The 259,057-nt window shown below is 40.9% G+C and overlaps 4 protein-coding genes across 12 annotated transcripts; 2 read left to right on the forward strand and 2 right to left on the reverse strand.

Annotated features, from left to right (window-relative positions):
- Positions 1-25,239: 25,239 nt before the first annotated feature.
- HINT1 (histidine triad nucleotide binding protein 1) lies at positions 25,240-65,472 on the reverse strand. Of its 2 annotated transcripts, XM_048931265.1 has the most exons (4): positions 65,296-65,472; positions 62,526-62,630; positions 30,074-30,220; positions 25,240-27,299 (listed from the first exon to the last, which is right to left on the reverse strand). In XM_048931265.1, exons 1-3 carry the CDS (start codon positions 65,404-65,406, stop codon positions 30,107-30,109), a joined length of 330 nt encoding a protein of 109 aa, XP_048787222.1. In that variant the 5' UTR covers positions 65,407-65,472; the 3' UTR covers positions 25,240-27,299; positions 30,074-30,106. The 2 variants fall into 2 exon arrangements, with proteins under 2 accessions (XP_048787222.1, XP_048787221.1); XM_048931264.1 differs by lacking the exons at positions 25,240-27,299; positions 30,074-30,220 and adding an exon at positions 61,461-61,791.
- A 1,893-nt stretch (positions 65,473-67,365) lies between these two features.
- On the forward strand, positions 67,366-86,095 carry LYRM7 (LYR motif containing 7). 4 transcript variants are annotated; one of them, XR_007373905.1, is made up of 6 exons: positions 67,366-67,463; positions 69,898-69,970; positions 70,976-71,046; positions 74,844-74,925; positions 76,258-76,343; positions 77,868-79,284. XR_007373905.1 is itself a non-coding variant. In XM_048931261.1 (5 exons), the coding sequence occupies exons 1-5, from the start codon at positions 67,377-67,379 to the stop codon at positions 77,942-77,944; spliced, it is 390 nt and encodes a 129-aa protein (XP_048787218.1). In that variant the 5' UTR covers positions 67,366-67,376; the 3' UTR covers positions 77,945-86,095. The 4 variants fall into 4 exon arrangements, 3 of the variants coding, with proteins under 3 accessions (XP_048787218.1, XP_048787219.1, XP_048787220.1); XM_048931261.1 differs by lacking the exon at positions 76,258-76,343 and having other exon boundaries at positions 77,868-86,095; XM_048931262.1 differs by lacking the exons at positions 67,366-67,463; positions 76,258-76,343 and adding an exon at positions 67,488-67,591.
- Positions 86,096-86,234: 139 nt separating this feature from the next.
- Positions 86,235-92,078, reverse strand: LOC125687396 (actin, acrosomal process isoform-like). The gene has a single exon (XM_048932526.1). The coding sequence runs from the start codon at positions 87,195-87,197 to the stop codon at positions 86,235-86,237; it is 963 nt and encodes a 320-aa protein (XP_048788483.1). The 5' UTR covers positions 87,198-92,078.
- Positions 92,079-106,164: 14,086 nt separating this feature from the next.
- On the forward strand, positions 106,165-214,832 carry CDC42SE2 (CDC42 small effector 2). Of its 5 annotated transcripts, none has more exons than XM_048931266.1 (7): positions 106,165-106,615; positions 107,130-107,186; positions 127,348-127,420; positions 159,464-159,782; positions 193,749-193,850; positions 212,405-212,522; positions 212,933-214,832. In XM_048931266.1, the coding sequence occupies exons 4-6, from the start codon at positions 159,729-159,731 to the stop codon at positions 212,501-212,503; spliced, it is 255 nt and encodes an 84-aa protein (XP_048787223.1). In that variant the 5' UTR covers positions 106,165-106,615; positions 107,130-107,186; positions 127,348-127,420; positions 159,464-159,728; the 3' UTR covers positions 212,504-212,522; positions 212,933-214,832. The 5 variants fall into 5 exon arrangements, with proteins under 5 accessions (XP_048787223.1, XP_048787225.1, XP_048787224.1 ...); XM_048931268.1 differs by lacking the exon at positions 106,165-106,615 and adding an exon at positions 106,822-106,843; XM_048931267.1 differs by lacking the exon at positions 106,165-106,615 and adding an exon at positions 106,939-107,032.
- The last annotated feature ends 44,225 nt before the right edge of the window (positions 214,833-259,057 follow it).

Here is a 259,057-nt window from a genome sequence, read left to right on the forward strand (position 1 = left end):
TCATTGAGAAAGATGGCACTGTATTCCAATCCAGAATCTTTTCCAATATCTGTATGTCTTAGCAGAAAAAATTTTATGTTGCAATTGTGCTTGGAAGTGCTATAGCCATGCAGTCCACTGCAGGGTATTTAGCAAAAAGAGACAGTCTGTCCATGACTTTTTCTATTGCCACCTAATATTTACTTTCTCTCTCTACAAATACTTCATGCAAGTATTTCTTCTAATATAAAAACTGGATGAAATGATGCTTGCTAGGGTGGAGAAAGCAGTTCAGAGATTTCAACTAGATTTGATGGAGGAAGACAGTGGAGGTAAATGGAACCTTGGGGATGTTGTCATTGTAGGAGATTGCTGGGAAAAAGCCTTGTAGGATTTTGTGAAGACTTCTCAGAAGAGATACCATTGTGAATTCCCCAGCTGAAATCTTCTTGCATCCCTTTAGGGTATTTGCACCTGCTGCTGCCCTAATATGTCTGTACACTAATGTGCACAGCATGGGAAATAAACAGGAAAGTTAAAGATCTGTGTGCAATTGCAAGGCCATGATCCTGTGATCACAGAGACCTACTGGGACAGCTCACATGACTAGAATGCTGTTATGGAGGGCTATGTGCTTGTTAGGAAAGACAGGCAGGCAGGGTGGTGGAGTTGCTTTTTATGTAAAAGGGCATCTAGAATGTATTGAGCTCCACTTGGGGGAGGGTTATATACCAGTGGAGAGCTCATGGCTGAAAATTAAGGGGCAGGCTACTATGGGTAACATTGTTGTGGTTGTGTATTACAGGACCCCTGATCAGGAGAAGGAAATTGATGAGGCCTTCTACAAGCAGCTGGAAGTAGCCTCACGATCCCTAGCGCTGGTTCTTTTGGAGGACTTATCCAGATATATGGGTCCGCCCATCTGGAAAGCAGATCTTCAGAAGAAAACCTAGATAGTCACCAAGTTAAACTTAAGTCAGTAGTGTGACCTTGCTGCTAAGAAGGTTAAAGGTATTCTTGGCTATGTTAGGCAAAGTATCACCAGCAGATGAAGAAAGGTGATGTTTTTCTCTGCACACCCTGACTACTTTGTCTAGTTCTGGGCCACTGAGTAGAAGAGAGACCCAGACATACTGGAAGGAGTCCAATGGAGTCTCCTAAATGCTTACTTATTTGTCACAGACCAAATGCTTACTATGCTACTGTACCAACTGCATAGTAAACAGACCTGAACACAACATTAAAGTGGAGGTAATAAATACAAAAAGCATTATTGCTAGTAGCAGAGGGCTGTTTTTTAGCTCTAAGTTTAGATGGTATGAATAAGAAATATTTGATGACTGTCATAGTACCAGATAAGAAATTACTGTATGACGCACAGTGATAATGAGGAAAGATTGAAGTTTCCTAAAAAGATTATTGTCCGGAAGCACCAGCTGTCAGAGCAAAACTTTGGCAAAGAGAATATGCAGAACAATGCTAATATTGACAAGAAGAATAATTACATGCATCAATAGGTTTCTCTTTGTAGTATCATAATTCTGTCATCCATGAAGTGAAGGCCATAGGAGTTTAACAGAAAACTCACTAAAATCAATAAGAAAAATGAAGGGGGAGGGGGGTGGGGAGATGGGAGAAGTGAATTCAAACTAGCTTTGAATTGCTACTTACCTATACTGATTTAGTTTGGATCTGTAAAATATGGTCATATGTTTTGTATGGACAGAGCCAGAAGGAAACAAAGAAAGACAACATTAAGGCTCAGCCTATGCTTCAAGACAGGCCTCTGTGATGGAAGCCATCATTCAGCTATCTCAAAGCTTAGTACAGTCAAATTCAGATTGTTGCATCTTCTTGTTTTTGCACAAACTAGAAGTGAAAGGAGATTGTAGATACTATTAAGAAAAGAACAAGGCTTGTTTAGACAGCACTAGAAGGAGTCAAGGCAGTTTTGCAAGTAGAAGGATGCTGTAATCTGAGTTTTAGATACTCTCTCATTTATCTACAGGCTGCTGTGGTGCAGTAATTGTGCCACTTATGATGCTCTTTTGTCTTGGATGGAAACTATTCATTAATATAAAATACTGCCGTAACAAATCTTAATTACCTGCTGTAGGGAACCTGCTTTGGCAGGGGGGTTGGACTCGATGATCTCTGGAGGTCCCTTCCAACCCCTACAATTCTGTGATTCTGTGATTCTGTGATTCTGTAATTGCGAATAAGAAAGCACCATAACATGATACAATAAAGCAAGGTACCCTTTATTATTTACTACCTAAAGGATAAGGTTAAACATATACTCAATCAAGAAACCTCCTGTTAAGTCATAATGTTCAGAATGGATCTCCATGTTTTCTAAACTCCTTAAATTGAAAGTGTCATCTGAATTCCAAGTAGGAAACTGTCTAGCTCCAGTGTAGTATTAGAAAGCTGCATTTCTTCATTCCTCATGATGTGTAAGGGGTGACTTGCTAAATCATGTGTGCTCTCAGAATTCAAGTTCTAAATTTAAACATTTAAGATATACATATGAAACACATTGCCATATATATTCATTCTTTTCCCATAAGTCGTTAAGATATTTTCAGTTTTTTTCCTTCTGGGATGCTTGGTAGGGGCCTATGGTGTTCTTAGACCACTTCCTTCCCTCTTAATTTTCCATCATCATCTTCATCAAAGTGACATTTGGCCAATCTTTAGCAGTTCTTCCCCAGTTTGTCAAATTTCCCTTTCTTGTTATGTCACAATGAGCAACTTTCTATCTTATTGCAGTATAACCCAGAATGTTATATGTGAAATCACAGTAAAAAGTCCTTGCACCTGGGGGATCAAAGATAAAAGTAGTCAATTGTGACTCCAGTGCTCCTGAGAAGCAAGATCATTTAAAAATAAAAGGCTGTTCAGACACCAAGCAAAGCTATACTGGAAAGTTTTAGAACCAGTACTCATTGATTCCTTTTGCTAAACAATATAGTCCTTAAACTAATATACTGAACCCTATTGCTAAAACAGCCTATATCAATGTTAAATCAGCCTATATCAAAAGGAGATCAGGTGCAGCTGAATCCAATCCAAGTCCCACACTTGATCAACAATTTATGTCTAAGGGATTATATGTGCACAATCAGCCTAAGATGTAGTCTAAGCACAGCTAATAAAGTTCAAAGCAAAGGTTTTGGGGATTTGTATTAGCAAGGATTATGACAACAACGCACGGGGAATCTCTGCAGCCATCAGATTTCTCCTACTCATGGAGAAATCATACTGCAGAGGCCACTGTTGTAGTCAAGGTGCTCTTTGGCTGTTTACTATTCATGAGTATAAGATGACTGGCTCATAGTTATATCAGATATTGATTGCATTTCCTGAAAAATCTAGCTTAAATCTGACAGTGTTCAGATTGGTCTAAGTTAAAAATACACTCAGTAGCAAATGCCTATAAGCAGAAAGTAGTGTTTAACTCATAAAAGAAAAATAGGAAGGATAAATTAGACTGAGCTAGGTCAGACCAATGCGTATTTATTACAGATATACTTTCTGGAATTACAAGGAAATTTACTCCTCCAAAGTTTTGGTGATAGCAGAAACCGTCAAGTCTCAAGATGGACTCAGAATGTGTTAATTTCCTCACTCTAATCCCTCTTGCTCCCTCCTACTTCCAGGAAACCTGGAGGTAGATTTGACTTACAAGCACTTACTGGTAATGAACTTACAGTGCTTAGCTGCCAAATCACACACCCTTAATGTACATCTCAGCTGAAATATCTCTCTACCACAATATACACACATATAAATAAAATACCTTTTCAAACAACATAAAACTGTTTTTTCCTGTCAGTTACTAAAATAAATAAATTTAAAAAAAGAAATTGTAGTAAGGCAAACAAAGAATCTATCCATTTCAGTTTCCATTTCCATTTCACTTTATCATTCATCTGGAAGCTGTTAAATCTTACTATAATCTTTTTTTTCTTTTTCTTTTTTTTCCCCATATTCCATTGTTTTGCTGCAAAAACTTAATTTCTATTTTAAAAAACTGGCAAAAACGGTTTGGTAAAACTTCTCAGAATCTTTTGATATTGTCATATGGTCTCTTCTCAGCATGGTTTCAAATGAAACAGTGCATTTACATATGTAATACCACAAACAGCTGTGGAAGCTCCCCACCAGTAAATTTATGGTAAAAATACCTTACTGATAGACAAGACTTTTAAGAAAAAAATGTAGTACATTATTATTTTCCAAATCCCCCCCAAATTTGGAGAGAGGACTGTGATTTTGAGAAGTATGTGTGCCTTGTGGTGCCTCTATAGCTCAGCTAGGAAAATAATTGTTTGTGAGATGTGTGAATATACATTTTTCTTTGTTGGGCACCTAGAATAATGCATTTCATCAGAAGTGGTTTAATATGTTGTTGAAATCTCCTGCATAAGAGCCAGAAACTGTCTTTCAGGCAGTTTATTTTGTGGAAGACATCCTGCTTATCTCTTTTTGTATAAGTACAAAGTGGGAGTTTTCATTGAACCACAATAAATTATCATTTATGTCAGGAGCAGGGTATGACAATTCAGTTGGAAGAGATGTTGGTTTGATGAAGCATAAGCTCTGCCAACAAAATAGTTGTTACACAAAAGAACAGCAGTGCAGTCACAGCAGTATTGTCATCTGGCCAAGAGGGAAAAAATAAATTAACAGGGTTAATTAATGGGCATTAAAAAGCTTTTACAGAAATATAGGATTGATTGATCGATTATTTATTTATTTATTTATTTAGAGCAGATGAAATAAATGAAGGATATGGTGCAGATTTTTTTTCAAAAAAATTTTTTTTCTCCTCTCTAGTTATTTAGCTTCTCTGTTATATCTGGTGATTGCTTTTAGAGTATAAGTAAGAAATAATATGTAGGCTTGTGTATAAACTCAAGAAATAGATGTTGCTATCTGAACTACTTTTGCATCAAGTGTACAATTTCCATTTCAATTTTCAATATACTACACATTGTCCCACCAGCATTTCCACTACCCAGAAGTGACAGTCTCAAAATCATACAATCATAGAATCGCTCAGGTTGGAAAAGATCATAAAGATCACCAAGTCCAACCACTACCTAACCATACTACCCCAACTCTAACAACTCTCTGCTAAATCATGTCCCTGAGCACCACATCCAAACAATTTTTAAACACATCCACGGAGCCTATTCCTGTACTCAACTACCCTTTCTGTAAAGTTTTTCCTGATATCCAACCTAAACTTACCCTTGTGCAAATTGAGGCCATTTCCCCTCATCCTCTCACCTGTTTCAACCCCGCTCTCGCCATAAGCACCCTTTCAGGTGTTTGAAGAGAGCAATAAGGTCTCCCCTCAGCCTCCCCTTCCCCAGACTGAACAGCCCCAGTTCCTTTGTTTGCTCCTCATAGGGCATATTGTCCACGCCATTCTCAAGCCTTGTTGCCCTTCTTTGGACATGTTTCAGCACCTCAATGTCCTTTCTGTATTGAGAAGTGCGAAGGTATAGCTCACAGAATGAACTATTTCCATCTCTGCACAACACAGAATTTTTTTTTAATTATTTTTAAGAAGAAGAGAAACAGAAATAACTAGCTTTTTTTATTTACTTTCATCCAAACTTAAAGAGACACAGCAAAGCACCTGGTAACACAAATGGAATTCAATAAATAATTGCACCAAGTTGTCAGATTATTCTCTTTGAGAATATGACAGGTATGAGGTACATGGCAGACAAAGTCACACATATTTTTGGAGACCGCTGAGCCAGGGATGAAGAAGAAAGACTTTCTGCATTCTATCTGAAATTCCAGATTATGCAATTTATTTTGAGACATAAAAAATAAAAATAATGCTTTTTTAGGGGCTGAAGATAGAAGACTTATTTCACATGGAATATCTGAAGAAACAGAGTAATAGGTTTCATCAGCCTTCGGGACACAAGTTAAAAACAAAAATACATTCACACTGGCAGTTTATTATTGACTTTCTAAATTGAATTTCATCTACCTTGACCTGGAAACAAATAGGCCCAGAGTTTTCCATCCACATACAGATTTACACTGAAATAGATACATTTGCCATAATTCACAGTTTTTCTCATTTCAGGTTCCCATTTTTGGTCCCAGAACATCCTTTGTTGTTGTTGTTGCGATGGATGGCTGTAAGCTCTTCAGAAGGGAGAGATGATGAAGAAGAAGTGGTGGCTTGGCTCTCTATGTTACAGAGTTTCAACGCTGTTGAGCTCAGGGCTGGGAATGACAAGGATGAGCCTCTATGGGTAAGGATCAGCAGGTGGGCCAACAGGGCACACATCCTCATGAGGGACTTCCCTGATATATACTGGAAATAGAATACAGTACAGAACCAGCAGTTCTAGGAGGTTTCTGGAGCATGTGGAAGACAATTTCCTGACACAGCTGGTGAGAGAGTCCACAGGGGAGGTGCCTTACCAAGCACTAGACCTGCTGTTCAGAAACAGAGAAGCCTCTAAGCAGAAAACAAAAAAAAGAACAGTGAAGTCTCCTGGGATGCATTGTTGTTCTTCTCTTTTGAGAAACAGGTCTCCAGAAATACCAACAATCCACAAAACTGGAGCATTAACTCCTTAACTCCAGTGCTCTACATGATGTTATAATGTGGAATATTGATAACAAAAATCATAAAACCATGACACCAAGAAAAGCCCTGTTTATTAGAAAGCCTTATAAGTTGGTAGGTAAGATCATTACAAATTAGTCAAACATGAAGAGCTGAGAATTAAATAGAGCTTTGCATTTCTCACTCGATTTGGATTCTTTTATCAAATCCTCCATGCTGAATATAATTTCATATTTGCATAAAATCAGTAGAAAACTGACCTCTGTTGGTACTTTGATTTTTCTCACATTTCTGTGAAATACAAAGTATTTTTAACATTGATTTTTAAGCTATTACTCTTTTTATCTTACTGGCATTTGGCAAGCTGGCAGTGGAAGGTGTTTTTAACAAATGAAAGGGAAGTCTGTAATAAACTTTTACTCCAAAAATGAGGAAAAAAGACCCAACATTGTTCTCTCAGATTAGAGTAAATTAGTGCATTTCTTCTCTTACTTTTACGTGTTTGAATACTCTGTCATCCCCACAAAATCCATCCACCTCTTGCATCACTAATAATGTCAGTGGATCTGCTACAGAGAACATTCACTAATTTCTCACATAACATGAATGGTCACATCAGTTTCATAAAGGTGAGCTTGTGGGCAATTCAAAACTATTTCTCTCAAAAATATTTTAACAACTTGAAAAACAAAAGGGGCGTTGACTATGAGAGTTTTAGGAACTTCAGGCAGAAATTATGTGCTGACAAGTTTGTAATTTTCCTCAAGAGAATTCTTAAGTTGTCCGGCAATGTCCTTTGTCGTGTCCTTTGGCTTTACATCTTTTTGAATGTTACAGTTTTCACACTGAAGGGATTTTACATGGTGAGGACTAAAAAAACTCAACATACTTACACTTCATATTCACTGTTCATTCAATAGCTGGACCTGTCAAGATGAGTTGTTCCGTCACTAAATCACCTTTGTCTGTCACCTTCACTTCTGCATTGTACTTTCATAAGCGTCTTTGTGATAGTAACCTTTGAGGACTGGGCATATCTGCCTCTTAAACTGTTCTTACATGGTGCCATTGCATAGTTTGCACTGCCTTATATATCATTAAATGTGACAAAATATACAAAGATGGCCTAAGTTTCTGTATGGCTGTTTTAAAATTGGAGTTGATTGAGTTCAGGACATTCAGTAGTTTGCACGCTCTACAAGCCACAGTTTTAATCTTCACTGAAGATGGAAATGCACATTCGATACATAACTGTATCTACATTTGTATCAAATAAGTTGTAGCAGGGACTTGAATTTTGAGCAGAAATCCATTTTAACTATTATTTTATCACAATAAAGGCATAGAATCATAGAATCATAGAATCATAGAATCATAGAATCACAGAATCATAGAATGGCTTGGGTTGGAAGGGACCCCAAGGATCATCAAGCTCCAACCCCCCTGCCACAGGTAGGGCCTCCAACCTCCACATTTAATACTAGACCAGGCTGCCCAGGATCTGGCCTTGAACACCTCCAGGGACGGGGCATCTACAGCCTCTCTGGGCAGCCTGCTCCAGCACCTTACTACTCTCTACTTCCCCCTCACATCCAACTTAAATCTTCCCTCCTTCAACTTAAAACCATTTCCCTTTGTCCTGCTGTTATCTACCTTTCAAAGAGTTGATTCCCCTCCTGTTTGTAAGCTCTCTTTTGGTACTGAAAGGCTGCAATGAGGTCACTCCGCAGCCTTCTCCAGGCTGAACAAGCCCAGCTCCCTCAGCCTGTCTTTGTATGGGAGGTGCTCCAGTCCCCTGATCATCTTTGTTGCTCTCCTCTGAACCCTCTCCAACAGCTCCTTGTCTTTCTTGTATGGGGGGCCCCATATCTGGACACAGGACTCCAGATGGAGTGTCACGAGTACAATCACCTCCCTGACCCTGCTGGCCACCCCTCTTGTGATGGAGCCCAGGATACCATTTGCTTTCTGAGCTGCAAGAGCACACTGCTGGCTCATGTTAAGTTTTTCAGCTATTCTTACCTTGCTGTATTTGGCCACCATATGCTCCTCCAAACTACAGCAGTCCTCAGGCAAGTTCTTGTTTGTACAACACTGAGACTGGTAATTTAAGTAGTGCTGGATAATGTGACATGAATCCCAAACAGAAGCCTCAATTTTATTGCGGCTTGCTGGTAGGTGTTCACTGTAAGAATATTTCCCAGCTGAGCACTTTTCAGAGAGTTGTATTGTAAATGTATTACATAGTAAAAGCCAAATAATTTGAAATAAGTTTGTCTTTTGAAAGTATCACTATAATTAGAATCTAGTGTTAGATTAAGCACTATAGGTATGTATAATGTCATACTAAAATAAAGGAGATTTCTGTGGAGTCTGATTTATCATCCAGGATTTCTGTCTAGATTTTTAACAGCAGAAATTTAAAACGCTTATGACTTCAACTTGCAAAATATATATATCTTTTTATTATATTAATGATTTGTACTCAAATTAAATACTAAAAGCAAAATCTGAGAAGGGCAGATTAAAACATCTGAAGCTAATAGTCAAAAAGGGATGTCTTAGTTGTGATCTGTGTGTGTTCACGTGGATGCCTGCTAGCATAAATAAGTCCAGCTCGTTTAAGAATGGTAACAAAATATTGTAAGAGATTATTTTTTTGCACCTTTATCTCAAAGCACAGAAGGAGATAGCCATTTCAGGAGGCACTGACCTAAGTGCCCCAGAATGCCATGTTGGCAGATGAAGGAGGATAAAAAAGGGACCAACAGCCATGAGGCTGACATCAGATGCATCTGGACCTGAAGCCTGCCTGCTGACAGACTCTCCTGGGCCTGCTACCTGAGACCTACCTGGACTGCTCTGTCTGTACCTCCTTGCAGCCTGAGGCCAGCCACTCTCCTGCTTCTCTCCCCCTGTGCTTTTGTGGAACAGTGTGCAATGGGACACTGCTGGATCCTGGTGGTGACTATCCCCACTTTACATACAATTCTTGCTTTTTTCCTATCTTTCCTATTGCCTGGTTTCCCTTCCCCACCACCCTAATTTGTAATAGCTGCCAGCCTCCCCTTCCTCACCTCCCTGATTGATTAAGACTTGTAATAAACTAGTTAGACCAACATTTGAATCGTTGTTTCTTAATCTCACATCAGGTATACATATACCAAAGAACCTCTTCTCCCTCCTATAAACTGAAGTGAGACAAATATATGCTAATGGCTGAGGAACAGAATGTCATTGAGGATAAAATCAGAGGAATGTGTCTTCCCCTATCTTTCATGAAGGGAAATAATTAAAAATGGCAAGAACTAACCTCCAGCATTTGGTCCAAACCTAGAAGATCAGTCTCAAAATGTCAGCAGAAGGAAATGTAATTATAAAGAGCATCAGCAGATGTTACAGAGCTTCTTGCAGAGCTCTTCACACTCCCTAGGCAAAGTAAAAATTCACATCGGAGGAAAATGAGTTGAGAGATGGAAAGAAAGTAAGTGTGCGTCTCACAAAATAAGTCTCTGAAGGTTTCTGTCCATGTGGAGGGTAGTAAATGAAAACCACAGTAATTTTGATCTCTTTCTCAGAATCATTTTTTTGTTTACTGAATTTAAATTTTGGCATCTAGTTCATGTGAAATTTCAGTAGCAAGACTGGTCTTAATTGTCTTTTAGAAGGAACTTTGAAAGGCCTTATGATAAAACTTCTTGCCTCAAGGAGATGTCACCAATGTTCAAATGAGGTGTGTTGCCAACAGGCTAATCACATGGCAAAATAGTAACAGAACCAGCATTCACTGGTAGACTGTTGCACATCTGCAAGTAACGCAAGTTTAAACTTTATTCCTATTTTAAATGCCAAAGTCTTCAAATTAGGCAAAATTTAAAATAGCTTCCTTTAGATGTCTTTTCTATACATCTTTTGGTTTTTAGGACAATTATGTTGAAGGAACATGGGCTCAACCTAAGGGTTAAGAGACCTGCGGTGCTTTGTGTTTATTTATTGTATGCCCCAGAGTCATCTAGGACAGAGTTCTAAGAAGAAGCTGACCAAGGCAAAGAACAGAGCTTAGTAGTGGAGTAAAGGGGTAATACAAAAACAGAATATTGGCTCTTATGCAGACAGGTCTTAGAATAGAACCATCAAATTATGGTTTGGAGCATAGATTAACAAAGTCAAATAAGTAAAACAGCATTTTAAGCAGATTACACTTTAAAATTAGAAATATTCAAGTACAGATGAAAGGGAGAAAGCAACACTTCATCTATTTCTACATACTACTATCTTGCTTTCTGAGAATTGTTATTTAAAAACTACTCTAGGTAAGGTGCTGTTAAAAAATCCAAACATTTAGCTAATAAAGTAATGCTGATTTTTCACTGTAAAGAGAAGAATATATGTAGGTTTTCAAATTGGTTGGAGTATGCTAGTCCGATTTGTTTAACAGTTTAAACAGGGAGAACACACAAAGAAAGAATGCAGTAACACCACATTAGTAAATAAAGATGGTAATTGGTGGTACGTGCTGCCCTGTTCCTCAGATAATCCTAGCTTCATCATTTGCAGTGCTAGTTATCATAACATTGGTGTTTTATCACAACTTCCCTATATTTATATATAGGCCTGGGAATCCTTTGGCTTGCTTGAGAAGTCTAAGGTGGCACAGGAAGTGTTGTCATGCTGCTTAGGGGTGCTCTGCTATTGTTATCAGACTTTCTGGTGTGATAAGACTCCTGCTCAGAAGCTTTGAAGACTTTGCTCAGAAGAAACAGGAGGAAAAAAAGAGCATTTCAGGCTACAATTTGCTAGTTGCTATGTAAGGACTCAAAATTAAGTGCATTAGCAAGCACTTGGTAGTAATCGTACACTCAGAGCCTGCTAACCTAAGTTAGGGAAGTATTGACACTAATAATAGAAGAAGGTAGCTGTAAACAATATCCAGTATATACAAATAAAGCACCATCTACCTCATCCCTGCTGAAGCTGATACTCTTGAGTGCCTTTCCTGGCAAGTTTAATCCTCAGCAGTGAGCACCCTGATTCCCCAAGGCTTGCAGCAGACAAGCCTGGTGCTAAGGACTTTCTTTCCTCCTGTAGGAAGCGTGGCATCCACACACCTGCCCTGACAAAGTCACAGAATCATTGGAAAAGACCTCTAAGATCATCCTGTCCGACCGTCCACATATCAATATTTCCCACTAAAGCAAAGTCACTCGCCCTAGTTTGGGTGATAAAGCAGGTGCTGTCTACTAAGATGTCTCAAAAAGGAAAGCACTTTTATGCTGTTAGTCTTCAGTCTTGATCCAATTTTTGAGAGACAATGTGATTTTCAGTGGCTGCGCTGGAAGCAAGATGAGGCCTTTGATGTTTCTAAACTATTCACTTTTCCTTCCAGCTCTTTTGTCCAAATTTTGCTTTATTCTTAACTGCATTCATAAAAGCGAAGTTTAAGGCACTTCAGTAAGGAAATCTTATAGCACCGCAAAGCTTAGCTGATTCTAGTGTTCATTTATCCCCATACATAAAGCTCCAACTGTAGTCAGCAGGCAGCCTGCATATGTGAGGTGTTTTGAGTTATGCAGTTCCTGTGTGGGAGTTCCTTTCAAATTTGCTGCTTTGTATTTCTAATCAATGGTTTAGCTTTTAATTGATGGGCTTTTGATTTAATTGACATTTATTACAATTCTCTTGCTCTTTGCTCTGTTGCAGCTGTACTTAGCACACATCTGATTGTACTTGCAATGGGCCCACTAGTTTTTTTCCCATGGAAGAAAAGGCTGACTCCAAAGTCTCAAGTTTTCTTTTTCTCATTTTGTGTTTTTCTGGATTTAGAAATACGAGGCTATTTGTTTCATGCCTTGAAGTTTATTTGTTTCATTAAAAAATAATAAATATATGCCATTAGTATTGTTACAGCTGCTAGCTATAGCTATAAGAGTATTTCATATTTAAATGAAATGTCAAAATAAGACTAGTTTTAAAATATTAATTTATGATTAATATGTTAAAAGTGTCAGTAAAGAGTGCCATTCCTTTGTAATGTGGCTTATGAAAGCACTGTAAGGCTCAGCATTGCATGTTGCTTTGTGATTCCAAAATATAACCAATTTTATTTTAAGTCAGCAAGAACTTGAAGCAGCACATGGCTATACTGAAGTAATATGCAGCGCACCTCTAAAAATGTATTGATATTAATGTCCTGACAAATATATAAAGTCTTTGCATAGAATATTCAGGTTTTGATGTCTAAGACTTACATTTTGAGCTTTCTTTCCAGCATCTTCAGCTTTTAAAGCTGCCACAGCTACAAGCTGATAATAGCATTGAACTCTTGTATTGTACATCATCTTAAAAAAACAAGTCCTTGATTCATACATAGGTTTCTCTGAAAGCAATGCTTCCTATTTATTTTCATGGAAACTACAATAGACAAGAAGAACACTGTAACAATATTTGACAGAGCAAATTCTCAGCTACAGAACGCTGTTTTTCAACATAGTCACATGCATTAGCTATGCATTTTTACCTGCAGTTAACAAGAGCTGCATGCCATACTTGTAACAATCTACACTAGCAGAGGAGACCAACTATTTCACAGCTCCTATAATAGCAGTGTTTCTGAAATGCATCATGCACCACCTCACTCAGTCATGTGGATGAGCTGATGGAGATGCTCATCATTCTGAGGTGTGACAGCTGTGCATGGCCAGCCAGAAATGTGTCCTGTCTTTCACACTGCTGTGGCCATTGCTGAAACACATCACTCACCCTTCACTACACTGACATCCACTGGTTTTCATAAATAATCAGCAAGTGTTGATGAACGTCAGTGGATGCCACGTCTTCTGCATGGAGGAATTCACTTGCTTCCTACTCACTTCTACATAAGACACCATTCTGTCAGACCACCCCTCTGCTGCCATCTGTTAGACAGCTACAAAATGTGGTGGAATATTGGTGAGAAGGTACAACCTCTACTGCCGTCTCACCATCATGTGCCTCTGATGTTGTGGGCCAACATAACAAAAAAGGAAGCACTACTTTTTAAGCAGCTCTCACAGATAATGAATGTGAGCCCCTGAGAGGCTACACGGCTTACCTGCTCGGTATCACATGAGAAGTCACAGACCGAGCCAGAGTGAAATGACTCGGTCACTCCTTCCACACCCATACCTCACCTCTGCATCACTGGTTATCATTTGTAGCAGTATGCTAACGAATCTTTGAATAGATAAATGAATGCTCAAAACCAATGATGGGAATCGGTTATGTGACTCTGTAATACACTTTTTCCTACGTGTTTTCATTTTGTTATGGTGAGCAACGATTACTTACATTAAACAAATGTGTTTCCCAGTTGCAGTTTTCTCTTCTGCAATATCTTCTTTTTTTGCTTTTCGACTTCTAATTTTTTATGTAATCCAATTAAAGATCCCATTTTATTTTATACTTGCCTTGAGAGGATTCAATAACAGCAGATGTCTCTCTGTAGGTTACCAAGTACAAGGTAACATGCTGTGGATATTTCATGTCTATCAAATTTAAATGAGAATCAAGTTTGTCTTGGTCTGGAGTTTTACAACTGTAAGTACTGGAAAATATTGATACATTTTATTGATACACTCTTTTCTTTCCCTCTGCTTTCTGTTACATCTCTTTTCTTGTCATTTTTCCCTCCTGGAGCCTTGATCTCAGTATTTATCATCTCTGCGTGGGAGTCTGTCCATGAAGACATTTTAACACAAATCTTGTATTTAGCCAACAAGTGTTACTGCTCCAAGTGCTTCTGTGCAATACACCACTAACTCATCACGGTAATTTTCTATCACCCTTTAATGAGGATGATAGACTGTTACACAAGAGTCTTCAAAAAAAACAAGTGAGCGTCTTCTATCAAGGGAACAGTGGCCGGGCCTAAATACCAAGACAGGCATTTCCTAGTATGTCACAAGACTTGTAGGAGTCAAAGAATGCTTTAAGTTTCCACAAAACTCATTGACATGTTTTTGTACAAGACATTTCTTAGCACACATAAGACTTATGTATGAAGTGAACCTGATATTTCACTGGTGTGTGCTCTGATTGTGTGAACATTTTGGGTCATGCAACAAGGAGATTTCACAGCGCTACCCAGCTGCCAGTTGAACCACGTCAGATAGCCGGCTGAACTCAAGCAGAAGAGTTTTTTCATGTAGTTATAGAAACAACAAACGTATTTTAATTTCCAAATGAAAGAGTATTTTAAAAACACGAATCTGATTTTTTTGTTGTTGTTCAAATATTTAAAAAAAAACAACAGTTTTTCTTTCATTAAAAGATTTTGCCAAGTTAAGTCAAGAGTTCCAGCTTTTTTTTCTGAAATCCTCTTTTTCTGTTGTTTATAAATGTACATATTTCTTGTTCACTATACAGTAAAATTTTCAGCACAGCAGGAAGAAACCAGGGCACAAGAGGAATCAAAGTTCTTTGTGTTTCTTTTTTCTTCTTCTTCTTCTTTTTTTTTTTTTTAACATTATCTCCTGAAATATATTACTTACTCCATCTTTTGCCATGTTCAAGCAAGATTTTCGTTAGATTTTGTTGTGCTTTGGCAAAATCTCACTTTTACAACCACACTGCTCTCTTAGGAAAAGTTCAGTTTTTAAAACATTTACCTCTTTTAATAACACAGGAAAAAAAAAAAAACTTTAATAGCTACAGTTTTGTACCTGTCTATCTCTTCATTCTAGAGCACAATCTGTGACTTTGAAGATTTTCCTCTGGAAATTACATAGGTAAGATACAGCCAAAAGATACAGCCTCAGATTTCTGAGAATATTCGTTAGCTGGATTTAAGTGTGTGTTTCTTTTTCAGATCCCTCCTTTCTTTGATTTAATGAATAGGGAAAAACAAAGATTACAAATAAAACAAAACATAGGGAACATTTTTACTAGAGAGAAAATCATTGCTGAGAGGGTGTAGCTAAGAGAGAAGCAAAATTAGTTGGTAAAATAGGCTGCAACAAAAATAATGGTTTGAAAAAATTTGTTTCTTATGACTCTTGTCCTTCCCATTCTCCTATTCCACAGGCTATTGACATAAACCTGAGGAGCTGATGAACCATTAAAAACGCTTGACTTTACATGAAATGTGTTTCAGTAAAGACAGAGAGAACAGTAATACTAAAACGTAACAGGTTAGCAGAATTATTTCTGAACAGAGTAAGTTTGAGATCTTTGTCCAAAACACTGAAAAATGAGTTATCTAATATTCAATACTGTGAGGGTTGCGCAGTGTGAGAGGTAGATTGTGTTTTTGCAGTAGCAGCTTCCAGTATTTTCTGTATGTAGTGCAGGCCTTTACTGAACTTATAACCCTCCTGTGAAATAGCTGTTTTTCTTCCACTAAGAAAGTTGCTGAACAGAATAAAAAGTTAAGATTTGGGGTGCTCTGACTGGGGGTAGAATTGAGCCAGGCAGAAAATAAGGCAAATACACAGGGTGGAGAGAGAGCCTCGCACGGGACAGAACAAATGTGCTCACTCTTGGAATTATTGCCCTTCTATCTTCATGGGAGAGTACAAAATATAACGAAGAAACAACAGGTTGGTAACGGACCTTATCTGGAAATGTATCGTAGCAACAGCGTCGGGGAGATTGTGAGCCTGAGACGCTCAACCAAGGAGCGAGCGCCAGGAGAGCATCACCTGCGTCGGGCTTAAGGTACGCGTACGTAACGGCATGAATTTCGCTGACGGGTGCGGAATTTCTTCCTTGCCAATAGGGGGCGTGCGCCCGTCACTGCAATAACGAACAAGCTCGGCTGCTATCACTAAGATCGTTGGCTAACCCGAAATTTTTGACTTTGAGTGTTCCTCACCGGCAGTATATTCTTCATTTCACTGACAGAGAATGAGATTTACTTCATTTGCTATTTCACCCTAAGAGTCTCCAGGAAAACTGAATATGGCATGCAATCCTTCACAGCAAAATATTCAAACAACTTTCCCTGCCCGCAGTCAAAGAATCAGCTGAGAGAGTGCCTCTCACTGCTTTTTGTTTATTCTTGAGTTAAGAGGTCCGCTAATATGGAAACTGCACATCGTTCTCATTATTTTGAATGAACATTCTTTTTAAATGGCTCTTGGCTTTTGTTCTGGAGCAGCCCTCCTAGACTGCATCTAGCTAATAAACACATCTGCTATCTCAATTTGGGCAAGCACACCAGAACAGAATTACTTATGTGGGTAAAGTTAGAAATGTGGTTCACTACTTTTCTGAGTGGGAAATATGCCATCAGTGAAGATAAGTGTGATTGCAGGGGAGACCAAGCCCTTAATGCCTGTTATCTGTACAGACTATTTCCTGCAGCGTGAGGACCAAGCTAAGCTCTACAAAGGTGAGAATAAGTAAAAAGGGAAAATAAATCTCAAGAACAAATTGAAATGTATGATTTTATTTTCTTTCTTTTATTTCCAGAGCTTTTTTCTTTTACTGTAGAGGAACAAGAAAAAAAGGAACACTCAAATATTTGAACTCTCTCTGGTAATGACAATGATAATGACAAGCAAATTTTATGTCTACCCATTGAAGAGGGAAACTGTGTTCTGACATTTCATACCCTACTTCACTGCTACAGTTATTTTGTATTCCGGTCGCTCTGCTATCCAACAGCCTATTATAATTTGTTTTCTTATTCTATGTTTTTTTTTTGTTATCTTGAAATCATATATACTATTGAATGAAGAAATGTTTAAACATACAGTGCTCAATTAGCATACCCTTTTTTCTTCTACTTCACTGTGATATATGTCTGACTTTTCCCTCTACAGAATTCTACAGAAATGAAACATTGATGGAAAAGAGCTATTAAATGCCAGCAGTAGTTAGTGCAATTTGTTATGTCCAATCCAAATTCTAGTGTTACCTTTACATTCTAGAAGAAAATGTTGAATCCTATACAAACTCCTTGAGTCTGGCCCTGGGGCAAGCACCACTGTCTTTCTAACTTTCAGAGTTCCTTCTTCTTCTAGTCAGATTTTTCCAGTTTCCTCACTCTAGTATGATTATTTCCCAAAAGTTTTCCTTTAAGTTAAATGAAAGTTTTGCAAGAAAATAACAACTGAAGAGTTTATTTTAGAGTTTTTTATTTTTGTTTTCTTTATTAAACTTGTGTCCAAGCACAGAGCGCTTCACCTTGGTCAGGGCAATCCCCGATATGTTCACAGACTAGAAGAACTTTTTGAGATCGGTTCTGAGTAGAACAATCCTGAGGTTCTGCTGGACAAAATGCTCAGCATGAGCCAGCAGCATGCTCTTGCAGCCCAGAAGGCCAACAGTAGGCTACATCAAAAGAGGTGCAGCCAACAGGGAGAGAAGGGATTCTCTCTCTCTGCTCTGCCCTTGCGAGGATTCATCTGAAGTACTGTGTCCTGATCTGGGGACCCCAGCCTGTGGAGCCGTTGGAGTAGATCCAAAGGAGGGACATGAAGATGATGAGAGGGCTGGAGCACCTCTCCTGTGAAGAAAGGGTGAGGGATCTGAGCTTATTCATTCCAGTATTTAAAGGAAACTTTTAACAGGAGAGAGTCTGACTTTTTACACAGTCTAATAGCGATAGGACAAAGAGGAGATGTATAAATTAAAGAGGGGAGATTTAGATTTGATCTTAACAGAAAATTTTTTTGCTCAGAGAATGCTGAGGCACTGGCACTGGCTGCCCAGAGAAGCTGTAGTTGCTCCACCCCAGAGGCACTCAAGGCCAGGTTGGTTGGAGTCTGGGCAACATAATCTGGTGGTGGCAGTGCTACTAATGGCAGAGTTAGAGCTGGATGGTCGTTATGATCCCTTCCAGCCCTTCTATGACTCTCTTATTCAATGGGCTATGTCTGCTGCTGCGCTCTGCTTGCTTACTGCTCCTTTGAGTATTTCTCAGAGCAGAAGATCAGTACTGCACAGGATCCCCAGTGATCACTGGGACAGAGAAGACACCTGCATTAATTACTTTCTCAATTGGCCAGACAGAAGCAACAGGAGTGTGGCAGAGCAACTTCACTCCAACCTCCTGCTGTAATGGTCTTTGAGTTTTCTAAATTTGGCCTTGGCCCTAGTCAGCATTGTTGAGTTCCTCACTGCTTCCCCAGTATGCTGATGAAGTATCTTTGCTGCCTTAAGTTACTGAAGGGAGGATAAAGAATTCCATGAGTGATCTATTCATTTCCTTTTTTACCATCAAGTACAATAATTGAGTCTCTCTTCATACTTACAAGAATCCAGTGAACTTAAACAATGACAACAGTTTGTCAACTGAAACGTCCAGCAGCTGGAATGGCTCACCTGATAGTGCTGGTAATAATCCTGGTCTGCTCATTGTAAAGAATATGGAAATTTTGGACTTTATCCATGGTCTTAATTCTTGGAAAAAAATCTATCCTGCATTCAAGTCAAGCATAATATTTTTAGGATTTTAAATATATTCCATTTTCCAGTTGAAATGAGTTCTCTTAATTTTAGACACAAATATTCAAACCAAGCAGGAGAGAGTGCTCTCCCTCACTAAAACAAAAGCAAAAGAGCAAAAAAGGTCAGTGTAGGGTGCAAACAAGCTGATTTCATTAGATGTGTTATATTTAAGTAAAGTAGAAAAAGTACAGTCTACACAGACATACATTTTCAGATCTACTGATTGCTTTCATTTTAGCTGAATTGTCTGCCTAAAACTAAAAGATCAGAGAATCCTAGAATCACCAAGGTTAGAAAAGACCTCCAAAATTATCTAGTCCAACTGCTTTCCTACCACCAATGCTTCTTCATTAAATGTTCCTTAGTACAACATCTAAACATTTCTTGTATACCTCCAAGGAGAATGACTCAACCACCTCCCCGAGCAGCCTGTTCCAATATATCACTGCAAACTTACTAAGGATGCATTCAGTGCCTTCATCCAGGTCATCAGTAAAGATACTGAACAAGACAGGCCCCAGTACCAACCCCTGGGAACACCACTCCTGACTGATCACCAGCTGGATTTAACTCCATTCACCACCACCCATTAGCCTTGGCCCTCCAGCCAGTTCTTTACCCAGCAAAGACTGTATATGTCCAAGCCATGGACTGTCAGCTTTCTAGAAGAATGCTGTGAGAGACAGTGTCAAAGATTTTGCTGGTCTAGGGAGACCACATCAACAGCTTTTTCCTCTTCCACCAGGTGAGCCAGACAAACATAGAAAGAGATCAGGTTGATCAAGAAGGACCTACCCACGTTGGCTAGGTCTGATCCCCTTGTTGTCCCACACATGCCGTGTGATCTCCCTCAAGATAATCTGCTCCATAACCTTTCCTGGCACTGAGGTCAAGCTGACAGGCTTGTAGTTCCCCAGATCCTCCTTACTACCCTTCTTGTAAATGGGGTCACATTGGCAAGCCTTCAGCCCTCTTGTTCTTCAATCCTCTTCAATCCATTTGCTGTGGAGACTAGCTTTAGAACAGATAAGACTGCACTGGGCAAGGGATCTGGAGTGAAAAAGGCCAACAAAAAAGCTCTTAGGGCTTTTTCTAAGCCAAGAACAGCACTGTGCTTGTGCTGGGCGCCTGGCAGCTTGTGAGTAGGCTGCTGAGCGAGCAGGGGTAGAGCACAATTTAAACACCCTATAAACGTGCCATCACCCACCACTGACCTTGGCAACTGGTGATAAGCTTTAAATATCCTTGGGGAGCGCTGCAGGTGAGTAATCGTTGTTACTGCTCACTGCGAACAGGTAGGTTCAGTGTGTGAGCACAGCCCACGCTGCCCATGCAGTACTGCAGCTGTGGGTGTGAGAGGTGGGTGAATTGTTGAGGAGTGTGTTGTCCCTGTTTGCTGTGGAGACCACCTTTCCTCTCGGCAGTGTCTGAGCCTAAACATGGTCTCCACCAGACAGCAGGCTTATCCCAAGGAGACAGTGACCACCCAGACAGAAGGCCTGCCCGGAAATGCAGCTGTTCAGGTCTCTGGCTGCAGCGAGTGCCTAAGCCTGCTGCTGCCTGGGGAGGGTGGCAAGGACTCCACCTGTGTGAAGTGTGAGCAGGTGGATGAGCTGCTCAGCTTGGTGGTGGAGCTCAAGGAGATGGTGGAGAGACTAAGGACCATCAAGGAATGTAAGCGGAAGATTGACTGGTGGAGTGACTCACTGGTGTACGAGAAGGAAGGCGGCCAGAGAGAGACCCTCAGGAAGGTGTTTGACCCCCTGCCCTGTCACAGTTGGACAGACCTGAGAGAATAAGGAGGGTTGGAAGAGAGTCCTGTCTCTGTCATGGGCACACCCCTGCCTGCCTAGCCCGCTTCCCCAGGTCCACTAAGCAACAGGTTTGAGATGCTGGAAATTCAAGGGGAGGTGAGTGGGGAGGTGAGGGAGGATCTGCCGAGGAGGGAACCTAAGGTGAGGCGGTCACCCTCCTGCCTCTGTCAGGAAAGAAAGAAAGGTGGTTGTGGTGGGTGACTCCTTTCTCAGAGGAACGGAGGGCCCCATTTGCAGACCCTATCTTAGCCTTCCTGGGGCCCAGGTCAGGGACATAACTAGAAAACCCCCAAAGCAGATTCGGTCCACTGATTACTTCCCATTACTTACAGTTCAAGTGGGCAATGATGAAATTGCTCAGAGAAGCCTGTGAACTATGAAAAGAGATTTCAGAGGTTTAAGGCATTTAGTTCTAGGAGAGGGAGTGCAAGTGATCTTTTGTTCTATACCTTCAAGGGCAGTGAGGGACACGGAGTGGGCTTGGAAAGCACGAATAATGAAAAACTGCCTCAGAGGCTGGTCATGGCAGAAGCTTTGGGTTCATTGATCATGGGGCAATTTACTTGGCCTCTGGCCTGTTGTCCATGCATGGAACCCACCTATCTCAAAGGGGGCAATGAATCCTAGCACAGGAGCTAGCAGGGCTTATTAAAAGAGCTATGATGGGGGAAGGGGACAAAACAGGGCTCACCAGAAATGAGCCTAGGGGAATGATGCTTGAGCTGGGATGAGGCAGATGACTCAGCTGAAGTGCATCTACACCAATGCACACAGCATGGGCAACAAGCAGGAAGAGCTGGAAGCGATTGTGCATCAGGGTAACTATCACCTAGTTGCTATTACTGAAACATGGTGGGACCACTGTCATGAGTGGAGTGCTGTGATGGATGGCTACTGATGATGATGAAGCCCTTCAGAAGGGATAGACAAGGAAGGAAGGGTGGTGGTGTGGCTCTTTTATATTAAAGAGTTTTTTGATGTTGAAGAGCTTGGAGTTGGGAATGATAAAGTTGATTGTCTGTGGATAAGGATCAGGGGGAAGGCCTGTAGGGGTGACATCTTGGTGGGGGTCTGTTACAGACCATTTAATTAGGATAAAGTGAAGGATGAGGCATTCTGTGAGCAGCTTGTGGAAGTTGTGCAATCACCAGCACTCGTCCTCGTGGGAGGCTTCAACTTCCCTGATTTATATTGAAAATATAATACACCACAGAGAAAGCAGTCCAAGAGGTTTATAGAGTGCAGAAGATAGCTTCCTTTCATAGTCTGGTACAAGAACCTATCAGAGGTGGTGCCCTGCTGGAACTGCTGTTCACTATCAGAGAAGGACTGACTGATGGGAGATGCGAAGGCTGGGGACTGTCTTGGGTGGTGCGACCATGAAACTGTAGAATACTCTGTTCTTGGAGATGTCAGAAAGGTGACCAGCAAAACTGCAGTCTTGAAATTCCAGAGGGTGGACTTTGACCTGGACAAGACACTTGTTGCAGGAGTCCCTTGGGAGTCGCTCCTGAAGGGTAAAGGGGTCCAGGACGCTTCTCAAGACGGAAATTTTAAAGGCACAAGACCAGGCTGCAGGGGAAGAAGAATGGTGTGGATATACCAGGAACTATTGTTGAGACTCCAGAACAAAAAGAGAGTCTATATCCTCTGGAAGAAGGGGCAGGTACTTGGGGAGATTACAAGGAAGATGCTAAGGTATGCAGGGGGGAAGTTAGAAAGGCAAAAGCCCAACTTGAACTCAGATTGGCCTCTGCAGTAAAAGAGAATAAGAAATCCTTCTACAAATATATCAGTGGTAAGAGAAGAATCAAGGAGAATTTCCATCCTTTACTTGATGCAGCAGGGAATGTGACCACTGAGGATAAGGAGAAGGTTGAGGTCCTCGACGCCTTCTTTACATCTGCCCTTAATAGGCAGATCAGTTATCCTCAGGGTACTTTACATCCTGATCTGGAAATCTGGGATGCTATGCAGAATACACCCCCAGTGATTCAGGTGGAGACAGTTAGAGAGCTCCTCCTCCATCCTGACTGTCACAAGTCCAGGGGACTGGATGGGTCCCATCCTCGGATTCTGAGGGAGCTGGCGGAGGTGATTGCTGAGCTACTTTCCGCCATCTACCCAGACCCCTGATTATCTGGATAAGTCCCAGAGGACTGAAGGCTTGCTGATGTGACTCCCATCTACAATAAGGGCCACAAGAAGGATCCGGGGAACGACAGGCCTGTCAGCCTGATGTCGGTACTGGGGAAAGTTATTGAGCAAATCATCTTGGGTGAGAACACACAGCACATGTGTGGCATCCAGAGGATCAGGCTCAGCCAGCAGAGGTTCATGAAAGGCAGGTCATGCTTGACCAACCTCATCTCCTTCTACGACTGGGTGACCAGACTGGTAGATGAAGGAAGGGCTGTTGATGTAGTCTACCTAGACTTCAGCAAAGCCTTTGACATGGTCTCTCACAGTATTCTTCTGGGAAAACCCATGGCATGGACAGGTCTACCCTTCTTTGGGTAAGGAAAAAGGCAAAAGCTGTGTACAAAGCAGGGATGCAAAAGGCTGTCTTCCCTCCAAAACTATATTCACAATCATTTTTAAAAGTACCAAGTTATAACATAACATGGCATGGTTTTTATTTCCTATTGCATTTTTTGTTTGTACCATTACTTACTTTATGCCCACACTGAATACTCACATTTCTTTTAGTACTGAATTCCAAAAACGTAGCCCGGTTCTTCATGCCCATGCCCTTGTTCTTGCATTTTTTTTCCCTGCCCCAGTCTATGCAATGCTTTTTAAATTTGCAGTTTTCTTCTTTTGAATCAACAGCATTTGCACAGATGTGTTCACTGCTTCACTTGTACAGTATGCTGGTTTGTGCTGAGGGAGGTAATGCCACACTAGCCCCCCTGCTGTAATCTTCATAACCGCTGTGTTACTTCTTAACTACTTACTAATATCATCTATGGCCAATACAATGGCCATAAATATCAAACAATAAATATCAGCCCAAGTACACAGCCAGGTGGTGTTCTGTTGTTAACCTCTTGCAAAGACAGAGCTGACCTTTTATTCCCACTGTATGTGGAAACTTTTAGTCAGTTTTTCATTTATTTTAATTACTTCTCTTCACATTCTCCTGGAAAGCTCTGGCAAAGGTTACAATAATTCTGGCAATTTTTTGAAGGCCATTACAATTGCAATTGCACATGGATCATATGCTTTGTAGCGTGACACCATTTCTACTTACAGGGCAGAAGAGTGAAATGAAGCTGTTAGAATTATTTTATTTATGTACATGATGTTTTAAGGTGAGATCTAATGACGTAACAAAAAACTGATAAAATGTTTTGTAATTGCTTAGCTGTGAAAGAGACTATAATTAAATTTCACAGGACATTAAACGTTGATCTGTTTATCACCATTTACACAGGACTTGCAGAAAGATCTTAGACTGCTGTTGCTGGTGGCTCCTTTCCCTTGAGATTTCACCCCATACTGATCTTTGTTTGTCATCCTCCCCAGTTTCTCTCCTCTCCCATAGAATAATGTTCCTAGATCCTTCTCCTTGCCAATTAGTTGAGAGGCTTGTGGCTTCTTTCCATCAGCGTCACCCTTGATGAAACTCCTGGTCCTGCTCTTTCAAAGAGCAGGAGAACAGATTAAGCACTGACCTGAACTCAAGTTGCACAACGATTCGGAGCTACAGGATATAGTTACAGGAAAAACAATGCAGTTTTTTCAGATTTTTCACACTTCAAATATTTTTGTGTGAATTTATTTGTTTGTTTGTTTGTTTTTCTGTCATGAGGATATGAGGATAAGTGAGAAAAAAGTTGCAGAATATTATCACTGAGATAGCATCTGCTCCCACGTATTATGGTGCATAGAATGAAACACAGAACGGCCATATTTGTATGGAACAATATAAGTAAAGCTTGTAAAAAAACCTGATCTTTCTGGACGTCAACAAGGCCTTTTATATGCTCTTAAGAGTAAACTCAGGTTGCTTCCATAATAGAAGCAGCCTCTGCCACTCTTGAGCAGGAAAGAATTAGGACAATGTTTCCGCCTCAAGAAGACAGTACAGGGTCCTTAGCCTACCTTTAGTACAACGGGTATGGTTTCTGAACACGTGAGGCTTCTGTAAAGCTCACATGAGAAGATCCTTCTGCACACAGAATTTACACTGGAATTTGACTGTCCATTCCACCGTAATATCAGCCATGAACTGTATGAAACAGAAGTTTAAAATGACATTAAAACTGGAAAGAAACAAAAGGTAGTGGAAAATTCTTCTCTTTGAAATAATTCACCTTTCTTTTTATTACATAATTTTCTTTTGGGTTTTCTCTCTTGCTTATGTTTGCATAGTAAGAAGGGTTTTTTTTGAAAAAAAGCTCATGTTAAAATATATTTATTTCAAATCATGCTGCTCTTACTGCATTTGTCATTGTTAAATATATAACAAGATTTCAAAAGGTTAAGTTCTATGAGGCCTTGTTTTAGGTAACATTATATTAATGAGTACTAAAATAAATGAAAGCTCTGTGGAAACAAGAGTCGTATAACACACAGTAACTTCATCTGCATTTCCTTTAAGGCTTTTAGTAACTAAAAGAAAGCTCTCAATGTTCATGGAGGCAGTTTCTCATAAGAAAATGATAGACTGTTTACAGCATTAGAGCACTGTCCAAACATTTTCTCTGTTTATTCAATTACCATTAACAAGGCCTTGTTAGATGTGCAAACAAAAACCCAATTAAAAGAAAAAGTAATAAATCACCTTACCAGAGTTTAGTCATATATCACTAAAGCATATCAGAACTATGGTATTGAAATAATACACAATGCTACAGGCAATTAAATACAAAACAAAGCAAAACAAATCTTATCCAAGGAAAAGCTGGGGAAGTACAATAAAAAAGAAGACCTAAATGAAACTTCCAAGCAGGACTGTTCTACATTTATGTCCTCAAAGGAGGCACAAAGATTGCATCTGCTCATTTGGAGAAATCTATAATGAAATATCACTTCTTGCGTGCCCTTCCTTCATGAATTTTTCCTTAATTTAGCAAATATACCCTTTTTACTGAAAACAGGTTCCTTATTGTTTCTACTGAACTTCTCACTAGTTACAACCCAGAAAACACTGTTAGCAATACTAGCACTATTACCAGACAGCATGTTTGATGTGGACTTGTACAACTGACTGTTTAGAAGTCAGTAGAAACTGTGCTAACGGCAGAGCATTCAGCCCACTTTACAATAGAGCACAGGTAGGATTTAAAGCATGATCTGTAAGATTAAAAGTGGGAAAAACATTTTGGTAATAATCTGTCCCCACTGGCTCAAAGGCAGCAGGCTAGCTTGCTTTCCAGTCTGAACATGGCTCTTTACCATGAAAGGACAGAACCCAGTGATTTCCTACACAAAATTTAATTCCCACTTCCTAGACCTTAAGCTGGTGTTAGGGGGGGATATTTTCTGATAATAAAGGAAACAGATTTATTAAAGAATCATATAAGTTATATATCTATTTCATGTTTTACTATGGCTGGCAGCCAAAATAAAATGTATACATCTGCTTCAAAGTAGAATTCAAAGGATGTAGAGAACTAAGGAAATCTAAATCTCTCCACAGAGAAGCAAGAAATCTGTTGACTTCTGAAGTCTTCAGTCTACAAAGTAAATATTAAACTAACTAAATTCAGCATTATCTTACCTCACAATTTACTTTCAGCCTTATTTTTTTTCTTTTCAAGTAAAATAAGAGCACTCTTTCATCATACATGAATGAACTATTTGTTTTAATAGAAGAAAATACTTTCATTCTATTTTAAATAATTCCTTTTGGAATACTTCTGTATGACCCTCATTTTATTCTTTTCTTTCTAAATAAGAATGGTGTTCATTCACTGCTGTTGTTGCAAAGTCTACAGATTCAGTTCTTCTTAGAAAACTTATGTCAGACCTCCTTATTGACACTGATTTTTCTTTGGAATCCAAATTCAAAAATGTTTTTAAAAAGTGAAATAAAATGTAATCACTGCATTCTGAAGTAGGTCTGAAATATGTCTGAATTTTACTGTTTGTTTGTTGTTTTTTTGTTTACCTCAATAATATTCTCAGTTAGAATGGATGAGGGGAAACAAATAGTTCTTCACAAACTATGACATGTGCACATACAATCCAGGGTATTAAGTAAACATGGATTCAAGATTTAATAATGATGATAGTTCTGTATAAAATCATCCCTCTGGTGGTGAACACAGAATTATCACTCTTGCCCATAGAAGCAGGATGTACAATGTGGAAGGATATAAGGAAAATTCTAATTGTTCTTTTAAGTTTCAAATTTTTGTCATATTTCAGTCATTTTAGAAATGTATTGTCAGTTGTCCAGTCCTTTGTTTTGTTAGCTGATTAGCTCATTCCTCATTCTGCTCACATCTTCTCTCCTAAAAGAAAAAACAAAACTCACTTTAAATAAAAACAAAGAATTTTCAATACAACAGTTTTCTAAGCCTGGGATTCACTTCTTGATGTTGCTGCTGACAGGCAGCTGTGTCTGGGACGTACCAGCTAGCTCTAAATTTCATTTCTGAGACTCTTTATGTGATCTTTTAGTCATAAAACTCCTTATCTGATAATATAGCCAAACCTGTATCTGAGAACACAGTCCAAAAACTATCAAGTTGAACAGCTTGAGTATCTTGATCATACAAAGATAATTGCAGAGTGGTATTTAAAGCAAATACAGTAACAGAAATACATTGTCTTACAGCTTGTTTTCCAGGCAAAATGTTTCTTTTTTGGGGGGGATAGGAAGGAGTGTTGATGTTGTGGGTTTTTTTAATTGTTGTTTTCTGTATGTTCTCTATTCTTACAGTAACACATATCTGGACAAATTTCTTTGCTCCCCCGTGACTGGACTGTTTCCAGTGGGATCTTAATTTCCATCTTCACACAAGCATCTCCCCAAATACCAGTTCAGGGAATAGCTCTGTGGGTTCTGAAATGGACTGAGATGGAGTTCTAAGTATCCCTGGGACCTAGCTTGTTGAAAGTACCCATGTCTCACAAGAACTGAGGAAAGATGTGGGTAAAGTTTGCTGTTACAGAAACAGCATCAAATAAAAGACATAGGCATCATTTTATCTTTTCTCCTTTCACTTACTGAACAGTCTTAATCTTTACCTATGAAGTTTTTTTCTCTTTTGCCCTTCTGATTCTCCTTCCCATTCCACTGTAGAGAAGTGACTAAGTAATTTTGGAATGGTTTACCTTACAGCCAGAGTTAAACTAGCATAAATTCATTTTCAGACCATTATGATATCTAGGGTTGAAAGTGCCATGCCTATTGTTGGTCCTTGCTTCCAGTGAAAATGGCTTTGAATAGGTGCTTTGTGATACCCTTCAGAATATCCTTAAGATTATCAACAGTTGCACACAGGAAAAAGTTGATTCACCTGCATGATGCAAAAGGCTCTAGAGCACTCCTCAAGAATTGGCCTTTGACCAGAAGAAACTCTTCCTTCAGAGGCTAGCCCTTAAATGAGTCCAGGGAAGTGTCATGTGGGAAGCACAAGTGAACTGCTTGCACCTGTGCTTCCTGGGCCATCCAAATGCTGGTGCCCACGTGACTTGTACAGAAGCAGAACATTCAAATACAAACAAATACAAAATACAAATGAGAGGACCATGATTTACAGAGGTTTTGTGCCTATATGCAGCAATTTCTACTAAAAAAAAATGTAGCTTACTTTGGAGCAATTTTTTAAAATATTGTCTTAATTCAGATAACAGATACGAAGAGAAAAAAATACAATAAACATGGAAATAACAAGTGAGACTATTTCCATTATCTAACTGTTTTTCAGAAGTGTTGAAGAACAGCAAAGAAATATAACACTTGACATTGCTAAGAATGACACCTAAGGCAGCAGTAATTTCATGTAAGGCAAATCCTCCAAACCTGTTGATACCAGTGCACCCAAGAAGTGCAATTTTTCTTTTTTTTTTTTTTTTTTTTGTGGGTTGTTCTTTTTTTTTTTCCAGCAATTTAGGAGAGTATTCAAAAAATTGAATTCTGAACCCATTTCAGAAATTTGGTGTTTTTCCTTTTTTTCTTCATTAAATATCACATCAGTATTTTCATCAAAACACCAAAACCTAGCGCAGAAATACCTAGTGCCCCCAGAATACTGACTCCTCTTGAATGTGCTGCGAATGGAAATCTGTGTGAGTGATCTGATAGCACAGCTTCCAAGCCCACTTCCTCTCTTCCCCATCTCTTCACAATGACAACAGCTTTGTTCAAAGCTTTGTTACAATTTCAGCATCCTAAAGGAGCCAAATCACCCTTTGTGTTGATGATGGCCTACTACCTTATTGAGGTGACTTTTGCTTTGCCTCTTAGAAAATTTACCTAAAGTTCAGTTCAGGACTAGGTAGACATAATGAGAATCATTACCTGTTTAAAAGAAAAATGTTTATTTTCTCTTCAGGAGGTACCTTACTGAAGAATGTGAATTGGGGTGCCTGTAGGTTAGATCATTGTTATCATAGAGGTAACTCTACTAAGAACTGTAAAAAACAAACAAACAAACAAACAAACAAAAACAAACAGAAACCACCTAACGAGGTCTAACAATGTTAGAACCTGCAAAGGAGCTCCTTTACATTTTTCTTCCTGAAAAAAATAATCTCTTCCAATGTGTTTGACATACTGTACTTCCTTATATTTCTCAGTACTGCAAAGCCAAGACTGGAAAAGTAATGTTTCTGAGGGAAAAAAAAGAAGAAAAAAAAAAGCCAGTCTAAACATTACAAGCCCTGCAGAAATTCATGACCCCTTCAAGGAGAACAGAGAGGCTACTCCCTAAATATGCTTCCCATGCAGTTTCTGAGCACACGTAAGTAAAGCAGTCAAGTTACCATTGTGTACAATTGTGTACAAGGCCCCAGAGAGTCCAGGAAGGACACTGAGATCCAACAGCAGTAATTCAGTATTATCCCTACACCATGACTTTCCATTATGGTTTATTCTTCATCTCCTTTGGCAGGACAGCCGTGCTGCTGAGTGAATTGGTAATGCTGCCCTCTAGTTCACTCCCAGATATGCAGCTCTCTGATAGCAATGCATCCCGGGCTCTCAGTGTCAGAAAACTAGCTCCTTTGAAGGCTTCCTCTGCCCCATAAAGTCTCACCCATGCATCGCCCAGGTACCCACCTCCTCCTATGGTTTTTATCCCTCTGCAACTCCTTACACTCTCTCTGCTAGTTCTCCTGGCATAATACACATGTCTGGGGGAGGCAGGGCAGAGATCTTCATGTCTGTAGAAATGGCCATTACTTGATTTTGCATCCTCAGGCTGCTCTGAAATATAAAGCAAGAAGACACAGTAACCAGATAAATTCCCCAGCCTCTTCTCAGAAAGTTACTTGAAAAGCACATTAAATTTTCTTGATCTTGACTTTTCCTTTTTTAGAAAAGAAGAAGACCAAAAATAGACTTTCTGATTACAGTGCGAAACCTATAAAGGGAATGCTTATTAGTTTGTGTAGCTCTGCCAGCCCAGAGATGAAATGAGTCATTGAAGTGTCAGAAGGTTGCATCTACTGCTTTTTCACTGCTCTGACAGAGAATTATTATCATCTGCATGATGTTCTAGTTGGAGGACACCTAATACCAGAGGCCATTGCTACCAAAAACTTACTGGCTTTTGGCCAAAGGCTTCAAGGACAACTGAAACAGAGCATGCAAGACTCTTTCTTGTTATTTGGGGTAGACAAATATAAATAATCTTCTTAATTAAACACAGTGAGGAAGTGAAGATGCTAGGACCTCAGTGCTGATCCCTGAAATAAGCGCTTCACCAGTTATTTCAGCAATGCCAGGATTTCAAAATGGAACAGGGAATTGATGTACCATACAGTAGAGGATTATGGGTGTAAAATGTACTTAAACAGCCTGTACAGTAAAATATCACACTTCGGTACACTCAGTTTGGCTGTTTGTTGTTTATAAAAACTAAAAATAAATACATAAGACACTTGCAATAGGTAGCATGCCATTTCTATTTCTCCCATGGGAAATAAACTTTATTTGACAGAGAGCAGTGGCTTTTTGGGGAAGAAAAAAAAAAAAAGTGCAGACATAAACTGTATGTACTGAGGCATGAAGTCACATATTTAGAAGACTAGAGCTACCAGCACAGGAAACTGTTTTCCAGAGCTTGTTTAAGAGCAGAGCCATAGGAGTACAGGTCTGGAAGGAGGAAGTGTTGCCTACAGAAAATATCTGTGCAATTTATGGGTACACTGCTACATCTAAGAATATGTGCCTGTGGAGGAAAAAAAAGACGAAAAAAAAAGTAATTTTCCAGTGAATGGTAAAAATGGGGGAGGGATCCACCATTATCTTCAGTGAAACTCAAAGAATGGACCCTGGGACCACGTCTCCCTTTTTTGAGTTGGGAATTTCAGTAGACAGCTTGACTAGGTGGGTAAAGATTGAAATGTGTGCTCCCTGCACATCTCTGCCATTGACCAGCTCACTGTTTGTAAATCCACTGGCACTGCAGTTGTCACAATGTGCTTTTTTTGTTGTTTTTTTTGTGTGTTTGTTTTTTATTTTGTCCTGCCAGGCAGGATGTGATCTCAGCTGGGAATCCTGGAACTACAGTAAAATAAATGACTTAATGATTCAGAACAGAAAAATAAATCAACCTCTCCCTTCTTTCCCAGAGACTCAAGCAAAGGATGCCATATATCACTCCCAAACCGTGTATATTCTAAGAAAACTGCTAAACTAAATGGGCCATTTCCCACCTTCATTCCCTCTAAGAGACTACCAAACAGCAAAACCTTGCTCCAACAAATCACTAAAAGAAAATAACACCGAGTTTCTGTCCTTGTACTGAATGCCTACCTTTACATTGCGTTGAGATCTTAGGAACAGATCTCTCCTTACCTGGCTATGCTCATACAACAGCTCCAACAGCTATGCTCATCTAGCATAAAGACAGCTACATCCTACTTTATTTACCAACTGAACTTTTAATATATTAGGAGAAAAAAATGTTATGGACAGTTCAAAAGAATGTCATCCAGACTAAACTTGATTTCAATTCATTTTGGTGAAGGAGACTGAAGATGCAATGGGGTACTTGGGATTGGTCCCAAGATTTTTGGTTATACCATATATCCCCAATGAAGTGATGACACTGTTAATAGCTGATCTAAATGTACAGTTACAAAGTGCTGTAGAAATTACAATAGATAGAATGTTACTGTAAATAAACAAAGAAGTGAATTGCATGACTAGGTAATAATAAGATGAATTCTGTTTACACAAAATTTGCAGAGAAATAATTTAATAGGTAAGTGTTAACATTTTGGGTGGGTACTGAAATCATAGGATTTCAAAGTAAAAAGCTGTAGCAAATACATAATTTAGGGTAGTAAGTACATAAACCTCAAGTAAAAAGTGGCAGGAAAGAGAAAGAATGACAGCTCAGGTTCTCTGCTCCATCTCTAATACTACAGAAAATTCAGTATGAACACTATTCTTTTTTAGATAATAATCAAATATAGGCACACACTGTCCCAGCTCTGACTATCTCTTAAATAAAAAACAAACAACAGCAAGAACAGAAAAGTATCAACACAGCAAAATGCAGAAATAAAGAGAAATATAGAGTTGGTGCTTACTGTTACTAAGATCCTAAAGGGCTATATCTACTGGATTTAATATTTACAACTCTATATGGGCAAAAACAGTTATTACTATTTTTCTGCAGATGATCGTGGGTCAATGCTTATTTTGCAGATATTCGTTATGTTAATCTGTACTTGCTGTCATAATCATTGAGGAGCAGTAATAGATCAGCCATAACTGAATGCACTTCCTAGTAGCAGTGAGTGTCTCATGCTTAATGTATTTATTTATAACTTGCTACTTTTGGAAAATTTCTCCCCCAAAAAAGTCTAAGTGAGAGTAACTTTCAGCTTTGATTCATCTCTGGTTAGAGAGGAAAAATGTAAGCAGTCATTTGGAAAGACAGAACAGCTGTTTATCAGTTTTACATACTCTGATTAAACCTGCCATTGAAACTAGGGGTTTGTAAAAAGTCTAGTAGAAGAATACCCTGTTGTAGCTTAAACCCCAGAGCCACAAGCAATCACATGGAATTGTCTAACAAAATGTAGCTTGTAACACAGAACTGTTGTTGACAATCTTATTTCTATTTTCACACCCTTATATTTTCTTAATTCCAAAATGGATGACAATCTAGCCATTCTGCGTATTCAAGTACCCACTGAATAACTTCCCATTGGGGATTCCCACTTGAATTTGGCCTGACAGCTTCAAGGCATGGTGAACCATGTTTGCCATTCTTTAAATAATGACTTTGACTGTCATAAGTAGTCTCATTAGAAATTAAATCATCATTCTCCAGCTACAGCTTTAGGGCAGGTACTGCATCTTGGCCACTCTAAGCTCTCTCACCCTACAGCGGCTATATAATGTCAGAACTGATAAAACAAGAAGCTAGCTTTCTGCTACAGTCACTGACTCAGGAAGACTTTGCCAACCCAAGGTTTGCAACGCTTGGAATAATCAGTTTAGAGATGAGTATGGAGAAAGAAAAAAATTTACTGAAGAAAGAAGGAAGACCAGAAATACATATACTGTATACCTGTAAAAAAGTACTTTCATGCCCTTTTTGCAAATATATTTATTTATTAATATCTACTTTTATTATCTTTACATGCAAACTGAGGAAAAAGTACACATAGATCATTGAAGAAGGGCCAATGAAACTGAAAAATCCTGAATGTTTCATAACACTGCAAGGCTAGAGGGAATAAGGATTTTCTTCTGATCATCTCATCCAATTCAAAGCATGTTTTTCTTTCTAACAGGTGTAAAGACTAACCTAGCAAGGCACTTCATGAATAAAACTCAAATTTCCTTCTCTGCCTTTTTTTTTTTCTTCCCATTTCTGTATCTAATTAGCAATTTTATGAATATGTATTAGTAAGGACAGGAGCTAACTTCAGTTTTTCAAAGTTATTATTAACACACTTAATATGATCAGATGCCATTTGTTAATAGGTCAAAAGGTTTCCAGATGAATAAATGATCCTTGTTGGTAAAAGATCCAAGAGACATCAGTCCTTCTCCATTCTTATTATATGTGTTGATGTCACAAAAGGTCTTTTGATCATTTAGAAATTGCACAGGTTTTATGCATCTGCAATAGAAGCGATTGGTGTTTTTTATCTGGATAGCAGTGTTAATTGTGTGATTATTAAAGCTAATAAGATTATTACATTTGTTGCTATAAATGTTACTTCTAATAGTGCTGTTATTTTACTGCAGTTGTCAAAAAGTCCAAAAAGTGTGCATGAAGAAAGGAAAACAGGGAACAGAATTTTGCTCTGGACCATTCAGAACTCAGACCTCTGAAAAAGCTTTTGTTTGAGCACCTATACAACAGAACCTCCTCACAGTATATCTCTGCAGGTGAGTCTGAAACAAAATATCCAACTTCAGTTTCCACCAAGTATCCTTCACCTTTATGTCCCACTCTGAAAGCAATGAAGAAAGAAAGAGATTTCTCCACACATCTAAATAGCTGAAAGTTCAGTTACACGAAAAAATGAGGCAACCTTTCTGCTTGGAAGTCTGCTGCCGTCCTGAGTACCTAAACTCCCAATTCATGGCCAGAATGGATGCAACAAAAGACAGAATACTGCGCAGAGAAATGTTTTGAGCTGCACAGAACATGTTCCTTTGGATTTCATTTGAACCCCACTGTGCTGGAAATGTTTTGAGATATGCATCGTTGGCCTAACAGATATGCTTAGTCCTAAGGTGGACAGAACATTTGAGAACAGAGGAGTTGAAAATGAAATGATTATACAGTTCATGAGCTATTCTGTGCTCTCTGCATGCCAAGATTCTGTTCAACTACAAATCTACAAAAGGCTCCGCTCCCCTGCAAAACATCACAAACATTCTTTGCCACTTTTCCAAATTTTCATTTGTTCCAGAAAAGCATACTTCATACTTGCGTAGCGCATGCAGAAGGTAAGATAAACATACATAATGGATACACATTTCATATATATATATATATGTATGTATATGTATATAGCAGCTCAATAAAGGTTTAGTTGTGCTTGCCCACCTTAAGTGCCAAAAGGTATTTGACAGATATCTTTGATTTTAAACTGTGAGTCAATGATTGAATATTAAGTAGAAGCTTTCTCTCTATAATTGTTATCTATTTAGAATGCATTTTTCTCCTTGAAGAAGACGGCAACCCTTATATTATAATACTAAGAAATCAGGCTTTGGTTTTAGCCTGCTACAGCTGCACTCACACCAAAGAAGTATATGGCTGCTCATTCCTGTGGACAGCTTAATCTAAAAACCTAGCCGCCCACACTTAGCTCACTTTCATGTTGTTCATGGAGTTATCTGCATTTCTATCTTTGGTCTGGCTTTACAGTAGCAAAATTAAATCTAAATATTCTGTTCTAATTATGGTAGACATAGTAGTTAGAACCTTTCACAAGATTTCTGTGCTATAACCAGGAGAATGTACAAAGGATTAGTGACTGGACAAGAAAACATTAAAAAGTCTTGAGAATCTGTGTTCTCCTTTTTGTTCCACTAACTAGACAAACCAAGCCACAATAGAGACATTTTACAGGTGATAAAAGGTGGAAGCAGGCCTCAACTACACCTCTGGGTGATATCTTGGCCAATATGAAGGCCAAGGTTTAAGGCCTAACCAACATTAGAATTTGAGTTTGGATTTACCAGAATTGAAATTTTACAGTGGTATCTTGAAGCTTCATAACACTGGGAGAAAGGTGTTGAAGCTGAACTTCTAATTTAGCATTGTGAACACTGGAGTTTTGCTCTGCCCAGCACTATTCAATTCTCGTGCAATTTGAAGAGAGAAGATGAGCTACTCTCCACTTTGGTGTGCTGCCTCAATCTCTAACTTTTACTAGCTAGATATGCTGAATGAGCAAAAGCACAGAATGCAATTCTCAGGAATAGTGTTTATATATGTGGCACATCTGTAGGGTGAAATAGCACCACTAAAATTTGAATAGTATCTCAAAGGAAGATAAACTAATCCAGGTTTCAACACTATGTAAAAGCACACAGCACGGAATGAGTTAATTCTAAAAATCAAACCCAGAATATATTGCATCCTGAATGCAAGTCTAAAAGAGGCACGTCATCAAGCATCATTTGCCAGTGTTCTCGCCTATGACACCTGACTAAAACTTCTGGACAACACTTTCCTCAGTGAGGAGGTATGAGCTCCATGAGAAAAACTCTATGAAAAGATGCAGCCTCTGAAAAATGTAACAGAAGCTTGAATTAGCTGAAGCCTGGAGCATGCTGCAAGTCCTTGATTTATAGGGAGAGGGGAATCACAGTAAAAGGTCTGTTCCTGATTTCAAGGACTCACATGCTGACAACGGAATAAAATGGAGATTGGAGCAATTCAACTTATATTCAACAGCATAGGCTATAGTGCTAGAATTGCAAGACTGGACTCTTAGGGGCACTGTCATCATTTAGGTCAGGCAAACTCTGATGATTATGAGAAAAGCCAGCTGAGTAATGAAACATCCAACACAAGCACTGAAAACCAGTGACAGTAACTGCTATTGCATTATTACAGGTGATGTTAAATCATGGCATCAGTGATTTATGATTTAGTTCCTAACTTGCAGTTGTATCTCAAGTCTTAGTCTGGGAGCTACACTCATGGTTAATTTGTGGTCACCCCATAAATCATAGAATCATAGAATCATAGAATCACCAAGGTTGGAAAAGACCTAAAAGATCATCCAGTCCAACCGTTCACCTGTTCCCAATAGCTTTCACTAAACCATGTCCCTCAACACGACATCCAGCCTTTCCTTGAACACCCCCAGGCTCAGTGACTCCACCACCTCCCTGGGCAGTCCATTCCAGTGCCTGACCACCCTTTCTGAAAAGTAATACTTCCTCATGTCCAGCCTGAATCTCCCCTGCTGTAGCTTGAAAATAAATAAAATGTAAATAAATGTAAAAAATGTAAAAAAATGTAAATAAAATACACTGAAGTTGTTTAAGGTTAAGAAAGTAGATATTTTGTGCTGTTGATACAATAATAGATGTTTCTGGACATATTCATTACTATATGGCTGAATTGACACATTTGGACCTTGTTCACCTATCTTTTTTGCATGGGTCTTAGAAGACCTAACTCAGTAGCTCTCCCTAACACAATAAAACAGAAGTTGTATTTATATTCAATTCAATTATTCAGAAAAGTAGTGAAATTCCGAATGGTGAAGAACTGAAAAGAAAGAAGAATATTTATAAATGGAATTCTTAAACTCAATTAAATGAATCAGTATAACTAACAAACCTCTATAACAAACGCCTAAATATAAATATGCTTGTGTAAATATACAAAGTAAAGCCACAGTATAGCACATTAAACACCTTCTGTCCAAACGAAAATGAAGGTGGAAGTAAAAACAGCCATACAGGTCTTAATATTAATAAACATTAGTTTATAGAATCATAGAATTTCCTTAAAGCATTCCCAGCCCTTCCGGACTCTCATGCCCTCCAGAACTGCCTCCGAAAGAGGCCAAAGTCTGCCCTCCGGATGTCCAGGGTGGCAGCTCTGCTGACTCCCCTCCGTGGTTCAACAATAATAAAAAATCCAGCATCTTGTGATCATTCTGTCCCAGACAGCCTCCAATCTTAACATCTCCCACAAGACCTTCTCTGTTAACAAACAGTAGGTCTAGGATTTTGCTTCCCCTCTTTGGCTCCTTCGCCAGCTCTGTGTCAGGAAATTATCTCCCACACACTCTAGGAACCTCTGGGACTTTCTGCTGTTCATAATTCCAGCAAATGTCTGGGAAGTTGAAGTCCCCACGAGAACAAGGGGTAGAGAACTCGAGACCTCTCCCAACTGTCTACAAAGTGTTTTATTCACCTCTTTATTAACCATCCTGGTTGGGTGGTCTGCAGCAGACTCCCACGATAATGTCAGTCAGAGTTTATCTCAACTCACAAGTTACACCTTTTTCCGATACTCTCTCCCATCTCACTGAGGAGGGAGTGAGGAAACAGCTGGTCTGGTGCTATGCTTAGTGTGTACCCTAAGTGCTTCTCCCAGATCCAGCACCATTCCTTTCATCAGTTTCTTATAATAGTATGGGGAGATTCAAGCTAGAAAATGTTATTAGTGCAGTGATAATAACTTTTCACTGGATAGCAGAATTTGAGCTAGAAAAAGTCTTTGTTCCACCTTTTACAGTAGAAGTAAGCAAGCAAGGAACTCATTTCTTTCACATCACTTCAGAAAGATGCTAGGACTTAAAACAATCACCTTGCAAATATAATCAGTGCTATGACATCTTAAAATAGGTAAGAAACACTAGAAAAAGCCAAGGGCAAGGTATGACAAACATCCTTGTGATCTTGAAGAATATGGACCTGGCAAAGAGTAGGGTCAGGACCCTAACCTTTGGGAGAGCAAACTTTAGGCTGTTTAAGGAATTATTGGGTGAGATCTCCTGGAAAGCTGTCCTTAGAGACAAAGGAGTGGGAGAAAGCTGACGACTCTTTAAAGATGCACAAAAGAGCACAAGAACTCACCTTCTGTCTGAATAAGAAAACAGAGAGGGGATGTAGGAAACTCGCATGGCTAAGGACCTGCAGGTCAGACTGAAGGAAAAGAAGGGATTGTGCTGGCTGTGGAAACAAGGGTGTGTCACCTGGGGATAATACAGGGATGCTATCCAGACTTGGAGAGAGAGGATTTAGGGAAGCCAAGGCATAGATGGAATCGAACTTGGCAAGAGATGTTAAAAACAACAAGAAGAAGAGATTCTATAGTTTCATTGGCCAGAAGAGTCAGGCCAGAGAAAAAGCATGCCTTCTTTGGTAAATGAGAAAGGAGAACTGACTACAATAGATATGGAAAAGGCTGAGGTATTAAATGAGTTTTTTGCTTTGATCTTCACTGGCAGCCAGGATTCCTGTATTTCTCACACTGAAGCCTGCATTCCTGAACCTCTAGGTTGGAACTGGGAAAGTAAATCAACCTCAACCCCCTTGCTGTAAGGGCAGAGCAAGTCCAAGACCACCTCAACAGACTGAATGTGTGTAAGTCTATGGGCCAGATGACATGTATCCCAGGGTCCTGTAGGAAGTGGCTGATGTGGTTGCTGAGCCACTCTGTCATCTTTGAAAAGTCATGGCTGTCAGGCAAGTCCCTGGGAATGGAAAAAAGGAAATGTCACTCCCGTTTACAAGAAAGGGAGCAAGGTAGACTGAGGGAAATACAGGCTGGTGAGCCTCACCTCTGTGCTTGGGAAGATCATGGAACAGGTCCTTCTAATAGACATGGTAAGGCACATGAGGGATGAGTGGGTGATCCAAGATAGCCAGCATAGCTTTACCAAGGGTAGGTTGTGCCTGACCAATCCGGTGGCCTTCTATGATGGAGTGACAGCATTGGTGGACAAAGAAAAGGCAACCACTGTCATCTACCTGGACTTGCACAAGACCTTTGACATGGTCCCCCACCACATCATTATCTCTAAATTGGAAGGGACTATTCAGTGGATAACGAATTGGTTGGAAGGCCATAAACAAGTAGTTCTAGTGAATGGTACTGCATTCAGGTGGAGGCAGCTTATGAGCAGTGTCCCTCAGAGGTTTATCTCAGGACCAGTGCTCTTCAAAATCTTCATCATGACATCAATAATGGACACAAGTGCACCCTCAGTAAGTTTGCCGATGACACCAAGTTCACTGGTGCGGTTGGCACATTAGAAGGAAGGGATGCCATCTAGAGGGACCTTGACAAACTTAAAAAGTGGGCCCATGTGAACCTAATGAGATACAGCACAGTAAAGTGGAAGGTTTTGCACTTCAGTCAGAGTATATGTATACAGAATAGGATAAAAACTCCTTGAGAGTAGCCCTGCAGAGAAGGACTTGGTGGTCCTGGTAGATGAAAAACTGAAAGTCAGAAGTGTTTTCTTGAAACTCGGAAGACCATTGGTATCCTGGGCATCATCAGAAGAGGGGTGGCCAGCAGGGACAGGATTGTCCCTCCCTACTCTGCCCTCGTAACGTCCCATCTGGAGTACTGTATCCAGGTCTGGGGACCTCAATACAGGAAAGATGTGGAGCTGTTGAAGAGGGTCCAGACAGGACCTCTCCTATGCAGGCAGGCTGAGACTTCATTGCAGCCTTCCAGTATTTAAAAGGGAATTATAAATAGGAGGAGAATCAACTTTTTACAAGGGTAGACAGTGATAGGACAAGAAGGAATGGTTTTAAGCTCAAGGAGGAAAGGTTTAGATTGGATATCAGGAGGAAGTTCTTTGCAGATGGAGTGGTGAGGTGTTGGAACAGGCTGCCCAGAGAGGCTGTGGATGCTCCATCCCTGGAGATGTTGGATGGGGCCAGGTTGGATGGGGCCCTATAAGTAAACTGGTCTAGTACCAGATCTGGAGATTGGTGGCCCTGCCTGTGGCAGAGGGGCTGAAACTTGCGATCCTTGGGGTCCCTTCTAACCCAAGCCATTCTATGTTACTGTGATTCTACGATCCTTAGAAAACAATGATGTCTGCATCCCGTATTTCCAAAGGTCTTGATAGTACATGCTACAAAGAGTGAGAAAAGAAAACAAGATTGCAGTGTTCCCTAACAATTCACCTTTTAAACAAGGTGAAGGTGAAGGACGCATTTTTGAGTGCTGGATATATGTTTGGTGGGTAAGCAGGGTTGGTGCAGCAGTTAGTATTGCTACCTGCCAGCATGTGTCACTTTCACAGGCTGCTGACAAAGAGCAACAGTGGCAGAGAAGCTTATGCCCCAGCTTCTGAGCCTTGCAGTCTGAAGCTCAGCAGGTGAACAGCTGAGATTGAAGGTAGTATCCCTTAACACACTGTGTTATGTGAGTGGCAGTTCCTAAGCTGACTCGAATGTCATTTTTCCATTTTGCTTCTGGAGATTGTCAGAGGAGCGAAGGGACATGTGGTGCTCATAGCTAACAAGATCTTGGCTATCTAATTCCTTACTTCAGCTAGCTAGATTGTTCAGCACCATTTGCTTGTAAAGCTAAATACAAAGGGTTGGTTATAGCAGCTGCTGCTGGTTCTACATTCACAAGGACAATCAAGGTAGCAGGAGCTACCTTTTACATTCCCCTCTTTAGCAACAGAAGAAAGAAGCCCAACTTCTAAGCTCTCAGCTGGCCATTTGTCCCAGATACTTGTTGTAAGATAGCTTTTGATTTTATCTGATATCCTGCCATTTAGTGTCTGTGTTTTTTCTAAGCATGTGCCATGTTGTTCAGATATTAGTTTTATCTCCATTCAGCAGGAAGTGTCTAGCACAGAAAACTTAATGAGGACAAAGTTAATCCATGTGAACAAAGTCCCTATGGAATCAAAGAAGGCATTCAGGTGTGTAATCATATGACTGTTTGTCCATTGAAAACTAAAGTAAGATTGGTTTGAAATTTCTTGCAGTGATGCTCCAGCATGAATCTGCAGGACTTAGAGAAAAATAAAATCCATAGGAGACAGTTAAATAGTGACAACACTTTCACATTTTCACATAATGGTCTTAATGTATTTTAAGTGCTTCTTTACTGAAATTGTGTGTACCTAAAATGTGTATAGATTTACTGTATTTTTTGTAAAGCCTCAAAAGCTATTTTCCCTTTGCCAAACAAAACTCACATCTTCTAACATCGGTTTGTCTTGATAGCACAATCTACTCCCAGTGCAAAAAGAATTAGTTTTTGCTAGCATATTCATGACCACTGCATTCATAAAGCTGAAATGAAAATTCTGCCTCAAACAGATCCAAACATCTGTAAAAACAAGACTCAAAACAAGGCTATTTTAACTGTGTAGATGATTACAGGCTGTGCAAAACTTTTACATGGTGACTGTCAGTAGAGTTACACCAGCAGGAGCGCACAGGGGCAGTTAGGGCTTTCATTACCTGAGTGTTCTTTATAAAGAGTGTCCTCAGATACTGCAACATCTTTAGCATAACAGAGGAAAAGCTGCTCGTTTAGCTGCTCGTAAAAATAGGTTTAAATCCTATTAAATTCTTCTCCAACTTGCTATTATCATTACATTACTATCTTAGGCTTTTGTAATACACTCGTCAATTCCAAAACACTTTAACAGATGAATCCAGACTATACCCAAGGAGAAAAGAATGTATCTCAGAAATACTTCTAGGCAAAGGTAGAAATGAAAATAACTGAAAACTGGCAAAAATTAAGAAGGAAGGATGTAATTCTCAAAAAAAAAAAAAAAAAAAAAAAAAAAAAAAAAAAAAAAAGTGCTTTGTGTTTAATCTCTGTAGAGATTGATACAAGTTCTGCAAATAAATAAATAAATAAATAAATGGAAATTCTGGACATAGTGAAGTCTGTGAACTCCATTGGTCTAACATCTGGTGGTGCTAAAGTGATTCCTCTCTTCATAAGATCAGACTAATGGTATCACCTTGCCTGTAGCTCTTGATTAGTACATATCCAAACTTAATGCCTTCATCTCCTTTTGCAGTACTGAGCTGCACAATTTTGCAGGCTCTGTCACAACAGCATTACAATATCTCAACACAACTTAACTTAGTATCAGTTGATCTCATCAGGCAGCAGCTGACATCTTCAAATTGCTCCAGCCTGCTCCAAGAGCCATCTGCAGGATTGTGAATTGCAAGCCTACTCAAGTGGCAACACTTCAAGGAGTAAGAAAGTGTTCAGTCTTTGTTGCATTTCTTTTAAATCGCTTGAATCACATCTAGCAGTTAGACAAATAGCTCCAGAACAGCCAAGCTCCTTAATAATAGTCTGAGAACAATTTTAGCAATTGATCTTTCTAAGTGCATTCATGAAATTTTTTACCAATACCTAAGAGATTCTGATCTCTGTGTTAAGATGCAGGATTCCCATAATTTCATCTGAATTTTTAAATAATTTCTTCCTCAAGGGTTCAGTAAAATTCTGTTTTTCAATTGTACGTTTTTAACAGTTATCAATAGTGTTCATACAGATTAATCATATACATTATAGCTTCAGTTCACTAATACTGGCTGTTGCACATAAGATGAATGAGTGGGTGCTCTCTAGTATTAGAGATCTAAGAGAAGGAAAAAAAAATGCAACAGTAATTTGAAAACCTCCCAAGCATTATATGTTAGGCTGAATGAAGGTCTACAATATCATCTAGAAAGAGTATTCCATTCTGTTTTAACCTGTGTAAAAACAGCAAAGTTTGATCAACTGATGGATATTTTCCATTAAAAAACAGCAACAAAAGAACCAACACTCATCTATGCGTACACATTTTACATTTGCTACATCTGTTTGAAGTAGTTCAGTTCATGGTCTTCTATTTATTTAAGCTTTTATTTACTTTTTAGTTTTTAGGTATTTGGGTGAGGGGAGTGAAATCCATTTGCTTAAGACTCCTTAATAGAATAGATAGAATCGCACAATGACATCTAAATGTTTCTTGAGAACCTCCAGGGATGGTGACCCTACCACCTCCCTGGGTAGTCCATTCCACTGTCTGACCACTCCTTTGAAGAAGAAATTCTTCCTCATATTCAACCTGAAGTTTGCTTGGTGCAATTAAAGGCCATTCCCTCTTGTCCTGTCACTAGTAATATGGGAGAAGGGGGTAACCCCCACCATGCCACAACTTTCAGGCAGTTAAAGAGCACTATAAGGTCCCACCTGAGCATCTTCTTCAGGCTGAACAATCTCATTTCCCTCAGCTGCTCCTTGTAAGACTTGTTCTCCAGACCGTTCACAGCTTCACTGCCCTCCTCTGTACAGATTCCAGGGCTTCGATGTCTTTCTTGTAGTGAGAGGCCCAAACTGAATACAATACTCAAGGTGCAGCCTCACCAGTGCTGATTACAAGGAGACAGACATTTCCCTGCTCCTGCTGATTAGGCAAAAGAAACAATTCCTAATTGAGAGGTTCCCTGGTGACTGTTCTCCTTTTCACAGAACCGGACTACTCCTGCACACAAATGCCATCTGAGACATTGCAGGCCTTATTCTGAAGAAAAGTGGCATTAGGAGAGTACCATTACGCCTTTTATTAGCACTTGGCTGCCAGAAACAAAAAAATCACAGACCGTGACCAAGTCATAAAATTAGCTCATTTCAGACCATCTGAAAATGCTCCATTGGAGTTAGCAATGCTGGTGTCTCTCTTCTTATTATCAGGGAAGCATGGCTAACATGAGCAGCTCACATCAAGAGGAAACAGTCTGCAGAACAAAAGTTTTATACTAGCAGTAGTATGGGGAAGCAGGTATTTCAGCTTCATAGAGACACTGTAGATATATCATCCTTTAGTAACAATTCAAAAAGTAGAGCTCACTTTCTGAAGGTTTAGGTTCATCCCTCACAGCATCTTCTTGAAAACCTATCTTGTTTCACCCAGCATCCAAAAAGCCATCAGCTTTGCAAGAGCACTGTCACAACTGCTGTATACAGTAACACATCATTTCTCTCTGCTGTTTGGGACCTCTACTATGTCAGCCAGTGACTTCTCCTGTTCTCTTGTAGAGTTCTTTCTCCACTCTCTGCAGACTTTCATCCTGTGGTTGTCTGAAATTTTTTGATGCTGACTTCAAAATCTCACACATTCTGGTATTTCTTAAGTCCCTTTGTAAAAAATATTAGTTTAGAGTATACAAGAAGCATATGCTGATTTACAGCTATTTGGAACAATAAAGTACATTTCCTTTTATTCTGTAAGGGATATACATTGAAGAGATATCTCTGAGGCAGCTCTGCTTTTTAAGTCAATCACAACCAACACATGCTGCCTAATCAGCTACTTGCCAGCAATACTGCAAAGGTGATCTATTCTCACATATACTGATCACATCTCACACCTGTATAAGAGAGTTGACCACTCTCTCTGTATAAGAATTCTTCCACATGTCCAATCTGAATCTTCCCTGGCACAACATGAAACCATTTCCTTATGTCCCGTCACTTGTTATCTGAGAAAAGAGATTAAAGAGCTCTCCTTGCTAAAACCTATTTTTAGGTAGTTGTAGACAACAAATTCAACATATTTCCCCTCAGCATCCCTTTCTCTAGACCAAACACCCCCTGTTTCCTCAGCTGTTTCTTATAACTTTACTTCACCAGCTTCATTGCTCTTTTCAGCATACGCAGGAGTGACTCAATATCTTTCTTGTAGTGACGGTCTCCAAAATGAACATAATATTCAAATCTCAGCAGCTTAGTAAAAAATCATTTCCTTAATCCTATTGACTACATTATTCCTGAAAAAAAGCCAGGGCACCGTTGGCTTGCTTGACCACTGGGGGACACAGCTGACTCACATTTAGCTGGCTGTCAACCAACACTCACAAGCCCTTTTCTGCCAGGCAACCCTTCAGCCACTCTTCCCCAGGCCTATACCACTGCATGGAGTTGTTGTGGCCCAACCGTGTAACACAACACTTACCCTTGCTAAATGCCATGCAACTGAAAGTGAGCCTTTGATCCAACCTATCCATATCCCTCTGCAAACCCTTCAAAATCTTGAGTGGATATGTACTCCTACCTGACATGGTATTTTCCATTCACTAATGAAAATGTTGAATAAAACTGGCCCTAGTAGAGGGCTGGAATATAAGAATTATATTAATGTAAGACTGGAATATAAGACAAAGAGCAAAAAGAGTCTAAAGATAAACAGGAGGTTCTTTAGTATGCGCTGTTAATCTCGTCACAATTGAGAAACCTTCCATCCTTTATCACTGTTGTCTGGGAGAAGTTAGGGCCAAACTTGCTGAGGGTGCACTAAATCCCACTGTCCATGCTGCCTATAAAGATGTTAAATAGCACTGGTCCCAAAATCGATCTCTGAGGAATGCCACACGTCACCAGTGTCCAGTTGGACACTGAGTCATTGACCACAACTCTGAGTGTGACCATCCAGCCAATTCCTTATCCAGTGAATGATCCATCCATCAAATCAATTTCTTCTCCAATTTGGTAAGCAGGATGTCATGTGATACAATGCCAAACACTTTGCACAAGTAAATACAAATAAAGAACATTCTTTTATAAGCTAGCCATAAGAGTTCCTTCTGGTGAAATTCCCTAAGGTTGGTCATACTGGTTCATTCAAAAGCAACAAGACCTATAGTCGTCCCAAAGTGGGTATTAACCTTTTAATGCAAAAACATGAAAGTTAATTGAAGTTTTTCCAACGCAGCTGTTGAATGCATATATAGTTATAGGTCAGTAACACTGTATTCACACTGGTTAGTCCTTCAGCAGCAAGAGTTTCTGCTTTGCAACCTGGAGCGTACAACTTCAGTGTATGCAGATCGAAGGAGAGATGGTGTTTAAACATTAAATTCCACTTGAAGAAATAATAGATATTTCATCTTTGTCTAAGAAAAGAATGTATTCAGGTCACCGAAAGCCTAAATAAAAGTCTTTTGTCATATGATATTATAACAACATAGTGTCAAAACTAAGGTCCTTCCAATAAAGTATTTCTGTACCCAAGATACATGCTCCTTATGGCACACCTGCATACCTTCAAAGATAACCATTTCATTTGCTAGACAACTCTCACTATACTTTAAAGAATATTGTTGTTTACTACCTAAATAAAAATTTTGCAATGGTTACAGTTACTAAAGGTTTACAGTTTACAGTTAGTCCTAGCATCAGCCACATGTGGCTGATACAGCAGCATGCTGGCAACTTATTCTTTCCACATGCCCAAAAAAAAGAACAAAAATTTTTCTGGAAGAAAATAAGCCTTCTTTAGGAGAAAAGATGCAACAATTGGCTGTTTTTAAATCTCTACAAAGAAGATCTGATATACACAAAGATACAGTGAAAACAAAAGAAAAACAGATTACACATGGGCCTCATCATTTGTACCTAGTTCTAGCAGCAGATGTTTTTGGTCATTTTTGGAAGACAAGGAGAGGGGAAGAGTAGATTTCCTTGGATTAGACAAACATGCACCTGATAAGTGCAGTAAATCTTTAGTTAATTACAGTTTGGGAACATAGAGCAGCTTGTTTTCAATTAAAATTTTTTAGAGATTGTTAAAAATGAAATCTCTTTGTAGCAGGCCAACACCTTTGCAGCTGCACAAAACCAAAACAAAACAACAAAACAACAACAACAAAAAAAAACTAATAAATCAGAGAAAAATAAACAAATTTCCATTTCAGTGTACCATACCCATCTATAGATAGATGTATTTCTGCCTGTGAATTGTTACTGAGATCTTTTTGATACATATTTAAGCCCTCCAAGACTGGTGTGGGAATCTGAACACTGGAAAACATCAGGAAAATCCACATATAGTGAGAACATTAAATCTAGACTACATAAATGTTAATGCACCTGGGATCTTTTAGAGATGCGTGCTCTAGTTTTCATTGTTCCAGGTAAACAGATCATGGAGAACACCACACAGGCTCATTTTTACTGTTTAAGAGTAAGAATTTCAACACCATTATGAATGTTCTTGAAGATAAAACAGAGGAGAAAAAAGGTTCCTTTCCAAAGTTCTAACAGTTAGCAAAACAAAATTCAACACTGGATTATAGCATCTACTTTCTGAGTACAGGTGTAGAATCCTACAAAATAAATGCTTTCATACAGACTTACAATTTTGAAATAAACAAAAAGCAATATGATAAGTCTCTACTTTTGGGGATTTTTTTTTTACATATCACCCACTCAAGAACAGAAAAAATCTGAAACAGTGTTGACCTAAAGCCAGTCTCTGCAGCAGATACAGAACTGTTCCTCCATGCTTGCAGTAGGAAGCTTGAGTTTAGCAGCTTGCACAGACATGATCTTGTTCCTCAGTCATAACAGTTTCTAGGCACAAGGATTTGTAGCATGAAGGTCCTACACCTCAGCTAATTTCTGGCTTCTGCTGCAGTATTTTCAACACCAGAATATGTTAAAACCTGCACTGACTTCTTGTAAGTAGACCTAGCTTTTTCCAAAAAATGATGCATTTCAGTGTCCCCAGAATTTTGAGAATGCACACACATGCCTCCAAGGTACATTCTGCATTTTTTAACTCGTCATGGCTATTTTTCAGCTGCAGATTGTGACCATTTATAAATTCATAGTTTGAAGGTCTAAAAGCAAATGCATCAACAGAGAAAAATGATTCAATGCAAACAGTGAAATGAATGGACAAGGCACAAAGCCTAGAATCAGAAGAACAACTTTTGGGACACAGCTTATATGTTGGTGGTCATGTCTCCATAGTCAAGATGATTTAGGAATTTTACAAAAGCCATTCAATTTAATATTTAGCATATTTTACTTAGGGGAGTAAAATATCTTATACAAATATATGAAGCTTCAGTATGTTTTCTAAAGCTGCTGCAGAGTTTGAATGCTGCATTTAAATGCTTGCAAAGCCTTCAAAGCCTTACTTAAATTCTTGCTTCATTCTTTTGCAATTCTTGAATATAAAAGTCTGTGTGAGTGGAATAAAGCTGTGACTGAACTGGCATTCATGAAGACCACATGCAGCTGTCTTATAACCCCATATTTCACCAAACTCCACAACTCACATTTTTATCTCACTCTGATATATGTAATTAAATATTTGAAATCAAACAACATTTCCTTTACAGTCTTAGATAATGACTGGATACACAAGATTAATGGTACAGTCCATCTCTTCTTCTACAAGAAAGGAAGGAGAGAAGGGAAAGAAAGGATGAAAACACATAGCTTTTCATGGGCACATGCATTTACAGCTACAAATCCCAAACACAAAATACAACCTGACTCTATGGTTAGACATTCAACATTTTTTTTCAGAATAGGATAAGAACCTCATTCATCTTCTGAGCACTTACTCTTTACAAGTTTAAGCAGCAAATTGAATTAATATATTGACTTCCATAAAGGTTATTTTTAGAATATAAGTTTTACCTTTACATTACTAGAATCATAGAACATAGAATTGAGCTTGTAGTTGGGGATGATAAGGTTGAATCTCTATGATCACAGGAAGGGTTGACAGGGTAGACATCCTAGTGAGTGTCTACTATAGACTGCCGAACCAGGATGAAGAGACAGATGAGTGTTGTATGAGCAGCTGGCACAAGCTGCACGATCACCAGCCCTTGTCCTCATGGGGGACTTCAACTTCCCCGACGTATGCTGGGAATACAACACAGTGCAGAAAAAGCAGTCTAGGAGGTTTCTGTAGTGTATGGAGGATAACTTTCTGATGCACTGGTGAGAGAGCCTATGAGATGAGCTGCCCCACTAGACTGACTTTTCACAAACAGATAATGTCTGGTGGGAGATGTGGAAGTCCGGGGCTGTCTTGTACAGGGTGACCATGAAATCGTAGAGTTCTCAATTCTTGGTGGAGCAAGGAGGGGGAGCAGCAAAACTGCTGCTACCTTGGACTTCCGGAGGGCGGATTTGAATTGTTCAGAAGACTAGTAGGGGAAGTCCTCTGGGATTCAGTCTTAGAGAGTAAAGGGTTCCAAGATGGCTGGTTGCTCTTCAAGAAGGAAGTCTTAAAGGCGCAGGAACTGCCTATCCCCCTGAGCTGCAAAACGAACCGGCAGGGAAGAAGACCAGCATGGATGAATAGGGAGTTATTCTTGAGGCTCCGGGAGAAAAAAAGAAGCTACCTACTGTGGAAGAAGGGACAGACGACTCAGAAATAATACAGAGAAGTTGATGAGTGGAGAGAAAATAAGAAAGGCAAAAGCCCAGCTTGAACTCAACCTGGCTGCTGGGGTAAAAAGGAGCAAGAAACTCTTTTACAAATACATCAACAGTAAGATGAGGACTAAGGAAAATCTCCTTTCTTTACTGGATGAGGCTGGGAATGTGACCACTGAGGATAAGGAAAAGGCAGAGGTTCTGAATGTGTTCTTTATGTCTGTCTTTAAAGGTCAGACCAGTTGTCCTCAGGGTACTCCACTCTCTGACCTGGTAGTCTTGGCTGGGGAACAGACTAAACCTCCCACGATTCAGGAGGTAGCAGTCAGAGACCTACTACTCTAAATGGACTGTCATAAGTCCATGGAGCCGGATGAGATTCACCCGAGAGTGCTGAAGGAACTGGCGGAGGTGATAGCCGAGCCACTTTCCATTATCTATCAGCACTCCTTGTTGACTGGTGAGGTCCCAGAAGACTGGACACTTGCCAACGTGACTCCCATCTACAAGAAGGGTTGTAAGGAGGACCCGAGGAGCTACAGGCTTGTTAGCCTGACCTCGGTGCCAGGGAAGGTTATGGAGCAGATTGTCTTGAGGGAGATAACGCAGCATGTGCAGGACAACCATAGGATCAGGCCTAGCCAGCATGGGTTCAAAAAGAGCAGGTCCTGCTTGACCAACTTGATCTCCTTCTATGATCTACTGACTGGTGGACGAGGGAAAGACTGTTGATGTAGTCTACCTAGACTTCAGCAAAGCCTTTGACACTGTCTCCCACAGTATTCTCCTGCAGAAGCTGGCAGCCCATGGCTTGGACAGGTACACTCTTGGCTGGGTAAGGAACTGGCCCAGAGAGTGGTAGTGAATGGAACTAAATCCAGCTGGTGACTGGTCACAAGTAGTGTTCCTGAGGGGTCGGTGCTGGGGTCTGTCCTCTTCAATATCTTTACTGATGACCTGGATGAAGGCATTGAGTGCACCCTCAGTAAGTTTGCAGATGACACCAAGTTGGCTGGAAATGTCAATCTGCCTGGAGACAGTGAGGCCCTACAGAGGGGGTCTGGACAGGCTGGAGAGCTGGGCTAAAGCCAATGGGATGAGTTCCAACAAGACCAAATGCTGGGTCCTGCACTTTGGCCACAACAACCCCAGGCAATGCTACAGGCTTGGGGCGGAGTGACTGGAAGACGGCACAGATGAAATGGACCTGGGGTTATTGATTGATGAGGGAGCTGGGATTTTTATTTTGGAAAAGAGGAGGTCCAGGAGAGACCTTATCACTCTCTACAGTTACCTAAAGGAAGATTATGGTGAGGTGAGAGAAGAGGTCATCCTTTTCCTCCATGTAACTAAAGATAAGACAAGAGAGAATGGCCTCATGTTGCACCAGGAGTGATTCAGGTTGGACGTTAGGAAATACTTCTCCAAAAGTGTGGTCAGGTGCTGGAATGGGCTACCCAATGAGGGGGTAGAGTAACCAACTATAAAGGTGTTCAATAAACATTTAGATGTTGTACTGAGGGACGTGGTTTAGTGGGAAACACTAGTGATAGGTGGACAGTTGAACTGGATGATCTTGGAGGTCTTTTCCAGCCTTGGTGACTCTATGATTCTAGGAATACAGTATGTTTCTGAAAGGAAGAATATGCTGACATATAGTTATAGTTAAGAAGAAAACTGCATTTAAGTAATTGTTAGTCTGCTTCTGGTTACTATTTAGAGACTTTTATGAGTGCTATGTATGACAGCAGTGCTTTGTTTCTCTGCAGTGACAATTTATTAGATTTGAAGATATATTTTAGGGTGGCTTGTGTAAATACTTCAAACTAAGAATAATTTTTTTAGCACTTGCATAGGTAATTCTTGGAGGAGAAGATCCAGAAGATAACTTTCATATAAGCACAAGAATAACTAACAAACGACAAGCAAGGAATCTAACAACAATAATACTAAGCTACTAAATAGCATCTCTGAAGGATGTATCAGGCAAATTAAAAGCTAAAGCATTGAAAAGAGCTATCAAACAACAGCAACCACGCTGAACAGATGAATGCTATACTTTTAACAAGAAATTTTGTGTTTCAGAGTCTGATCCATTTTAAAAGCTGAATCAGTCATTTTTGTTACTTTTTATATTAGCATTCACATTCTATCACAATAAAGTAAAAAGCCAGGACAATCAAGGTCTCTGTCACTGTAAGAAGCTGAATTCTACAAACTCCATGCTACCCTCATGTGTTCTATTCTAGGAAGTACATTCAGAATAATGCCCCATTTTAAGGAATGATTTTGTCACAGAAAAGACATCATGCTGATTTATAACAGAGACTAGAATATGTCACTATGCATGCTTGGGTGTGGTAGCTTTTACTATACCCAATTCCAATTGTAAAGTACACTTCACAATTATAGCAAATATTAGAATCAAAATGGTCCCTAAGTACCAAAATGTCTTTCACTTCCATGCCGTTTTTACATTTTAATATGACCTGGTGTTGTCAAACAGGATATAAGGAATTATTAGAAGTACTCACAGAAGAGTTGAGTGTGGTTCCCACAGGAAACAGTGCAATTTTCACAGGCAAAAGTGTGTTCAGAGCATTTTAAAAACTACTAAAATGTAGATTAAAAATATACTAAACTTCAAACCCTAACAGTTGAGCAGGAAACCAAGTCAGTAAGCCATACTAATTTATTCTCCCATATCAGGAAGGTCTTGAAATACACCTTGCTCCTCTTCATTACACTACATGATTATTAAATTTGAGACTGTTCAGCCACTCTCTAATCCTAATCTCTAATCTCTAATTATAATCTAATCTCTAACTACAATCCGTTAATCTATTTTACCTGCTCACTTAACCAATATTTCATTTGAAACACAACAGCTGTACTTCGTTAAGCAAGTCTTAGCAGCTCAAGAAATAAAGCATTTCCTTATGGAAGATTCATTACCTTATTCTGGTTTTAAAGCAAACCCAGGGTTTGTCAAAATGGGAACTTCAAAAATTGCTCAAAGGCAGAATGCAAGGAATTAGAAAAAAATTAGTGTTAATCAACCTGTATGGGAACTGCTGAACTTCTGATTGATCACCTGATGCGAGCAATGTGTCAGCCACAGGAGCACAGGTGAAGGCAATTCACCTGTGCTGCCAGAAGGGGTGGAGCCTGGCTCCACTTCTCCTAGATCCATTTAAAAGCTGGCTACCAGAGTGGAAGGATTGCTTCTAGAGATCTATTCTGCTGGAGTTTTGTAAGTGAGCCAGAATAGGGGTAAGCTTTCTATCTATTCTCTTATTCTCTTTTTGTTATTATAATCTGCTTTGCCTAACTCTCTTGTTTATTTTGTAATTATAATATCTTAATATTCATTGATTATACATAAGCAGTAACTTACCGTGTTTGAGTCACAAAAAGATGAAGAATTTTAACAGCTGACAACTAGCATCTATATTAGCTAGGAAGCTGCTAAAAGTCTGGACAGTAAAAAAAGTTTTTAACACCTGTGCCCATTGTATTGTCATATTTCAATTCCTTAATGCAGATAAACTGTATCACCTTCTAAATGGGAATTTCAGAAGACAAAAGAAGTAATTAATCCTGTTTGATTACTTTCTAATAGCAATGAACCAAATGAATGTTCTGTACTTTGCAGCACAACTCAGAATTTCAGTAAGTTAATTTACATCATGCATGCACCTTTTTTTCCATTTTTCCAAAACATACACAAAATAAGAGCTAGGTTTTCCAAACATTTTGGGTACAAGAATAAAGTCCAATCTGATGTTTGGGATTTGGATTTTCAGATACCAAGCTTTTTGTTTGGCTCTAGGCACTTCCAGATATCTTTATTGTTAGCAGAACATCCATCTAATCTGCTTCATATTTTTTAAGTCATAATTAAGCATAGATGGTGACGTTTCCATTATGCATTTTAGAGATGTAAGCAATGGAAAGACCTATTATTTTAATCACATGGAGCCGTTCAGCCAGCATTCTTAGAATTAAAATTCACAATTTTGAGAAGTCATGGTACTGAAAGCTATGCAGCTATATCAAAGATCAGAGGCTAACAAAGGAGAAAACAACAGGCAGCACTGTGAAACACAAACATATTTACTTACAAGATCTGCTTCTCTTTTCAGACAGAAGTGTTGACCTGACTTGGCTATAGAAGTGTTGCTGAGGGTCCCTCTAACACAAACAATCTGGCAGGCAGTGCAGAACTGGCCTTTTACTATACAAACAGCAGTCAGCTGGGATTACTAGTCAGAAGTCCAGGCATTTCTGTATAAAAGGCAAACAAGAAATCATACACATTTAGTTCTGCTTTGTTTTTTTTTTTTAAGCCAAGTAACATTTGTACATGTGCACATGCATTTCAGTCCAATCAAGCATGTGAGATAGGCACCAGCTCAAAATCTGTCTTCTTGAATATCCTTATTGTCCTCTTCAATATCTTTACTGATGACCAGTTCAGGGATCTCTTGGAAAGAGTCCAGTGGAGGGCCACAAAGATGGTGAAGGGCCTGGAGCATCTCTCCTATGAGGAAAGGCTGAATGAACTGGGTCTGTTCAGCCTTGAGAAAAGGAGACTGAGAGGGGACCTGATCCAGGTCTATAAATATCTAAGGTGTGGGGGGCAGAGTGGTGAGGCCGGACTGTTTTCAGCAGCGTGTGGAGACAGGACAAGGGGAAAATGGCCAGAAACTGCAGCATAGGAAGTTCCACACCAATGTGCGCAAGAACTTCTTTACAGTGAAGTGACGGAGCACTGGAACAGGCTGCCCAGTGTTTTCTACATTTATCTCATCTAAGATTCACTGGATATAAATAACTGCTGGATTACAGTCATGATGCATCTTATTTGGCAACAAAGCCGAAACTCTATTGTTTGTGCAGAATTAACAGTAGAGAGCCTTAATTATAACAAAGGTAAAAATGACTTAATGATAACAGCAGACTCCAGGGAGACTGGGATGCAAGAAAGGTGTCTTGGAATGAAAAGTGAACTATAGCAAGTCCTCCACATATTTCAGATCTTTTTTTTCAAAATCTAAATATTCCTATGTCACAGTTGGAAAAGAAAATGCGAGTTGTTTTCTCTACTGTGAATAAAGGTGGAAGCAATTTTGTGGGTACTGATGAATTGTTAATGATACAAAAGCCACAATATTATGAAGAAAATGAAGTTTCTCTAACTACAAGAAAAGGCTACAGCTGATTAATTCTCTGAAGCAGAAAACTAAGTGTTCTCACTGAATTGAGATCCAGAAGCAATTCATGAGGTAATGATTTTTGGCTAAAAATTACATCAAGTTAAATCTATGTGCAGGAGTTGTAGTAAATTAAAAAAAAAAAAAAAAAAACACCAAAAAAAACCAAAAACTAGCAATAGGAAGTGCTGCCATTTACAATCTAATCAATGCATTCCAAAAGCACCATAATGTTAGATCTGTCAACACAGCTTACTAGAACCTCCCAACTGTGCAATAGGACAAAAAAAGTTATAGATGTATGGATGAGTACTGATGCAACACAAGCTGTTAAGCTTCTCCTGACTTGCACTGGGCTATTTGATAGACAGATCTCAAGTCATGGAGCTGAATCAGAGAGAAGTAACTACTGTCTGAAACTACCTAACTTTATCTCTGGATTTCTTCACTTGCATATACACAAAAGGACCAGAAATGAACAATGCTTGGAACATGCAAGTGAACATTGCCATGGAAGAAAGCAGGAGTCTTTCATGAGAATATTCCTCCCTCTCTCTGCCCTAACAGAACATGAATAGACAATGCATTTTCACTGCAGTATCAACACATTAACCTTACTTTTACTTTTTCTTTTCACTTCATCCTTTCCGTCCTTTTTCCCACAGACGCCTTCATACTGAATTATTATTCCACTCACATCACACATGATAAAGTCTAGATAAACAGTATATCTCAGCCCTACAAGGATAAATGGCCTTGTAAGGGACTAAAAACACTGTGGCTCCATCCAGCTGCCTGCTTCAGGAATTGCTTGCTGCTGTGATCTCAAACACTAATCAAACCTCTTTGAATACGCAAAAGAGTATTTAGAGATTGGTTACTCTTTCAAGTCTCAGAACAGCTTTTCATAAAATATAAGCCATCCTCTAACAAAGTGTGGCTTTTCCACATCTAGTTCCCTTCTTTCAACCAACATGCAGTTTTTAATTGACACACTTTGACAGTACTGTCAAAACAAAATAAAAATAGCTCATTGTTTTGGAGTATAATTATTTTCAGCTGTGATTCTTTCTCTACGACTGAAGTTTCCTTTGTAGAAGACTTACAACACAGTCCTAAATGTTCCTGAAAAAGGGATCAGAAAATACAGTTCAGCCTCATTTCTTGTACTATTACCTTCACGTTCTCAAGTCATTCTACCTTGCAGGTTGTGTTTAAAACAAGGAAGACCAAGTTAGTCAAGCTCACATCTGATTAATTTACAGGTGTTGCTGTGTTTCCAAAACACAAAAGCATCCAGCAAGCTAATACTTACATTTTGGTTGTTTTTTTTTTTTTTCCTTTGCATGCATGTTCTTGACACTTTTGCCAAGAGCTAAGAAGAGGTAATCTCTTTCCTGTGGAACATCTAAATGTTTTTTCTTTCAGGAACTTTCAGTTACTGTCCTGGTTTTATGATTTCTGTTATTGGTGTTGAACATCATAACATCATGTAGTGCACTGAGAGTTAAAGATTTAGTGCTCTAGTTCCATGGATTCTCAGTATTTGCAGATATCTAGTTCACAGAAGAAAAGAACTACATCTCCCAGAAGTCCTCACTGTCCTATTTCCATTTTCCATTCAGAGGGAAAGATAAAATTGCTCAGGAGTCATGAGACTAGCCCTTCCTTCACTGTTGGTCTCTGTGGTGTGCGCTCCCCAGCCATCTTACCTTCAGCACTAGAGTAAGACCTTTGCTTTTGAAAACTCTCTCACTCATTTTATTTGATTTATTAGCTTCAATTCCAATTATAAGTATTATATTGTGTTATCTCACATTCCAATACCATAATTAGTACATTAGTTTTCTCCCTTAGCTTGTTGACACCATTTCATTTTTAGGCCCATCTCTCTACCTTTTCCCTACCCCTTTTCCCCTTCCCTAGATGTAAGTCTGTGGATCCCTCCATCCTATTAGTCACAGAACCAAGACATATCAGGCCCAAAACCATTGACAGTTATTTAGAAAAACTGTTCATTTCCTTGAAGCTGAATCCCCAAGTATATCCTGAGTTTCCTGTCCTCAAATGTTAGTACCCTGATTACTAAAGCAGGGACCTCTTTTAAACCACTCAGCCTCCCTTAACTTCTACGTGGAATAATCTGATTTAGGCTTAGATGGAAGTTCTTTCCTCCTAGCAGTCCTGTAGAAGAATAGGTGTCAGGCTGTAAAACATTACAGCACAATAAACACTATCTCCTGTTCAACTTCTTCATGACTGTTACAGGGCACTTACCTGGTCACCAGTGGTGGCAAACAGCTCTGCCCAATAATACTAACCCAAGTTTTGAACTTCTTTCCAGTTTCTTCAAGTTTAGCTATGAATTGGCTGGAGCACAATACTTGAGTATTAGAGATTTTTTTTTTATTTTTTTTTTTTAAGGACAGAAAATTGTAACTGGAAATAACAATAAAACTAGATTACGTTCTGCCATGTTTATTACAGGTACTCTCTTGTCTGTTAAAAATAAAGGAAATCACCATGGCTGTTTTTACCTGGTAACTGGAGAAGACCTAAAAAGGATGAAGAGTGCTCAAGTATTCTGGGTTGCTCTGTAGGTTGAAGATGCTTCATTTGAATAGGTCCAAGTTTATTCTCTATATTCTTCAGCTTTTCCGATGAAATATTTTCAGACCAAACTTAATCCCTATGTGATACGCACATAAAAACTGAATTCTACTCAGTCCAAGATCTTCTGTTTCATACCAGGCTTTTTCATAGAATCATAGAATGGCTTGGATTAGAAGAGACTGTAATGATAGTTTTTGTGTAAGTTCTGCCTTCTTCACATCTTTATAACCATTCCCATGGATGCCACTTTGTGACTAAGGCAATTTGTAAAGCCAATATAAGAATATAACATCCACACAGTACAAATTTCTGCACAATGTTTTTTGTTCTTTTGACAAGTTCTATTTTGGCTACAAGAGCCTAATACCTGTTTTTGGCTGGAATATATTTAATCTGTCCCACTTCATCCAAAATCAATCAAATCCACAGAGTCCAAGGCTGATCCAAAAATAAAAACCAAAACAGAGCTAGATTCACTTGTAAGAACAGTATTGATCCAAACTAAAGTATATCCTGTACTCTATGTTTAAGCCCTTGAAATTTGAAGGAAAAAAAACCTGATCCATCAGTTTTTTGTACCAGTAAGCTTCCATGTTGAGTTTTTTTCTGTGGATCCCTGCTTAACACCTTGTTAATATCTCTCATTTGCAGCAATATAACGATGGTATTATTTGCAAAATGTGACCTAAATTCCAGACTTATAAAATGTACGATAATAACCTAATTGCTCTGAATTTCTAAGCCCTGTCCAGTCTCTTCAGTAACCCCACTGCTTATAAAAAAAAAAAACCAAAAATTCCCAACCCATCCCCACCTCTAACTGCCAGATGTCTCGAGAGCTTTTGCAGATGTACCAGTACATGACACCTAGCTCAATCATTTAGTTAAGTGATTGCAAACACTGCAACAGCACAACTTTAAATCATATTTCAGCTTCTGTCTACTTCAGGTAGATCATTTCCATCTTCAGCCCAAGAAGATTAAAGTCTGAGACCCGCAGTTGCTTACATGCTGTTGATAAAACACATTTTATAATTTGGGGAAACAGAAGAGAACAGAAGATCTTTCAACGAGTGGCTCAGAACCCTCAGCAGTATAAACATATTACTTTCCCATCTCCTTTTTTTTTTTTTTTTGCTTGTTTTAAATACTTACTGGGATGAAATTTGCCATATCCCTGTGCTCTAGGTTATATCAAATTTTCCATTCAAAAATTTTTTTCAGCATTGGTTGGTTCATTGTTGTCTGACATGTTTTAAGCTCAGTTCTAATCTTCTAATCATTTGAACATTATTTCTCATTTTTTAAGGTACTGATGAACGCACACATCTAAAACTTATGCACAGTTCACTTGTTAGCAACCTGACCTGGTTTTGGCTGGGACTGTTACTTTCTTCATAATGGTATGATGCAATGTTGGTAACACACGAATGTTGTAGCTGTTGATTAACAGCACTGCAGAGAGTTAGGACATTCCAGTTTTTCAGCTTCTCATACTGTCCTGCCAGCAAGGAAAGCTAAGGCGGTACAATGAGCTGGGAGGAGACAAAAGTAGAACTGCTGACCTAAACTGGACAAGATTGTAGGGGTCAGCTGTTACTCAGGGACTGGCTGGGCACTGGTTGGTGGGATGAACAATTTTATTATGCACCACTTGTTTTGTAAATACATATAATGGCTGCTCTGAAAGTAATGCCTCCTACTTTATTATGCATGTCCAAAACGTCAGAGGCAGATGATAGTGGTATGGCAGTAGGGGATGAACTTTCCCACCAGAACTCAATTATATTTTATTGCCATGAGACAAATTGTAGGAGACAAACAGTCTGACAAAACTGACAGAAGGTACATATGAGGCAAAGGTGTGTAATTGCAGAATAAAGGTCATATCCAATTTCAGATAACTGCTGAACATTTACTGAAACCAAACAGTGGATGTGAGCACAATGAGGTGGCAGGTTGAGCAGCTCAGCAGTAGTGATTATGGGTCACCTCTGCTAGGTGGTCTAAGGTGTTTTTTTGTTTGTTTTGTTTCTTTTACAAGCACAGCCTGGTAGCTTTTGCAGGCAAAAAAAAGTCAATGATTTTGATTGTGTTGAAAAAAAAAAAAAAAAAAAAAAAATAGTATTCTGTAACTGAGAATTGGCTCCATGGAATGTTGTGCTCTTTATATGTTTACAGTTTCCACAGAAATAAGAGGCAGTACTTTCAGAGTGACCTATTATTATCATTACTATTATTTTTCTCATCCATTCCAGAACAAAGTCTTTTTCTTAATCCACGAGTTTTACTCCCCCCCCGTCCCACAATTCTCTTCTCTTTTCCCAGTGAGAAGGAGGAAAGTAGGTGAACAGCTCTGTGGTATATTGCTTTTCTGCCTGCAAAGTTAAATCACAACATCAGCTCATCTTGTACCTACTTTTGCAAAACCTTCCTAAAACATGTTTATCTGCAGGTCAGACACCAAATACAGCAACAAAAGCTTTGATAATGTTCCTCTGATACTGGATTCAGCTGTGATGCAATCAATTTGATCAACCACGTATTAACTCACAAATGGTAACGTTGGTAAAAAAAAAAAAAAAAAAAACACATAAAATGAAAATCAGAAGAGTGAAAGCTGTGCACATTTCACATATGTATCCCTACATACGGCTGCTTACAGTTAATCTCCTGATGCCCCAAGCACCATCTAAGTCCTCATATCAGCACATACTTCACTGAGCACTTTTCAAGAGCAAACAAGAAACATTTTCAGCTATTTTTAAGATTTACTTTGGCCTCACAGTGTCTACTGGTCATACCTCAGTTTTGAGATTCAGGTGTGACACTGTACCTTTAGGGGTTGGGCTTTCCCAACACTTCTACACAGGACATGCAGGAGAACAGATGTAACGTTACCACACTGTAGACACTTCTTATTCTAAAATATAGTTGCCATCAGAAGCACTAGATAGTCTTCCAGTTGAAGTAACTTCTTAGGTGAAGAGTTCTGCTGCTCAGAACTGTCAGAGAATGCTTCCAAGTTGAGTGATTTCATATGCTTTTACCAAAAAAAAAAAAAAAAAACCAAAAAAAAAACTTTTCAGCTGAATTAACCTATCTGACAGTTTTTGCCTGTCCACCATTCTCTATGCACCCACTTTCTTTCTCTAATGCCCTTGATGTTAAAACTGTACTCTGAAGAAGTGGTGATCACAAATATAATTTTCTTATGGCATCTGCTTAAATTCCAACAGTAAGCAGCAATAAAACTGGTTAGCTAGGCCTTCTCAATTTTAACACAAAGAACAGCTGCTTTATATTTACACTGGCCGACACTTCAGTGAGCCTAATTCAGGAATAACTATCTTGCAGAGATTTGGTAACAGTATTAAGAACTGTACAATACTGACAAAGTGCCATACTGAAGGACAAATTGTGCCCAATTAAATCTCTAAAATGCACACTTACATTATGAAACAACTTGAGCACCTTAAGAGGTCCTACATAAACAGTTTAACATTTTCAAGTCCTCAATTCTATCAAAACCATGATGTAGCTATAAATACAATATCATCTATGGTATAGTTTCATAGTACTTTTAGACTATTGCTTAATCCTTTTTCATAGGAAAAGGATGACAAAAAGGCCTTATTAAGCAGATACTGATGGAATGCTTGAGCTGGAGTTGTACGTTTCTAAAACAACAGTTTGCTTGAAACAGTTCCTGCATGGCATCTTTGTAATTTCACACTAAAAATAAATAAATAAATAAATAAAAAAGCTCTGTAAGTTGTAGCCGCAGCTTTCGAAAAGCTTGTTTTTTTCCAAAAGGGCATGAAAGACTCATATACAGTTGCATCCTCAGGTTTCAAATGACAAGACAAATCACCATCTGTACAACACTGCTAATAGTAGAACCACACACATCCCAGACACAATATTTTAACTTAGGTAGAACCAATTCCATCAGAAAGACACACGAGACAGATCATTCTCACATGCTGTATCTTTATTGTGCAAGTGTTGTTCAGAGCATTTATTACCCTTCAAAGACACATATCCAAGAACAATTTACATTAACAGTGGCTAAGTTGACGGGAAACAAATCTATCTGCTATGATTTGTACGCATGCAGCATCTCTTGTGGTGTAAAAATCTTAGCCAGGAGGCCAGCCCAACTGACGACCTCCCAGAATATGGAGATGTACATGATAGACAGACTGCCCACCCTCAGGCCCTTCATTCAAAACCATCCGGAATCCATTGGTCAGGCCCAGGTTAGCAGCACACTTCTTGCCAACAATCATTAAATGCCCAAGAAGCTGGAGGACAAAAAGAAGGGAGAGGGCAAGAAGGGAAGAATGAGAGCAGAGAACTACTCAGAGGTCAGTTAATCCTAAGAAATCCAGCCACAGCTCTTCAAATTGCCATCTGTTTGCAATTGACATTCTCCAAGCAAAGCTATAAAGACTGACTGTGCATAATACAGGAAGAAAGAGCAAGCTACAGAATTTTTTCAAGCTAGACAGTAACAAACTACAAAGTATCAGAGAAGTTATACTTGTATCACAGTTAAAGGCCTGGCAACTTCTGCAGGCAGCATAAATAATTAAAGAGGAAAAGAAATTTCATCTTGCAAACCTGTAACTGCTTTAGCTAAAAAACGCACTGTTCAGGAGTTTACAGCTGAATCTTCCTTTCTTCAGCTCTCATCTACCAGACCCAATCTCTGTTCTCCACATTAGAAGTACTACTCTATATATTCTCTGTAAGTACTACTACTTACCATAAACTAGAGTTCAGACATACATTAAACTGTACGCCAAAACAATGCATTCTGCACTGCAAGTACATACCCAGAGATTTGTTTAGCATTATATCACTACCTTTACCGGAAAAGCTGAGTTCCATTCCCATTCTAAACTAGAACCAGCAACTACAGTATCAGAAAACTACTTTATTTCTTCATAATGTCAAGATGAAAAGGGGGAGAGAAAAATATATTATGAAGTATTTAAAAGTAGTTTAGTGTACAGAAAGCTTCTACAGTACTTACAGATTCATCAGAATCTTCTGCTTCAGACAACCTGACAATAGGCTTCTTGGGAATCACTAGAAAATGCGTTGGAGCTTGGGGTGAGATATCATGGAACGCAAGGCACTGGAAGAAAAACAGATAAAAAGTATACTTGCTTCAGAGAAAGGTAAGAATTTAAAGAAATCAGTATGCTCTGTGACGTGCACTTAGGCAGATTATCAGATATTCTAAACATAACCAGAGATGTTTTTTTCTTGAATGATATATATTAGCCACATTTATGATTTCTACACACTGAGCACCTACTTAACAAAACTTAATGGTGTGAACAGAGAATGATCATTTTTTAAAAGCATTGTTCAGGAGCTGTAGTCAGCAAGTGACAACAATTTTTTCTTCTCAAATATGTATAACAACTAAGAGAGCTGATGACACACATATCTATAGAAAGTACATTTATTCTCATTTTTCCTCTTATTGCTCAGTTCACTAAGAAAAGAGCAAACAGTTGCCAAAAACTACTTTTGCTACTGCAAAAACATCTAAGTATTGCTTTGGTCAGAAATAGGGAATCTGCTTTAGTGAGGGAATTGAACTAGACAGTCTTCAGAGGTCCCCTGCAAATCCTACAATACCATGACAGCAAGGCAGCTATGCAGTTGAAGCCATATTACATTTCCTGTTTTCAGTAACATCAAGTATTTCAGAGAAAGACAATTTCAAAATAGTGTATTAAGGCTGCTATTTCACATATTTCCAGACTGAGAAAAAGAATCACCTTAGAAATACAAACAGCAATGCATGATAAGTAATTTACTCCTACCTTCTTTTACACAAGTACCAAAATTTGTTCTGAAACTTCAAGCAGTACCTCCTTAGAAATATCAAATAAGCCTGAGCATAGACATTTACCTCCAGAAGTAGGATGCAAGAGAACAAGGGTAAGGAGACAGATGTTTCCTTTAAATCAGGAAAGTCCAGTAGGTGGAGAAAGAGAAGGGAAAGGACTTCTATGCCTGTTTGTGCAAATAACTGATGATAAAATCAGATTTTGGTACTGCAGCCATCACAGTCTTCAGAAGCCCAGACCATGTTCACACTTAGCTACTAGTAGTTAGAGGTCATCTCTGACTTACTCATCCACTTCACAGCAAAACTTACAGCAGTAACATTCCTCAAAACACATCTTTCCTAGAGGTTTCATTTATTTGTTAGCCAATAAGGAAATTCCTATGCAACTCCAGATCTACAGCGTTTCTAGTTCTCCTGCAGCAACTGAAGTCATTGTTAAGCTTTATCACATATTACTTTATTCTCCAATCCATCTTATCTTAAACTACCTTTGCAAAGAAGACCAGTTTTGGATTTCTGTTGAACTGTTTGTTTCTCTCTACTAGAGAAGCAAACAAAGATTAATCAGTGATTAGAACTAATTTGCACATGATTACATAAATTTTACATTGTACTCATTTTTTCAAAGCAATTTTTCTGTGCTTCGTGGGGGAGTGCATATGCATAAACTAATTCAAGTAAGTTAATGAGCCAAAACCCAGCAACAACTAATTTTCTGTAGAATAGGTAGCACAAGTAGTAGTCAACAATCAGAAAAGAAAAACTGAGGGCACACAGGAAATCAACTGTCACCTTCACAAGTGCCATTTTTATTTCTGACACAACTAAAAGAACAGTGACAAGGTTTAACTCTACAGAGACTTTGTACTTTTTATTATTTTTCTCTGCGTGTCTATTTACAATGCAAAGCCTTCCCTGTATCAGTATTACCTCACTTTAATCTCTAAACATATCCTCAGTGCAGTCAATAAAGTAAATTAAAGATTATTCTCTGTGAAAAGCAACTAAACTCTGAATGCACAGTTTCAGGTAAAAATCAAACAAGACTGCAGTTAATCACTCTTCAGTATTGGTACTGAAGAGTATTCAGTATTGAGTACTCAGTATTGGTGGCTGTCAGAGCCGCTTATCTACTGACAAGATTGATCAGGCTGCCAGCAGCACCCTTCTCAATCAAGCAATCGTAAGGCTCCTGGCAGGACAGCTGAGGGAGAATCTCACGCAGCTTTTCCTTGGTATAGAAAGGACGCAAACACATCCCAACACAAAGACACAGTATCCTGATACTCTGAAGCCAGGACAATTTCTCTTGAAAGTATACAGCAGCTGCAACATTACTACGATTTGTTAAAACATTGTTTCAGGCTGCCCAAGATTGTTAAGCTCACAAATAAGGCATGGAGATGTAGCCGCAGGTACATCGTTATTTCAAGAGACACCCACCAGCGTATCGTACTAAAGACAAAAAAACTGACGTTAGGGTAAATGCTAACTTAAAGCCAACACCTCGCAGTTAACACCTGCTTTCACATCCGAACCAGCTTACTGAGTTCCCGTACACCGCGATGAACCAGCAGTCAAGTCTCTGACCGCACTTCCCAAGTCACAGAAAGGCTATTTCCAGACTTCTACCAACAGAACCAGAAGGTAGAACGCTCCCTCATTTCCTACTTTAATGGCGCAGCCCAGAGATCCGACGCAGGGCCCGGGGGGCAGAGCCCCACACGCGAGACGGCGCAGCGAGACGGCGCAGCTGGACCCGCGCACACCGATCACGGGAACCCCGCCCGCGGGCAGCAAGGCCGCAGCGCCGGGAAGCTCCAATGCGGCACACGGGCCACCGACACCGCGAGGCCGGGCGCACAGCGGAGCCAGCCGACGTCTCGCCCGCCCCAAGGCCGGGAGCGGCTGTAAGCAAGGGGCGCCTTGCCCGCACCTGCTCGTCCTCGTAGATTATGTTGGCGGGAATCTCCTTGCGGATAATCTTCCCGAAGATGGTGTCCCCACCGGGGCGCGCGGCCTGCGCCTTACGGATCTCGTCAGCCATGCTGACGCACCGCAACACACCGCGCACGCCGCCGCCACCGCGCTTTCTCGCCGCCGCAGCCCCGCCCCTCACGGAGCTCATTGGCCCAGCAGAGCACCGCCCCCCGTTTCCCTCTTCGCCATTGGATGAGTTGCCTGCCTTTTTTTGCTAGGGCCCGCCTCACCGGCCCCGCGTTCTGGAACTCGGAACGTGTAAGCGCCATGCGGCGCGGAGGGATCCAGAGAGGACGGGGTGAAGTGAATGAGGGGCGTGTTGCGGCCGTTTGTGTTGGTTGCAGTCGCTCGTTGCGGTTTCAGGCATCCGGCGCCTGTTAATCCCGCGGTCCTCACGTCGTTTTCGGTTCACGGCTAAGTCCAGAGGTTTGTTGATGGAAAGTTGAAAGAGAAACAGGGCCTGCTGTTAAGTTTGCGGGCAGCCATGTGTTCGTGGAGGTTACTAAGTGAGGATGTGCAGCTGGTGGCACAGAGCATGAAGTGCCAGATTTGTTATACACCTCTGGTAATAACACAGAAATTCTGCATCTTTAGATGCTACACAAAGCTCTGAATGCTGGGATGATATTCTGTGCCTCGTTGTGGTCCTGCATTAATTTATTTTGGTGTGTATGTGCTCAAAGGATTCTACTGTAGTACAAGGCTAAAATGAGGAAGGAATCGGTGCTTCATGGGCAAATGTATTTGGTTCTCTGTTTGTCTGTTTGTAAAGGAAAAAGATAGATGAAGTCATTCCGTTGGCCGTGGAGTTCTTAACTGGAATATATATGTTTAAAAAAAGCCTTAGTGATAAATACAGAAATACAGTAATTTGGTACAGGTTGGCTTGTTTAGCAATGGGGACTAGTACATTAGTTTAAGAAACAATACATTACTTTAACAAAAGGAATCTCTAAGTCGTAATTCTGAAACTCTCCATTTTGGCTTTAGTGGGTGAAGAGTTTTGTTTTCTCTCTGTAATATTGCACTGGTGACACAATAGAATACTTGTATCTTCTGCCTCAATGGTTTTGCCTCACGAGAAGTACTGGAGCCACAATAGAATACTTTTTATCTTTTCCTCAAAACATGTAAGGACATTCTCCTCAGGTTCCTGTCTTTAGAAGTGGCTGAGTGTGGCCTAATAAGCAGTGAAAATCTTCCAGACTGGGGAAAAGTGCATAAAAGTGGGTCAAAGGCTTCAGTGATAAAGCTGATGGTGAAAAAAGGGCAAGGATCAGGTGGGCACTCAACCACCCTGAATGCACGCCCAAAGGGACATTAGCACATATCTACTAGTACTTGAAAAAGAATGAATATGTCTGCTGGTGTACTGAGTATGTACGTATTGACTGTTCAAATGAGAGGATGCCCTTGCTTGTCAAGTCAGCTGTTGCACATTGTGAGGAGTAAAGCCAAACTGTTTCTGTAACACCAATTGGAGTTAGAGAGTTTTCTTCTTTTTTGCCTCTCAGATGACAAATTGGCAAGGAGAGAGCTAAATGTGATTGGGCAGAAACTTATTTTCAAGTAGCTGACTTCAGTAGCATTTTTTGTCTCGCTGGGTATATTATATATTGTTTTGAAAATAGTAAAATGTTTTCAGAGCTTCGTGTTCATTTCATTTACAGCTATCATAAGCAATCCTGCAAACGATAAAGACAGTTTCTTCTGCTAAGGGGTCAATTTTTGTTATAAGATACATAATCCCGCATAATATAATGCTTATAGTCCATTTTGGAAATCTGACATTAAAAGTACTTAGTAATATTTTTATTTTCACACACACCAACTATCTTTGAATATAACTACAATTAAATGTATTGAAGCAAGAGTAAAGAAAAAAAAAAAAAAAAAGCAATAAAGCTGATTGCATTTGAAATCCTTATGCCCCCTTTTTTTCTTAGAAAGGCTTTGCAGCGTAAGACAGCCCAGTGATGGCCGTGGTGGGGCCGCGCGGGGTCGCACTGTGAAGCCGGGCCGCACAGCGCGTCGCGAATGGCTACAATGGGCCCTGGGGGCGCGGCCTCTGTTGGGTCGCGGTGCTCAGCCGCAGTGGAGCTAACGCTGCTCGGCACCAGAGAGGTGGGTCGTTGGGCTCGGCCGGGCAGCGTTGTAGGCTGCACCCGGCTGCGCCGTGCCTGGGCGGGGCCGGAAGCTCCGAGCGTGCATTCCGCTTCCGCACATCGGTCGCCATGGCGAGCCGCGGGAGGGTGAGCGCAGTGCGCATGCGTGGCGGGGAGGGGGCTTCCGTTGTTGGGGTTAGCTGGTCCCGCTGGGTGAGGGGCTGGCTGGATTCAGCCCCACGGATCGGGTTCCTCTGGTCCTCGGGGGCTGCATTGAGTCAACTGGAGCCTGGGCCAAACGGGGAAAGGACGGAGGCGGCCCGCGCGGGGTCGTCCGGTCGGGGTCGTCGCCGTCCCTTCCCCGTTCGGCCCGTACCCGCCTGAGCTTCCGGGGAACGGACGTCGAGGAGAGCGGACTGTTGCCGCTGTCCGCTGGCGGGGCGGGGTCTGTCTGTCGTGCTGTGTTCAGTGCCAGCTTCCGCGGCTCTGTTCATCGGTTATGGAAGTGTAAATAGAAGCGGCACGCATAACGAACTTACAAGATTTTTGCTTATGTTTCACTGGAAGTTACATAAAAAATGTCGATCAGAGAGTTCAAAATAATCATATCCTTCCTCTGATTTTGTAAGGCCTATGTCTTTGACTCAAAGCTGTTAGTAATGTTGATTTGCAAGGATGGTGAAAACATAGAATAGATATATTTTAAAATATGCTATTCAGATGGCGTGGTCAGATCTACTAAAATAGATTTACAGGACAAGAAACACAGTTGCTGGCTGCTAGTGTCCTTTATCAGTCTGTTCTCCACAGTTTTATCCACCTGGGGAATCGTTCATGAACAGGACAGATATTTGCTGGCTATGAATTATTGAGGACATGGAAAGCAAGTGGGAGTCAGCAGAGTCCACCTCTTCCATATGTCTGCACATGTGGTTTAACTCACTGTCAACTCCTATCCCAAGTCTTGTAGAAGAAAAGGTTTTCGCATAAGAATGCCACTGACTTTTAACTGGTAGAGAGTGTACTGGTCTGCCTTATGGCACAAAGATCTATTTTGCAGTATATCCGCAACAGCAGGATGCTTGATACTGAATTATAATATCTACTCGCTGAGATGAAGTGAGATTGGAATTTGTTGGTGTTTGTAAGTTGTCCCTTAATAGACTGAAGTTGTTGTAATGTTATGTTACCACAGAAGTAGTGGTAAACTGGTATAAGGCTCTTACTGCTTACAGCTTTTCTCTCTTGTCATCTGTCTTTCGTGTATTTATATCTCAGGATGGATTATGTTGAGCCAAGTGAGCAGCACAGGAGGGGAATCAGGAAAATGGGTTGATGCCTGGTGGAAGTAGTAGCATCCATAGAAGCCTGCTGCTGCTTTATCTGCAATTGAGGGACTGAAAGCAATATTTTTTCCAGGGCCCTGACAGGATGTCAGGCCACTCTGCCATGATTGGTCTTTCACATCTAAGGCATAGGACTGCTTACTGATAAAAAGAGTGCTAGTGAAAAACATAGGTATTTCTCATTTACAAGCGTGTGTTTCCTCTGTTTCCTTCTGAGAAATTTGTTGCATAGTAATTGTGAGAACACAATTCAAGTTTATCATGAAGTACTGAGAACTGTGCCTTCCTGAAATGCCTAAACATACTAGAAAATACTAGAAATAACTTCAGAAGATGTCCCCTTAACAGTCTTTCTGGACATGGAGTCAGGATTTCCTGAAGATTGCATTAATTCATTATATTCTATGTGGATAAGCAGTCAAAATTTTACGACTGTAAGCTGTGATTCTCAGTATTTTTGCTGTATATCCGCAGGCAAATCTGTCACTGTTACATTGAAAAGACTTTGTTTTGTTCTGGATTTTCCGTGTCACCTGAGGAAGATGTTAACTAGGTGTTACAGAAGGAGATTAAAAATGTGTTCTAACTAGTGACTGTATGATTTTGAAATTCATTTGAAATTCACTTTTCACGTTTCTTACAATGGCAAAGTAAGAATACTTTGGCCAGTTAGATTTCTTTGCCTTTTTTTTTTTTTTTTTTTTTTTTTGTTAATTGCAGAATATCCGGTAAAACAATCGTGCTAGTCCCTTCAGTGACATATTTGCACACTTATTCTGGTTCTGTTGTTTCTGATTTATATTGGCAAAATGGATGTGCTTGCATGAAAGTATTTTCAGGACTATATCCCCATTATGTTGAGTGATTATTTAGAAGTATACTGCTGGTTCTGCAGTATTTCAGGTTGATCTGAAATACCTAGAACTGTCCAGGATTTTTTTCTTAAGTCTGTTTTGGCTGCAAGCTATCTGATCAGGAATTGATTTCATACGAAGTGTACTAAGTGGAAGTGCTGTGAAAGATTTACCAAAACACCTCTAATCACAGCATAGTTGTTTTAACTAAGGATCTTCCTTGCAACTAATTCTATTCATCTTGTATTTACAGGCTTTGAGGCTTTTTAAATTGTTACACAGAACTCGACAAGAAGTTTTTAAGAATGATACAAGAGCTCTTGAAGGTAAGATGGGCTTTTGTGTGATGAATACATGTTACATGCCAAAATAAGATTGATTCTCATTGGTGTCATTGCTGTGTCCATTAGAGTTACTTTTTAATGTTATGGTGAGGAAGCTATACGAGTGTTGTTTTTTTTTTAAGGATATGAAAGTGGTGAAGAGAGCTAAAAATACTACCTTTTCCAGAGAAGGTGGTGTCAATTCTGCAGCTCCAGTTTGTACTTAACAATGCTAATGCTCTCATAAAAGTGAGAGAGTATGTGATGCAAGAGCATAAATGCAAGGTAAGGAGATGGGATCAACGTAATTTCAGTAGAAATCATGCTGTCTCATCCATTTTTTTCACAAGAAATAGCTAGCTGGATTCACAGAATCAGTCACAGAATGGCTTGGTTTAGAAGGGACCTTGAAGATCATCTAGTTCCCCACTGCTGTCGGTAGGGTTGCCAGCTGCTAGATTGGGCTCCATGGGACCTATCAAGCCTGACTTTGAACACCTCCAGGGAGGAGGCATCCACTGCTTCTCTGGACAGAGAGTTCCAGTGCCTCCTTACTCTCAGAAGTATTTCTTGCTAAGATCTAACCTAAATCTCCCCTTTTTCAATTTAAATCCATTCCTCCCAAGATCATCGCTATCTACATGTGTAAAATGTTGGTCCCCCTCCTGCTTCCAAGTATTGGAAGATCACAGCGAAGTCTGCTTGGAGAAGGCTAGATGAGCAGATCTGGCATTGTATCTTCCTTCTGTATCAGTAAACTCAAAATATAACTTCAGCTGAATTCTACGTAAGTCTTGTGTTTTTCAGAATGAGTGTGCCAAGAAGGTGTTGATATATTTATTTTCATTAGGGGAAAAGGGTTGATAGGTAGATAGCATCGTTAAGCCAAGTTAAGAAGCAGACCTGAGGTAGATATCACAGCCTTATTTGTCACGAGCTTTGTTCAGTCACAAAGACAAGATATTATTGTTTTGTTCACATTTTATTTACTTTGCTTACTTTATTTAGCTGCAAGACAAAAGATAAACGAAGAATTCAGAAATAACCAAAGTGAAACATCTGAAGAGAAAATAAATGAGGTATTTCTTGTTTTCATTATACTTAGGGTTGGGTTTTGTTTGTTTTCTCTTGGAGTAAAAAGAGCATCTTTTACTTAAAAAATCCCTAAACTACCACAGATAGTTATTGAATCATTACAAGAGGTGGTTCTAGAAAGGCTTTCCCATGGATCTGTGTTTATAAATATATTGATCTTAGTAGTCTGTCATAGAATTTTGCACATAAGAAAAATATTTAAAAAGTAGGCTTTTTCTAGTAGTTCATTGTGATAATTTTGAAGTGTATATTCTTCAGGGGAAAAAACTGCTCTATTTTTCATGGAATTTTTTTTTCCTGTTCTGCTCATAATTTATGTTTGAGTTTTGTTCACTTGAATTTACCTGTTTAGTTCGTTGTATAACAAAGGTGTGAAAGTTTTAAATAATCTGCTCAGTAATTGGCAGAAATGAGAATTTTTTTTTTTTATCCTTGAGCACTAATGAGATGGCTTATTTTGTAAGACATGGGAAAGAAACTAATAGTCATGACTATTGTAACTATTGTATTATTTATACCTATTGGAGTTTTTTGCTTCTTTCCTCATGGTACATTAAAAATAATAAAGTATTCTGTTAGTTCACTTTGTAAGGTACCTTTACTTGTTGCTTTAACACATTTTACTGAAAGACATACTGACGGCCAGAAATAAGGCTTCTGTATGGACTATTTCTACTACTAGCATCCATATTGTGGAAGTAATTTAGTCAGTGACTTTTAGCCTCATAAGGGACTGTTTGTGATTTCTAGTAACACTGATGTTTTGAAAGAGGTTGCCTCCACCTGTCATTGAGAGAAATAAATCTAAATGTCTGCGTCACGTCAATCACTCAGTTATATCATAAATAGTTCATAGCACTTAGTCTTCATTTCGTAGCTTTTCCACTTGTTGTCAGGCCGTGGTAGTGATACATCTGTGTTTACATTCCACAGATGTGATCAATTAAATATTATGTTCTTTTCTTCTGTGATAGGTGTATGGAAGACATACTTGCAGTAGTTTTATATTTATATGTGTGTGTATATATATATAATTTATATGTATTATGAATGGCAACCTACAAAATACATGTCACATTTGGAATACATGTTAAGATACTGATTAGAGGTCTGTGGAAGAAGTGGTAGAATTTCATCGAAACTGCATGGAAACACCATGGAAGCTTGGCATTATTTATGTAGTGGGGTGACTCAAAGGCAGAGGAATTGAATCAAATGATTTCTAAAAATCTAGATACGTACTTTCATAAACACCTGGGGAATTAGTGTTCTGCTTTTGTACAGCAGCTAACAAAAGCAAATACTGACCAACCAGATGCTCATTAGTTTGCCAGAGTTGAAAGCTGCAAAGTCTTCTAACATGGCATGGCGTCATTTTGGTATATAGTGCCTACAGAATAGGCATTTGGTATATATATTCCTACAGAATTTGGTATATATATGCCTACAGAAGTAACTGCAGTATTAGGAAGTGAGAGATATATAACACCTGAATCTACTAAAATGGTTCAGGTCAGGAGTGCATCTCATCTTGGTTGTTGCAGCTTAGTTTGGTTTTGCTTGTTTTGTGAAGCAGCCTCAAAGCAGATGACAGTCCCTTTAATGTGAAGCTGAATTGGAAGGGGTGTATGCAGTCTAGCTTCTGGTATATATTAACACACTGAACAGGGTGTTCTGGATGTTTCCCCTTTGAAAGGAGAAGAGTGCAGAGAAATTCTGTGTAGATGCCTAAATCCTCTGCTCCAACTCTTACACTGCAGAAAGCCTCTCCTGTTGATATACACTGCTTCCTAGTGTAGGCATGTTCCCAGGGTGTCTCATTTGTGCAAATTAACTTACTTTTGACAATGCTATCATGCAAACAAGTATGAGGCTTCTGATTATTGCTTAGCAAAATATGCAAGGGTTACTCATCTTCTTAGTGAGGAAGGGAATTGTAGGTCTTTTACCAATTATGCTGTGCTAATCTTTAGCTAGTATCTGTTCCTCTACCACTTTTAATAAACCTCAGTATTCTTGTCACATCGTGCCCCTTTTTTGCCACTTCATTTCAAAATCAGGAATGTCAAAGGAGATAGCTTGCCCTTTTAATAGGTGTAAGTCAGACTACGTTATTGATACATTCACTGATGTAGGTTATTACTGAAATGGTCTGTGAGGCCATCATGTGAAGTCTCTGGTGAATGGAAAAAGGGAACTGTTACTCCCATTTTCAAGGAAGGGAGAAAGGAAGACCCAGGGAGCTGCAGGCCAGTAACTTCATGTCAGTGCCTGGGAAGATCATGGAGCAGATCCTCTGAGATCTGCCAGCTAGTGTGGCTTCACTAAGGGCGTATCATGCCTGACCAATCTGGTGGCCTTCTATGAAATGACAGCATTGGTAGACAAAAGAAGGGCAACTGATGCTGTCTACCTGGACTTGTGCAAGGCCTTTAATGTGGTCCCATACCACATCCTTATCTCTGAATTGGAGAGGTGTGGATTTGAAGGCTGTCCTTTAGGTGGATAAATAACTGGTTGGATGGTTGTAGTCAGAGGGTTGTTGTCGTTGTCAGTGGCTGTGTGACAAGGTGAAAGCCAGTCACAAGTGGTGTCCTCCGAGGATCTGTCTTTGGACCAGTGCTCTTCAGCATCTTTATCAATGACATAGACAGTGGGATTGACTGCACTCTCAGTAAGTTTGCTGATGACACTAAGCTGAGTGGTGCAGTTGACACAGTAGAAGGGAGGGGCACCATCCATAGGGTCCTGCACATGCTCCAAAAGTGGGTACTCAATAATCTAATGAGGTTCAACAAGGCCATGTGCAAGGTATTGGCATTCACTAAGAGCAGCCCTGCAGAGAAGGACTTGGGAGTCCTGATGAACAAAAAGCCGAACATGAGCCAGCAGTGTGTACCTGGAAGGCCAACTTCTGGGCTGCATCAGAAAAGAAGTAGCCAGCAGGGTGAGGGAGGTTATTATCCTCTTCTGTTCTGCCCTCTTGAGGCCCAATCTGGAGTACTGCGGCTCCCACTACAAGAAGGATGTTTGAATGGGTCTAGAGAAGGGCTGCAGAGATGATCAGAGGGCTCAACCACCTCTCCTATGAAGAAAAGTAGAAGGAGTTAGGCTTGTTTAGCTTGGAGAAGAGAGTGCTCTGGGGAGACATCAGTACCTTCAGTACTTGAAGTGAACTAACAAGCAGGAACTGATTTTTTACATGGTCTGGATGGATAGGACAAGGTGAAATGTATTTAAACTAAAAGAGGGCAGTTTCAGGTTAGATTTCAGGAAGAATTTTTTTTAGAATCTTTTTACTCAGAGTGTGGTGAGAGACTGCAGCAGTTTGCCCAGAGAAATTGTGAATGCCCCATTTCTGGAGGCACTCAAGGCTATGTAGGATAGGATCCTAGGCAGCCTGATCTAGTGGTTAGCAACCCTTCCCCTCATAGAGGGGTTTGAACTAGGTGATCTTTAAGGACTCCTCCAAACTAAGCCACTCTGAGATAAATGTACTTACTTGTTTTGGTAATTGCATTCTACCGTATTCCTTTGCTGTTTTAATTAGATGTATAGATTTTATACTGCTGTATTCTATTCAGCAAAAGGTTTAATCATGCTGTAGCTATTTTATCAGCTGTGACCTCCAAAGTGAAAGCTATGCAGAGACAGTAAATAGCTTACTGAATAATAGACCTGACTGACTTTGGTAATTGAATAGCTCTCTCATGTGGAAAATACCTTCAGAAAAAAAACTACATGCTACTTAAACTACTGTTTGTTTATTTCTCTTTATTAGCTCCTGAAAATAGCTTCAGATGTTGAAGTGATTCTCAGAACTTCTGTTATTCAGGCAGTTCACACAGATTCCAACAAAATATGTGAGTAGAGCTGCATGCTTAAGGATGTTTTTAATTTTTTTTTAATTTTTTTTTTTTTTGATGGGAGCTATCAGAAGAGAAGCTCAAACTACCTTTAATGACCTCAATGTAAAAAGGAAGTTATACTTGGTATCCTAACCATTAGCTTGCATGTACTGGTTAACCGGTCTGTGTATGTATGAATGAATTAGCTACAATATCTGCAGGCTCTTGCTATAACATACAGGTAGAAGTTGCCTGAGAAGAATTAACAAATGCAATCTCTATGATGCCTTCCAACAGCATTTTCTTTGAAATGCTGTTTTCTATCCTTGTTCTGACTGTTAAAGTTTCAGGTGGTGCCTTGGAATATTTGCCACATGATGACAGCCTTGATGCAGAGCCTATCAGATTCTGAAATCTTGGTTCCTCGCTTGGAAATTTCCTTGTAGGAAGAGAAATAATTAGTTCATCTTGCAGCCTCATGGTAGGATGTAGAAGAAATCTTCAGCTGCATCCATCATTTCCTTTCACTTCTGCTTAGAGTCTTAGTGTAAATCTTCGTATAAACTTCCAAGTTTTGGGTTTGGTAAAGCATTTAACATTGGGACAGCCATAATGATTGAGGCCAGAGGTTTGTCTAGACTGTACTGGCTGTAAATCTCTGTTGTATAGAAATCTAGGCAGATGACAATAGAAGAGTAGGAACAGAGGAAATGTGCTTTGCTGTCTTCCATCTGTTTAACTTGGCAGCACTTCCTGAGCCAGGAGCTGTTTCTGTTTTAGTTATCCTCAATGAATATCTCTCGTGTTTCCTCCTGTCATCCACTCAGGTGGATTCAGGTGCTTTTGACAGAGAATTTAATATGTTTTATAAAAGAATAATTTGCTGTGGTCTTGCTTATCAATTGCTATCCATTTTTGCCAAGCTGCTCTTGAGTTTTTAAGACCTTAGTTGCCTCTGTCTTGCTTTCTTCATCTATGGTAAAGCTTATCTCTGAAACAGCAGCTGAATGTCTGTGATCATTCTGTTGCTTTATTCTGTGCTGTTCTCAGTTCTACTATGTTTTTTTCAGATGAAGGCATCAGGGCTAAGTGGAGTCATCAGACTATGGGCAAACCAGGAGTTTTTGGCTGCTGTGTGCATACATGTATTTATTTTTACAAACTTACCTTGGATTCATTTAAATCATTTAGATAATCATAGTAATTAAAGCAATTAAAAAAATAAAAAATTAAAAGAGGAGAGGAAAAGAAGAAGCTAAGCAAACTATGTTACAGAAGCTTATTGCTGCAGAATTGTCCTTAAGTGAGTTACTGTCAGAATCTTTAGTACATTTTTTTCTATTTTAGCTGACAATGTATGATTTAGTTTCATCTGCTGTTGTTACTTCTCTGCAGTCCTGCCTCTCAGCCTTAAACAATGAGAAGAAATACTGGTATGGAGACCTTTTTTCCTAATCAAATGAAATTATTCTGTGTTGTCTTAATTCCAGAACCAGTGCACAGGGCCATATTATTCTTTATAAAGAGAATTTGGGAATGCTGTGTATAGTTATGTTTAGATTTACCAGTAAATTAGTTTAGAAAAGAAAGACTGAGCTTTTCTTACTAATGAGAAAACATTTTCATTTTGGAGTTTGTTAGCCACAGTAAACATTTTTCTTATATTTTTTTCTTTTTTCTTTTTCTTTTTTTTTTTTGCAGATTCAGTATGAGTTAGGTTACTGAGCAGCAGACAAATATCTCTTCTTTTATTTATTTCCCTGTCTTTCAAATTAAACTAGTGCAAGTAAAACTTAAACTTTAGTAGTGCTTCATACACACAGTATGTTTTGATTGTTTTGATTTGCTGTGTGTATAGATATGTTCAAAACTTAGCTTCTTGAACAGAAGTTTAAAAGTTCTTTCATCTTTATCTGTTTGCACTTGGTATTTTTCAATATTTTGAAATTTTTGTTAATTCTGTCTTTTGCATTTCTATTTCATGTATCTGTTCCAAGTGTGTATATGAATGTGACTTGTCATAAGTTTAATTATCAATTTTTTCTCTATAAGAGAAAGGGAATTGAAATTTTGTTTCAAGATCTTAGAAACTTATTAAATGCATTGCTGCCAGTCCACAGAGGCAGAAGTAAGATAACCTCAAGGAAATCATTTTTCCCTCTCATGGTTTGTGGGATATCAGTGTACTCTGGACCAAATATTTGTTTTTGCACTTACAGATACACACCCATATTTGTAGGTTTGATATTATTTTAGAAGGTGTCTGACTTGGTCCAAGTGTTTGTGCTTTATTTTGTACTGCTTGAGCAAATCTGACATGACACAGCTCTTCCCCTTCATGGTAAGGGACAGGTTGATTTCTGAGGAGCTAGATGCAAGAGTTTAGTAAGGAATGAGTTAAAGTGATACATAATTAGGCAAACCCCAGTTTTATGGAGTTCTATGAGGATATAGCAGTCAGAATTTCCAATTGATGTTTTCTTTTTTGTTGGCATTTAAAGCATGTAAGAAGATGAATATTTTACAGATTTCAGGAGGCTGGAATAGAAGGCTGTACCAAATTTAACATTAATTTTTGGGAACTGTTGAAGTAAACAATCTGGCTTTGGACTTACTGACTGACTCAACTTACTGTTCTCTCTTGTGCTAAATGTTATTGCAATTCTTTGCCATTTTTTTAATGAATCACTAATACTATTAAAATATTTTCAAATATTTTTTCTTAAAAGCAAAAAGATCAAAAATGTTCTTCCAACAGAAGGTAAAGTCATAAAATCAATATAATGTTGTACTGAGTTGGTAACATGATGCTGCTTGTTTGCTTACCATAAGCTTAGATTCTTGTTTGACTGACCTGAATTTTTGTTTTTAAATGTAAAAACAATTTTATCATTTTAAGTAGTATTTGCCATAAGATGACATTCTTAATAGTTTGTTATTTTTTTTTTCTTTTGCAGTGCTCTTACCCAGGAAGGATCTGCTACAAGACAATATTCCTTACTTTGATAAACCAACGAAAAAGCATGAATCCTGAGAAGAGTGTGCCCTTCTTCACAGTATGTTAAAAGCTGGTAATGGAAACTCTGAAAAACAGTAGTGTGTGCCTGTCTTGTTTTCCAAATTTTAATTTAATGCCAAGAAAATGTGGACTGAAACCAGTTTTGTTTGTTATGATATCACCATGGACTTCTTTTGAGGAAGATGGTACTGTATCCACAGAAACTTGAGATACATGATTTCCTTGAAAAGTGTGTAAATATATGTACTGCTGCACTTCAGAGAGCAGCATCAGATACAGATTGTTTCCTAGCAGTCTAGAATTTTGACAAACTAAATGCAAGTGAATTGCAGCTCTTAATTCTGATAATGTGACATTACATACTGCTTTGAAATAACTGAAAACCATGTTGTAAAACTTATCATTAAATTTATGCTTCACATCAAAAAGCTTGAATTCTTAAGTTATTAACTTTACGCTAAAATACTGTAGTGTTTGAGAAAGTTCTTAAGGCTTGTCTGAATAAATTATTCAGGTGTTACAGAAAGGCAAGAGTGTGCGGTGTTTGTCTTCTCTCTCACACCTTTGAATGGAGCAGGATTGGCAGGGTTTGAGTTCATGAATGACAGTGAAACAAGACAACTGAAGGATATTGTTTAAGATCACAGGGCTTATGATTTTGTTTTTTAATCTTGTAACTATGTTGAGGTGTTCTCCAAAGAAAAGAGACTTATTTCTTTGTTGCAGTGGTTCTGATTTCCTGAGGCTGAGTTTATGGTGAGTTTTACTAAGTCATTATCACTTCCTCCTTCATTTTTTTTAGGGAAACTCATTGGCTTCTCACTGAATTTGTCGTACCATTTTGTTCACTTCCATTTTAATTGGAGCCTAACTACAGTGATAAGTACACAGAATCTTCTGATAAATCAGTACCAGCCATCATGCTAGGATCAAAGCACGTAATACCATGGAAGAAGGATTCACTTTCAGGTCCAAATTACTTTATTTTTATTAAGCACTAAAAATATTTGTGACTCGTGTGTTATCTGACATTAGCTGTGACTGTATAAAGCAAAAAAACAGTGCTTGAATCCAGTCTTCTTCTCACTGGTTGAGACAACAGGCAGATTTTAAAACCGTTGCCTCCAGCTGCCATGAGCAGGGTAGCCAGCAATAAATAGTTTGTCCGTGTAGCAGAAACGTTAAGTCATGGCTTGAAACAGTGACTGAGCACCTGGGAGGAAGCCAGGACCAGCCCAGGCGAGCTCATATCTATGCAATGCAGGATTCACTCTTTCATAGACCTCATTTAAGGGTTGGCAGTGGAGGCAAGGGTATTTCTCTGGAGATCCCTTCATACCTGAAGCTTTCTGAAGGTAAGCAGCTTCTTTCCCTCTTTTCTGTGCCCATTAGTGTTACATTTGAGTGAATCCTTGATGACCATAGCCTGGTACCTTTCTGCTCTGCTGTCATTGTTGCGCTTTCCATCATGTTACATTCAGTAACTCTATTTCTGTTTCACTGATATTTCCTGCCAACACAGCTAGAAGTTAGGAAGCAAGTGATCTGAGGCAGAAGGAAATGCTTGCAATTCTTGCTGTTTTGTTGTGGTCTGTATGCTCTAGTACAAAACAAATATCTTGGTCTGGAGCAGATGTGGTTCTAAGCCTTTTGTGTCATTCACTTCCCAGAGAAGTGTGTTATGCTTCTGGTTTTTCGTTCATTCGCACCTTGCCTTTTTTTGTTAAAGAGCTTAAGAGAGGGGTAGGCCAGGGTGAGAACAGGAGGTAGTTGTATCTATAAAAAGAAAACAATAAAACATAATATGGCCTTATGCAAAGTGACAAATTTTTAGCAGAAATTGCTTAATAGTGGACTAGCAAGAAAGACAAATTGCACAACCTTTTAAGTTGTAGGTCATCTGGAATTAGGAGTCAATTCATTTCCTGTATAGTCATGGCTTCTGGCTGTAGGAATAGTGTATTAATGATATTTAAATCCATTTCATAAAATTGTAGGTTTGGGAGGTCTTTACTCTTTCAGTGATTATGTAAAATTATGTTACCCATTACTGTGCATAATATATACTGAAAAAATGATACTTAACAGAAGGTGGCACTGTTTTGGCACAATCTTTGAAGAAACTGCAAGTGGATAAACTATTTGCATGTGACCATATTTAGTGTTGTTGTGCTGCTTTGTGTTTATTAGCGTTTTGTCTTATGTATGAATAGAAGTGCAAACTTACAGATTCAAACTTGGAATTTGACAGCCAGCTGTGTTTCATTTTGCATACATCTTGAATACTCAATAAAAATATAGTTAGTTACTGGAATAACACATAGAATGCTGAAAATAAAGGATAGGTTCAGAAGAGATGATAAAATTCAATGGCTCCTGCATACTCCTGTACAGTATGCCTATGGTTCTGCACACTAATATTCCGTGTTTCTGCTGCCTTTGTGCATTCCTGGGCAGCAGAGATGAAGAGTTTCAAGTGCTAAGATGAGAAAAATCAAATTGTTAGACAAAACGCTATTAAAGTAAAAGAGGACTATTGTTCTTGTTTCACTGCTTTCAAATAGGAATCTGGTGAATATCCAGATATGGGATAAAGAATTGAGCCTGAAAGTACTCCAAAGTTACATTCACTATTTGGCACAGCAGTTATTTTCTTTCAGCTAACTTATCCATCAGCCTGAAATGACTCTCATAAACCTGCTTAGTGAGCAGCTGTTTCCTCTTCCTGATTCCTTGCTTACCTGTTGATTCATGTTCCAGTACCCAGTCCTCTCCTCCAGCTTCCATTACCATTTGCTTTCACTGTAAGTATGATTCTGCTTTTGATACTTTTTACTGGCTTTGTGCTTTTGTGTATTTTTGTTTTTCTTAAGAATTAAATGTGAACCAAAATTTGGCTTAAAACATTACAGGGGCATTCAGTTGTTGGTTTGGAGGATTAATTGTACTCAGGAAAAACTGTAATTTGATAGGCTCCTGATAACGTGATTCGATCATGCTGTGTCAGATATATCTTCATTAGCAGCATAGACAATGGCATCAAGTGCACCCTCTGCAAGTCTGTGAATGACACCAAGCTGAGCAGTGCAGTTGTTATGTGGGAGGGAAGGGAAGCCATCCAGAGGGACCTGGACAGGCTGGAGAAGTGGGCTGTGAAAACCTAATGAGGTTCAATAAGGCCAAGTGCAAGGTGCTGCACTTGGTCAGGGCAATCCCAGGTATTTATACAGACTGAGGGAAGATCTTCTTGAGAACAGCTCTGCAGAGAAGAACTTGGGGGTCCTGGTGGACAAGAAGCTGGACATGAGCCAGCAGTGTGTGCTTGCAGCCAGGGGCCAACTGTGTTCTGGGCTGCATTAAAAAAGGGGTGGCCAGCAGTTGACTCTTTCAGTACTTGAAGAGAGCATATAAACAGGAGGGGGAATGGCTGTTTACAAAGATGGATGGTGATTGGACAGGGGGGAATGGTTTTATACTAAGATGGGAGGTTTAGGTTAGATATTAAGAGGAAGTTTTTCACTCAGAAGGTGGTGTGATAGTGAAACAGGTTGCCCAAGGAGGTTGTGGCTGCCCCATTCCTGGAGGCATTCAAGGCCAGGCTGGATGTGGCTCTGGGCAGCCTGGTCTGGTGGTTGGCGACCCTGCACGTAGCAAGGGGGTTGAAACTAGATGATCGTTGTGGTCCTTTTCAACCCAGGCCATTCTATGATATTGGAAATGCAAAACTTCAGAGCACGTGTATGTGCCTTTTATGCTGGGATATGCACTTATCACCCTCAAAATATAAAGCTTAATGGTAGTATTTTTTAAGCCAAATAGAAAGAGATCTTTTTTAAAAAAATCCATGGGCACTTATTGCAGTCTGGGAATTCTGTTGAAGAGGGCTAATAGCTTGTTCTGATGTCTTACAGTTCAGCTGGGATAGCAACCAGGTTGGCATGGTTTAACCAATTGGGTTTGGTTAAACCATGTTTACGTTTGTTATCTGTCCCTGCTGACAGCTGGTAGGAGAATATCAGTGGTGCTACATAGTAGTACGTGGCTTGCATAGTTTGAAGGCTAGTTTCAGATCTACATAAAGTATCCACATGCTTAGTTAGAATTTAGTAGAAGAACTGTCACTTCAGTGGTTGCATTTAAGAAAATTCTTAGCGTATCAGCTTTTGACATCATCTACCGGAGAGACATCTGTTAGAGACTTAAGCCCTGGCATTCTTCTTGAAGTCTTTATGTGCACTACAGCTTTAAGGAAATCATTAAAATACAGTAAAGTTGTATTTCCTATTTAAATATTAAGATATTTTATTGTTCCAGCCACCTTTCCCTTCTTTTTTAATAGTTTTAAAAGACGAGGTTTCTTAACTTCTTTCTGCAAGCAGTAGCTCAGGATAGGTACCAAACATAGTCTTTTTGCTGAAAACTTGAGTTAATAAAACACAGTGACATTTCGTCTGTGAATTGCATGGTAGGATTTGGGCTCAAGTCTTTACAGCCTTCAAGTGAAGGTGGCTGTGCAAATTTAGCAGCACCAAATTAAGCCCATTTTCTGTTCCTATGCACCTTGGAAAAGGAAGTGTTTAGCTGCTATTTTTACAAGGTCTGCTGTTGTATGATACAGGTTGATTCCACAAAGAGTTGATCTAGAAGTATTGTGAAGAATATAATCCTGAAAAATGGCTTGTACTTTCCCTGATGTGATGAGTTCTTGAGCATTTTTTCCAGGTTATATAGGATCAATAAACCTGTGACATCTTCAGTGACTAAATCTAGCATTGGTATTTTTTAGATGTCAGTGATAGTTGAAGGTGCTGGGCTAGACAGAATGCTGCATGGCATCACCTATGCTATTGGTATTGTACTGAACCTGTAAATAAAGTAATTGAGCTTCTGGCAGTTCTGAGTACTGGCAGTTCTTTACACTCCCTTTACAAAAGAGGAAAAAAAAACATTGCCAATAAAAAACAAGAAGTTAAGGCTGACCAACTTACCAGAAGAATTGAGTCCCTGTACTTCCCTACCCCAGATAACTTTTTCCAACCTGCTTGCAGCAATGTATCCTGAAACCCTGCAGTTCAGTGGGCAATCAAACTTAGGCTGTCAACTTTGCTGGAAATTGCACAAAGCACAAGTTACAAAGTGAATTTGGTACTAAGGCTGGTGTTTTACAGCAGCAGTGTTCTGATATTTTGATAACTGTAGTAAAAAATCAGTGATATTTGAAGGTACCTATACGTTACTACTATAGGGTAATATAAATCTGTGAAGTGGGCATCCAGATCTTTTGAATTCTGTTGGAAGACTGCTATAGAAGCTTTTATGGAAGTTTTTTCATGGTGGTTTTTTTATTCTTTTGACTGTTTTCTTCAGGATAAGTAAATAGGGGGGAGGAAAAGGAAGGAAGGACAGATCTTCATACTTTTATAAATCAGTTTAATTTTTTTTAACCAAATATTTCCGTTTAGTAGGCATTTGGGTAATCTGGTTTGTGTCATACAACAGCATGTATTTTCCACTTTCCACTTTCATTTTTCTCACAGTACAAATAACAGCTTTCCATTTAACCTACCCAGAAGACTATAGTTTGAGCCGGGATTAGTCAAGATTAAATAAACAGCCTGTGAAACTAATGTTTGTAGGATCTGGAAGGGAAGATGGCGTTCTCTACATTGAGCCATTAAAATGGGAACAGTTCTACTGTTGCATCTGCTACTATAGTAGTTGCAGCCCATTTCTTGAAGTCTGCCCTTTTATGCAAAGGTTGATTCAGATGAACTAAGGCTGTGGAAAAAGCAAGTGATTTTAAGAAGGTATGTGTTTCCTTTTTGCAGTTAACTGTCTCTATGTCACAACACAAAGAGCACATCTTTCAGGAATTAACATCCATTCCTTTGGATGTACTTTCAAATTTCATAAGCTTTCTGCCACGGTCTGTACATTATATTATAGAGGAACATCAGGCGAAGGAATTTCCTACATTAAAGCATGGTACTGAGAAGGGGCAAAGAAGAAATTTTTTGGGAAAGGAAATTGCCTGCAATGTGAAAAAACCTGTCTGATTTTTTTTTTCCTGGTCAGTGTCATTTAATTAGGTGTGTAGCTTTCTCAGTAAATAATCTCTGAACATGGATCTTAGTGGTGGAAATAAAAGCAGACAAATGGTCTCTGCAAACCCTGCTGAGCTGCACATTACAGGGTGGGGGAAGGGCTGGCTCCTGTCAAAGCAGTAAACGAAATACAAATTGAATGAGCATGTGAACGAGAATGAGAAAATTAAAATTCATTGAAGGATGAGCAAATTGAGTGAAAGAATACTAAGAACAGTTTTTGCACTACTGAAACAAAGATGTTGATATACTAAGTGGTTCTTAAAGCAATTTTGCACAATAAATTGTACTATTTTTATTTTTTAATTCTAGTCTGCAATGCAGGCTGAAGGTGAATGGAAGATGTTAAACCTGGGCTGCAGAGATTGAGCAAGTGGAAAGAGAAATAGTAAAGGCAAATAATTTGTTTAATTTGCACTTAACTATGTTTTGATGCAGTCATAGTTGAGGTTTTGATTGACCAGAAGGTAACTTCTTTGAATGGAAAGACTGAGTGTCAATCATCTGTTTTGCATCAATTTTTCTGTATAGTTTTGTCAGGGTCTTGGCTTTATCCTGTGTTCAGTGGAACTTGGAGAAATAGCTGCTGTGATGTTAGAAATTTCTGTCTGTATTTGTATTCCTTATAGAGAATAAAGAAAAGAAATGTTTCCTACAAGGGAATTGTAAAAATACTAAATAGAATGAGGAGGATCATACAAGAATTTTCCGCTTACAATGTAAATCTGAAAACATTGTGTGATAAACTTACTACTTCTCACAATTCCATCAAAAGATGGAATTAAATAGATCTGAAATGTGCAAGGTAGGAGAAATTGAAACATGACATCTTAATCTGACAATACCTTCTTAAAAAGGGAATAAAGACTGTAGGAGTTGAGGTTCATTTTGGATTGTCTCATATATGCTTATAGAAATCATGCAGAAAGGCTTCAGGCAGGCAGAGTTGTATCAGGTGTGCTCCTCGCTGCTGTTTTGCTTTAGCTACTGCATAAAAAGACACATTGTGACTCTAAGGACAAAAGACCTGGAATAGAGTTGTAAGGGGTGCATGATCTGGCTTTCTCAGAGTGGAAGCCTACATTATGATGCACCAGTTACATCAAATGATGAATCAGAAGTGACAGCATGCAGTTCAGCATCATTCCCAACCCTCTGAAATTGGAGTTTGCAGTTCTGCTTTAAAGTGAATTAGCATTCTTTTTTTTTTTTCCCCCACCATTTTTAACCATATTTCAGTGAATGGTGAAATAAGTATCAAAGGTGGAGAAATAGAAAAATAAAATATTCCAAGTGGGAAGGGACCCATGAGAATCATTAAGTCCAACTCCTGGCTTTATGCAGGACCACCCAAAATTTAACCCAGTGTCCGAGAGCATTGTCTAAATACTCACTCCTTGAACTCTGGTAGGTTCAGAGTGTGGGCACTCTGTGCTCACTGCCCTCTAGTGCAGAACCTGTCCTTAACCCCCAGCTACCCCTCCCCTGACAGCCATTCATGCCATTCCCCTGAGCTCTGTCACTGTCACAGAGAGCAGAGCTCAGCGCTGCCCCTCTTCTCCTTGTGAGGAGCTGCAGCTGCCAAGAGGCTTCCCCTCAGCTCCTCTGCTCTGGGCTGAACACATCCAGAGATCTCAGTTACTCCTCAAACATCTTGCCCTTCATACCCTTCATTGTGCATCATACAGCCCGCCTCTTGATGCTGCTTTAATAGTTTTGCATCCTTACATTGTGGCACTCAAACCTGTACCCAGAGCTCAACGTGAGGCTACACAGAGCAGAGTGGGACAACTTGCTCAGCTGATAGTTCAGAGCCTGATGACCCCAGAATACAGCTGGCCCTTTTGGCTGCATGGGAGCACTGCTGGTTCATACTTAGCACAGCACCAACAAAAACCCTCAGATGCCTCTCTGCAAGGCTGCCTTCCGGCCATTTGTCCCCCATCCTATACATCCATCCAGGATTACACCTTCTGGATACAGAATCTGGCTGGTATGTGTATTCCATCTTTATTTTGGGGCAGTAGATCCCAAATTTGAATGGAATAAGGGCTGTGAAAAAGGGGGGAGAAAGTCCCTTGGGGAAAAAAAAAAGAAAAGAAAAAAAAAAAAAGTACAGCTTGAATTTTTATATATTTTTTTTAAATAAAAATTTTCAAGCAGATGTAGTTGCATGCTACCCCCGCAGCTCTCTAGCAGAGTCAGAAGCAATACCGGTGCACAGCACTGGAGCCGCTCTCGATGTATATATCCCGAGGAAGCCATGAGCCCTGGAAGGCATCAAGTGAAGCAGCAATGGAGCCTCCTAGCCAGGCAGCAATATGGCGGCTGGGGGCAGCAGCAGGGTGCTCGCTGCCCAGACCCTGAGCCACACGTTGAGCAAAGCCACACAGCAGTGTGGTGCCTCCAGCCAGCAGCAGTGGGGGGTTACCAGGTTGGGCTCCACTGAGGTGCAGGGAGCGGGCCGCCATCTCTAGTAGCCCCGGGCCTGGGACTCCAAGGACCTTAGGGGTGAAGAGGGCCTCAGCACAGCGGGAGTACTCATCTTGAAGGAGGGGCCCCATGGGCTCAGAGTGGGCACCGGGTGGGTGGCAACAGCAGCGTGTCTCCTTCAGGTGCTGGAGTGTCTCTGCTGGCAGTTGCAGTCCGCGGGCTGCCAGCATCTGGCCCAGGTAGAATGTGAGATCATTCCCGGCCAAGTCCAGTCGGAAGGAGGCATGGGGCAGCACGTAGCCGTCCTGTACTGCCACTGCATAAGATGTGCCGGCACCAGAGCCCAGCACCACACCAGTGGTACAGCCATAGGAATAGGCAACAAGCACAGAGCGGGGCATCACAAGCATGGCTGGCACACCAAAGCCCTCGAAGAGGAGCTCGGCCACCTTCTCACGGTTGACAATAGGGGACAGCGGGGCATCGGTGGCCAGCACAGCCAGCTCCTCAGGGCACACAGCCAAATCGTGGTAGAATATGCGATGCCACAGCTCTTCCAACCCGTCCCAGTCAGTGACCACACCGTGAGTGAGAATGGAGCCATCCTTGACCTGGCTGGGCACCACTGATCGTGGCCTCTCATCCCCGGCCAGCCCGCTCTTGGTGTGGCCCATCCCTGTGTCAATGACAACAGCACAAAGATCCTTGTACCTTGCTGCTAAACCAGACATTATCACACGTCTGGGGCTGGCTCACTGCAGGGTGGACTGTGAGTTGCCAGAGTGCCTGCCTGCATCACAGCTGGAGGGAGGTGACATCACTAATGGCAGAGAATAGAGAAGGGCAAGAAGGAAGACACTGATAATTACAGGCCTTTCAATCAGTGCCTGGTAAAATTATGGAGAAAATTATGATGGGAGCTACTGAAAAACACCTGAAGGAAAATGTGGTCATTGGTCGTAGTCAGCATGGGTTCGTGAGGGGGAAAGTCCTGTTTAAGTAACTTAATTTCCTTTTATGACAAGGTCACCCAACTAATTGACCAAGGGAATTCAGTTGATGTTATCTTTTAGAATTCAGTAAAGCTTTCAATACTGTTTCTCAATATCCTTCTAGACAAAATGTCCAGTATATGGCCAGACAAAAACATAATGCAGTGAGTGAACAATTGTTTGATGGGTCAAGCCAAGCATTATAGTAAATAGGATAACGTCAGGTTGGCAGCTAGTCACTAACAGGGAACCCCAGGGTTCCATTCTCTTTGGTGCTTTCTTGAACTGGATGTAGGACTAGAAGGTGTTTTGAGCAAGTATGCTGATGATACTAATCTGGGAGGAATTGCTGACTCTGTCAAGGGTGGAGAGGCCTTGCAGAGAGATCCAGACACATAAGAAAGCTAGACAGTCTCCAACCGCGTGAAGTTTAACAACAAAAAATGCTGGATTTTGCACCTTGGGAGGGGCAACCCTGGCTGTACATACAGACTGGGAAATGAGATGACTGCTGTGGAGCAGCCCTACTGAAGGAGATTTAGGGGTCTTCATCAATAGCAAACTGAACGTGAGTCAACAGTGTGCCTAGGCAGCAAGCAAGGCAAACTGTACCCTAGAGTGCATCAGGTCTAGCACTGTGAGCCAGACAAGGAAGGAACTGTCCTGCTCTATGCTGCACTGATGCAGCCTCATCTTGAGTACTGTCTGCAGTTTTTGGCAGCACAATACAAAAATGACATAAAACTATCAAGAGAGTGCAGAAAGGAAGACTGCAAAGAGGATTAAGGATCTGGAAGGGAACACACATGAGGAGCAGCTGAGATCCCTTTGTTCAGCCTTGGGAGTAGAAGACTGAAGGGATTCTTCATTATGGCCTGTGGCTTCCTTATAAGAGGAAGTGGGAAGACAGGTGCTAATTTCCTCTTTCTGATGACCAGTGGTGGAGCCTAAGGGGATGGAACGGAGCTGCAACAGTGTAAGATCACATTCTGTGCTGGGTAGCTGTGTATGCAAAATATAAATCATAGCTCGAGTCCAATAAAACTAGAAAGGCCAGAGCATCTTGTTGTCCTGTCTTTAACCGTCAATCTCAAACTCTCAATCTCAAATCTCAATCATCAAACGATGAAGAATTATACAGTAAAGGTACAGCATGGAAATACAGGCTTAAAGTCCCTGGGTGTGTAGCCCTCACTACCAGCAGCAGCAGCAGTGAGAGAGGATTTTATATGAGAATTCCAGCTATGATACATGCTAAAGTATGTACTAAACTCTACCTGATCATTGTTTAAGCATATATATCAAAGGATGGGAGTTGAGGTGAAGGTACAGACTCTTTGGTGGTGAGCAGCAACAGAATGGGAGGCAATGGGCACTAACTGGAACAGAGGAAGTTGCATACTAACACAAGGAGTAACTTCTTTACTGTTTGGAACAGGCTGCCTAGAGATGTTGTGGAGCCTCCTCAGGAGATATTCAAGACCCACCTGAATGCCTGCTTGTCTGACTGCCACAGGGAACCTGCTTTAGCAGAGGTGTTGGACTCAATGATTTCTTTTTTTTTTTCTCCATTTCTCTCAGGTACAACTGTGAACATTTTCAGACTGATTTCAAGTCCTCCTACAGTACTATTAGACTTTATGAAAGTTTTAGCTGAATCGGTACAGCTGTATTCAGAGTTAAATCTTCACTGTTATGGGAAAACAAGTAGCAGAAAATAAAGAACGTGAGACTGAACCTCTCCTACCACTCCTCACAGTCTACACCTGTTAAAATTATGATAGCACCTACTTTTGTGGAGCTGATAGCCATCAAGACCTCTGCCTGCTTAGCCTCGCGAAGAGCTACAATAGACATGTGTGACATAAAGATTTTGCTTGACTACTGGTGAAGTGAATACTGTTGAACAAAAATAACTGTTTTCTTTAGATTCCAGCATTAAGCAGTTTATCTCCGTTCACTATTGCTGAGCTTGTATAAAATGTAATTTTTTCATGCTTAGTCTCCCTTCATGCCTGAAACACCTTTGGAAAGAAAGGAATTCATGGTCTCATAAAAGCTGTAGTTGGAATAACTGTCAGAAGTCAAATCATAAATCACTGTTAGCAGGAAGGCATACTTGATGCAAATGAATTACATGGGCAGAGGGCTGAAATAAGCCAATTGAAGGTATTAACAGAAGCCTCCATAAATAGAAGTTGTTGGAAATAAACACTGACAAAATAAAACTTAAATAGATTATTAAGAAATGAAATACATAATTCTGATGAATTATACATGATTTTTTTTCTCTTCCTTACTTACCTCCTTTCCCCACCATCAAGCACCTCAGTAAGCCCTACATTGTGTGGTGGACATGCCTTAAATTCCCAGCAGGCCTCTTTACAGAAGGACAAAGGAGTTGCACCACTGAATGTTGTGTCCCTGTGTTTTTGGTGTCTATTTTAGTAGTGGAACTAGGTTTGTACCCTTGACCTTCCCTTCAGTGTCTCAGATGAGCTGTGTGTCCATAAAGGACATCATTAGTTGGTATGGAGCTGTGTTAGCAAGAAACAGGAAAAAACAAGTTTCAGGATTTGTCTGCTCCTTTTAAGTGGTGGTTTTCAGTTTTTTATTGGGCTTCTAAAAAACTATCTGGCTTTCTGTCATGGTTTTATGATGTTTGGTTATCAGTATTCCACATCATAACATCATGTAGTGCACTGGGAATTGAAGAGTTAATGCTCCAAGTCTGGATACCTGTCCCAGAAGAGAAGAACTACTGCATGCCCCAGAGGACTGCTTGCTGTTCTGTTATCATTTCTGCTCAGGGGGAAAAGATGAAACACCTTCGTAGGTCACCTGATGGCTCTTTTGGCCATCTGGCTTGTCTCTGTTGCGGGCGCCATCTCGTCCGTCACAGCATTAGAGTAAGGTCTTTGGTTTTCAGACACTCTCTCATGATGTTTGATTTATTAGCTTCAATTCTGATTATACTGTATTATATTGTATTATAGTGTGTTATCTTAAATTTGAATATGTTGTTTAGTAAATTTGTTTGTTTCTCCTCAGATCATTGCCGCTGGTCTGTCTTTAGGCCCATCTCTCTACACTTTTCCCATTTTTTTTTCCCCTTTCTTCTCTTTCCTGGGTGTGGATCTATGGGTCCCTCCACTCTGCTAGTCATGGAACCAGGCCAAACCAGCCTGTAAACAGTTGACATTCTTGTTGGAGAATGCCTTGACACTTTCCTAGCCCCTTTTTATAAAACTCCTAATGCAGATCAACATTCTTTTTTATTTTAAAAATTAGCCACATTAAAAAGTACCTATTTATTTAACCAAATGTTATCAACTAATGTTACAGCATCGTGGTATAAAACAGCACTGAAACTCATTCTTTATTTGTGTAGAAATCTTTGTGTAGAAAGCTTTGTGTAGAAAAGGCTGCTAGTGCTTTAGCAGAAAAACAGGAGCAGGAAGATCAGTAGAGGATGACTCTTGTGAAGGAAGTTCAGGAAGGAAAGCAAAAGAAAAGTAACAAGTGAGTCAAGTGAGACTGAGAGGGACAAGAATCTCTTCTTAGCATCAGTGCCCTCTTCTAATCATCAGCACTCCTCAAAACCTTCGTACGTTTCATGTCTCAAAACAATCTTCAAATAGGTAGCCAAAATACATATACCCTAAATAAAAACATTCATTTTCAAGATGTATCAAAAATGAGCCTCCTCTCACACCATTAGGCTGAGCAGCACGGGCACCAATCTGTGCTGACCCCCTTCAGAGCAGGGTTGTATCTACCCCTCTGCCACACTGAGGTCACAGAACCCTGGTGAGTAATACCTGGCACTTGCAAGAACAATTTTCCCTCCCTTGCTGCAAAGACACTTTGCAAAATGTCCGTCAGTGAGCTTGGGAAGCATCGCCATTTTCATTTTGCAGCTGGAGGAACAGATGCAGAAATGACGTCTGAGAAGTTGGTGGCAGGGCTCAGAAGCTAGTTCAGTGAAGCCTAGGTCTCAGGACTTTGAGCTAAGCAATACTTTGTTCTGAAGATGTCTCAGTATTCACATTTGCTTTTTTGTATAACAGGTATTTAATTTCAACTACATGAGAAGAGAAACAGTATAGAACGTGAGCAAGTCACTTATATAAATAAGGCTGATTTCTTCAAGAAAATAGAAGGCATTTATTGCTGAGAGAAATAGAATACTGAGTAAGCTGGGAGCGTGAATACTATTAATTCTGACTTCTGCAAACAGATCTTGTTAGATTGGCAACTGACACAAGCAACCTTCTGCTGCATTTCCAGATATGGGTTTTGTCTGTTCAGGACTGTCTTCCATGCGTTCATGTTTTAAATCATATAATTTCCTGAAAATAAAAATAGCTTTGTTAAACTTAGACATTCAACAAACTATGTCAGATTGCTCAAGGCAGGAGAAGTATTTCTTTGCATAATAAAAGTTCCTGAATACTGAACAGTTTAAGAGTTAAAACTTATATGCTGTCCTGAGATTCCTCTTGTGTTCACCAGTTTTGCTCTGGATAAAATGGATGCTGCTGCTTACTCCATTTACTTTTTTTCTCACACTGAAATTTGTAACCATAGTAAAAACCTAAGTCCTACATCCGAATTCTTCTATCAGACTGAGATGTTGAACAACTTGGAGAAGTATCAGTATTTAATGTTTTCTTTATGTGTGCACAGCTGGCCAGCAGTCCATGTCATGAACTTTGTGAACAGCCTCACTGAAGGTAATCAAGATGCTTCCATACAGTGGGATATAAAGAAACAGTCTGCTTCACTAGTGAGTAGACTGCCATTTCTAGAGAATTCCACAGACTGGGCGAAGCTGCAGGCCTGAACTGTCAAGTCCTGTGGGCAGGGGCTAGCCCAGGGACCACCTGCATGCACTTTGCAGGCAGTAGGAGGTGGAGGTGGGCAGCATGTGGGAAAGCACCCGGCAGAGGCTGGCAGCTGGGAGTAGCTCTGCACTTCCAAATGTGCCAAATTAAGGAAATGAGACAACAACCATGTGGAGGAGTTTGATATGGATGTGTCTAAGACATTATCACAATAAAATATCACATTAAGGCCCTACTTAATGTCACATTTTCAGGGGGGAAAAAAAAGAAAGATAAATCCTACAGAACTGCCCAAGGTGTAGGCATTAGCAACTTCCTATACCATCTTCCTTAGGATATTTTAGTCCTGAATCACTGACAAAGGAGTGCAAGTTATCCGACAGGCACTATATGCCTCTCAGCTAATGAGTGCATCTGGCTTTTAATGCCTTAATGGTACTAAGACATTCTTCACATCATCAAAGAATGTTGTTCTGTTTAGTCCAGACAGAAGCATGTGACAAGGAGATTCTCACTTGCTGGAATAGCGCACTGAAGAAGGGTCCCCTTCCTTTGTGCTGTCACTCAGCCGTGTCAGTAGCTTTCCTCTGCTCACTGCTGCAGTGTTGCAGTAGGTTTGTAACCGTTGGTGGTTGCTGACCTGACAGCAAAATAAGAGACAACCGGAAAAGACGTGGAGGAAGGAACAGCAGCAAAGTTTTCTGCTGCACTTTGCTACTCGCCTGAGGAGAAATTCTGAAGCTACACACACATTTTCTTCAGTATTTATTTTCTCTTGAGAAGTAGAAGCATGAAATGAGAGAAAGTCATCTTGCAGTATCAACAGCCTTGCAGTACTATCGTCTTGGGGCCATATCAAGACAGTCATCTCTAAAGAGGCTTCAGGTGTCTCTTTCCTGATAGCGCCATTGACAATGACTAAAGAAAAGAAAACAAATTACAGCAGAACCACTAGTGCAAAAGGGAATAAAGAAGAATACTCCTATTACGCTACAGCAACTAAGTGATGCCGTAATAGGAGATTGTGATTCTCCAAGCCTCATGAAACTGGTTCTCTGTTACGCATGCATGCATGCACAAAGATTTGATGTAAATCTTTGTCAACTCAGTAGATAATACAATAATCAACCAGAACTTGAATGATCAGGGTCCAGCAATCTAATTTTTGAACAGATACAGAAGGCTGTTCAAATTACATCTGCTGTTGTATATCAATGAATTCAGATGTCCTAATAACTTTTAGGGCACTTCTACATTTTGATGTCTTTATGTCACAATGAGTTTATCTGACATTCAAAAAAGAATATACAAATGGTTTTTTTCTTATTGGCTGCTGAGAATTGAGTATTTTTCTTTTCAAAACAAGTCTGAGACATTAAATAAATATCCTACATGCAGGGTGGGATAGTAAGCATTCTCAGTATGGGTTGGCAAGAAAGCAGTCCTGAATTCTGGGCCAAAGCTAGAAGTTACTTGCAAAATTTGATGATAAAGCTACATGTATAAATCTGTATTAGGGAATCCAGGGCTGCTTGAAAGAGACAGAAAGCCTTATACCCTCCAGCCGAGTTTTGTAGGTGAGTTGCTGAAGTCTGGTGCAGGATGTGTTAACTGCGTATCAGAGATCTGAAATAGTTTAGAAGAACAGTTTCTACTTGAACAAGCAGCATAGTGCAGCTGCAGCAGAGCAGTAGAACAAAATGCTTAGTGTTGGAGGACTAATGACCGCAGTACATTGGAGGTTTTGAAAGAGTAATGTAAACATGAACTAAGTGATACAGAGGCAGAATGAGTGAAAGCAAAACAAGATGAAGAAAAAAAAATCTATCAGCAAACATGCTGCAAACAGACTTTTTTTTTTTATTTTTTATTGTAGTTATGCATAGACTGAGCAGTAGCAAAGGCATTTTCCAGTGTCAGATTGGGTTGAAACAGACCATTTTGATCAACTACAACAACAAAGCAGCAGCAGATTTGCCTTTCAGTGGGAGGCAGGGGTTTGTCAGAGCGGTACCGCAGCCACCTAACCAGTCATGGAACCACCCACACTTCTCTTTGATTATTTTTAAGTTCAGCTTGCTCCTTCTTGCTCTTCGTTTTGACTGTGAGCTCTTCAAGCAGGTTCTCTTTCTCCATATATAAGAACTTCATTGTTTTATTTAAATATGCCATAATGGGAATTTTGGATGCTGACCAAGGCAAACAGTAAACAGAAAAAATCAACAGTAGCCATGTGTAATATCACAAGATTTCATTACATTTTCTGCTTGCTCCTGGTTTTTCATTGCTGTTGACCACCCTGGAAGAAGAATGAATACAAACTCATTTTTTGTTTCAGTAGTCTCAGTTTTTTGTGCTTCAGAAAATTGCATAGGTAGTGGTCATATATGAGTGAATTCCAAATGTCCAAACAGGCCAAAGGATCTAGTGTCTTGTTCTGAACATACACATGAGTAGATTCAAAATTTGAAAAGAAATTTGGCAGTTGTGAGATTTTCCAACATTAGTAGAAGCAAAGATGCTGTGTCTCCACTGTGATCTGAATGCATTTTGTGGCATATTGTAGAATCTTAGAATGACAGAATCATAGAACCAAACATAGATATAGATTGGAGGGGATCTTGAACATCACCTAGTTCCAACCCCATGCTGTGGGCAGGGCTACCACCCACCTGTTCTGGCTGCTCAGGTCCCATCCAACTTGGCCTTGAGCACCTCTGGAGATGGAGCCTCCAACGATTCTCTGGCAGCCTGTGCCAGTTGCCTCACCACCATCTGAGGAATGATTTTCCCCTGAAGTTCCCCCCTAACATCTGTTCTAAATTGTCCCCCAGCAGAAGACATGGTGTACCACACTGTTCACGCCCAGCAAACTGCTAATCCTGGTTAGTGCTGTCTCACAGGCAAGGCACAGCACAAATGACAGGCACTGTGTGTTCCCTAGGCTCATCCAGACATGGAACTGCCTGTGTGTATTCTTAGACTGAGATACTGTAGGAGTAAAAATGAATTCATTAATAATGCAAGGTGAACAGTTTGGGGAGGGAGGAATGTTATAACTGCTGGTAGAGAGGTGTTTTTTTGTGCGTGTTTGTGTTCAAGTCTTATCTGTAGAAGGCAGTATGAGGAAATTTTTAAGGAAACCCAGAAACTGTTTAATTGTTCTGTTGCCACACTATATTGTCTAGGCATAATAAAAGGAACATGAACCCCATGTCTCTAATTTGATGCCCTCAGAAAGTTCCTCATTCTCTTCTTGCCGAAGGAAGACATCTATTCTCCTTTTATATTTGCTCCAAAACTAATGCAATTTTTGGGATTTAATCCAGCTTCCATAGAGGTTAGTGGGAAATTCTTAATGGATTTCACTGGGATACAGTGATTATTTATTCACTTATTTCTTGTCAGATTAGGTCATTATAAATATATCCTTCATTCTTAAGGAAGTGGCATGGGAGAAAGTAAAAGGATTTCACTTCCATGAAATCCCTCAGTATATTTCAAATCTAAAATGAGGTAAGGAAAAAAAAAAAGGAAAAATGGCCCAAAAGAGTTAGCACATTTTTTTTAAACTCCTGCAAGTATATCCCACATACAAAGTCCAGATTGTCACCATAAATATCTCACAAATGAAGTATCTTACAGTGCCAATCCATAAACTTCCAGTAGCAACTACCCAAGATTTTTGTCAGAGAGTCCCAACCATTCCTGAACGTGGTGGAAATCTTCTGGTACAACACCGCTATGTGGAACACTGGTTGCCAGCAGCATGTCTTTGTTCTCACTCCTACTTGTCCTAAATATTAGTGAAGCTGTCCTAGCACTAGCAAAGCATTGGTAAGAAATACCTTCAAAGAAAAGCTTAACGCATTAAGCTTTTGGATGTCAGTGTTTTTTAATTGTGTTCCCACATTATATGAGTAAATTGTGCTAAAAGTTTTCCAGGAAGATTTTGGCTTAAGCTCCCATTGCTTCAGATGCCTTAGGGACAAGCCTCAGAATAGAACTGGCTATGTATAACTTGATGGTGACAAAATACTAAGCATTCGGGGAGCAGCATGTTGTTTTTAGTCCTCTGCACACTGAGGCAATCTGTTTGCTTTAAATGTTCTGCAGACCTTCTTCTTTCCAATAAAGCAATCAAAATAAAGCCAGTAGCAGCAGGCAGTGTGATATGCTGACGTTGCTCTCTGCTTTGAATTCCTAGCTCAGTGGGTAGAACAAGGCTGTGCACCAACAGCTGAGCCACCTCAAGTCGATATGGCTTTATCCCACCAGTAGGCTGCTTGTGGTTCCAACAAGATGAAGTTGTGCTCCATCTGTTCCCAAACACACATTTGGACCAATAGGACTAAAAATACAGAAACCAAAAAGGAAGCAATCACACGGTGGACATAAAACGCTAAAGTACGTACTGAGTTTCCGAAATTACATGTCCTTATATTCTCGAGGGCACAGCTCTATTTATCTCTATTTATGTATCATTGCCATTTACTGCTCAGCTGTGGATTGTTTGAGGAAAAGAGAATTTCTATGAGATAATTCAGCACACAAATCCTTGGAATGTCTTCCTAGATGTATAAATAGGCAGTACATTATATTTGGTAGCTCCCTGCTGCTGTTCTACACATTTTCACTGTAATTTTTTTTTTTTTTTTTTTTTTTTTACTGATTTATGCACACTATAATGAGTCTCTCTGTCAGGGATCTTTAAAGTGGAAAGCAATTCATCAACATTTTGCTTGACTTTTTGGAATGCTGAAAAAGTAAGTTATATGAACTACCAGGGGATAGCCTGACAAACTGTTGAACTTGTTCAGGTAGTGTATGTGATTTGCTCACGAGCAGAATCTATGCTGGTGTATTTTTTTTTATAGAAATAACTGTTCTAGAACAAATAGTTTAAATCTACTCAGGTGAATAAAAAACCTACTGCTTTTTGAGAGATTGCTGGAGTTGCTGTAAATTTCAGTGTGAGTTTAATATCTGAAGAAGCTCCAAGATCTCCCAGTTTGGAACCTGAATTACATTTAATATGCATTTAAAGCCTCAATTTTTTTTAAGTTTGCCCACCAGTGTTATCACATGGTGCCTAATTTTTTCTTTGCAATTGCTCAGAGGACACCAAACTCTATTCCAGGACATGATTATGCCCATTAGCATACTTCCAATACATTTCAGCACCAGTGTTGGCTGCTCTAGTAAAGAGGCAGACACTCTGTGGCCCGACCTCACTAGAAGGAGGCCGTTATGGGGGAAATGAAACATAGGCATTCTTAGGCTTCCTACACAGCCCCAGCTTCCTGCACTGCTCCTGCTGCCAAGCAGGTGCTGAAGGCACAGGTGCAAAATACACCCAGTGGGCGCCCACCCATACCTATGAATCTGCTCAGAAGGACATATTTGGATAACCTTTCAGGTGACATGATTTAGAGTGAATTAGAGCATGATTTAGAGCCCCTTATTCCAGAATGCTTACTTTTCTCTTTGGATATTACAGGATCATACTTTAGGTCAGATATCCCAGTGCTCTGATAAGTTAGAAAGCAATGCTGGTACAAATGACATCCAAGGGAAATTACCCATGTTTCCCCTGGTTTTGTGAGGAAAGAAAATAAATTAAGGTCAAATGTAGACTTAGGAAGGGAAAGAGAATGGTTGATTAAATATTCCTTTGTCAATTTTGTGCCATAGGGGAGAAAAGGCAGTCACTCAAGACCCAGAGGAAATATACTTTCAGAGAATATTTGAACAATCATCTTGCAGAACTTTTTGCTACCATATATTTCTTAAGGCATTAAACTGGAAAAATTGTATTCTGACTGCCTGCAGTAGCTGTGATTTCTATTATGTGAATTGGGTGATTGGATAGCCCCATTTTCACAGCTAATTCTCTCAACCACATAAATGTGAAAATCTGATATTCCTTTAAGGCAGTTTTCATTATTCTATTAGCTTTCTTTTCAGATCAAGTTTTTTTTCTCTCTCTTTTTTAATTTCCTATTCAAATAAATAAGCTTTTCTTACCTTGCTTCAAGCTGTGAATGCTGTGTAAATCTTAGTTTTTGTCATAAAAAGATAAAGTCTCAGATTTGTAAGTTCCTGTAAGTTTTTGTTGTCCTTTATTAGATTGCAGAGAAACCACACAGCAGAGAGTTGAACATCTCACCTGCCAGAAAAACTTTGTTCATTTGACTTTTTTATCAGACCATATAGAGAAAAAAACATAAGAAACTAGAATTTATTAGCTCTGGCAAACCTGGAATTTCATACTAATATTTTACTGTTAGTATATCTTAGTCACATTTCAACTTACAAGTATGCTTTTGTCCGTTTGTAGTTCTGTCACTACAAAAGACCGAGATTTCACTTCCCATTGCACACCGGGGACCAGAATTCAGAATGGATATTGTCATCCATTTGCATCTCAGGAAGACATTTTCCTGCCAAATATTATGGGCAACATCCATGTAATCTGATATCTTGGTTTAATTACACATACAGCATTGATGATTGCGTGTAGCTATAACTTTCAGTTATTAACTATGTCCATAAACATTTTGTTTTCATTCCCTCAGCACCTGTGAAGAACTTTTCACTTCTACAGAGATGTTCACTCACCATTCACTTGTACTCTGTCTCCAGAATCATTTGCTGCATCAGTGGTCTTGCTCAGTTCAGGAAAAAAAGACATGTTCAGGTCTGCCCCACACAAAAAGCCATGCCCTGCCATGGCAAACTGTGGCAGTGCAGCTGGACAGGCAAGCCGCAACTGTGCTTCACCCAAGCAGGAACCAGTGAGGCTGATGGCACAAAAATAAAAAGCTGCATAACCTCACACATACATTTTTCTACTGTGGGGATGGTGTTTGAGTTAAGTTTTTTGATGGATTGTCACATATATCCTGCCTCTGGCTTTGAGCTTTCTAAAATTCTCTGAGCTCTATAAGCAGTCCTAAGGATTCTTATTTTCAGGAAAGCTCAGCATGTTTTTCCCCTACATCATCTAGTTCTATTGTGAAACCCCAACTCTTTTGAGCAGTGCTATGGACACAGAATAAATGCCTGTACTTAATGATAGTACTGTTACAGATTTCAGTAGCAAGCAGAAAGATGGTGCTTCAGGACACAACATTACTGTGCATATAGGAAAAAATATAGGAAAAGCAGTTGCTTTTCCTTTTTCGTCAACATGAATGTCCTGCTCAAAATAAATGTCAGTCTCTGGTGGCTTGAGACTGAAAGTTATTCCAAAGCAATGTAGCAGGTTGGAAAAAGGTCAAAACTACCAGCAATCTGTGAGTTGATGTAACTTGCTGCCTATTGTGTAAAGGAGGAAAGGAGGTATGTCTTAATGGAATGGCTAACTGCTCAGCCAAGCTGAGCAAGCAGGCTTTTAGTACCACCCATCCACCTGCCAAGTAGGATTCTGTTTTTAAATGTCTAGCTGCAGCAAATAACAAAACCAGCAGCAAGGGAAAAGGTATATTGCAATTTATTAGTGTAACTGAGCGTGAACCTTCCTGATACTAAGTGGGGGGAAAATAGATAAACAAATAAAGACCCAGACACTCAAAATACTGTGTTACAAAGCTATAAACACACAAACACATGGTAAAAACCTGGTCTTACTGAAGACAGGGGCATATTTCCCACAGTAGATGGGAAGGATCCCTTCCTTTGACCTGTAACCCAGAATCCCATTGGCCTTCTTGGCCACCAAGGCTCACTGCTGGCTCATGGCCAACCTGTGGTTCACCAGGAATCCCAGGTCCTTTCCCACAGAGTTTCTCATGTCCAGCAGGTCATGTCCCAACCTGTACTGATACTTGTGGTTATTCCTTCACAGGTGGAAGACTCTACAGTTGCTCTTCTTAAACCTCATCTGGTTTCTTACTGCCCAGCTCTCCAGTCTGTCCAGGTCTTGCTGAATAGCAGCACAACCTCTGGCATATCAACCACTTCTCCCAGCTTTGTATCAGCGTAATTGCTCACAGTGGATGCTACTCCCTCATCAAGGTCATCAATGAAGATACTGAACAAGACTGGACCCAGCACCGACACCTGAGGAACACCGCTAGTTACAGGTCTCCAACCGGACTCTGCACTGCTGATTGCCACCCTCTGAGCTCATCAGCCAGTTCTCAACCCACCTTGCTATCCATTCATCTTTCCCACACTTTCTTAGCTTTGTTATGAGGATGTCACGGGGGAAATTATCAAAAGCCTTGCTGAAGTCAAGGTAGACCACATCTATTGCTCTCCCCCTATCTACCCAGCTGGTGATGACATCACAGAAGACTACAAGGTTGATCAAGCACGATTTTCCCTTCGTGAGTCCATGCTGACCATTCCTGATGACCTTCTCTTCCGATTGCTTGGAGAAGCCATCCAGAACAAGCTGTTACATCACCTTTCCAGGGAAAGAGGTGAGAATGACTGGCCTGTAATTCCCTGGATTCTCCTTCTGGCCCTTTCTGAAGACTGTAGTGACACTGGCTATCCTCCAGTCTTCAGGCACCTCTCCTGTACTCCAACACCTGTCAAAGATGATAGAGAGTGGTTCGGCAATCACCTCTGCCAGCTCCCTCAGCACATATGGGTGTATGAAATCAGGTCCCGTGGCTTTGTGCACACTGATGCTCCACATTTCACAGAGAGAACAGAAGTCTCTTTAGAGGTACAAAATGTACCTGACACCAGATACAGCATCAAAATATATATTTTAAAGCTAGAAACAGAATTATTGTGAAAGTACTAGTAATTTCTTTGCATGCTCCTTTGGCCAGAAAAAAAAAAAAGAAAAGGTATGAGAAGGAAGAAAGGAAGGAAGGAAGGAAGGGAGGAAGGGAGGAAGGGAGGAAGGGAGGAAGGGAGGAAGGGAATTTTTTTCAGAATGAGAAGGAAAACACTTGAGCCTAGTCAGCACTACCAATGGTGTAAATCTGTAAAAGTCTCCATTCCATCAGTAAGACACTTGGGAATATTAATACTAATGGTGAGAAAAAGTAGATGTTGAAGAGGATTCCAGGGGGTTCGCTCTCATCCCCTGACCTTTCTGCCAAATTTCACAGCAGCATCTCTCAGCAAAGCCTGCTTTCCACAGTGCCTAAAGGAATGACCTTTAACGTCCCTGGTAAAACCAGTAAAACTCATATTTTTATATATAGGAAAACAAAGTTAAACTCGAGAGCTCCTGAAATAACAATACAAAAAATTAAATTGCAGCATTATTTATTATTTATATCACAATAGCAAGTAGAGAAGCCAATCTAATAGGAAATCGCTTAAAGCCAGGCAATGTACAAAGACAGCAAGAACATAACATGCACCTTAAACAGACCGGGAGCAGAGGGTGAGAGAGGAAACAAAGAAGGAAGTTAAATAATTACAGCTTTCCAGGACCATATAAATGCCTACAAAGAAAATTCAAGGAAGTTATAGAAAGTGTGTTAGAAACCCAATTATCAGCCCTGGTTCTTGCACAGACAATAACTGAAAAAAAATTTTTATGGTATTGCATTTCTGTCAGGAAAAAAAAAAAAAAAAGAGCAGTGAATGAAGACATTGCACAGAGATTTGACTGCAGGCTTAGAAAGAAGCAACAAAATCACTGCCACTATTTACTGAAGCTCCTTTCTGACAGAGGAAGTGCTGAAATGGAATAGATCTGCAAAAATTCCCTTTGAATTTACAATTGGTGAGCTGCTTTTGTTTAAAAATCTTATTTTTACATCACAGAAAAGCTCTGGGGTACTCTGCCAGGTTCAGGTCTTTACATGTTAAGTGAGAAGTGATTGAGCTGATAAAACACATGCTCATTTCCACTCTCACCTTCCCGGTGAGTGTAAATGTGCCTCACTCTGCTAACAGAGTACCTGAGCTTGTGCATCAAGTGTATCTTCTGTGAGTCTAAGTGAGAAAGAAAGCACTGCTGCCTATAAAGCTACGAAGCATGTGGCATGAGCCTTCGTGTCGACAGGACATATGGACGTGCTTGCATGCCAAATCCGTGTGAATTTGGAGGATTTGCAGGGACTTCCAGGGGGAAAAATAAAAAAATAAAACAAAAATCTGGAGGAATAAAGGTCTTCCCTTATTCTGGCTTGTTCGTGGTGAAGGACTGGGGATATCCACTATGGGTAAGTGGAGATCCCCATGGAGATCACAGTAGCTTTCTTTTTCAGTAGCAGACCAAAGGCTAAACTTGCTCCTTGCCCCTGCACCACCTGTCAGAGCTGTTCTTGAGTCTGGCTCTTAATGTTTGGACTGATCTTCAGTGCTGGCTGTGAACAGACCCTTGCAGGCTCTGGCTGAATGAACAGAGCTTAACGTGTTGCCTCTCAGAAGTTGAGCTGCATTAGGGGCCCCTAACTCCTTGCTTGCAGAAAACAGCAATAGAAAAGACTTCTGCACAGACTGCCACAAGAATGCACAGGGTTGGCACAGGTCAGCAGCATGGGCCTAGCCAGCTGCAGCAGCTCCATATATTGCTGACCCCACTGCTTGTAGCTGCCGTCCAAACATTCTCAGGACAGCCATGGCAATTCCAGAAATAGAGGAACACCATGATGTTTGTGGGTGTTACATCCACACACTGTAGCTTGGTCACAGCTAACATGTTCAATTTATTGTTTATTTAAAACAGAGAACAATGCATTGCTAGATTTGGAATTATTAAACTTTGTTTTTTTCCTTTTAAAAAGCAATCATTCTTTTGCAAACATAATCAAAGCAAGCAATGGTGGATTTCTCTTTGTTTGGAATGCTAACTGCCAAGCATTCTGGCACACAGGGTGGGAAGAATATCATTTATCACAAAAGGTTCATTCAGATATAGAGTTATTTCTGCCCTGATAAATTTCATTCTTTGGCATGAGGCCCCGAGGAAGCGGGAGGGGGAAAACTAGATTCTGAAAGATAAAACTTCCCTTCTAACTTTAGATATGGAAGAGATAATTTTAAAAAGTCATCAGTAATGGGAAAGAAATGCAGAGAACAGTCACTCTTGGCTCAGAAGGACACAAGACAAGTATTTAGAAAGTGAAGATTGTATGGCTGTGTATATGTGTGGCTGTATATATGCAGTCTGGCCCACGACTGTCCCCTGACATCTTCCTGGCACAGTGTAGATGGACTTCACATGGTGCTGCTGCACACATCTTGGAGACATTGGGTGCTCACTGCTTTGTGCTACCAGGACCAGCAAGACGCTCTGGGCACACGGCAGGGAAGATGCCCAAGACTATGAGCATTATCAGAACTGCCTCAAACAGAGAATGATGAATGTATACATCAGTGGTGCTCCCAGTGTGGGCAGTTCTCCACAGGAAGAATTCCTGTATAAGCAGGTTTTGTCCAATATCCTGCAGTGTCCCTCTGATTTATGCACTTCAGCACAAAGCCTGGCCAATAAGATCTGGACATTCTCACTTAAATCAAGTGCACAGTGTGGAAGCGACACACTGCACAGCATTCTTCATTACGCTTTTTGAATATACACTACCAAGACAGGATAAAATTCTGCAGAAGGTTTTTTGTACAAATATGTCTAGTTATAACATTTCTATTTAGATATTCAGCTTTCTGCATAAGTTGCTTCTCAAAAGATCTTATGTCAGCATGTCCTCTTCATTATTTCTTCAATACTACCTTGACTTCTTGACTACTAGGAGTCAAGAACTGAGAAACTGAGCTAATGAAAGAAAAGGAACTTGTATCTAGAATGACTGGGACTGCATCCAAACTCAGGATTGTTTTGCGTGACTTACCTAGTAGTCTTCTATGATGGTATTAAATGCATCAATAGACAAGAAGTGACCCACTGATATAATCTGTTTGGACTCCAGTAAGGACTTTGACATGGTCTCCCATAACATCCTTTTCTATAAATTGGAAAGATATGGATTTTTTGGGTGAACTCTTTGATGAACAGGAACTGTTTTCAAGGCTGTATCCACAGAATTGTCTTAATGGCTCAGTATCTGGATGGAGATCAGCGACAAGTTATGTGCTTCAGTACAAGGTCAGTACAGGGAGAGACATTCTTTAATATCTTATGTCATATCTTAATATCAGTGACATCGACAGTGGGGTCAAGAGCACCCACAGCAAGTCTTCTGTGGATGACATCAAGCTGTGTGGTGCTTGATGACATGCCTGAGAGATGGGATGTAATCAAGAGAGACCAAGGCAGGCTTGAGCAGTGGGCCCAGGAGAGCCTCATGAGGTTCAACAAATCCAGGCAAAAGGTCTTGTACCAGGCTGTAGCAACCTCTGCTATCAGTACAATCCCAGACAAGAAGATTGAGCATAGCCATTGAAAAGGACTTTATGGTACTGGTGAGTGGAAGCTAGATGTGAGCCAGCAACGTGCCCTTACAGCCCAGAAAGCCAACTGTACCCTGCACTTCATCAAAACAAGCATGGCCAGCAGGTTGAGGGAGGTGGTCTTGCCCCTCTGCTCAGCACTGGTGAGATCTCACCTGGAGTACTGTGTGCAAACGTGAGTCTTCACTACTGGAGAGACATGGACCTGTTGGAGCATGTTCAGAGGAGGGTCACAAAAATGATTGAAGGGTAGAATACCCCCCCTAAGAGAACAGACTAAGAGAGCAGGGGCTGTTCAGCCTGAAGGGGAAAGGTTTCCAGGGAGACCAGAGAGTTGCCTTTCAGTATCTAAAGGGTGGCTGTAAAAGGGATCAGACTATTTAGCAGTGTCTGTTGTGATAGGACAAGGGAAAATGGTTTCAAACTAAAAGAGGGGAGATTTAGAGTAGATATAATGAAAAAAGGTTTTTAAAGTGATGTTAGTGAAACACTGGAACAGGTTGCCCAGAGAGGTGGTGGATGCTCTGTCCCTACAGACATCCGGCTGGACCAGGCTTTGAGCAGTCTCACAGAGCTGTGAGTGTCCCTGTTCATTGCAGGGAGGTTGGACTATGTGACCTTTGGGACTCCCTTCCAACTCAATTATATGATTCAATGATTCCATGATTTGGTTTCTGGTTTTACTATGCACTATCTGTACGACATAAGGCAAGTTATAGTGTTTTTTTATGCAGCCCATTAAGAATAAAGAGAAGTTTAAAACCAATGCTAACAAGGGCTGCAGCAGCACTTTTCAAGAACCGGATAATATTCACGATCTAAATAGGTGCATGAAAAATGCTGCTGGTGTGGCTGATTCATACTTGAGTTTGGAAGAGAATAACTTTTTATTTATTTATTTATATAATTTTAAGACAATGCATGGTCCTAGCAAGTGCTATGGAGAGCACTCTGCTCAAGATTCCTGATGCCATAACAGCTACTTGGGATCGGCGATCCAGTCACTGCTTCACCACCCACTCTGCCGTCGGTAAAATGGTGAAGGTCATCAGCAAAACACGGGGCCCGCTGCTGTGAACGGGCTTGGGTCTAGCTCAGAGCCTTCTGCCGCGCTCTACACTCCCCTCTCCTGGAGCTATGATCCGACGGCGTCAGATCTCGCTAGCAGCTTTCCCACGGCCTCTGCAAGGACAGCGCACTCCCGCTGATGACTAAGCAAGCCACTAACCCCTCACAGCTGCACAGCAGGTGAGGCGATCCCCTCGGCGCGCCGGGAGGGGTCCGGAGCTAGGCCTGCAGGCTGCGGCAGGGACCTTCCCTCTGGCCACGGCGGGGGCCGTGCTGCCCGCAGCTCTAATACCTTATAGAAGCACCGCGTGGGGCGGGCGGCGACAGCTCGCCGGCCGGCACGACGCAGCACGGCCCTGCCCTGCTGCCCGCCGGCGACTCAAGGCCCCGCTGCGCTCCGAGAGGGAAGGGCCGGCAGGGGTCGCTGCGGGGCCGGGCACGTTCCCTCCCGGCGCCGGCGGTGCTTTGGAAGCGCTCTGGCGGCGGCGGCGGAGAGGGGAGCGGGCGGCGGCAGCCGCCGTCGCTACCGCCCGGCCTCCTTTGTCCCCTCCCTCCCAGCGCCGAGCCGAAACCGACGGGGAGCTGGCCGCTCGGGGATCCGCTCCCCTCGCCACAGCAGCGCTGTCTAGGTCGCCATCTTCACCTCCATCCACCCCGCCCCGGAGCCTCCCGGCCGGGCTCGCAACGCCGCGCCCCAACGCGCAGGGAGGGCGCTCGGCCGGGAGCGCGGGAGGGGGCCCGCACCCGCTGCATGTGACTGCCCGGCCGCGTCGGACGCCCCGCCGATCGCGCCCGCATCCTCCTTGCAGTCGCCCCGCAACGCGGGGAGAGGCGCGGGACGCCCTGCGGAGGGGTACGGAGGTTCCGAGGCGCAGCGGGCAGACAAAGGAGCGGGCGCCGCCGTGGGCAGAGGTGAGTGACGTCGCGGGGGTCCGCAGAGCCCGAGCACCCGGTGCCACGGGAAGCAGCGAGCAGGGAAGGGAAAGGCCGGGCCGGGCCGAGCGCGGGTACCGATACCTGGCGGCGGGAGGGACCGCTCCCTGCCCGCGCGCTGGCGCTGCAGCGGGGCCGGAAGCGATGCTCGGCCGGCGGGCTGCGGGCAGGGCGAAGCGCGCTGCTCTCTGTCGTGTTATCGGGCAGGTGCCGCGGCGGGCGGGTGCGCGGATGCGGGCCTCGGGCCCGGCCTGCGGGGGGCGGGGGCGGGCGGGCGGCAGCGGGCTTGGGGTGACCTCAGGGTGGTGCTGTGGATGGGCTCCCCGAGGGCCGCGAGCTTGCCGCTGGTGCAGCTCGGTAGCGCGTCCCCGAAGAGGCGGCCGTGTGGCAGCGGAGGTGCGCTTGTCCACTGAGGTGGGGGGGGGGGGGGTGGGGTTCGACTTCTGCTGACCGCATCTAACCGTGTGCTTCTGCCAAAATCTTGCTGTTACAGGCTGAGAGAACATAAGGTCCTGGGACTTTCTGCTCTGAAGTTGATATGATTGAAACTGTAAGTCCGCTCATTCTGTTCTTAAGTTTGGATGGGTGAATGGATGGATGGAGGAATTATTTAATCTCTGTCTCACATTTTTTTTTTTTCCTATAAAAAACTTCAGATGCAAATTAAATGAAATCCTAAACAGATTTCTCATAGCTATTGCAACACATCTTTACAGTACTGTGATAACAGGATGCAAAACTGAAGTGATTGTAAACCTCGGATGTACTGTTTTGTAAAGCCGGAGGTTCTGTTTTTGAGGTTTTTTTGTTTGGTGCTGAGTCTTATTTAATCCTGAAGGACAAGTGGCTGCTACTGAATCTCAGTTCAGCAGTAAGGGAGCCCTTGTAGCTGTAACACTGACGTGCTTCCTTATATTTAACTGAATAAATCGGGGCTATGTGTGAGGAATAATCACATTTTAAGGAATGTTTAGTCAGTGCCATTTGCTTAGGTAATCTGATTAATGATAGCTCAGTACAGATACAGGGATGTTTCTGAAAGGTATCTTTCATATTTGTGACATAGTCACAATTTTGAAAGACAAAATAACTTACAGTGATTAATTTTTTTAAGGTTAAAAGGGGCTATTGTCAGTGAAATTGTAGGGAATGTTCAAGCAAATAGTGAACTAAGTAGAAGCTCAAGTAAGCAAAGAAGTCATGCACTGTGTATAAATTCTAATTTGTACATAGATTTGTTTAACAATATATACATCACTGGTCTTCAAACTTAATTTCACCTTAAAATCTGAATATGGTTGACTGAACACCTAAACATGTTTTGCTAATGTAGAAAATGTTTTCAACACAATTTCTGCTTTGAGGAAAGGAGGCTCTCATTACCATAGAAGATTAATTATTCTGTGTTCAAGACTCTTCCTTGTGGAGTTTCTGAGTATCTAGACCAAAGATGTTTAGGTCAGAAACTGAGAAAAATTGTGTTGTATGGTCTATGAAATGTCCTAATCCATTTCTACACAAGGTGAAGAAAACTGAAACTGTTGGCAGGTGCATTTTGTTATCAAGAAATGCTGCGGCTGTATCACGTATTATCTTTTATTGAAAGCTGTAAAGCTGTAAAGCTGACCTTATACAGTTTACCTGTACTGTAATACAGCCACACAAATTACTTTGAAGAATCCTGGTCGTTCTGACCCTATAAAACATGTAAGGAGTTCTGTGATGGCTTGCAGTGTGCGGCCATCTAAGGGAAAGCCTGTGGAGGGGGTGGCTTATCATGATTGCAAAAAGAGAAACGAAAATGTTTCAAACATCCTGTCATGGTTTCTGCTGTCAAAAAAAAAAAAAAAAAAAAAAAAAAAAAAAAAGTTGGGCTGCTTTAGAAATGGAAATGGAGAAAAAAAAATGCAGTTTATGTTCTAAGTGACTTTCTGAATGTTTTTTCTTTTTTATTGGTACTTTTCTTCCTAGCCATTAGAGCATTCATTGCAGTGATTAGAATACTACTCCTAAAGCAGTGTCAAGAAATTGGATTATGTCCTATGGAAATATTGCAGTAAACAAGAAATATTAGATGTTCACGCTTAACATTTCTCCCTGGTGTATGATCAACACTGTTCTGCTTTTCTAGAAGTAGTGGTTCATGGTAGTAAAGTAGTTTGTTAACCAGAAGTTCCTTGGTAGTCTAGCACCTGGTAACCTGAACAAGCCTTTTGGAGCTTGCCCAAACCCTTTAGATGTTGGTACCAGACTTTTTGACCGTCAGACGTGGAGTGTGTGTGTGTGTGTGTGTGTGTGTGTGTGTGTGTAAGAGTGTCTCTTTTTTCAGTAAGATTTCTTGCTGGCAGTGCAATACACTATCACGTAAATAAAAATGACTTTTTTTACACTGTTGACATATAAATAATAAGGAGAATATTTCATTATGGAGTGTATAATTGAGGTGGTAGTTTCTTGGAGCTGAAGAATTTTTTTGAAGTTAAGAATAGTGAAGTGATACTTCATTTGTTTAATGTGATCATAGACCAACCCTTAGGCATGAAATGTAAAGCTGAATTGAATTACTCAATGATGTAACAAACTGCTTCCCAAAAGTATCTTTCTTTCAAGTCTTTTTTTTTTGAAGGAGGGTAACTTAGCTTGTTGTGAAGAGGCAGATTGTACATAAGCCTGGTGCGCTACATGCCTAAAAAAATCTCTTGTCAATCTGCTTTACACATACAGTAAAGACTCACTGTAACTCTGGGTTCTGGTCAGTGTCACCTGAGCACTTGGTTATATCTTGGTTATAATCCAAATACACCTGACCTTTTACCACCTTTGAGTGATCCCTTGGCTGTTCAAATTAGTTTTTGGTTTCTTAGTTGCAGCTTGTGACTACACTTGGGAACTTGAGTGTAGGAGCTGAGTAGAAATTTCACATCAGATATATTAGTTCAACACATGTTTTTAGTAGGTAGGGTTCTATCTAACACTAAAAAGTGTTGCTTGACATAAACACATGCCTGAACAGCCCACTTATCTTTGGTTGCCTCCCTAGCTCTGGATATCTGTTTCTCATGCTTTGCCTCTCTGTATGTACAGATATGAGAAAATGGGTAGTCAGTAGCATGGTCCTTCCTACAACCTTGCTAGTACCTTCCTCTGTCATGTTAATGAAAAAGTGTTTGCTAGTAACTACAAGTAACTACCCATCTTGAATACTGGTCTCATTATGTCTCCCAGTAGTAGCATTTTTCTGCAAAGCACATAACTGAGATGTGTGAAAATGCTCACTAGTTCTGATGCCTTAGGTGCAAAGAAAAGCATTCTTGTTTTTGCTCAAGGTTTGTGGGGAATTTGCTGCTATGTACTCCATTTATGTGGTTGGTACATATGTGCCCATTTTCTAATGCAGTTTTATCAATTCTTAAAGCACACTTTAGCAGGATTAGTATTATGGTGGATTTTTTAGTATTACAGCTGTTTTGCTATTTTCCTCTTGGAACAGACATGCTATAGAGGCTAAGTGTATATGATGATGACTACACAAGTAAATACTTTGTTGTTGTTGTTCAAGAGCAAACATTTGAATGGATTTGATATAAACTTGGGAGTGGAAAAGAAAAGGGGGGATGAAAAGAGAAGTGTTTTTGTAAAGCATTCTGGATGAAAAAAGGAGCAAATTTCAAGCATCTCATTTGAAGATTTGATATTTTGATGGTGCAAGGCAGTCTTGCATTATTAGTGTTTCTTTTTTTTGACTACTGATGATGTCAGGAAATAATGATAAATTTAAGGCAAAGCAACCTGAAACAAATGAAAGTGGGTAAGAGAAAAGTCAAACAGTTGCACTGAACATGTTGAAGTTTTCAAGTTCATGCTGCACTTAATGAGTAGAATGAAGAGAATAAAGAGGAAAATTAACAATGAGAATGCTGGCTGGTTTTGACAGACAGTGTTTTAGAAAAAAGAAAACAAGAACAAGATGAATGATTCTGGAGAGTGCTGTGTGAGAATCTATTCTCAGTGCTTGTTGCATAGCTGGGTGTTATAATGTTTGAGGACCCTTTCGGTCTCTTTTTACTTCTATGTGTTGTGTGCAGTTGTTGTTGAATTTTTCACATCAGCTTTTTACTCTGGTGATAACTACTGTCCTACTCAAGTTTAACCTGGCAGGTACATTAGTACTAGACAGTCATTCTCAGTGCGCCAGGGGAGAGTATCGAAGGAAAAAAGAAATAGAATTCATAGGCTGAGATAAAAGCTGTTTACTAAGAAAGAAGAGAGAAATAAGCATGTTATTATTATTATTATTATTAGAAAACAAGTGATGCACAGCACAATTGCACACTACCCACCCAACAATGTCCAACCAATTTCTGAGCAGCACCTGCAGCCTCAGAACTGCTCTCAGTTTTATAGTTTTTTTTCACACAGTGTCATATGATACGGAATTGTAAAACCATAGAATCATTATGCTTGGAAAAGATTGTTAAGATTGCCCAGTCCCAGTCCAACTGCCAGTCCATCCTCACTATGCCCACTAAACTATGTCACTCACTTCCAGATTCACATATTTCTTCAACACCTCCAGGGACAGTGACTCCACCAACTCTTTGGGCAGTCTACTCCAATGCCTGAGCACTCCTTCTGAGAACAGATTTTTCCTAATACCCAAGCTGAACCTTCCCTGGTGCAAATTAAAGCCATTTCCTCTTGTCTTGTCACTGTTATATGGGAGAGGAGGCTGACTGCAACCTCACCGCATCCTCCTTTCATGCAGTTTCAGAGAGCTATGAGGTCATCTCTAAGCCGCCTTTTCTGAGACTAAACAATCCTGGTTCCCTCAGCCACTGCCCATAAGACTTGTGCTCCAGACCCTTTACCAGTTCCATTGTCCTTCTCTAGATATGCTCCGAGGCTTCGATGTCTTTCTTGCAGTGAGGGGCCCAAAACTGAACACAGTATTTGAGATGTAGCCTCAACAGTGTGCCAAAATGTATGCATGGCTCTCACAGAGGGGTGGTCACCTCCCTGCTCCTACTGCCAGTGCTATTTCTAATACAATCCAGGATGCCATTGGCCTTCTTGGCCACCTGGGCACACTTCTTGCTCATTTTCAGCTAGCTGTCAGATCCTTTTCCACCAAGCAGTTTGCCAGTCACCCTGCCACAAGCCTGTAGTGCTGCATGGGGTTGTTGTGACCCCATGTGACATACAGGATCTGACATTTGATCTTGTTAAAGCTTATACAGTTGACTCAGCTCTTTCATCTATTCCATCCAGATGCTCTGAAGGACCTTCCTACCCTGGAGCTGATCAACACCTCCTCCCAACTTAATGTGACCTCCAAATTCTCTGAAGGTGCACTCAATCCTCTCATCTAGGCCATCAGTAAAGATTAAACAGGGTCCCAGGAATTTCTTTTATCACTATTATTTTACTTTCCCCTCTTGGAACGGGATTGTTTTCCTCTTGTAGTCATCAGGTGAATTTGAAGAACGCTTACTTAAACACTGTGCAAAAGCAGAACTTTCATAAATTGGTTTTCTCACAAAAACAGTCGTAATTAAACATTGAATTATTGTGCAGAAAGTTCTTTGTTACTTTTATTTTTTGCTTTATCTTGTGGCTCATGCTCAAAAACTCTTGTACTGACTGATAACATTTATTTAATTGGCCCCGTGTGGTGCAGCTATTCTCATCAAAGGCCAGTTGCTAAAGGAACTCCACCTACTCCTTTAAAGCTTCCTGAGAACATTTTTTTGTTTGAACTCAGCTACCTGTTTCCCTTCTTAACCATTCCAGTGAAAGCTAGCTTGGTCAGAGCTTCCATGTTCAAGTCCCTTTCAAATAAGCTGTGTTTTTTAAGACTTACTCTTGAGAGAAACAAAATGAAGTAAAATTGATTTAAAAACCAGTTTTAAGTTAAGGTCTGTCATATTTACTTGAGCTTTGTAAACAGATTTTGAGTTCTAGTAGATACTCATTTCTCCAGTCAAAACTATGTGTTGTAGAGTTCAGAAGCAGGATTTTAGCTAATTTTCTGTGTCTAGGAAGTCAGTTCACTTCAAAGAAGTAGACTGAAGCTATTTTAAGTAACGTCTAATTTTTATAAGGTAAGCATGGTGGAGTGGTCCACTATGCTTACCCTATAAAAATTATTTATATATTTATTTATATATAATTATATATATAATTATATTATATATTATATAAATAATATATAATAATATATATTATTTATATATTTATCCACTAAATTATTGTTTATTTGATATTTCATGTGCTCTCTGCTCATGAGTTTTTTTAAATTGTCCTCATACACATGATACTTAAAACAAACAAACAAAAAGCTTTCTTACAATACTATTACAAAAAAAGAAAAGAAAAGAAAACCCTCTATACTGATGGAGTTGCATGGAAAAAAATGCTATTTGCACTACTTTTTATGGGTTTGAGGGAATCATTTGTGGAGCTCGTAGAAGACTACATATTCAGTCAGTTTTATTTTATTTTATTTTCATAATTTTATTTTTTGTCCTGTCAAAAATTCATCTTAGACAAATGTTTAGGTGATCTACTTTCACTTGAAGACTGTCACTAGTGTCAGTGTGGCTGATACAGCAATGGTTTGCTGCATAATTGAATTTCTATTTCAATATTGAAATAATGACTTATTCTGAAAGATGAATATAGGTGTGTTCAGCTCTGTTATTTGATTCAGTTCTAAGCTGTTTTGGGTTACAGTAGTTTGATTCTCTTAAAAAATGCTAGTTCCACTTGAGACTGTATTAGGCTCTTTCCAAGAGTATATATGTCAGTATAGACACCTTTGTGAAGCACATGGTTAACTAAACACACTGTTTTTCCTCATGTACAACCCTCCTGTACAACCCTCCTGTTGCACCAGCGCCAAACTTGTTATGAGAGTTCTAAAGAAAAACTTGTAAGTCTTGCACTGGAGCTTCTTCTTCACCCATGCGTGAGTATTAAGCAGTTCTTCCACTTACTCCAGACCTTTCCCAGGAATTCTATAGGAGCAGTGAGTGAATTCTTTCAGTTTGAAGTATTTCAAGTAAAGCCTTGCCTGTGATGAGTTCAGCAGTAAAATTATCATTGAGATCCTAAACTATATCTTAAGCAGGTCAGTTACATTCTTGTGAATGCATTTGCAAAGTATTTGTCATTACCTACAAGTTAGAATTATGCTGCAGTATTGTCTCTTGAATCTCTTCATTGGAATCTTAATTGCTTTAGTTATATTCCAAGCTGTTTTACAAACAAACATTATCACAATATACACATGAGAATCAACGTACCAGAGGCTATCGTGCATTTGTTCGGTCAAGGCACGATGAACCAAGAGTTGTTTGTTCTACCAGTCCTTGCCTTCTCTGTTTTCAGGATGCGTATATATATCGATAGTAAGATGATTCTTTTTTCTGTCCTTCTCTATTATTTTAAAATTTCTATTTGAAAAAGGTTGTTGAAGGTAAGCTGGGTAAAGTGATTTCAGTTCTGGGAAACTCACAACAGGTAGACATGCAATTTTCAAAACTAGAGTGCATTTTAATGAAATACTGTATAAATGAAGAATTCCTCTGAAGAAAATATAACTTTTAAAATAAAAGTCTCGTTGCTCTGAAAGTGGCATCTGTGCAGATAACTATTCAAATATTAACACTATGCTAAATATATGCTATTTCCTTTTGTTTTTTTTTTTTTTCTAATCTTCAAACTCAATTCCTTTTGTTTCAGGATCTGAAAGTGCAGTGTGAAGGTTTTGTTGGTTTTGTTTCTAATAGTTAAGGTCACTACCAGTTTGTCAGTGTTCTGCTCTTAAGATAATTTTATGTGGATTTGATGGGTGGACTACCTGATGGATAAGGAAGGGATTGGTTGAAAGGCCACAGACAGAGGGTGGTGATTAATAGCTCTATGTCCAGATGGAGGCTGGTAACAAGCAGTGTCCCTCAGGAGTTTGTCTTGGGACCGGTGCTCTTTAACATCTTTATCAATGACATCGGTGAGGGAATTGAGTGCACCCTCAGCAAGTTTGCTGATGACACCAAATTGAGCGGTGAGGTTGACATGGTGGAAGGAAGGGATGCGATTCAGAGGGACCTCAGCAGGCTTGACAGGTGGACCTGGGTAAATCTAATGAGGCTAAATATAGCAAAGTGCAAGGTTTTGCACTTGGGCTGGAGGAATCCATTTCAGAGCAGCCCTGCAGAGAAGGACCTGAGGGTCCTGATGGCTGAAAAACTTAGCGTGAGCCAGCAGCGTGCTCTTGCAGCTTGAAAGCAGATGGTATCCTGGGCTCAATCAAAAGAGGAGTGGCCAGCAGGGACAGGGAGGGGACTGTTTCTCTCTACTCTGCCCTTGTAAGGCCCCATCTGGAGTACTGTGTCCAGGTATGGAGTCCCCAGTACAAGAAAGACAGACAACTGTTGGAGGGGGTCCAGAGGAGAGCCACAAAGATGATCAGGTAGCTGCAGCAGCTCCCCTACGAAGGCAGGCTGAGGGAGCTAGGCTTGTTCAACCTGGAGAATAGAAGGCTGTGGGAGGCATTGAAGCCTTCCAGTAGCTAAAGGGAGCCTGCAAACAGAAGGGAATTCAACTCTTTAAAGGGTAGAATAACAGCAGGACAAGGGGAAATGGTTTTAAATTGAGGGAGGGAAGATTTAGGTTGGAAGTCAGAGGTAAGTTCTTTACTGTGAGAGTGGTGAGGTGGTGGAACAGGCTGCCCAGAGAGGTTGTGGATGCCCTGTCTCTGGAGGTGTTCAAGGCCAGGTTGGATGGAGCCCTGGGCAACCTGGTCTGCTATTAAATGGGGAGGTTGATTGGTTGGCCCTGCATGTGGTGGAGGGGTTGGAGCTTGATGATTCCTGAGTTCCCTTTCAACCCTGGCCATTCTATGATTCTGTGATTCTAATAGTGTTTGTGGTGTATTACCTTTGTAAATGTAACTTAATTTGTATTTGCATTTATTCAAAGATGGTGAATGCATTTTAAATTCTGTGCTATTGACAAATCGCAGGCAGAAAATTTTGTAAATCATCATGGTAAAGTGTGTGGGGAGGAGAAAGGCTGAAGTCAGAGCCTCTGTTTAGTACTGCATATGCTCAGTTCCACAGGCACTGCTTACTCTTTGATGTATCGATATCTGTTGCTTAATATTGATACCTGTTGCTTAAGACATCTCTCTGTTTAAGTCAGATTATAAGCAACATAAGCTGCATCATATTGTTTTGTTTTTATCTGATTTTTTTGTGATTCTGCAACTAATCCACTAAAATAATCAGTTGTTCGTTAATGATTGAGACTTCTGTCTGTTCAGAAAATTACATTCACGAATCTTGTAAAGCTGGCAAACAAACTGCTCTCAAGAACTTATGGAGAGGCTTAAAAGTGTGCATTTTACAACTAGAGCTGCATAGAAAGCACAGTTACTTCTGGTAGCTCATGTCCTGGTGATTTCTGTCACATCACTGTCAATGTTTTAGGTTCTCTTCTTTTAGGTAAGTCTGTCTGAATGCTTTTGTATATGTAGTCATTGCCTTAGACACAGAGATAATTCTGAAGTGTAGTCAATGCTTGTTTATATTAAAAAAAAAAAAAAGAACATTTTTAGGAGGACCTGTTTTCTGTTTTAGAGCAATGAAACTGTTTGGATAAAAATAACAAAGCATTAGGCTATTTTCTTAATAATTATTTCAATCAATGCCGACTACAGATAAAAATTTTGAGGGAATTTGTATGGAGACTGCCTGCAGGTTTTTATGGAAGATGGCGGAAGTTGTGCTGGCACTTTACTACTATTGTCTGTGTAAGCTGAAAAACTGGGAAACTGGGATAAGCAGTTGTCTTTCCCCATTACTGTATTGACAGCCCCAAATTTTAATGAGTTGCAGTAATGTTATTAGTTTAAAAATATTTACCTATTAAGAGTCCAAGAAGCATTGATACTGGATCAAACTCTGCAGCACAAGTTCTGATATGGTTCATCTATTAGATGGCCTGTGAGAACAGACTTTTTCACTCTTCTGTTTCTTAGAAGAATCATCCTGAAAAAACCACCAGGCATGTAGTGCTAAAATGTTCTATGCATTCAGCATTCAAAGAAGCTGGTGGGGGCTTGTGAGAGCTGCCTGTGCCAGGATAATTGATCTAACATGACACAAACGTACAGTCTGACTAACATTACGCAGTAACCTGTAGAGCTGAGCTATCATGGCTGTGTTCTGGTCATCCACTACATTTTGCTTTCATAAATCCATTTGTTGTTTGTAGTGTTTCATACTAATAATGCTTCCACTGAGGCATTTTTTCTTTAACACACCAGGCCATCTTTTAAGAGAGTGTGTGTGGGAAATAACTGCTTTGAATTTCCTAGTCTTATGAAAACAAGTTTTGTATTTTGAAGACTGTGTTTGGTGAAGTCTAAGGCCATTTGTGTAGGCAATCACTAGCTATCCAAATAGCTCCACTCGATAGACTCCTTCTTTACTTGTTGAAGGAGTTCTGTAAAAGACATAAGTTTGGGATGAATAGAACCTCGAACATTGATCTGTTCAGTTTTGTTTATTGTTCTCTTGGTTACCTCAGGCCTTCTCCTTCTGTTATGTACAGGATTTGTACTGCAGTAAGGAGACTGATGTCTTTAGGAATTGAAGTAGACAGTCAAAGGATTGTTTATACTACATTTTGAAGGAAAAGAGCTCTCAAATCCTAGGTTGGCAGGTATGAAAACACACTACCTCCTTCTGAAAAGCACACTATTAAATGCACCTTTTTTCCACCAAAGCCCTGATGGCATCAACCTTATCCAGCCATTTCCTTAAAAAAATAGAAAGAAAAAAAATAAGTTTACATGCAGTGAAAGACACCTCAGTGAGATTTAGACATGTGTGGCTTGAGTGGTTGTAAAGTAATAGGAAAAAAAATTGTTAGTTCACAGTACTTTTTCGTTCTCTTTATTATATGCTTACATGCTAAAACACTGTAGTACATGCATAATTTTTCCATAATAATTGACTGTGTTCACCTGGAATGAAAATGCAAGATTTCAAACTTAGTTGCATTTCTACATTCCCAGCCTCTGACCCATGTATTTTTTCAGTCTTCTCCTTAGTATGTTCATACAGCGTCGTCCATTAAGCATCCAAATAAACACACCTGTGCCACTGATGAGCCAAAGAGTTTCGTTAGACCAGAGAAGAAATAGGAAAACTTGATACTGGCACAGATAAAGATGACAAAGATGACCTACAGGTCAGCATACTAAGTGCCTGACCATAAGTAGTTTCTTGGAAGATTGTCTTTTCTTTTTTTTTATTAGTGGAGAGATTTCTGGAAAAAAAGGGGGGAAGGGAATTAAATGTACATAATATGAGATATTGAAGTATGTTAATATTAATGCCTTCTGAGGATGTTTGAAAATGTTTAAATTGAGGGGAAAAGCTATTCAGAGGAGTTTGCTGTTCCAAGCAGTCTCCTAGGCTGTCAGTTAGTATCTCCCTCTTTCAGAATTATCTGTGTTAAAACTCTGGCTCTAAATTGTCCTCTAAAGGATTTTATTGTTGAGGCATACACATCTCTGGTAGGAAGGGGAGAAACTTAAACTATCTTACCTGATTCTTACTGCCTCAATTTACTTTAATGTTTCTTTTCATAATAATCTTATAGCCTTCAATTTCCAACTATTTGCAGTGATGAGTTCATTGCCATTTACTAACTGCATTCGCATTCATTATCATTTCATTAAATGGATTGATATACAGAATCACAGAGTTTTAAGTGCTGGAAGACACCTCTGGAGATCATCCAATCCAACCCCCTGCTGAAGCAGATTCAACAGAACAGATTGCACAGGAAGCATCCAAGTGGATTTTGAATATCTCCAGAGGAGACTTCACAGTCTCTCTGGGCAGCCTGTTTAGTGCTGTCATCCTTGAAGTAAAGAAGTGCTGTTTCAGGGTCAACCAGCTCTTTTCGACCAACTTACCTTCCAGCGCTCTAGCAAATGGAATGCCTCCAAACAGATCCTTCAAGAGGTCAAACTTAGCTCTCCTCAAATACGGGGTTGCAGTCTTTCTTTTTGCCTTTTTTCTTCCATATAAAATCCCAAACTCCATTATCTCATGGTTGTTGTATGTAAGGCTGTTCCAAGCCTTTACATTCCCAAGCAGCCCTTCCTTGTTTGTAAGAACAAATTCAGCAGCACACTGGCTCCTCTGTTACCTGTGTCAGAAAGTTATCTTTCATGCACTGCAGGCAATCTGGACTGTGTTTGCCTGGCGGTATTTCTTTTCCAGAAAATATCAGGGTAATTGAAGTCTATGAAAGTTCATGCCTGTGGTCGTGAGGCTACTTTCTTCAGTCTGTAGAAGACTTCATCAGCTTCCTCCTCTTGATCAGGTGGTCCAGAACGCCATCCATACTAGCTTGTCCATTAATTCTCGCCTGTAAACTCTCCACTCGATCATCATTTATTCCTAGGCAGAGCTTAATAACAGTAAGAAGCTTTATGATTATATGATCTGCTGGCTATCAGTCATTTTGTATAGGCATATGATTGAAGATATGAAGAAGTTTCCAAATAAGGATTTCCTATTGACTGGAATGGGAGGATGACTAAATATCTATGTATGTAAATGCTATATATGAATAGAGACATGTAAATAACTCAGCAGATGTAAAAATGATACCTTGTATCATTTCAGTTTCTATTTTTAAAAGCTTGCAAAAGGATGAAAATGTCTGTTAGTGAGCTGATGGTATCAAAACCCAACATACAGTCTTACCACTTTCTTATGGATAAATTTATCAAACTGCTGAAGCTCAATATTTGTATTCTTTAAATGGAAATATCTGAATGTTTGAAGACTATTTAAGTATTCATGCATTGTAAATCCATGATCTCGTCTTAGAAAATAAGAAGCAAATGCGTTTTTTAAACTTGCTCTTTTCTAATAGTATCTTAATGCAAGTTCATCAGATTTGAACCTTAGAAAATTCCATATAGTTCCACTGATCATTTCCTCTCTGAATTTGATGCACTTACTAGTAACGGTGTTAGTTTTCTGAAGTATATTAGTTCTTAAGATGCACTTGTAGCTACCCCATCAAAGTAGGCTTGTTTGATGTTTGGGCTTTCTAAAAGTGTGTATTGCTTCAGCAGAAGCACTATACTAATAGATATATTCCATCTTTTAATGACAATCTGTATGCCATTTGTTAAATTGATTTTTACTGTTTAATCTTTATTTTCATCAACAGCTTTTGTACTGAGTTTCTCGAGTACAATCATACGACTCTTAAGCAGTCATGAACTAAGTAAAATAAGAAATCATCTTAGCAGATAATGCCACGATAACGATGAGATTGCACGTAAGTCTTCCAACACCAGGGATTCCTTGCAAATACTTAAATTGGAGTTTTAGCTCTTCTTATTTAGAAATAGAGAAAATGTATTGAATTATTAACTCTGGAAACAAGGCTCAAGACAAACAGAAAGCTAACACTTGAACAGCTGTTATTTATAACTAATATTCTTAATGACTGATATGGGTAAGTGTGCAATAAGCTGTTGAAACTTTTCATAGAAAGTGGTTACAGCTTCACTGGTAGTTGGCCCTGACAGTATCTGTAAGCAAACATTCTTTTTGGTGGCTGATGCTCTAGGCCAGTTAATTTAGGAACATTTCAAAACAGAAGTTCAAAGCCATTTACAAAAGTGGTTTTGTCAATTAAATTGCCTGTTAAGATGTGGCTTTAGTCTCAGTCTAGGCTTCTTTCATACGAGACTAAATAGCTGTGACGTGACAGTTTCAAACTAGCAGTCCGTTTGTAACTGGATTCTGAAAATGTTGCAAGAGGATGGCTTTCATATTTTGTTGACGTTACTTTTACCATATGGTTTTAGATTTTGAATGTTATAGTTTGAGAAGGTGAAATTCATATATTTTCTATATTTTTTCCCTGTAGAGGGATGAAGAAACACATTTGGCTTAGTATTTGTAAAAATAGATATTAATACATCGTACATCATTTCTTATTTAAATATTGCTGAATACCAAGATAACTTATACAAAACTGCAGTCTCTATGTGTTTTTAGGATGTCCCATGACCTTTTCATCTGTACTCTACTAAAATCTCACACACCATCAGGATGTTTAAGAGCTATTGTCCCAGTTTTGTCTCAGTAAAACTTACATGATATGAAAACAAAACAGTGTGAATCTTTATTCTGTTTCAAATTCTGCTGCATTCTATTTGAGTGGTGGTCTATATTATACTGAAGTTAAATTAATAGCTTCTCCTATGGTTATCTCAACAATTGGCCACTGGTAATTTAAGTGGAAGTAGCTAACTTTCAGTGACAATTCAATTACAGCACTGAGGTCTACTTTAAAAAAGCACATCTGCCTTACTGGCTTAGAGGATTTTATTTACTTTTTTTTAATTAAACTTGTTGGGCAACTAGTGCAATGTCATTTGTTGTAAGCTGATTATTCTGTTGTTTTGTCCAAGAAGCAGCTCATCACGATGCAGTTATTATATAAAATGGAAGAAAAATCCCCCGAGCTCAACTTACAGATATTCTGAATACAATTAACATGGAGGCAAATTCTCATTTGTTCGGTTTTGTGCTATTTTGCAAGAATCTGATCATATGTGAACTTTTCAGCGAAAGTGTCTTTATTATTACCAACTGTTTAAGCTTTTAATGCTTCAAAGCCAAGGAAACTTGACTAAGTATTAGTCACTGAAATGTTTTCCCTGCATGTCTGCTGCTATGTTGGTAGCCTTCTGCTGTGCTCTGACTCATCATCTGAACTTCAGGACCTGTTGTTCTCCTTCTCCTTAATAACTCTACACCCTTGTTATGATCGGTTGAACAGGTAACAGTTCTGTTAATTGAAGTTTATTTTTGTCTCTTACTCATTCTTCTGAAGTATCTAAAGATATACACAGTATAATGCCAGAGTTGTTGACTCTTTAACTGGAGAAAGGAGACCAAACCTATTCTTTCCACACTGCCTTCCCTTCTATCTATGTAATACAGAAGAATGGCTTTCATCAAGGCAGTTACAGCTAATTCCTAATATCATCTCCATAATTAATCATAGATTTACAGAATCCTTGGAGTTGGAAGGACCTCTGAAGGCCATTTAGTCTAACTCCCCTGCAATGAACAGGGACACTGCAGCTAGATCAGGTTGCCTAGGGCCTTATCCAGCCTCACCATGAAAGTATCCAGTGATGAGGCATCAATCACATCATTGGGCACCTGTTCCAGTGCCTCACCACCCTCACTGTAAAAGACTTTTTTCTTACATCTAACCTAAATCTACCCTCTTTGCGCTTGAAAGCATTTCCCCTTGTTCTGTCACTACAGACTCTGCTAAAGAGTCTGTCTCCTTCTTTCCTGTAGCTATGTGTTAGATAATGAAAGGATACCATCAGATCACCTTGCAGCCTTCTCCAGGCTGAAGAGCACCAGCTCTCTCAGCCTGTAGGAGAGGTGTTCCATTTCATGAATTGGTTTGGTGGCCCTTCTCTGGTGCAGTCCAACAGATCCACGTCTCTCCTGTACCGAGGACTCCACATGTGGAAGCAGTGCTCAGGGTGAGGCTTTGCCAGTGCAGAGTGGAGGTAGGATCACCTCCCTCGCCCTGCTGGCCACGCTTCTTTTGATGTGGCCCGGGGCACGGTTGGCTTTCTGGGCTGTGAGGGAACATGGCTGGCCCATGTCCAGCTTTCCATCCACCAGTACTCCCAAGTTCTTCTCAAGAGGGCTGTGCGCAGTCCTTTTGTCCCTCAGCTTGCATTGGTAATGGGGGTTGCCTCAACCCAGGTGCAAGATCTTGTATATGGATTTGTTAAACCTCATGAGGTTCACCTGGGCCCACTACTCAAGCCTGTGTAGGTCCCCCTGGATAGCAAATCCCCCTGGATCAGCAAACTTGCTGAGGGTGCACTTGACCCCACTGTCAGTGTCATTGATGAAGATATTAAAGAGTATCAGCCCCAGCGCTGACCTGGGGGACACCACTCTTGCAACCAGAGGAAAGCCTCCTTTAACATCTGCCAGCTCTGCTCTGACCTGTCCATGAGGACAGTTTCCCAGGGTGTTTAGCTGACTAACTCCTAGAAGAGATGGAATTTCACTTTCCTAAAGTTTAGTTTCCAAATTTTACTCTTCACCTGTTTCATATTCCTCCGGAGTGTGAATTAACCATAGTGTGGAAATGAGATGTTGTTTTTACATTAGAACTAACAGGATAAATATATTACTAATAGTCCTTTCCTAGTCTTTTTACTTCATCTGGGGTCTCTGATAGTCTTCGCATGCTCAGCAGACAGATGAAGTAATTTATAGTCACAGAGATTAGGTAGATGGTGTAATTTATAGGTACAAAGACTGTAGCCCTTGTCTGTCCAGCCATCTGGGATGCCTCTGAGCCTTGAGTTCAAGACAAGTTAGATGGCGGTATGGGAACTGTTGATCACAGCCTGAACATCTGATTGACCATTGAGGCAAGCAGTGAAGGGGTGGAGCTTGGCTTCACCTCTTCTAGACCGCATTTAAGGACTGACTGCCACTGAGGAATGATCTCTTTTGGAGATCGCTGCTTGTGGAGTTTATTGCGAGCCTACATCAGTGAGCATTTTTCATTTATTATCTTTCCACCGCGATAATCCTACTTAGCTAACCTCTGTACATTTTTTGATTGTACACCTATTCATTGTACAGTGGCCCACTCCTGAACTGTGACAAGGATATCAGTAGGCTCATTATATTGAAAGACTACTAATTTTTTTTTTGTGCTGGACAGAAAAGACGTGAGTGAGAGGAAACTTAAGGAGAAGTTAAACAAGATGTCTGGGTGGTTGAAATCCCCATGCACGACAAGCACTTGTGATTGCGATGCCTCCTGTAGCTTGAGCTAGAAGACCTCATCAACAGGCTCTGCCTGATCTGGTGCCTGTCTGTACTAGACACCCATCACAAGGTTCTCTTTGCTGCCTCTGTCTATAACTATCATCCATAGGCTTTCGACTTTCTCATGACTGTTCTTTAATGAAAGATCTTCACATTCTCTTCCTTTCCTGATTTAGACAGCAACATCCCATCCCCTCCTTCCTTGTTTGTCCCTTCTGCACAGCTTGTAGTCATCGATTGGCACTCTCCAGCTGTGGCAACCATCCCACAGGGTTTCAGTAATGACAACTATGTTTATGGTCTTCTAGTAGCACAGTGGCTTCCAGCTCCTTCTGTTTGTTTCCTGAGATGCAGGCATTGGTGCAGAGGCATTTTAGCTGGACAGCTGGTATTGTTACTTTCTTAAAGGATGACTCCTCAATTCCTTTTAGGTATTTCCCTTGATTTTCTCCATTGCATTCTCCTGTTGCCCCAGCACTCATTGCCTCATCACCGTGGAGTTTTGTATGTGCTGCAGTGTTGCTAGAACCTCTTAAGACAGTGGGTCCTTCAGGTTCCCCTGAAACCTTGACCTAATATAGTGTCTTCCCACACCTTATCATGGGAAGTCTTATTAGCCCTGCACCCCTTTCATACCTTGTTTAAAGCCCTTCCAGTGAGCCTCGGTAGCTTTTTCCCAAGGACTCTTCTTTCCCTTTGAGAAAGGCAAACCACATCTGGTGCCCATAAACCCAGTAATATGTAGATTTATTGGTTGTTGAAAAACCCAAAGTGCTGGGAGAGCACCAGCCACAAAGCCAGGTATTTAAAGATAAGATCCTTTGGTTTGTTTCTGTGTTTTAGGCAATGCAGGAGGCAGAGAAGATGGTCTGTGCATTCAATTCTCTTAGCTGTTGTTCCAAGGTCCTGAGGTCCCTTTTAATAGTCCTTGACCTACACGTAATTGCTTCATCTCTCCATGTATGGAAAAACAGTAAGCAGTTGTGGTCTGCTGACTGTACCAGGCTAGGTAGTTTCCTGGTGATGTCCCTCACATGAGGACAGCAGACTTCTCTAAGAAGAGAGTCTGCTCAGAATACTGGATGTTCAGTTCCACGCAGGGAGGAACCATCTACAATACTTGTCTCTTCTCCAGTGAAGAGTCTTGATGTCGAGGGAAGGCTTTTAATGGTTTGGTTTTGTTAGAATGTCTAGACTGAGTGAGCTGTAACCCACAGACTGGCCTTCCACGTCCAGGGCCTCACACTTCTTGTGTGGAGGCACCTGTAGGGGTGGAGCAGACCAGGAGAATTTCATTTGCTCCTTCAGGTGCGAACTTGCCTCCATCTGCTCTGTTCTTGTCCCCAGCCTTGCAATTTTTTTTCCTCAACCTGATGTGATGCCTTGAGCTCGTGTTTTTTCCTTAGAAATAACCTGTTTGTGCATGGATGAACTGTGGTTTCCCTGCTCCTCCTTTTTGTTCCTAACGACAATTTTTCATCCTGTAGTTTGGCCACGAGGCTGAGTAGGCCGTCTGTCTGCTCGCATGTCACACAGCTGTTCTGACAGTTGCCCCACGGAGACAGCGAGAGGTTCATGCGCTGTGCACATCCGGAGGTCTGAAGTGCTACGCGGTTGCCTCCGAACTCGGTCAGGGTTGCAACATCCTTCCTGAGGCGGGTGACACTCTAGCTCCCTAGCTCTCTTCCGGGTGGATACCACGATTAAGTCTCGGTCCTTGGGGGGATAATCCTGCACTTCAGAGTGTGATGAGCCTGAACTTTGCAGCTGATAATCACCTAATGAATTATCTCTGTAGCCCTCAGGTACTCGCTCGCTTGCTCCCTCGCTCGCCCTCCCGCCCTGCACGAGCTGCCGCGCGGTTAGCCCGGACGTCCTGTTTGCTCAGCTCCCTCGCGGCAGGTTTTATCCGCCGTCAGCCCCCGACTCCGCCCCACCGCGTCAGTGCCACCGCACGTCGGGGGCTGCTCTCACCTCCCAGCGGCTCCCGAGGAGTCTTGCTGCGCATTTTATCTCTTGGGAAGGCTCCCTCGATGTGAATTTCTGCTGTGCAACTGATGCGCGTGTTATTTTTTGTCTTTTTTTATTGATCTCCCAAATTTCTGTCCTAATAAGGAAGTTACCAGTTTTCCGTCTGTAACATATAATACTGTTCTGATGAGTTTCCTCTCTTCCTTACCTTCCTCCTTAGCATTCTTCTCTTGACTTAACAATTTTGTTCGTTTATACAATCTGTTTTACCTGCTTTTGTCTAGTACCTCAACTGTTTCTGGTCTATAAATTTTCCCTTTGATTTTTCTCAGGGGAGCATGGGATAAAGGTTTTTTTGTTTGCTTATTTTTTATTTATTTATTTTTTTAATGTTTGAAAAGACTACAGTTTTATTTTTTAAATCTGGCTTACATCAGCCTGACAGAAAACAGAAGACTCAGTTCCTTTGTTTGTGAACAAAGAAGACTGAAATATGACAAGCCCCTATTGAAAATCAGCAAGCAAATGAAGCATGACAGATAAAACACTAAGATCTCAAGAGTAGAAGAGATTTAAAATTAAATAAACACATTTGAAATCCACAAAATGTTACCCTGTTTAATACAGGAGATGCATAACATTTAGTTTACTATAGCTTCTGCCATATTTAACATTTTGAAAGGGATTGGAGGCGTCTACTTTCCTCACATCTTCAATGTGTTTAGAAGTCCAGTTCTGATATGCAATCAAGTCAATTTATCATTACAAATGGATATTCTCTGAACACAGGATTGGTTGTTGTTATTGCTTTGGTTTTAGGTTGTTTTTGTTGTTTTTAACAAAAGTTTAGCACTAGTGAATAATCCACTGGCCATAACAGTTCAATAGCAGGTTCTAGTGCAGTGGTTATTCTTGTTAATTGGAGACAGTTCTTCGGAATCTGTTCACTTTCTGTTATTGCTTGCAGTACTTGTAATCTATCCTTCCTTTTACTGAGAACTACTGAGCTTGTTAGCAGTTTTCATGGATGATAGTTAATGGCAAATGTCTTTGCTCACACATACCATGAGTCTTAACTGAAAAGTTATGCATTTCTATTACACGCATAGTTCAGGAAATAAATGGTTTGTACAGTCTGGCATTACCTGTGGTCTGAAGCCTGATAAGTGAGATGGATTGTCTAGCTGGAATTGCACACAAAATTCATTGGAACATCCATCTGTTTTGGTCCTTTCCACCAGCTCCTGGTAATAGTAAGATATGACTAGCAAAGAAAGCAGCCAGAACTGAGCTGCTGCATTTGAATTACTGTTTCTCAGTTATTCATGTACTATTACTGTATATATATGTGTTAAATATATATATATATATATATATAAATATATATGTGTTAAAAGATTGTATATTTATATGAATAAACACATGCCTGTCTATATAAAACATATAAATCTATTAAAAAAAAAAAAAAGAACTGTGCATTTCCTCAACTCTTGTTTGTGGAAACGTATTAGTAAAGAACACCAAAAGTGCAAGAAGTCAGTACTTGCATTAAATACTGCAGTAAACAAGGAAGCCGCTTCTTGAATTCCTTCACTGATGCCAGGAGCTATCAAGCTTTTCTGAATTATATTATCTATGATGCTTTGCAAAGGAAAAGAGATGAAGAAACTCCTGATTTTGGCCCAACTGTTGATATCTCTTGTATTTTCTTCATAATAATATGAAGTTACGTTGTTCTGTGCTGTAGGTAATCTATAGTGACAGCTGTAACAGATACTTACACTATTTTTTCCTCTTCTTTAGAATTGGGGATATCTTCAGTAAATAACTTGCTGCTTACAGAAACGACTGAAATAACTGAAGTTGTGAAATACAGGTAAGCAGTACAGCCAGTTTATTTTTCATTTTAAATGCTCAACTGAACATGGATGATGAATCTATGAATATTCATTGTGATGACAAAACCATCAAGTCGTTATAGGGTTTTTAACCTTAAATAGATTGATTTCATGAATTCTGAAAATTGTTTTGATTGCCACCCTTGTGATGGTGGCTGAAAAACTTAATACAAGCCAACAGGTGCTCTTGCACCTCAGAAAGCAAATGGTATCCTGGGCTCCATCAGAAAAGGGGTGGCCAGCAGGGACAGGGAGGTGATTGTCTCTCTCTACTCCACTCTTGTGAGGCCCCATCTGGAACACTGTGTCCAGGTCTGGGACCCCCAATACAAGAAAGACAGACAACTGTTGGAGAGGGTCCAGAGGAGAGCCACAAAGGTGATCAGGGGGTTGCAGCACCTCCCCCTCAAGGACAGGCTGAGAGAGCTGGGCTTGTTCAACCTGGAGAAAAGAAGGCTGTGGGAGGAAGACATCATTGCAGCCTTCCAGTATGTGAAGGGAGCCTACAAACAGGTGGGGAGTCAATTCTTTACAAGGGTGAATAATGGCAGGATTGAGGGAAAAGGATTTTAAGTTGAGAGAGGAAAAATGTAGGTTGGATGTCAGGGGGAAGTTCTTTACAGAGAGAGTGGTGAGGTGCTGGAACAGGCTGTCCAGAGAGGTTGTGCATGCCCTGTCTCTGGAGGTGTTCAAGGCCAGGTTGGATGGGGCCCTGGGCAACATAGTATAGAATTAGGTATGGAGGTTGCTGGCCCTGCCTACAGCAGGGTGGTTGGAGCTTGATGATCCTTGATGTATCTTCCAACCCAAGCCATTCTATGATTCTATGAGTCCCTGATTACAAATCCAGCAGAATTACATGAAGCAAATTTCTTTTGAGCTTGTACAAACATTATAAATGTAAATGTAAATGTAATCTTAACAAATGTAGAAACATTGGTTAAGATTCATACCTAATTCAAACCAACTTTAATAGGAAATCCTGGTACTTTGTGACCCTCAATTAATTTCATGAATTATTTTTGATAGCATTGAATTGTCTTATTGGCCCAGCAGACTCAGGTATTCCTGATACGTGTAGCTCCACTTATTTTATCTATTTTTTTTTCCCTAATTATTGTACTGAAGTGTATTCTCTCTGGCTTTTTTGATTATTTTATGTCAATTTTACATACCTATTTCATTGTTGAAATTAAGTTTTTGAAATATATTTGCTATATCTAATTCTTCAGTAAAATGATAAAATTCTGGTTTTCTTTCATGACTAAGAATTTTACTTAAATTAGCATCGTGTGTTATCGCTTATGGTAGTTCGCTGTAGAGCTTTGAAAGACTCATTCAGCCTGTCTATACTACTTAATTTCCCTCAAGTACTTATGCTTTGGTGTGCTCTCATGTAATGTAGATTAATGGCCATTATTTTTAATGAGCTGAGTTCACCTTTAACAAAATTCCAGGATATATCTATTCCATATCAACTTGAATAGTTGATATAATTGCTACGCATTTACGTAGAATTGAGTTCAGTGGATTCAGAAGGTTTTTAAATTATACTTTGATGTTTTTCTTTACTGTTTTCTGTTCTGTTGTCTAAAAATTCCATATGAACTTTCAAGACAGATTATTGGATTACAGTACTTTAGGAAATATGAGCAAAAAAGTGTTGCATGTGTTGCTTTCTCAGGAAAAGATGTGTCTTGTGAACACATTACAGAATTATATTCTAAGTGCAAAGCATGCAAAATAATATTTAATTACTCAAGTACTAAGAAATAAATGTTTTTCCATTTTACATAATTCTCTGTGCTTCTGAGCATCATTCATGAAATACATAATTTGAGCAACAGTCAAACAACGATTTCCCCTAAACACAATAAAAGTCAGCTGAATTTCATTTAAATATTTGTTAATAGCCAAAATGACTTTTTTTTTTTCCTCTTTTCTTCTTTCTCTCTCCCTTTTCCCGAGCTTGTTTGACAACTCTGAAATGTTTTGAGTATGACTGCAATAACAGACATGTTTAGACTTATCTTTCATGTTAAGCACTTCCTTTCTATGAGCATACTTGCTTTTTTCAGCTGTGATTTTGCTATTAGTTGTAAGCACAGTGCCGGAGAGCCTGGGAAAGGAGGAGTCCACACATGTATTTACCCTGGAGAGATCTGTTAACAAAGAGGTATTTTTTATTACCAGCATATGAAACTGGAAGGGTAGGTGGTGTCGTACATCAGGAACGGGAGCTGCACCCTGCTTCTTCTAGCCCTGCTGTTTCATCTGTGGCCTGCTTCAGTGCTGTTATGTCTCAGGAACAGATCCAGAAGCTTATATGCCTACCTTATAAAAAATGTTACAATGAGGAATTGGCATGGTATGTGGAGATGGGAAATGTCCATTCTGGAGATTCTGTCAGGAGTTCAGGGAAGAAAGCAGAGAGAAGAAGATGGTATTCAGATGAAGTAATAAAACAAAAACGCATCCTGTGGAGGTTGGTGAAAGTGAGAGAAGAGGCAACAGGCATTTGAGTGGCAAATGATAGGGATAATAACAGCAGGTGAAAAATGTTGGTGATTTGTGATTGAAGAGGAAGACCAAGGAATGGAGGCAGCATGTTTAAGGAGAACAGGGTGATACTGATCAGGGTATACTCAGTATCAGGGTGATACTGAGTGTATCAGGAGGGCTTATGCATGGGTGAGAGCTGGTGCAGGAGCAAACCAGTGGGGTAGGGAAAGGGCTTCTATTCAAGTACTGGAGACAGTCAGCAGTGATACAATGGGAGAAGAGGGAGACAAGAGGCAAAGAGAATTGCAGAGTCACAATCATAAGTGTTGGATGAGACCTCTGGAGATCATCCAATCTAATCCCCTTCTAAAGCAAGAACGGGTTGCATAGGAAAGTGTCTAAATGGGTTCTGAATATCTCCAGAGGGAAAAACTCCACAACCTCTCTGGGCAGCTTGTTCTAGTGCTCTGTCACCCTCAAAGTAAAGATTTTTTCCTTACATTCATGTGGAACTGCGTGTGTTCCAATTTGTGCTCATTACCCCTTGTCCTATTGCTACATACCACTGAAAAGAGCCTGTACTCACCCACTTAAGTACCTCCTGTTAGGTATTCATAAACACTGATAAGACTACCCCCCTCAGTCTTCTCCAGGCTGAACAGTCCCAGGTCTCTCAGCCTTTCCTCATAACGGAGATGGTGTGGCCCCCTCATCATCTTTGTCATCCTCCACTGGACTCTCTCCAGTAGTTCACTGTCTTTCTTGAACTCAGGAGCCCAGAACACGTTACTCCAGATGTGCCTCACCAGGACAGAGAAGAGGGGAAGGATTACCTCTCTCACCCTGCTGGCCACGCTCTTTTCAGTGCACCCCAGAACACTACTGGCCTTCTTGGCCATAGGGGCACACTACTGGCTCATGGTCCACCTGTTGTCAACCAGCACACCAAATCCTTCTCTGCAGAGTTCCTTTCCAGCAGGTCATCCCCTAACCTGTACCTATGTGTGTGGTTATTCCTCCCCAAGTGTAGGGCTCTATATTTACCCTTGTTGAACCTCACAAGGTTCCTCTACACTCAACTCATCAGTATGTCCAGGTTTTGCTGAAAGGCAGCACAATCTTCTAGTGTGTCAGCCACTCTTCCCAGCTTTCTATCATCAGCAGACTTGCTGAGGATGCATTCTGTTCCTTCATTTATGACACTAATGAAGACGTTAAACAAGACTGGATGCAGTACCAGCACCTGGGAAACCTTGCAAGTTACAGGCCTCCAGCTAGACTGCACTGCTGATCACCACCCTCTAGTCACTCTGGCAATAGGCCAGTTTTCTTCCACTCCACAGACTGTTAGTCTGTCCCATGCTTCCTAAGATTACTTATGAGGATATTATGGGACACATTGTCAAAAAACTTGCTTAAGTCAAGATAGATTAACCTTCACTGCTCTCTCATCATCTGCTCTTCCTTTTGCTATCGACAAACTTAAAGACCTTTGTGTTGTCCTTAACTTCCTTAGCTGGACTTAATTCCAAATGAGTCTTAGCCTTCCTCATCGCATCTGCATACTCCCTGACACAATTCCTGTATCATTCCTGAATGACTAGACCCCTTTTCCATTGACTTTCTTCCTCCATTTCAGTTTTACCTTGAGCTCCTTGCTAATCTATGTGGGTCTCCTACCACCTTTGCCTGATTTGTTATTCTCAAGAGTGCACTGGTCTTGGTCTGGAAAGAATTGGTACTTGAATGTCAACCAGCTCTCTTGGGTTGTCTTACCATTCAGTGCTCTAACCCATGATATATCTACAAGTAGATCCTTGAAGGACTCACAACTGGCTCTCCTGAAGTCCAGGATTGCAATCCCATTTGTTGTCTTTTTTCTTCCTTGTAAGATCCTGATCTCCACCATCTCATGATCGCTACATCCAACATAGCCTTCAGCCTTCACATTCCCAGCTAGTCCTTCCTTGTTTGTAAGAACTCCACAGTGTGAAAATATCTGTACTGTGCTCTTGTGCCAGAAACAAGTGAAGTATAATGGGTGTTTCTAACCTGTTGACTTCCCTTTCTGTGCATATTCCAGGGGTGTCTGCAGGAAATTTCAGTTACAGGTCAGGAAGTATAGCCTTCCTGGCCTGTCTCACTGATAGCTATTGAAATTTGGAAGAGTAATATCTCCATAAACATCTTGTAGTCTGTTCTGTTCTAGTGCTCAAACAAGAAAACAAATGCTTTTCTTCATTTGTTTTTAAGTACTTTGCTGTTCAGTGTGGCATGAAATGACGGTGCAGAGCAGCACAGCACCACCAAGGCAATTCCTTGCTACTAAGAAGTCTGTAGCTTCTCCTTCCCTTGAGCCCCTGCAGTTGTGTGACTGGACTTGCATCTTCACATAGCCAGACTTGTCACGTGAATTTGATTTGTTGATGTTTTTCCAGTAATGAGAGAATGGCATTAGGAGTTGTGGCTCTTCATCATGGTTAGTATATTCCTTACCTAGCCTTATAATATTTTGAAACCAATTCTTTCCAACTGTATGGAGCAAACTCAGAATGATCTGGGGAAAAAAAAAAATAAAAATTCCTTTTGCATTCCAGTATTGCCACATACCACTTATCCTACTGAAAGTCTAGAGTTTGGTGTACTCTTGCTGTCAGAACTACTAACTTAGAATCTTAGCAGACTATTCATGGGTTGTGTTTGTTCAGAAACCACTACAGGAAAACCTGCTTGTTTTCATAATATGAATCGTCTTTTCTGTTGCCTTAGTTTTGTAGTATATGGTGTTAAAATTTGGTTTGTAGGTTGTCTTTTCCATGTTAGGTTTTCTTTGAGTTCTCACTTCCTGTAAGTAACTGCAGAATTGCGTACACTTCATCAAATGTCTTTTCATCACTCTAATTTTTGATTTAATAATTGATTAAATTGATGTGTGCTCTTTAAAAGCAAAGGAAAAAAAATAACAGGTGTTATTTTTAAGTATGAATGACTGCTCTTTTTCAGCTTAATGTAAGTAACTTCCATTCTTCACTCAGAAGTTCCCACTAATCTTGCAGATTGACTATTCGCAGTAACACAAGTGTGAAAACTGTGCCCTTGTGTTACTTACTTTCGCATGCTCTTCTATACAAATACTCACATTTCTTTATTGTTGTCCCTTGCACCAACTGTGTTTCTATCTGTCTTACACTTCAGTTGTTAAACTTGGGTCAAATCACTGGGGTGCAGCTGGATTGTGTGACTAACTCATAGGGCTTCTTATACAGGGAAATAAAGCCAATGGAACTGTTTTTTAAAGAGCTGAAATACTTCATTTACTTTCAGTGTAGAACATAGCTGATCCAGAGCAATGTTAATGCAGAAGTCTGCTGTTTGACACTTGCTATTGCTTTTCACAGTAAAGTACACCTGTGGTGTTAAGTCAGTGAAGCTTTTTGCCAAATGGAAAACATAAAACAGAAGTAAGTCAGTAAAATCCAGTAAGAAAATTGCTATAATGGAAGCCAACTTTCATTATACCTGTCTTTATGAAGAGAATATTAACCAAAAATTAGGATTGGAGAGTGTGGCGGGAAAACTGGTTGACATCTATATTGAATACTTAAACTACTTTGTCCATTGTGGGTAAGCCCTGCTGTAGTTTTAGGTCTACAGGAAGAGATTAGAAAGCCTGAGGCCTCCAAATAAATGCTGCCAGAAAGTATAACTGAAGTATACCTGCATAATGTTCGGTGACTGCACTTTGGAATGGTGCATGCGCACTCTGAGAGATCTTTCATTTTCAAGATTTTACATTTTGACTTCTAACTAACTATAGAATATATTTTATAATGATATTTAAAGTCTCTCTACCAGATGGGAGAGTTCTATTCTATTTTTTTCTTTTCTTTTTGGAAGTGCAGACATATGCTGTAATCTTAATTTGGATACATTTATATAGAGTGTGAAAGATGGTTTTGTGTGTGCTTCCTGTCCTCTTAAGCACAGTGTACTTTGCAGTTATATTTTCAGGTTCTTGTCCTGAAAATTCCCCAGGCCTCCATAATGCTCAGGACGGACTGCCTTCTGCAATTAGCACGCTGAAGAAGAATGTCCTGAAACTACTTGAGCACTGAAGTCTCATTTCCCAGGAGGGACTGGGGGGAGTGTTAATAGTCCTTGTCAGGATGTAGTGCTTGCTATTTGTACATCAGCTTTGTATTTAGCATCCAATGTGTAGTGCTACCAGAAAGTATGCATGCATTACATAGTTAAGGAACACTACACTAGAGCATGAAGTAACGAGGTACTTAAAGTCATGTAAGCCTGGTTGGGCAGAGGCAGAGAAGTCCTCACATGAAATGTAAGAATCTGGTCTGTGCAGCAGGCTGGTTGCAAAAGAGAACTTATGGGAAGATCTCTTTCCATTATCTTTTCTAAATTTTGTTCCTAAACACAGGTTTAAATTCTGACTGGCCATTTAGAGATATTTTATATTTTGTTTTCTTCAAGAAAATTAAGAGTATAATATTCTCTTTTATGTTAATGTTCTAAAGAAAGAAAGAGTAAATGATAGACAGATGTTTGCTAATGGTGTAATTTAATTTCAAGTTCCGCTTTGCCCACAGAAGATACTCTGATATCACTTTGGCATCTTTTTTTGGACCAACACTTGCTATAGCACAGGGAAGGACACAGAATGGTTTATTTTCTAGCTCTGTTTTTAACTTTATGTACTGCTTGCTACAGGGTACTCCCTTAATTGAGAAGGTACTTTAAGCCTTGGAGGACATATGTGTTCCAGTAATCACTTACTCAGATCTTTGGCAACTAGATTAAAAATACTGTCTCAAAAATGTTACAAACATTCTATTTCAGACATAAATGTTTCACAGATGTCTTGCTTTCTTTTGCATGTGCTTATGTCCCGAGTTGTCACAGTTTAGTTCAGAAGTTTAGGTGCTACTAAGTGTTCAAGGGCGACTGATCTGAAACGGTTATTGAAATTGTTCATTCAAATATCAGTTTTTCTCAGAAGACAATATTCTGCAACGTAACTTACTTCTTAATATATTGAACAAAGTAATTTCTTATTGCCCCTGCCTTCTTAGGTGTGAGCCAGCCGCAGTATTTTTCAAGAATTCAATTTCTTTATTTGATTGAGGGCATTCAAAGTGTCATGGCCGTCTGTCTTTCCTTCTCTATTGAAATGTACAGCAGTCTTCAACCCTTCTTGTCTTTTTTGATTCACAGTTACTAATTCTACTGGGAATGTTATCTCAGACTCAACTAGGGAAGGAGAGGGGAGCAGACTTTTACTGATGCTGCCTGTCTGTGTGGATTATGTATGACTAACTGTTCTTTTGAGGCTGTTTTATTAGACTTTGTTTCAGTTATTTGTCAACAGTTATCCTGTCAGTCAAGCTGGGGCAACTAGCCTTGAGGACAAATTAAATTCAGATGCTGAACAATATCCTGAGCACATTGTATGGCTGCAGCAGGAGTTTGAAGAACTGGAAGTTTGGCCTAAAACCATAGTTTACCTGAATCCCATAGAACAGCAAAAAGAAAAATGCTGCTTTTGAACTGAATAGAGCAGGGAATGAGTAGTGGGGGAGTTGCTGTGACTTTATTTGGTTTGCTTTTTAATCAACATAAGTGGATTAGAAAATGAGGATGGTAATGCCAGTCAAGCTCCCATTTCAAGAGTAGTCTTTTCAAGGTAGTATTAGTATTGTTTGGAATTGTTTCTCTATGTGAAGGAAATCTGAAATACTTTCTCCCAAAGATTAATGCATGGATGATGATACATGTCCCTCACTTTATTCAGAGCATTGAGTTGGGTGCATGGAAAAGCATTGTGATTAATTATTTAGACTGGGCAGGAAGTAGGGCCCAAGTGTGAAGCAAAATTGCCATTTAACTTGTAAAACTGCAGGATGAAACCGCAGTTGAGAGTGCTTGCTTGGCAGGTGTGAAGTGGAAATTGTTGGATGCTTGGCACTGCTGCAGACCAGTTACCAAACTTTCCAGATATGTTTTGAGAAACTTCTAATAAGGCTTTTTACTCAAAATGCCCCAATTGACTAGAATGCTGCTATAGTGAATGTTTTTTGCCTTTTAACGATCTGTGGCTGGGCACGTAAACTAAAAGGCACACGGTGACCTGTGTTTATGTAATCCCAGCTGAGTCTGAAGTACATATCACCTGACTAATATGTACTCAAATCTTTCCACTTGCTTTTTCTGCTGTTGGGAGAATAAGTTTGTGATAGATCATTTTCTCTTTCTGACAAAATTGGCATGGGAAAAATATCTAGAAAAATATTTTGTCAACAATTGCATTCTCATAAGTGTGATTACTCCTTTATTTCTTTACCCTCTTCTCCTGCTTTTAGTCTGCTTCCTCAGTATCTCCTATCTTTGCCTCTGAATATTTAGATGCAAGGGTTCCTAATGCAGCTGTTTATCTGTTGTGGTATCATTGCGTGTGCTTTTACTTCCCTTCCCTCACCCCCCAACCCCATTTATTTGTTTGTTCAAGATCAAATCTCCCACTCAATCTGTTTGTGTTTAAATATAAGACCTGTTTCAGGAGCATGGTCTCTTTCTCTGTTCTGCCTTGCTTCTTTTCTCCCTTTCTTATCCCATTGTATCCTTTCTCATTAAGTTTCTGTCTTTTCCTGTCTCTTTCAGCTGCTTGTATCTCAAGTAGCTGTAGTGGTTGTTCTTGGTGCGGTTATGCTGACAGGTGTACCTGGCACTCAAATGCTATTGGACACATTGTTCTGAAGTCCTTAATGGGATGATGAGCTAGAAAACTCAAACACATTCGCAATGTTAATGGAGTTAATAGTTGTCCAGAAACAATAGGTTGTGTCTCAGAAATTGGTTATATTTAGAGGACACTTTTTCAATGTGAACAAGCAATTTTGAAAAGAAGGAATATCAGCCACTTCAACTGTAAAGCTTTTCACTATTACATGGTCATTCTGGTAGTATTTGTACATTTTGGAAAGTATATTTATTTATTTATTTATTTATTTATGAGATGCTACATTTTCAGTATATCATTCCCCGAGATATTGTAGATGATGTGTGCTCAGAACTCCTTCAAAAATCCCCACAGTTTTTAGTTTTGTTGTTTGTTTGTTTGTTTGTTTTTTCTCATCAAAGAATCAGTACAGAATTAATGAGCTGATGTCCAATATATGCTGTTATTACTATTGGTTCTATTGATAGGATAGTATTGGTACTATTGATGTCTAAATTTTGTAGCGTTCTGTAATACTATAAAATTAAATCAGCATTTGTTTTGAATTCTTAGTCTCAAGATGAGGCTGATGGCTTTGTGCACGTCTCGGTAGATCAACAGGAATGCTTGATTTTAAGTATATAATAAATATTTTCAAGCACTCAGAAATGGATGTAAAGATGACGTAAGAAGTAAACGCACTTTCTTGGTGAACACCAGACAGTGTTGCACACTGTCCTACATAGTCAAGAATTACAGTTATTTCAATGTAACTTAGTATTATTCCACCACACCTCTGACTGTAAAGCATCTTTGCTCTTTGAGTTACTTACGGTGGTTGAGTGTTGTCTGATGTGAACTAGGTGCGTTTGCTGGCTCTTCCCCTCTCCCCCCTCCCCTCCTTTTTCTATCAAACGCATGTCTTTAAAATAAAAACTTAGGGCCTTTCTAGCAATTGCTCTGTGATCCCAATTATGGAGCATTACAATAAGAAATGGAGAGATAGATATGAAATTTGACTAGGAAAAAGAGTAAAAAAGTGAAATCAAGTATTCCAGTGGAATCAACTGTTATAAGTAAACATGGTACAGGTACCTTTTTTGATTTTCTTGTATACCTGTGGATGAAAGACCACAATTAGAGGTTAAGACATCACAAATTCTGTGTTAGAAGAACAATTAAGTCCTACTGCACTGGAAGTATTTGTATTATTTGTATTATTTATGCTACCGACCTCTTTATTTTCCACAAAGTTGTTGCATGGCACAAAAACCAAAATAGTTAACTATAAGTGTCTTGCTTTATTTTGTTTTGTTTTCCTAAGTATGAACTTTTAAAGCAGTTTCCTTCCAGAAGTTGTACTTGTTTGCCACTGCCTTTCTATAAAGGGATGGTCTAACCTGCTTCTCACAAGGCTAGCAGAAAATAGATTAGACAGTTTGCAAATGTCGTATGTCAATGCAGAATTAAAATATTACACATCTGTCTACAGTCTTTCCAGAATTAGATCACAGGTGTCTGCATATGGAACCGGCAACATTCTTTTGGTTTTAGACTCTATCTGGAAGTCATCATCTGGCTGAGCGTGTAACCTTGTCAGAACACTGTGTTAATCTTATGGGCAGCCAGCACTGCAATTCCTACTGCCTTTTATGGAGACATGAGTTCCTCCGAGCTGGCATAAATCCCAAATGCTTTCTCCACAGTTGCTGGAGAAACAGATTTTCAGGTAGGGAATTTCTAATCTGAACTGAAAAGTTATTTTAGCTAAGCTACTATAGGGCCTGAAAAAAATGGGCCTAGAAGAAAGATGATTTCCATTCTATCTCTTTGCTGAGTAACAGTAATAGGAGATACTGAGGAATAGTCACTATGTTACAATACCTCTATTCTCTGTGTACTCTCTAAATATGCTTATTACTGTAAAACTGACGATCACTCTGGTTTGCTTTCCAGGAAAAGTAATCTTTCTTCTCCATTTTCATTGTAAACTACTAATTTTCATGTAGCATCTAAAAAACCAATGCTCTTCTATGAGTAACTATGTAGTGACATCAGAATTCTTTTTAAGAACTCATTTATTTTTATTTCCTGTTCTCTTTCTGCTATTCTGTAGTTTTGTTTGTGGGTTTTTTTGTTTGTTTGTTTGTTTGTTTGTTTGCCTAGAGGAAGAGGAATCAGAAGTGAACACCAATTATTTTGGGATATTTTCTTTCTGATGACACTACAAATAGTAGAAAACTTCTTTATATGTGAATAAGCAAGACAGTACCAGAGTTAACCATGAAATAATTTTAACTTGGGATTTTATTATTATTCTTACTATTTAAAATTTTACAAGATATTCTGAATTGAAACACTGCTCATATCCCTCTCCCCTTCATAGCTGACACAACCATATTAGCGTTTTTATAGAATGATAATAAAAGATCTAATTACTGAGAAGGAAGTTCAGTGTCAATGAACAGCACTGTGTACTGGTCTGGTAGCTGTGTTCTTTTCTGTTCTGTGTCCTAGACAGCGTAAGGATGTGTATGCAGAAGATGACCAGGATTTTTAAAGTCAACTGTTACGTGAAGGTTAGCAAATAAGGAGATGGTTCTTAATGGTTTTGAAAATCATGCCTCACTGGTTCTGAAGCAGTGCTCTAGTATTAACTTTTCATACAATCATAGTGAAGATAAACGAACCATAATTCAACAGTGTTTGAAGACCTTGTTTACTGAATTGGAGAGTTGTATGAAATTCAATTAAGGCGTGAGATTCCTGGTGCAACTGTCCATATGTAAATAGTCTGATTGAATGGCTGGGACTCTCTGAGTACTCCCTGGCTGGGGGGAAAAAGGAGGGAATGCACAATTCTGATGGTCCAGTGCTCTGAGAAAAAGATAATGAAAATCTTTGTGTCCCCCTCCAAAGACATGCGCTTCAACAGGAATAGATCATGCAGCTGCCGCCCTAGCAACAAGGCACGGGAGAAAAGAATTAGGGCAGCTTTCCAAAGGAGAACAGCCACATTTGAGTATGATCAAATTAAGCTCCTGGCACAGCAGTTAGAAGAAACAGTTAGAAGAACCTGTGTGCCTGTCAGTCTTCCAGGTTCTCTTTGTTAATTTTTAATATTTAGCTGGAAATCTCTGTTCTTGTTTTTTAACATAAAGATAAATTAATTACATGCTACTATTGTTACTGTTTGTTACTTTTAACTGTAACCTGTTCTGAGTTTTAGAAATTTGTGGTTTTCAACATAATACTGTAAGTATGTTCTCATATGGAGTAGAAAAAAACTTTAGTGCTTTTGTGTGTGCATGAGTGTGATTTTAAAACCAAATTAGATAAGTGTATTTCTTGAAGAATGACTGATGCTATTTGATACAGTGCACAATTCATTGTCACAGGTTGAATAAGATGAAGTAATTTGGCTGGAATTTATTTTTCTAGTATAGATGCATAAAATCTTTAAAGAAGTAGTGGTTTGAGAAATGAATTTATTGCAAATACATATATATGTGCATAGGTATATATGTATATATTCATATGTATATAAGTGTTTGTGTGTGTGTGTGTTCACAGGATTATTTGTAAGATTTGTGTTGGTTCTTACCAAGGGATTATACTTATTCTAACAGATGTTTTCTAAAGAAATTCATAATATGAGTTTCATTTGTAAGATGCAGCAATGTGATCAGTTTGCACGGAGAGTCCTTAATGAATTGGGATACTGCTGCTGATGTGAACAGCTGAATATGCAGCTGTACCCATCGCAGGTCTCTGCATGTTTGGGAAAGAGGGAGAGCTCATTTGAAAGAATGACTAAACAGTGAATACCTTCAACCAAATGATCGGTGGCTGAGTGTCAGAGGGCTTGTAAGAAGTGACTGGTGGTGCCTGTGAAAGGGCAGCAGCCATGGCTTTCCTTGAACCTAGCAGCTGAGCCATCATCCCCATCTCTCTTGGGAGAGCCACGGGCAGTCAAATCCACTCATACCTTTCTTGAAGCTGCTGTTACTGTCTGATGCTCCACTAGTTACTGTAATGAAGAAAGGCAACATGAAAAGTTACACTGCTTATACTGTTTTCCAATGATTTGATATATTTCAGTAGGATTGATACTTTTTCTGTTTTGTCTTTTGCTTTCTTATTTCCTAAATCCAGTCCTCAGTGTTTATGCAACAGTCTGTTGCATAAGTCAGGATCCAGAGCAAACAGAGCAGCAGATCTGATGGTTTCTGGGTGAGCTCTGGTGAGGCTGACTTGCTGACCTGATATACTGAGAGTCTGGAGCAAACTTGTTCCATCTGCTGACTCTGCTACAGAGATGATCATGTCCTGCAGAGGAGCAGGGTGGAAAGCTGTCACAGCATCATTGAAAACTGTAAGAGCGGGATTTACTGCCACTTGATTGTAAATGTGGTGTGGTATTCAATTCTTGGTTCTTTTGTTTTTTCTTTTGCCTTTTCCTTTACTAGTTCTTTATGTAGCCTATGCAGTGAAAGAGGGCTGAAGGCTAGGAAGAGCGTATTCCTTCAATATGTGTGTTTACTGACATGCCTTAAGGTGCAAAGGCAAAAGACTGGCACCTGTGTAATACTTGGATATAACTTGAGTTTCAAATTGTCTTTGTGAGGGGTAGGGAAAATAAGGAAAGTATTTTAGACTGGGATGGGATTTCAGGCTCTACTTAAATACCAAATTCAACAACTACATCTTGTGTTCTTTACAGAAATTTCTGAAAGAGCTCCCCTGTATTTAAGGAAGGTCAAACATAATGGAAAAAAAAAACCCTCATTAAAAAGCATGTGTAACTTTTATCTAAATGTGTACTTTTTTTTAACCTTAATGTGAGCTTTCAGATAAAAGGTTGTAATGCCAGGCAAAGCAATTAGCTTGTAGTTCTGTTTGTTTCCTGACAGACACAGGATTTCTTCATCAGCAGATTCAAGGAGAATAACCACCACCCACACACACATAGAAAATAAGAAATGAACAGATGTATGGCATTAGAGGAGATGAGATCTCATTTAAAATAGGGAAATTCTGCATGGCAAACTGAATTATTGTAATTACAGAAGTTTTACAATTCAGTCAAGTTAGTTGCTGCTTGCTTTTCATTTGAGTTTATTTAATTAGATCAGTTCTACAAACAGATATGCCCCCCAGCAAAATCCTAGTGACTCAGTTCCAGATATTCCATTGGGAGAGACTGCACATATGAAATATTATGATGTTATTACATAATTTACAAAAACAAACAAAAAAATCAAACCGCAGCAACAAGGAAACAAAAACAAACAAACAAACAAAAAAACATCCAGAAATGTGAATGCAGCAACAATCCTTCTCTGTCTTCTTTTAGTAGTGAGGATTGCACTGAATTTTACAGCTTAAACTTCTAGTAGTAATGGAGATTGCCAGCAGTTCTGTTGTGTGCAAAAATAATGCTCACCAGAAGTATTGTAAAGGTCAGCAAGAAGGCATTTGCCAAATGTAAATATTTCAAAGTTATTGCAGTCTCTTCTTTTAAAGTGGCTGCAAAATTTTCAAGAGTACAGAGTAACTGGTGAAAAGGGACAGAAATTTCCATAGGGCTATAGAAAATAGTGTGTCTTCTCTCAAAGTCCAAAAATCTGCACTCCTACCTCCTTTGTTACAGTTATAGTGTAGGTGGGACTTTTTTGAGTTTTCCAAAACTTTTTCTGTTTAATTATTGTTTCTTGGTCATTTGCCACAGCAGTTTCTAAGAGAAAATGAAGCTAACATTCAACTTAGTTCTTTGTATTTCCAAATTGTCACAGTCCCTGCAAATGTCAAAGTTTAAACTGTGTTTAAACACAGCACGATCTCATTTGAAGCACCTGCATGTATTCATCGGCTTTTCTGACCCAGGCAGTACCTGGAGAAGCAATGGCTTTGTACACAGGGAATTGTGATGACCTGTCCTGTTTCTCCATAACAGTACTTGCAGCTAGGATGGTTGTTCTGAATACCTCGGTAATCTTGTGGTCTAGGGAATTAAGCATTTGTCAAGAGAGATAGCTGGTTAACTAAACTTACCTGTCAAAAGAGGTAAGACACTAGGCCACAGGGAATGTGGTGTTGGCAGTGGTTGGGTTTTTGTTTTGTTTTGTTTCCAAGCTTAAATCTGGGAGCATCTGATGTTAAATCCATTATGAGCTAAGCCTTGTAATTCAGATCATTTTCTGTGTCTTGTTCTGCATCTTATCAGTGTAGCATACAGGAAAGGCCTTGGACGAACCTGGCAGTCCTGCCTGATGCAAAGAACTGCAGAGACTGCTGCTGCTGTTTGCCTTCTGGCTTTGTCATGTGCATTACAAAAAGACTGCTTGTTGTGTTGCTGTCTGGAAAAATCTGTAGCTGATCTTGAATATTTCCTTGTTTCAAGTGTGCAAACAGTTCTGATTGATGTGAGAAACACTTGAGTCTTCGTGCTTGTTTATGGAGAATCTTATTTGGGTTGGCAGCAACATTCTTTTCATAGCAAGGAAGTGTAAATTTTGTGTATTAGTTATTCAAAACCTTTTAAGTTTATCAGCGGTACTGTATGTCTAGTGATTGTTTTGGTATGAGAAGTACTGTTTATTTTTCAGATTTCACTAGGGTTTTTGGCTGCCTTTGTTTATGTCAAAATTTTGGAAAGATGAAATGAAGAAGCCCATATTCTCACATGTGTTTTGGTGTGTATTCCCTTCTTTACCTATGTGCAAACAGATTCTGCCAAAATAGTACAAAGATTTTGCCTGGAGATAGTATGCCTTTGATCTGTATACAGGAATTATTAATGTTGTTTTCAAATCTGTTTTCTTGTAAATAATCACATTTTTTCCCTTTTCTTACTCCAAAACAAATTCACCTGAACTTAGTTTATGTGGCAGCATTAATTCAGTGTGGAAGCGAATACTTTAGGGGTAACGTAATGGCAAAACATGGCTTGCTTACAATGGGAAAAGGAACATAGATTCATTGCTGTGCTAGCATACAGTGATAACAGTTCTCATTCTGCTGTTATCTGCTGTAAGCAGGCTCTGTGTTGGCCGTTACAGAGTGTGGTATGTGGTCATCTTTTTTCTTCACTGTAGGTGCATGGTGTAGAGATTCTTGAAGAAAGGATGAATGGGTAAAATTAGGTAGGGGCAGTGTCTGAGGATGGAACCAGTCTGGTGAGGAGATGTGGACTGTAACAGGACAGGGGGAAGGAGCATAGAGTCCTCCCTCAATAGAATTTCTAGGAACAAAAGCATGAAAGGATTCTCAAACAAGAAGAAATGATTTTTGAAGAAATAATTTTGAAGGTGAGACTGCTTGTCACCTTAACCATATAGAAAAACTATGCCTTGATAAGCTTGTCTAAAAAAACTCCATTGCATCCCTTTACTCAGAATGTCATACATAATAAAAGGCAAGCAATGTGTGATCTGTCATGTGCACTTTACAGGTGCTTTCCTGAATTATAAGGAAGAAAGGAGCCATTTCTGCTGTATCTTGCCTTGTGGAAGCAGTGAGGAGGTTGTGAAAAGATTGTTTGAGAAACAGAATAAGAAGTTGTTTGAGGCCTGTTAACTCTGAGTTGTTTCTGAAATAAAGATGCAGACTTTTAAGACTGTAATTAATCATCAAAAAGGTTCTCAAAGGGAAATAATAGATTACTCCTAGTTCATTTTCTGCTGATGACGTTTGAATGCTGAAGGAAAAAAAGATCACAAATCAGGCTAAAGGTTGAAGTTCTTAGTGTTCATTCAGTTCTGACTTTAATTTCTTTTTCTGTAGAATATAAGATAGCAATACTATAGAGTTCTTTTCAGTTTAGAAGAAATACCATCCCACTTCATGTAATACTTATTTGTGTTTAAATCAAGACTTTCTTGAGTTAGCTGATGTTTGTCCTCACAGCAAACTTTGATATTTAAGACCTTTTTTTTTTACTCCCTTATGGTTATATTAAAAACCATTTTTTAAAAAACCTGAAAATTTGACTAAATACAAAACACATGAGAAGCATATGACTAGCCACAAGTCAACTGCTGACATCACTGACTTTATTAATTGTTGTGGGGTTTTTTTTGACTGACTAAGAATGCATTTTTTTGCAGTGCTTGGTAAAAGACAATAAAGAAATGCAGATTTCTGTCATGGTGACATACTGACAAATTCATACACTAGTAAATACGATGTTTTTTTTTTTTCTTTCTCCTAAACTGTAACTGCTGTAGGTCAGCTTCAGTAAGCTTTTAAGTCAGCTTTCCTTCCAAGCCATATTTACATTTCTTTAGCTTATTTTTTTCCTCTATGGTTTCTCATTTGCAAGGCATTTGCCTCTAATCTGTAGTCTCATGTTTTGACTATAAAATCTTAATATTGAGAATACTGATTAGGCTTTTTAAGATCTTGTTATGTTAAGAAAATTCATGCAAATAAAATACAAAATTGTTCGGTTTTGTACATCTGTGCATTGAATTTGATACATTTGAAAGTGCAGTGCTGTCTGCACTTCCATAGGTCACTGCATTCTCTGTCTTTTCCACCTACACAAACACTAAAACCTGTCTTGGTGCAATAGTGTTAGCTACGAAGCAGTATGTTGTATTGCTGTCGTATCTCCAAAAGGCCATATATGTTATTAATTCTAAGCAACAAAATTCAATAACTGACAGGATTTCATTTTGAAAAAATGCAATTTTCTCATGAAACATTCTGAGTACATGACTTCATAGGTATGTTACTGGAATACAAAGAAAGCAGATACATGATAAACGGAAGGCTTTTTTAAAAATTATCCCTGTTCTAAGTTACCAGCACAGTAAATTCAGGTGTTTTCTTTTTTGTTTTGTTTTACAAAGCAGATTGTTACTGGCAACTTCAGAGTTCAGAGTAACATACAGAATCCTAAAAACTAACATTTCCTTATGGCCTGTTTTGCTGGGGGAAGTGTTGCCCTCACTGTGTTACCATCATGCAGTTTCAAGTTCTGCTAAAATACGTAAACTGAAATCAATGAACTGGTGGAAATCTCTTGTACTTATAATTAAGAATGTTCTTAGCTATATTGACTCATAAGATAACACGATCACTGTGCCTTAGTTTCCCACACACATGCTAACTCGAAGAGGTCAGGAGACTTCCTCAAAGTCAGTGTATTTATGGCAAAGCCAAGAATAGAACCTGTATTTCCTGCCTCACAGTTGTGTGTCTTGTTTTTTAAAAGTTAAACCGATTCCTGTTAAATATTTAGCAATAAGACTCCTGTTGAGTAGTTAGCAGTGAGATGCGTGATGATGAATTATAAGCAAAGATATTAACAATAATGCAACCATTTGTACACATGATTTTTTCAGTAATTTAGCAATTGCCAGGCTTGCTACGACACTCCAGTCAAAAACTTGACTTCAGAAATTCAGTGAAGTCACCATAGCACGAGATCAAGAGACAGGCATGTATCAAAATGCTGCAAAAACAGAGTTTTAGTTCTTCTGCCTATTTGGTATTGGTTCTCAGAGTTTTTATCAGCCCTTTTAATGGCTACTGAGTCATTTTTAAATTTTTGTTAATATGGCTTTGTTCTGCATGGAGATCTTTTGATTTCTTTCCCACAGAATAATTTAAGAATCAAATGGAAAAGATATGCTCATTCATTTGTTAATTTCTTTGCCATTATGTGGCTTTTTGTTTGTTTGTTTTAACTAATGCTTTCTGCAGTGTAGTATTAAATGACTCGCATTGGAACTTCCACCACTTGCCTACTGAGGCAGTTTTGTAATTCAGTAAGAATTTATGAAGTTTTTCAAAGTTTTTTTTTTTCTAATAATCACTTTTCTGGTTTTCTTGTTTTGTTTTGTTGTTGTTGTTTTGCCTTTACAGCTTTTACTGCTAAGCTGTATAATCACTAGCTTAAGTTGAATGGATTAAATTTGTATTTGAGTAGGAAAGGGTCGTGGAAGCTGAATGTCATAGTACAGGGTGCTAGTTGTCAAACTTGTCCTCAAAGGTAATGCTTTTGGGCAAAATAAACAATTTTTATTGTTATTATTATTATTTTAATTAAAGGAGAGTTTTATGCATCCATCCACCATCTGAAATTATGACTACACAAATTTAAAAAGAACATTCATGTTTGAGATAAATTCAATAAATAAGCGAGATTTACCCTTTGTAATTAAGTTTGATATTCATTCATCTGTGAAAAAAATCTGTACTCGTGTATTGATTACTCTGCCTTTGTTGCTTGTGGTGTTTGAAAATACTATCTTAATATGCATGGGACTTTCCAGGTAGCATCAACTAAATAAGGAATTCATGTATGCATTATGTATGGGCATCATTTTTTTCCCCTTTGAGGCCAACAAAACTCATCTTTGAAACTGAAACAGCAGTGTTACACAAAAATGTTGAAATTGCACAAGCATCTCTGAGCTCTGATTAAAAATAATAATAATAATAATGAAAGCAGTAAATGTTTTATAATAGCCCTGTACCCATAAATGTATTTTATGCATGAAACTCTTACAATAGAAAAGGGAGAGAGCAGATCCTTTAAGTGCAGATTTTTGTTGTTGTTGCATTAGTCTGGAAATAGTTATTTTAGTTTTCATGCAAAGCAGCTTTGGTGCTCTCATGAAACAGAGCAACATGCAGCAATTTATCTTAAAAACAGTGATGTTTCTAGCTCTTGGTGACCCCAGCTGCCCATGCCAATGGTTGAGGCATAGTCTTTGCCAAGGCAGGTGGGATGCTTGGTGAGGGGTCTTGCTCCGAGGCTGGTGTAGGAGGGGTCCTGACTGCTCTGTGGGGTGCTTGGAAATCAGCCTGCCTGCTTGTGGCAGCTAGCTCTCTCACCTACAGCCCCGTGCTTATGGATAGGGGTAATTTGCAGTGTGGTTTGGGGAGATTTTTGAGGGAGTTAGGATTTTTTTGGGAGTGTTTTGTGCAGACGTTTCTTAATCCAGAGCAGAACTTCCCATTTAGTCATGTGAGCCAAGACTGTTAGGAAGATCTGAGGAGCGTGATAATCTTTCTTTACTATAACGAGAGCCTTGTCAGGATTCCTGATGTCTGCAATTGAGAGTATGATTGGAACATCAGTTTCTGACCACCTGGTCACATAGTGGAAGATATGTTTCTCAGACCACATCTGAGAAGCAGATAGTTTTTCCAGGGGTTAGATTTTAGTGTACAAGGAAAAATTTTCTGCTCACAAGGAGATTAACAATTAAACCATTGACTGTGAAAGTAAACTGAGAAAAATGTTGTGCTGTTTAGATTTTCTTTATTGTCCTTTGAAGAAGAGAGTGAGCTTGCTAGTGAGTGTGCTCTTTGCTTTAAAGTGGCTGATTTCTTCACACTGCAGTATTCTTGGATGTCAAACAAGATTTTTGTTGCAGTGGATGTTGTGTTGAAAGCTATGACCCTGGGATCACTGGAGGAAATGTGGCAATCTGTACCTTCCTTGTTAGAGCCACTCTTTAGATTGTGATTGAAACATGAAAATCAGTCTCCTGTCATATGATTCTTAATGTCTTCTGATGTACTTCTTCTCCCACACACACCCCCCCTCCAGCTTGTGCTTTTAGAAGTAAGAAATACTGTTTTGATTAACTTTTGACTAGGACACACTGAGTAGCCAGCCTGGCTCTGCTTTGCAAATGTCATGTAATAATTCTTCCCATAGTGACTGTAACTTCTATTGTGTGATATGAATTTACTCTAGCATGTATTATGAAGAGATAGGAAGGGTGTTACTAGTGCTAAATGTGCTTAAGAGCAAATAAAGAGAAGTGTTGTTGGGGAAGATAATAGCAGGTGTGCAAGGAATTATCACTGAAATTAATTCAAAACATGCTTTAAATTGTTGTCAGACTGAGTTTGCATTGTGGAAACCATAACCTATTTATGATACTCTGTTTCTTAAGCGTATACGTGGTAATGTAATTTCTAACTACATGTCACCTTCTCTCTGTTGTATGAGAACTGTAATTAATGTAGCTGAAAGTTTAGTCTGGGGTTATAATATGTCATCCTGTGGTTATTTGGTGTCAGCGTAGACTTGGTGCATAGCCTGCTTACTTCCCTATAGCGAGCCATTGACTGAGAATTGAGATATATAAAGTTACTTCAGTATTGAGCAGGCAAGCCCTGCATATTGCTGATGGTTTTGTCAGCAACTTTAAGATTGCAAAACTTAAGTGAACTTGTTTAGCATTTCCAATTATGTACAACTTGTCTTAAAATTAGTTGGAGAAGTCTGAAGAATTTACACTCTTTTAATCCAGGTTTATCTGCTCACTGGTTTGTTACCAGCGCAGGTGAGCCATATTCTACTGTATACATGGTGTTAAGAAAAGAAAGCCAGATCACTTAAGATGATTTTATGTTGGCAATAAAATTCAAGACTGCTGAAATATGACCCACAGGGCATTTTCCAAATCAACGCTTCGGTTGCAGTGACCTTGAACTTTTTGTGGGTACATAGGGAATACAATTCATCGTTTCTTGGCATGATAAGCAGGTCGTTTGTGACAAGACAGTTTAACTTCCTGTACTTTCAGATTTCAGAACAGGAGTGGTTGTTCTGTTGAGAATATATACTTTGTTATAATGTTTCTGGAACATTTTGGATCTGCCTTTGTTTTTTAACTAGGTCAACAATTCTGGTATCTCCACTGAAAGTTCTCTAGCACTAGAAATATGTCTTGCGCAGCACGTATTTTTGTCTCAAGCTGTCTGTATCTTCACTTGACTGTTTTTCTATGTATGTTATGGCAATATTTTCTCTCAAAATATTTGTTTCTAAAATTGCACAACTCTGCCTGAATTCTTAAGCTTTATTGATCTATAATAAACCTTTATTTGGTAAAGTTCTTGTGTATAAGTATGCCAAACAACAAACCTGTTTTGTACTTTCAAGCATAACATTAATAAATGCATATCTATCACAAAACTAAAATCTTTGAGAATTTTCACTGTTTTCTTTGTGAATAAGTTTATCATACTCCAGCCTTTGAGTGAGTAGATAAACATTACATCAGTGTTTTTAAAAAAGACACGCAAGAGCTGTCTGAGGTGAAATATTTCTTGTAAAGATCCTGACTGAATACTAAGTATCATTCTCAGTGATGCTCACAACCTTGGGAGAATGGGAAGAAACTGGAAATAATTCCTCATAATTGTCTGAATCAAGCTGCATCTGAAGGTTGTCCCAAAAGAGAGAGGTGGAATAACCTAGCATAAACAATTGTAGTGACAAAAATCTCCTGAAAACTTTTTTCTCCATCCTTCTCTCCTCTCTAAATCTCATCCTGTTTTGAAAAATAATCATTACTTTCAGGAGAAGAAAAGGTATTGTTGACCTATTAAAATCTCATTTCAGACTGACTGCATTTCTGACTGCAGCGAATTTTCTTTACCATCTAACCTAGAAACTTTTTTCCAATATTATTCTCTTTTATTTAGGTGTGCTGTTTGAGGATCGTAGAGGTAAGAGTTTGTTAGCTTTATGGCTGTTGTCATATTTGCTGCACATAACGTGATGATCTTAGCCCAGTGAATCAAATATTTTTTGACCATTGCAGTTACAGAGTTACAGGTTTTGTGTGTGGCTTCATACAGACACAGACACATGCAGTCATAGTATTTTGTAGGCTTCTGGTGTTTAGAAATTGACAGGAGGGGTTACCTGTTCTGTGGAAGCCACATGTTCTTCTTTCTTAGCAGTTTAGTTTAAATTTACTGTGAGGTAAACACAAAACACAAATGATTTGTTTACTGTTTTGTCAGTTATTCAGGAATTCTAGAATTAGGACACTTCACTGCATTATGGAAGATATGGGCTATATTACACAGACCCAGCTTCTTCATTTCTACAGCTATTCTTAGATTTTCTTTCTGCTTCAGTGAGACGAGAAATGTCTGGGAGGAGACAGCCTTTGCTATATAATTGTATGGAGAGATGAAATCTGACCCTGGCATCAGGATGTTACGTTGTGCTGCGTGTTTTGTGGTGCTGCCTTAGCAGGACTCTAGGTATTGATGGGAAGAAGACAAAACTTCAGTCAGTTTCTCATGTGTTTTTCATTTGCTCTTGTCTCACAGCAAGTGCAGCTGTGGCAAGTGTTATCACATGTACGTCTGTTTCTGACTAGAGCATACTTTTTGAGGCCTGCATCGTTAGTCTACTGGTGTAGCTCCAGATGCTTATCTTGGTGATCAAGTCCTAATAAGCCCATTTGGTTCTATTTTAGCAGCCTAATTTATTCTGAGGTATGCATGGTAGTTGTATGAGTTTGGTTTGAGTGAGCAACAGTAGAACCTCCTGAGGGAGTCCTCTCACACAATGTGCCAGGGAAGGTGGGAATGGAGTCTGTGCACCTGGCTCCGCACACCAGTGACGTTCAGCCTTCCTGGCATCCTGTACTGCCAAACAGACTTTCCTGTCTCATCCCACAGAACCTGGCTCTGCTTTGATTATGTTGTCAGTCTCAGAACTGCTTTGCTCTTGGATGTGAGGCAAGGACATGGTAACAGTAGGTTCCTAGGGCTTATCGTATCTTTGGATAGGATGGCAGGCTTTACTGCAAGGCTGGCTGAGTTACAACAGTAAGTTAGTATCACGAATAGTAGTGTTCCATATTCCTATTTTCTTTTGAAATGAAGCTCTTACCATTCTGTTGAAGGGTTGCCTCTATGATTTACTCATAGTTTTCGCGGCCTTTTCCCCATTGATTCCCACTTACTCTTTTCTCTATCCTAAACCTTCCTTTGAAATTGCTTTGGAACATTGGTTTCCTTGAAAAAAGGAATAGTAAGTGCTGTGAATAATTCTTTTTACCTATTATCATACTAGAACAACAGATAAGAGTCCCTTGATTAACTCATATGGCCTAACAAATAGTTTGTCATGGTTCCTTTTTGTTTGTTTGTTTGTTTTCAGTAGGCTGTTGTTCCACTGTTGTATAACTACAGTGTTTGGATGGAGAACTCCAGGGACCCAGATGCTGACTAATTCCTGTCATCAATTTAGAAGTAAAAATGGGGGATTGCTCATAGAGATTTTCTGTTTCCATTCATTGTGGAAATTATGCCTTGTTCAGAGCCTGCCTTTTTTGACTCCTTAGTTTTTCCCTCTGACTGGTATTACCACTCTTGTTTTCTTTTGTGTTACCTTCAACAGGAAGTGTCAGCTAAGTAGTAATATTATTGATCAACTGAAAATTTAGGAAAAAAAATCCTGTTAGTCAATGGAAATTGATAAGAATCGTGAACTTAGATTTCCTGTATGCACAGCAGTGTGCTTAGCGTAGATTCTTAAAGATTTTCACTTGTTATTAATAGATTTTCTTAGATAGGAGAAAATAACATTATGTCTAGACTAGGTCTTAAGAATGACAAAAGGTATCTATTTTGTCTTAGAATTTCCTTTATCATTTTTATAAAAAATTTAGATCTTAGTTTTCTGTTAGTCTTCAGGTATTTTCAAAGTGCAGAATTATTTGATGTTTTGCACTGTATTTCAAAGAAGAATGTTACTGTTTACATGTATGACAAATCTTTACGGAGGAACTAGTATGAGCTGTGTATACAAGTCCTGTCAGAAAGCTCCATTGGTCCCATGTCATTATTAATTGAAGGCACAGGCAGCTTTAAAACATCTGACTGAACAATACTGGAATTTTAATGAGACACATGCAATATGGTCTATTTCAGTTGTTAATTTTGTGCACAGGGCAACAGGGACCTTGGAGGCTGGGACATTCAACTGAACTACATAACAAAATTTAGCAGTTACTGGAGATTAGAACACAGGGAATTGTGGGTGGAGAGTGAACCATCAGGACAGTGGTCAGTGGTAAAACAATTATTTGAGCTTCCTGTTACCGGTATGTTTTAAAGATGCTTAAAGACACTCTTCTTTAAACTTTGCACTAGCACCCACAATGTTACTGCTTGTACCAAGTGAGCTGTTTTCTTTGACCGTGTAGTGTGCTTTCCTTCCTGTACCTATTTTAATGCTGTCTTTAAGTCATTGACTTGGTAAAAAAAATACCTGGCTGACTTGCTGTAGCTCCCTTCCTGCATCTTTTGCTGCCTTCCCTCCTGTTAAGTGGGTGCATTTGTTGCAGGGAAATCATTGTTGGCGTGCTACCAACTGAGAACACAAACAAACTTGAAGCATTTCTGTTCCTGTAAAATATGAGATTGACAGTGTTATTTATATAAGCAGCAACAAGAATTTAAAAAAAAAAAAAAAAAAATTTCCTTCAAGTAAGCTGTAAGGGAATCTTCATCTTAGACCATATTTTCTGAAATTTTTCAATTGGAAACAAAGCAATTTTATTAGGCCTCCATGGCTATTAGTTTGTATTCGTCTTGATTTGAAGTACAACCTGTTCTCAAGTTACTTTGGGAAATAAACTGATGAAAACTATTTCACTGTAAGTATGGAGAGAGGGCAAGAAAAGGGGAGGGAGGGATTGACTCCAAATGATCAATTACAACCAGTAATCCTCAAATAAAACACTAAAATAAAATCTCTTAATTCTAAGCAGATTTAGTTACAATGTTCAAATAAGACAATATATGAATAAAATATTTATTTTAAAACAAAGTCAGGACCTATACTTTCAGTGTTCAAAATGCACAAGAAAGTCTTAACTCAAAGTTTGAAGAATTTCAACTTCATTGTTTTGAAACTAAGTCTCAAAGTATATTGCAGGGACAGGGATAGATATTGGAAAGTTAGAGGGAAGTGGAAAAGGGATTTTTGCATTACTTAGCTTGTGCTGATGTTGAATAACATCTTTGATCTGGCAAGAGCTCCTTGCAGTTCAGATATCTCAGCATCTGAGAGTACAAAAGATATCCAGAGCATTGAAAGCAGCAGCAAAATCCCCTGCAGCATCTTCTTTGCTGATGGGGAAAGGAAGAATTGCCTGATTGCCTCTGCCCTGCCCTGCCAAGGCAGACTGATAAAATGTGTGCACATTTTTCAATAGATAGTGGGTTTTTTTAAGCCTATATTGCTTGTCCTACATATTGCTTTGTTTCAAAAAGTAGTTTAAAAACCAGGTTGGCAAGGAAGGAAACACTTCCAGCTTCCTTTGAGATCTGGAAAGCATCCCTCAGTTGCTACAGCTTAAACAGCATGGAAAGAGTACAGAAGCTTGACCTCTTTGTTAGTTTGGGGTTTGGATGCAGCTTAATGTCATTCATTTGTTGCTGCCACTTGAGCGTATCCTCTAAGCAGCAAGAAGAAATGGCACAGCCATAATAGAGATTAATGGGACAATGTGAAAAAAAATTTAAAAACAAGCAAAAAAACACTCTACAATAGCTCTTTGGAGAATCTAAAGGAAAAAATATATATATGTATACATACATATTTAAAATTTCTTTCCTATCAACTATTAGAGACAAAAAAAAAAGTAGTAGTCCTAGCCATTACTGTATGCATACTTAAGCATAACAGATGCATTATAATATGACGTAGCATACTTAGTTATGACTTTGTGTACACTTCACTTCTTTCTTTTTTTTCTTTTTTTTTTTTAGTAATTTTTCCCCCTCTCCTTAAATGGTAGTCTGAGCTTTGAGGCAAGTTAGTTAAAATTCAGACATTAACACCTGCACTCATTTTCTTTCTCTTCCTGTGGTTTTATTTGCTTTAAGTAATTGTGAGAGCCTTGTTACCACACTTCCTGTCTGAAGCTATAACAAACAGTATGCAGCTAGAGGATATAGAAGGTTGACCCTTGAAAGAAACTTAATAGAACAGTGGGCTGTTCTTAACCTACATTAATTAATAAGTAGCTTTATTACAACTGTACTCTCCACAGAATGCAGTGTATCCCTTTTTGGATCAACTCAGGTAAATTCTCTCTAATTCCTTTTTGCTAGTAATTCTGAAAAGCTCAACTGGGAAAATGTCCGATTCATTTTTTATCCTTTCATATTTCCTGCTTTTTTGTTAGCCTAGAAAATTTATTTCTAGTTTAATAAGATAAACTACTCATACTATAACAAAATGTGTTTCCACCCTTCAGTTGCTAACATAATTTTTGCACTTTCCACCTTTGTGACTGGTATTTAACAGTAAGCAATACATTATCTTTTTTGTTTTTTTGGCATTAGATCAGCTTCTGTGGAATAAATTTGGAAACCAGCAAGCTCATTTTCATTATTCCACTTTAAATAATGATGCATCCTTCTTTTTATGTATTTGTTTTTCCATACTTCTTATAAATGGAGTAAAATAGAAGTTATAGGTAAGATATAAGAAACTTGAAACATAACAAAGAATTCTGGCATGGTAGTTTTACATGCTCTTCTGATATGAATTGTGTGCTATAAAATATGGCTTTGTGTTCGGAAAGTTCAAAGTGGAAAAAAGCAAGTAGATGCTTTGACACCGATCACTATTTTGTCCTTGTAGTTCAGACAGAATAAGCACATTGGGCTTTCAGCCTGAGCTGTGTGATATTCTGCTTCTTTGAGCATCATAAACCTATGTAAAGAGCAAAAATGAGAAGTAATAGTGCTTTTTTTGAACTGCATGCTTCAACTGCATTCAAACAGCCCAGGTACTGTCTGCTTGTTCTTCGCATGATGCCATGTTAACAGCTGGATAATGTGACAAAGCAGAGAACAAGCTGTGAGGTGTTGTTTCAGAATCGTACAAAATGTGTTCAGATTTGCGATAGTCCAGGTCTATAGAAACACTTTATAATCAAATTGTTGAAGGACTGGTACTGCATAATTGCCCAGCTTGTAGATGTAGGTCAGTGTGGTCATCTTTTTCTTTCCAGTAATTTGAAAAAGCAATTTTCCTGTTTCAGTGTGTTCTTTAGAGGCTCTGGTAACAGCATAAGATCAAGAGTCATGTTGTCAAGTGTCAGTATCTCTTCTTGCCTTCAGCATTTTCTTTCCATTTTGGTGCAGCAGATTTGTGTCTGGTCTTTTATATTAACTTGTCCACTGTAAAGAACACGTGTATAGCAGAGTGAAGTATATAAAATTCCTTCACTCTAATAAATACCTGTGAATGTTTTTTTACCTTTTAAAGGATGCAGTTACAGTCAGTTTTCTCCAGAGTTCTGAGATGTTTTTCCTCTTTCTACCTTAAAAAAAAAATTAGAAGAGAATTGATAGAAAAAAATGCTTGTTACTAAAGCAATAACAGGTTAATTTTGGCATTCAGTTGCTCTTCACACAGGATCAAAGTCAGTTTTAGAGAGAATCATGTCTGTGAGGATTCAAGTCCAGCACAATGAGTGTGACTGGGTAGAGGAAGTCTTCTGCACACTTGAGTGTTTTGTAACCAGGAAAAGCATTCAGGGCTCAGAGCAGCATAGCCAATCTTTTCAGGTTTGTTCTCAGGGCTTCAGGTGAGCACGGTGCTTAAAGCTGCAGCAAGCAGGAGAGTGTGCTAGCTGCTAGCATGGAACTGAGCAGGCTGGTCAGCAGAGGAATTTCCATGGCTTTCCAAGAGCATGGGAGAAAATTATCCCTCTGTGAAAATACAAACTTGATATGCAAAATGTGGAGTTTGTCAAAAGAAGTTGTGAGAAATTTATGTGATTGTTAGAATTTCAAGAGCTGCGCATAAAAATTCTGCATCACTTGCCCAACAAGAGAAGACCAGTGCAAGACACTTGTTTATATAGTTTATGCAGACTGAGGTGTATTAAGCTTCAGAGTGCTGTAAGTTTGAGTACTTCATTTTTCAATTGCTCATAATTTGAGTAGCTAGAGTTAGGAGAGAATTGCTCCATTTCAGAGCAGCTTTGGAGTCCATCTTCTGAATAGCAGAAGCCTTAATTTTAAGTAGAGATAAGCTATACAGTTACAGGATCAAAAAAAAAAAAAAAAAAAAGGAGTTAATTTTATATGCATTTCCGAAATTAACCATGTTCTAATTCCAGTTTTGTTACATATTGAATGAAGTACAGAAAATAATTACATAGGATGCATATTCTGAGACTGGGGACTGGGGGAGCAGTGTGTTTTCTTACAAGCTTTATGTTATACTCTTACTGCTTGAACTCAATCAAACCTTCACTGACTAGAAAAATTGAGAGAATTATGTGACTTTACCTAATTATGACATTAGAATATCCTTACAGACCTTTAATGTTTAAAGTTATTTGAAGTATTACAGTATTACATTTCACATTGTTGGTTGATTGTTCCCATGTTTTATTGTAGGTTTGTGACACTTGGGGTTTTTGGATGGTCATTTTGGGGGTAGAAAAGATCTTCTAAGTAGTGAAAATAAATCATATTAGCACTGTAATAAGGCCTCTTTTTGAAGTAAGATTGACAAAATAGAGATTATGTGGAAGGATTATTTTTTTTAGCTGTTCAAATTGCTTTGCTTTGTATAGTATTCATTATAAAGAAGCATGGTAAAATATCTTTCTTTTCTCTTTTCTATTCTGATAACTAGGTAAGAAATGCATATAAACTTATTTTAAACACTACTGAGATCTCTTTCACAGCTAGAAATAATTTCACTGGTGTTTCTTATTTAGATGGTTTTATCACAGCATGTATTTATTTCTTGAAGACCCTCCTTTAGTCTCTTGAAAGGTAAGAAGTGGAAGGGCTACCTGGAGGCTTCCAACTTAGTACAGAAAAGGTACTGCTCCTTCTCTGCATGTGCATGATAGCCAACAGGACTGGAAAGTATCTGTCTTGTGGCTGCATGGTACAGTACCTTGGCTTGTGTGCAGTAAATTAAGGGCTTCATTTGTATTGTACGTAGAGAATTGATATAGACAGCTGCTAAGTGGGCCTCCCGTACCACAGAATCAACTCATCCACACCCACTAAAAATTGCCTCACTGTGTGTATATACACATAGATGTACCTAGTGTACCCATTTACAAGAAAGGTCATAAGGAGGATCTGGGGAACTACAGGCCTGTTAGCCTGACCTCAGTGCCAGGGAAGGTTATGGAGCAGATCGTCTTGAGGGAGATCATGCGGCATGTGCAGGATGAGCAGGGGATCAGGCCTAGCCAGCACGGGTTCATGAAGGGCAGGTCCTGTTTGACCAACCTGATCTCCTTCTATGATCTAGTGACCCATCTGGTGGATGAGGGAAAGGCTGACACTGTCTCCCACAGCATTCTCCTGCAGAAGCTGGCAGCCCGAGGCTTGGATGGGTACACTCTTGGCTGGGTGAGGAGCTGGCTGGAGGGCCGGGCACAGAGAGTGGTGGTGAATGGAGTCAAATCCAGCTGGCGACCAGTCGTGAGTGGTGTTCCCCAGGGGTCGGTGCTGGGGCCTGTCCTCTTCAATATCTTTATTGATGACCTGGATGAGGGCATCGAGTGCACCCTCAGTAAATTCGCAGATGACACCAAGTTGGCTGGAAGTGTGGATCTGCCTGGGGGTAGCGAGGCCATACAGAGCGATCTGGACAGGCTGGAGAGCTGGGCTGAAGCCAATGGGATGAGTTTCAACAAGGCCAAATGCCAGGTCCTGCACTTCGGCCACAACAACCCCAGGCGACGCTACAGGCTTGGGGCGGTGTGGCTGGAGGACTGCGTAGAGGAAATGGACCTGGGGGTATTGATTGATGCTCGGCTGAACATGAGCCGACAGTGTGCCCAGGTGGCCAAGAGGGCCAATGGCATCCTGGCTTGCATCAGAAACAGTGTTGCAAGCAGGAGCAGAGAGGTGATTGTTCCCCTATATTCAGCACTCGTGAGGCCGCACCTCGAGTACTGTGTCCAGTTTTGGGCCCCTCACTGCAAGAAGGGCATTGAGGTGAACAGTTGGACTGGATGATCTTTTAGGTCTTTTCCAACCTGGGTGATTCTATGATTCTATGATTCTATGATTCTATGATTCTATATCCCATGGTGTCCTAAACTACTTCATACTGTGAGAAAATGCATGCAAATAATAATGCATAGCTATACACAAAGGAAATTTGAATGAATCTAAATAAAGATGCAGCCATCTTTAGAATTTTTTAGGATTACATACGTAAAAATTTCAAAATGCTCTCTATTTCATTTCTCTGCAAACCAGTGTATGATTAATGGCAAGGCAGATGATTTCAGTGAAATCTGAGAGGAATTTTTATTGCAAACTTAGTGAAAGAAACTGGGTTGGAGATTAGCCAATAAAGATTATTATAGCAAAGGAGTGACTGGAATCTGGAGCCTCAGTTGTTCCACGTGAGGAATTTTGAAGGTTTAAGGAAACAGTTTCAAGCTCTACAAGTAATCTCCTATTTTTGAGGTCAACTGTACATGTAGCAGTGGAACAGACAGAATGAAAATAAAGCCATTTTGTTTTGACCAAGTTTATCCTTTTTGCAGATTTTTTTTGTTTGGATTTAGGAAAGCTTGTTTTTTGCTTGACAGCTGTGTTACGTCCTTGCTCTCTGAATGGACTGGGTAAATTTTCAATGAAAATAAATTAAGTGCCAATAGGCTGAATTCCATAAGTTAAAGGGGTGTATAGTCAATTGTGATTTTCTAAAACAACATTAGAAAACTAGAAACAGATTGAACACTGAGTGCCAAAAGATTGGACACAAATCCATTATACTGCTTCATTATAAAAAACTAGAATTTAAGCCTCGTTTGAATTTCTAATATATGACATTTTGTGTAGTTTTTGAAGAAATTAGTATGTGACTTGTTTGCTAGCATCTCTTCATTCAGTAGTCAAGATATTACCACAAAATCACTGGTATGGGTGGCTCTCTGGGAGTATGAAATTCAGTATGCTATTTCTTTTTAATATAATGTTCTTCTGTTTTCAGGTTCACATAACGCTAGGGACCAAAGAAGCATAAGTAACATTTCCATGGTGCTGGGACCAGTCTGTTGGGAGAAGATTTCTGAAGTAACTTTTTAACTACATCGTGTTTGTCCTGAGAGTATCTTGAGAGAAGAGTTCAAGAAAGGAAAAATTCCCACATCAGAACCATCACAAATAAATCTATTTAAAGAACTAGCGACCTGGGGATACTTTTATAGAGATCAAGTCCTAGTTCTCAACTGTGATCACACTTCAGACTGTAAACAATGAGTGAATTCTGGTTGTGTTTCAACTGCTGCATTGCAGAACAGCCTCAGCCTGTAAGTATGAATATTAACACTGCTTTTTGCATAAATTAATTTCATTGTGCAGATTTTATGGATTTTTTATGCTTTTTTGAATTAATGCCATTTGACCAACTTCAGTTAACTTGGGTTAACTACTGGCTTAGTGGGGACTGAAGAATGACTTCTGGATGGATGTTGCACATTTGCTTTCCCTATTCTTAATCTCAGATCTGTCCAAAGTCTTTGAAATGGAAGCTTGTATATCTTTGAATTCAGTAGAGGGGGAAAAGGGAAGGAAACGTGAAGGTGACCTAACCTGATACTGCCAGAGAGCAGCTGGAAATCTGGACATTGTGACTCAATGTCCCCAGCCTGTCTTGAGGTGTGGCTGGACAGTGGTGAAAGAAGTTTTCTTAGAAAAAGCAGGGTGAAATCCAGTCCTTTTAAACATTAACTGAAGTCTGGATTTCAGTCTTAGTTGTTTTGTTAATTTTTAGATAAAACCTGTGAATAGTGAAGGTAGTGAAGATAGCCTCTTCAAGAATTTGAAATGGCTGTTGCATGAAAAGGTTCTTAGTCACCAATTTGTTAGAAGAACTTTTAGAGGTATACCTAAGGGGAAAGACATAAATATTCTTGTGTTTCTTTGGAATATACATTGTGCCCAGTGCTGTAGGAGAAAGTTTGCCTGCTTTAGGGTGGAATTAACTAAGACTGTGGTTAGTACTTCAAGAAAAAAGCATTGCATTGCGTGACATCCAGGTCAAGCTAAGTGAACTTAAAGAAAGGAGAGCTATCTTGCAAATATGACTACTGAAGCTGCATTACAGTGACATTAGAGAAGCCCCAGTGAGGGCAAACTCTCATTCATACACCAAGGGATTTTTAAAACAATCTAACATCTGATGACTTCAGAAAAACTGGGTAGGATTTGGCACTTCTCAAAGCTTGAGTGCAGCACTGATCCTTATGTGTCAGTGCAAATATTAGAAATTTGACCATTAACATTTCTAACCAATGAATGCAATATTATCTCAACCTTAGTGCATTAGAACTGTAGGAGATGAGATTTCAAATAACAACATAGCCAGAAACTCACTTGAAACACACCTATATGTACACAAAGCTGTTTGCATAGTTTTGGATTGTATATTTCAATTGAAATTAGATATGACTCCTAAAAATCTGAGATGTAAAATGGCATATTCTGTGTGTTTACAAAAATCTCCAGTCTTGCTCCTTATTAAAATCTTGATTCAAGCTTTGTGACACAGTTAAGCTGTTGCCCAGAAAAATACATGGCATATTAGAGCAGCATGTAGTGATCTGTAGATCGTGCCTCATGGTAAGGGTGGAGAATATATTTTGAAAGTGGAGAAGAAGGAAACAAGCCATTTTTGTAGATTTCTGTTAGGCTGGTGATATTTATGATGTGGTGATTGCTTAGGAAATTAAAGTCATCCTTAGTAATTAAAGTACAAACAGCACTTTGTTGAGCTTGTGCTTGAAATCAGCCTTTCAGATGTTCATAGAATCATCATAGAATGGCTTGGGTTGAAAAGGACCTTTAAAGACCATCTAGTTTCAACCCCCCTGCTATGTGCAGGGTGGCCAGCCACTAGACAAGGCTGGCCAGAGTCACATCCAGCCTGGCCATGAATGCTTCCAGAGATGGGGCATCCACAACCTCTCTGGGCAACCTGTTCCAGTGTGTCACCACCCACTATATGAAAAATTTCCTCCTAATATCTAACCTAAACTTCCCCTATCTCAGTTTAAAACCATTCTCCCTTGTCCTATCACTATCCACCCTTGTGAACTGCCATTCCCCCTCCAAGCTAAACAATCCCAGTTGCCGCAGCCTTTCTTCTTCAGAAGGGTGCTCCAGCCCTCTGATCATCTTAGTGGCCCTCTTCTGAACCTGTTCCAAGAGCTCTTTGTCTTGTGCTGGGAGCCCCAAGTCTGGATGCAGTTCTCCAGATAGGGCTTCACAGGAAGGCTCATGGCTGCAGGGAGTTCCTGACCCAGTTACTGCCTGGAGAGGGTGGCAGGGCTTCCACCTGTGTGAGATGTGAGCATGCTGGTGGATGAGCTGCTCAGCCTGGTGGTGAGCTCAAGGAGGAGGTGCAGAGACTAAGGACTATCGGGGATTGTGGGCAGGAGATCGACTGGTGGAGTGACTCGCTGGCATGCCAGAGGGAAAGGTGCCAGTGAGATACCCCCAGGAAGGTAGTGGACCTCCTGCCCTGTCACAGTCGGACAGATCTGATTGATGAGGAGAGTTGGAAGAGAGTCGTCACTCGGTGTCATGGGAACCCCCTCCCCACCTGCCTACCCTGCTTCCCCAGTTCCCACTAAGTGACAGGTTTGAGAAATTGCTGGAAATTAAAGGGGAGGTGAGTGGTGAGGTAATGGAGGGTCTGCCTAGGAGGGAACCTACGGTGAGGCGGTCATCCTCACACCTAGAGACTGCCTCTGTCAGGAAATAAGGAAAGGTGGTCATGGTCCCGTCTCAGAAGAACGGTGGGCTTCATATGCAGACTGGACCCAAGAAGTCAAGACGTGTGCTGCCTTCCTGAGGCCTGGGTCAGAGAATAACTAGAAATCTCCCAAAGTAGATTCGGTCCACTGATTACTTTCCATTACTCATAGTGTAGGTGGGCAGTGATGAAATCGCTCAGAGAAGCCTGTGAACTATGAAAAGAGTTTAGTTCAAGGATAGGGAGTGCAAGTGATCTTTTGTTCTATACCTTCAGGGGCAGTGAGGGACACGGAGTGGGCTTGGAAAGCACAAGTAATGAAAAACTGCCTCAGAGGCTGGTCATGGCAGAAACTTTGGGTTCATTGATCATGGGGCAATTTACTCGGCCTCTGGCCTGTTGTCCATGCATGGAACCCACCTATCTCAAAGGGGGCAATGAATCCTAGCACAGGAGCTAGCAGGGCTTATCAGAAGAGCTTTAAACTAGCTATGATAGGGAAATGGGACAAAACAGGGCTCACCAGAGATCAGCCAAGGGGAAAGATGCTTGAGCTGGGGGTGAGGCAGATGACTCAGCTGAAGAGCATCTACACCAAGGCACACAGCATGGGCAACAAGCAGGAAGAGCTGGAAGCAATTGTGCATCAGGGTAACTATCACCTAGTTGCTATTACTGAAACCTGGTGGGACCACTGTTATGAGTGGAGTGCTGTGATGGATGGCTACAAGATCTTCAGAAGGGATAGATGAGGAAGGAAGGGTGGTGGTGTGGTCCTTTGCATTAAAGACTGTTTTGATGATGAATAAAGTAGAGTGTCTATGTGTAAGGATCAGGGGGAAGACCTGTAGGAGTACGTCTTGGTGGTGGTCTGTTACAGACTACCTAATCAGGATGAAGAGAAGGATGAGGCATTCTGAGCAGCTTGTGGAAGTTGTGTGATCATCAGCACTCACTGCACAGAGGAAGCAGTCCAAGAGCTTCAAGAGGGTGAGCTTCAACCTGTTCAGGATGCTTGTAGCACAGGTCCCTTGCTCCTTAAGGGTAAAGGGGTCCAGGAAGCCTGGACATTCCTCAAGATGGAAATCTTAAAGGTGCAAGACCAGGTTGTCCCTGAATACCATAAGGCAAGTCGTAGGGGATAAAGACCAGTGTGGATGAACCGGGAACTACTGTTGAGACTCAGGGAGAAAAAGAGAGTCTATGCCCTCTGGAAGAAAGGGCAAGCTACTTGGGGATATTACAAGCAAGGCATGCAAGGATGAAGTTAGGAAGGCAAAAACCCAACTTGAACTCAGATTGGCCTCTGCAGTAAAAGAAAATGAGTAATCTTTTTACAAATATATCAGTGGTAAGAGAAGGATCAAGGCGAATTTCCATCCTTCGCTTGATGCAGCAGGGAATGTGACCACTGAGGATAAGGAGAAGGCTGAGGTCCTCAACACCTTCTTTACATCTGCCCATAATAGGCAGATCAGTTATCCTCAGGGTACTTTACATCCTGATCTGGAAATCTGGGATGCTATGCAGAATACACCCCCAGTGATTCAGGTGGAGACAGAGAGTTCCTCCTCCATCCTGACTGTCACAAGTCCAGGGGACTGGATGGGTCCCATCCTAGGATTCTGAGGGAGCTGGCGGAGGTGATTGCTGAGCTACTTTCCGCCATCTACCCAGACCCCTGATTATCTGGATAAGTCCCAGAGGACTGAAGGCTTGCTGATGTGACTCCCATCTACAATAAGGGCCACAAGAAGGATCCGGGGAACGACAGGCCTGTCAGCCTGATGTCGGTACTGGGGAAAGTTATAGAGCAAATCATCTTGGGTGAGATCACACAGCACATGTGTGACATCCAGAGGATCAGGCTCAGCCAGCAGAGGTTCATGAAAGACAGGTCATGCTTGACCAACCTCATCTCCTTCTACGACTGGGTGACCAGACTGGTAGATGAAGGAAGGGCTGTTGATGTAGTCTACCTAGACTTCAGCAAAGCTTTTGACACAGTCTTTCAATCACAGTATTCTCCTGGGGAAACTGGCTGCCTGTTGCCAGGTGACCCGTTGGACAGGTTACCCTTCTTTGGGTATGTAACTGGCAAGAGGGCCATGCTCAACGGATAGTGGTTAAAGGAGTTAAGTCCAGCTGGTGACCCGTTACAAGTTGTGTCCCCCAGGAGTCAGTATTGGGACCCATCTTGTTTAATATCTTTATTGATGACCTAAATGAGGGGACTGAGTGTACAAACTGAATAAGTTTGCAGATGCCACCAAGCTGGGAGGTGGTGTCGATCTGCCTGAGGGTAGGGAGGCCCTTCAGAGGGATTTAGGCAGGCTGGATTGCTGGGCTGAGGTGAATGGGATGAGGTTCAACAAGGCCAAGTGCTGGGTCCTGCACTTTGGCCACAATAACCACATTCAGTGCTATAGGCTTAGGGCTGAGTGGCTGGATGACTGTGAAAAGGAAGGGGACCTGGGGGTATTGATTGATGCTCGGTTGAACATGAGCTGACAGTGCGCTGAGGGCCAACGGCATCCTGGCCTGCATTAGAAATAGTGTGGCCAGCAGGAGCAGGGAGGTGATCATCCCCTGTACTCAGCACTGGTGAGGCCGCACCTCGAGTATTGTGTTCAGTTTTGGGCCCCTCACTGCAAGAAATACATTGAGGCCCTGGAACGTGTCCAGAGAAGGGCAACGAAACTGGTGAGGGGTCTGGAGCGCAAGTCTTATGAGAAGCAGCTGAAAGAGCTGGGCTTGTTCAGTCTGGAGAAAAGGAGGCTCAGGGGAGACCTCATTGCACTCTACAACTTCCTGAAGGGAGGCTGTGATGAGGAGGGGTTTGGCCTCTTCTCTCAGGCAACAAGTAGGACCTGAGGAAATGGCCACAAGTTGTACCAGAGGAGATTTAGATTGGATATGAGGAAAAACTTCAGAGTTGGTCAGGCACTGGAATGGCTGCCCAAGGAGGTGGTGGAGTCGCTGTCCCTGGCAGTGTTCAAGAGGTGCCTGAATGAGGAGCTATGAGATATGGTTTAATGCTTGTGATAGCAGTGGTAGTAGGACGGTTGGACTACATCTTGTAGTGCTTTCCAACCTTGTGATTCTATGATTCTACAAGAGCTGAGTAGAGGAGGACAATCACTACCTCTTCCTGCTGGCCACCCTTTTCATAATGCAGCTCAGTTGGCCTTCCAGCTGCAAGCACACATTGCTGGCTCATGTCCAGCTTCTCATCCACCAGGACCCCCAAGTCTTTCTCTGCATGGCTACTCTCAAGGAAGTCTTCCCCTAGTTTGTATAAATACCTGGGATTGCCCCAACCCATGTGCAGCACCCTGCACTTGGCCTTATTGAACCTCATTAGGTTCTTATGGGCCTACTTCTGGGTCCCTCTGGATGGCTTCTCTTCCCACCAGTGTATCGACTGCACCACTCAGCTTGGTGTCATCTGCAAACTTGCTGAGGTTGCACTTGGTTCCATCATCTCTGTCATTGATAAAGATGGGCTTAGTGCATACCACTTCTGACCAGTCTCCACCGGTCTCCAAATCCATTGATCACAGTCCTATGGCTGTGTCCAGCCAACCAATTATTGATCCACCGAACAGTCAATCCTTCAAATCCCTACTTTTCCAATTAAGAAGAATGTGTATGTTGTAGGAGTTTGCTTGTTATAAAGTGATTTATCCTTCAGGAGACAACTCAAAAAAAAAAAAAAAAAAGAAACCACTGTGGGCTGGCCTTCTTGTGTTTCACCATGGATGTTTAGCTGTCCTTCTGCCACAGAGATGAGCTCATTTTACTGTGTGCTGTTGTCCTGGACAGCCTTCGTTCTGTCACACACCATTGCATTAAGTGGATTTAATCAGAAACATGCATCTGAATAAGTACGGATTTTTATTATTCTGTGACATGCACATATAGATGTGTATTCCATCAGTGTAAGGAAACTCTTAAGCCAGACAGGTGTTAAGAAAACTGTTCTCACCCTACCTCTGCAAGGACTGTGTAATTCAGGAGACTTGGATGTTAGAAGTGGTGCTAGGTTTTCATCCAAATATACTGATATTTATTGTTCTAAAAGTTTCTCAGAATAGATAAAAAACACAGACTTGCATAGCAGATGTGTGTCCAATCCTGTGATACCTTTAATCTGTCAGTGTAATCCAATCCAGTTTCTCAGAAGAAATGTAATGTCTAGCCAGTTTCATCTGTTTCATGTGCCTTCTTTCATTTTACCTTCTACAACTCAACTTTTTCATGGCCCAGTGAATGATGTTCCAGCTTTCACTTTCATGTTCTGCCGTAAAGCGTGCTCTTTCTCGGAAGGCCTCATCTCATCTTGCAGCAACATTAAAAGCAACCAGTGTCTCAGAATAAACACCCTGAAAGCAGGATGTTGCTTAATTTTCTACTTACCCTGCTTGAAGCTTAAAAAGTTCCTGTTGTTTGTAAATTTATGTTCTCTGAAATGTGATATTTTTTCTCATAATTTTTGACAGGTACTGCTGTCTGGGACATCTTTAATGTTGTGGATATCAACATAAGTTTAAAGCCATATGACTAGTGAGAAAAGAAAACATATTTGAGTGACTGCATGTGTTTCTGAGATATTCACAACTTCCTCTGAGTTGCAGGGTATTCTTTTTCTCTTTAAAGACAGGGTGCAAGAGCAGACTGTTGCTTCATTCTAGCCAAATGCTGGCATATCGTATCAGGTATCTTCGGTACAGCCTGTTTTTTTCCAACTGTAGTACACTTAAAATGAAAAATATATAGAGGCACTGAGACATTTAAATCATTTTTGCAGAAAGCTGGTTTAGACTGCACACAATAACATCTTCGAGGTCACTTTGGCTGCTCTGTAGACCTTCCAGAATTACATACTTGTGCTTTCAAGTGCTTTCTCATGGTTTTGAACCATGCCTTTGCAAACAGATCTGTGAATACTATGGTTAGAAAAACGTATTACTTACCTAGTTTCACTGGTATTATCCCTCTAATAGCATATCCCAGAGCACTACAGTAACAGTGTTAGTGTATATTGGTGCATTTGAGGAGGTTCCTTTGGTATTGAGGTATTACCATCATGTTTCACAGAAATGTATCACCATGCAGCTTCAGCCCCTGTCTTTTGTCAACACTGGACAGATATACTGTGTTGCTTCTTTAAAAAAACTGTTTTATTAGCTCTGCTAATGTTGCTTTCACTTGGTGCTTCTGAGACTCCTAAGATGATTGTGAAAGAGGCATGTTTGAACATGGGTCTGTATTCTTCTCTGAAATAGGAGGATAAATAAAGGAATGGAGTATGCAAAGAAGTGAAAATAAATAGTGAGACAATTGGAGGAAACATGTTCCCATGTGTGATTTTAGTCTTGTAGTATCCTGGGATCTTCTCCATGATAGGGAAAGATGGGCCATGAGCAGTGGAGGTCATCTGCCTTGACTTCAGCAAGGCTTTTGTTACGGTCCCCCATGACATCCTCATAAGGAAGCTGAGAAAGTGTGGGAAAGATGAGTAGATGGTGAGAACTGGCTGACTGGCTGAGCACAGAGGGTTGTGATCAGTGGCATGGTCTGGTCGGAGACCTGTGACTAGTGGTGTTCTCTAGGGGTCGGTACTGGGTCCGATCTCGTTCAGTATCTTCATCGACAACTTTGATGAGGGAATTAGTGTCCACCCTCAGGAATTGAGCTGATGATACAAAACTGGTAGGAGTGGCTGATGTGGTGTCATTCAGCAAGACCTGGACAGACTGGAGAGTCGGGCAGCAAGCAACCAGATGAGGTATAACAAAAGCAAGTGTAGAGTCTTGCATCTGGGAAGGAATAACCACAAGTATCAGTACAGGTTGGGACGTGATCTTCTGGAGAGAAACTCTGTGGAGAAGCACCTGGGAGTCCTGGTGGATGACAGGTTGGCCATGAGCCAACAGTGTGCCTTGATGGCCAAGAAGGCCAATGGGTCTTGGTTTCCAGGTCAAAGAACTGTGTCCTGCAGGTCAAGGCAGGTGATCCTCCCCCTCTATTCTGCCCTGATCAGGCTCATGTCCAGCTTTCCATCCACCAGTACTCCCAAGATCTTCTCAGAAGGGCTGTGCGCAGTCCTTTTGTCCCTCAGCTTGCATTGGTAATGGGGGTTGCCTCAACCCAGGTGCAAGATCTTGCACATGGATTTGTTGAACCTCATGAGGTTCACCTGGGCCCACTACTCAAGCCTGTGTAGGTCCCCCTGGATAGCATCCTGTCCCTCTGAGGTGTTGTGTCAACCTCACTCCACAGCTTGGCATCATCAGCAAACTTGCTGAGGGTGCACTTTGACCCCACTGTCAGTGTCATTGATGAAGATATTAAAGAGTATCAGCCCCAGCGCTGACCTGGGGGACACCACTTGTCACCAGTTTCCACCAAGACATTGAGCCACTGATCACCTCTGTGGACTCAATCCTGCAGCCAGTTCTTCATCCGTTGAACAGTCCACTCATCAAATCCATACCTCTCCAATTTGGAGAGAAGGATGTTGTGGGGTACCGTCTTAAAGGCCTTACTGAAGTTGAGCTAGGTGACATCAGTGGCTCTTTTCTTGTCCACTGATGCAGCGACGTGATCATAGAAGGCGACTGGGTGGGTTAAGCAGGATTTGCCCTTGGTGAAGCCATGCTGATTTTCTCATATGACCTCCTGCCTTCCACATGCCTTAGCAGAGCTTCCAGGAGGATCTATCTGTTCCATGATTTTCCCTGGCACAGAGGTGAGAGTGACAGGTTGGTAGTTCCTAGGCTCATCCTTTGAGCGTTTTTAGAGATGGGTGTGATGTTGCCTTTTTTCCAGTCATGAAGGACTTCACCTGATTGCTACAACTTTTCCAGTATTATTGAGTGTGGCTTGATGGCTACATCAGCCAATTTCCTTAACATTCTGAGGTGATGTTGATCTGTTGAAGAAATAGCTATGGACACATTTTTTTTCTCTATTCTGTATATAGTTGAAATTTAATTTCAGTGGGTGGGTGATCTGACCTTCCATTGTTTCTTTGTTTCTTTGTTTTATTTTGAGAAAAGTAGCACTTTCTGTGATTGCATCAGCATTCTTACACTCCTATAAATACACTTTTTAGGTTCTATAAGCTCATCTTGCATTTTCCAGTGATAAGTTTTTCTTTCCATGTACATATGTGCTGTCACCATATCCCGTGCTATGTTTCAGTAAATTCTGCGAGATCTCCACTACCATCTACGTTGCTAGTTAGGAGGAGTTTGTAAGCCTTTTGTCTTGAAGATTTTTGTAGAACACTTCTCTGTTTTCTTACCTATGTTAAACTCATTGCCTATACCTGGAGACTGCTGTTTTCCTCCTTATTTGTTTCTGTCCTATCCATTTTTATCTTGCAGAGTCTAAGAAGTCCTTGGTCACAACCTGGTGCCCTCTCACCTGGTTTGTGCTACTGCTCAGTACAGTTGAGATCTTAATATTCCCTTGACCTTGCATTAAAAATATTGCTCTGTTATAAAGGAATAAACTGTTCTCACCTGGCTGGCTAGCTCTGAAATTCCTTCTCCAGTTAATTAGTTCCTTTTCTGTTGCTTGCCTCCTGTTTAAGATTTTTGCATTTTGACAAACGTTTTTATGATACATTGTGCCACAAATGTTAGAAGTAATTTAGAAAGTGACATTTCCCTTATGTCATTTTTGATATGTGAAACAGAATTGACAAACTTTGAGTGAGGAAGCACAACATAAGATAAAAGAAAAAAAAAATTTGTTTTCACCTCAAGCAATATTGTGTTATCTCCGGTTGAATAACAGTGCCATGGAGGTCAAAAATGAATGTTGGGCATTTGTGAGAAGTGGGTTTCTATGCAAATGATTTCAAACTTGGTTGTAAAAGAATTTAACTTCTGGTGCTCAGGGCTCTGAAAAGAGGAGCACAGGAGAAACACCATCTGGAGCACAGGAGGTTCCCTATGAACATCAGGAAGCACTTCTGTGATGTGCGGTTGACCAAACACATGCAGAGGTTGTGCAGACAAGTGGTAGGATCACAGAGTGACAAGTCGGAAGGCACCTTCTGAGATCATTCAGTCCAACCACCTGCTAAAGCAGTTTCCCTAGAGTGGGTTACACAGGAGAGCATCCAGGCAGGTTTTCGGTGTCTTCAGAGAAGGAGATATCTCCACAACCTCTCTGGCAGCCTGTTCTATAGAGTCTCCCTTCTTAGAAGTTGTTGGAAACTGCCTGGACATGGTTGCGGGCAGCCTGCTGTGGGTGTCCCTGCTTGAGGAGGGATTGAACCTGCTGACCTGCAGTGGTCCCTTCCCACCTCAGACTTTATGCAGCTGAATTGAATTGGGCCATTAAGATATGCTAGGTGTTCCTGCCTTAACATTTTTGAAAAGTACACTGTTTTGGAGACTTGACAGTAATTTTTTTTCTTTTCCCTTTTCTCCCAGTTGTGATAAAGTAAAAAAATAAATTTTATTAGGAGAGAAGTAGAGCAAGTTCACATGAATGAGAAGAGGTAGAAAAAACTAGATAGGCTAACACACCTGATCCATTTCCCACTATAATTCTCAACAATTTGTGCACAGTAAATATAATTACGCTTTCAGTACTCATAACAAATGCAGAACAAATCAGTCTTGATGCATGTTTGCTGCTGGAGAACCACTAACTTCCGTACTGCCATGTTCAGCAAGTTCAGATTCTGAGTCAAAATTACCAAAATGTTTAGGGTCTCCTATTCATCAAGTTTGATGAGCTTACTGTGTTCAGGAAGCCTATGGGAAATGTCTAATGTAAAAGGTGACAGCTCCACAGAGACCTCACATTTCAAAGTTGTCGTATTGAATTATGTGTTGAGCTACCAGTTTCAGACATTTGGAATTCCTTCTTTCTGCTCTTCAGTGGTGCTGTAGAGCTAGACTGCAGGAACACGTTTTTAAAGGGAGTCAGAGTCCAGTAAGCAGCAAAATACTTAGCTTTTCTGTCTTGAACTATATCTGCTCGTGCTGCTTTTAGCCTGGTTGGACTGTTCTACATTCATTTCTTTTAAATTTAAATTAGTCCCTGCACAGTCTTGAAATATCTGTTATGGTGTTTGAGTATACAAATATTTATAAAGAAAGTAAAAAAGAAAGGCAGCATTCCCCCATTGTAATTAACTGAATGTTTTATGATCCTTAATTATGAATATGTGTGTGACATTTTTAGGAGCAGTGAGCATTAGCTCAGAGCTTGAAAAATTTATACTTCCAGACTCCAAAAAAAAGTATGCTTTGTATTAATGAACAGAGATGTCAGTTGTTGCCCTGCAACTAAATGTTCAGCCTTTTACCTTTGACTGTTTTTATATGAAAGGGAATTTAGAGAGTACAAACTGGGCTCCATCAGAAAAGGGGTGGCCGGCAGGGAGATCGTCCCTCTCTACTCTGCACTTGTGAGGACCCATCTGGAGTACCCCATCCGGAGACCCCAGTACAAGAAAGACAGAGAGCTGTTGGAGAGGGTCCAGAGGAGGGTCATGAAGATGATCAGGGGACTGGAGCACCTCCCCTACAAAGACAGGCTGAGGGAGCTGGGCTTGTTCAGTCTGGAGAAAAGAAGGCTGCGGGGTGACCTCATTGCAGCCTTTCAGTACCTAAAGGGAGCCTACAGGAGGGGAATCAACTCTTTGAAAGGGTAGATAACAGCAGGACAAGGGGAAATGGTTTTAAGTTGAGGGAGGGAAGATTGAGGTTGGATGTCAGGGGTAAGTTCTTTACAGAGAGTGGTGAGGTGCTGGAACAGGCTGCCCAGAGAGGTTGTGGATGCCCCGTCCCTGGGGGTGTTCAAGGACAGATTGGATGGGGCCCTGGGCAGCCTGGTTTAGTATTAAATGTGGAGGTTGGTGGCCCTGCATGTGGCAAGGGGTTGGAGATTCATGATCCTTGAGGTCCCTTCCAACCTGGGCCATTCTGTGATTCTGTGATTCTTTGATTCTGTGATTCTGTAACTACTTCAGCTGGTACCCTTCTGTATTTTTACTGCAGCTTCTCTGCAGCGGACCTGAGGTGCTTCATTAGAGTTGATTCTTAAGACCAATATGCAACTCATGTAATATAACTCACAAAATACACATTTTAGTTGGGTGTTTTAAATATAAATATCTCCACATTAACTTACATTTTTATTTCCTAACATTACCAAAATCATGAAAGTTTTCCCTTTTCAGACTGCCCCTCAAACCTTCTGTAATTCCTATTGTGACTCTTGTTTATATCACCATGCATGGTATTAAAGTTCCCATTAAATTGTATTATAGCTATTCTTCTTGTGTACTCAGAGTTTTATAAGGTGCTCCTTAAGCCAGAGACTTCAACACATAACCACTTGCAGTGATTTTTCTCACTTGCGTCATCAGGGTTGCCTGGCTTGACACTCTGAACTGCTCACTTGCGTAGTTCTGAGCTGGAAGTTGGGCAGAAGAGGTGAAGTTGTGAAGTGTCTCAGATTCAGATGTAAGGAAGTAACACCTCTCTGAATCCAGTTTTCAAATAATTTTACTTTTTAAGCTGCTTGGGTTACCCTCAGGAGAGCTGTAGTTCATTATAGCTGAGAGATGGCAGCATCTCTTCGCACAGAGCCACACTGAGCAGCAGTGTAGGACTCACCAAGCATCAGATATGGTAGGAAGCATGCATCCTTGCCATGGGAGTGCCTCACTGCTGCTTTGCAACTGTCCTCTGAGGCTGTGGAATGTCACATAGCCTTCTGGGTTTGCTGAAGAAAACTGAGGTCTCATCAGTCTCTCAACTCAAATACTGAGAGCATTTCCAATGGGCCATGAATGTGGTAGCAGCTGAATTGAGGTGAATGCTCTGGGAGATGGCATCAGGGTGCCTCCCAGGTTCAGACTGCTTTAAGCACTGAAAGCCTGGAGGATGTTTCTGATCTCAAACTGTTTTTTGGCATCTAAGGTTTGACTCAGCTGGGAAGCACAAGGCCAATTGATTTGGGGAGCTGTGTGTATGGTATTTAATCAGTAGATTCCAATTCTTTCCTCTTAAACGGGGAGAAAGGAGAAGACAAAAAGTGCCAAGGCACATAAGACGTAGTGGTCAGTAGAGAGAAATGATTTGGAAGAGAATAAAATGAAGGAACAGACTTCAAAAGGATTGGCAAGTAGATGTTAATTGGGAGATTACATTGGAATTATACAACTGTCTTTTTAAAAACCCCAAAGTGACATAAGCTCTAATTATTAATCTTTATCTCATTATGTATAATTGCATATATCTTGCCCTTTGGGATGCTTTATCTGAAAAACTGATGCTATCAGAAATGAAATTCCCTGAAGAAAGAATGCTTGTTCATAATCAACTGGGGACTACAGTTATATATCAGTGGAGAGTGTTATTTATAAAAGGAAGTTAATTTTCATGATTCATAAAATTCCTGTAAACATAGTGAGCTTCCAAGACAAATCAATTCCAGGTAAATTTCTTGAGAGATATGAATGTCTAAATGCAACATTAACATAGCACATGTTATTAAGCTCTGCTTGGAACAAACATGGCATATTTTAAATATAGCTTGTGGGATGCCAGCAGCTTAAAAACATTTTAATGCCTAGGCACCATGGTGTTGGTTACACAGTAGATTAGTTTTAAAATGGGCAGTGAGCTGAAGTAGACATATATTCTGAATAAATCCATTACAATATGCCAGTACACGCACTTGTGTATGTGTGTGTAGTATGCTTGTGGTTATAGTTGTGCTTGTACATAGCTGGGCATTGATGAGCTTATGAAGAGAAAAGGAAATACCAGAACAATGACGTGTGCTGATCTACATAAAGTAAGCAAGAGAGCCTGCAGTACCTCTTACTCTTCATGGAAAAGTATCAGGAGCATGTTTTCTTTTTGTAAAAGCAGAATTAAGCTTAGAAAATGAAATAACTTGTGAACTTGTAATGCAAAGGAAAAGTAGTCTATGTACTTAAGAAAATAAGGAAATGAAACTTGGATGAGAAAGAAGATTTTGGGATGCTGATTATTGCTTTTCAGAGCCACATTTTAAATCTCTCAAAGATATCTAAGCTCATTCTGCCATGTGGATATTACATTTCCTGTAAATTAAAAATCAAAGTAAAACATTATATAACCAACGCTAGGCTGCTACCAACAGTGAGCCTGAGAAGCATCATGACTTTTTTTATTGAAGGTAGCAAAGCTTAAATGTTATGGCAAACATTAATTCTCACTAGATTTTAAAATGGGTTGCGTTAATTAAAATCTATTTTATTTTATACACTTAATTCATTTGATGTTCATTTCAAACAACTTTTCATATCTAAAGAGCTTAATTAAAATGGGAGTTTCTAAAGTGTGTGATGCTTATATGAAATAACCTCTTTGCAGCATTTGCCATAATATTTTACAAATACAAATGTGAGGACGTCTTTATTATCTTCTGAAGACAACAAAATGGTATGCTGTTGGTATGAGGTTTCATTCCATCAAAATGGCATTCTGTAATTTTTTTTGTCTTACTCTCTTAATTTACACCATTGTAAATACTTACTTCCACTTAGTCAATTTGAAATGAAGGCCATAGCTTGATCTGAACTATCTTACCTTAGGAAGATAGGAAAAATGTTCATATTATTCCTCAGTTAAAATGTAAGAAAAATGATAAATTGAATGAGAGGATTTGGTTTGGTTTTGGTGTCCTTGTAGTTTTTTTAATGTAAGAAGACAGACAAAAGCTGCTCTTCCAAGCATAGTCTGAAATACAATTCAAAAACCTGTTTTTACTGTACAGTAGCTTGTTGCTCAATAAAATGTGCATAAATGATCAATATTTACAAAGAATCACCTTTGAAAATTGGTAGAACTTTCAGCTGCCAGTTCTGGAAACTCAGAGTTCTGATCAAGCTGAGTGCTTTTCTCACACTGGCACGGTTAAGTTTTCTGCAAGTAATTCCTTTGCTTCAGCTCATTGGAATTTAGTAAATAATTTGGTCATGCCCAAGAAGGAATAGAATTCAACTTAGGCTCTTAAGCTATTTTGGCCCTGCAGGCATTGTAAGGGCAGATACTGTTTTTATAACCTAACTCAGCAGGCACATTTATGTTTGCAGTATGTAAGACTAGAAATGCTGCAGGATGCACTGAATGTGGTTCAGTACAGAGCTGTAGTTGTTCCCTAGCCATACCTAATGGTATGTTTTTATAACATAAAAACATAACAATTTATGTTGTGTTTATGCACGTTTGCTTAAGAGACTACAAGTAAGCATGCCCTGTAACTATACAGTCTCAGAATGCAGGATAGTGGTCTGAAGATGAAGCCTGGGAAACAGAATTGGGAAAGGCAGAAAGGTTTGGATTCTTCAATTTTTTCTTTTATGATTCCAAAGAAGAAATGTGGAGAGCTTTGATGATAATGCATGTCTCTTCAGTTCTTGACTTTTTTCATTATTGCAGATGGAATAACCATTTAGGTGTTCACCCCAAGTACTTAAAAATTATTTGGATTTTCCGTGTGATATGTTTAAATTAGCACTCTAAAGCATAAGACGTGGTTGTTTAAGATTGTCTAAAATTATGTCATAGAGCTAAGGTCACTTCTGAAGCCATAATCTTTGGTTTTGCATAAAAAGCATCTTGCACATACACCAAATATATATTATTTTATAAAGATAAGCATTTTAAATTTCTGAAAAAAATATAAATTTCTGAAAAAAGCATACTCCCTTTTTTCAGGCATTTTAACATATCCTTTACAAATTATTTAGGACTAAGGAATGTGAGGGAATTGCCAGAATCTGTAAGTAGGACAATTCCTTAATACTGTTCTATCTTATAATTTATGCAGCCTTTACAATAGTAACTTGTCAATCAGTTGTTCTTTGCAGTAAGAATTACTAGCATCACTTGGGTGAAATTCCTACCTGGATGCCTGTCCAATGACAAAGTTTAGAGGTGTTTGTAGAGGACCAGAACAGACATAAAAATCACTCAAAAAGAGAAGAGTCAAGAGGGAAGGGAAGGCTTCTGAGAAGTAAAATGTAGGCTGGATGTGTCAGTCATCTGGAAGGGTGGTATCTCTCTGGATTTCTGTGTATGACAGGCAACAGAACGATATAAAGCAAATGAAAGAGAGAGCAGTGAAGATGTGAAAAAGACTACCCCATTCCTCTTATTTTTCAAGTGTTTCTATTGCACTGTTTCCAGAGATCAGAAGTGGAAGGATGAAGAAGCTCTGAGAAACCCTCTGTAGGCTAACTTTAAAGCAGTGGCCTGTGCTTTGCTCATTTCACAGTGTATTATTCAAACGCTGCATTTGAAATCATATAGTATTAAATGTGCAACAATTCATGCTGTTATGTTTCTTCTTGTGCGAAACTAATTTACTGCTATTCTCAGTCTGAAATCTTGAAGCAATCTAGAAGTATGTAGACTGAATAGGCTGTTGAGGGCAGCAGCTGTAGAAGGCTGCTCTTATGCCTGTAGCTGTAGATCTTTGGATCTTCCCATAATCTCAGGGAAGCACAGTGGAATGAGAGGATACTCTTGTGCAGATAGTGAAATGGAGATGAGGCATATAAACCATATAGGAAATCTAGGAAGAAAACGAATTTATTGCAAATCCCATGCCTGGGATTGTATGTTTGTAGAATTTCTCCATTCTCTAACATTTTTGTTATTGTTGTCAAACTGTCTGACTATAAATCTGTAGCCAGTAGCTGATGCTGGCAGTGTCTTGCATTTTGACAGGAGCTGACTACATTTGTGGAACTTGAGTTGACGTGAAATTGCCAATAATGGCAATTCATAGAATCATTACATTTGGGAAGACCATTATGATCATTTAGATCCATCACCACCATGCCTACTAAAACATGTCCCTCAGTGCCAAACCCAGATATTTCTTGAATACTGCCATGAATGGTGACTCGACCACTTTCATGTGCAGTCTATTTCAATACCTCACCACTCCTTCTGAGAAGAAAAGTTTCATAATATATAACCCACACATCCCCGGTAGTGCAGCTTAAGGCTGATACCTCTCATCCCCCTCAGATGGAGGGATTATAGATCTCTGTAGTGCCTTATGCTGTAATGCTTAGCTTCCCTTTCTTTACTGACTGTTAAAGAACCATGTTTTCCTATTCTGTCTTCCCTAAGAAGCTCCTGAATATAGGCTTGTTTTTTCATGACCAGTGAATCTAGTACACTAAGAAAGCCACAGTATTTCCTGGATTTCCATAGATACCAGACGCAGATGGAACTACTGGTGTCGCAAAGTATGTGAACGGAAGACACACAATAACAGGAGTTCTTCTCTCACAGTAGTGAATTTATCATATTAGTGCAGGTGATCTGCAAAGTAAGGAGGAACTGGTTTGCCAAATAAATGGAATAGGAATTGCAAGATTTTCTGAACTGCATGAGCAGCCTGTGGAGCCTCTGAAAAACAATTGAATGTGTTTTTGATCCTACTTTGAGTCTGATAGTAAATTCTGAATAGTAAAAGTAAGTGAGACTTGTCGTTAACAAAATCTGTGCATCTTCTTGGTGTTACTAGAGGAATAAGGAACTACTGCTGCTACTTTTGATTACATACTTTTTTTGAATGAGTAGAATTTGACAAGAAAGCTAGTAATATGGGGCATTTTCTGACTTGATGAAATGTGAGTACTTAATGATTGTTTACGCTCCAAGAGCTGTGGAATTGTGTCATGCCTCAGCTGGACTACAGAAAAGTGCCTGTACATGCTTAGCATTTTCCTTTCAGTTTGAGTTGGACAAGGCAGCAAGGACTCCTTTGCTTTGCTAGGGAAAGAGCACTGCTTGAAAGTGCTTCATTTTTTTGAAGTGCACTAGTGGGATCACCTTTCAAATGTGTTGAAAGGTGATTTCACTAGTTTTTTTCATTGCATGGATAGAATTGTATGGATAGAAAGCTATTTCTGCTTTGTGTAAGCTGTAACTCCTTTTTGCTTTGTCTTTATAAGTACAATTGAAGACTGGTTATGTTGTAACATATTCTGGGATGTGCTTGTTCAGGTGGTTTATCTAACACAAAGTAGACGAACACGTATCCAATACTGACAGTCAAATTTGGGAGCTTTTTGCTCATATGACTAAAAAGTAAGATGGTCACTGAAGAAATCTGTGATTCCACATTTACGAATACCTATCCCAACTCTGAAGATGAAGTGGGTGTTCTAGAGGCTGTGTGATGGCACTTCCATGCTGATGAGGTAACAGGTGAGGATGTCATTGGGATAGCAAGCAAAACTAATGATGAGTTCGCACAGGTGAAAAATAGTATAGCAAGAAAATACCAGTGGAAGGATAGCCAGAAAGGCCAGCAATGTGTCTCATGAACCTGGCATATATAAAATTGTAGAGGAATTACTTCTCTTAGAAAAGGAATTACAATAAATAAATAAATAAATCATTTTATTACTGTTGTAAGAAGTACGAGTACTTCAGTACTAATGGCAAACCAGATGAGTGTTTAGGTCTTATATTACATACATACAAAATTGAACAAGTTACTTCTATTTTAGTGTTGTCAAGTTTTGGAGATTATGTTCACAATGCTCATGAATTTTCTGTGTCTTTAGGTGTTTATTCTTAAGAGTATAGTTATTAAGTATTATGGCTTTGTTTTTGATTTGTGGCTGCAGCAGTGGTATCACAGAATCATAGAATGGCCTGGGTTGAAAAGGACCATGATGGTCATCCAGTTTAAATCCCCTTCCCATAGGGTTGCTGGCCACCAGACCAGGCTGCCCAGAGCCACATCCAGCCTGGCCTTGAATGCCTTCAGGGATGGGGCATCCACAACCTCCTTGGGCAACCTGTTCCAGTGCATCACCACCCTCTGAGTGAAAAGCTTCCTCCTAAAATCTAACCTAAACTTCTCTTGTCTCAGTTTAAAACCATTCACCTTTGTCCTATCGCTGTCAATTCTCATAAAGAGCCATTCCCCCTCCTGTTTATAAGCTTCCTTCAAATACTTGAAGGCCACAATGAGGTTTCCCCAGAGCCTTCTCTTTTCCAAGCTAAACAATCCCAGTTCTCTCAACCTTTCCTCACAGGAGAGGTGCTCCAGCTCTCTGATCATCTTCGTGGCCCTCCTCTGGACCTGTTCCAAGAGCTCTTCATCTCTCTTGTGCCAGGGCCCCCTAGTCTGGACGCAGTGCTCCAGGTGGGGCCTCACAAGAGCCGAGTAGAGGGGGACAATCACCTCCCTCTCCCTGCTGGCCACTCCTCTTTTAATGCAGCCCAGAACACAGTTGGCCTTCTGGGCTGCAAGTGCACGGTGCTGGCTCATGTCCAGCTTCTCATCTACCAGGACCCCTGAGTTCTTCTTTGCAGGGCTGCTCTCAAGGAAATCTTCTCCAGTCTGTAAAAATACCTGGGATTACCCTGGCCCAAGTGCAGCACCTTGCTTTTGGCCTTATTGAACCTCATTAGGTTCTTATGGGCCCGCTTCCTCTAGCCTGTCCAAATCCCTCTGGATGGCTTCCTTTTCCTCCAGTGTGTCACCTGTATGTCTCAGCTTGCTGTCAAACTTGCTGAGAGCGCACTCGATTCCATCATCTGTGTCGTTGGTAAAGATGTTGAAGAGCACCGGTCCCAAGACTGAGCCCTGAGGCACATCACTTGTGACTAATCTCCATCCAGACGTAGAATCACTGCGAACAGCCAACCAGTTCTTAATCCATCAAACAGTCCATCTTTCAGATCCATATCTCTCCAGTTTAGAGAAAAGGATGTGGTGAGGAACCGTGTCAACAGGCATTGCAGAAGTCCAGGTAGATGACATCCATCGCCCTTCCCCTGTCCACCTATGCCATCACTCTAGCTTAGAAAGCCACCAGATTGGTCAGGCAAAATCTGCCTTTGGTGAAGCCATGCTCTCTGTCTTGGATCATCTCTTCCTCTCATATATGCTTTAACATGATAACCAGGAGTGTCTGTTATGTGATCTTCCCAGGCACAAAGGTGTGGCTCACCGGTCTGTAGTTCCAAGTAATCCTTTCTCCCTTTCTGAAAAATGGAAGTAATGTTTCCGTGGAATTTTGCTCTCCTAACTTTGCTTTTTGCCAGGCCTTAAGTCCTCAAGATCACAGATTCCACCAGGGCATGATCACTGCAGCCCAGGCTGCCTCCAATCTCCATTAATCCACTTCCTTAATAATTTTTGTGGCTCTGCGCTGGACTCTTTCAAGCAGTTCCTTGTCCTTCTTGAACTGAGGGGCCCAGAACTGGACACAGTACTCCAGATGCAGTCTTACCAGGGCAGAGTAGGGGAAGGAGAACCTTTCTTGACTTACTATCACACCCCTTCTAATACACCCCAGTATGCCATTGGCTTTCTTGGTTACAAGGTCACAGTGCTGGCTCATGGTCATCCGACTGTCCTCCAGTTCCCCCAGGTCCCTTTTGCCTACGCTACTCTCCAACAGGTCAGTTCCCAATCTATACTGGTACCTGGGATTGTTCTTGCCCAGATGTGAGGCACCTGCCCTCGTTGTATTTCATTAAATTTCTCCCCTCTCAACTCTCCAGCCTATCTAGGTCTTGCTGGATAGCAGCACAGCCTTTTGGCTATCAACCACTCCTCCCAGTTTTGTGTAGTCAGCAAACTTGCTAGCTACGTTCTTTGTTCCCTTCTCCAAGTCATTGATGAATGTATTGAATAGCACCAGTTTCAGTACCAATCCCTGAGGGATTCCACTAGAGACAAGCCTCCAACTAGTCTCCATGCCATGGACCACAACTCTTTGGCTTCTTCCATCCAGCCAGTTCAAAATCTTCCTCACTACCCCAGCATCCAGACCACACTTCCTCAGTTTAGATGTGAGGATGCTGTAGGAAATGGTGTCAAATGCTTTACTAAAATCAAGATAGACCACATCCACTGCTTTACCATCATCTGTCCACCTGGATATTTCTTCATAAAAGGCTATCAGGTTGGTCAAACATCACCTCCTCTTGGTCAACCCATGCTGACTGCTTCTAATGGCTCTCTTATTCTTGATATGTCTAGAAACAGCACCAAGGATAAGTTGTTCCATCATCTTTCCAGGGATTGGAGTTGAGGCCTACTGGCCTATAGTTACCAGGGCCCTCCTTCTTGTCCTTTTTGAAGATTGGTGTGACATTTGCTTTCCTCCAGTCCTCAGGCACCTCTCCCATTCCCCACAACTTACCAAAGATGATGGAAAGTGGCCTAGCAGTTGCTTCCACCAAGCTCCTTCAGCACTTCTAAGTCCTATTACTAAAAAAATGTCAGTGCTGTAACATCAGAAAAATCCAGCTTCTCCTTTTGATGGCATTACTAGGAGTCATGTGCAGAAGCACTCTGAGAATATCACATGTCCCATTTTGTTGTCAGTAGTCACATGTAGATTACAACGTGCAGTATGAGTACTGCTTGGTAGCACAAACTGCAGTGTGTTAAGAGCTGTTATCTTCAGAAATGCAGGTGTTCTAACAAACTGTTCTAGCTGGTGTTAGACATAGACTAGTGTTTGGTTTTGCATTGTGAGTACGACTGAGAATCCAATATCTGGTAGTGGCTGTTATGTTTATTTTAGTTTGTCTTAGCTCTTGTGCTTTCCTATAGTGGAGTTTGGGACATATATAATTCTGAGTTAGAGAATCAAACAGAGGGGAATATACATAGGAGTATTGAAGGCTTATATGTAATTTATGTAATGCATCATAGGGGACATAACAAGACTGCAAAGTTAGCCAGCTAACTCTAGGATTAGATCTTGGGGGATTTGCAAGCATGAAATTTAACTTCTTGATGAAAGAATTTCAAAATGCAGAATATTTAAGGACACATGGAATTGTGTTTGTTGATGAGGGTGATACTCACTTGGCTGAGCAGGGGGGGCTTTGTGTTGCAAGTCCTCTTCCTCTGGAGAAACGTAGCTCTCATCAGGCCACATCACCTTTTAAGTATTTCCTGTGTTCTTTTTGGAAAAGGTCAGCAAGTAAAATGAAAGAGTATAACACGGTACACATCTCAGTATGTTATTATCTCTGCTATGTTATCTAGGATTTGTTTTATTAAGAGCCTATTAAATATACCCAGAAAGCTTGCACTGTAATGTATCTTTACATCATTTGTTTAATCTACCTCTTGTTTTTTAACATTCTGACTTTGATCTCTGGGAAGAATGCCATATCTGTGTTTCAGCAAAGTGATTTCCAGCCTATGTACTGTTCTGTATTCCTTCTCTTCATCACCATCTGAACTTGGAGACTTGAAGAATAAACTGAGTAGGAAGAGACCTCTGGATGCTGCCGAGTGCAAGCCTCCACTCAAAGCAGTCAACCAGACCAGCTTTCTCAGGGCCATGATCATTTGTGTTCTGGAGATCTCTAGAAGTGGACATTCACATTTCTAAGTTGGTCAGGATTTGGTATGCTGCAGCTTGAGATTGTTGAATGTATCATAGTGTAGCTCCAAACCTGTCTTCTCTTACCATCTTCTAGGTAGTAGAAGACGAGTAAAACCACAAGCAGGCTTCACTTTGGAAGGCTGAACAAATGCACTGTTTTAGTCTCTTTTTGTATGCCATATGCAGCAGTTCTGGATTCATTCCAAAAGCTGCAGTATTAAAATTTGTTTCCAGCTGTGGATTGCTAATAAGCACTCATTCCAAGCAATAGCCGATGTACGGCGAGTTATGCTTGTCAACTGCATGCAAAACAGGTATTTTAAATGCTAAGATCTGATTTTTATTGAGATAATCACAAGCCTGTATCGCAGATTTGTTCCTTACATTATGCCCTGTTGTTCATCTAGTTGATGAATGATCTGCTACTCTGTAATCAGACAATGCAGTCTGAAGATGCTGTAGAAAAATGATTCCTATGTTAGAAATAGAATATTAGATGATTGTGGTTTTTTATTAATTACATTAAAGAGGCATTGAAGTTGGTGGTAAAATGTGACCGCCAAATTCTGGGGAATGTATATCATCTTAAAATTGTGCTGGTGGGTATTATGAAAAGGAACGTGATTACTAGCTATGAAATGGATACAGATTTACTATATGATTGAGCTTCTGGAGTAGAAAAAGTTCCTTTTAATGTGTAAGCTAAACATTTCTTTAATGACCTATTGTCTACCGTAGTCATTTGACCTAATCTGGCAACTTTTCCTGTTTGCTTAGAAAATGTAGACTACAATTGCCGGTATTGTCATCTGATGACTAACGCCATCATAATATAAGGGAATATTGTGTAAACAGATTAGAAGGCAGGCACCTCTAAAGATTAAAGGTGATGATATGCTGAATTTGCTTTAAAACAGGCAAACAAAAACAAACAAAAAGATGAAAGTGCTGCTTGACATAACAAAAAGCAGTCCAGCCTGAGGTATTCGTTTACAGAATAGAATGATTTGTAAAGTTGTACATAAAATCAATGGCAATTTGGAAGATTTGACCTACTCCACTGTTTTAATTTGCCCCATACTTCTGTCTTATTCAAAATATGAACTGCTATTTCATTCACTTATTCAGAAGGCTGTTAGTTTTTTTCATTTTTTGTCTCTTGAGGCAGTTAGATGCCAAGCAACGTTGCCTAGATCCAGTGTGCTCTTGATATGAATTTTTTAGGTTCTGATTATAATGACTTAAGATTCTTCAAAACCTCTCTCCTTTCAACCCTTTGTCTCAGTTTCATAGCTGTCCTTTAGCTGGAGGAGTCATTCAGCACCCTGGCTTTTTGGAAAACTGCAGGAAAGCTTACTCTGCTGGAGGCCTACGACTTATCTCTACTGATAAATAATTGGCATGAAAACATGTCCTGATTTCCTCTTGCTTCTCCTCTGTCAAAAACGTAGTTTGTAAGATATGGAAGCAATCAAGACTCTAAGCAATCTGCTAGAAAATGCCAGTGAAAGTGACTGAGAAAAATCTGCTCTTAATGGGAACAGGTTTGGCGCTTACAGTTAAATAAGACAACAATGCTGGTCTGAGCATCACTACACCAGCCTTAGATTCTGATTATTAGTGTTTTAGAATAAATCCGTCATTGAAATACAGTGATTTGGAGGAAGTAGCTAGCATTTTATTTATTTTATTAACTTAATTATCCTTCTTTGTATTTCTTCTGTACAATAGAGAAATTGTTTTAAAGCATTTGAACACTGAAACTTTAATTCTTCATCCTTTCATCTTTAGAGGGTGAAGAGAGTCCTGCATTTCAGTATTGCCAGAAATAATTTATAGTTGATTAAAAAAAATGTTAAATGTTAAAACATTTAATATACACTATTGCCTGACTGGAATGTTAATGTTACCATGGATGGTGTGTCTTTAATTTCATCTGTCTAAGTATACTAGTAACATATTGTATGAATATTGGAATTAGCTGTGTATGTTGTGGGTTTAAAAAGCTGAAAAAAAGAAGGAAAATACCGCAGAAATCAGGAAGATGTTTGGAGGTGTTTGTTTTTTACTTTTTCAGAAATAATGTACTGGCTATATAATGACTACATGTCTAACTGTGAGCTTCATGGTACTACTTTCCTGTGTAATGATGCCAGTGCTAAAACTGAGAGTGTATCAGCATTTCTGTTTTGAATGCTTTCTTTCTGCTTGGTTTTGTGTGTGTGTGTTTTGTTTGTTTTTTGGTTTTTGGTTTTTTTTTTTTTTTTTTGTTTTGCTTTGTTTTTTTATTTTTTTTAAACACGGATCTCTAGGTTCCTCATAATGGAAAAAAGTATGGAGAAATGCATCCTAAAGAATAGTGCAATAAATAAATAAACGCAAAGGACACCCTATATCTGCAGTCCTTTTTATGTAGGGTTTGATGAATAATATTCTAAGACCTTTATAGCTGATTTTGATGGAGCAATACTGGGAGCTCAGATACATCACTCAGACTATAGCTTGTTTTGAGAAGCACAGCCACCATGCTGCTCTTAGCACGGCCCTATTAGTTTTGTCAGGTTGTGCTATGTTGTTTGTACTGGTGGATGCAGCTGTCCTACACACATCGGACTTTATTTGGGAGCAGAACAGCATGTATGTGGCAGAACGGAAAACCACCTCTTCACAGTGATCCAGTACTTACTATTCTGAGAGATTACCTAGTTCCTCTTGTGAATGAGCGTGTGTAGAATCTGCTGGGTGACACTGCACAGGGACTCCATTGCTTTTGCTGTTGGCTCTCTCTTAAAAGCAAATGTACAGTGCAAGAAAGGTCAAAGTAGGAACAGAAAATGAAGGATGGTGTCTCTTTCAGTTTCTCTTCTAACAGTCCAAACTCCCCATCTTTAAATAATTGACTAGCTTGGCTTTGATTAAATCCTTTTCTTAGTTTTATATCTCAGTTTTTATCTTTGGCTTTTAGCAGAGTTCTGGAACACAAAGCTAGCAAACAGCTATTTCAAAGTATTTATGTCATTGGAAACTTTAGTAAATCACTTTGTTTTTAGGGTGAATATCTGAAATGCATATCTAGATTGGTATGGAAGAATGCAGAAAGCAAAGAAGCAGATTAAAAGAGCTTGCTTTTTGCACTGGTTTAGCAAAAATTAACACTTTTGTGATTGGAACAGAAGTTCTCAAAAGAAAGAAAGAAAAAAAAAGTATTGCCAATTGAGAGCTATTTGTGGCAGAAGGCCAAGCACGATAGCCCTGACTCCCTGCCTTGATCTGATAGTTCCTGTTTCAAAAACAGTTTAGCAAATTGCATACTTGCCTGTCTTAATTGCCCCTCTGTTCAGCATTGGATTTACGTGCAGACCAACTCCGAGTCAAGAAAAACGATGCTCTTGTCAGGTAGAGAACTAGCAGTGCCTTCCTTGTTTGTATTTGTCATACCTAGCATGAGAATGGCGGCAGTGGAATCTGTACTGGGAATTGTCTTAGTTTAGTTCACTTTATTTTAGTAGAGTTTGAGATTTTTATTATTTTAGTATGAAAGATGCATTATTTCTAAATCCGCTAATGTGGCACAGATTTAAACATGTGGTTAAAATTATTATGATTCAATACATTCAAATTACCCTTCTGTTGCTTAAAAGCCAAGCCTGCAAAAAAATTGTAGTGGAGGCTAACTTGCTTCTTAGTGTACTAGAGGATGCCATTACAATCACTGAGATGTGATAATAATGTTACTGAACGGTCTGAAAAATGGCCCTCGTGTTACGAAGACAAGCTTGAAATCTGTGCTAGTTACCAGTGTTTATGTTTTGAGTCATCTTCCTTCTTTGGAAAGAGGAAAATTTTGGAGGTAATAAATATAAGTAGTCATTTTCTGACCACAAAACCTTATTCAGCAGAGGAGCCCTTTAGGGCCTCCAGCTGGATCATTCACTTCTCTGTTGATCAGGATAAGTTTGCCAGTAGGGAGTCAGCAAGTGAATTTATTGAGTCTTCAACCACTCCTCAAAGTGGAGTTAAGTGTTCTTTACTTATCTTCTTGCCAAGAGAGATAAGCCTATTTTTGACAGTAATCATGTAAGAAAAGAGAAAAAAAAGTATATATTTTTTGGCCTTAGCGAGGCTTATGGGCCTGCAAGCCAGCAGTGAGTGCTGCTGACTTGAAAGCCACCCCAGCAGGAGAATGTGACTTTAGCATCATGTGCTGCTGGGACATCCACTGTAATGTGTACTGTATGAATACCTTGATTTCCACAACCTCCATTCCTTTCAAGGAATTAATTTTTCAAAAATAGTCTAAAATTGTAGGAGAGACTGATAAAATGCTTGAGGACGGATGTCAGGAAGCTGAGATTTTTACTTTGCATAAGATGAGGCACCAAAGCATGGTGGGTTTTGCTGTTGGTTTTTTTTCTCCTTTTTCTTTTGCCCAATTATATATCAAGGCTGTTTTGAAGTTAAAATCAATAAATGTTTCTCAGTGTATTCTGAAGAGGAGTCTGTGAGGCGCAGGCTTTGTACTACAATGTCACTTCTTAACAGAGAGTCCAGAATAACAGATTGTCATGAAGAACAATATAGATAGTCTTGTGCAGTAAGCAGTAATGATTATGAATTTGAACCAGAGTTGTTCTTTTGCTAATAATTAGTATGAAACAAAGAATTGTGTCAGAAAAGTGAAGGTGCATCACTTGCCATTTTGTGTACAAATCACTTTGTGTTGATTTAGATCTGGCTGGAGGCTTGTTGCACAAAATTATATGTATGTCACTCCAAAAGTAATGCCTCCTGTTTATTTACATGGAAACTATGACAGATGTAAAGAACTGCTTAATAGTGCTAATACTAAAAAATTCTCAGCTACAAAACAGTATTTTTCAACATAGTCACCACCATTAGCTATGCATTTTTGCCAGTGATGACCAAGGGCCTGTATGTTGCTCTTTTAACAGTCTGCACCAGCAGAAGTGACACGCTCTCACCACTGTTGAAATACACCAGCCACTCCTCACAGTGCTCACATCCGCTCTTTGATCTCTGTCAATGTTCAACAAGCATCAGTGAATGTCAGTGGGTGCCATTTTTTCTGCATGGAGGAAGTCAGTGTCACACATTTGCTTCATCTGCACTTCCACAATGTAGTCTGATGCCATTTTGTCAGACTGCCCCTCTGCTGCAGTCTGTCACATGACAACAAAATGTAACAGAATATTGGCAGGAAGATTCAATCTCTGCTGCCATACCATCAACATCTGCCTCTGCTATGACAGAGCACCATAATATAATAGGAGGTATTACTTTTGGAGCAGCCCTTGTAGAGTGTAGGTCAGCTCAGCATGCTGCTTTCTTTCAAATTAACCTACTCCACAGTACATTTTTTAAAGCACAGGTAAATACTAAGTTACAGGAAAAAAATACATACAGAAAAAAAAATATACAATATATAGTGTAGTATCTAGTTCTATAATGTGTATTTATATAAATTGTTTAATATAGCATTTCAAATACATGCACTGTGTATTTATTGCATAAAAAGTTATATGCATTGTGTATTTATTTCATATAAAATAAGCCAAAACCATATGTATGGAAATGCAGTTGTGAAAACTCTCACTGTTGCAGAGTTCAATATTAGCAGGGATAAAGTAAGTTCTATCCTTGCATTATGTTATTTTGCTAATGCTGAGAAATAATGCTAAAACGCTCTCCTACAGAAGGGGGGAAAAAAGAGAAAAAGAAACTAAAAACAACTGTGTTAGTTTTTAGAGAAAAGTGATTATAGCAATATTTTATTATGTGAATTAAATACTAAATTTCATTTTCAGCATTCGATGCAAAGGTGCAATCTGTCCCTGTCACAGAGTTATTTCTAGTGTAGGTGTTCTCTATTTTCTCCTCTAATACTTTTTGTTATGCTGAGGGAAGCAGGTTTTCTGTTGCTTAGTTTCTTATAGCTCACTTAACATTACTGAAATATTAAGACATAAAAAGTCAGTCCAACACATACATTTGGGTAAAAACCATTGCTATGTGGGGATAAAAAAGTGTGGCCCTATCTTCTTGTGTATAAAATGGAGATAAAATGAAATGTGAGGTGACAGGAGAAAAGAACCACATGTCATAATTTCAATAAAGAGGTACTGTTCTCAGAAGCTCTCTGCATGTTTGTCGTGTAGCAGTAACTTAGCATCTCCTTTTAATTTCTTCAGTTCCTGCCGTGTATCACTTCGTGTTTAGAACTCATATTCCAAACCTGTACCCACAGCACCACCTCTAGCTGCTAGGGCCTGAGGTGGAGTCTTATGCAGGTCACATCAGTTAGGCTTTTGTGTGCACTGATTGGACTCTCTTTGAATGATATTCTGCTTGACTTCACTTGTGACTTGCTTTTAGCAACTTTCAGGAATGTAATTATCAACCTGCTATGGGTTTTGTGAGAGGTGTTATTTGTTGTTTTTTTTTTTTTTTAATGTGCTTTTTTCTTTGTATGCTTGATTGGCGTTCTTTTTTTTGAGAAGACATGTCATGAAGGGTAGAGATGTATGCTTAACTGTGCAAAGAATAATAATTTCCAAAACTTTCCTGTGTGTCTGTGTGTAGGAAACCACAAAAAATATCCAAACTAAGTAGTGCAGGGTCTCAAATAGGTCAGAAAAGATCTGAATGCCACTTAGGCCCTATATACATCACATACATACACACATACAGATACAGGCTAAAAAGTTGTCTGGAAATGTTGCAGTCGCTGTTATTGCCATCATTGTGAAATTACTTTACCTAGGGAAGTGTATCCCAACTTCTGGACAAAATTTGGAGGTGGTCAGAAAAGATAACTTCAGCAAAGGAGAATTAAAAGGAACTTGTGCATGCTCATCGATGGCAGTCACTTGTTGATTTATTTTGTTTGTTGTTTTTATTGTGTTTTTTAAATCGAAGTTTTGAGCTTCAATCATTAAGATTTTTTTCAATTATTAAAAAGATGCTTCAGTAAGGTGTTACCTAACTTCTGAAAAGAAGTTTTTAAAAAGCTTACGAGAAGTTTCTAGAAATGTGCAGGGTTAATATTTCAATGTGATGCAACAGTTCATGGCCTTCTGAATTCCAATCTTCTGCAGCAAAAGAGGTGCTACTTTGTGTGGGTGCAAAGCATCAATCACAGCTTTAGAAGAGACATCAATTCTTTACTTCATTACTATGGCAGCTGAAATGTGATCTCATTACAGTGCATGTAGCATATGTGTTCAAAATGAAGCCACTGGGATGGGTCCACAAACAGCTCCCGTTCCTCTCAAACATTTAACACACAAGCCTGCACCTCTTCTACTTATTTTTAAGTATGATTTAATTCTTTTTGTGAGGCAAAGATTACGGTTTGTGCACTTCGCAATGCAAATTCTGCAGATTTTTTTCAGGGGAACAATCTGAGTAAAGCCATTAAATGATGAATTTCATACGCCACTTCCAGGATCCCTCTACAAGTCTTCTTCTCTCATCTCACCTCCCTTGTGCTCCTTGCCATGCCATAACACCTTAGTAAAGAAGGAAATAAATGACTTCAGATAAGGCAAGAATCAAATATGGAAATTCAGTTATAAAATTTTCTTCAGCTTTTGATACAAAATCTTTCAGTAATTTAACCAAAACTAAGCAAAAAGATAACAGATACTTAGTAAGTTAATCTTGGGGATTTCCCAAGAAAACATCCATCCGCAGAAGTACAGAAACAAGAAAGAGGATGTCACTGCAGCTAGATTGCCAGAATTAGGGCACTTGCATGTTCAGTCAGGTTAATTGTCTATGGTATATGCGATGTTAGAGACGTGGATGACTAGAATGGCTTTATCTGCTCAGACATGTGAATTGAACTGAGAAACAATCACAGAATAGGCACAAACGGTTCATAGATGGAAGGGAGCTATTCATGCTATTAGCTTCTCAAGTGAAAGATGAATGTGCTGTCTCTTAGCTGCTTTCAAATTACACGTACTAGATTTACTGAAGAGTCAGTCTGTGTGTCTGAGCGATGGTACTGCATGTATATTTGCAGATGCAAGGCCTCAAAAAATGCTACGATAAAATAACACAATATAGACCTGACAAAAGTTGTCCGTGTAGTATTTTCTGTGAAAGTTTTATAACCTTGCTATGCATGCTTCCCTACTGCTGTCTCCTGTGTTATATCCTTTGAATAAAAAATGACTTCTTACAGTCTTACGTCCCTTCCCCTGCACCCATCAGTCATTTCAGTTCTGACTTGGGCTCTGTCAACTACAGAAATAGCATACAGTAACAGGAGAGCAGTGTGGAGCAAAGCACTGTTGAGGAACTGAGGCATATATTTCAGGTTCTGCTTCAGACTGGTTTGCCTGTTCCTCTGGCCTTGATGTCCATTAGCTGTTGGAGTACATCAGCTAGCCTTCCAGTTCAGGTCCTTCAAAAAAGCATGTCTGGGATTACTCAGAAATACAAATTGAAGCGTGTAAGTAGGAACCAGCACAGTTCCTACTAAAGTATGCTCATAATGCGATATGGAACACTAATGTAAAGACAATCTGAAGCAAAAAATAATAATAGTAATAATAACAACAAAGGGAAAAACAAAACAAACAACAAAAAAAACCCAGCCACCTAATACCATTTTGGTTTCTTTTAGAATCATGGAATAGCTTGGGTTGGAAAGGACTTTAAACATGGTTGAATTCCATCCTTCAAGCTTTTAAATGTTTTTCCATTGATTCAGGATCACCTCAGTGGGTACATGCTACAGTGTAACTACCTGATGGCTTCTGTTAAGAAACTTGCCTTAGATACGAATCAAGGCTTGCTGGTAATTTGCTAGTTCACTAGCTGATGAATACTGAAGAATTATTTACAGCCGTTCTGGAGATCCAGTACTCCTTAGTGCTGTTTCTGGCTCACTAGTACTATTTGCAATGAAAAAAAAAAAAGGAAAATATAAGTGAAATTGTCCAAAAAAAGAGCTTGTTTGTTCTCCACCCCCCACCCCCCAGAAATAAAGAATGATCTGCAAGCTTTATGAGGTTTGTCTGTGTTTGGCCTACATCAGACCCCATGTTTCCAAACTCAACTAAAACCAAGAAATCACGGACGTATTGTTTAGGTGTGCAAATGACTCATACTCTGGGTTTCTGTGTATTTGTTTTAAATTTAGGGGTGGGCATCTATAGGATACTTGAAATAATTTTAAGTGTTCTAATTGAGTGGCTTGTTTCACCTATGAGACTTTCTCTATCAGAGTACAGCGTACCACAATAGTATGTAAGTCCAGCAATGCATCTTTAGCATCATTTGTCCATTACACCTGCTGGGAATGCTCCTAATTCTGATCATGCTAGATTGGCGGCTCTCATCCAGTGTAACTAGAAACCTGCTATCAGGCCTTTCCTCCAAGTTAGTCACTGCTTTACTAGCTGATGTCAAGCTGAGCTTAAGAAGTAGTTTGCTGTTTCTGTCAATGACTTTGGTTTCCACACTGAAGTACTCACTCGTTGGTGGGACATGTTGATAAATCTTACTTACTTACTTACATCTTGATAAATTACTGCTCCTGGCTTTATGAATACTAATGACTTCTGTAGCTGAGACATCTCCATTTCCATGAACACTTTATCCTTGAAAGCCCTTAAACTACACAAAATTATAGCTATGGTTATTTTATTTTGTTGGTTTTGTCAATACACTGGGAGTAGAGAAATCATCATCAGTTTTGGCATAGATCAGCTTTTTTTGCTGTTTCTCATAGAGTGTGTTGTTTCTTTTACCTGCAACCCCCCTTTAGGCCACTAATACTATAAAGTGAGATACAGTGAAATCTCCTAAGACTTGTTTTAATAAGGATTAAGAGTGTTTTGTGCTTGCTGGCTTCACCCTGTGGTGGATTCTCGTAGTTGAGGGTCTGATTCATTAAGATTTAGTCTGTAGAAGCACTTCAAAAGTAGTTGGCTCACTCATGAGGCATGTACCTTTCTGGCTTGAGTCAGAGTGGTCTTATGATCATAGTACAGATTAGGAGTAGACATCCCACTAAAATGAGACCAAGTGGACTTTAGGACAGTGGGAAGCTTTTAATTGAGCTCAACTAATTTGTTAGCTATTATACTGTATTTTAACATACCTCAAATTGAAGTATACATGTTGTGCTTTTTGGCTATTGTTTTTTTTAATACACCATATAGACAAGTGGCAGCTGCATACTGTAATGCTTTGCTTTGCTTAAGGTTGTGGCCTAAGAAATGAGGACAAGGTATTCTGTTTTCTTCCTTTAGATGCAATATTTGGCTGGAGGCAAACAGCCCACATAGCTTTAATTAGAGGAAGTCCTTACTGCTTCTGATTTTTAATTTGCATATTTTTATATTAATAAAAGTTGAAGCCATGACTCTGAGAAGAGGGAGGCAGAGTTAAGCAGTTCTTTCTATAAAACTCTCAGAACAGAAATTGGCATATCTCTAGGGTACAGTCTAGCTCACTGCCTTACTACCCTCTGCACCCCTTCAGCTCACATTCCACATGAGGAGTGTAAGTTACCTCAGTGTATGAGGTTCAGTAGGGATATTATAGTGGTTGATGCCAATCGAGACATTACTATATTATTCTACTATAGAATGAGTGACACAAGTTCCCATGACATGCTGCTGAGAAGTTCTATAAGTTAGCTACTTTGTATGCCCTGATAATGCTCTTATATGCTCTGATAATGATCCTTAATTCTCATTTTGAATAACTAAACATCAAATTTGGTCCATTACATCATGATTAAATGATGGAAAAATGGATGGATGCAGAGTTTGCTGTATGAAACATTGCAAATATTGCTTAACCAACACTTTGTTAACCTAAGTGCTTAGGAATGGTATCAGTGCTGGTCTAATGATCTTCTAAAGATACCCTAAGTGAAAAGAATGGACCATATTACCAATGTTTAGATTAACCTGGGAATTCAGACTTTCCTTTTTAATTTCATGAGAACGTCTCATGGTGTATGGAACACCCCATGTATAGTTTATGTTTACGACACATCCTGGTTCTGCCTTTTAAATTAATCTCAGCTATATGGTTTCTTTATCTTTCTTCCAGAAAAGACGACGACGCATAGATCGAAGCATGATTGGGGAGCCAACAAACTTTGTTCACACAGCTCACGTTGGATCGGGAGACCTATTCAGTGGGATGAATTCGGTAAGCATCTGTGGATGAAGATATTTCATCTTAGACAGGGTACAGGAACACTGTAAGAGGCTAAAGCAATGAAGAATGATTCTCTACTGAATTGAGACAGGGAGGCTCTGTGTAAAACTGAAGAATAACTACTAGTGTGTTAATTCCAAGCCTTAGTCACTTGTATTTTAGATTATGAGATCCTGTAGTTATTGACAATGTCCTGGTGGACAACAGGTTGGCCATGAGCCAGCAGTGTGCCGTCATGGCCAGAAAGGCCAATAGCTTACTGGGGTGCATTAAAAAGAGCGTGTCCAGCAGGTCAAAGGAGGTGATCCTCCCCCTCTACTCTGCCCTGGTAAGACCTCATCTGGAGTACTGCGTCCAGTTCTGGGCTCCCCAGTACAAAAAAGAGAGGGATCTCTTGGAAAGAGTCCAGCAGAGGGCCACAAAGATGGTGAAGGGCCTGGAGCATCTCTCCTATGAAGAAAGGCTGAGTGAACTGGGTCTGTTCAGCCTTGAGAAAAGACGACTGAGAGGGGACCTGATCCAGGTTTATAAATATCTGAGGTGTGGGGGCCATAGTGGTGAGGCCAGTCTCTTTTCAGTGGTACGTGGAGACAGGACAACGGGAAACGGACATAAGCTGCAGCATAGGAAGTTCCGCATGAATGTGCGCAAGAACTTCTTTACAGTGAGGGTGACGGAGCACTGGAACAGGCTGCCCAGGGAGGTGGTGGAGTCTCTTTCTCTGGAGATATTCAAGTTGCCTGGACACCTACCTGTGCGACCTGGTGTAGGGAACCTGCTTTGGCAGGGGGTTGGACTTGATGATCTCTGGAGGTCCCTTCCAACCCCTACAATTCTGTGATTCTGTGATATTGCAGTCTATCCATGAGCGTCGGTCATGGTTACGTGATTTGTAGCTCTCACAAAAGGCCCAGGAGAAGGGTTTATGGGTGCCACAGCCACACTGGGTGCAGAGAGCACCGGGTCTCGTACGGCACAGTGTGTGTAGGGTGTGTGCGTGAAGGATGAACCTCGGAAAGGACAGACCCTGGGAACAACGCGTGCTTCTGCGTTCTAATCTTTTATTGGAAACACGTAAGCCCTGCTAGAGGCGCCGGGGGCGCCGCCTCTTGCAGGGCGGGGGTAGCGCGCTGGGCGCTGCCAGCCCTCCTCTTCGTGGGGCGCCGGGCCCCCCCAGCCGGGCGCTTCCTGCCCCGGCCGCGAGTGGAGGGGCTGCGGCTGTGGCGCTGACCAGAGGGACCGGCTTCCTCGGGACCCGGCTCCTCCCCAGGCCGTGTGCCCAGGGCCCCGCTGGACGTGCCGGGGAGCTCCTCTGCGTCGGGACCAGCGGAGCTGCCGGAGGGCACGGCGCTGCGAGCAACGGTGTCTTGCGGGGAGGCGGCGGGACCGGACGGGGCCGCGGGGCCGTCCTGCTGCTCCTGGGCAGCGCTGGGATCTTCGACGCCCAGCAGCCTGCGGGCCGCCTGGCCGCACCGGCTCTCGATAGCGGTGATGAGGCCGTCGACGAGCGGTGCGGAGCTGGGTCCCAGGGCGTGCTCTGTGCACTCCACCAGGACGTCCCGGTCCGGCCCCACCTGGCACAGGAATGCCAGGATCATGCTTTTGAGCCAGTTGATCTTCCACCATCGCAGCTCCCCGTTGCGGCGCAATTCTTGCTCCAGCCAGGGCAGCACCGGGTCCAGGATGTCTCGATGGACCCTGAAAAGTGCCGCCCACTGCTCCGGCAGGAGGCCGCCCACTCGCTCCGGCTCCTCGGCCATGGGCTCCGGGGACAGCGGTGGAAGGGGTGGCAGAAGTTCCTCCTCGCCGTCAGGGTCAGTGGCAGCGGTGGCGCCGAAGCCGGCGGGCACCGGCAGTGCGGGCGGGGAGACGATGCAGTCCACGAACTGATTGTCTCCCCGCACAGAGACCCGGATGGTCTGCATGGCCGAGCGGCAGAGCGGGCAGCTGTCCCTCAGCCTCGCCCACCGCTGGATGCAGCCAAGGCAGAAGGTGTGATTGCATGGAATCACACAGGCCGTGTCCCGCCGCACGTCGCGGCATACAGGACACGTCCATGCCTCTTCTGCAGCCATGGTCTTCTGGCTGCAGGGGCTGGGAGAACCGAGGATGACGAGCTGTTCTCCCTCAACGCAGCCGCAGAGGTGCTGTCTGCCCTGCAAGAGGAAGGAAGGTCACGGTCACTCGCTGTGCCAGGGTGTGCGAGTCCTCTGCACAAAGCCCTCCCAAGGCCACGACTGGGCCTTCTCGTGCTCCCCGCTGGCACAGGGCCAGGCTCCCCACGGCTGCCCTGAGGGACCCAGGTGTCCCCGCACCACTCACCTCCGCTGCTGCGGGTGCGCTCCGTAGGGGCCCGGCTGCCTGCACGAGGCAGGGCCGGGGAAACAGACGCGATGCTGCGGGTCAGGCACTGAGATGCTGCGAGCAGCCCCAGGCACGACCCAGCACAGCACAGCCAAAACCTTGCTCGACCTCCAAGCCTCGCAGAGCTGCTCAGCACGGTCCAGGAACGAGCCAGACTGAGCCAGGCGCGGCCGGCACCCCACTATGAGCAGTGAGGGCAAGGCTGTCACAATCCGTCACCCGGCGACGTCACAGCCTGTTGCTCGGTGACATCACAGACTCATCCGGATTGGCAAAGACCTCCAAGATCATCAAGTCCAAACTTTAACCTAGCACTTCCAAATCTACCACTAAACTATGTCCCTAAAGACCACATCTACATGTCCTTCAAGGCTGGGGACTCATTTTCTTATCTGTCCAGGAAGAAAAGACATAGTAAAATAGCTTCTCCTGAAAGGCAAGCAAACTGTCATAGGCACTAATTGGCCAACAGCAGTCACCAGCACTGAGAGGAGACATAAAGAATGCCATTTTAAAACAGACTTGCAGGGCATGGTCTCCTACTCCGTAATGCCAGCTCGATGTCAGTGTAGTCCCACTGTCCAGTCTCACAGCAGCTTTATTCCTGCACAGACAAACCGTCTTACACATCTTGCACATTACAGTTTCTCAAACATAGAAGGTGATACATATTAATATAAGTTTTCAAGGAGCACAATGGTGAAATGCTTTACACAATACAACGTCAGATAACAATTGTCAGTTCCAGAAGGATTATACACTGATAGGTGTTCGCTTCATTAATTACATGTGCATGCATATGTAGCCTTCCATATCATGCTGTAAGATGGATGCATCTGATGATCACTTACCATGCACTTTGAGCAACATGGTCCAAACATAAACATGTACATTAGTGGGAAATTTGAATAGAACAGCTATCCTGTAGGCTTTGGTCCTCTCACCTGTACATCTACCCAAGCTGTGCAGTTTTATGGGAAATCAAAGCAAGCCTTGAGTTGCTTAACTTTTGGAAATCTTGCCATAGCAACTTTAGGAGGAAAGACTGAAAGGGGGAGGAATGGAGAGAGATTGCCAGTCCTGGATCCAGTGTCTGACCTGCCAGTGGGGTGTCAGGCGTGAAGGGAAAGGGCCCCCCTAGACTTGTACACGTGCTTACCTATAGGCCCCAGTACCCAGTGCTTTTGGAGCCTTCTCTTGCCCCAGTTCCAGGACTGGTTGAGACACCTATCAAATCAAGAGAAACTGTCAGCTGGATTGGGCTGCTAGGACTGAAGTTTCTCAGGAATGGCAACATAATGGTGAATTATCTTTGACTTGGTGGGCACGTGAAACGGCTAGGAGGAGATACAAAATAGAGATGAACTCAGGACTGAAAAGTGGAGCTGAACATGAATGATATCCACCCTCAGCAAGTTTGCTGATGATACGAAGTTGGGAGGATTGGCTGACATGCCTGAAGGCTGTGCTGCCATTCAGCGAGACCTGGACAGGCTGGAGAGCTGGGCAGAAAAAAACTGGATGAGGTTTGTCTCGCTCCAATTTCTAGGAGGGAGAGGAGGTTCTTTTATCATCTATATACCCGGCGTGAGATTAAGAAGCAACGGTTCAAATGTTGGTCCGACCAGTTTATTACAAATCTTAATCAGGGGAAATGGGGAAGGAGAGGACGGACACTATTATGAATTAGGGTAATGGGGAAGGGAAGGAGGGCGATAGAAAAGATAGGAAAGAAGAGGCAAAGAGTCTTTATAGGCAGCAAGAGGGACATAGTCACCACCATGGATCCAGCGAGGTTTGTAGTTCCGTCTTTGATCCTCAATAGTGGTGGGTCGTCAGGCATTGTTGTTCTGTTGACAACGACGAAGGACGACGACCACAACCGTGGTGATGATGGCCCCTTTTCAATAGTTTCAGAGCGGTTGAGTCAGCTGTCTTTGGAGTGACAGCTCAAATCCAAAGTGGTTGAGTCAGCTCTCCTTTGAGTGGCAGCTTCTGGCTCTGGGATCTCAGCAGAAACTCCTTTGTTCCCATCTTCCGGGCCTTGCCAGCAGATAAGAGGGAGCAGGGATGCCCATCTGCATCCTGTTTCTCACAGAACACGATGGTATCGTTCCCCAATTTTCCCACACCTAGCTGAAGCTGTTTTGTCACAGGCCGGATCTTCCGCCAGTAAACACTCCTGAGCACTCTCATCCGCTCTTCTACAGAGCAAGCAGTTCTGGGGGAAGGGGCTTTCAAATGTTCCCAAAGTGATATCGATTGTCACACGGTTAGCACCCATTAGTTGCCTCCTCAACAAATCACTCAGAGTCTTATCACAAGAAATACCTCAGGAAGCAAGCTTTGAGCCAAAAAACAAAGAAGGATTCTCACAAGGTTCAACAAAAGCAAGTGTGGAGTCTTACACCTATGCTAGGAATAATTGCATGCACCAGTACATGTTGGGGGATGAGCTGCTGGAGAGGAGCTCTGCAGAGCGGGACCTGGGTGTCCTGGTGGATGACAGGTTGGCCATGAGCCAGCAGTGTGCCCTCGTGGCCAAAAAGGCCAATGGCATTCTGGGGTGCGTTAAAAAGAGCGTGGCCAGCAGGTCGAGGGAGGTGATCCTCCCCCTCTACTCTGCCCTGGTAAGGCCTCACCTGGAATACTGCGTCCAGTTCTGGGCTCCCCAGTACAAAAAAGAGAGGGATCTCTTGGAAAGAGTCCAGCGGAGGGACACAGAGATGGTGAAGGGCCTGGAGCATCTCTCCAATGAAGAAAGGCTGAGTGAACTGGGTCTGTTCAGCCTTGAGAAAAGACGACTGAGAGGGGACCTGATCCAGGTCTATAAATATCTGAGGTGTGGGGGCCATAGTGGTGAGGCCAGTCTCTTTTCAGTGGTACATGGAGACAGGACAAGGGGAAATGGACATAAGCTGCAGCATAGGAAGTTCCGCACAAATGTGCGCAAGAACTTCTTTACAGTGAGGGTGACGGAGCACTGGAACAGGCTGCCCAGGGAGGTTGTGGAGTCTCTTTCTCTGGAGATATTCAAGTTGCCTGGACGCCTACCTGTGCGACCTGGTGTAGGGAACCTGCTTTGGCAGGGGGTTGGACTTGATGATCTCTGGAGGTCCCTTCCAACCCCTACAATTCTGTGATTCTGTGATATTGCAGTCTATCCATGAGCGTCGGTCATGGTTACGTGATTTGTAGCTCTCACAAAAGGCCCAGGAGAAGAAGGGTTTATGGGTGCCACAGCCACACTGGGTGCAGAGAGCACCGGGTCTCGTACGGCACAGTGTGTGTAGGGTGTGTGCGTGAAGGATGAACCTCGGAAAGGACAGACCCTGGGAACAACGCGTGCTTCTGCGTTCTAATCTTTTATTGGAAACATGTAAGCCCTGCTAGAGGCGCCGGGGGCGCCGCCTCTTGCAGGGCGGGGTAGCGCGCTGGGCGCTGCCAGCCCTCCTCTTCGTGGGGCGCCGGGCCCCCCCAGCCGGGCGCTTCCTGCCCCGGCCGCGAGTGGAGGGGCTGCGGCTGTGGCGCTGACCAGAGGGACCGGCTTCCTCGGGACCCGGCTCCTCCCCAGGACGTGTGCCCAGGGCCCCGCTGGACGTGCCGGGGAGCTCCTCTGCGTCGGGACCCGCGGAGCTGCCGGAGGGCACGGCGCTGCGAGCAACGGTGTCTTGCGGGGAGGCGGCGGGACCGGACGGGGCCGCGGGGCCGTCCTGCTGCTCCTGGGCAGCGCTGGGATCTTCGACGCCCAGCAGCCTGCGGGCCGCCTGGCCGCACCGGCTCTCGATAGCGGTGATGAGGCCGTCGACGAGCGGTGCGGAGCTGGGTCCCAGGGCGTGCTCTGTGCACTCCACCAGGACGTCCCGGTCCGGCCCCACCTGGCACAGGAATGCCAGGATCATGCTTTTGAGCCAGTTGATCTTCCACCATCGCAGCTCCCCGTTGCGGCGCAATTCTTGCTCCAGCCAGGGCAGCACCGGGTCCAGGATGTCTCGATGGACCCTGAAAAGTGCCGCCCACTGCTCCGGCAGGAGGCCGCCCACTCGCTCCGGCTCCTCGGCCATGGGCTCCGGGGACAGCGGTGGAAGGGGTGGCAGAAGTTCCTCCTCGCCGTCAGGGTCAGTGGCAGCGGTGGCGCCGAAGCCGGCGGGCACCGGCAGTGCGGGCGGGGAGACGATGCAGTCCACGAACTGATTGTCTCCCCGCACAGAGACCCGGATGGTCTGCATGGCCGAGCGGCAGAGCGGGCAGCTGTCCCTCAGCCTCGCCCACCGCTGGATGCAGCCAAGGCAGAAGGTGTGATTGCATGGAATCACACAGGCCGTGTCCCGCCGCACGTCGCGGCATACAGGACACGTCCATGCCTCTTCTGCAGCCATGGTCTTCTGGCTGCAGGGGCTGGGAGAACCGAGGATGACGAGCTGTTCTCCCTCAACGCAGCCGCAGAGGTGCTGTCTGCCCTGCAAGAGGAAGGTCACGGTCACTCGCTGTGCCAGGGTGTGCGAGTCCTCTGCACAAAGCCCTCCCAAGGCCACGACTGGGCCTTCTCGTGCTCCCCGCTGGCACAGGGCCAGGCTCCCCACGGCTGCCCTGAGGGACCCAGGTGTCCCCGCACCACTCACCTCCGCTGCTGCAGGTGCGCTCCGTAGGGGCCCGGCTGCCTGCACGAGGCAGGGCCGGGGAAACAGACGCGATGCTGCGGGTCAGGCACTGAGATGCTGCGAGCAGCCCCAGGCACGACCCAGCACAGCACAGCCAAAACCTTGCTCGACCTCCAAGCCTCGCAGAGCTGCTCAGCACGGTCCAGGAACGAGCCAGACTGAGCCAGGCGCGGCCGGCACCCCACTATGAGCAGTGAGGGCAAGGCTGTCACAATCCGTCACCCGGCGACGTCACAGCCTGTTGCTCGGTGACATCACAGACTCATCCGGATTGGCAAAGACCTCCAAGATCATCAAGTCCAAACTTTAACCTAGCACTTCCAAATCTACCACTAAACTATGTCCCTAAAGACCACATCTACATGTCCTTCAAGGCTGGGGACTCATTTTCTTATCTGTCCAGGAAGAAAAGACATAGTAAAATAGCTTCTCCTGAAAGGCAAGCAAACTGTCATAGGCACTAATTGGCCAACAGCAGTCACCAGCACTGAGAGGAGACATAAAGAATGCCATTTTAAAACAGACTTACAGGGCATGGTCTCCTACTCCGTAATGCCAGCTCGATGTCAGTGTAGTCCCACTGTCCAGTCTCACAGCAGCTTTATTCCTGCACAGACAAACCGTCTTACACATCTTGCACATTACAGTTTCTCAAACATAGAAGGTGATACATATTAATATAAGTTTTCAAGGAGCACAATGGTGAAATGCTTTACACAATACAACGTCAGATAACAATTGTCAGTTCCAGAAGGATTATACACTGATAGGTGTTCGCTTCATTAATTACATGTGCATGCATATGTAGCCTTCCATATCATGCTGTAAGATGGATGCATCTGATGATCACTTACCATGCACTTTGAGCAACATGGTCCAAACATAAACATGTACATTAGTGGGAAATTTGAATAGAACAGCTATCCTGTAGGCTTTGGTCCTCTCACCTGTACATCTACCCAAGCTGTGCAGTTTTATGGGAAATCAAAGCAAGCCTTGAGTTGCTTAACTTTTGGAAATCTTGCCATAGCAACTTTAGGAGGAAAGACTGAAAGGGGGAGGAATGGAGAGAGATTGCCAGTCCTGGATCCAGTGTCTGACCTGCCAGTGGGGTGTCAGGCGTGAAGGGAAAGGGCCCCCCTAGACTTGTACACGTGCTTACCTATAGGCCCCAGTACCCAGTGCTTTTGGAGCCTTCTCTTGCCCCAGTTCCAGGACTGGTTGAGACACCTATCAAATCAAGAGAAACTGTCAGCTGGATTGGGCTGCTAGGACTGAAGTTTCTCAGGAATGGCAACATAATGGTGAATTATCTTTGACTTGGTGGGCACGTGAAACGGCTAGGAGGAGATACAAAATAGAGATGAACTCAGGACTGAAAAGTGGAGCTGAACATGAATGATATCCACCCTCAGCAAGTTTGCTGATGATACGAAGTTGGGAGGATTGGCTGACATGCCTGAAGGCTGTGCTGCCATTCAGCGAGACCTGGACAGGCTGGAGAGCTGGGCAGAAAAAAACTGGATGAGGTTTGTCTCGCTCCAATTTCTAGGAGGGAGAGGAGGTTCTTTTATCATCTATATACCCGGCGTGAGATTAAGAAGCAACGGTTCAAATGTTGGTCCGACCAGTTTATTACAAATCTTAATCAGGGGAAATGGGGAAGGAGAGGACGGACACTATTATGAATTAGGGTAATGGGGAAGGGAAGGAGGGCGATAGAAAAGATAGGAAAGAAGAGGCAAAGAGTCTTTATAGGCAGCAAGAGGGACATAGTCACCACCATGGATCCAGCGAGGTTTGTAGTTCCGTCTTTGATCCTCAATAGTGGTGGGTCGTCAGGCATTGTTGTTCTGTTGACAACGACGAAGGACGACGACCACAACCGTGGTGATGATGGCCCCTTTTCAATAGTTTCAGAGCGGTTGAGTCAGCTGTCTTTGGAGTGACAGCTCAAATCCAAAGTGGTTGAGTCAGCTCTCCTTTGAGTGGCAGCTTCTGGCTCTGGGATCTCAGCAGAAACTCCTTTGTTCCCATCTTCCGGGCCTTGCCAGCAGATAAGAGGGAGCAGGGATGCCCATCTGCATCCTGTTTCTCACAGAACACGATGGTATCGTTCCCCAATTTTCCCACACCTAGCTGAAGCTGTTTTGTCACAGGCCGGATCTTCCGCCAGTAAACACTCCTGAGCACTCTCATCCGCTCTTCTACAGAGCAAGCAGTTCTGGGGGAAGGGGCTTTCAAATGTTCCCAAAGTGATATCGATTGTCACACGGTTAGCACCCATTAGTTGCCTCCTCAACAAATCACTCAGAGTCTTATCACAAGAAATACCTCAGGAAGCAAGCTTTGAGCCAAAAAACAAAGAAGGATTCTCACAAGGTTCAACAAAAGCAAGTGTGGAGTCTTACACCTATGCTAGGAATAATTGCATGCACCAGTACATGTTGGGGGATGAGCTGCTGGAGAGGAGCTCTGCAGAGCGGGACCTGGGTGTCCTGGTGGATGACAGGTTGGCCATGAGCCAGCAGTGTGCCCTCGTGGCCAAAAAGGCCAATGGCATTCTGGGGTGCGTTAAAAAGAGCGTGGCCAGCAGGTCGAGGGAGGTGATCCTCCCCCTCTACTCTGCCCTGGTAAGGCCTCACCTGGAATACTGCGTCCAGTTCTGGGCTCCCCAGTACAAAAAAGAGAGGGATCTCTTGGAAAGAGTCCAGCGGAGGGACACAGAGATGGTGAAGGGCCTGGAGCATCTCTCCAATGAAGAAAGGCTGAGTGAACTGGGTCTGTTCAGCCTTGAGAAAAGACGACTGAGAGGGGACCTGATCCAGGTCTATAAATATCTGAGGTGTGGGGGCCATAGTGGTGAGGCCAGTCTCTTTTCAGTGGTACATGGAGACAGGACAAGGGGAAATGGACATAAGCTGCAGCATAGGAAGTTCCGCACAAATGTGCGCAAGAACTTCTTTACAGTGAGGGTGACGGAGCACTGGAACAGGCTGCCCAGGGAGGTTGTGGAGTCTCTTTCTCTGGAGATATTCAAGTTGCCTGGACGCCTACCTGTGCGACCTGGTGTAGGGAACCTGCTTTGGCAGGGGGTTGGACTTGATGATCTCTGGAGGTCCCTTCCAACCCCTACAATTCTGTGATTCTGTGATATTGCAGTCTATCCATGAGCGTCGGTCATGGTTACGTGATTTGTAGCTCTCACAAAAGGCCCAGGAGAAGGGTTTATGGGTGCCACAGCCACACTGGGTGCAGAGAGCACCGGGTCTCGTACGGCACAGTGTGTGTAGGGTGTGTGCGTGAAGGATGAACCTCGGAAAGGACAGACCCTGGGAACAACGCGTGCTTCTGCGTTCTAATCTTTTATTGGAAACACGTAAGCCCTGCTAGAGGCGCCGGGGGCGCCGCCTCTTGCAGGGCGGGGGTAGCGCGCTGGGCGCTGCCAGCCCTCCTCTTCGTGGGGCGCCGGGCCCCCCCAGCCGGGCGCTTCCTGCCCCGGCCGCGAGTGGAGGGGCTGCGGCTGTGGCGCTGACCAGAGGGACCGGCTTCCTCGGGACCCGGCTCCTCCCCAGGACGTGTGCCCAGGGCCCCGCTGGACGTGCCGGGGAGCTCCTCTGCGTCGGGACCCGCGGAGCTGCCGGAGGGCACGGCGCTGCGAGCAACGGTGTCTTGCGGGGAGGCGGCGGGACCGGACGGGGCCGCGGGGCCGTCCTGCTGCTCCTGGGCAGCGCTGGGATCTTCGACGCCCAGCAGCCTGCGGGCCGCCTGGCCGCACCGGCTCTCGATAGCGGTGATGAGGCCGTCGACGAGCGGTGCGGAGCTGGGTCCCAGGGCGTGCTCTGTGCACTCCACCAGGACGTCCCGGTCCGGCCCCACCTGGCACAGGAATGCCAGGATCATGCTTTTGAGCCAGTTGATCTTCCACCATCGCAGCTCCCCGTTGCGGCGCAATTCTTGCTCCAGCCAGGGCAGCACCGGGTCCAGGATGTCTCGATGGACCCTGAAAAGTGCCGCCCACTGCTCCGGCAGGAGGCCGCCCACTCGCTCCGGCTCCTCGGCCATGGGCTCCGGGGACAGCGGTGGAAGGGGTGGCAGAAGTTCCTCCTCGCCGTCAGGGTCAGTGGCAGCGGTGGCGCCGAAGCCGGCGGGCACCGGCAGTGCGGGCGGGGAGACGATGCAGTCCACGAACTGATTGTCTCCCCGCACAGAGACCCGGATGGTCTGCATGGCCGAGCGGCAGAGCGGGCAGCTGTCCCTCAGCCTCGCCCACCGCTGGATGCAGCCAAGGCAGAAGGTGTGATTGCATGGAATCACACAGGCCGTGTCCCGCCGCACGTCGCGGCATACAGGACACGTCCATGCCTCTTCTGCAGCCATGGTCTTCTGGCTGCAGGGGCTGGGAGAACCGAGGATGACGAGCTGTTCTCCCTCAACGCAGCCGCAGAGGTGCTGTCTGCCCTGCAAGAGGAAGGTCACGGTCACTCGCTGTGCCAGGGTGTGCGAGTCCTCTGCACAAAGCCCTCCCAAGGCCACGACTGGGCCTTCTCGTGCTCCCCGCTGGCACAGGGCCAGGCTCCCCACGGCTGCCCTGAGGGACCCAGGTGTCCCCGCACCACTCACCTCCGCTGCTGCGGGTGCGCTCCGTAGGGGCCCGGCTGCCTGCACGAGGCAGGGCCGGGGAAACAGACGCGATGCTGCGGGTCAGGCACTGAGATGCTGCGAGCAGCCCCAGGCACGACCCAGCACAGCACAGCCAAAACCTTGCTCGACCTCCAAGCCTCGCAGAGCTGCTCAGCACGGTCCAGGAACGAGCCAGACTGAGCCAGGCGCGGCCGGCACCCCACTATGAGCAGTGAGGGCAAGGCTGTCACAATCCGTCACCCGGCGACGTCACAGCCTGTTGCTCGGTGACATCACAGACTCATCCGGATTGGCAAAGACCTCCAAGATCATCAAGTCCAAACTTTAACCTAGCACTTCCAAATCTACCACTAAACTATGTCCCTAAAGACCACATCTACATGTCCTTCAAGGCTGGGGACTCATTTTCTTATCTGTCCAGGAAGAAAAGACATAGTAAAATAGCTTCTCCTGAAAGGCAAGCAAACTGTCATAGGCACTAATTGGCCAACAGCAGTCACCAGCACTGAGAGGAGACATAAAGAATGCCATTTTAAAACAGACTTGCAGGGCATGGTCTCCTACTCCGTAATGCCAGCTCGATGTCAGTGTAGTCCCACTGTCCAGTCTCACAGCAGCTTTATTCCTGCACAGACAAACCGTCTTACACATCTTGCACATTACAGTTTCTCAAACATAGAAGGTGATACATATTAATATAAGTTTTCAAGGAGCACAATGGTGAAATGCTTTACACAATACAACGTCAGATAACAATTGTCAGTTCCAGAAGGATTATACACTGATAGGTGTTCGCTTCATTAATTACATGTGCATGCATATGTAGCCTTCCATATCATGCTGTAAGATGGATGCATCTGATGATCACTTACCATGCACTTTGAGCAACATGGTCCAAACATAAACATGTACATTAGTGGGAAATTTGAATAGAACAGCTATCCTGTAGGCTTTGGTCCTCTCACCTGTACATCTACCCAAGCTGTGCAGTTTTATGGGAAATCAAAGCAAGCCTTGAGTTGCTTAACTTTTGGAAATCTTGCCATAGCAACTTTAGGAGGAAAGACTGAAAGGGGGAGGAATGGAGAGAGATTGCCAGTCCTGGATCCAGTGTCTGACCTGCCAGTGGGGTGTCAGGCGTGAAGGGAAAGGGCCCCCCTAGACTTGTACACGTGCTTACCTATAGGCCCCAGTACCCAGTGCTTTTGGAGCCTTCTCTTGCCCCAGTTCCAGGACTGGTTGAGACACCTATCAAATCAAGAGAAACTGTCAGCTGGATTGGGCTGCTAGGACTGAAGTTTCTCAGGAATGGCAACATAATGGTGAATTATCTTTGACTTGGTGGGCACGTGAAACGGCTAGGAGGAGATACAAAATAGAGATGAACTCAGGACTGAAAAGTGGAGCTGAACATGAATGATATCCACCCTCAGCAAGTTTGCTGATGATACGAAGTTGGGAGGATTGGCTGACACGCCTGAAGGCTGTGCTGCCATTCAGCGAGACCTGGACAGGCTGGAGAGCTGGGCAGTAAGAAACTGGATGAGGTTTAAAAAAAGCAAGTGTGGAGTCTTGCACCTATGCTAGGAATAATTGCATGCACCAGTACAGGTTGCGGGATGAGCTGCTGGAGAGGAGCTCTGCAGAGATGGACCTGGGTGTCCTGGTGGATGACAGGTTGGCCATGAGCCAGCAGTGTGCCCTCGTGGCCAAAAAGGCCAATGGCGTCCTGGGGTGCATTAAAAAGAGCATGGCCAGCAGGTCGAGGGAGGTGATCCTCCCCCTCTACTCTGCCCTGGTAAGACCTCATCTGAAGTACTGCGTCCAGTTCTGGGCTCCCCAGTACAAAAAAGACAGGGATCTCTTGGAAAGAGTCCAGCGGAGGGCCACAGAGATGGTGAAGGGCCTGGAGCATCTCTCCTATGAAGAAAGGCTGAGTGAACTGGGTCTGTTCAGCCTTGAGAAAAGACGACTGAGAGGGGACCTGATCCAGGTCTATAAATATCTGAGGTGTGGGGGCCATAGTGGTGAGGCCAGTCTCTTTTCAGTGGTACATGGAGACAGGACAAGGGGAAATGGACATAAGCTGCAGCATAGGAAGTTCCGCACAAATGTGCGCAAGAACTTCTTTACAGTGAGGTGACGGAGCACTGGAACAGGCTGCCCAGGGAGGTGGTGGAGTCTCCTTCTCTGGAGATGTTCAAGACCTGCCTGGATGCCGACCTGTGCGACCTGGTGTAGGGAACCTGCTTTGGCAGGGGGTTGGACTCAATGATCTCTGGAGGTCCCTTTCAACCCCTACAATTCTGTGATTCTGTGTAGCAGATGTTGTATATACTGTGCAAGCTGTTTGTAGAATACCACTGAAAAACTCATTTTGATGGCATGTGCAAAGTAATATAGAGGAGTATTTTGAGAAGTACTGGAGTTATTTAGAAAAAAAATCTTCTAAATGCATCTCGTAATTGAAGTTAGATTTCTTAGCTTAAATGCTTTGAAGTATTTTAAACGTAATTTACATGAAATTCCAGTTTACCATATTTTATGGTGCACAGAAATATTTTTGTGTGTACTTGATGAGACTGTCTATATTTTGTAACTCTATTTGCAACGTGAATTGTTTCCAGAGCAAGCAGTTGTGTCACAAGCAGAGTTTTATGGCTTCCTGTAGATTCTTGAAGGACTAAATATTTTTTCTCCCTGAAAGTGAAAAACAGAGGCTAAGATTGATAATGAAAATGAGCTTACAAGGATATATCTCGTCTTCAAAACCATATTTTATGTGAAACATCAATCTATTTTTAAGGTCAATAATTACAAAAATGGGTGATATTTAGATGAATAAAAATATTTCTCAACCCAAGTAATTATTTTAAAAGGAAAAAACTTCTTTTGAGATGGTGGATTTTAGGAAAGAGGAAGAATGACTTCTGTCAGAGGTATTAATGTGGAGAGCAGAGTTGAATGAAAAAGGTCAGTTTAAATGTAGGAAACTGAGGTCAATAGTTTGCAGCTTACTGTCATTAGAAAAAAAAATTAATTTCATAGCTGTTAGGGAAAGGCAAAGCTAGTATATCTGACGTGACTAACAATATGCTAGGTTTTCCCTGAAACTAGATAATGGAGCAGAAATTATTTATACTAAATCATCAGTAAGGTAAATGGACAAACATAGCTACAACTTGATAAAATTCAATTAAAGCTGATGGTCTATTCAATAAATAATAAATGCATTGTGATTTTAAATAATGAAGTCAGTGATCCATTTTTCTTAAATTTCTCTTATAAGCATGGCTGTTTGCTCGTTAAATGTTCTCTCTCTCCCGTGTGAGAACCTTCTTCATTCTCACATCTGAACCACCTCTTGGGAGCTTTGCTGCCTGAAGCTTTGCTCTTTCACATCAGCCTTTCTCCCACGTGCCCTCAGCCTTGCCTAGTATGCTTAGTTCATCTCCAGATAATATTTCATGATTGCTGTTGCTACATAGACTTTTCCGTTTTGAACATTATAACTGGGCATATCTTTCATTTTTTTTTTTCACTTTTTTCAATGGCCAGAGGAATATTTTCTGATAAAAGAAAGAGGCTGTATGCAAAAAATGATCTTTAGAAGCAGAAATCTCCAGTTCTAACATCACCTCTTTTTCTACCCCTTCTTTGATGATTTACTGGGGTAAAATTGCATCGTCTCCTTGCTTATTCTTTACAGTTTTATCCCCAAGGTCATGGTGGAATTTCCACTTGTTTTTCTACTATTTGACATCCTCTATGGTAGAGGCATTACATTCCTTTGTGAGCCTCCTTCAGTTTTATTAGCTTTTTGCCATATAACTTTGATTCTTCAATAAGTAGCTCATCTGTGCCTTTTCTTTGTCAGAGTTGTTCTTCATTCCCTTGTACTTCTGAGTGCAGTAGTATCCTGGTTACTGAAATACTTAGATTTTTTGCCTTCTGTGTTAAGAGCCTTGCTCATTGGAGAAATGTAAGCATTAACAGTAGTGAATTCTTACTTTCTCATGTCTGTCACTCTTCTACTATTTTTTTTAATCTTAAATTGCACAATGGAGTCTCCTACTTTATTTTTTGTCATTGTATTCCTCAGTTTAGCCTTTAATTTTGCATATTTCTTCCTTCTTGTAATTTTCCTTGCATTTTTTCTCAAGGACCATCTGTGCTATTTCCTGATCCTGAAAGTGAGCATATGGAGAAAGAAAGAAAGAATATAATGAGAGAGAAAAGCACACAACACGTTTTATGATATTTAATTGGTGTGATCCTCTTCTCCTTGCAAAACCTTTAAATCCTTATCCTACCTAATTACATGTAAGAGGCAAAAAAAAACAAAAAAAATAAAACAAACAAAAAAAAACAAACAAACAAAAAAAAAACATTGCTTTATGTCATCCAAGTGGCATCTTTTTAGGGGGAAAAAGAAAAAAAAAGCTTGTTCTTGTAGCTCAGGCTGCCTCAAAAGGAAAGTGCTTCAGAAGGAGTGCTACCTTGTAAGGTGGATTACTAGGCCTGGCTCTTTTGACAGTTTTTAATATTACATTTCTCGCATATAGGTTTTAACACACAAGGTAGCCACTGAATCAAGATTAAACTTGCTGGAGACTTTTTATATGCAACAGCCTCTGTATTTTAGAGTGATAGTTCCTAATGCACTCCTAAAAATATCTATATGTATCATTCAAGTACCAGAGAGATTTCTGAGTCCTTCTTCTAAAGGTTAGAGTAAAATGTACTCTTCCGCCTTGGAGTTAGTGTTGATTCCTCTATAGTTTTGAAGGAATGTAGGCAAGTTGTTTGTTCAGAGAAGGGCAACAAAGCTGGAAGGGGTCTGGAACACAAGCCTTATGAGGAGCATCTGAGGGAGCTGGGATGTTCAGTCTGGGAAGGAGGAGGCTCAGGATTAGGGCTCTAAACAACTATCGGAAGGGAGGTTGTAGTGAGCTGGGGATCATCCTCTTCTCCCATCAAACTAGTGATAGGACTAGAGGGCATGGCCTCAGGTTGCTCCAGGGGAGATTCAGATTTGACATTAGGAAATAATTTTCTGAGAGTGGTCAGGCGCTGGAATGGGCTGCTGGAGGAGGTGGTGGAGTCGCTGACTCTGGAGGTGTTCAAGAAACGTTTAGGCATTGTACTGAGTGTCATGGTTTAGTGGGAGATAGTGGTGACAGGTGGATGGTTGGACTGGATGATCTTGGAGGTTTTTTCCAACCTTCGTGATTCTGTGATTCTGTGGTTATAAGTTGTCAATCTGGAAAGTAACATGCCCTGGGGATGGTTTCCAGCTCTTTTTCTCTAGAGCCGGAGGTCATTCAGATTAAATGGATCCAGTCCTTAAGATGTGCATACAATGACATGTATACTAGATATATTCTGGGGAAAATAACGTTCTAATTTCTTTTGTTCTAATGACCAACAGAATGTGCCAGATGAAGAAGATGATCAACTTGATTAGATGCAAAAATTTTCAAACACCCTGTGAATATCGTAGCACTCTCTTTCACTGAGTCAGTGATGTCAGACCTGCTCGAGTATTGACTCTGAATATGTAGCCCTGCAGGAAAAATGTAGTATAATATTGCTTTGCTGCAGCTTCTTCACCATTGTGAGCAAAGCACTAAGGTAAAAAATACTGTGCTGCTTCAGTGATTAAAAAAAAAAAAAAGGTTTTTTTTGGTCAGCACTGTAATACATAATACTTTTGAAGACAAAGACCCGTTTTAGACACTTTTTTCATGCTGACTTGAGAAACAGCACGCAGCAAAAAGTTGTGCTGATTCATTTTGTATGCATACATTTATTTTGCTTTGCTGTGAAAAAGAATATACTTTTGTAGATGGGGAAAATATTATGCATGCTGCTTAGCTGTATTAAAGCCACACTGGACAAATAAGTCTTTCTGGTGTTGTTCTGAGGTCTCTGGTGAAGGAGCTGTGCATGAAAGAGTTGCAAGTGGCATCCTGCAGGCTCCCTGATGCAAGTTCATTTTCAGAAGCTGTAGCCTTAGATGCACATGTTACTTTGTGCTTGTTGTGTAGTTGTTACGCATGCTCTGGTGTGCAGACAGAAATAAGGTTGGAGATGTCTTCCTGTAGTTGAGAGATAATTAATTTGCCTTCTTCACAGCAGGAAAGAGCTATGGATTCTCTTTCTTATGTTGATAAAAGTAATGAGAGCCATTCCTTTGAATTAGTTGTTTCCAGACTAATTGGTAGGTTCAGTATGATTTAAATACTTAGCCAGTTACAGGAATAATACTGAGTAAGTGAAGTGGGACATGCTTTTGCATAAATGGATAAGTAAGAAATTTTCCATACACCACGAGCTCTTGGTTGGTTTTAAAAGCATTTTTTATTATTATCTGAAGTTACTTATGTACTGTAGGTGTTATCCCAACGTTTTATAAGTTGTCTATTCTACTTTTTAATGTAATAGTGCTGACTTCACTGGCAAATCAATTGGCAAATAATGTTTCTCATGTAACAAACTAAATTACAGTTTGTCAGCTGGAGTGGAGTTAGATATCAGTACAAGATTCGGTAAATTTTCTTGAGCACTCACATGGTTCAGTGAAAACCTGAATTTAACCTGAAGTTAAACCTGAAGTTTTCTTTGGGGGTGAGAAAAAAACTTCTACTCAGAACCAGTTCTTTAATCTCTCCTGCTGAGCTACCTTCGGCACCAAAAATTCCTGCAAAAATTCCTGCACTGCATACCTCCTCACGGAAAAGTAATGTAGCTTTAATGGTATAAAAGAGCTCTGGAAAACCAATCCAAAAAGAAAACTGGAAGCAGGAAAATACCACAGTTCACTTCTAACTGCCTGTCTTGTTCTCTTTTCTTCATTTACCCTTTGTCCTCCAGGTGAGCTCAATTCAGAACCAAATGCAATCCAAGGGAGGCTATGGAGGCGGCTTGTCTGCAAATGTTCAGATGCAACTTGTAGATACAAAAGCAGGATAACCTTGGGGATATCTTTCTAGTAAGTATTGATCTCTACTTTTTTGGCATTATTAGATTAGTAGGGAGGAACATTCTTCCACGTGCCATAGTTATCTCCTTATAAATAGCCATGTGCCTTATGATGCATGACTTTAAAATGCACTCCTGATTTTTAAAAAGCAGTACTGTGTGATCGTGTTTGGCTTTTTTTAATATAATGAACAAGAGATTGTCCCGACTGCATCCTGATGTCTATAGATCTTTGCAAGTAAAGTTAGTGCAACACATCAAAGAAGAATTTGATTACAGTAACATTTTTACAATATCTATGGTTCATTAATTTAATTAACCATGTTATGTGTGGTGTTAAATCATTGAAAACTAACGTTATGGTAGAATGGTCACTCAGAAGGTTCAAAATTTAAGTTTAACATGTTTTCTGTGTTACAGGTTAATGTGAGTTTCTACATCTTCTTTCCTGTGTCCTCTCTTTTGCCTTGGTGACTGCTTTCTGTGTTCATGAAAAGAGAGAAGTAATGGCTTATTGTTCACCCTTTGTGATCACTCCAGTGAAACGTTGCTGCTCTGCTCTGATGATGCCATTTTTCAGATTGGTCCAACTGTGCCTTTCAATGGCATGCACACATTGGCCTCTACCAGTACCATGGACTTGGAGCTTTGTAGGGTTGTTTTTAGGTTATTGTTTGTTTTAAGGCAAATCAAAGCACCAGCCTTAGCTTCCCTCACCCCTCACAAATACTAATGCACAGCATTGTGTTGCTTTTTATTCTTTAAATCTTTTTCTCCACTCATGTAATTTAGAAATGATTGAGTTTCCAGTAATGTTTTTAATCACTCGTTGTTCATATCAGTTTTTGAAAGGTCTGGGACCTGCAAGCACAAATGATTATTTGTTACAAAATCAGCAGAGTAGATGACTGCATGCTTTGTGAGGTTGCTTTGTACGGTGGCCTGTTTGGTGCCAGAAAAAAAACTGTGTATTGCAGACTGATGATACTGTTGCTGGTGAAGAATTACGCTGTGACACAAGTCATGCCTGTTTCTGAAAAAGGACTTGTAACTTAGCTGCTTCAGAGTTATGTCTTTATTTTAGTTTTTATCCAACGGGTCTTGAAATAATAAAGAGAAAGCTTGCATTCATAAGGCATTTGTTGTAAATGTTCGGTAAACCAGTGTAGTACCGTATCTCGGTGTTGTGGAAGCGCTTTAAACTATTTAGAAAGCATCATGTTTGACTGCTTCTTTTTCTTTTTACAATTTTTCTTGATTTTAGGCTGTGTGGTCATTTCCAGTGGCAGCATGTCAGACTGCCTGCAATATTAGCTGAAACGTTTAGTAGACCTCTCTAAGTAGTTGGCTGTTTCTGTGTACTAAATATTTAGGGGCCATGGAAGTTGCTAAGAGCAACATACTAATCTGGCAGAACAGATGCCAGTGAAAACAACATACAGGGTGACTTTTTACTAAGTCAGTAAAAAGCCTTTTGCTCAGGTTCCAAAGCATGTTTCTTTCACACGTTGTGAAACTTGTATTTTAATATTGCACTGTTTTCTGTATCTTATCTCTGTAAATGGTCTCTTCTTGCTATAGTTTGGAAAAAGTCAGTGATGCTAGTACTGCTTGAGTTATTTTTTTATGTGAAAAAAATCATTCCAAGAAGGCGTAAGTGAGCCTAGTCAGCTCCATTTTTGTACATAAGCACACACGTGCTTATAAATATAGACTGCTGTCATAAGTGATTCTTTACTCTTTTTCCATGCTTTCCCTGATTTCACATTGCAACAACTGTTAGACTGAGTCAAAAATATATAAACCTACCTACTCTTCTCTCAGTTCACACACACCACACCAAATGCAGGATGGAGGTAGTTTGTTTCCCCTCAGTAGTATTCCTGTGGTAGATGTCAGTTATCTGGTTGAATAGCTCCAGTTAGTCTCTTTAGTCTTCACTGTTGAAGGTACTGATTCATGATGACAGAAGATCAAGACATTCAGTTCTCTGGGTACATAAACACATGTCAATGAAGCGATTTTTTTTAAGAATCAGCATTTCCAGTGCCACGTAAATCAATGAGTCTTAAATACACAATGATTAGAAAATGATTTGAACTTTGACATCGTTAACAGCAGCTTAAATTTGCTTGCCAAAATGATCTTGCACTTGTCAAAATGTTTCAGCTCACCAGAAAAAAAAAAATTGACATATTTTTATAACAGACATACTTTTTTTTTGTACATGACATTCATTCTTGAAAAAAGTCAGTTCAGTGTTGGCTTGTAGACATTAAGAGGGAAATATTGACATTGATTCAATAAATGTTTTCTTTCAGTTGGTGGCCTACCTTTTTCTTTCTTGTAAGTTACATTTACATTAGAAAACAACTGCAGATTACAAATTCGGTGAAAATTCTCAGGATAACTTCTTAATATGGGTAATAGGTGATTGGTAAGGCTGTTTGTGTTTTTGTTCATGTTTCTTGACTGTTTTGTTGTCAAGTGCATTAATCCATTATTTGATTAGTAGTTTTTGATTCAGTGATTTAGTGTGTATACCAAAGAACTTTGCAAGGATTGTGGAGAGGAGGTTCCACAGTAAGATATTGATTAAGGGAGTGGAGCATCTCCCTTATGAGGACAGGCTGAGGGAGTTGGACATCTGTAGTTTGGAGGAGACTGAGAGGTGACCTCATTAATGTTTATAAATAGATAAAGGGTGAGTGTCAGGAGGATGGAGGGAAGCTCTTCTCAGTGACATCCAATGATAGGAAAAGGGGCAATAGGTGCAAGCTGGAACACACTCAGTTCCACATAAATATGAGAAAAACTTCTTCACGGTGAGGGTGACAGAACACTGGAACAAGTTGCCCACCAAGGCTGTGGGGTCTCCTTCTCTGGAGACATTCAAAACCCACCTGGACGTGTTTCTGCGTGACCTGATCTAGGTGTTCCTGCTCCAGCAGGGAATTGGACTAGATGGTCTTTCAAGGTCCCTTCCAATCCCTGATGTTCTGTGATTGTGTGATATAAATGGGATACCTTCATTTTTCCTTTGACAGCAGAAGTGACGTGTATGTTTCTTTATCAATTGTTACGCAGATTACTTTACAGTGGAGATCATAGACTAGTTATACACCTGATTATAGTAATATCCAAATCCGCATTAAATATCCCTGTAAGGCACAGTATTATCTACTCTGTATTTGTTTCAGTTCATTTACATTTTATATGACAATCTCAAAGTTAAGCACCAATTTACTACTTATTCATACTAAGTTGTTTTGAAGACTGACACTGAGTCATCTTGTTACAAGTTTTTGAAATTGCCAGTTTGTAAGAAATGAGTTCTGACAATCACCTCCCTCTTCCTGCTGGCCACCCCTTTTTCAATGCAGCCCAGAACACAGTTGGTCTTCCAGGCTGCAAACGCACACTGCTGGCTGGTGTCCAGCTTCTCATCTACCAGGACCACCAAGTCCTCCTTTGCAGGGCTGCTCTCAAGGGGATCTTCCCTCAGTCTGTATGAATACCTGGGACTGTCCCGGCACAAGTGCAACACCCTGCACTTGGCCTTGTTGAACCTCATTAGGTTCACATGGGCCCACTTCTCCAGCCTGTCCAGGTCCCTCTGGATGGCTTCCCATCAACTCTTCAATCCAGAAATCTTACTTTATCTATGCAGTTATGTGTTCGTACATACAATACATGTTTAATTACAGCACAATTCCTGATTTCAGTATTTTCTCTGGGGGGGAGGTGGAGATGGGTGGTAGAATAGTAGACAGAGAGTCGATTAATCCATATTGAATTTCAAAGTCTTATTTTTGAAGTTATTTTTTTGCATGCATTAAGGGCACCTTAAGAAAGCACTGAAAGTGATATTTGAGTTTCCAACGGTTTCTATAGGTCTGTCAGCATCTGATTATTCTTATTTCCAGCCCTCCTAGAAAATTTCCATGCATGCTACTAAAAAAAAATTCATGAATCAACTATTTTCTGCAGGTTTTTTTATGCCTTTTTGAAGAAGAAAATAAGTGCTATGTCCCATTCTGAAACTATTGGGAATAATACTAAATACTAAAAAAAAATTCTTGAGTCACTACTGCAAATGTATAACTGGGTAGATTCCTTGGAAATAACAAAATACGCAATGAGGCAGAACATAGCAATACAACTTTATCAGTCTCAGTTGCATGCAATATGTATGCAGATACTAAAGTATTTTTTATTTAAACTTATTTCAAAAGTCTATGTAATGGAAAGGAAGTGTGTGCACACTTGCAGAATTCAGAAGAAAAAACACATGGGTTTACCCTGTACTTATGGCATGAAACACAAAGCCACTTGTGTCTACTTGTTCACCTCATCACTTAACATTACTAAATCAGCTATACAGATGTTTGAATAAATTATTTAAAGATATGAGCTACTCAGCCATTTGTCAAATATTTAATTGAATTCAGCATCTCTAATGATAATGTGCAAGCAGTAGACCTGACTGTACATTCACATACAGTGACTATGACATTGAATGTATTGAAAATAATCCGTGAACCTCACATCCCTGAACATCTTGGTGGGAACTGGGGGAGCAAACCCGTAAGGGCGGCACAAGTCTGAGGCTGCCTCATGTGACTGTATGTGTACAAGATCATGGGGCCGCATGACATGCATTCGTGCATCCCAGGGTCCTAAGGGAGCTAGCTGATGTGGTTGCCTAGACTCTCTCCATTATATTTGAAAAGTTGTGGCTGTCAGGCAAAGTACCTAGTGACTGGAAAAAGGGAAACATCACTCCCATTTATAAGACATGAAGGAAGGAAGATCTGGAGAACTACAGGCCACTGAGTCTCACCTCTGTGCTTGAGAAGATCACGAACCACATCCTTCTGGAACTCATGTTAAGGCACATAGGGGACAAGCAGGTGATCCAAGACAGCCAGCATGGCTTCACCAAGGGCAGGTCATGACCAACCAATCCAGTGGCCTTCTTCGATGGAGTGACGGCACTGGTGGACAAAGGGAAAGCAAATGATGTCATTTACCTTGTGCAAGGCCTTTGACCTGGACCCCTCTCACTATTTGGTGGATAAGGAATTGGTTGGAAGGCCATAGACAGAAGGTTGTGGTCAATGGCTCTATGTCCAGGTGGAGGCCAGCAACAAATGATGTCCTTCAGGGGTCCTTCCTGGGACCAGTACTCTTCAACATTTTTATCAGTGACACAGATGGTGGGATCAGGTGTACCCTCAGCAAGTTCACTGATGACAGCTGAGCGGTACAGCTGACTGTCACGGAGTTGACCAGATCAATCTATGTCCGTGACAGGGGCGACAGGCCTCTGCCCTCCCCCCCCACCCCAGTCCCACAAAAAATGGGAAGGAAGGAAGGGAGGAAAAGAACAGCGGCAACAATCTATGGAGGAAAACTTATTTTACTATAATATTGGAATACAAGATAACACAATATATACAATTTAATTGAAATTGAGATTAATAAATCAGACAAGATAAGAGAGAGAGAGTTCCCGGGACCGAGTCAAACCTGAAAAGGTTGGAACGGCTAGGAAAGCACCTCCAGCACCCACTGCAAGGCAGCAAGAGAGCGCCCCCCCCACCCGGAAGGGCCAGATCCTGTGACTGCTGTAATGTACAGGGATAGGTACTTGGAATTGGGGCAGTGACACTTTAATGCCCCGTACACTACATGATGTTTTGATGTGGAATACTGAAATCCAAAAACAAAAACAAAAACAAACAAAAAAACAAAACAAAACAAAACAAGAAAAACATAGAACCATGACATTCCACCCCTTATTCTACATCATTACATCATGCTTAAAATATATATATACACATATACAAACAAACAAAAAATGATTAAAATGCACACATGGCTATATACATATACATAAAATTAGTAACTGCACTCCCCCGGCATCAAGTTTCCCTGTGGTACACATTGGACATCCCCATTCTTCTGCATTACCCACCAAGTGGATCCTGGTCCCTGGGCAAAAACTGTACCACGAAGAGGTTTGCCCTTTCCAGAAGCTGGAAGAACCCAAACTGCCTTTCCTAACATGTTCTTTACATGTACAACAGGGACTTTATCTCCCTCTATGGTATGTAGGGAACTGGATTGGTTAGGACCATCACGATTGATAGATCCTCTGGTATTGACCAACCAGGTGGCTTCTGCCAAATGCTTCTCCCAGTGCTTAAACGTTCCGCCACCCAGTGCTTTTAGCATCGTCTTTAACAGTCCATTGTATCGTTCAATTTTACCAGAGGCTGGTGCATGATAGGGAATATGGTAAATCCACTGAATGCCATGATCTTTGGCCCAAGTATTTACAAGAGAATTTTTGAAATGAGTCCCATTATCTGACTCAATTCTTTCCGGGGTGCCATGTCGCCACAGGACTTGTTTCTCGAGACCCAATATGGTGTTTTGGGCGGTAGCATGGGGTACTGCATATGTTTCAAGCCACCCAGTGGTTGCCTCCACCATAGTAAGCACATAATGCTTACCATTGCGAGATCGTGGCAAGGTGATATAATCAACCTGCCAGGCCTCCCCATATTTGTACTTTTGCCATCGCCCTTCCTCCCACAGAGGTTTCATCCTCTTGGCTTGTTTGATGATGGCACATGTTTCACAGTTATGAATAACCTGTGCAATGGCATCCATAGTTAAGTCCACCCCTCGGTCTCTAGCCCATTTGTATGTTGCATCTCTCCCTTGATGACCTGAGGTCTCATGGGCCCACCGAGCTAGAAATAATTCACCCTTGTTCTGCCAGTCCAGGTCTATTTGAGCCACCTCAATTCTGGCAGCTCGGTCTACCTGATGGTTATTTTGCTGTTCTTCAGTAGCCCGACTCTTGGGCACATGAGCATCTACATGGCGCACCTTTACAACCATATTCTTTGTTCGGGCAGCAATGTCTTTCCACAGTTCAGCAGCCCAAATAGGTTTACCCCTTCTTTGCCAGTTATTTTGCTCCCACTGCTGTAACCACCCCCATAAGGCATTCGCTACCATCCACGAGTCAGTGTAAAGATAAAGCATTGGCCACCTCTCCCGTTCAGCAACATCTAAGGCCAGTTGTACAGCCTTTACCTCTGCAAATTGACTTGATTCTCCTTTCCCTTCAGTGGCCTCTGCAACTTGTCGTGTGGGGCTCCACACAGCAGATTTCCATCTGCGATGCTTTCCCACAATACGACACGATCCATCTGTAAACAGGGCATATTTCTTTTCATTCTCTGGTAGTTCATTGTATGGTGGGGCCTCTTTAGCACGTGATACTTCTTCTCCTGGTGGTGTTCCAAACTTTTTACCTTCAGGCCAGTTCATGATGACCTCTAGGATTCCTGGACGGCTGAGGTTCCCCATCCGTGCTCGTTGTGTAATCGGTGCAATCCACTTACTCCAAGTGGCATCAGTAGCATGATGGGTGGAGGGAACCTTTCCTTTAAACATCCAGTTCAGCACTGGCAGTCGAGGTGCCAGAAGGAGCTGTGTTTCAGTACCGACTACTTCAGAAGCAGCCCGAACCCCTTCATAAGCGGCTAAGATCTCCTTCTCAGTTGGAGTGTAGCGCTCTTCAGACCCTCTGTATGCCCGACTCCAGAATCCCAGGGGTCGGCCTTGAGTCTCTCCTGAGGCTCTTTGCCACAAACTCCAAGTGGGACCGTTCTCTCCAGCAGCAGTGTAGAGGATGTTCTTTATACCCTGTCCCGTCCGTACTGGTCCTAGGGCCACGGCACGGGCTATCTCCTGTTTAATCTGTTCAAAAGCCTGCTGCTGCTCAGGGCCCCATGTAAACTCATTTCTCATTCGCGTCACATAATGAAGGGGGCTTACAATGAGGCTGTAGTTTGGAAAGTGCATTCTCCAAAAGCCCACTGCACCCAGAAAAGATTGTGTCTCTCTTTTGCTAGTGGGTGGAGACATAGCAGTGATTTTGTCGATCACGTCTGTTGGGATGTGACGACGGCCATCTTGCCACTTTATACCTAGGAACTGAATCTCCTGGGCAGGTCCTTTCACTTTGCTTCGCTTAATAGCAAAACCAGCACTCAGAAGAATTTGGATCGTTCTCTCTCCTTTCGTGAAGACTTCTTCTGCTGTATCGCCCCACACAATGATATCATCAATGTACTGCAGGTGCTCAGGAGCACTGCCCTGTTCCAATACAGTTTGGATCAACCCATGGCAAATGGTCGGGCTGTGTTTCCACCCCTGGGGCAAACGGTTCCAGGTATACTGAATGCCCCTCCATGTGAAAGCAAACTGTGGCTTACATTCTTTGGCCAAAGGAATGGAAAAGAAGGCATTAGCAATGTCAATGGTGGCATACCATTTGGCCGCTTTTGACTCCAGTTCATACTGGAGTTCTAACATGTCCGGCACATCAGCGACAACAATCTATGGAGGAAAACTTATTTTACTATAATATTGGAATACAAGATAGCACAATAGATACAATTTAATTGAAATTGAGATTAATAAATCAGACAAGATAAGAGAGAGAGAGTTCCCGGGACCGAGTCAAACCTGAAAAGGTTGGAACGGCTAGGAAAGCACCTCCAGCACCCACTGCAAGGCAGCAAGAGAGCGCCCCCCCCACCCGGAAGGGCCAGATCCTGTGACTGCTGTAATGTACAGGGATAGGTACTTGGAATTGGGGCAGTGACATTTTAATGCCCCGTACACTACATGATGTTTTGATGTGGAATACTGAAATCCAAAAACAAAAACAAAAACAAACAAAAAAACAAAACAAACAAAAAAAACCAAAAACATAGAACCATGACACTGACACAGAAAAAGGAATGCAGAATATCTAGATGGACTTGAAAAGCTTGGAAAGTGGGCTGATGTGAACCTAATGAGGTTCAACAAAACAAAGTGCAAGGTTTGGCACTTTTGATAGGGGGTAATCCCAGACATAGAATGATAGAAGAACTCCTTTAGAGTAACCCTGCTGAGAAGAACTTAGGGGTCCTGGTAGATGAAAATCTTAACATGCACCAGCAGTGCATGTTTGCGCCCCAGAAGGCCAACTGCATCCTGGACTGCACTAGGGTAAGGGAGGTGATTGTCCCCCTTTACTCTGACCTCATGATGCCTCATCTGGAGTACTCATCTAGGGATGGGGCCCCGACACAGGAAAGATGGGGGGATTTTGGAGAGGGTGCAGAGGAGAGCCACTAAGATGGTCAAAGGGCTGGAGCACCTCTCCTATGAATAAGGGCTGAAGGAGCCGGGCTTGTTCAGTCTGGAGAAAGCTACGAGAAGGCTTCTTTACAGCCTTCCAGCATTCAAAGGGACATTATGAACAGGAGAAAATCAACTTTTTACAAGGGATAATAGTGATAGGACAGGGGAGAATGATTATAAACTAGAGAAGATTTAGATTAAATGGCAGGGAGACATTTTTCACTGAGATGAGATGCTGGAACGGGTTGCCCAGACCGTTTGTGGATGTCCTGTCCATGTAGGTGTTCTAGGCCAGGATGGATGCGGCCCTGGGCAGTCTGCTCTAGTGCTTTATCTAGAGGTTGGTAACCCTGCCTCTGGCATAGCGGTTGGAACTTGATGATTCTTGAGGTCCCTTCCAACTCAAGGCCTTCTATGATTCGACAAAAATGATGTCCTAGCTGCACCAGTGCAATACAAGCTGTTCAAATGTGTACCAGGAAGACTGAGGAGGATTGGTTCCATCTACTTACTCTCCCAGTGAGTGCACAGGGACTGCTCAGCTGACTGCACTGAGAGCTAACCGAAAGGGGTTGTTGTTGTTGTTGCTTTTGTGGGGGTTTTTTGTTTTGTTTTGTTTTTTTTTTTTTAATATCTTAGTCTTATCCTAGGTTGTTTTTTTAATGCTTATGGAGAATAAAGCTGGGAGTGAGTGGCATGAGATCAGATGTCTTTTGCTGTGGAGCATTGATAGCTAACCCCACTATGGAAAAGCACCAAACTTTCTGAAGGAAGAAAAACTTCACTGAGCCAAATGAAAAAGCTTGTGAATATTTCTACAGAAAAGTTAATCCCACTTTTTGGAACCTATGTCTCTGTGTATTATGCAGCAATTGAAGGCACAGACTCAGATGTGTGAACAATCCAAATCCTTTATTGCAGGTTCTAACATTCCCTATATACATCTCTAAGCTCCCTCCTGTAACTTTCCATTTCCTTACATGTCAACAGAACACTTAAGAAGTCTCTACTGCTAGACACTAACTGCCCGCCCAAGTGCTCACGTTGCCTCTACTCACAGCATTCTTCTCCAGTCAGCCAAATTTATGCTTCTCAGAAAGTAGATTTTCATGATTCTGTCCAACATGTCCATGCCCCCATCTTCTCTTCCCCACTGACATTTGTAGTCATGACGTTCTCATCACAAGAGGTTTAAAAAGTTGTGATAAGTATTTGGATATCTGGAAAGTAGGCGTTGGACACGCTGCATGGGCATCTGCACTGGATTGCTCGTTGTCTCAGTGTAAGCCAGTTTCACAGCACACTGGGCTGCTACAAACTATTTTCCAATTCAGAACCCTACTTCAAATGTTTTGACATAAATGCACCTGTTTCTGAGAATAGACTTCTCTAATGAGGCTGAGATGATACGGAACCTGAGGACTGCAAAAAGTTTTAGAGATTTTACAGAACTAAGAATATGTTTGCATGGTCCAGGATTTCATTCTCTTTTTGTGCTGCATGACTTTTTGGCCAAATTAGTTGTATACATTATATGCATTTCTGTTCTTTCAGTGTGTATTACTTAAGGTTTTAGCTTTATGAAAACTGTTTCCTAAGACTTTATCTGCATGTTTCCCTCTTGAGGTTGGTCTTAATCCTGCCAGTTCTAATGGCACCGTAGCCAGATTCACAAGTTATCAGGAATACACAGAAGGAGCTAATGAATTGAAGTAATGCTTGAAATAAGAACACGGGAAAACAGGAAAACTACTCCTGAATGTCTCACAGATTGCTCTTAAAGTAGCATTTGCAGTTTCCTATTATTTGGTCAAGAGTTAAAATTCTCTAAAGGACAGGAGCAGAGCAACCTCATGCTTTTGCAGCATTACACATGTTCTCAAGTGAGGTGCACTTACTGAAAGGTTACTTCAGAGCTTTCTAGTGAGGAGCACAAGAACACTTTAAAAAGGAGAAACCAATTTATTATTAATTACTACGTAAATTAGCTAATATCTTTTTCATGTAATAGTTGCCTTGTCACTTTCTAGTGTTTTGTATCCAGGAAGATAAGGCTGCCTTAGGGTCAGCAGGGTAACAAGAAAGTTCTCCATTGTTTCAAGCAATTACCACAAAATAAGAAAAAAAAGATCTGAGAAAAGTAAAAAGAATCATCTCCCTCATGTTAAAAAGCTTCATTAGTTTGAACAAAATAATCTACTTTTGCAGAGACTTCAGTAAGTAAGCCAGGGCAGGGCACAACTTGTCTCATCAGTAGTCATCTTCCTTTGCAAGTTGCTTTTGTGTTGCTAATTTATGTCAGTAAGAGCACTTAGGATACCTGTGAGAAAAGAGAGAACCTTTCACTTCTACACTCCTGCTTCACATGCAACCTTCAGTCACTTCTAGCACGAATGTTGACTTAAAAAAAAACATTGGAATGAAATCTGCATTCTGACAGCCACTGTTAGTAACGTGGTGGAAGATATGCCAAACCATAAGAAGAAAGAGCAAGGACCTTGCCCAGTCAGGGGAAATAATAGTTCTTGTGGCTCCTGTGAGCAGCACCTGCAGAGGAAGAAAAGACCAGAAGGGAGCCTGTATATTTCTGCTGCTACCAACAGCTCAGATCATGAGATGTACCTTGTGTATATGCTGCAGGCCTTGTGGCTGGGCTGGTGTCACACCAATGGGTGGCTCAGCTCCACTGCACTGACCTTCATTGCTCTTCCTCAACAGAAGGAGAAAATACAGTGAAAAGGGCTCATGAGCTGGGATAAGGACACGGAGATAGCTCACCAGCTGCAGCTGTGGGCAAAACAGACTCAGCATAGGGAGTTTAGTGTGATGTGTTGAGTGTTTCTGATAACATACCAGAGCAGTGAGAACAAAAAGCAAACTTAAAACACTTTCCCCTTATCTGCCCTCTTCTATCTCCTCCGCCTGAGTAGCACTGGGGAACGTGGAACACGGGCTGCTGCCAGTCCATAACATTTCATCTCTGTCACTCCACCATGGTCACACTGTCCCTGCTCCACATGGGTTCCTCCCACAGGATGCCATCCTTACCGACTGATCCTTCATGAATTTCCCACAGGCTGCAGCTCCAGCAGTGCTCCAACACAGCTCTGTCCTGTGGAGCCCACCTTTCAGGTGCTGCTCTGTGCCTCAAGCTCCTACTGCTTTCCTGGACTGACCTTGGTGCCTGCAAGGCCACTTCTCTCCCATTTCTCACCCCTCTCTCCCAGACGCTGCTGTATGGCTGTTTTCCCTCTTAGATCTGCTGTCCCAGAGCACACTCAGTGATGCCCATGGCTCAGCTCTGGCATCAGTACATCCCTTTGGAGCAGCTGGAGCTCTACACTGATATGGAGCCCTGCTGGGCTCTGCTCACAGAGGACCCCTGCAATCCTCCACGACCAGAACCTTGCCATGTGAACCCAATACAACTGCAGAGCTGCTGAGCTCTCCCAAATTAACAAAAATAAAATAAAAAACATTGGTTTTTTTTTTTTACGAACACCAAACCCACAGTATTTTGTACACACACTGGCCTGTCCCACCAGCTCTTGGCAAGAGATGGAGATCTCTGATATGCAACTTGCACAGTTTCAGCAAATATCTCTTCTGTCAGTCTGTGAATGTGCTTACACATGTCTGTCAGAGAGGTTGTTCACAGCATCATGCCACCCCTTCAGACAGGTTATGGGGAGCAGTGGCGAAACCCCAGCCTCACTGGAGGTGAAAGTGTACAAGGAAGTGTGTGCTTCAGTGCCAGGACCCTGCAGCGTGGCTGCCTGGCTGCTCCATGGTCAAGCACACGTCTCAGAAGAAAAGCCTGAAAATGCAAGCATGCTTTTGCAGCAGTTCTTGAGACCAATTAATGTTCAGCAGCTTCTGCGCTTGCAGGCTCCACCAGCTTTCTTCATTCAGCTAAGCCTTTCTAGACAAAGAAAAATGAGAAATGCCTCTGGTGTGGACAAACAGCTGATCCAAGATGGAAGGGATACTTTGTTGTAGATGTCAACTCCTCCTGGTCTGACAGACCCATAGCTGTCAGCATCATGACTCAAGGAAGATGATAGGCAAAGTGACATGTGTGAGTTTCTGGTAGCTGAAAGAAAACCAGACAGGCTTTGAACGCTGTGGCAGCCTCCTGAAGGAAAGGGGTGAGGGTGGGGATTTGGTGCATATGTGGCTAAACTGAATGACACAACAGTACCTGCTGATGAACTGAAGGATGCAGTTGCAGGAATCATAGAATCTTAGAATCACCAAGGTTGGAAAAGACCTACAAGATCATCCAGTTCAACCGTCCACCTATCACCAACAGTTCTCACTGAACCATGTCCCTCAACACAACATCTGGCCCATGCAGGAGCCCCAGCAGGTTGCCCTCATCTTGCTACATAGGCCAGGAGTTCATTTCACTTCAGGCATACTTTCAGGTCCTGTGCCATTCCTGCTGTGCAGACCCCTGTGACTGGCAGTAGTTCCCTGCAGCTAATCCCTACCTTGCACCAGACATTTTTGGGAGATGTGTGAGCAGACAATATCCTCTTTCATACCCGGTGGGCTAGTGAAGGCTAAGCCATATTGTTTTCAAGATACAGCACAGAACAAGTTCCAAGCTGTTGGCTGTCCTGATTCATGCTGACTGAGATCTGGCTTCCCTCCAATGCCTGCTACCAACCTCATTACAGACTGGATGCCAAGAGTAGGAGGTCTCCAGCAAGCAGCATGTTGGGGTAGGGCCCTGAGGAAGCCCTGGAGGTGGGGAGCTTCCCCAGTTTCTGCACTGGGCCCTTCACATGAGTAAGCAAGAATATTGCTGGCATGTGGGGGGAGGCTTCTTGTTCCAAGTAAAAGAAAAATAGAAACAAATAAATCTAGGCAAAAATGACAACACTGTGCTTTTCCTTCTCCCATGATTTTGCTTTCTTGCCACTGCAGAGCACTGCAACTTCAGGGGGGTTATCTTAGAAGCCAAATTTAAGGCAACTTCATTTCTCACCAAGTATTTGGCTGTCAGTCTTTTGATAATCGAAAGCCATTAAAAAAAAAAAAATCACACATGAAGAACAAAAAGTGCATAACGCTCCTTATCCACTTGGATACCCTTAATGGTCACTGACATGTGCTGTCCAAGAATACTGCTCACAGATGAAGCAGCACGTACATACCTGTGCCCAGTTCTCAGCCTGTGCTCCTGGTGCTACTTCTGAAAAAGTTCATCAGCTCTGAACTGCTGTGAGAGAAGCTAGATAAGACAGCGTTAATTTATGACAGGGGTGAGGCCTCTACTCCCTGAAGAAAAGAGAAAATAAAGATAGTATATAATAAATGAAACTCACTCCCATGCTCCTCCTGCGCCCATAAAATCAGTCCATGTCCTTGCATAAAACGTGACCAAGGAGCTGCATGTACAGATTCATGCCATAGTTATCAGTAGTAATATCCTCCAGGGTTTGGCAGATGTTCCGTAATTCTAGCTTGTATCATGCAGCTTTTTCATGGTGGTAATTAAGTACGTGGTAAAAGATACTCTGCAGAAGTATTTTAACTGCTAGTGTCCTGCTCTCAGATGTTAGAACTATTTCCAGAGATTTTTGTCTCATTTGAGTCAGCTTCTCTGTAGTCACCTCTGCTGGGCTCAGACAGCTCAGGACCTGGTGCATATCGAGGCTAGAAATTTATGGGTGAAAACTACCCCTCCTAAACGTGTTTTTCTTTAGTGCTTGAGAAGTGGTTAGACATCTGGGGAAAGAACAGGGGAAAATGAGGTTTTGGTGTTTACAGCCTGGAGTGCAAGACAGAGCATGTACACTGACCAGGCAATAGAACTGTGGGTACCGCTTTGCTCCTGAATTCTGAGCATTTGTGCAGAATACTTTTTTTTTCCTCAAACATTCTTCCACAGACAGCAGTGGGGGAAAGATGCCAACTGCAAAACAAACTACTGAACATACAATCAATTCTTTTATTTTCTTTTTGTGGTCTGGGCTCTTTCAGTAGGAGTTTTAATAGAGATGATGCAGCGGTGCTGCAGCAGAACACCTCATAAGATCAAGTATACGAGGCACAATGCAGTCAGCCCTCACATGGTTGCATCAAACAGCCCAATCACAGGTAAGGAGAAACTGGGGCTGAAAGCAGCTTGCAGCTTGGATTTGCCAGTGGGAACAGAACCAGAACAGCTAACCTAAACTCTCCAATGGGATATTCTACCATATAGCATCATGTGAAAAAACTATCAAATTGAGGGGAGTTGGCCAGGGCACTGCCTCTGCTTGGGTCTGGCTGGGCTGTGGGTGGATGGTCAGCAATTGCTTTGTGCATCACTTGTTTTGTAAATATATATACATACATATAAATCATTACTATTATTGCTTTCCTTTTCCCTTTCTTCTCAACCTATGTTATCTTCTTCTTCTTTTTCTTCCTTATTTTCCCCCCATCCCACTGGTATGTGGGACAGTGAACAAAAAACTGCGTTGTGTTCAGCTGCCTGCTGGGTTAAGCCACAACATGCCTGTATTTGGTGTTCTTCTATTTGGGACACCTTCTGGGGCTGAGGTATTCACACATTAGAATAAGTTGTATATGATATGTATACACAAGTGAGCAATTACTGCCAATAGGAACTAGAATGTTATAGTTTGAACAATGTACTGGAGCACCCATTCATTTTTTTTCCATGACTCACAGCAATAAATGCAGAAAAGAACACATGCGTGTGATCCTTGTAAAATAAAAATAAAAGAGAGGAGATTTAGGTTAGATGTTAGAAGGAAATTCTTTACACAGAGAGTTGTGAGACATTGGTGCAGCTGCCCAGAGAAGCTGTGGATGCCCTCATCCCTGGAAGTGGCCAGGGCCAGGTTGGATGAGGCCCTGGGTAGCCTGAGCTGGTGGGTGGCAGACCTGCCCATGGCAAGGGGCTGGAACTGGATGATCTTAAGGTCCTTTCCAACACAAGCCATGTCGTGATTCTACGATCTTCGTACAGTCTGAGACTGATAGCTGCCACTATTACTGTATACCAGATAATCCCAATTATATACACTTCTGGAAGAGCTGTAACTTCTGTGAATTTCTTGGACAGAGTAGCAAGAATTCACTGACGTGTACAACCTTAGCAGTATCAAACGAGGAGTCAGAGGACCAGAAAAATACCTCATGAGAGCACTGTAGTCTTGGGTTTGTTCTTTTTTTCCTTTCTTTGATTGTTCTTTACTTACACTTTCAATTACTCATGCTGACAAGTATCTGCAACAGTCTTGTAGCGTTAAGAAAATCACTGCACTGTGGAAGCATGACAATACAATACAATACAATACAATTACAATAGCACTGGCTCCAAAATGAGAGGAAATTGATAAGAGACAGTTTGAAATGAAACTTGGAATCTGCTTCTTGTTGACAGTTCCAGAGATTGAAGGAAGAAGGACAAATCTGAGAGAGGAACAGAGGGTATGTCTGTCCAATTGTACACAACTCTGAGCCACGTCAGATTATTCTAACATTTATGAGAGTTTTTTACTTTTCCTTTCCTTTTAAAAGCTGGGACAAAATACAAGAGCTTAGTATCAAAACCTAATAATGGGTTTGGTATGCTTCTGAAGGCTTAGCTCCTATGTGTCTTCCCCAGCTGCTTAAACCAACTGAACTTTCAAGCCAGGATAGTAGGCTGCCGTTCTGACTTGTCAGTGTGCACAAACAATGGATTACCTGAGGGATAGTCAGTGCACAGAACAGAGAAATATTCCAGCAGTAATCTTCAAACTGCATCTATAATGTCATTTTTGTGAAGTAAATGTGCTTTAAAATGCCTCTCAGTTGAGGAAAAGGGCTTTAGGGTGTCTGCAGAATCGCTCATGTAGCCCCTTGGACTATTTTTTGTATTATCTAAGGTGTATCATCTAAGGTGCTCCAGCTGAGATTGAGGACCCCATCCAGTAGATAGGCTCTACACAGGCAGAGACAGTCACTACATGCTGTCCAGGGAAATCTGAATCAACAGCACAAGAGAACAAAAATATGCCACTTTTTTTTCTCATTAAAAAAAAAAGTCTTTAATGGATTCAGATGGTGGTAGAATCTCCTTTCAAGGAACAGGCCAAACTGAGCTATTTCTGAAGAAATAGTTTGTAATTTCCTAAGTTCCAAAAATCTGCCATTTTTACAGCTTCATCCTCTTATTCCAGTCTGTGACAGAATATAACTGGCCTACAATGAACAACTACTGCATAAATAAATTTATCATAGATTTTTCCCAAGAAGAGAGATATGCCAGTCTAAGCTTTAAACTGGCATTGATTCTGGTATTTTGTTTCCAATAACCAACTTACAGTTATGAAATAAATGTAAGCTAGAGGACTTAGTACATTGTGGGTGGCATCTGATGTAATTAAAAAGCCAGCTTAACTAAGAACCACAATGATTTCTCTGTCATTCCTTCTGGAAATAACTCTTATGGAACTTCTCCAAAGAAAAAAATATTTATCAGAGGATAGCTACTGAAAAAAATATAGATTAGATGAGAAATTCTATTACAGGGTTCTTTCTTGAATTAAAATAGCCTGCCTTTCTCAGAAGTGTATCATCTGCTTGTGTCTGGTAGAACTTGATTATAAAAATTGTTTCATGCATTTTCTCTATGCATTATTTCTTCATGATTATTTTTCTTATTTTGTTGCACAGTGGCACTGGACTGTCTTCATGGTAAATAAACCAAATCTGTTTAACCTTTATTCTGTGACCCTTTACAATACAAAGATTTCCAGTGTGTCACTTTCCTGTTGGTCAGAAGCACTGAAGCCATTTGGCCATTCTGACATCTCTCTGTTAGAAGGAAAACTGTCTGGGTTTTGCCCAACTCAGATATATTCATCCATGTAGAAATGGTGACAGTGAGGAATTTCTGGTAAAGAGACCTGATAAGGATGTGCAACACATGTAATGAGTCATGCCCTGAGGCTGAAGAAGGGCTAGCAAATTTTCATATGTAGACCTTACTCAAATAATGGAGTATATAATCAGAAAGGCAGAAAAATATTCACTTAATAAAGGTTTTGCTTATTCGTCATGCACGCCAGACTAACTAAGCTGTGGCACGCAGTTCGTTCAACCAGTCCCTTGGATGCAGGTAGGCAGTTCCCATGCACACAAAAAAATGCTTTATGAATGTACATGAAGCACAGTGCTGAAACACAAGCTTCTCTGTGTTCTCAGCTTTGCTCTTGGCTGCATATAAATGTGTATGGATATGATACATTTCAAGTTTGTCCTCTTTTCCAAGTCTTATTATGTATAATTCAGAAACTAGCACAAAATATGCGTTTTAACAAAATCTAGAAAGCTGCTTGAGATACAGGTATGTTACTACATTTGCTGCATTATTAGCAATAAATGACCATCTTGCATTTAATGAAAACAGTGTTCCTCAGGTGTCAGCTATTCACGAATCTGGCTTCTATGTCGTAACAGAATAATAAAAAGCATTAGCAGTCAGAGAACCAAAGCCACATGGTTTGTTTGTTTGTTTGTTGTTGTTGTTTTGTATCCTGATGGATGAAAGTATCAAATTTCTGGATTAAAATCATGCACAACAGATGAAGTAACAGATGTGTAACAGTAATACATTCCCTCCCCCTCACACCCCAGAATGTCTTTTCTTACTGCGAATTACCAACAACACTGTTAAAAATTGAGCAGTTATTTTTCAACACGAAAGACAATAATGGAGATATTAAAAATATTTTCCCCCACAGCTACTCCAAGGAGTGGATGGAGCACCTCCCTATGAGGACAGACTGAGAGAGCTGGGGCTGTTCAGCCTGGAGAGGAGAAGGTGCTGGGGAGGCCTGAGAGCAGACTTTCAATATCTTAATGGGGCCTATAATGAAGAAAGGGACAGGCTTTTCATCTGGGTTTGTAGTAATAGGACAGGAGGAAATGGTTTCAAACTAAAAGGGGGGAGATTTGGATTGGATTTAAGAAAGAAGTATTTTACACTAAGGGTGGTGAGGACAGGAACAGGTTACCCAGAGATGTGGTGAATGCTCTGTCCCTGGAGACAGTCAAGGTCAGGCTGGATGGGTCTCTGAGCACTGATCTGCTGTAGATATTGCTGTTCATTGTGGGGTGGTTGGACTAGATGGCCTTTGGAGGTATCTTTCATCTCAAACGATACCGTGATTCTCTGATTCATTCATTCTTGTCACCCAACATATACTGTCTTCCTAAAACTGAGAGATGTATTTTGACAGCAAATTATTTGAGTAGCCCTGAACAGAGGTTTCTAACAGTGAAGGTGTCAGGTACTTCATTTCTGTATGCCAAACTTATGAGAAAAAAATCTCACTCAACAGAACTAAGTCTGTTTTCCCTGTTGCCAATCAGATATGACAACATTTAAGAATTAGCAGAAACTGCTGATTGCATGAAATGGTCAGGTTGGGAGGGAAACAGCCAAAAGCTACAGAGCAGTCTCCACAGGTTGCAAGAATAACATCTTCTCCCATGTTCATTTATTGAAAAATAAGGCATATCACAGCATGGGACAAGCGCTAGAAATATTTTCCTGTATATTTACTGCTCTGAAGCACAGAAGTGCTACAGGCAGAAAATTGGGTAAAGCCTTAAAGCAAGTGCAAATGAAGCTTTAGAAAGCATTTGACTCAAAATTTGTCTTTGCATGCACTATAGTACTTGCTTCTTTGTACTTCTTGAATAAAGAATCTGTCTTAGTAAGTAGCAGAGCATGGTAGCAGAAAGCAGAACTATGCACCTCAACATGAATGTGTTCATTCTCTGAGCAATTTTTGGTATCTCTCATACGGTGATAAAAGCAAGCAAGTGAGCCCATAGGGAATGGGGAAGATACATTTAAAGAAAAAGCTTAACATTATAGTAGCTTGCAAATGCAATTAAAATGCTTTTGTTTAATAGAAAAGGCACTAAAATTAGGAAGAATTACTATGAGGCATAGCAAGGTGATGAAATGTGGTTTGGTATGAGTCACGTATGTCCCTTCTGTGACTAAAGTTGCCCTGTGAGGGGCAGATCACAGAGGGACTCCTGGACTGTCATTACAGATGCCTTTCCAGGAGCTTGCACATTTCAGTCACGCCACCAGAGACTGAACCACCAGCACCACTCTTGCCGAGGAGCAGCTGAAGATGTGCCAGTCGTAAAGGGTGACATGCTGCAAAAGTCCTGGGATCAGCAAAAGGCTGTGCAGAAGGAACATATTGGTTTGCAGGGGATAACTAGCATCAGCAGGAGAAAAGCAACAGGATGAGATGTCTCTCCAAGCAAAATCTTTTCCTTCTGGTTCTGTCTTTTGACATAGAGCACTCTCTCCAGCATCATCTGAGCTCCTCTGTAAACTGAATGTTCTGTTCTAAATCATTCTGAGGAAAGGAGGTTTTCCTGAAGCTGTGGTTTGCTGGCCCCAGACAGAAGAATGATAAAAGGTACAAAAAGTAATGTTATGCTGTTTGAATTACACTGTCACAAGCCCCAGGGGTCTTCTTTTTTGGAATTTTCCTGTTGGCAGTAAATCTCAGAATACTAAATAGTTGATACAAGAATTGAAACAATTTGGGGATGCTTCTCTCAGCCCTTTGACTTACTGACCCTAGCATACTTCTGTCTTACAAATACAAACCTGTGAGACATCACAGGTTTTCCAGGATTGTTGAACAGGTCACAATTTTCCAATTAACCTGCTGACCTAGCACTTGCAGTTAGGACTAAATTGCTGATAAAGGCTTTGTTCAGGATAGCCAGGAATTATCTTGTGGAACCACATGTAAGTGTTAGTGCTAATAGTGCACTCATTCCTTGTCCAGAATAATCTAGGTTCTCAGCAGCACTGCAAGTGAGGAAGGCTTGTTATCTAGCTTCTATATCTTAAAATTCACATTCTGGATTTTTCTGTGGTACTGGCACAAAACAAGATAGTTTGTCTTTTGACAACAAAGAAGAGCAGGCTCTATGGTCCTACAAACATTCCGATGCCGACAAAAGGAATCAATGCTACGTTTGGCTAGCATGACAAGGGCTTCCCCAGCAGATGTAAAAATTGTCCTTACCCCCTGCATTTCCTCTTAGGGATAATGTAATAGCCAAGTCTTCCCAGGTGATGCAGAAACAGGACATTTTGTCTTGAGCACTTTCACCCTCGTGACCAGAGCAGCAATGTAAAAAGGGCAGTGCTTCTACTTGACACACGTGCAAAGCTGTGAGTTGTGTTTCGATCATGATACCATGATCTCTGTGCAGGTTGAAAAACAGGCCCAAGGAAAAGGGTGAATGCGTAAGGACACCTTGGCATTTAATTTATAGCCACAGCTCCCAGGTAAATGGGTTCCTTCTTGGTTGGCGAAGGACTCTGCAAACTTTTGCTGTACCAACCAGGGCTCAGTGTCTCAGGAGCAAAGTCAAACTGCTTAGGAAGTTGAAGTCACCTCAACATTACAGGACAGAAATTCAGATGATTTGAAAAACGGACTTGCTTTATTTTTATAAATGGCAATTACATTTGTTTCAGTGGTCTTTTTTCATCTGTATTTTCAAGTTTATATACTGATGACTGGGACTTTAACAAAGAAATCCTAAAGAAGGTGCTGAAAGAGGCATAGCTTCTGAGTTCAGTATAAATGGAAGCCATTTAACATCTGAGAAGGCATCTGTGAACAGGGCAAGGAAGATGAACGGGTATTTTACAGAACAGCTGATTGCACACACGTTGCTGGGGACTGCTGGGTTTGTTCATCCCTTAGACAAATGACGGACTTTGCACACCAAACAGAGAAGCATTACTGAACCATGCTGATGATTCAGAAGCAGTTCCTGTTCCACACAGCCATCCCTGTCCCTGCCCCACTGCCGGTTACGGCCCTGCCACACCTCCTGGCAGCAGAGCTTGTCCTCTGGCCACTTCCCCTGCCATCTTCTCCCTTGGTTCCAGTAGCTGCCATTATGTGAAAATGCTTCTAATGCCACAGGTTAACCAGACCAAGAAGGTTAAAAATAACTACACAAAAAAGAAAAAGAAAAAAAAAAAAAGTAGCAGTTAATAAAATATCCAGGGACACCCATCTTTTACAGCAGAGATAGCAGAACTGAAAACATACTCTTAAACTCCTACCAGTGCTTCCAGTGTGACATGTGTAAACTGCTGATGACTTCAGCTTATATTATGAAGTGAGAAGAATAAGGAGCAGATCCATGCTACTGTTGGCTCTCCTTCTGGACAGCAGAGTGCAGCCCCAGGCAAAGGGTAAAGGGAGGAAGAGAAATCAATTGTGAGAGCCATTGTTCCTTGTGGTGGTGAGTCAGTGTTCTTAGGCCTTGAGGAGCAGCACGATTGTAGGTTTCATTTCTCACTTTTTTTCCTTTTCAGGAATAGCAATATTAAAATTATATTTCAAATTCTGAACTGCAATTCTGTGGAAAGAGGTTGCACAGAAAGCCAAGGAGACTTGCTCAGTAAATGGGGTAGGAATCTGTGGTTGTTTCCTTCTGCAGATATTGTGTTTCCCATCACTTCAGAAGAATTCTGATTTGGTGCTGAGTAACTATCAGAGTTACCTCATCCCTTTACAACATTAAGTAGTGGGATATCTGCTCTGACCTCCTATTATTGCATGCAAAAACACTAATGAAGGGTTTATTCTTCCTCACTGTCATCAGGAATCTCTGGCTTTTATATGACTGGTTTTACACCACACTAACTTTTGTCAGTTAGGCATTGTGCAGGCATCTGCAGGTACTGTCCCTGACCAACATGTTGGGTAGGTGAGTGGAATCACCTTACGGAATTCCCGTTATATTGATGTGTCTTGTTTTTGCAAAGGAGGAGTGCAAGATAAATAAGCACATGTAAATAAAAATAACAAATTACATTACCGTTGCCAAATGCAGCCTTCCCAGTTTAACTGGGTGTATGCTGTGGTCGTTGTCTAAGTTTTCTGCTTGTTAGTGTAAAGGACATGTAGTGTAGGCAGATCTTGTGTAAAGCACCAGAAGAGTTTTAATTAAATAATGTATACTTTACGGTACAGTCTGATGTTTTTAATATAATAAAGTGTACCTGCTTTGTTTTTTATGGTGAAGAGCAAATATTTTTGACACACATGCAATATCTAAAAAGACAAGAAAAACAAAACAAGTAATAGCTCTTGTTTCTATCTAGCATGTAAAATTTTAATAGCTTGCCAAAACAAACTGAATTTTTATAGGAAATTTAGTGACACCAGTAATGTATTTAACACTTCTGGTCTGATTATTGGGAGTTCTGCTCAAAACCAAACATCTCCTAATGCACAGCAAACAACAGCATCTGTTAATCACTGTCTGCAGCCATACAAATAAAAAGTAAGGCCTTGACTAATTCCAGTACATTCATGACAAGGGGTTGTTTATACTTCTGTAAATTAACAGGCCTTCGTAGTGTCTCCAGATTTCCCTCTGCTGGAATTACGGCAGTATTGCTCACCAGAAATAAACCACAATGGTCTACTTGCAACAGATTCGTGGGGAATGTTTTAAATTTTGCAAATTGAACAAGTTCCTGACTGATATTGTCATTCTTGTCCACGATGATGGCTTTGGTGGCCTTCGCCACTCCATGATGCACCTGGCCGCTTAAAGCTTGAGAGCAGATGCAGAGGAGAGGTGCAGAGAGGCAAATCTCCATGCTGTATCTTATTGGGAATTTTAACTATATTCCCATACAGGTGTAGCCTTTGCTTTTGCACAGCACAAGACTCAGAGCTTGCCGTCATGACTGCAGCTTCCTGTCTTCACTATTTACTGATCTCCCAGGGATAACTCCTTGCTCTCAGTGCCCCTTGTTTATTCTTTGTTCTGGCAGTACTGGCATCAGCAGTGCTGACTTTCATTCCAATTAAAATAATTCACTGTTAGTACCAGAATGTAACATTATACATCAAAGGACTGATTGAGCTGGGAAAAAAATGGTCAGGCATGGTACTGTTCAGTTCACTGCAGCTACAGAGAGCAGGGCAAAAAGTTCATCCTTATGATCTTCATTCGCTTGCTGTGTGGAAGAACAGGGTAATTAGTGAGTTCAGCCCAATGAATTTTCTGCAATTCTTTTTCAGTCACTGTGAAGATTTATGTTAGAGGATATAAATGTATGTAGGGGAAGGAGTCACTTGGAGAGTTAGTGAAGTCAGTTTAAAAGCTCTCCTTCAGGAAAACTGTAGAGACCCTTCATACATAATAGAACAAATTATCTGTGTACTGGACATGAGCAGCACGGTGCATTTGGCTCCGGGATATGGCTCTGATTATCCTTTCCTGTACTACAGATTGATGCAAAACTGCAGTACTCCAAGTAGTGCACACAGAGAACACTGCTTTCTTAGCTCCCATGTAGTGTACCCCTCCTTTTGTGTGTGTATTTTACCACCTTAGATTCATTTTGGAATGAATGCTTAAAGTCTTGGAGCCCCCAACACAAGAAGGACATGTTGGAGTTGTTGCAGAGGGTCCAGAGAGCCATGAGGATATCAGAGGATTGGAGCATCTGCTCTTCAAGAACAGGCTGAGAAAGTTGGGGATCTTCAGCCTGGAGAAGAGAAAGCCCTGAGGGAGCACTATAGCAGCCTTCCAGTACCTGAAATGACCATTCTATGATTCTATGAATCCAATCTTTGCCCTGATTCTTTTCAACTGCCTGGAAAAAATCATCTTTCGCAAAACAAGACAGGTGAAAAATAAAACAAAACTAGTTCAAACAAAACTCCCATCCCTGACTTACTGTTATATAACGCACAGCTGTGCAACAGCATTTTCATTACTATGGCTGAGGTTACATTAATTTTCACGGATCATTCAGTCTTCAGCCATTCTGTCCAAATATTTTGTGGGATTTGTAACTTGGACGTCTTGTTCAGGAGAACAGAGTTTGTTCAGCCTACTCAGTCAATGCCTGGTGTCAATGCCTATCCACCTAAGCTGAATTCACATCAGTTTCTGTTAAAGGATTGGATTCTAGAGCCAGACACACATACAAAATCCTCGGAATTGGCATTACACTATTTTCTCTGGGTAAAATGTGGTCACCTTATCTCAGGCTCCTCCTTAAGCTGAGATACTGTTGCTAAATATTTACAGATATGTTTACCTGTAGCTGGTTTACAAGTGGATTTTACAGTCCATTGTCAAAAATCACAGAGGCAGCATCACAGTGTATTTCTTCCATGTGTGACAAAAACCTTGCTGAGAAAGGAACTGACTGAGGAAAGCAGAAAATCAAACCATTAAAAACACTGCAGCATGTGGTATATTCAGAGATTATTCCATCCCGTTCTACAGTTAAGGGCTGAAAACATATGCAAATCTTTGGTTGGATTTTCTGCTCTCTGTGTACCCTTAAAACCCATGTTCTATAATGTTTAAGATATTTGATATAAAGCAATTATGTCCCAGAATGTTTGCACTGTAATCAGTGTTGTGTCCTGCCCAGGAATGCTGCAGTACATCACCAACAGTTGGGTGCAGTGTGGCAATCTGCGAGCATGTGGATGTGCTTGCAGCCCAGTGCCTGCTCTCATATGCATTAGGTTTCATTTGGACTCCTTTTTAAAGCTATTAGATAGGACACTGCTTGATTGTTGCTTCAAATTCTAGAAAACACTGTTCCCTTTAGAAAGGAGAAAATCACTCTTCCTGCACATGGATGGATAAGGTAGAATAAACCTGGAAGATTTTGTTAAATTGGTTGCAGCCACATTCTCACTTGCCTGCGTTACTAGGTAACATTACAAGCACAAAAGCTGAAATTTAGTTGATAAAATTTGGTAAAATTGATTTTAAATTGACTTAGCAAATGGATTTCTTGCTATGAAGTGGTTTTGCTAGAAGTGTTTTAACCATTAAGAGAAGAGAGAATCAGCATGAGTTAACTGAAGAGCAGTGAAGAATGTTGCACCTATTATGTAAAATCATAGTGACATGCAAATCATTTGTAATGATATAAAGCCCTCATTACTGTGAAAGAAACAAGCGCTCACTATCAGTCTTTCTTTGGCAAGACCACAGCTCTGTTGACGAACTCAGAGAGAACTTTGCAGCTTTTCAGCATTATGTGGCACTTACATGCATCCTGCTAACATGCCTCCCAAGCATATCTTGCAAAGGGAGTTAGAATTTTGCTCTGCAGTGCACAATTTGCTCTGCATAATCCACCTCCTCAAAGCATTCACAGCCTCTTAACTCTCATTAAAATCAAGTCTAAGCAGTTGGGTATCATCTTCTCCTAGACTACCTCTCTTTACCATGAACTAACATCAAGCTATGCCCCTGTGTGTAACTAGAGAGTGCCAAGTTACCTGCAGGGCATCCCTCCCTGGATCCTCTTTTATTTTATTTATTTTGACAGGCACAGCCCCAGCCAAAGAGATTTGAATCCAGAACATCCTGGGCATTCTGCAAGGCCCATCTGTTTAAGAGAGAAAGAGGCATTCTGGTTGGCAATGGAAATACTGAGCTGAATGACACAGAGCAGAGAAGAGCAGAAGAAGAGGTCACAAGTGTTGTCCCTGATTTTTGCTTCCACATGTTTGTTCCTTACATGTTTGCTTGCAAGGACAACTCTGTGAAGAACAAACAAGCTTCCTTTTTGGTTGTTGACATCTTGCTATCAATGTCCACAGCACCCATCTGTACCATAATTTTCCTTCTCTGTTCTTCTCCACCTAAGTTTCCAAGAGAAGATCACACTCAAAGTTCATTTCAGGTACATCTGTGTGGGAAGATAAGTGTCTTGGATCTGCTTTAGTTTGTCTTATAAATTATTCAGAAACAAAAATACTTTAGCACTCTTAAAGCATCACTTTGTTTCATTCCTAAAAAAGAAGTGAGTTGAAACTAACACTCTGATAAAATCTAGTTGAGCACGACACTTTGTAACCATTCCATTTCCCCTCTTACACACTAACAGATACGCTTTTTGATCTTCTAAAGGTAGCTTTTCAAAAATCGTTAAAACCAGTAGTGGTTCCATTCTATTATCTTTGCTATGAGAAGAAAGCTTTGTTTCCCATTTGGAGAGATATTCGCCCCCATCTAAGGATGAAAAATGGGCTGCACTCTAAATTTATGAGCCAAATCATCAAGAACTGTGGCAGTTCTTTGGCTTCTAAAATACAGTTACGTATATGGAATCAGGACTTTCAAGAGCAAGCAGGACCAAGGCCAGAAATTGAGGACAAAAACTGAGATATTGATGGAAGAAAATAACAAAAATAAAAACCACACCTGTAGTGAGGAGGTGGAGGTGCAGAGATTTTGGTAAAAATGTACTAATCTAATCACTTTTTCCAAATTATACTGGAGTTAAATGTGTTACTAGAATTCTGTAAATGGTTATTTGCCTAAAAAAAAATACTGTAGGAAATAGTGATTCTATCTAAATTTCTTAATCTGAATCAATGAACAGGATGTTAAGAAGAGGTGCTTTTCAGAGTTTATGTGGGCTTTGATTTTAAAAAATACACAATTAAAATACACAGTATTAAAATAAGCAGAGGAATTTCTGTTTACACTTTTTCTTTTAATTTTTCCTTTGAAAAGTAAGCTACTTTGAAGCCACTACAGGCTTTGACAGTAAAGGAAAAAAAAGAAAAAAATTGAGATGCTGGATATTATCAGTGAGAGAGTGTCATTTTCTCCACCCAAAGCTTAGAAAAGACGCAGTGGAGAAAGGAAATGGGAGCTCTGAAGGGAAATGCAAGCCAGCTTCCATTTCTGAATGTCAAGCCTTGATCCCATTGGTAAACAGCCAACTACTAGCTGCAAGGAAAGTTCAGTAGTAAGGAATCAAGACTGAAAAAGCAAATGTGCTCTGAAATTGAGCCAGCTGAAGTGTTTTAAGTCTAGGTGTTTTCAGTAGTAACTCGGGGAAAAACAAAAACCTTATAATCCAGTCATAAAGTCACAAATACTGCTGATTTCCTGCTCCCTTATGCTCATCTTATTCTTGTCTGCCAGGACCCCCACATCCTTCTCCACGTGAGGCTGCTCTCAAGCACAACTTCCCCCAGTTTTCCATAAGTACCTGGGATTGCCCGGACCCAAGTGCAGCACCCTGCAGTTGAAATGTTTGCAGTGTGGTAGGTGCAGAGAGATCATGAAAGAGTGGCAGAGATGAAGTGTTATGGGCTGAGCCCATTCTCCATTCTCCATTGCTCTGCACTTCACAGGAGAGGAGGTAGAAGAGGATGGTTTGCAAAGGAAGATTTTCATAGTTTCTCACTGCTCTAGACTGCTATTAACAGGCAATAAATTACATTAATCTCCCAGTGCTGAGACTGTTTTGTCTCTGATGCTAACTGGTGAGTGATATACCCATCTTTATCTCCATCCACAAGCTCTTTATCTTCATGTTTTCTCATCCTCTTCCTTTGAGAAAGGGGAGTGGGAGAGTTGTTTTGGTGGAGTTTAGCTGTCCATTGCAGTGAAGGCACCACAATCACTTGCATGCATAACTCCCAGGTGACCAAAACTTAAACTTAAACTGTTCACAGCTCTTAGTATTCAAACTACTCATTATAAGCCTCTACACAATTCAAATACAAGTAAGATCCTTTATCTAGATTCTTAGGAATAAGGCTGAGTTTACAATATTTGAAACATTTTCTGCTTGTAATAACGTTCTTTTTAAAGAGCTACTGCTACTGCCTTCTTTATCGGTGGTATGATTGTTTGAATTGATGGAATCCAATGAAGAAACTTGAATAGAAGATAATTTCTTGTCATTGTTGATGTTCTGAAAAACATTCTGCTGTGCTTAATCATAGGATACTGCAAGCTGTGCTCCTACCTAGTTAACAAATTGCACAAAGAAGAGTACCTATTGCATGTTTAAAATAATGAAAGAGATGCAACACAGCTGGGTATGAAACTTGGATATTACATTGACTGTGTCTGTTTGCAACCTTATTCAGCATCACTCTTTCCCCATACTGTGCCAGTGAAGCAGAAAGAATACTTTGAAGTTTCTAATGCCACTTTTGATAACTACTGATTGTTTCCTGTAAAGGAATGCAATAGGTGAAAGGATATTTGCCCAGCAAATAGTCCTTGTTATTAAAGGACTGATCCAGACCCTAGATTGATCTAAGTATTATGGCTACTACTGATTTTAATGGGCATAGGATTCTATCCTAAGTATTAAATTTTCTTGGGTATCTGGACAACAAAGAAGGTTTCTAACCTTCCCTTCTCTGGATTTGCAAGGTCTTTTGTTCTTTTAGATGGCTGCAAACTTGAAAGCATAAATCAAAAGCACACTCTCATTGTTCATACATCACACTACATCAACCAAGCCGAGAGGTGTTTTCAGCTTGCTTCTAAATATGGTTACTGTAATGTCCAAGAATGTCCAAGTAAGTAAAGGTTGATGTAAGAGACAGAAACACCTTATAAGAGTTGGACATACAATAATTTGAGATGATCAGCCTTCAGCACTCATACAACACTTATCAGGGTAGAATGCTTAAGACAAGATCATGATTCTTGCCTCTGAATAGTCAGTTCTTTCCTGAACATGAGATTAATATGAAAAGAATTGTAAAGTTCCACTGTAGACCTGAAAAATGTGCAATAACCATTACAATTTCCAGAAGAAGACATTGAAATAACCAGGGAAAAATCTAAAGACTGCTTGAGACCAATAAAGAAAACAGGTATACGAGTACATTACCAGGTGACTGCATTTGAAGGATATTATTTACGGGATGTTATAAGCTGAGTTTTTCAACATCTCTGGGTGAGGACAGGATTTGTAGTGCAGATCTGCTCTCTAGTGGCAAAAATTTACCACAGTAATTTTACAGAAAAAAAAAAAAAAAGTTAAGTTCTGACATAACTAAGTCAGTTCATTGCTGGTTTGCAAGAAGAAGCAATTAGAATAATAATAATAATAATAAAAAAAAGACCAACTGAAACCAAGAGATTCTGACTAGATCTGACTGTTCTAGTTCATTTGTCATAGAATAGAATCGCAGAGTCCTTAGAGATGGAAGGGATCTTTGAATGTTATCTAGTTCAGCTCCCCTGCAATTAACAGAGATATCCAAAGTTAAATTGGGTTGCCCGGGGCCTGCTCCAGCCTTGCCTCAAAAGTCTCCTTGGATGGTTCTTCTATCACAGTTCCCTGGCAGAACTGATTTCTTGTAATACAGTCTTAAAATACATTCAATACATCAAGTAAAAATGAGGTAATTTACTATTCTTCTGAACTGTGCAGGGTTCTATCAGGCTAATATCAGTAGCCTTAAAAGCTTGTAAGACTAGAATGTCAACTCTCAGTGTACATACATGCATGTTGCTATTTGTCAGGGACACATCCCCTTTAAGCTTCCTAGTTTAGTTTCTCCTAGAAACAGAAGACAGCAACAGCATTAGATCATTTAAATCACTTTCCAGTTATTTCTCTCCCTACATATATTATTTAGAAAAATTCCAAGAAAGACTGGGAAAATACATTGAACAATGTTATTTACAGTCATTTCACTTTGGAGAGATGTAAACCTTATTATTATCTCCTGAAATCATTTTTCTGTTTAGATAAGACTGAGTAGCAAAACCATTTCTAGCTTTTCAGTTATTTTACTCTTCATTTAGTAATTCACACGGAAGTGGGTGTTAACTTTTGAACACTGATAAATTAAACTACAATGGCTGAATTGACCATGACTCCCTTGTGTCAAAACCTGGCTAAAATGCATAGAGGCGTTGAGAAACTAGCTGCCAGGCTATAAAGGATATGCCAAACTGGTAATTCTGATATGCAGAAGTTCAGCAGCTGCTGTACACACATTTTCATCTGAGGACATAGAGAAGAAGGTGATGACTCGTTCTGCTATAGCCTCCCACACAGGCAAGATAAAATCTAGTTTAAATAATAGTTTTAAAATATAAATATAATAGTTTTAAAAATTAAAAACAAATAAATTTAAAAAACAAAATGTTTTAAAAATAAGACAGTGAATGTAACTAAAGGGGAGATATTGGGAGTTCTGTTTATACCACAGTGCTTGTATGATATTCAGTGAATTTCTCATTTAATGTTCAGAAAAAGAAATGTTAAGAAAAACGGGGATGGAGTAGGCTAGTGCACTAGATAAAATTGTCTTTCATGACAATCACCTTCTTAGTATACACTGCCTTTTCTTTATTGCCAGCCCTCAAGTCTGGGAAGATAACACCAGAGGCTTTTGGAAGCTTTCTTTTTAATCACTTCAAAGAAAGGTTTATATAAGCTAAAGACCTGACTGTGGATTTTGAGGACATACACTCATTCAGAAGTGCAAATGCACACAGCTGCATAACCTACGTACCTTCTGGCTGGTAGAAACATCTATAAATAGCTAATCCTTTAGCACTTTCCCCTTGCTATTTTTGCACTGCAGAAGCACACAATAGTTTCTGGCTGTGCATTGGCTCTTCTTGTACTGTAACTAGGCAATAGCCCTATCTGAAAGCTAGCTGATCCTTGCCCTGAGCAGCTAGCAATCTAAGGGAGCAATGTGACAACAGTGAATGTAATTGACAGTATGGAAGGGAGATGGGCAGAATGGTCTGCATAATAGAAGCAGTCACAGCGCTGCAGCTGTGACACCACCAAAAATGCTGTCTGCTGGCACCATGCAGACAGAAGATGAAGCACCTCACCTTGAACTGCCAAGGCGTTCAGAGGAGGCAATCAGGTTTTTTTTCCTTTAATTTCCATGACTGGGTTCTTGTAAAAGTCCACCAAAGTTCTGTGTGAAGTACTAACAAAAGTATTTTGTTCTGAAATTAACAAATAGATACAGGAAATCTTTCTATAAGAAAGCAAGCTGTCAACTTCCATGAGGACAGGACACCCTATTGTTCTATCCCAGGCACACCTTAGATGAGTGCTTTTGTTGGTATTTCTATTGATAGACTTATTCTAAGGAATGAAAAATTATGTGAGATACCAAAACCAAACCTGGTTTAGTTCAGGGTTATGCTGCAGTGTTAAGGGATACCAACTCAACCTAAATTCAGAAATACTTCCATCAGGACTGATGTTAAATTTGAGACACAGGTATTTAAAACCATTACTTAATTACTAGCAGTGTCATCGGACCCATTTCTGAGATGGTTAGCTTAAATATTTTTAGGTAAATTATTTAAGAAAAACTGAAGATTATTTCTTATGAAGCCAGTACTACAAGACAAACAGTTCAGATGAATCCACTCAATTTTTCACTTGGATGATGCAGGACAGTTAATGTTGTAACAAAACAAATGCACCTGCTGTTTCCTAAGTTCAGTTGATTTGTACGCATATATTCAGTAAGTGTGCAAGAATAACTGTATGCATAAGGCAATTATCTATGTCAGTATGAAATAGCAGCTTCTTAAAAACACTTCTACTCAGACATTCTGATAAAGTGACATTATTATTTCATGTCATCCTTTATGCATGATGTCATTTAAAAGCATATGCATAATCTTAAAAGATTTGTTTAAGTGTAGAAGACTGGCCCTAACCAGTCCATCCAATTTTTACAGTGACTGTTTTATAGTTGAAGTTTCTAGTAGCTATGAGATTAATATTAATACCACCCAATGCTTTTGGGGAATATTTGGTCTTACAGAACCGCATGTAGCTTTGAAAGACTTCAGAAGACAGAGGCAAAGTAATGTAACTGATGATCAACCACAGAAATTTCTTGAAACATCCTTGGTTAATATTTTGCAAAAGGTCAAAGAGAAAAGTAATTAATGTGCTATAATGCAGATATGCAAACTAGGCTTTGATGTGGGAGAAAGATGTCTTACGAGATGCATAGGAATTCTAGGAGGCCGAGAGTCAATAAACAAAAAGCAGAGAGAGTGAATACCAGAATACCAGAATACCAGAATACCAGAATACCAGAATACCAGAAAAGGGTGGGAAGGTCTTGTGGGTAAGAAAGCATGCTTCAGGACAGTAAGAAATGGATTACTAGGTGAGGGAAAAATTTAGGGTAGTGTGTCAGATACAGGAATGGTATTTTTCCCATGAGATTATCTTGTTGGCAATTAATTCCTTCTGGCTTGATCTTTCTCCCTCAGTTCTTACTGAAGTATTATTGAAGTATTGCTCTTGATAATATAAAATAGCTGGCAGTTTAATCAAAGATAAAAGATAATGGCTTTGAGACATTCTTAGCTTTAGGACATTCATGTTTATCTTCTTATAAGAAAATAAAAAACATTATTTCATGCTTTATCTGAATGGAAAACCTTTTGACTGTCTAACTCTAAAGCTGGGCCTGGAATTAGATGACAGCCTGCTTTTCGTTCTGGCCTTTACTCATTACCAAAACTGAAATTTGCCAAGCAGATTTTTCTTCCCCACTTTTCCTCACCCAGTAAAAATTTTTACAAATTCTATGACTAAAATGTGAATCAATAGTAACAAAAGGAAAAATATTTTAAAATTCCACCAAAGTTTCCTGCTGCTGAAATAAACAACAAAACCAATGAAAACTGCAATGAAAGCCAAGAAAACAATTTCATCAATTCCAGTTTATATCATGGAATCATAGAGTCATAAAATAAGCTGAGGGACTATTGAGTTCAACTCCTGGCTCCCCACAGAGAACCCAAAATTCACACCCTACGTCTGAGAGCATTGTCCAAACACTCCATGAACTCCAGTAGCTCTGGACCCGCTGCCCTGGGAGCCCGTTCCATTCCCACTGCCCTCTTCCCTAACACTACCCTAACCTGACCCTCCTCTGATTCAGCTCCTGCACCCTCAGGTCCTGTTGCTGTCACCAGAGAGCAGAGCTCAGCACTGCTGCTCTGCTGTCTGTGAGGGGCTGTAGGTGATCATGAAGCCTCCTCTCAGCCTCCTCTGCCCTGGACTGCACAAACCAGGGGACCTCACCTGCTCCTTACACTTCCCCTCCAGGCGTTTCACCATTTTTGTAGCCCTCCTTTGAATGCTTTGAATAATTTTTAGATTCAAATGTGTAAAACAGCTAAATGAGTGTCTGTAGGGCAACTGCTATGACTTTGATAATAAAATGGGAAATGAATGAGTTATTCTTTATACATCAAACTCCCTACTCAATACATTCTGTTTCTCCATCACCATAGCGTGAAAGCTTTCTGAAACAGTGGTGAGACTTCTGATTTCGGCACCTTTCTACTCCTTTACAATTCCCGTGGAGAAGACCACTTTCACTTGGTTTGGTTTGCTTTTTGTTGGCTGTGGACTTTTTTGTTTTCCGTTTTGCTGTTTGGTTTTGTATTTAGAGTATGTGGAAAGTTAATTTATCTGTGGTTTGAGTCAGTAAAGTACATGAGACACTGTCACAATAGTTAATACACTGCACATTTGTTGACACTGGGAAGTCAAAAGATATCTGGAAAATCCCAAGGGCAGATCTGAGAAACATAATTATTTTCAATGTTTTCTTTTTCTCAGTATCTGCTTTGCCTCTTGAATTTTAGACTAACTGCCCTTAATAATAGGACTACTGTGACTGATAGGAAGTAGACTTTCTTAGCATTCATGATGAATAAACATCTCAAATGAATAAATAAATAAATTTCTGAAGAACTTTCAGAAATTGCCTAATGACAGACACCATGGTTTTCCACATGGAGAACTAATGTTATCCCTGTTATCTGAAAGTGACACAGCTATGAACAAAGGGAAGTCCTAAGAATAGTACACAGTTTTTCCAGAGAAGTATCATTGTGGTCCTAAAATGACACTGACAGTTTTTCTCTTTCCACACTGATCGCCTAAAGATCCATTCTCAGATTCTGGTTTTGGGAAGTTAGAGATATAAATCAGATAGTCAGCAAAATATTCCATATTCCAAATTTCCAAATTTACTGCCTTGTACTTCAGTCTCCGTGTCTGATGGTAGCTGAATTCATTTCTGAATGTGTCTTGTTTGAATAAAGCAAATGTTATGGCTTTGGATACTAGACCAATACAGCTCTTCTACATCAGTGGGAGCAGAAGTAATCCTCCTAAGTCAGTTGAAAGAGACTCCTACTTTTAGCTGTCAGAGCTACTTCATTGTGGAAGACTTACATCACTCACCAAGAACTGCCTTGGTGCAGGAGGCTCAGCACATGACCATTAATATTTCTCTTTCAGACCATGCAATGTACTTTTTCAGATTTCTAGGGACAACCACCAGGAACAGATATTTTTACAAGTTACCATATGAGGCAACAGAAGCGTGATTAAAGGTTGAAAAAAGTCTTATTCTTGTATCTAGTCACACATATCCAATTCTGGTTAAAATACTTAATAGAAGTATCACTTGGAAAACATGTTATAATTTTGCAAACTGTTTTTACTCATATGGAATTTAAAAATGTGTCTGAGAATGCTGGTACCATAGTGCTAAATTCTTACTGTCTCTCTCATTTCCTGATGAGATCCATACACAAAAAGCCTTGAAATACAAACTGACTACGAAGACTCCTGCACACAAGCTAATGCTTTAATGATAAGACTGTCAGGCAGTCTAACAGAATATGATTGTCATTTCACCAGTTTCACTTGGAGCAGAAGGAAATGCACGTTATGTTACAACATCCCAAAAACAAGCATAGAAATCTAAAGAACTACTGAAGGAAAGAACACTATAACATACCAGTTTCCTTTCTTTTCTACATAAATGTGGACAGGACCCAAGGAATCAGGACTTTTTACCTCCCAGGTACAGAAGGAACTCAGATTTGTTTAGAAGTAGCTCTAAACGTCCTAAGTTTTTCTCTCTTTTTGATAAAAAGTGAATGTGTTACAACTGAAAAAACTGAAAAGCCTGCAAGCATAGTGTCTGGATTAATTTACTGATAGTAACTGTCAAAGCTGGTAATTTTTTTTCCTTTTTTGTCAAAGAAATTCAGCAAAAGATATATTTTTTAAAAAGACACATCTGTCATACTTTAACAAATCCTCTCCCTACCAAAATCACGCATTTGAATTGAAATCTATTAGTAGGTTTTTTGTAGAGGAAAGTAAGCTCTCATCTCATTCTTGTGTGCTTGATTACTGCCTGAACAGTGAACATGTTTGCCTTTTCTTGTCCCTTGGAAAAAATATATCAGAATCTTTGAAGAATTATTACATTTGTTGTGTAAGCAAAGAATATGATAAGATGGTCTATCCTTGTCAATGGTTTGGGGTTGGTTCAACTTCAGGAGTGGGTTTTCTATGCCACTTCTTCATATTTTCTCCATGCTCATGGAGAAAGGCATACACAACATAGACTTATAGTTGTCACTTGTTCAAAGAGGAGGATGTCTGTTTTTAATAGCTGAGATACTGGATGATACAGGTAGGGAGCAGTACAGTTTGATCAGCCCTTTCAGCAGATTGTTTTGATAATCCTGGTTCTCATCGGGTGTCTCTGATGCCAGCATGGGTTCATTGGGCTCATCACAATTAAACAAGGCACAGAGTTTCTCCATCATATCTTCCTGTTTACGCTCCATTCTATCCAGCCTTCCCATAACTTCCAAAATGGCTGATATATAAGCTTGTGGAGGGGTTAAATATTGCTCAAAGTCACAAAGTCTAATAATCAGATCAAATAAAAGAGGTCTTCTTTGCCCTGTCATAGATTCCTGCTAGTGTACCACTGTGCTTTTCTAGTCCAGTTCTTGTGAATCTCTGCCACATATTCGGTGTACACCTGACTCTCTCAGGATCATGCTCTTGGTGTGGATCACCAGGAATGAACATGGAGTCATGTAACATTTCCACCTTGGCAAATTCTTGCAAATAACGGATACCTTTTTCCATATCAGTCCATTTCTTTATCTCAGGCATTAGACTGTCTTTGAAGGGTTTTTTTTTATTATTATTTTGAAGGGGTATAGCAACCAGGTGAACCTTCCAGAGGGTGAAGGCCTCATCCTGACATCTACTATACCTCTGTCAATGGCTGAGTCCTTAGCAATGCTTCCCAGGTGGCAAGCTTCTCTACTATCTAGCAACACACTGTTGACTCATTGTCCCAGTTCTGAAGCAGCCAGGTGACAACAGGTACATTCAGCTGCCGTGAAAAATCTTTTCTTGAAACTCAAATTTCAGTCATTTTAAGAGGTCAGGTAAGTAAGTGTCTTCCTCAACTACTCCCTGTCTTTTAGTTTTTGCCACTGCATTTCTCAATTGGTTTTCCCAAAAAGGAGACTCTGTCTCAACCCAGAGATTCTCCCTCTCAATTTGGACTCTCTCAGAGACTCTTTCTTTCAGCGTGTAGACTCTCTTGCTCAGTTCGCACTCCCTCTTGGAGACCATTCCTTTTGGTTTGGAAACTCTCCCCTTCAGCTTGAAGACTTTCTTGCCCAGATTCAGAGACTCTCTCTTTCTCTTGAATAAGGCCTGGTTAGGAGTAAGCCAGGCCCAAAATAATTTGTGCCTCCTCATATCTACCTGAGCTGCAATATCTCTGTCTCAAATACCTGCTTAGGCTCCTAGGATCTTGCAGAAAAATTCCATGTCACCGGTGATGCCTATCTCTCTAAAGTCTTTCCCAAGTCTCTCCACACTCCCTGTGCCACTCAGTGTTCTCTGGCTTTGGTGAAAGCTTCCTCAAAACACTGTAAACAAAGATACTGAGTGAAATGATGAAGAGTACAATCAGGGGGACTGACAACTTGATAATCAGATGAGCATTCAAAATATACATAAAGGATTCAAGGGAAAGACTGAAAGGCTGTTTAGAAATACGTTCTATAAAATTAGTAACTCCCTCTGGGATGTAACTTTCAACGCCCAATTGATGCTACATTGTATGCAGACACCAAATAGGTATTTCCATCAGTGTTTCTCATTTATTATATATACATATAGCTCCATAGAGCAAAGTGGCAGACTTAATAAAGGCCCAGAATGTTTTGAGTATTAAAAGAGGAAAAATGATGGAATGCAATCTCTTGAAGAGCAGTTTTACAAGAAAAAGAAAATACATATTTATTTCTCTTCACAAAAGCAAGTTGACAAGGTGCCAAAACAAAAACATTGGCAAAGCACTCAGAGTACACAAATATCTTACAACACTTGCAGTCTACCTGGACGTCAGGGCCTTGTTCGCAGATGTACAATACAGAAAACAGCTCGACTTTCTAACAGAACTCTTGGAGAGCACATAGAGGTTTGTTCTCAAAAGTATTTCAATTGCTACCACAAGCTACTAAGCCATATCTCATGACTCCTCATCCAGGCACCTCTTGAACACTGCCAGGGACAGCAACTCCACCACCTCCTTGAGCAGCCTCACCACTCTCTGAGAGAAAAAGTTCTTCCTTATGTCTAATCTAAATCTCCTCTGGTGCAACTTGTGGCCATTTCCTCAGGTCCTGTTTGTTGCCTGGAGCCAAACCCCACCCCATCACAGCCTCCCTTCAGGAAGTTGTAGAGTGCAATGAGGTCTCCCCTGAGCCTCCCCAGACTGAACAAGCCCAGCTCCCTCAGCCTCTCCTCATAAGGTTTGTGCTCCAGACCCCCAAAAGATTCATTGCCCTTCTCTGGACACGTTCCAGGGCCTCAATGTCTTTCTTGTTGTGAGGAGCCCAAAACTGAACACAATACTCGAGGTGCAGCCTCACCAGTGCTGAGTACAGGGGATGATCACCTCCCTGCTCCTGCTGGCCACACCACTTCTAATGCAGGCCAGGATGCTGTTGGCCCTCTTGGCCACCTGGGCACACTGTTGGCTCATGTTCAGCCAAGCATCAACCAACACCACCAGGTCCCTTTCCTCTTCACAGTCATCCAGCCACTATGCTCAAAGCCTATAGCACTACATGGGGTTATTGTGGCCAAAGTGCAGGACCCAGCACTTGGCCTTGTTGAACCTCATCCTGTTCACCTCAGCCCAGTGATCCAGCTTATCTAGATCCCTCTGAAGGGCCTCCATATCCTTAGGCAGATCAACACCACCTCCCAGCTTGGTGGCATCTGCAAACTTACTCAATTTGTACACTCAATCCCTTCATCTAGGTCTTCAATAAAGATACTAAATAAGATGGCCCCTGGGGGACACCATTTATAATGGGTTGTCAGCTGGACTTAACTCCATTAACTATTACCCATTGGGCACAGCCTTCTAACCAGCTCCTTACCCAAAGAAGGGTAGACCTGTCCAGGCCCATGGCAGCCAGTTTCCCCAGGAGAATACTGTGATTGAAAGACTGTGTCAAAGGCTTTGCTGACGTCTGGGTAGATTACATCAACAGCCTTTCCCTTGTCTGCCAGTCTGGTCACCCAGTCATAGAAGGATATGAGATGGGTCAAGCATGACTTGCCTTTCACGAACCAGTGGTGGCTGGGCCTGGTCCCTTGGATGCCACACATGTGCCGTGCGATCTCATCCAAGATGATTTGCTCCATTACTTTCCCTGGTACCAAGGTCAGGCTGACAAGCCTATAATTTCCTGGATCCCCTTTACAGCCCTTCTTCTAGATGGGAGCGCAAAGCCAATTTATTGAGGCTGGTACTGGAAGCTAAGTGTCTTCTGCAAATTCAGGATGACAATATTGCAATTTAATTTTAAAAAGAAAAGTCTTCAAATCCAGTACCATTCCTGTAGACTTCCTGGCATCTGGACCACACTCTAAATTTCAGATTTGGAGGAACACTTACAGTTATGAGTAAGAAAGAGATCGTAGACTATCTGTGACACAGACAGAGACTTTCACAAGCTGTATTTACGAACTCTGTGGAAACTGGATTTATTACCTGGAGTATCATGATTATGTAACCACCTCTTTATCTTCCCATTCTTTGCAAGCAAATGAGATCCACAGTACTTGCTGCTTCTTTTTTTTATTACAATAGAGGTCAAAAGGTCCTAATATCCAACGAGAACAACCAAATTCTCACCTTCATCTTGTACTCAAGCACACCTGTATTTTTATAACTTTAGTACAGCAGCTCATTTGTTTTTTTTTTAATGAGTTATTTGAGGCATCTAGTTGCAATTATGCAAAGTGAAAGCTGCATACATCACACATCTATGCTTCTAAGCATTGCAGTTTCTGATGTTCTTGGCATCGGAATAACCTATAAAAGATAATTCCACTGCTTGGTACAGTAAAAGTACCCATTGCAGATCCCATCTTCATGGATGTCAGCCAGTGGATAAACTGTACTGTAAAAGCAGAGGCATTTGTACAAACCAGGATGACCACCATGTAAGCACATATAGGTCAAAGGATACTTAGGCTGGATCAGAAGACAGTCTTTTTATGTAGTTGGGGTATCAGAATTGTTCAGCTCTAGGAAGACAATAGAACATGAAATGCTCCACAGTTTATACCATAAACCAGTAAGTAGGGAAAATATTGACACGAAAGTTTCTTAGACATTCTTCAAGTAAATAAGCTGAACCAATTCAGGGTTAATTTCCCAGTGCTTCTCTTCTACTTTGATCATTAAGAGAATAAGCCTCTAAAATGGTAATTGAAGGATGGGTGTGACATGATGCTTTAGATCTTCTTAGGTTTCTGTTGTCCTCCTTATCAACTGCTGGAATTTAAGCCAACTGTGTTTTTCTTTCCCATCTTCTTTCAGTTGAGGAGCTCTACATTACCTATAATGCATGTTAGGCAGGTTACCTGCAAGATGTGTCAGATTACTCCACTGGGACAAATTTAAATATGAAATGCATATCAGATTGATGAAATGCATTATCAGATTGAAAACGATTTTTAATCTGATGCAGACACATACATTTATGACGCAAAGCACTCCGAACTGACACATTCTAATCTACAAAGTTTGGCCACTTTGCACATTGAGAGTTCGTGGTATTTCACAGCATACTCTATTCTTCACTTTGACTGACTCACAATCTTTATGAAGGAAGTCAGAGTCCATGTGATCAGCCTGCTTTAACTCTATTACAGAATCACAGAATGGCTGAAGATGGAAGAGATCTCAGTAGGTCATCTGGTCCAAGCTCCTATTCAAGTAGGGCCACCTAGGATAGTATGCTCAGAACCACTTCCAGGTGGCTTTTGATGATTACGAGGAGGAAGATCTTACAACTGCTATTCCAGTGCTCTGTCATCTGCACAGTAAAGAAGTCTTTCCTGATATTCATGCAGATCCTATTGCATTCCAGTTTGTGTCCACTGCCTCTTGTCCTGGCACTGGGCACTGCAGAGAAAAGCCTGGTTCCATCATCTTTGCACTCTCCCTTCAGACCAATGTTGAAGAGATCTACCTGAGCCTTCTCTTCTCCAGGCTGAACAGTTCCAACTCTCTCATCTCCTCATAGAGATATGCTCCAGTTCCTCAATTATCTTCCTGGCCCTCTGATCGACTATTTTTAGTGTGTTCATATATAACACACTGGGGAACCCAGAACTGGACACAGTACTCCAGATGTGTCCTTGCCAATGCTGAGTAGAGGGAAAAGATCACTTGAATTGTTGGTGATAATTTGCCTAGCACAAACAAGAGCACCATTAACATTCCTAGAAGCAAGGACACATTAGTGACTCATGTTTGCCTTGGTATCTATCAAAAGCCCTGTATCTTCTTCTGCAGAGCTGCTTTTCAGCTGGGTTTCCCTCAGCATATCTTGGTACTGGGGACTGTTCTTCCTTGGGGCTGTAAGACTCTGCATTTCTCTTAGTTGAACTTCATGAGGTTATTGTCAGTCTTCCCACTGTCAAAATCCCTCTGGATGGCTGAATGGCCCTATGATGTGTCAGCCACTTCCTCAAGTTTCATGTCCTCTGCAAATTACTGAAGTCCACTCCACTCCATATTGTTAATTAAGATATTAAACAGGTCTGGACCTGCTATAAACTGCTGGAGTCATTACAGTGACTTTGGACAAAAGTCTGCTCATCACATCTGCCATTTTTTTAATCCAAATGTGCACAGAGACAATTCACTGTGAGGAAAAGGTGGGACAAAAAGAAGTGAAAAACACAAATTCCAAGTTGTTGTATTTATAACAGTACTTCTGTTTCTAGAAGATGAGAGATTCAAAGTAAAATGATTTAGAGTAAGTGGCATGTTGTTTTGACCATGGTTTGTAGTAAAAGGTGGCTATCAATCCAGATGCATATTTACACGGAATGGGTAAGTCATCCATTTACATCCTTCTGCAATAAAGGGAAACAGCCAAGAGAAAGTTCTGGCTTGCAAATCCCCAACCTGACTATATCTGAAGAATGAGTTGAACTAGAGAGATGTGGGATTTAACCACAGCTCAGCACTGCAAAACTGCATATGGGTAACCTTCTCTCTGTAAGGCAAGAATTCTCATTTAGTGCCTGTTCTGTTGGTGATTTTAGCAGCCTGGTTAAGATGCTCTTGCAAGTTCCTAACACAAGTTTTCTCTAATCAACACAGAACTGGGTTTATCTGTTGTCAATTCCATGTTAAGATACTTTCATCTGCCACTTATTGAAAACTTAAGTGCTTAGCCCAGTGCAGAAAAGCCCACCTAGTCATTGCAAAGAGAAGTGTAGGCAGGAGATAATACTGTGCCTACATTCCATAAGTTAGGTTTTTGAACTGAAAATCTAAATTTGACTCAAAATACTTTGCAAAGAGGACCGTGGTTTCTCAGGATAAAAATAGTAATCAGCTTCTAGCAGTTGAAAACACATCTGCTCCTTGTTATATGGCATTTCCACTTCATGACACTTAAATCTGCACAGCTGAAGCAGTTCAAGATGCTGTCATAGACTGAGATGGCTAGAATGTAGAAGTACACTGACCAGTGGGTGCACCTTACTCCTACACAGCACTGTACAGAAGCTTGTGGTCTCCACCTACATAGCAGATAACACGAAATAGATTTCCATTGATGAAGTTATTTAGAGCTAATTCACTAGAATAAGGAGTAAGCATATTTCCAAGAAGCAGTGGTGTGTGGCTTGAGACAGTACTAAATTTATCCTGTGCTTCACTTGCTTCACTTCTATGCATACCGAGTAAATCACAGAACTCAATATTCAAGTTCTCCCTGGTGCTTGCACAGTATACCTTTGCAACATCTTTGTGCTCCCCACTTAGAGTTGAGACATGTTTTTGGGGCTTAAGACTAAGCTCTCAACTGACTTGGTACATTTTCTGTGGCTGCTGCCAACATCACCTTGGTTGAGCATCAGGTTTCAAGACAACAACAAGAAAAGCCAAACTAGCACTGTCCTACTCTCCTTGCCAGTACAGGATAACACTACCAGTACTTAAAGAGGATCTGGGATTATTTTTTGAGGGAAGCCACGGAGTCAAAAAGTTACAACTAGGCATGCCCAAAATATAAGCTAAGCTTCTGTCATCCAGAATGTGTAAGAATGGTTGAAAAGTCTACTTTATGTCCTTAATCTCCTCTGTCACATCACATTTCTATGCACATGTGTGTGTGTTTGGAGGAGGCAGGGAGAAAGTCAGTGATTCTCAGGACCTATCCTGCCATTTCCAACATTTTTCTACTTACCTCCTCTTCCATGTGCACATATTTAAGACAGCAATACCAGTAGGTGCCAGCAATCATCACCATCCCATGTAGCTATGTGACACTCCCTACTGCTGTTATCCTCCGTTCTTTATTAATATTGTAACCAGGTCAAAAGAAGCCAAGAGTGAGACCCACAAGTGTAGAAGAAAGGTAGAAATCATTTCCTCATGTCCATACCTAGCTCCTGTTGTCTGTTTCAGGCTTGACAGAGTAAGAATGGAAAAACAGGAGGAAGAACTAATGGGGTGAAGAAGGCAGAAGGTAACTGGCGCTGGCCAACTCTAGTATTTAGGATAAAATAAATTTCCTGATAACTGCATTAAGATCCATTTTTGTGCTTCTAGATTGATGTGAAAACTGAAATGAGTGGAATGTGAGTGCTGACCTGGGGAGCTGGAGCTGCGAATTTTGAGCAAGGTGGGGAAAATGGGTGGGTTGATACTGAGGGTCTGGAGTAAGTCCACTTTAGGAAAATCGTGTAACTGAAGGATATGGAGAAGACACTTCAGGAGCAGGTATTTCCAAAGGACACTCACTATCTCAGTAGCTTTCATTGCAGCTTTAGAGACAGATTCAGGTATTTTTTAATCTCACTTTCCTTCCCAGCCATAAATTGCCATTTCAAAGGAGTTCTCTCTTCACCACCCTTTTTTTTTTTTTTTTTTCCTGCATAGCAGCCTTAAGCTGTTAGCAGTTTTGCCTTGTCTTGGAACAGTAAAAATACTGAACAATAAGAACAAGCTTATTACTATAAGAGTCCCTGCCCAAAGATAATCCAGACCAGGAACTAGGAATTCATTGCCAGAAGAATTACTAGTTGGTATGTTATTAACGGTGCTATATTTCAAACTGGAAACAACTCTCCCAGTGTCTCACATAATTAATTTTTTAGTCTCCTAATCGTCTATACATATGTCAAACATTTTGAAAATCAGAACCTGTAATTGAGATGAGGAGGTAACATAATCTGCCCTCACCAAGATGATTAGTGTGGCCCACTGTCTGGGAGTCATTCTGAGACTGGTTTGCATACCAGACACTTTCTTTCAGGCTGGTAGTAGCAGCCATCTCACAAGAGCCTGACTCCTCTTCAGTGGCCACAGAAATGCTTGACAGTGAACAGTACAGTCTTCATGCAACTAAAATATAAAGGAGAGACTTATTGTTTCTGTCCTGACTGTTGAGATAGCCTAAAACCACGATTTTCTCTATACTGAGTAAAACCTGGAATTTTAGAAGTGTGTTATTAAGTTCAGAAACTGAGGGGGAAAAAAAACAACTATTACACACTTGTCAGCAATCAAAATAAAGTACACTGATTTGAGTAATCCTCTACTGTAAAACTATAAGTTAGTGATTGTGTGTCATTAGCCACAATGCTCAATTTTTTCACTATCATCTAACAGCTGCCCCATTCTTCTAATCGTGATGAAGAATACTGAGCAAAGCCTCAAAGAAGGCAGTTGCAGAGTGGTCTCCAAATGATCACCAGAAGTGCCCTGCAGAGAAGCAACTCCAAAACACTTCCTTAAACAGAAACATCCTTTCTTTCCTTTTCATGAAATGCTACCTCACTTCCTATGCAAACTTCTTTCCAGCTCCCCCTTCCCTTATATTCCTTCCCTCTTAAGCACTCAACCACTTCTCTGTGCTCAACTGCACTCAGGCACACTCATCACAGTTCCACTCCTTATTCAGAAGTCCACATCTCCCCTGCAATGCTCAGCTTTTAAGGCTGTTCACTCTGGCAGGGTTCTTAGGTTTGTAATTGCTCTACTCACTTGAATTTACCTGCAAAGCCATTTCCACTGCTATCTGGTTTTGCTTTTGCCGTTCAATTCATTAACCACATACTTTTGCAACTGTTTTTGGCAAGCCTGTCACTGTTCTGTGTGCAGACAGCAAGCACCATGCTTGTTAACGAGAGAGCAAACTATAGGCTCTGCCTCCCAGTTCACAGGTGAGGATGGTAAGTGCTGAGAAGAGTGAACCCTTAGACTGGCATACTTAATGAACAAGACTGTTTCTAACATGGTGAGGAGGGAAGAACTAGCACACAGAGTCATAGAATCACTGAATGGCTAGGGTTGGAAAGGACCTTGAAGGTGACCCAATTCCAACTCCCTGCTACGGGCAGAGCCGCCATCCACTGGATCAGGCTTCCCAGGGCCCCATCTAATCTGGCCTTAAACATCTCCAGGACTGGGCATCTAGAGCTTCTCTGGGCAGCCTGTTCCAGTGCCTCAGCACCCTATAAGGAAAATAATTTATTCCTAATATCTAATCTTTTAGTTTAAAACTCTCCCCCTTGTCTTATGACTATCAGACCCCATAAAAAGTTGGTCTCCCTCCTGCTTATAAGCTCTCCTCAAGTACTCTAAGGCCACAGTGAGGTCTCCCTGCAGCCTTCTCTTCTCCAAGCTAAACAAGCACAGGTCCCTCACCTTTCTTCACAGGAAAAGTGCTCCAACCCTCTCACTATTCTTGCAGTCCTTCTCTGGACCCATTCAAGAATCTCTGCATCCTTCCTGTACTGGGGCCCCAGGCTTGGACACAGTACTCCAGATAGGGCCTCACAAGGGCTAAGTAGAGGGGACAATCATCTCCCTCACCCTGTTGGTCACCTCTTTTTTGATGCAGCCCAGGATAACATCAGCCTTTCAGGCTGCAAGTGCAGAGTGCTGGCTCACATTCAGCTTTTCATCCATTCAAGGCTGCCTTCTTATGCAACTCCCTTTTATAACTACTTGAATTTACTTGAGTATGTTCCTTGCCTAGCCTCCCCTCTCATCAAGGACACCAAAGGAGGTTAAGCGT

This window comes from Lagopus muta, chromosome Z, assembly GCF_023343835.1.
Source record: "Lagopus muta isolate bLagMut1 chromosome Z, bLagMut1 primary, whole genome shotgun sequence".
NCBI classification, from domain to species: Eukaryota; Metazoa; Chordata; class Aves; order Galliformes; family Phasianidae; genus Lagopus; species Lagopus muta.

Excerpts from the sequence above, each read along its gene's own strand:
- HINT1 (XM_048931264.1), bottom strand. The coding sequence starts at position 65,406 with ATGGCTGACGAGATCCGTAAGGCGCAGGCCGCGCGCCCCGGTGGGGAC. Across the intron at positions 62,631-65,295 it reads TAATCTACGAGGACGAGCAG|TGCCTTGCGTTCCATGATAT; the intron begins GTGCGGGCAAGG and ends TTTTTCTTCCAG. Across the intron at positions 61,792-62,525 it reads CAGAAGATTCTGATGAATCT|CTTCTTGGGCATTTAATGAT; the intron begins GTAAGTACTGTA and ends TTTGTCCTCCAG.
- LYRM7 (XM_048931263.1), top strand. The coding sequence starts at position 68,321 with ATGGAAAGCAAGTGGGAGTCAGCAGAGTCCACCTCTTCCATATGTCTG. Across the intron at positions 69,971-70,975 it reads TGATACAAGAGCTCTTGAAG|CTGCAAGACAAAAGATAAAC; the intron begins GTAAGATGGGCT and ends TACTTTATTTAG. Across the intron at positions 71,047-74,843 it reads CTGAAGAGAAAATAAATGAG|CTCCTGAAAATAGCTTCAGA; the intron begins GTATTTCTTGTT and ends TCTCTTTATTAG.
- LOC125687396 (XM_048932526.1), bottom strand. The coding sequence starts at position 87,197 with ATGTCTGGTTTAGCAGCAAGGTACAAGGATCTTTGTGCTGTTGTCATT.
- CDC42SE2 (XM_048931266.1), top strand. The coding sequence starts at position 159,729 with ATGAGTGAATTCTGGTTGTGTTTCAACTGCTGCATTGCAGAACAGCCT. Across the intron at positions 159,783-193,748 it reads TTGCAGAACAGCCTCAGCCT|AAAAGACGACGACGCATAGA; the intron begins GTAAGTATGAAT and ends TCTTTCTTCCAG. Across the intron at positions 193,851-212,404 it reads TATTCAGTGGGATGAATTCG|GTGAGCTCAATTCAGAACCA; the intron begins GTAAGCATCTGT and ends TTTGTCCTCCAG.